At 40.4% G+C, this 288358-nt stretch overlaps 1 long non-coding RNA gene and 1 pseudogene across 3 annotated transcripts; one reads left to right on the top strand and one right to left on the bottom strand.

Moving 5' to 3' along the window:
• Positions 1-117001: 117001 nt before the first annotated feature.
• On the bottom strand, positions 117002-211510 carry LOC144455660 (uncharacterized). Of its 3 annotated transcripts, none has more exons than XR_013484380.1 (3): positions 211440-211510; positions 119266-119557; positions 117002-117229 (listed from the first exon to the last, which is right to left on the bottom strand). It is a non-coding gene; the product is annotated as an uncharacterized LOC144455660 (long non-coding RNA). The 3 variants fall into 3 exon arrangements; XR_013484381.1 differs by lacking the exon at positions 211440-211510 and adding an exon at positions 162556-162689; XR_013484379.1 differs by lacking the exon at positions 211440-211510 and adding an exon at positions 130486-130600.
• A 10474-nt stretch (positions 211511-221984) lies between these two features.
• Positions 221985-237244, top strand: LOC110212359 (V-type proton ATPase 16 kDa proteolipid subunit c pseudogene; annotated as a pseudogene).
• Positions 237245-288358: the final 51114 nt, after the last annotated feature.

The raw sequence follows: 288358 nt of genomic DNA, 5'->3' as shown, positions 1-288358 counted from the left end.
CCCTTCAGGGCCCATTCCCTCAGTCAATTGCCATGTGGCCCAAACTGGAAAATGTAATAAAAAAAAGTCTCCTTAGGTCAATAATGGAAAGTAGAGGGAGTAGTGCAGAATAGATGATTTCAAAACACATCCATTTTCAAAGTCCTCAGCCTCCCCCAAAACCAGTCCTCAGGTAGAGCCTTGACTGCATCTGTGTCTAACTGAACACAATAAAACAAGAGGCCAGGCTCCTTCCTCAGAAATGCCTTTCAAATTCCAAGGAATTTTACTACCAAGACCTAGAAACATGTGGGGAAGAATGGGGGCCTTGGAGATGGAGGAAGTCCAAACAAAAAGCAGAGACCTCAACTTCTAGCCAACAAGCCTAACCATCTGGCTTTGTAATTCCCCATCACCAAGTAAGTTTAGTCTATTAATAACAATAACTAGATGAAGACGAATAAATAGTACTGTTAGGGATACGAATTGTACCTGTCATGTCATTGATGTAGGAACTCTCAGGTGATGAAGCTGCCTCTTCCAGAGCAGAGCAGCACCTTCTCTACAACTTCTAGTCTTAGAGTAGGGGTTCTTAACCTGGGGTCCATAAGCTGTTTATGTATGTATGTATGTATTTATACATATGCGTATGTGTATATATGTCTGTATACATACACATGTATACATATATATGTATATGTCTATATATAAATATGTGTGTAATTGTATGTGTGTTCCAATATAATTGGTTCCTTTTGCGATCTTACATATTTTATTTTATGTATTTAAAAACATTCTGAGAAGGGATCCATAGGTTTCATCACACTGCCAAAGGGGTCTGTGTGATTCTAACACACACACACACACACACACACACACACACACACAAACACACAAGGTTAAGAGCCCCTGCCTTACTTGTAGAGATTAAATGCAGAGTGAAGTTAGCACAACCTGCAGCATAATTGATAAAATAATAGCAATAACATAAGGACAAACAGCTTTGAAAGATTTAGGACCTCTGATCAGCATACAATGACCGGCCACAATTCCATAGAACTCAAAATGAACCCCACTGATGAGGAGATGATGGACTCCAAACAGTTTGAGACTTTTTTTTAACATAGCCAATCCAAGAATTTGCTTTGCTTGACTATACATGTATGTTAGAAGGGTTTTGTTTTTCTTTCTTTCTCAATTGCAGGGATGGAAGTGGAGGGGGGGAAGATAGGGAGGTCAGAAGAAGAACATGCAATGCTGAAAATAAAATAAAATTTATTTTAAGAAAAGAAAGAACCCCAGTCTTAGAGAGTTGCCTAGGGTACTGAAAGGTTGTGACTTGCCCAGAGTCGCACACAATCTGTGTCTAAGGCAAGATCTGAATCCATTTCTCAACCTCCTATGTCATCCTTCCTCTAACTGGTTCTATTAATGAGAATACATTTTAAATTTTATGCTTAAAGATTATGGAGGCACATTGGGCATATTGGGGTTGGCTGTTTGGGAAAGGCCAATAAATCTGATTTAGATGACATAAGTTGTAAGGAGATACAGAGAAATGGGGAGGGGAAAACACTGCAAATGGGGAGGTATTTGTATGAGTCCCCAAATCCCCAGTTACATAGCACTTTATAAGTCATTCAAGCACTTTTAAAATCAATTTGATATGTAACTGGATGCTAAAGAAACCTCCCCACCCCCACCTTGACTATTCAGCATTCAAATCTGGAGATATAAAATCTGAGCTTTGGCATTTTCATGAGCTCTAGCCCATGCTGGGGTTCCCTGTCAGGAAACCCATGAAACAGGATCTTTTGGCAATCTAAACTGGCACAGGTAATAATGGGAGCTATCTACCCCCACCCCACCCCCACCCCCAGAGCTGATGGGAAAATCCAGGCTCCATTTCCTCAATGTAAAAAGTTAAGGCTTCTTACAGAGGGGAGCATTCCTCAAAGCATGGACTGGTAGAGTGAGAAGGAACCTTAGAGTTCAAAGTCTAAACTCCTTATGAGATACGGTGAGGTACCCAGGTCACACAACTAATTAATATAGTCAGTGCTAGACTAGAGCCCGGATCTCCTGATTCCTGGTCTACTCTGAACACCACCTGTGTTCAGAGGAGGGCAAAGGTCTGTCAGCACCCCATCGCCATTAATTTCATGGAGTAATTTTTTTCAAGGAAGATCAAAGAAGAAAGTTAGTAACTGCAGTCAAAATCTGCATTTAATTCTTCTGGGAAAGCACAATGGCTCTGTAGCTCATTAAAGGGAACAGAGATATGTTTGGGAAGCATTTCTAATCTTTGAGGATCTCATGGCAGGAAAGTGCCACATTTCTACAAAACATTCCTCAGAGCATCGATCAGAGACCAAACAATTGGGCTGGCTGGACCATTCATCTGAATTAGGTCGGGCGTACCAATGATATCTCTACAAATCAAACCAAAGAAGTTACTTAGAACGTTCTCCCTTCTCATCTCTGCCTCTTAGAATTCCTTGAAAACTCAGCTACAGTACCACCATCTGCAGGAAGTATTTCCTGGCTCCCCTAGCTACTAATGTGAAAAATGATTGTTCTTAGCAATCATTATCTTGGAAACGCAGAACTTCCCCATCCCCCTTTCTTTCTAAGTTCAGTCCTTCTTCAGAAGGACATTAAGATTTAATCTAAATAGGTCTATTCCTGCTCATTATGTTGCCTCCACAGGTCTGGGAGAATGTTAACTCCTCCCCATTGTCAAGACAGGTGATATGGAAATTAATGTCTCTGACCAGGATGAGTGACCTGGGTCACGTACTGAAAGACCCTCATTTTAATATGGCCCACCTCCCAGAGTTGATTGGCATCCCTTGGGAACACCTACTCTTCATAGGCATATAAGGCTGTCCCCCAAAAATCCCAATTCAAGCCAGTTCTGACCTGGCCCCTTTTAGCGGGCCCAGTTTTGAATTGAATTCCCATGCAATGCATGTCAAGCCAACTTGGGAGAAATTAAACTGTGGACACATGCACCTCAATTTTGTTTGTCTCTTTCTTAGAATAAAATTTGTAACAAATTGAGGTTCACATTAAACATTTTGTATATGTCTTGTGTATACCTATTTGTGTACCAGATTTCTTCCTCTTAGAATGTAATCTCCTTGAGGGCAGGGGCAGCTTTTGCTTTGTGTTTGTATCCCCAGTGTTTAAGCCAGCACCTGGCACAGAATTGGTGCTTAATAAGTTACTGTTGATTGATTGAATTTGTCAACAACATGTATTGAGTACCTTCTGTATGCCTAGGACAGATGACACGAAAGAAATAAAAACATCATCTCTGCTTTCAAGAAGCTTAAATATAGCAGACAAGACAGGACACACATATTTTATCCTCTTCTTCCTCATAATAATAATTTATATTTATATGCCAATTAATAGTTACAAAGCTCCATCTGGTATACAATCTCATTTGAACCTTGCAATAATGTAGTGAGGTATTAGGTGGTACAGGTATTATTATCCTTATTTAACCAAAGAGAAAAATAAGATTCAAGTTCAACAGTTTGTCCAAAGCTATTAAGTGCCTAACAGGGACCCAAAACCAGGTATTCTGACTCTTGAGTCCATTGCTTTTCCCACTCTACCACAAAGCAAGAATAAGAGCAGAAAAGAAAACATAAGTGGAAACTAAAACAGCTGTATTAAGTTACAAAAAACAAGTAACAAGGGAATGTTAAGGTGAATGACGAGCAGCAAGTAGGATCACCATGGAGGCTTCATTGAGGATGTAAAATACTGATTTCATTAACCACTATTTATAGGCAACAAAACTGAAGATTGAGTAATTCTAGGTCAGGCCAATTGGTGGCACTACTACTAGAAGTAACGGTTCACTATATATGGGCTGGTGAGCTTACTGGGATAGAGCTTGGGCCAATAACAACAAGGCCAGGAACAGGTTTTTTTATGATCTCTCCATTGGCATAGCCCTTCTCAAAGTCACAGTCTTTCTAAAAGATTGGTTAAAGACAAAACACTGTTCTTCCCTTCTTCATGCCCAAATATAAGTGACCCATCTAGTTCTACCATTTCATTGAAAAAGCAGTCTGGTATAGTTGAAAGAACATTTATCCTGCCAAAATTCTAGAACATATTTTTAAAGGAATGGGTTGTGGGCATTTAGAAAGGGAAGACATTAGCATTGCAAGCCAACACGACTTTGTGAAAAAGGAGGATATGTCAAATATGTTATAACGATTTATAGTTGCCTCTTGAAAATACCAGTTCCTCAAAGGTCAACTCAAGTTAGGATAGATATGGAGGAGAAACAGCCCTGGCCCTAAAGGAGCTGGCATTCTAAAAAGAAAAGACAAGGCATGTAGGAGAGTGGTGGGCAGAGTAGAGTTTGGCTTGGGAAGTCACAGGATGGGACGCTGTTGGCACCGTCTTTTCAGAAGCCATGGAAGTATTGATTTGATGACTGCTCAGAGCAAGAGGTTGAAAGGGAGAAGAGGGTAGGTCCATGGTATCTCTCTCTAATCTAGGGTTGGATAGTTATAGTAGTCTGGGTGACTTTGCATTCAATCATTCACCGAGCAAGTCAGCTTAGCCTCCAGGATGGGAGTTCCAAAGGTGAAGTCCAGTTTGGATGATGCTATTTTGGGTGGGGAGAAGCAGGGAAAGACAATTTGTTAAAAAGGATTTTTATTTTCTTTCCTTTTTTTTTTCCAATGACACATGGGAGGAAAAGAAAACTGATTTTTGTTCATTAAAAAATAAAATTTAATCTCTAAAAACTTCAGGTATGGTAAGGGAAGGATTTCTGAGTGCAGGAAGACTTTCTGGGGTCCCTTAAATCATACCACATAAACAGTTATGATTAGTAAGACCAGACTTAAACCCAGAGCAACATTCTAAGACAATAATATTCTTAAATAAAAAACTTCCCAAAGACATTTTCTAAGTCTCCAGAGGTGGTGTTTCACTATAATATCAGCCCACTGATGCTCTCCCAACACCATATCTGTCCATCATCTCATATTTTCCATTGTGTGATTGGCAGGCTTAGCTCTCATTCCCACCCATTGGCTGAATCCCTAATATAATGGAGCAGCTTGGAAAATACCCCTCTATAGTTCCATAAATGAAATCAAGTCTCTGTGTGTCTCTAATTAGCTGTCTGGAAAGTACTCTCTGTATTAATTTCTCATATTGATCAGAGAAGTGACCTGTTTCCTAGCAGATCTTATAAAATTAAAATCTCGCTCTGTGCTGAAATTAACCTCACGATGACTTGCTAAAACCAGATTGAGATAACTATGCACTGGAAGGCAAAGCAAGGCTATTGTGCTAAGAAGGAAAAAAGAAAAGCAGCATGTCTCCTTTTGTCCAATTTGAGGCAGAGTTTGAAGATCAGCTTCCGATGGTGTGCAGCGAGCATTTTCCAAGAGGAAGCCATACCAATAAATGACATTTCCAGTCAGCATGTGTGGGGCCTTGTGATTTTCAGAATGGCAAATTGTTCTCCAAGCTTTAGTAGATCAGTTTGGCTTTCTGCAAAAAGCATTTCTCTCTCTTGGCTGAAACGTCCTAGCCTCATCTCATTTGCTATTCATGACCATCGAAGGAAGGTTAATTAATTCATTTGTTACTCACGTAGACAAGCATGTAACATGTCATAGGTGATCTGTAACAAATGTTAACATTAAATGTGGCACTCTCATTCCCATTCTTGATAATCTTCAGGCTAATTTCATAATGATAATAGCTTATATTTGTAGAGCACCTTTATATACAGCTTACAAAGCATTTCAATATATTTTCTCCTTTTAATCTCACAATAACTATAAGAAAGGTCAAGCCAAGGCAAAGCAACAAACAACTACTAAGCCCCTACTATGTGCCAGCCAATGTACTAAGCCCTAGGATACAAAAAAAAGCAAAAATAGTCCCTACACTCAAGGAGCTCACACTCTAACAGGGGAGAAACTTACTAACAACGAAGTACAAAAGATACATACAGGATACAATGAAGAGAATGTGAAAGGGAAGGCACTACCTAGCATTAGCTTCTTCTAACCAGAAGGTGAGATTTTGATTGATACTTGAAGAAAGCCAGGAGGGGAAGATGAGGAGGGAGAGAATTCTCAGCATGGGAAACAGCCAGTGAAAATGCCCAGACTTAGGAGATGAAGTGTCCTGTGTGAGAAACAGGAAGGAGGCCAGAGTTACTGGACCACAGAGTACATGGAAGGGGAAATCAAGTATAACAAGACCAGAAAGACAGGAATGGAGCAGGTTGTGAAAGGTTTTAAAAACCAGCCAGATGATATGACATTTGATCCTGGAGGTAATGGGGAACGTGCTGGAGTTTAGTGGAAGTTGTGGTGGCCTGCAAGGGGTATTTTGGTCTGGAAAGTGATTCCCAGGATAGAGGATCCTCTCCATGAGGGCAGAGACCTTCTTACTTTTTGTACCTCTAGGACAGAGCCCTACATGAAATAGCCACTTAATAAGTATTTATTGAATGAAAGAATGAATGAATGACCTTATATTGATACAGCATAAATACGCCTCAAAGTGCTTTCATAATTTTTATCTATATTATCACATGTTTGTTGATGAGGAAACTAAGATATAAACGAGGAAACTGACCCCTCAAAGCATGAAATGACTTGCCCAAAGTTAACACAACTGGTGGGTGGGAAAGAGAAGATTTGTCCTGAGGTTCTTTGTTACTTTTTCCACCACACTATACTGTATCTCCAGAATAATATTGTCTGTAAATACCCATGTTTGAATTTTGATTTCTTGGTAGCTGAAAGTTGTTGGTATACCCAGTATACTAAAATTAGGCCTCAAAAATACTGCTGATTAAAAATTTATACTAGTTATGACAACCTCTTTCAGGAAGATAACCCCTAATTCATGTTCACTTACTCTGCAGTTTTCTATTTATGATACTTTAAAATTTCTGTGTATTTGTACTATAAATTATTAAATGACATCAAGGTTTTTATTTTGATGAGAGAATTTTTGATGAATTTGACAGTGTAATTACTTCAGATCCTGCTCTGAATTGCTATGAAAAAATTTTAATTTTATTTACTCCAATAAATAATTAAAATGTATAAGTCACGAGTGGGCTCACTCACAGGGCCTTGTGGCTTTTACTGCTGTTTGCTTCTCTCTAATTAAAATATTTATATGTGTGGTGGTTTGAAAGAAATAAATATCAATTTGAAGAAAAAAATTTTTTAGAAACCTGAAAGGAGGAGGCCAGGGCAGAGGAAGTAGGAGCAGCATGGTTATGCTTTCATTTCATGCACTCCTTACATGAGTAAGGAGGAGAGAAAAAAAAGCACTTTCCATGTTTACTCAGTGGGTGACACTGTATGAATTCAAGAAACGGATTCTTCTTCCCCAAGGCTCATGGCATCAAACAGCAAAATGCTGTGAATAGTAGCTGTACCGGATTGTTCTGATAACACAGAATAAGTCTGGAGCAGTATGGAAAATGCTGTTTGTGAATGTATGTTTGAGTCATTTTTCAGTTATGTCTGACTCTTCATGACCCCATTCGGGGTTTTCTTGGCAAAGATACCAGAGTGCTTTGCCATTTCCTTCTCCAGCTCATTTTACAATGAGGAAACTGAGGCAAACAGGGTTAAGTGACTTGCAGGTCACACAGCTAGTAAGTATCTGAGGCCAGATGAACTCAGGAAGATGAGTCTTCCTGACTCCAGTCCCTGAATTCTATCCACTGTGCTACCTACCTGCCCCAAGTTTGTGAATACTTTCCCTTAACAATAAGGGCCCTTCAAGGCCCAGGTCAAAAGCCACATCCTCCAAGAAGCCTTCATTGATGCCCCAGTCAGATGTCATCTCTTCATGCTCTAAACTAACATAGCAGTTTGTACCACCCTGGTTGTACTCTCTTATCCTGCCCTGCTGGACTGCATTTAATTATGTATGTCTTATCTATGCATGAATGAATGAAAAAGCATTATTGTATGCCACGCACCGTGTTAAGTGCTAGGAATATGATGAAATGAAGACAATACTTGCCCTCATGGAGCTTATGTTCTAACAGAGAAAGACAACACATTTAGGAAAATAGTAGCTGGGGAGAGATGTTTGTGTTTGGGAAGTTACTCCCAGAATTGGTTATAATCCCAAGAGAGCTGTGACTTACTTTTTGAACTCTTTACAATCTCTAGCAAGTGTTCTAAATGGAACAGCCACTAAATATTCATTAGATGAATCAATGATTGATCCTGTATGGATAGAGTCCTTTGTACTTTTCAAAACACTTCCATACTTTTAATCTGTATTATTCACATTTTTGTCAGTAAAGAAATGGAGGTTCAGAGGTTGTGACCTAGGAGCATAGAATCATAGGATCACATAAAATAATTTTCGTTTTGGAAGGGTTTAAAGTGATAGATCCTTTAAAATTCCAACCCTGTCATTTTACAGAAGAAACAGAGGTCCGAAGAGGAGAAATGACCTCTCCATGGTCACATGTCAATCAACCAACAAACATTTAGTAAGCATCTACTATGCACCAGGGACAATGTTAGGGACGGGGAGACAGAGAAGGGTAGAAAAAAATTAAATATTCCCTGCCCTCAACTTACATCTAATTTGGGAAGAGAACATGTGGATTTAGTCTAGATTTAGACTAAAGCCTAGATCCAGAACAAAACAAAATGGTAAATCAAGCTTTTACCAGTAGCATTTGCCAATTTCCATGGGGGCTAGGTGGAGCATTAACTAGAGTACCAGACTTGGAGTCAGGAAGACTCATCTTCCTGAGTTCAAATACAGACTCAGAGGGCAGCTAGGTGATGCAGTGGATAGAGCTCCGGCCTTGGAGTCAGGAGGACCTGAGTTCAAATCTAATCTCAGACACTTAGACCCTTACTAGCTGCGTGACCCTGGGCAAGTCACTTAACCCCAATTGCCTCACCAAAAAGCAAAGGAAAAAAAGAAAAACAAACACAGACTCAAATACTTACTACCTATGTGACCCTGAGTAAGTCATTGAACCCTGTTTGCCTCAGTTTCCTCATCTATAAAATGAGCTAGAGAAGGAAAGGCAGAAAATACCAAGAATCAAATATGCTCATAATTTAGGTTCATAGAAAATAAGAAAATTATAATTTATAATTTTAGGGTCATAGGCCCCAGACTTCTTCATCTTGGAAATAATCACAAACTCTCAGAGTTGGGAAAGACCTTGGAGACTAACGTATGCCCGTCATACTTGAAGAATTTCCTCTGCAACATCCCCAAGTGGTCATCTAGTACCTTTGCCAAGAAAACTCCGAATGGGGTCACAAAGAGTCAGACACAAGTGAAAAGACTGAACAACAAAGTACTCGCGCTAAAAATTTAACAATCAGCTCTCACTGGCTCCAGCACACAACTGTGTATAAGTATATATAAAATAAATACCAAATGTAAGAAGAGGTGTTTGAGCTGATCTTTGAAGCAAATTCATGAATCAGAAAAGTGCTGTTCCTGTCCTCTAGAAATCTAGCAACTAAATGAACTGGAGATGGACTTAGATATGCACATAAAGTCAATTTTCTATTATCTACATGAAAATGTGCCCTCGGTGGTTCTTTCCAATGGAAACGTTTCAGACCGAGCTGGCTTCCACATGTTTAGGGAATATTTCTTGCTTGGCATCATTTAGTGTGTGCTCAGAAATATGAGTTCATTTTGATATAGAATATAACTTTAATTAACTCATATAACCAGAATCCCCTCCCTACCATTAACTCAGATTTAGGGTCACTCTTCAATTTCAAAAGATAGAAATAAACCATAACAAAACATACTCATGGAAATTAATGAATCAAAGTACAGTTATCCCTTCTACATCACGATTTTCCCTGTCATAGCTTCAATATATCAAGAGTCGGCATAAGAAATTAAATGGGAATTTTGGGGGAATTTTGAGGAAGCTGGAGACAATACACAAAGGCCAGCAGATGACACAGAAAAAGTTTAGAAACTCAGAAACGTAAAAAATATATGCATAGTATTGTATAATATCAACATGTTTTATCTTTTAATACTATAATAATTCAGACTTCTTCTCTGGTACAAAGGGAAGGTCAAAAAAGGAGGCGCCATGCCCCTAATGCTCGAGATATGGAAGGGATAACTGTACTTATCCAACATGGCAGAAATCACCAAATGATGAGAAATCCCCTGGCCTTCCACCAGTCTCCGGCTCCAGCCATTGGCTGGGCTTTTAATTCAGAAGGTAAATACCCCAGAGTTAGGAGATCAAAAAGTGAAAAGTCAAGCTCTTGGAAGAATCAAACCCCGGGAGCTTCTGGGCACTCCCTTCCTCATTAAGACACACTGATTACAGCCATGCCTGTGCCTTGATCAAGTGCTTAAGGGGCAAGAGGCAAGGATGTGGGGAGCTTCTTCTAGTCAGGAGAGAGGCAGTGTGGTGGAGGGGAAAGAGAGCTAGAGGCATCAGCATCTTCATTTGTAAAACCTAAATAAGAACCCCTTCTTCAGGGTTGTTTCGATGAAAGTGCTTTTGGTGTTAACGGTTAGGCCAAAATTAGCATAAGCAGCAGAGAACTGATCCCTACTTTGTTGCACCTCAGCTTCAGAGGCTGTATTGAGTGCACAATCATCAGCAAACAGAAAGTCATGTACCAACACTCCCTCCACTTTGGTCTTGGCTTGCAACCTTTTCAAGTTGAAGAATTTACCATCAGTGTGGTAGCTGACCTTGATGCCATGTTCATCCTCATTGAAAGCACTTGACAACATGGCTGAAAACATCATGCTAAAAAGCATAGGAGCAGGCATACAGCCTTGTTTCACTCCACTGGTGACTGGGAAAGCACGAGAGCATTGTCCATTATCCAGAACCTGGGCAAGCATGCCATCATGAAATTGTCGCACAATGCTGATGAACTCTGGGCAACAAAATTTTGGCATAATTTTCCACAAGCCTTCAGACTGACAGTATCTTGGTCAGATCTACAAATGTTGTATACACATCTCCATTCTGCTTCTGGCATTTCTCCTGGAGTTGTCGGGCAGCAAATACCATATCAACCATTCCTTGGCCCTTTCTGAAGCCCCACTGGCTCTCAGGTAGATGACCATCTTCCAGGTAAAGGATCAGCCTATTAAGGAGGACTCTGGCAAGAATCTTGCCAGCACTGACTAAGAGAGAGACTCCCCCCCCTGACCGTGATTGGTGCAGGAGAATCTACTTCCTTTACCTTTATAGAGACAGACAATGGAGGCATCCTTGAACTCCTGGGGGATAACCTCCTCTTGCCATATAACCTGGTCAATTTCAGTCAGCTTTTCTATGAGCAATGGACCCCCTACCTTGTAAATCTCAGGTGGAATAGAATCAGCACAGCAACATGAAAGGAGACTAATGGCATTCAAAACCTCCTCTTCAGTTGGAACTTCAGCTAAGGAAGGATTGACTTCAACCTGAGGTAAACAGTCAATGACTTCATCATTGATTGATGGTGGTCTATTGAGAACACTGTGGAAGTGTTCAGCCCTTCTCTCTAGGATCATGTGCTTCCTTATCACCAATCAATCCACACTGAGTAGTTGAGATGCACCATAGGTCTTTGGCCCACAAATATCTTTCAGGAGATCATAAAAGCGCTTTGGATTGTTACTATGAGCATAAAACTGAATTTCATCTGCCATCTTACTGAGCCAAGAATCTTGTATCTCTCTAAGCTGAGCTCATACTTAACTTTTGATGGAATTAAATTCTGCCTTCTTAGAGATGGATGACCTATCCTGCTGTGGAGTTCTCATTTTTCACTTAGCAGCTTCTGAATTTCCCCATCATTTTCATCAAACTAGTCTTGATATTTGCAAGTGTTCTGATCCAGGTGAGCAAATGCAGTGCTATACACCAAATCTCCGAAAGCTGCCTGTTCCTTCTCTGCTCCACTGTCGCCAACTGTGTGTTGGCTCAACTTTCCCTCCAAGTTAGCAATAAGGGGCTGCTAGGTGGTGCAGTAGATAGAGCACCAGACCTGGAGTCAGGAGGACCTGAGTTCAAATCTGCCTCAGACACTTGACAGTCTGTGTGTGACCCTGAGCAAGTTACTTAACCCCATTTCCTAGCCAAAAAAAAAAAGTTAGCAACAAACTGTTCCCACTCAGAGAAGAGCTCTAATCTGTTGACAAAGCATCAGGTGCGGATACACTAGGAGCTGTAGTCACAATCTTGCACACAGGCAGCCCAGCCCATGGGATCATTTCTCACTGGAAGCAGCAGTGGGATTCAGCAGCCCCTATTCAGCAGGGTTAATATTTATAGACAGTCTAGAAATGTATGACACTTACTGTCCTCTGCCACCCCTTTTCCCACCACCACCATTAATGGGGAAGTGAAGGGAATGAGGGGTGGGGGACTAAAATGGGTCAAGGGCCATTGTTTAATTTTTCTGTTTCATGTATGGCCAAAGAATTCATCATCTAGTGGCCAACTACATCAGCTGAAACATTGATCCTCACAGTATAGTTTATAAAACATTTTCATAAGCTTTCCTATTATTAGAACCTCAAAACCAGACTATGAGGTAGAGAAGCAGAATACAGCACCCTTCAGAGATGGGGAGATTGAGACTCAGGAAGGGGAAGTTACTGTCAATGGTACAGACAGAATAGATCACAACTTTCTAATTTCAAACCCTGTGTTATTCCCACTACACCAGATCATCTCCCATTACCCAACTGTCTGTCTTTCTATTACCTAATGTAATTTTTGGCCCACTATAAAAAATTTCCCAATTACAAACCTGGAGCATTTAGTTAGCAGTAGTAATAGTAATATTTCCTTTTCAGTAGGTATAAATGTGATTGGTCATTCGTTATCCAGAAAATACTAAGAATCAAATATGCTCATAATTTTAGGTTCACAGAATATAATAAAAGTATGACTCATAATTTTAGGATCATAGGCCCCAGACTTCCTTCTTCTTGGAAATAATCAGACTCTCAGAGTTGGGAGGGACCTCAGAGATTATGGCATGCCAGTCATACTTGAAGAACTTCCTGTACAACGTCCCCAAGTAGTCATCCGGCTTTGCTTGAAGACCATCCAGGAAGGGGCACCAGATTATTACCTCTCAACATAACCTCTTCCACTTATGGAATGAGAATTGAACTTGTGGTCTGGTTAATATCTTTTCACAGAAATTCTAATGTAGTCATGCTCCTTCCATTTTATAATTATAACAATGATTATTTAAACCCACAAAAGACTTTGCATTTTTGCCTATTAAATCTCAACTTTTTAGTCCAGTGTATTCTATCAAGATCTTTTGAGATCCTGAGTTTGTCATCCACTATGATAGCTATCCTTCCTAGCTTAGTCTCACCTGCACAGGTGATAAGCATTCCCTAATCCATGTCATTGTGGTGGCAAGGACAGATCCCTGAGGAAATCCTACTAGAAACCTTATTCTAAATTGACACTGAACCATTAATGACTACTTATTAGGTTTGACTATTCAACTAGTTCACAATCCACCCAAATATGGTATTTCCAGCCCCTATTTATCCATGTTATCCACATTAATCAGTTAACAAGTATTTTAAGCATTTATTATATGCTAGACACTGTACTATGCCCTGAGGAAACAGAAACAAACATGGCCTCCAGGATCTTACAGTCTCTCAAGGAGGCATGTATATATATAACCATACAGAAAATAAACACAAAGTAATTTGTGGGCAATGACATTGGCAACTTAGGAGAAGACAAGCCTATATGTAAGTGATGCTTGAGCTGAGTTTTGAAAGGCACAAAGGGATTCTCAGAGGTGGTAGTAAGGAGCAGATGTATTCAGGGCATGTGGGACAGCCAATGCAAAGGCACAGAGATGAAGAATGCAGCATCGTGTGTGAGAAAACATGAAAGTCAGCCTGACGGGACCATGAAGGACAGGAATCGGAGTAGTATACAATAGGGCATGAAAGATGATTGGGGAGAGGTCATGAAAGTCTTTAAATGACAAACAAAAGAGCTTATATTTCATCCTCAAGGCAATAGGGAATCATTGGAGTTTACTGAATAGGGGCATGACCTGGTCAGACCTGTTCTTTATGAAAATCACTTGAGCAATTATGTAGAGGATGAATTAGAGAGGGGAAAGACAAGGAAGGGAACCAGTTAGGAAGCTACATGAAAATTTATTAAATGCTCTCCTAAAATCTACATGAAATACCTATAGCATCACCTTAATCAAATAATCTAGCAACACTGTCAAAAAAAGAAAGAAAAAGAAAATAAAGTTATTCTGGTATGATCTGAATTGAATGAATCCATGTTGGCTTTTTGTGAGTCACACATTCCTTTCCTTGGCGTTCACCTCTTTAAAGAACACATTCTAGGATTTTGCCGATGTCTAAGGTCAAACTCAAAGCTCTACAGTTAGCAGTTAGACTCTACTCTCCTCCCTTATTTTTTTAAAAAAAGGACACTTGCCCTTCTCCTGAGGCACCTCTCCCATTCTCTGTAATCTCAACAATCAAATCCATAAGTTCTATTAGTACTCTGGCATATATTTCATCTAGTCCCAGTGACTTAAACTCATCAAGGGCATGCAGGTTCCATCTTACCACCTTCCATCTTACCACCTTCCTTATTTTGGGCTTCAACACCCCATTAGCCTATTTGATTGAATCCCTTCCAGTGCAAATGAAGATCATCTTCTTAATTTAAAAAAAGCAGAAGTAAAATATGAATTGAAAAGTTTCACTTACTCTTCGATGTTCATTATCTATGTCCCATCTATACTGGGCAGCAGTCTTCTCAGTTCTCTGGTCCTCCCTTTCTCCCCAATATAGCTATACAAGTATTTTTGTTTCTATTATTATCCTTAGCTTTCCTTACCAGCCAGGATTCATTTGATCTTTAGAGCTCTTGGCACTATTCTTACCAGAACTGCTTTTGTATTCATCCTTTGTAATCTGATCATTTCCTTCCATCTTGTGTACTTGTCTTTTTCCCCCCATCTAGATTGGGCTATGAGTTGCCTTCGTGTGGCCATATTGATTTCTTAGGACAGTTCCCTATTTTCTTCCTTATTGGAAATTGTTTTCTGTGTCTTTGGGATTTCATTGTTGAGAACTTCACATTCCTCCTGGAATGACTTTCCCTATAGAATTTTAGTCCATCAGATCCTACTTATCCTTTCTCTAAATCCTTTGAAATCCATTCTCCTAAAATCTAATGTGTATGTCATTCTAGATTTAATTAATTTCTCTATCAGAAATGATTTGTCAATTAAATTTTATTTCTTTAAAAAAATCCATATTTTCTCCTCTATCAAAAGGAAAAAGAAAAGGAAAAAAGACAAAATCCTTTTTAACAAATATGCATGCAGAGAAAACAAATTCTCTCTTTGGTTGTATCTTAAACATGCATCTCATTCTGCATTCTGAGTACTTCACCTATCACCAGATAGGTAGCATCATTGGTCCCACGTAATCACTGTGTTCATCAAAGATCTTACAAATTTCAAAGTTGTTTGTTTTTACATTGTTATTATCGTATAAAATGTGCTCCTGGTTCTGTTCACTTCCCTCTGCAGTAGTTCCTACAAGTCTTCCCAGATTTCTCTGAAATCACACCCTTTATTATTTCTTGTGGTACAATAGTATTTCATTACATTCATATTCCTTCATTTGTTCAATCATTCTCTAACTAGTGGATACCCTCTCAGTAACTAGTGCATTACACTACAAAAAAAATCTACTATAAATATTTTTGTACATATGTCTCTTTTTTCTTCTTTCTTTGATCCCTTTGGGGTATAGGACTAGTAGTAGTATAGCTGGCTCAAAGGGTATGCCCAGTTTGGTAACTTTCTGGGCATGGTTTCAAACTGCTTCCCAGAATGGCTGGACCAATTCACAGCTCCACCAGCAATGTACTAGTGTACCCATTTTCTGACAGCAATGCTATCATGTATCAGTTTCCTTTTTTGTAATTTTTGCCAGTCTTATAAGTAGGTCAGACCTCAAAATAAAACAGTAATCTTCCATAACATTTATGCACAGCATTTTGTTTAGCCATTCCCCAATTGAAGGGCTTTATTTGCAGTTCTTTCGAAGTGCAAAAAGTCCTACTATGGATATTTTGATGTAACTGGGACTTTTCTTTCTATTTTTGACCCCCTTCAGGTATAAAACTGGTAGCAGTGTCTCTGGGTCAAATGCCGTATGAACCTTTTAGTTACTTTCTTGGTATAATTCCAAAATGTTTTCCGAAATGGTTGGTTCAGTTCTCAGCTCCATTAACAATATAACATCACTTTTGTGATTTTGTGGGTGTAGGGAAATGTTGATGAGGAATGAGAAAAATCACTCTACCCATGCAGATTAATATATGTTCTGCAATGTGTAGTCTTAGAGTGTTGCTATAATTCATTCATGGCTGGATTCTATCCCATCAAGTCTCAGTGCTCCTTATGAAGTCAAATTTTCCTCCATGAATAAAAATCTCTAGTTCCCCTGGATTGTTTCCCTTGCTGTGTGTATGTGTATTAATATCTGTGGCCATGGATTTTATTGCTGGCTCTCTTCTTACCTTTTATCTCCTATGAATTTCTTGGTGTTTCTACTACGATTTTTTTCCCTGCATACTATATATCCTCTATAGAATCTGCTTTTTCATTTTATGTAGTCAGTTTCTTCCACAGTCCTTTCTTTTTTTTTTTCATTTAAGGTTTTTATAATTGGATTTGCATTTTTTTAAACCAATCCTTGTTAGGTAATGCCTTCCCTGGCCAAAAGGTCATCATTCCTTTATTTTAATCCATGGTACAAAAATCCAAATCCACCTCCAGGCCATAATTTTATTATTAACCCTTGGTTCACCTTCCAAAACTGCCTTTCTCTTCTGAAGCCCTTGCCATCCTTTGGCAACAGCAGCCTGATGAGATTTGAAATCCAATCTTTCTCTTTTATCTAGAGTAGGCTCTTTTGGGTTTTCAGTCATGTCTGACTATTTCAACCCTATTTGGGGTTTTCTTGGCAAAGATACTGAAGTGGTTTGCCATTTCCTTTTCCAGCTCATTTGACAGATGAGGAAACTGAAGTAAACCAGGTTAAGTGACTTGCCCAGGGTCACACAGCTAATAAGTATCTGAGGTCAAATTTGAACTCAGGACTGGCACTCTATCCCCTGCACAAATTTAGAATTAGACTCTTTTGGTTTAGCTTTTCTGAACATCCAAGTCAGCGGAGGCAGAGGGGGAGGGGCCGTTCTGAGGTCAAGCTATCAAATTCTTTAGCAATGCTTTCCTTCTGTTACTTTTCACTCGCACCCACATGGACCACCAGAAGTGGGTAGCCATCATTGTATTTGCCAAATTTCAGAAGGTTCTTCATCTCACACGTCCAAAGCTAAACTCATCATCTTCCCCCCAAGCTTTCCCCCCTCTCCTTCATTCCCTATTACACATATGCCTCCTTCTCTCCTCTGACACTGCCACTGTGCTGCTACGGGTCCTCGTCACCTCACACTTGGACCATTGAAATAGCCTGCTCCCACTGAATAGCCTGCCTCAAGTGTCTCCCCACTGCATCTGTCCTCTGTTTAGCCATCAAAGAGATCCTCCTAAAGCACAGGACCAACCACGTCACTCCCTTCCTCAGCAAACTCCAGTGCTTGCTTGTCACCTGTAGGACCCAATACAACACCCTCTGCTAGCATTCAAAGTCCTTCACATCCTGGCCCTAGCCTACGTCTTCTTACACCTTGACTCTCCCCACAAGTACTCCTTGCCGTTCCATGAACAAGATACTCCATCTCTCAACTCTGGGGTGTGCCCTTTAAGTCTCAGCTAAAATCTCATCTCCTACAGGAAGCTTTCCCCAACCCCTCTTAAATCTAGTGCTGTTTGTCCTCTTGATTATTTTCCATTTATCCTGTACATAGCAGGATATGCTTGCTTATTGCCTCCCCCTTTTAGACTGTGAGCTCCTTGAGGGCAAGGACTATCTTTGGCCCTTTTTTGTATCCCTAGTGCTTACACAGTGCTTAGCACATACTAGAGGCTTAATAAATATTTTTGGACCAACTGGATGAGACTCTCGGCAAATCACTTAATTTCTCAGAGCCCCAAGGCAACTCTCTAAGACGATAAGTTGTAGAGTATATGCCAATCATCATAGGTAGAGTGATTGTCCTCATCAACAATTCCCTATACCCATGAAGTAGGTAGGGATTTGGAGTCAGTATCTAGGTCAGCTACCTAGCCTTTAAACCACACTGTCACTAGGTAGCATTTTATATTAGGGAGAAAAATCTTGTAGCCAACCTGAGGAGGAATGGTTGTGATCATTTTGGTAGAAATCAATGGAGGTAGAAATAAAAGTGATAGTATACTGTTAGTGTAGCTGAAAATTGAACCAGCCATCTTGGAAAGCATGTTGGAATTACACTAAAAAAGTGACGAAAAGGTCCATACGTTATTTGACCCAGAGACACCACTACTAGTTACATACCTCAAGGAGGTCAAAAGTAAAAAGAAAGATCCCCATTACACCAAAATATCCATAGTATGACCTTTTGTACAAGAAGACAGCGTGCCTCTCTGACATTAATGTCAGGTCAATAAATAGCTGCCTCAGGACCTGTTAGCAAAAAGTGACCAACCCCTACTACTCATCTCTTTTTCCCGTGACCTTTACTGGATAATCGATCACCTGGTAGCATCTGTCAATCCACATCATCATTGGAGGAGGACAAGTAGCTGCTTCTCCTTTACAGGGCCCAGCACCTTCCTCTTTGAAAACTTATCTCCAAGTGCTTGGTGTTCCTTTCTCTTCCTTTTCCTCCCTAGGTCCCTTCTTCCTCTCTCCAACCTTCTGGCATAGGTCAGGAATTTCCTCTGTCTCAGATCCTTTGTCTTTACACTGAATTCCCTCTTCTATTTATTTTAATGAACACTTCATTCTCCCAAGTCCTTTTATCTTCCCTTCTAGGTAAGAAACCAGCCTGCTCTTGGAGCACAGATAACAAGAACTCTATTGATTATCTGCTCCTAGAATTCTCCACTCATTCCATGGAAATAAAACATATACAGTAGGATAACCCGCATCAGAAGACCAGTTATTTGAATTTTTCATTATCTGAAATTATTGGGAGCAACTGCAAATGAGTTCACCCTAATATATTTCTCCAACCACCCACACACTTAAGCCCACCAGTTATTATCATGCATTCATTTCCTTCTCTCTACTAATTTTCTTCATGTCTTCCCTTCTTCTTTTCCTCTTTCCATGGTAAGGCAGTCCCTATAGCTGACATTTATGCTGCTCAAAATCTATTGTGTCTTTATTGAGTCCCCACTATGTGCCTAGCACTGTGCTAAACAGAAGGGTAAAATACACAAGTACCGGTCTTGTCTTCAAAAGAAAATTTGTACCCTAGGTAGGCAGACCTAACTACAGGACAGAATGAGATAGCACAGAGCCCCATGCCAAATCATACGTAAATCAGGCTCCAGAATGTAAAGAATTGGCAATCAGGGTTATGAGTTTTCAGGAAAAAAGGGACTACTTGCAGACTACAGTTAGGGTCACAGAATTTTAAAACTAAAACAGAAATTGGATGTCAGGCCCACATTTAACAGATAAGGAAACTGAGATCCAGAGAGTCTGAGAGTTGCCCAACATGTTATTAACTGAACCAGAGCTAAAACACGAGGACTGCTGAGACAGCCAGGTGGTTCAATGTGCAAACCACCAGGCCTAGAATCAGGGAGACCTGAGTTCAAATGTGGCCTCAGACACTTACTACCTGTGTGACCCTAAACAAGGGACTTAACTGCTGTTTGCCTTAGTTTCCTTAACGGTAAAATAATAGTAAATAGTAATAATAAATAATAGTAAATAAATAACAGTCAGTGCCTACTTCCCTAGGTTGTAAAGATCAAATGAAATATGTATAAAACACCTAGGATAGTAGCAGGTGCATCATAAATTCCTGTCTCCTTCCTTCCTGATGTCTGGTTCAAAGGCCTTTCTACTACTTCCCACATTATCAGGGGGGATTTCATGTAGGAGAGGATATTTTAAGATGGACCATAGAGGACAAGTAAGATTTGAACAAATAGAGGTAATGAAAGGATTTCAAAAGATGAAAGATGATCTGGCCTACCCAAGTATTAGTCTGGCTTTTAAGAGAAAGAATGTTATTGTAAGCTTTTTTCTGAGAGAGCTTAGAATTTTACATCACACTTCCCCTTCTGAAGCATGTGGCAGAAAAGCAGGAAAGGGGGATTAAGATATATTTTTAAATGGCTAACATGAAATACATGACGGACATTTGCCCTTCCACATTTTACTTAATTGTTTTTTTTAATATGGTATTTGGTTTAAGCTCACTCAAAAAATGAAAATAATAGGGGCAGCTAGGTGGCGTAGTGGATAGAGCATCGGCCCTGGATTCAGGAGGACCTGAGTTCACATCCAGCCTCAGACACATAACACTTACTAGCTGTGTGACCCTGGGCAAGTCACTTAACCCCACTTCTTAGCAAAAAAAAAAAATGAAAATAATATAATAGAGTATGTTCAGGCCTGTGTCAGAATAGGTCATACTCCCATTGCTGCCTCTTCTCCCATTGGTTTTCCCCTCTGGACCAATCACATTCCACTTCACAAAGTCTGATGAAGAGGAGAAAAGGGGGATAGCCTTGAAGTCAGAAGGACCTGAGTTCAAATCTGACCTCGGACACTTGCTAGCTGTGTGACCCTGGACAAGTGACTTAACCTGGCTTGCCACCAAAAAATGAAAATTAAAAAAAAGAAGAGAAAAGGATACCCCAATCACTAAAGTAAAGACATTCAGACGAGAGAATGATCTATACAAAAAAAGAAGGTCCACTGGTTATATTCCATATTGCTCTGTGGCCCTGTCTACCATTAGGTATCAAATAAAATCAAAAGTAGAAATATTTAATCTAATTAACTCCCTCGAACGTATCCTAGAATGACTGAAGCTTATCTTAGCCCTCTCTGTATTACACAGGCAATTGTGGTATGATGTTAGATTCAGAGAAACCTAGAAATAAAAATGAGGCTTCTGTATTATTTCAAACTTTCATCCCCTAAACTTCATGTGTATTGCCCCCTACTCCTACCCCTCAGTAAAAGAGAATTGAGAATTGGGTACATTTTCTCCTTGTTAAAACTTTTTAAATTATTTTTAATTAACTAGTATTTATTTTCTCTCCCTCCCATTCTGCACCTCAACCAAACAACAACAAAAGAAAACCCTCACAACAAATACCCGCAGCCAAGCAAAGCAAGCTGCATTGTCCACTGCCCAAAAGTAGACATCTGAGTGACATCCTTTATCTTTAGCCTCCTGGAACTGGGGTTTATCATTGCATCCATCAGAGTTCCCAAGTCTCTCAGAGGTGTTTTTTCTTGATAATGCTGCTGTTATTGGATAAATTGTTCTCTCCCATTTCTGCTTTCTTCACTCATTTTCCCCTTTTCTTTGCTCTCTTTGGTGTATGGGCCAAGTACTAGTCTCACTGGGTCAAAGTGTACGCACAGTTTAGTAACTTTGGGGGCATAATTCCAAACTGGTTTCTAGAATATCTGGACTAATTAATCCACAGTTTCACCAGTAGCACGTTAGTGTGCTGCATTTTCTTAAGAAATAAGGGTTTCCAAGAAAAGGGGCTCCTGGCTTATTTCCCTGACACCTGTCTCCCTACCTCCCTCTTCCGATCTATCGCACATCACAGTCTTCTTAAAACTCCTTTCATAAGCCAACAAGCAATAATTAAGCACCTACTATGTACTAGGCATTGTTTTAGGCACTAAGGATACAGAGGCAAAAGCAAAGCAGTACCTACCCTCAAGGGGCTTCCATTCTATCAGGGGAAACAATAAGTACCCATACAAGTATTGAGCAGCTAAGTGGCACAGTAGATAGAGTATTGGGCCTGGAATCAAGAAAACTCATCTTTCTGAGTTCAAATCTGGTCTCAGAAATGTCCTACATGTGTGACTCTGGGCAAGTCACTTAACCCTGTTTACCTCAGTTTCCTTATCTGTGAAATGTGAAGAAAATGACAAACCACTCCAGTATCTTTGTCAAAAAAAAAAAATGCAAATGCGGTCATGAAGAGTCAGACAGGACTAAAAAATAACTGACTTAACATACAAGTATATACCAAAATATATACAAAAGCAATCTGGGGAAAGACACTGCCAACTGGCAGGATCAGGAAAGGCCTCGTACAGAAGGAGGCTCCTGAGCTGAACTTTCTGGGAATTTAGGGAGTTGAAGAGGCAGGGGTGGGAAGTGAGTATGGTGGATAGACTGATCAGTAGCATGGAAATGGGAGGTGAAAGTCATACATGGGGAACTGAAAGAAGGCCAGTTTGTTTGGACCATTTCAATGCATTACCTCACTTATGAGTTCCAGTGGTTCCCCATTTCCTCCATCAAATAAATACATTCAAGCTCTTCCAAAATCTGACCCAAATATATTCCCACCCAAAAGAACAAAGACAGTCATTGAGAATTTATGAAGAGATGAAAATGGAATAGCAGAGTTTGAATTAATATGGATAAATATCATGAAACTTCTATATCACGGATTGTTAAACCTTTTTTTTTTGAGCCATGGATCCCTTTGGCAATCTGGAGAAGCTTATGGACACTTTCTAAGAATGTTTTTAAATGCCTAAAATAAAATACATAGGATTACAAAGAAAATCAATTATATCAAAAATAAGGATGTGGGTTTTTTTCCAATCAAAGTTCACAGACCCCCTGAAATCTATCCACAGAAACACTGCGGATGGGGGAATCTGTAGACTCAGGTTAAGAGCCTTTACTCTATATGTATCCTCTCCTCATTGACCCCACGAACATACTGATTTTTCTCCAATTCCATACCTTGACTTATAATGTTCCCATCATATGGAATGTTCTCCTCTCTACCTCCCCAAATCCTTCTAATCGTTCAAAATAGTTCACATTTCTAAAGAACTACAATCTTATTCCTTACAATGATCCTGTGAATTAAAAAGTATAAGTATCACTGATCCCATCAAAGAGATGGCAAAACCAAGGCTCCAAGAGATAAAGGGACTTGCCCATGATTGAAGAGTTAAATAAGTGTGTCATTGGTGGGATTCGAATACATTTCTTCCTACCCCAAGTCTAGCAATCTTCACACTATACACTTCACTTCCTCCCACCTCTACTCCTACTTCCTGCATGAATTTTTTCCAGAGAACTCCAGCCCTTCTCTAAAATCCTATTAAGCTAATAATCTGCATCACATAATTCAATTCAACAATCGTGTTGTCGAATACCTCCCTACAGGGTGAAGCACACATCCCGAGACTGATGTGCAGCATCCATGCTCAGGGAAGGGACAAGTTGCACAAAAGGAGAGCTGTCCAGAGGCTCACTGTCTCTTGCTGTGGTTGTCATTTTGGTGCAAGAACCAAGCTACCAGGATGGACAGAAAAGGGAACCAGCCTAGACCCCAGACCTCCAACAAGAGGTTCAAAGGGTACTCACACTCTCAGAGGAAGTCCCCCCCAAAAAAAAAACAGAGACTGAGGGCAGGTCACCCCCTTTAAAGATCCATTGAGTTACAGGTTTTCCTTCTCAGCAGCCAATAAGAATATTTCTTCATCATTTCCCAAATGCCCAAATGCTGAAGAAACACACTTGGTCAATCAAAAACAGAGAAGGCAAAAATAAATAAATAAATAAATGAAAAGTTAAAAGATAAAAATAAAAAAACAGAGAGGGCAATTTAACACATGTTTTCTTTTTCTTCCTCCTTTCTCCTACTGTCACACCTCTGTTATACACAAGCCATGCCCTAGAGGGACCTCATTTCTCCCTGTAACTGCACCCAGACTTTTCTAAAGACATAACTAGGAGACAGAAATCAGAAATTTTGCATAAGACAGAGTATTCACAGAGCTTTTCACAACAGCTCTTTTCACTGGTGCGTCAAGATTAGATTGCTCTATACTGACTTCCATCTCCTCCCTCTACATACACCTTTCCATGTATTATTCATCTTTTGATCATAAAAATTTATCACAGTCCCTTGCATATAGTAGGTATTTAATAAACGTTAGTTGCTGGGAAGAGCCATTTATAAAATCTGTTTTGAAGCCCTGACAAACTCTACATATACACTAATCTCATCTTCAAATTGAGGGAGGAAAGGAAGGAGGGAGGAAAGGAAAGAAGGGAAGATGGATGGATGGAAGGAAGGAGGAAGGAAGGAAGGAAGGAAGGAAGGAAGGAAGGAAGGAAGGAAGGAAGGAAGAAGGAAGGAAGGAAGGAGGAAGGAAGAAGGAAGGAAGGAAGGAAGGAAGGAAGGAAGGAAGGGAGGGAAGGAAGGAAGGAAGAAAGGGAGGGAGGGAGGGAGAAGGAAGGAAGGAGGGAAGGAAGGAAGGGAGGGAGGAGGGAGAGAGAAGGAAGGGAGGGAGGGAGAGAGGAGGAAGGAAGGAAGGGAGGAGGAGAGAGGAAGGAAGGGAGGGAGGGAGGAGGAAGGAAGGGAGGGAGGGAGGGAGGAAGGAAGGAGGAAGGAAGGAAGGAAGGAAGGGAAGGAGGAAGGAAGGAAGGAAGGAAGGAAGGAAGGAAGGAAGGAAGGAAGGAAGGAAGGAAGGAAGGAAGGATGGAACTCAATTAGACTCCAGGACAGTTTCCACTGTATCCTGCTACCTATCATAATCTACAGTCCATATGAAGGAGCTGGGTATTTAATAAACAGAAGGATATGGTGATCATTCAAGCCTTAAACATATGAATTGAGACTAAAAGAGCCTAAATCCATTTGATAAAGCCTTATCAAGCTCCTACTACATGTAACATCTTATGGCATGTACCAAAAGGGGATATATATATGTGTGTGTGTGTGTGTGTGTGTGTGTGTGTGTGTGCATATATATACATATATATGTATGTGTGTGTATATATATATATATATATACACACACACACACACACACACACACACACACACACACACATATATATATATATTGGAGAAAGGACAATGGTCATAGAATCAGAAGATTTGGGGTCAAGTCCAATTCAGACATTTATTAGCTGTGTGATACTTTGCTTCCATTTCCTCTTCTGTAAAAACGGTCTGTGAACTAGACAAAATAATAACAAATTCAACTGGGAAAGCTCTAAAAGCACTAGAAAATGATAGGCAAAAAGTAAGAATTAAGAAGAAATTCTACTTCAAAACCTTCAACTACATTATAGATCAGAAATCCTCAGAAATTTTTTGGTACTGGATAAAAAATAGAAAAGTTGATCAAAGTAATAGACTGAATAATCTAGAATTGGAATAAACTCTATTTAATTCTAAATCATTTTCCAGAACTCAGCAAAGTGCCTGGCACATAATAGGTGCTTAAATGTTTATTGATTGATAAAAAATGTTTGATCAACTGAGCACTGAAACTGAGCACATAACCTGCTCAGTGGGAGGACTCTCTACCAAGATCTGCTTAGAAAATTGGAAAGCAGACGAAATTAAGTTTAGACTGACATCTCCTACCGCGTATCATGAAACCTTCCAAATGGATATGTTCTACAATTGTAAACAGCTACATCATAAAAATTAGAGGAGAAGTGAAAGAAATCCCTTTCACAACTATGAGAATTCTTCACTAACAGAGAAAAGAGTCATAAAACAGAAAACAGACAAGTTTGACCAAATGCAACTAAAATGCTTTTGTGTTAATATAATCAATGCACCTAAGGTAAGAAGAAAACTTATTGGCTAGGGAAAAATGTTTGTACCAAATATCTCTGACAAAAGTCTGATAAATCCAAGATATACAGGGAAAAATGCAAATTTATAGGACCAAAAGCCATTCTTCAATAGATAAATGCTCAAAGGATATGAACAGAGTTTTTTAAAAAGAATTACCAACTAACAACAACCATTTGAAAGATTACTTCAAATCACAAATTATGAATCATGCAAATTAAAATAATTCTGAGATTTTGCCTTACCTTTAGCAAATTGGCAAAGATGACAAAAGTAAAAAATATTTAAAATTGGAGGGGCTCTAGGAAGACTGCATATAAATACACTGTTAATCTCCATCTAGGAATAACTTAGTTCAATTACTTCTTTGTGGGGGGAGGGGGAGGGGAAGAGTTGAATAGTAATCATGTGAAAGCCCAGAATATATCAAACACAAGGGAGGATTTTCCATATGATCAGGTATTGTTGGCACACTTGTTGTCTTAAGGAGAATTATTTTTTCCTCTCTGGGCCTCAGTTTCTTTATATGTGAAATGAGGTTAGACTAGGTAATTACTGAGTTTTCTTACAGCTCTGAATTTTTATAATTTTATGACACTAAATTCACTGAAAGCGAAACATAATTTCCTCCACATGTGGGGGAAATGGTGGGTTTTTTCCTTCTATGGTATAGTAGAGGGATTCTGAACCTTTTTGTGTGTCTTAGACCCTTTTGGAAGTCTGGTGATACCTATAGTCTTCCTTTCAAAATAATGGTTTGAAATGCATAGAACAAAATACATAAGATTCCTAAGGAAAGCAGTTATATTGAAATACAGCTACCAAAACACATATTTAAAAAAAAGTTCACAGACACCAGGTGAAGAAGCCCTGATAATGTGAAGAGTATGGTATTTGGAGTCAAAAGATATGGATTCAAATTCTAGTTTATCTAATTGCTACCTGCGTGGCAATAGGGGTGAGTCATTTAGTCTTTTAAGAACTCTTATTTCTCTGTAAAATGAGAGAGTTGAACGAGGGGATCTCTAAGGTCCCCTTCATGTCTAAAGCTTGTGATCCCATAATCTTTATTACAGAATTCTGTCTTTGTGATTTTCCAGGGAGGTGGGAAGAGAAAAATGCTCCAGGAAAGTGAGTTTGCTCTGACAAATGATTAGTGGAGAAATTTGGATGGAGCCCCATGTGAAGTGAAAAAAAAGTTTCAGTCCTGAAAGTGGGAGTTTGTAATGAGTGAAATTCATTATCTTAAACTTTTGGCTATGACGTGTAATTGTTAACCTCTGCTGCTTAGCTTAGGCTTCCCTCAGTAAAATATATTGGTTGCCATCAAAGCTGGTTTGGATCAGGAGCTGAGCATGTGCCCCCGCTTTCAGGTTATATTAATATACCAAAATCAATAACATGCCATAGCTTTCTGAAGTGGTAATAAAACACCCTAAAATATTCCCAGAATACTTCTATAAATTATTTGCTCAATGTACTTATGTTAAAAAGGTTGTCAGTTACAATGCTCTAAAAGACTCTAAAAGTGCAAGGCATTGGATTTGTATATAGTAAAGCCCTTGCTGGGTTTGGGTCACAGAAAGCTATGATACACAAAAAAATAAAAATAAAAATGTTAAAAATCATTATTTTCCCTAATAAATAAATTACTTATCCATATTTCATGTATCACTCTGGCCTGATGGTATTGAGGGCTTAAATAATAAATAGCAAATAGCCCTGTTCATTTATTAATAATAATAATGCATCACTCTTGAGTGTGTGTGTATGTGTGTGTGTATGGGTGTGTGTGGGGGGGGTTCTTTTAGAATATTATGGGTGATGGATTGAATGGTAGTCATCTGGAAGGACAAACAGTCATGCCACTGGGAACGTTTAAATTTTCCCAGTTTTTAAGGAAGCCGTCTGAGCTTGGACAATCCTTTTAGTTTTGTCAGCCCAGCTGATGCTCTGAGGATGTGTGCAAAGACTAAAATCTTTAGGGGAGCGAAGCCATACAATTCTTTTAACCTGTGATTAGCTAATGTCTTTTCATGCTGTCAGCTCTAGTCAAGTGAGCCCTTAGCCTCACTTGGCTCTGGAAAGAACCAGTAAAGAGACTGCAATTGGCAGGTATTTGGAGACTTTCCCTGGAAGCCCCCACGTTTCCTTAGGGAGCAACAGAAAGGGGGTCAGCCACGTGTGCTTCAGGCACTGGGGGCACCATTAGTCCTTGTTAATTAACTGTTCCCATGGCAGAAAAAAAAAATTCCCTCCCTTACCTGGAGGGCCCATCCTTTTCCACCAATCTGGCAGAGTGAAGTTTGCCCAGGGCTCTGCATCCTGGTTTCCCATAATGAAGAAAAAAGGTCAGCCAGTGGGTCACCACATCCCCCTTCTGGGGAGACCAGGGCCAAGGAAACAATAGGACTCTATCCCCGCTCTATTCCCTTTGGCCAACTGTAAGAATTGCTGAGGCCATAAGCGCAGAAATCTCAAGGCAAAAGGCTTCCTATTCACCCCCTCTCCTTCTTCTCCAGCAGTTTGCTCCTACATCCATCCACAGCACGCAGCTTCCAAGCACTCACAAAGTAGCTACAGGATACACATGTGTGCTTAAAGCAACCTAATGCTCAGAGTTGCTCTACCCACTGCGAAGTGCAGTTATGTTTTTTCTACAGTATTTAGCTCCAGGGCAAAGGATCTCAAGCATCTAAAAATACATACGAAAAATCTGGCCTACTACCAATGACCCCAGCTAATTGGGCCTTTGATAGCTGGGTGGATGGGTCACGTTCTACCTACTGTCTGCTCCTTCCATTGGTTCCTTTACACGTAGGCAAACTACGCCTTGTTCTTTGGGCCCTTCCTCACGTTACCCTCAACACTGAGTGTAAACACATGGCAGCCGCACAACAGGCTGGCTCGAAGTGATCTTTGTTTAAAGAACAGGGTCAGCTCCTTGCTGTGAACAGATTTTCCTCTTTGGAAACAGGTTCATGTTTATCTTTCAAGGTCCAGCGACATGCTCTGGATTTGCAACATGTGCCTTGCAGCTGCTGCAGCCTCTGATTTATGAACAAATCTACATATAATTGTGTTTGTTCTCTTTTTTCTGGTTGCTTTTCTTTAAATAAAATGTCTTGGTCTAGGCTATATAAAGCCCCAATTCCAAAGCTATATAATTTTATGGAAAGAGAGAAAAAGTTATTTTGTATAGCACCTGAGCTCATTAAAATCCCAAATTCCATAATTTTAGACTACCATGTGCCACATCTACTTTGTAGGAACCAGTGTAATTGCTTGTGGTCTTTATGGGAGCAGCACATGAGTCAGGAAAGCCAAGGAACAGGTGGGAAAGCCACACTGTGCTCTGCATCTCAGCCCAGCAAAGAATCTATCACTTCTGAAACCCAGATTTCAATCCATCGTAAGGGCCCTTCTCCCATGAAAACAGCTTGGTGTTCCCTAATGATATGGCAAGGTTGTGGTCAGGAAGAGGGAAACGAGGCTGGTGAGGGGACTGGAGACCATAAGATCATGAATGAATTTGGGATATTTACCCTGGAGAATAGAAGACTAGGGAGGAGGGGCATGAGAGCTATCATAAGCATTTTTAAATCTACCATGTTTTCACATTTCTCAGTGAAATGAGTCTAATTTCTGCTTGAGCCTAGAAGGAAAGAAGAGAACATTCATTAAACACCTACTATGTGTGCTACACTGTGCTAAGCACTGTATAAATATTATCTCATTTCATCTTCACGAAATCTCTGGGATATAGGTGCTATCATTATTCCCATTTTACAGTTGAGAAAACTAAGGCAGACAGAGATTACCCAGGATTACATAGTTTAGCATGTACATGAGGCAAGATTTGAACTCAAGTCTTCCTGACTCCAGGTCTAGTACTCTATCCACTGTGCCAACTAGCTGCCTCTGAGGGAGCAGAACTAGAAGCAATGAGTAGAGTTGCCAACACGCAGATTCAAACTTGGTCTCAGGAAAATTTCTTAATAATTAAAGTGGCCCAAACATAAAATGAGCTGCCGCAGGAACTGATACGTTACTATGCTAGCAGTCTTCAAGCCAATAATGGGTGAGGGTTAGGACTGCAACACGACTTGTCAGTGGCGCGATAAAGGGATTCCCACAGTTTGGGGTTGATTAGGTGATCTCTGGGGTCCCCTTCAACTCTGAATTTCCGGGATTTTGTGATCAAGGGTAAGGCAATATACTGTAGAGGTAGAATTGTGGTATAGAAAGAATACCATGCTTGGGGTCAGGAAGATGGGAACTGGATCCATGCTATTTCTCTTCCAAGCTTTGTGATCTTGGGAAATCACTTCATTTCTCTAGGCTTCAGTTTCCCTATTTGTAAAGTGAGGAATATGTACTAGATTGTCTCTGGAGTTGTCTCAATTCTACTATTTATTCTACAAGTCTATAAAGTAAAGATAATCACAATGATTGACATTCATGTAACGCCTTAATATTTGCAAAACACTTTACATACATCATCTCATTTGATGAACTAAAATCAGACAGGCCCAAGGTGATCAAGCAGGTTTGAGACATGAGTGGACAGAGGAAAACAAAGGGAAATTTTTTGCCATGGTCTTCTAATGGTATTTCAATAATCAGTGAATTAATCAGTGAGCATAATAGAATCTACCTCACAGGATAGTTGTGAGAATACAATGAGATAACAAATTAAGTGCCTTGCAAACATGAAAGTACTTTATAAATATTAGGTAGCATTATCATCATCATCTTTATTTATTAAACACTTACTTTGTACCAGACACTGTGATAGGTACTGAGGATACAAAATAAAAAGAAAACATTTCCTCAAAGCCCTCAAAGAGCTTGCATGCTATCTGAAGAAAAAGCATGTACATATATTCAAAATAAATGGGAGGGGGAGAGTGTAGAAGGGTATGCAAAATGATGCTGGGGACAGCTTGTGCAAAGACACAGGATGGGAAGTGGAACATCTTATAAAAAGGCCAGTTTGAATGGACCATAGAGTGCGTGAAGAGAAGGAATGTATAATAAGACTGGAAACATAAGTTTGACAGTAGGGTTGGCAACATAGCTTAAGTCAGGTCAAATATTATGATGGAAACCTGGATTATGATCATTTTTCCATGTGTTCCTTAGAAAATCCTGGTCCTTCAAGTGAGAGGTGGGATAATTCCATAGTAATATGGTGGTCTTTTGCTATTGAAGGGCTAGTCTGTAGATAAGGGTAGTAAACCGTGCCCAGTGAAGTCACCATACACTGTTTCTTACACAAGAAATAGGTATTCTTGAGGGATATAGAATCTTTCATGAATCTAGGAAAGTTAATTCAACAAATACTTAAATATTACCTACTATATACAAAGCATTGTACCAAAAAAAAAATAGCATGATCCCTGACCTCAAGAAGCATATGTTCTGCTGGGAAGAGGAGGGGGATATGCTTTATACACAGAAAAGCATAAGTTAGAGTGTGAGAAGGACAAAGGTGACTCAGAGTGCTCTAGGAAAGCCTAAGGAGACAAAGAATTCTTTCCACTAGGGATTAGTGGAGATTTCACAGATGATGCAGCACCCAAGCTCAGCACTAAAGGAAGAGAAGGACTGGTCCTTAAAAAAAAAATCAGAAATGAGGAAGGGCTACATTCTAAGCCTGGAGGCAGGAGAGATAGTGTGTTGAACAGCTGACAGTTTGGCCTGGCTGGGACCTAGTGTCAAGGGGAATTACGTGAATAAAGGTTGGAAAGGCAGGTTGAAGACAGATTGTAGAGTGCCTTACGTGCTCATCTAAGGAGTCTGTATTTTATCCTTTAGGCAATAGGAAGCCTGGAATGGTTTTTGAATATGAAAAGAATATGGTTAAAAATATGCTTTAGGAAGATTATTTGGCAGCTACATAAAGGATGAATTAGAAAGTGATGAGAAATATACCTATTGGGAAGAGGAAGTATTTTTCACATCCTGGTTGACAGCAAAGATGAGGCCAAACAAACCCCTCAGATCTATCACTTACACTTGTTATGAGATGGCCAGAACTCAATGTTCCCCTTACAAGCCACCAGAAGTTATTAGCAAAAGTTGTAGTAAACTGTGGTCCTACACAGTTTACTATTAACTCATTATCTTTTCTATACTGCCTGCTATTTGGAGGATAAGACGCAGAAAGGCTGGGCTCAAAGACATTGATTATAGACCAGGATGGCATCAGAGCCCAGCAGGTGAATCCTGGCCCTGCTTGATGCAGAGACAGACTTACTGGGATCACCTTACACCCACTTAGACACTAGAATCCCTGAGACCAAATGACAGATCCAGTTAGAGGCTCTGTCCCACAGCCAGAGTTCCAGCAAGCCCTGCCAATAGCTTTGAAAGCTTGCAGAGAGATTTCCCTCTTGCATCACAAAAAGGACAGTTTGTTTCATCCTGATTCTCTACAAGAGACTTGTGAGCCTTCACCAGGAACACAGTGTACCATAGGAAGAATGTAGTGGCACAAGGTTAAGACAGATAGCAATAGCATGCCAGGGCAATTCCACAGGATCACAGAATCCAAATGACAAACAGCTGGTCCTAGGCCCATGTAGAGGAAATAAAGCTGGCCTAGGAATCAGGGCATCTGATAATATAGTCTTAGGTCTGCCACAAACCATCAGTGTGACCTTGAATAAGTCACTTCCTGTCTATATATCTCAGTTTCTTCAACTGACTCTTTTGAGAGCTATACTCCCATAAAAGGGTTATCTATCTGATCCAAGGCATTGGAACTTGAGTAGAGGAATGGCTAAAATGGTCCTTTTTATTTACCCTCCTGTCTCGGTCCAATCTGGAATACATAATAAGCAATAGACTAAATTATGAAGTTCACAGTGTTAGTCTCCAGTTCTCAAGCTTCTCCCTTCCAGATCTAAATCTATGGCCCTACCATCCTGTGATCTTTTCAGTGACTTTCTCCCACCTCCACCAACTGCCAAGGACCCAATGTTTTCATACCATCCTGGTCTCTCTTGTTAAGAAAGAAAGCAAATTGATAAAATCTTTCCCCCAAGTTATTAAACTTTATGTCTGACTCCCCTGCTGGGAAGATTTGCATCTAAAAACATGCCTGATGAGCGCATGCCCAATGCAAGGAAACTAATCACTAAAGTTGGAATTTTAGGCATTTATAAGGGATGAATCTGAGGGTAAATGCCTGTAACCTTCAAATCACATGTAGACAGCCATCTCTTCTGCTGTTACACAAGGCTGGCCCCACCATTAGGTACACTAATTTCAAGCTTTTTGTAGAAAAATGGACAGACCTCCACAGGTAGGGATCCAGCAGCCAATTAACTTGGGAGAAGAATAGAGGGAAAGGAGAGAAGAAAGAAAGAAAGAAAGAAAGAAAGAAAGAAAGAAAGAAAGAAAGAAAGAAAGAAAGAAAGAAAGAAAGAAAGAAAGAAAGAAAGAAAGAAAGAAAGAAAGAAAGAAAGAGAAAGAAAGAAAGAGAAAGAAAGAAAGAAAGAAAGAAAGAAAGAAAGAAAGAAAGAAAGAAAGAAAGAAAGCTAGGAGAATAGAGCAAGGGGATGATAGATGAGAATACTTCTCCCCACTGACTTTTCTGTCACAACCACAGAACAAAATTACAAGAAATTAGGGGCTGGCAAAGATGGAATGAAAATATGGGTCTTATTTTTCCTAACTGATCTGAGCAGCTTTGGGGCTCAATATGGAACTATTATAAAGGAGTCAGAGCCTTTGGGGTCCCTTCAGGTCAGTCAACAGCCTCATTAGCCCTGCTCTATGGGATTGGAAGGAACATGAAGCCTTGAGGGATGAGGGAGTGAACAACTGGCCCAAGGTCACCCAGTAAGTCCACATCAGAGCTTCCTCCCTCTTTTGGCTTTGGGAGATGGAGGGGGTGGAACACTCGAAAGAAATCATTGGCATTTTCTAAAAAAGAAAAGGGGGAAAGGCTGGTGTTTCTCAGAGAACACAGAAATCTTTTGACCCTTCAGAGCAATGTTGCCTTGAACATGGGTCAAGGTAGCCATCATCTCATACAATGAGCAAAACAAAAAACAAAAACCGGATAGATGTGGAGCACACTCCCTCCCTACGCCCAGGCACGATTACCAAGCCTTCCACTGTCTGCTCATTGGTAGCAGGGATCTTAGCATTTCATCGTTTAAGGGACCATGAAACCTCTTAGTGAGGAACAACTCATTTTCTGGCTTTCTTTATTACAATTCCTCCTAATTTAAAATTTATAATGAATGCGAACAATAATCAGTTTGTAAATACTGTTTTTAAGTTCACTAGAGCTTTGCCGAGATATTCCTTCTAGGTAACAAGTCTGTGGCTCATTAGTCTCTCATTAGCAAGATAGAAATAAAGATGCAAAAAAAAAACCCCACCAAAAAGAAAAAAACCTCTCCGAAGATATTGTTGGAGTCTAATTGCCTGCAAGGAATTCTTAATAATGTTTACTAATGCCTTTTCAGCCTTGCCAATTTTATAATGTTCATTCCAGCTTCCAGGTGTGACGTCTAAGGTCCCTGCTGTGATCTTAGCTAGTCAGTTAAAAACACCTAGAATAGTAGCTTTGGAGAGATTTTAGCCCCATCTTATGTCCCTAGAATGCAATAGCATCTACTAGGTCTCTAGAGGAGCCCATCTGAAGCTCCAGCATTTTTATTTAAAATTAAATCTTTAATTGGAAAAGGCCCAAGCCTGAGCCTGCTGTTTATCCTGGACAAACCCAACACTGTCTCAACCTGGCCTGGCTGGAGCCGGGCTCTAGGAGTTGGCCCTTTGGATATCCATTACACATGGTTCAAAAGCATTTTCCTTGTCTTCTTCCAAAAATTCTCTGCTGGGCTGATTGTTCCCTTATTTGAAGAGTGGATTCTTTGTTTGGAATAGCATCTGATGTTTTGGCATCCTAAGCAAAAGTAAAAAATATTTCACAGGGGCGGGGAGCCCAGACACAAGATATTAAACCCCTGGTATCTCACAGCTCCTAAGCCAAAGAATAGAAATGAGAGCCAACAAGCACCTGGATTTTTTTGTAATTTTCTCTTAAACAGCTTTGAACTTTTTAGTTTGAGAAAGGAAATTTATCTTCAGCTCCAAAGAGAGTATCATAGGATATGTTAAGCCGTGATCTCATATGTATGTGTGTGAGAGAGAGAGAGCTGGGAAGGACCTTAGCATTTCATTCAACTTCTTCATTTTACAGATAATAAAACATGGGCCCGTAACTAAAAATTAGGACCTAGGTTTCCAGACTCTCCCAGGCCAATGCTGTTTCCACCAGTGGACTTGAAATGTAAAATGCTTTACAGAATAACCATCCATTATGTTTCCTTTCTCTTCTTCCCACAGAGTTCCTGAGCCACTTAGGTAGACTTGCTGTCTTGCTGTCTCTAATATGCCAGATCTATAAATCTAGCCCTGACCTCTTTCCTCAACTCCAATCCTGCCTCCCAGTTACCTGTTAGACATCCCACCTGGTTGTCCTATAGGCATCTCAACCTGAACAAGTCCAAAACTCATCATATTTCCACCCAGACAGTCAAATCAGGAATCAAGTGGATCTAAACAACCCTGCAGCCATCATAATCAAAGGTGGGTAGGGACACTTGTATTAGTTTCCCAGCCTTATTCATTCATTTCTTCATTTATTTATTATGCTTCCACCATATGCCAGGCATTGAATAAAGGACAAAAAGGAAACAATGTCTGATCTCAATGACTTTTTATTCTATTTGGGATAAAACAGCATGTACTTGTAGGCAGAAATATATATACATACATACATATATATACATACACACACACACACATACATATATATACATACACACACACACACATACATATATATATATACATACACACACACACACACACACACACACACACACACACACATATATATATATATATATATATATATATATATATATATACACACACAAAGTAGAAAGAAGATAACTTGCACAAGGACGCATGAGCATCTGAGTAAATCAAGATAGGTTCCCTGTAGAAGATGGTCCTTGAGGTAAGTTTCAATAGAAGCTAGGGATTCTACTGGGCAGATTAAGAGAGGAGGACATTGAAAGGATGGGGCTCAGCCTATGCAAAAACACAGAGGCTAGAGGTAAAATACTAGAAACGGGGAATAGTTATTAAGCCAGTTTGGCTGGAACATAGTATGGGAAGGAGAATAATGCACAAGAAGCTTGGAAAGGTCTGTTGGAGCCAGATTGTGAAGGGTTTTTTAAAAGGGCAAAGAGAGCATCTGTCCCCACACCTTTTTTGTTGCTAAGGCTATGTGATCGGGAGAGGAGGTTCTAACCCAGTCAAAATTATCCTCCCAGCCAAGTGTTTGAGGGAGAACATTTGGAACTGAGTTTGATTACGCACTGAAGCCAAGCAGGGAACTGCAAACAAACTCCCCTAAAAGAACTTGTAAAATAAGATTGAAAAAGATGGAAGAAACAATCATGTCAAAACCAGAGGCCAGATCCAGATCTGCTGTTCTAGAAAAGAGCCTAAGCAGACCAAAAACCCTCAGCAGGCAGACCCTCTAAAATCTCATTTCATGAGGAAGAGTAAAGCATAGGCAGGCCAGGAATCAGGTGAGACCAACTGGAGATGCCTGATGGGCAGTCCAAGTTAGTAGTCAATTTTTGTACAGTCCTAAAGTTAGAGTGGCAAGAAACCTTAGAGGTCACGGAGTCTAATAGATGAGGAAACCAAAGCCCAGAGAGGTTAAAGGATTTACCCAGGATCTCATAGCTAGTAAGTATCTAAGGCAGCATTAGAATTCAGGCCTTCCTGCCTTTAGCTGCCTCCCTCCCAGAGGAAGGTAGGCTGATGCAGATAGCTCCAAATTTACCAGTCCAGCCCTGATGTCTCTCTCAACCTCCAATCCTGCCTTCCAGTTAACATCCTGCCTAGCCGTCCAGCAGCTATCTCAAACTGAACAAGCCCAAAACGGGACTCATCACATTCCCACCAGGCCAATCAGTTCCTCCCTACATGTCCCTATTTCTGTAAAAGGCACCATCCATTCTTCTAAGTTCCATTTCCACATCACTATCTGCCTATTAGACATTACAAACTGGATATCTTGTATAGATTTCAAATTCAACCTGTATAAAATAGAACTCATTATTATACTCCCCCCTCCTTAAAAAAAAAAAAAAGACTACCTTCTTCTGAACTTCCTTATGGGTATAGAAGGTTCCACCATCTTTCCAGTTACCCAGACTCAGAACCTTGATATCACCCACAATTCCTCTCTCTTGTTCACCCCGTATATCTAATTAGCTGTCAAATCTTGTCATTTATTTCTCTATAATATCTCTTACATACATCCCTTTCCCTCTACTCTAACAGTTGCCACCACCACCACTCCCCCACTACAGATAATGCCCTCATCACCTCTTGACTAGACTCTTGCCATAGCCTTCTACTAGGCGACCTTCCTGAAGGCTCTCTTCATTCCATTCCATCAACTGTCAATGTGATTTTTCTAAACATAGGTCTGATCAGGTCATCCTTCTGGTCAATAAACTCCAATGATTCTCTATTACCTCCAGGATCATGTGTAAAGCCGTTTGCTTGCTTCACAAGCTGGTCTCTTCATACCTTTCGAATCTTTTTATGTTCTATCCCCACCCCACCACCCACCAGGCACTCTACAATCCAGCCATACTGGCCTGTTGATGTTCCATACACACTGTGCCTTTGCATTGGCCGTTCCCCTTGTCTGGAATGCTCTCCCTCCCAACCTATGTCTCAGAGAATCCTTAACCTCTTTAAAGACATAACTTAAGTACTACTTCCTTCAGGATTCCTTTCCTACTCCCTCAAGGTACTACTATCACCCTTTCTAAGATTACCCTCCAACTACTCTGTATTTATGTTGTACAATTTGATTTATATATGTTTCTTCCCCGATTAGAATGTAAGTTTCTTGAGGGCAGGGATCGTTTTTTGCTTTTTCTTCATATCTTCAGTGCCCAACACAATTGCCAGAACATAGAAAGATTGTTAATGATAAATGATTGTTAATTGCTTGTTTTATCGATGGATTGACCTTTCCTCACCCCTCACTTCCAATCACTTGTCTGTTTTTGTTGTTCAGTCATTTTTCAGTCGTGTGAAATTCTTTGTGACCCCCATTTGGGGTTTTCTTAGCAAAGATACTGAAGTGGTTTGCCATTTCCTTCTCCAGCTCATTTGACAGATGAGGAAATAGAGGTAAGCAGGGTTAAGTGACTAGCCCAGGGTCACACAGCTAGTAAGTATCTGAGGCAAAATTTGAAATCAGGAAAATGAGTCTTCCTGATTCCAGACCCAGCGCTCTATCCAATGCACCACCTAGCTGCCTTTCCAATCACAGTTTACCAAGTCTTTATAGATTCTACCTCCATAACATCTCTCACATTCATCTCCTCTCCTCACAAAACCTCTACCTTAGTTCTGTTCCCATCTTCTTTAACCTGGATCCTTGCAAAAACAAAAAGAAAACCTTAAAACACATATCTGACTTACGTCATTAAAACATTTAGTCTTTTCCTTCTGCTTGTAGGCTAAAAGCACAAACCCTTTAGTTCAGCATTCAAAGCCTGCTACAGAGTAGCTCCCACTCACCTTCGCTATGTTACTATCTTTCACAAAATCTCTATTCTAGTCAAACTATGCAGCTGGCTTTTCCTCATATAAGACATTCCATCTCTTAATTCTTCTTGAGGCCCAGAAGTGTAAAAATGATTTGCCCAAGCTCACACAGGTGGTCACAAGTGACATCACTAGGAATTGAGCCCGGGTTCTCTGTCCCCCACTCTAGAACTCTTTCTAATGTATTACCTCTGTCTCCAGTTCAAGGGTTCACAAAGATCAAACAACTATATTGGAGGTCTTGTTATTGAATAAACATTTATTAAACTCCTACTATATGCCAGGCACTCTGCTAAGCACTGAGGATACAATTAATAAAAAGAAAGACAGTCATTGCCCTCAAAGGCATCTAGGTGGCAGACTCATCTTCCTGAGTTCAAATCTGGCCTCAGACACTTACTAGCTGTGTGAACCTGGCCAAGTCACTTAACCCTGTTTGCCTCAGTTTCCTCATCTATCAAGTGAGCTAGAGAAGGAAACAACAAACCACTCTAGTACCGTTGCCAAGAAAACTCCAAATGGGGTCACAAAAAGTCAGACACAACTGAAATAACTGCGCAACATTTCTGTCACACATCCAATGGGGGAAGGAAGGAAAAACACACACACAAAAAAAAAAGGCAAGAAAGGTGGGGGGAGGAGGGAGAGGAGAAACACTAGGGAGTACCCTACTCAGAGGCATCTTGTTCCGTGGAGTTGAAATCAGGCTGAGCAGCAGATGCAGAAGGGAGAGAGTCAAAAAGTCCAGTTTCTGCCCTCTCTAAAAGAAGGCATTGAAAAGGGTTTGGCATTCCCCCCTCCAGCCCTCTGATCTGAGGAGAGGAGGCTGCGGGAGGTGGTGTCAGTCAAGTCTTGAGGTACCAGCATGGTGCTAAGATTAGAGTTGGTAGGCTTAACTTGGCAGAGGCATCTTGTTCCATAGATTTGAAACCAGGCAAAGCCACAGATGCAGAGTGGAGTGAATCCCAAAGTCCAGTTTCTGCCCTCTATGAAGGAAGGCATTGGAGGAGTTTGGTACTCCATCCTTATTATATCTCTTGTGCTCTACATTCACCATATGTGACAGTGTTGGCCACATAGGAGGACCTTAATAGATTAGAAATGAATTGTTGCATTGAATTGTAAGAAATACAGAAGATAAAATAGCTGCCCTCGATTTGCTTTTAAAGTAAGGGGGATGTGCTGTACATAAAATAACTTTTATCTAGGTCAACAATACTAACCTCTAAAACCAGGAATTTCTTATTTGTCACTTATGAAGATTAAAACACATAATGAGCTGAGATTTGAAAAAAGACTATAAAATGGCCTTTTGTTTAGCTACATAAGAGGTTTTTAGCTATGCTTGGAGAAATAAAAAGGAAATGATAGATCTACTATTCAGGGTAGAGGGTATAAACCTGGAAAACAGAGAAAAAGCAAAGCTATCCTACCCTTCTTCTCTATCAAGGAAAGTGATCTTCAACATAGAAAGAGTAGAACAAACAGAGTTAAGAAGAGATAGTAAGAGAAGATCTTTTTGCTTCAAGTAAGTTCAAGTCTCTAGGCTCAACCAAATTATATCCTAGGGTATCAAAAGAATTAGGAGGTGCCATTAACCTTCAGTAACATATGGAAGATCGTGGCAGAGTGGGAGAGGCACCAGAAGGCTAGAGACAAACGTGATTATTTTCTCAAAAATGGGGGAAAAGTAAACTCTATAAACTGAAACCTAACAAGCTTGATGGCGACCACCAGCAAAATTCTAGAAACAAGTATTAAACAGATCATTTGTTACCACTTAATCAATGGATAAAAATGTAGTCCCTATTATATGTCAGGTACCATACTGGTAATGGGGAAACAGACAAAAATAAAGTAATTCCTACCATCAAGGAATGTACATTCCCTAGGGGCAGACAATGTGCGTGTAAAAGTATGAGAATATATTAAATACAAAGTAAATACAAGGTAATGAGGTGAGGGTCATTAGCAGCTGGGGAATTAGGAAAGGTCTTACCTTGGAAGTAATACTTGAACTGAGCTTAGAAGGAAAATAGAACAGTGGATAGCCTTTTCCAAGGAATAGAAACCAGATCATAGAATCATAGATCTAGATCCAGAAAAGACCTCAGAGGCCATCTAATCTATCATTCTCATTTTACAGATGTGGCAACTACAACAACAACGTTTATATGGTACCTACTATGTGCTGGGCACTATGTTAAACACTTTACAAATATTATGTCATTTCATCCTCACAACAATCCTGGGAGGTAAGTGCTATTATTAGCCCTGTTTTAGAGGTGAGGAAACTGAAGCAAACAAAGGCGAAGTGACTTACCTAGTTAAACGACTAGCTATACACAGCTAGTGAGTGTCTGAGGCTGGATTTGAACTCATATCTCCCTGTTTCCAGGCCTATCTATCCATTTTGCCACCTAGCTGGTATCCGAATTCTAATCCTCTGACTTCCAAGGCAGTGGTCATTTCACTGTACTGCATAAGAGATTGAATGTCATATGAGAGAAACAGACAGAAAGCCAGTTTAACTGGCCTGTGAAGAAGATGAAGGGCAATAAAGTATAATAAACCTGGAAAGGTAGGTTGGAGTCAAGTTGCAATAGACCTTTTCTAGTATATTGCAACTGTCAGAGAAGATGGTGTTTGATTCTAGAGAATAGGGAGTAGTCAAAGTTTGTTGAGTGGAGAGAGAGAGAGAGAGAGAGAGAGAGAGAGAGAGAGAGAGTGTGCTTTAACAAAATCATTTTGGCAATTGTGTGTAACATAGATTGAAGAGGGGAGAGACTTGAGGCCAGGAGACCAGTTGGGAGGTTATTTCAGTATTCCAAGTGAGACATGATGAATGAGGACCTAATCTAGAATGGTGTCCATGTGAGTAGAGGGGAAGTGACAGATGTGAGAGACATGGTGGAGGCAGAAATTACAAGATCCAGTAAATGATTGCATACACAAGATGAGGACAAATAAAACATCAGGGATGACTAAATGAACCTGGGAGATTAGAAAGACAGTGCAGCCCTCAACAAAAACAGAAAAGTTTGGAAAGGGGGTGAGATTAGAGGATAAAATAATAATATCTGTTTGGGGTATGTTGAGTTTGTTTGAAGGCTGTTGAGTATGCTTTAGGGATGCTGAGATTGAGATGCCTCTGGGACATCTAGTTTAAAATATCAAAAACGTAGTTGGGCTGGTGGGGCTGGAGCTCCATGGACAAAAATTAGGGCAACAAGTTGTCTACGCAGAGATGATAATCAGCCTTGGGAGCTGATGAGTTCACCAAAAGAGAGCATGGATAGAGTCAACATTGAGAAGGATCCATCAGATAGGTAAGAAGAGAACCAGGAAAAAGCAGTGTTATGCAAAACAATGAAAAAGAAGGTATCTAGGAGGAGAGATTAATCAACAAGATCAAATGCTGAAGAAAGGTCAAGAAAGATGAGGATGGAGAAAAGTACATAAGATTTGGTACTTAATAGATCACTGGTAACTTTAGAGGGAGAAGTTTCAGTTGAGGGATGAAATAAGAAGCCAAAGGGTTAATCAGTGATTATAAGGAGAACTGGGAGTCTAGACGCTTTTTCTAGGAGCAAAGATATCAGAGTATAGCTTGAGTAGGGTCAAGAGAGGATTGTTTCTGTTTTTAATGAATGGGATACTGGTAGTCAGCAAGAAATGAGCTAGTAGATAGAAAGACACTGAAGATTCAAAAGGAAAGGAAGAGATGATTTTTAAGGTCAATATACTAGTAAAGACCAGAGAAGATGAAATCAAGGATACAGCTAGAGAGGTTGTCTTTAAAAAGAAGACTCATCAGAGACTATAGTAAAAGAAGAGAAAATGGGGGATAATGTCAAAGTGTTTCTAAGTGTTGAATAGGGGAGAAAATGGAGCTCATAGCAAATGGCCTCTATTTTCTCAGTAAAGTATAAGGTGAAATCTTCTGACAAGAGGGTAGGGGAAGAGTGTTAGAAAAAGGAAGAGACGATCACTATATGCTATCATGAGTTCACTAAAAAAAAGTCATGCCAAATTGCCCTCATTTCCCTTTATTGAGAGTTATTAAACTGGTACATTAGAGAAATTCCATAGATGCATGAAGGCATTGTACAGTCTCATGTTATTCCTATAAACAAAACAAAAAATACAGGTTGGATAATATCGCACAAGTAGACAGATTCCTAGCTAATAAAATGGCCGTATTAAGAAAGTATTAACTGAAGCAGCTAGGTGGCACAGTGGATAGAGCACTGGCCCTGGATTCAGGAGGACCTGAGTTCAAATCTGGCCTCAGACACATAACACTTACCAGCTGTGTGACCCCGGGCAAGTCACTTAACCCCATTGCCTAGCCAAAAACAAACAAACAAACAAACAAGTATTAACTAATGCCATCTAGGAAAGAGGTTCCTAGTGGACAGAGATCTTTTGCTGCCTTTGTCCCACTCAACAATTGTATCAGGGACTTGGATATAAATACAGAATAATGATAATAGTAGCCCACATTAAAAGCTTAAAAGTGCTTTCCCCTCAACGTCCCTATGTAGTAAATAATGAAAGTATCATTATTCCTGAAAACTGCAGATTAGAAAGGTTGAATGATCTAAAGTGTTGAAGCCAAGACAAGAATCCAGGTTTTCTGACATCAAACCTAGCGACTCTCCATAATAGTATTTTCTGATGACACAAAGCTGGTAGGAATACTTAAGTGTAGTAGATCACCAAATTGGGATACAAAAATATGTCGACTGATGAAAATGATGGGTTAATCTAACAAAATGAAATTTTATAGGGATGAGTGCAAGGAAGGTGAGGCTGGTGGATAGCTTCAGCTTGAGAGTTCTGAGGTGCAGTGGGCTAGACCTATTGGGCTTCCATGCTAAGTTTAGCATCAATATGGTAGTCCATCCCCAGAAGCAGGGGGGACACCCAATTTCCTAAATAGGAATGAACATGCCCAGGTCAGAAACAGAGTAGACAAAGCTCCCATGCCAGCAGTGGGATCAGTCCCATAAGTAGCCCCTGAATGTCCAGTCTGCTCAAGATGAAGAGACCTAGGCTAAAAAACCAAAATAAACCAAAAATATGAAAAAGGAAAAAGATCTGGCTTAATAGCAATTCATAGGAAAAAAGACATAAAGATTTTAGCTGACTATAGTAAGTTCATTATGAGCTGGCAGGGTGATGGGCCTGTCAAAAAAGAAGGGGGAGAAAGCTAACACAGCCTTCCTTTGCTTTAATAGAAGTATAGCACCCAGAACAAAGGAAGTAGTCATCCACTATATTGGTCAGAACACATTAGTGCATAGTAATCAGTGCTGAGCAATATGATTTTAAAAGGGGCATTGATAAACTAGTGCATTTCCAGAGAAATATGATCAGGATAGCCTGGAAATATTATCGTATGAAAAATAGTTTTAAGGAACTGGGAGTCTTCAACCTGGAAAAAAGAAGATTAAGGGGAGACATGAGAAACTTTCTTCATAAAGTCATATGAAAGACGAATTAACTATATTCTCTATTGATTCATAGGGCAAAAGCAGGACTAAAGCATTAAAGTTAAAAAGGAGAATGTTCTCATCATTAGAGAATTGTCTTAGCATCATTAATATAATGCTTTAAGGGCATATGTTATCTCATTTTATCCTTACAAATATTCTGTGAGATAGGTACTATTATTATCCACATTCTACAGATGAGGAAACTGAGGCTTAAACAGGTTAAGTGACTTGCCCAGGGTCACACAGTTAAGAAGTATCTGAGGAAGGATTCAAACTCAGGACTTCCTGACCAAATTGAGAGCTTTACTCACTATGCCGCCTGACTGTCTATCCTCCAGTTGTCAAAGAAGTCTTCAAAAAGAGTAATAGTATAATCAGGGACTCAAGCCCAGTTGTGTAAGAGTCTCCTCATTGGTGGATATTGATGGTTCGATGCTCCATGCCTGCATGAGGAGAGCTTGAGAGAAGTGAGGTGCTGGTATTCTGGTTTCCAGCTTCAAAAGAGAAGATACATGGTTCCAGATTCTGTTCAGAAAGAAGTTCCTGAAGGGAGAGAAAGACTCTGGGAAGAAGCCAACACATAGATAAGCAAGGTCCTCAGTCAAGTTAGTTTACCACACTGGACACTTCCCCATAGATAAGAAGTGAGACTCTCTCTCGTGGTTAAGCTGAAATATCTCACTCCCAGTGGAAAAACTCATTCTCTCTGTACATTGTCTGGTATATTCTCATCTGTATACTATACTTTCTTTGATTTCTGCTTGCTATTGGCTTGGACAAATGGGTTTATTTGCTAATATGCTTTGGATGATTTTTGTGGAACTTGCACGCAGTAGGAAGGAAGCCAAGTTTTGCATATACAGGGTGTCCCAAAGTCTTAAGTTTTAAGCTTAGTTTTAAACTCCAATAGCTTAAGCTTTAATTATGTAAAACTGCACTAAGACTTTAGGCATACCCTCTATAGTTTAGGACTCTTTTTCCCCAATAAGGGATAATAATCAAGAGCTCAGCCTAAAGCTAAAATTATCTCCCTTAGACTGATAATATTTAGGGCGCAGATAGATATAATTCTAGCCCAGCTCCCTTTCTCTGAGAGAAGCACAGTGGCTGCCTTCTCGTACCAATCTCCCTTAGGGAAGGCTGACTGGAAGAAACTCTAAAGATATTTTATTCATGCATCCCATATAGCTACATCTTGACAGACCTATATGAATGAATGCACAAAACCTTCACGAGTAACACAAAACACAACCTCCTCTACATTCATGTTTAGATTTAGAGCTGGAGGGTACTTCAGAAACCAGCCAGTCTAATCCCCTCATTTTACAGATGAGAAATCGAGAACTAGAATTGGGGGAATTTGTTCTCAAAGTCACATAGGTAGCAAATAGAAGCGTCAGGATTTATCTCTAGATCCCCTGACTCCAAGCCCAGCATGTTTGATCCTCTACTATGATTCTGGAAAGGCCTCATTGAGAGACTTGGACTTAAGCCTGAAAGACCATTATTTCAATACTTCAAGGATCTTCATTGCCTCAGCATAGGTATTCTTCACTGATGCAAATATCAGTTGTTCTTGTGACTTAGATCCTCATGAGTGATTAGTGCTGGGGGCAGGGGAGGGGGAGTTCAGCATCCTGTAGCAAACACTCTGGGGATAAAACTTTCCAAACTTAGCCCAGGTAGTCCTCAAATGAAGACATATTTGTAGACCATTTCCAGGATTGTAATAAAAGTTCTTCCAGCATGGTAGGACCTCCCAAGGGTTATGGTCCCCTAGCATAGCCTTCAAAAGCCTAGAGTCACTTCTACCCTACCATGGTGTATAAGAAGAAGACTTTGGTGGAGTTCCAATATTTCAAGAAGCTGTGATTTTGTGTATAATTGTTGCCTAATCCCTAACCTCTAAGTTAGGGCTATGGATAAGAACCAGACTGGTAATTTCATTGGCATAAGGAACTTCCAGATGAAAAAAAATCCCCTCTACCAGTGCAGATCAACACCTTGAAGGAAGGAAGGAAAGAAGGAGAGTGGGAGAGAAGGAAGGAAGAAAGGAAGATATGTAGGTCTTTCACTTGCCTGGAGTACTAAAAGGTTAAGTGACTGAACTAGGGTCACACAGCTAGTAAGTATCAGAGGAGAGACTTGAACTCAGGACTTCCTGGCTTTGAAGCCAGCTCTCTATGCACTATACCATAAGCATAAATAATAAGACTTCTCTGCAGTCGTTACCAAGGAGAAAAAAAACATGCTTGGAGTATTTGACTTGTGAGCAGTGCCGGCTATCATGCAGACTCTGGAAAATAGGGTCCGAAATACATACAAAGAAAAAAGTGGCTGCCTTCCAAGCTCTGACCATCCCATTAGGGAAACAGGTATTTGACCAACAGTATCTCTCCATTTTGGAGATAGGGAAGGTTCTATAATTTGGGGCCCACTAAGTGAGGTCTGGAGATCCTTAATAGATTTCCAGGTCATATTTTAGATAAGGCTCTTACTTCTAACTGCACTGTCCTCAGAAACTGGTATTTGGGGGGAGGTGATAAAGTCTGTGATGTGATTTTAGTGAAATTCTGTTCTTATTGGCGGAAATTTACCCACTCTTGCTGGATAGTACTGACCAACCCTCCATGTCAAAGGTGGGGTCTAGGATCACAACTCTGCTTACTCCTGCCAAATTCAACCTTGATATTCTCTGTTTTTCTTCAATTTAATGCCCCCATTTCCCTAACCATGGAAAAGAAGAATCCACATTGAAAGAGTCTTGGACCTATTTAAGCTCGTGTAGCAAAATAATTATAACAGTGCCATCCCACTGCTTTCCCCTGCAATAATCTGGTTCCCTCATTGGGATAAATGACTTGGCCGTCAGGTTTATAGTTTATCCATTTGGGAACTGGATTATTGCTTCATAAAACTGTGCTACATGGTACTATTATCTTTTAATTATGTTGCATAAAGAAAAAGAAGGATCTTACCATTTGAAGCACAACTCTCCAGCATCACCCTGAGCTTTTCTGGTGTCTTGGCCTTTGCAAGAAATTGACTCCTCTGGTTTGTTTTCCAATCCCCAATTTCCTAGTATGGGGGGATATAATTTTACTTTACACACTCCTTTTTGCTGGTACACCTGTTCTTCTCAAGAAGCTGCCTTGATCTATATTTAGCATGCTATTTTTCATCCCTTGCCTGAAACATTCACCATTTTTAAGATAAAATACTACCTTCATGTGGATAGCTTGTATTTTTCTTTCTATGTGGCAAAGAACTCAGGGACTGGGCTGACCTAAGTCTTAGGCAGTTACTTACATAGGGTGATTCAAAGGGCACTGGAAAGATTCCCACACCAGTCTCCCCTTCCCCAGACACATATGTACACTTGTCACAATGTCTGAAATTCTACCATTAGGGAAACATACCTTTGGGTTAAAGCTTTTCCACTCCAACTGTCCCCCATTAAAATGTTAATTACCTCTGAGAAGGATAACACATTAAGCCTTATCAGCTATTAACACCTTAGGAGAATTGGTTTATCAGATTATAGAGTTTAGGGCCCTATAATGGGGAAAAATAAAGGTAAATTTTGATAAGGAAAGAGAAAGGGAAGATTTAGTTAAAGAGCATGAGGCATTATTTCAGAAGAGGAAACCAGAGCAGGGTGGCATGATGCGGGGCCCTAGGTAGTCAATGAGCTATATGGACATTCTTGAGAGAGGGGGAAGCCAATCACAAGATAGAATGTAAAAGTTACTCAAGAAGAGCCTTCTCCAATGATACTATTTTGCCGGGACCTGCTCAGTGGGAACTATGTCTCAAATTTAACTGCTATCCTTTTTGTAACCAATTTCAAGTCTCCCATTCATCTCTTAGAGCAGTGACTTCACAACTAAATAACTCTTGAGGTGTAGGTAAGTGATGCCCCAATCAGCCAATAAATTTTATAGAGCCACTACTATAAAAATATGCTCATCCTCATGCTGAGCACGATAGGGGATGCAGAAAAAATATTAGATACATTATCTGTCCTCCATGAGCTCACAATCTAGTAAGAGATATAAGACTAACATATATGATACAATACTAGACAATCTCTAAGGGCTAAATTACAAGGTATCCATTAGTGCTATAGATTTTGGAGATAAAAATCAATTGGACTAGATCTCTCAGGAGCTTCCTAAGGAAGGCATGAGATAAACTATATACATTGGAGAATAGGAAGGATTTAAATAAGCAGAGAGAAGAAAGATGCCCTTCCCTGGAGAAGATAACAGTGGACATTACACAAGAGAGTATGAGCTCCCTCAAATGACAGGATAGTAAAGACTAGAACATGCCCTCAAGGTGAGTGCCAACAGAATATAATTTATGGAATAAAATTGAGTGGTGAGTACAGTGCCAGATAATGAAGTACAGAGGGACTAGAGAACATCCAGTAATTCTTAAGACAACGTGTGTCTTTTGCCTTTTTCCAGGAACAAGGAAGGAACAATAGTGATCTGCTACACATGGAAACTCTTCCTTTAAACCAAAAACAACCCCAAAAAACCCCCACTTTTTCTGCCCTTTTCATCATTAACTGTTACTTATGAAAAGGACCTTAAAGAGAGACTATACTTTACATAAGCATCCTAAGAGTTTTCCCAGTCTACTTTGAAGATCATCTTTTTCAATTGAAATTATTCTTGATGATATATTCCCATTACTTTAGTGTGAAGGATAGGCTTGCTTTATAAATGTGTACTAGAAATCTCATATGACCTAGCATCCCCGATCCCTAGACTTTCTCCCACTCCTCAACCTTGAGCACCCCTACCATCAGATCCTTACATTCCTGATCCCCAAGATGACTGAGAATCAATAAATTAAGTTGGAAAAGCAATGTGATTTCACCTAGCCACAATTTATGATGCACAACTTCAGCTGGACCTTCATTCCTACTTGGCAAGCATCCTATTACCTTGCTAGCTCTTTCCCTATAGCCACAGTTCCAAAACTTTTCCTCTTTCTTCAGCCCCCCCCAATAACCCTCCCAGTTCCCTTACTCAAAGCAGGTGATCCAGTCTCCTTCTTCACTACTAGGAATCCCTCTTCCTTTAAACTGAGGCCTCTGAAGAATGTTCCTTTGACTCCCCTCGTGAACTCCTCAGGATTCTCAGAAGCACCATAGCTCTTCCTTTCCTCTCATTTCAGAGAGGCATCCATAGTCTTCACTAAGGCTAATCCCACTACTATCGACCTTGGATTCTGTCCAGCCTCCACAAAGACCTTGTGACCATTTCAAAAAGCATCTCCAAGCAGTCTCAAGAGAGTAGAAAGGGGATGTTTGGCGACATCATTGAGGTTTTTTTTAACCAATAATTAGGACCTTAACGTGTTCCTGCTTAATGAGATCATCCCATCCAAACTCTTCATTTTATAGGTGAGGGAACAGCAGAAGAGAGAAACTGATTTGCTTGAGGTTACATGCTGAGTTTGGTGGAAGAGCCAGGATTAGAACCTGGGCTTCCCTATTCCCCATGCCGGTGCTCTTTCCACTAGGTGATCATTCATGTCCTCTACTCCTAGGCAAGAAAAATATCTCATTCTCAAGCCTCTGGAATTCCAGAGTTCTGAGAGACATGGCCCTGATTACCAGATTTATTAAAAGCCTTCATGATGCAATCATTGTCCTAAGTGCAATGAATTTTCCCAAATTCATTGGAACTAGCAAAAGCCTTGAGTACTAGCTATCTATAGGCCCATTCATTATGTATACCACAGGGAACTATATGCTTGAGGGAAGGCCAGAGGGAGCTTTGCGTTAGGAAAGTTGCTGTCTTAACCCAGTTCATTTGCACACAGTTCCTACCATATTGTTTTTCACAGCCCATTGGCCCCCATTTAGCTGCTCCTGTGTTTGCTTATTCATATTTTCCAGCAATTCAGATCCCTGTAATGTCACAGCGCGCTGACAGGAGCATCCTGCCTGCTTGGAGAATGTTGCTATATTCCTTTGGCCTGGATTGGGTGGGGAGCTGGTCTGAGAGGGGCTAGAAGCAACATTCTCACTGTGTGCAACTGAAACCCTGGCTTGAGAACTTCTGTTCCACTCTGTTCCCCCCAGCTCCCTTATGATGGTTTCTGGGACATGCTCCCTCATCTCCCCTGTGACCTGGACCCCGTTGCCTAGGAGACCACTTGCTGTTAACCCCACGCCCCTTCTCCAATGACCTGATGACATCATTAGGTCAGCTCAGGCCATAAAAATATCACAACTGGCTTCTGAGGAGCAAGTTACATAGAACTACGGTCCCCAACAGAAAGATTTGCAAATCCTATAAAGACCCATAAACCCAGTTCTTGTGGAGAGGGTATATGCATTTTTTTCTTTATTCTTTGCAATGGATTGGAAAGGGAGTCACTGAGAAAGCCTAAAAATAATGCAAAACTCACAATGATAAAAAAAAAACTCTTTCTCTAAAGGAAGAGCTGAATTCATTTCAATAATTCACTGACTGTGGTCTCTGACAACAGCCAGCCAGGAGAGTCAGGGAGCATGGTCAGAGATCTTCAAGTAAGCTTAGAAATTCACAGGCAAGCATTAAAGATGTAATATTCTTTCCCTCATCATTCTCATACAAACTACTACTGACTCACCAAATACAGGAGCTTTAAGAACCTTAGAGATCATAAGATCTAGACAGATCTAGAGCTGTCAGAGACCGTCTAAATCCAACCCTCTTATTTAGGGGAACTGGGGTAAGGGGTGGGAGGGAGAGAAATCAAATGGCTTGCATAAAGTCACACAGAAAATAAGCAGTGAAAAGAGGATCATACCATCCACCTTATTTACTTTATAGTTGTGTCCCAGGGAGGAGAATGGGCTTGCCTGTATTCACAAGGCTAACAGCTGGCAGAGGCTGAATTTGAACTCAGATCTTCCAAATCCCAGGCCTGTGTTATTTCCACTGTATCATATTGCTTCCCACAAGTGATTTGATTCACACACACCCCCCCCCCCAGCTCTACTGTCTGTTGTTAAATTTCAACAATATGGTCCTTGGGTTAGTGCTGGGATTCAAATAAAGGAATGTTATTAGTTCTGGTCTGTTCAAGAGTTGTCATTGGTGGGTCCACTCAGATTAAATGAATAACACTTTCACCTTTAGGTCCTTTTCTTGTGATGCCTTCTTAGAGCAGCTTAAAACCAATAGCTAGACTTCCTTCACCCAAAGGGACACAAGAAGGAGGACTATCACATATTAATATTTGCATGTGCTTTTTCTACTATACAATTATAAAGAATTTTCCCTTTATTCTTTCTGCTCCTCTCAGGGTGGATATCATGAACTGGACCCATGAGAGGGGAAGGAGCTGCCTTTCCTTCCTTACTTCTCTTTTACCCTTACCCTCAGAAATGGGCCCGAGGATGTTTGTTTCTGTTTTATGTTGTTCGCCCTCAGTTTTAGGTGCCAGAGGTAATCCCCAATAACCCAGAGAGAGAGTCATGGGAACCTTAGAGGCAGAACTGCAGAAACCTTAGGTCCAAGGAAGGTTGGGACTTGGAACTAGGACTGTGCTTTATAGGAATCAAGCTAAGCTATGGACCTCATTCTCTTCCCTTCCCCAGGGACTGAAGTGGTACAGGAGGGGAGGAGGATTATATCTCCCATGCATTGAGGAGGTAAGTTTGTATACTTGTGATTATACTTCGGAAGTAAATATTCCTTTGGAGGGAGGGAGAGAAGAAGGAAGAGAAAAAAGGAAGGAAGTGAAAGGAAAAAGGAAGGAAGTGAAAGAAAAAGGAAGGAAGCGAAAGAAAGAAAGAAAGAAAGAAAGAAAGAAAGAAAGAAAGAAAGAAAGAAAGAAAGAAGAAGGAGAGAAAGAAGGAAAGAAGGAAAGAAGGAGAAAGGAAAGAAGGAAAGAAGGAAAGAAGAAAGAAGGAGAAGGAAAGGAAGGAAGAAGGAAAGAAAGGAAAGAAGGAAAGAAAGAAGAAAGAAAGAAGAAGAAAGAAAGAAGAAGAAAAGAAAGAAAGAAAGAAAGAAAGAAAGAAAGAAAGAAAGAAAGAAAGAAAGAAAGAAAGAAAGAAAGAAAGAAAGGAGTACATATGTTGATTAATGTGTCCTTTCTTCTTCTAGGTAACATAACATAACAGTTAACAATAATTCACATTTATACAGCACTTAAAGGTTAACAAAGTGATCTTTTCACCAAAATAAAACCAACAACAGTGTGAGATCAATGGTTTTATTCTCATTTTATAGATTAAGAAATGGAAGTTCAAAAGCTAAGCAACTTGCCCTAAGTCATGCAGCTAAATAGTATCAGAACTGGGATTTGAACTCTCACAACAGGGCTCAAGCTTCTTTCTACTATACTGCATTGCCACTCTAGAGCCAAGGTTATGAAAAAAAAAGAGGTGAAATGGAAAAAGCTGGGAGCCAAAAAGGACCCAGAAAAGACTTGATGAGTAACTAATTCCCAAATCTTCCAAGGGACCATCTCTCTCAGATGGCCTCTAGTAACTCTGAGTAGCTCCAAGGGTCAGAGAAGGGTAAAGGAAAGTGTTGGATATCTGCTGAGATTCCCTAGGAAAATCAATATGACCTCTCCTACCTTTAAAACAAATGGTTAGTGTATATGGTGGAAGACAAAGGGAGCTCTGTTGACTTTTATTTGTTAGTGACTGCCTTGGCCCCCCGAGTTTGTTTGATGAAATGTTTTTGGTAGATAAAATAGCTCTGTTCCCACTCTCCCCAAAGCTGCTACAGGAGAACAGATTAACAAAATATGTGCTCCACACACAGGAAAATGCAGCCCCAGGAAAACAGTCTTTGATAGGGAGGATTTTTTTTTGTCTCTCACTGATAATTTTCCCACGTTTTCTGGCCAGCCCATCCTGGCTCAGGGTCACATTCTCCAGGCTAAAGCTTGAAGAAGGCCAAGGAAAGGGAGACCCTCTGAACAGTTACCAGCTAAAGCCTTAGAAGATCTGAAACTCACCCATAATGCCTGGGGGGGATTTGGAGACCAGAGAGAGAGAGAGAGAGAGAGAGAGAGAGAGAGAGAGAGAGAAACAGAAGTTCAGGAATCACCTTTGGCTCCTGGAGAGAGGTCTTGGGCTGAATACGGTCACCAATTTCTAAATACACCACTGAGCTCAAGTAGTTCCTTTTCAGTCACAAGAGGCCTTTGAATTGTAGGCAGAGCTAAGAGGCCCAGGTACTAGAGATGAATAGTTCCTTGAGGGACTATTAATAGATGTTGCAAGCAGGGCAGAGAATTCTCTCTCAATGGCAGCCACTTCCCCCAACACTACATCACAGGGGTCAATACGCCCTTAAATAAACGTGTCCTTCTGGGTGGATGGGATGCTAGAGAATGACTCAGAGAAGAATTTCAAGTAGCATGGAATGCTAATGCTAATCTAGATCAATTCTCCAGCTCCCAGATTGAGAGGCCAGAGCAGCACAGAAACACAGAATGTCAAAGTGGGACAGTGTGTTTAGTCCAGGATTACAGATTTAAAGCTAGAAAGAACATTAAAGGGCATTTTGTTGAATCCTTTATTTTACAGACGACAAAAATGAAGCCCCAAGAGGTAAAGTGATTGGCCCAAGGTTATACCAGTAGTGAGTAAATGTCCAGGATTCAGTCCTACGTTCTCTAACCCTCAGCGTTCTTTACACCACTTCAGTCTAATCTCTTTATGACATTTGAGACCCGGAGGCAACCTAATGGGCAGGCCTAGAACCCAGGTTTTTAGACTCCTTATCTGGAGTTCTTTCCACTCCAATAGACTGAGTGGTATATTTAAGAACTCTTCCCTAAAATCATATTCCTCTGCCTTGCAACAGAGAGCAGGTTTGTTGGTGTTTTTTTTTTTAAACTAGGGTTAGTAAAATACTGGGCATGCCATCTTCCTTCTCCTCTTTCCAGGGAATGAGTCCAAGCAGCCATAAAAGAGCATTAGACATTAATTTGACAAGTTGTCTCCTAGCCACCATGCCAAGAAGATTGCTCTTCTGTGCAGCCCAGTTCCACATACCTGACATATGTCCTAAATGTCAAAGCTCACATCCTTTCCTTCCATTAACCTAACTCATCCCACCATTGTCTCCTTGATGCTGCCCTGAGGGTCATGTCAGAAGGAATCAGGAACTCATCCACAGGTTCAGCTTTCCATGCTGATGCTCATATGCAAATGGATGCTCTTATTTTTGGATTTGATAATATTTTAAAAGAAAAGGGGCCACAATTGTAAGACTTTCCAGAGGTATGGCATGGAACACCTTGGTCTGCTTTTCTCCAATGAAAACAAAAGAAGCCTTCACCAGTTGAAGGCAATTTCAATCGGGGCAGCAAAATAACTCAGTGGATAGAGTTCTGGGCCTGGAGTCGGGAAGACCCAGGTTCAAACACAGCCTCAGATACCTATCAGCTGTGCAACACGGGACAAGTTATTAAACCTCTGCCTCAATTTCCTCATCTACAAAATCAGAATAACAATAGTACCACCTTGCAGAGTTGTTGTGAGGATCCGATGAGATAATATTTGTGAAGTGCTTATCACCGTCCGTGGCACATGGTAAGTGCTGTATATGTACATGGTAGGCTATTATTATGATTATTATTATTGTTATTATTTAATTGTGTTTCTATATTAATATCTACCACATGTCCAGAGCCATGCTGGGTGCTGTGGAAGGATATATTCCTTATCATCAAGGACCTTGCAAACATTCTTGGAGATGAGACTTTCAGACATAAAAGGAATCAAAAAACAATATAAGACAATATAAAAGCAGGTGCTATATTGCACATAAGCAAGTGCCAAAATATATGGAACAGAGAGAAAGTTTTAGGAATAGTCAGGAAGAGTAGACATTAACATCTGCTACAATTATAGGGGAAGACTTGATGAAAGAAGTGAGGCTTGGGCAAAAAAAATAGGATTTTGATACAAAGTATAACTATAAGTGACGGCAGGTTGTTTTTAAATCCCGACCTGTGAGTTCACCGGGGTAGGAAACTCCCAGTGTGGAAATTTTGTCTACCAGTAGACCTAAAACTAACTCTTCTGTAACTTCTAGCTTAGAAAATTAACGAGAACCAGAAAGGTTGTGATTTATTCACAGTGTTGTGGGCTAGTATGCACCATAGACAAAACTTGGACCTAGGCCTTCTGACTCCAAGTATGGCCTTCTATCCAACACCCAAGCTGCCTCTCAAAATGTGATGACACCATGAAGGCTTTTAAACAAACTTGCTGAAATCTAAGCATAGGGTGGAATGAAATAAGCATTTATGGAGTGCCGACTACACGCCTGGCACCGTGCCAAGTACTTTACAAATATTTTCTCATCTGATCCTCATGACAACCCTGTGAGGATGGTGCTATTAATATCTTCATTTTAGAGTTGAGGAAACTGAGGCAAATAGAGGTCAACTGACTTATTTGCCCGGGGTCCTACTTACGGTAAATGTCTTAGGCTGGATTTGAACTCAGTTCTTCCTGACTCCACCCAGTAATCTATCCACTGTGCTACCTAGCCACCAAATAAATGAATGTCAAAAACAGTTACTTTGGAAGATTAGACCCAAGGACCAACATTTTTGAAACTTCCCTTGTGAAAGAGACACGAAAGTTCATCTAATCCAGCTTCTCCCTCTTTCCACCTATTCTCACTTGTACCAATCTAGTAACTGAAATGCTCACCATTAGAAATTTATTCCTTTGGTTTAAGTCATGATCAGTTTTGGCAAAGATGGCAAAGTAGAATAGGACTTTATCAACCACTAATACATAAAAGATCACCTCAAAAGCAAAGAATAGGACTTGACCTAGGGTAGGTTAGTTTTAATGGGAAAGTGGAATCATAAAACATTCTGAGCTGAGGGTGGGGGGTAGGAGGAGGGTGATACTGAGCAACTGAAGAATTGCCAGTGTACATATTGGTTTCCTGGATGGACAGAAGCCAGGGCATCCATAGTGGAAAGAGAAGCAAACAAGCAATAAACCAACTCTCTTAGCTTCCCTCTTCTTATGGCCAGGGCTCCAGAAAGAAAGATGCAATGTGTTCCAGTAAAGGGACATTTCACTAAGCAGAACAAGGAGAATTGGGTTCTAGCCTCAGCTCTGCCATTGTCAGACTGAATAAAATGCCTTTCCTGGTTTATGAAATGCTTTACCTATACCAGCTCCATTGGTCCTTACCACAGCTCTGTGATGGAGAGAATAAAAATAGCATTATTTTATTGCATTTTACAAAAGAGAAAACTGAGGGCCAGATAGGTGAAGCCACTTAACTGAGGTCACACAGCTTGCAAATGGCAGAGCGGGGATTCCAGCCCAGGTCTCCTATCTCCAAGTCCAGTACTCATTCCAAAACCTCCCTCACTTACCCTCTCTGGACATCAGTTAGTAAAATAAGGGAAGATTTCTCCCTGCTCTGACATTCTATGGATAACCCTTTGTCAGAAAGGGGAATTCTGTCAATTTAGGAGTACTAGTACGTCCTTAGTTCCCAGAAAATAATCCTCCAAAACATTATCTTCAGATAGTCTCTTGAACGTCTAACATAAAAAGGACCTTCAAATAGAACACTAGCGGCCCTTCACAAATATCCCTATGTTGACTTTCCTCAACCTGTTAGAGTTGGCAGCCAACCAGCATATAGCTTGACCAGTTTTAATCAGGACACTCAGACATTGTCTATGGAGCTGTAATCACATTACGGACCCATCTGCCTTTTCTCATATTTCTGCAACTGCTGTGGTATCTATATTTTTGGAACGCTGCAATAAAAAAAAAAACCACCCTTTACTCCCATCTCTACCCCCGCCCCACTCAAAAAATCAGTAAAGCGAAATGAACAAAGCAAAACTAAATGCTAATGGCAAGTAATGTATTTTTTTCTATATTAACTATTTCACTTCTAGACCTTATACCTCCAAATGAATTGTAAATAGCATGCCAAGATTGCCAGATTTAATACAAAGAAGGCACCAAAATGTCACATGAGGCATTTTCTCACAGCATTCTTTCAATGAGTATTATCATCTCTGATCCACTGGGGAAACTGAGGCCCAGGATAGGAGAGCAATTTTTAAGGGTGACACATTGGATTGATAGCTGATCCAAAATGAGTCTAATCAAACAGTCCATATAGTTCCTCTTAGATTTAGAGCACAGACTCTTAGGGCCAGAAGTAACTTTAGACATTATTCAAGTTAATTCCCCTTCAGATGAAGAAACTGAAGCTCAAAGAGATTAATTGGTTTGACCGGAGTCACAGGCAGGGTAGTAGCGGGGTATAAACAAGCCTAGTTCCCTTATCTCTTTATAAAGGGCTCTGAGAAGCAGCAAGGTGTAACCGAAAGAGAACTGGGCCTTTTAGAGCCAGGAAGACCCAAATTCAGCCCTTGCCTCCGACGTACACTACCCGTGTGACCCGGGGAAGTCGGTCAACTTCTCAGTGCTCTATGCTGAGCGCATGTTCACCCGCACTAGTAGAGGTGGGGTTGCTCACCTAGGCATCCCCTCTACCAATAAAATCACAAGTCCAGTCTTGATCCCTACCACTGATGTGGGACGGCACCATTCAGTTTCCACAAGTTACTCTCTTTCCTCCAATGCCTGGGTGAGGAGCTGCAGCAGCCCTCTTATGCAGACACCCAATCATCCCCATATTCCCCCAACACACTCTGAGCCAAGGAGCCCATGGGAACCTAGCACTTTGTTTCACCTCTGTTCAGTTCCGCTTCTGAAGAATATGACTGGGCCCTTCCATTCCAGATCTTTCCTACAAGACTTTTTTTTTTGTTCTCCATACAATTAATTAGCTAATAATTTTTTGCTTCTGATCCATTCCTCATTAAAAAAGCTGAATCCCCGTGTTAGATATGGTCGGAACAAAGGTGGGAGAATTTATGTCTTAATTTTAGTTCCTGATGGCAGGGAGCAGCCTCTCCCATCACTCTCCCTCCCCAGCCCCCCTCTCCTCCGAGGCTCAGCTATCTCTGTGACCCTAAACTCCTCACACTCGGCAGCAGCGATGGAAAACCCATCACTGCCCTTTATCTTCTGCTGCCTCATTAAGAGAAATGAACCTGAGTCTAAGAAAGACGACACAGGGGGAAATAAAAATGTAATCCCTCGGTGCCACCTATAATGAATTGTTATGAAAACCATGAAAATATCTGTCTGCGGATATTGTTCTTTGATTTGAAGTCAGTGTTGTAAGCGGTAATTTTTGTCATTAAAGCTGTTAATCTGCTCAGCGCTCCTCATAAGTTTTTATGAAGAAAAACAGCCCTGCTGCCTCCCTGATCATTGCAGGGAGCTTGGGAGGCCGATGCACATGCAGAGCGCCTTTGAATAATTAGCTTTAATTATGGCTGAAGCTGCTGTCTGTTGGAACTGGAGGGAGCTCACGCTGCCATGGCTGGTGATGGGGCCAGAGCTCAGGCCTCAGGCCCACCCAGCCTTCTCCTGCCCCATCAGCTTGCTCCCCATCCCCTCTACCTTCTCCAGTCCAGAATGGAAGAAGCCCTTTGGCCCTGGCACCTCATCTGTGATGTCCTCACCTGAGCCTGATACATGGATACACCTGCACACGACTCAACCCAAAGTTAACCAAATGGCACCGTTCCTGCCTGGAACGATGCACAAATAAAAATTGAGTATCTGTTATGTAAAAGGCATGGTTCTAGGCCTGTAAGAGATATAAAGACAAGATTTCCTATTCTCAAGGAGTTTATGAGAGAGTTAACCTACAGCAAATCATAGAAACTCAGAGTCAAGAGGGACTGCAAAGACCTCCTGGTCCGCCCAAAGCAGGAAGCTCCTCTCTGGTATCTCCAGCTAGCGGTCATTTATCATCCCCTAAAAGAACTCCAGAGATGGAGAACTCACACATAATAACAACTAACATTTATTTATGTAGCCTTCCAAATTTTGCAAAGCACTTTACCTATATTTTCTCATTTGATCCTTACAACATTTTCATGAGATAGGTGTTATTATTATCTTCATTTTACAAATGAGGAAACTGAGGCTGACAGAGGTTAAGTGACTTACTCAGGGTCATACAGCTAATGAGTATCTGAGGCTGGATTTTAACTCAGATCTTCCTGACTCCAGGCCCAGCACTCCAATACTCAAAACCATCAAAAACTCTGTCCTGACAGGAGGGAGCCTGAGCCCAAGTTCCCCTACCTCGTATTATACTTCACAGAATCACATCTCAGAGTTTTTAGGAATCTCAGGGGCTATTTAGTCCAAATTATTCCCAGCCATTCTATAACATCTCCAACAAACATTCAGTTATTCTTCAATCAAGGACATCTGCTGGAGGGATGGGGCTGGGGGAGAGACACACTATTTTCCAAGTCCATAACACTAGTTGTTAGAAGTTTTTCTTTTACCTTAAGCTGGAATCAAGCTCTGGAACTTCCACCCCATCACTCCCAGTTCCACCCACTGAAGCCAGAATGAGCAAACCTCACCCATGCAACAGCCCTTCAAATACATGATGAGGACAGCGAACACAATCCCTCTTCGTATTCTCTTTCCTAAGCTAAGCATCTATCTGTGTACATGCCATACCTTCTCCATGGAATGCAAGCCTCTTTTTTGGAAGCAACAACTATTTCATTTTTCTTTTTATCCTCAGTATCAGCACGGCAGCTTCTATGTTGTAGGCACTTAATAAGGATTTGGTGAATTTAATTTCCTGAATTGAATGGACTGCCACGTTTTTTTTTTTTAACCACAGTTGAGATGCTTTTGCCCAATCCAGAAGAGTATACAGAACAAGATGAATTTGGATGCTAAAGATGCTTAGCCTGCCTCTCCCTGGACCTGATTTTACTGGATCAAAGAAAAGGAGAAGGTGCCCTTATTCTGAATGTGCAGGAGAAAAGACGTAAGCCCAATAAGAAAGAAGAAATCTAATCACTATTAAAAGATGCTGGCAATCTGAAGGAAGCAGGTGGGATGTAAAGGGCTTGAGGATTCAAACTCCCCTCTGTCATTAATTTCTCTCTCCAAGAACGTTCTGCACAGAAATAATGGCTTTTGACTCTTTTAAACACCATCCCCACATATGACTGCCACCCACACGGGGCTTAGCCTCCAGTCTGAAAGAGGAGTAGCAGCACAGTGTTAACCCTTTGTCTTCCTGATGGAAATCTAGCAGATCATGTGCCTTTGGGAGTACATGGGCCCTGCTTACACCTGTGATGATGTGCCTGTTACAAAAGAACTCAACAGCCAGTTGGTTAAAATCATTTCTGAGCTTACTTTCAGGGAGCACAGACAGTACACAATGAGATGTGAAGGCTGCCTCACACAGCCTTCATGCTACTATAACAGTCAGCTTTTAACTACCTGCCTAGATGAAAGAAAATGTTTGCACAGAGAACCAACCCAGGCTTTCACACTTTGCTGAGTCAATCATCTCATCTCTGTGGGTCCTTCTTTTCGTGGAACAGATCAGCCTCCATTCATGGCTCTTTTCCATTTTTGGGCAGCTAAGTGGCACAACGAATAGAGTGCCAAGCCTAGAGTCTGGAAAACCTGAGTTAACATTCAAACTCAGACCCTTGCTAGCTGTGTGAACCCGGGCGAGTCATTTAATCTCTGTCGGACTTGATTCTCTCAACTATGAAATGGGGATAAATAATAGCACCCACTTTACAAGGTTGTTGTGAGCATCAAATGAGATGATCATTGAAAAGCATTTAGTACAATGTCTGGCACATAGTTAGTGCTTAATGAATGCTTATTTCCTCTTCCCTTCCCCATGTCATTCTGTAAATCCACAGATGGTCTCTGTGCTAAAGACCTTCTTCTAGATCCCTTGACTTTGCATGCATACCTATGGAATCAGTTGGCTACCCATTGGTTACCTCTCACTATCCAGGCATGACCCGCCCACCTCCTTTCCCACTTCCATCTCCTTGGTGGTATTCTTTATGCCACTTCTGCACAATTCTGCATTGGTGACATGTTGCCATTTACTTGTGCCCACTCACACTTGACATTCCCCCCTCCATTGCTCTTTGGATGATATGTATATCACCTTAATTCTTCAGAGACTGAGGTGTTACAGGACTCCGAATCATGCAACACAAAAAGAATAGGAGTGACAAAAAGTGGGTCATTGTGTCAGGAAATAATAACAGTAACAACATCATCAAAAATCCATTTCCATAGCACTTTAAGGTTTGCAAAGCACTTTACAAATATTCTCTCATTTGCTCCTTACAACAACCCTGGGAGGTAGGTGCTATTATTACTCCCATTTTACAGACAAGAAAGCTGAGCCAGACAGGTTAAGTCACTTGCTCAATCACACTACTAATAAGTGTCTGAGGCTGGATTTGGATTCTGATTCCAAGCCTGACTCTATCTACTAGGATCACTAAAAAGCACTGCACAATTTCCCAGTGATAGTACATTAAATTCTCTCCCTCTTGTTCAGATCTGGGCTAAAATTATTGACCACCTATAGCATCTGTCTAAGATATACTAGACCAGCTCTATAGCTTATCTAACCAATAGAACCATCAGAGTTTGGTCAAAAAGCGTTCTTCATTCACTTACTGTTGATTTTTTCTCCCTATGTAGGTAATTAAGCTAAACTCTTTTGAATGATCACACATCTCATTTGGGAAGCTCTGCTATGATCAGGGGCTTCATGCAATCAACACAATGTCATCCATAGACTGGATATCTGAGCATTGCTCATACGTCAATCATTGTTGTTCAGTCATTTCAGTCGTGTCCGATTCTTCCTGACCCTATTTTGGGTTTTCTTGGTAAAGAGACAAGAGTGGCTCACCATTTCCTTCTTCAGCTTATCTTTTTTAGATGAAGAAACTAAGGCAGACAAGGTTAAGTGACTTGCCGAGGGTCACACAGCTAGTAAGTTTCTGAGGCCAGATTTGAACTCAGAAAGACAAGTCTTCCCAACTCCAGGCAGAGCACTCTATCCACTGCACCACCTAGCTGTCCCATGTGTTAATTATTCATACATAAATCAAGAGTTGATTAGGCATTTTGACATCCTTGAAGGAAATGTGTTCTGTAAATTCATCTTTTCTTCCTACCTGGACCTCTAATTTCTTTGGTTTCATAGCGTAAGAGGATTAGCAGATATTATTTTTCCAACTTTGCTCCATCATTCATATGATGAACATTTAATGAGCCTCTTCTTCAAGGGTCTTCGACTCTCACCATATTTATAGTAGTTTCACTGTAGCAAATAGCCGGAAGGGACCTTCAAGAACATTCAATTCAATACTCTCATGTTATAGATAAGGAAATTGAAGCCCTCAGTGGTAAAATAACTTGCTTGAGGACACAGAGCTAGTTGTGATAGAACCAGAATTATAATGAAGCTCTCCAGACTCCTAGACCAATGTTCTTTCTCATACTCCATACTGCTTCAGTGGGGATATCCATGGGGAAAGGAGACTGGTCAGAAACCACCACCAAATGCCACTTCTGCCAAGCCTTAAGTACATCTCCACCAACCTGTATAAATATGTATATGTGTGTGTGTGTGTGTGTGTGTGTGTGTGTGTGTGTATAAATATATATACATACTTGGTGATCTCAAGGCATCACAGAAATAAAAAGTCAATCAACTAGCATGTACTAAGCATCTATGCTAAGCACTGAATAGTTCTTTTGGGTAATTTGGGGGAACCTACTATGTCCCTGACACACAGTCCCATCTTTGGATGACCTTACAGCCTACCGGGGAGTCAAAGCATTTATACACAGAAAAACTCAAAAATAATTAGAAAGCAACATACATGCAAGTCATTTCTCCCTTAGGTCTCAGTTTCCTCCTCTTTAAAATGAGGGTGTTTAGGAGGAGCAGTGGATAGAGCTCTTGCCGTGGAGTCAGAAGGACTTGAGTTCAAATCCAACCTCAGACACTTGACAGTAGCTGTGTCACCCTGGGCAAGTCACTTAACCCTGATTGCCTCACCAAAAAAAAAAAAAGTCGCAGAAAAATAAAATAAAATGAGGGTGTTGAATTGGAGGTCTCTAAGGTCATTCCAGCATTGTGAGCCTAGAAGCTATGGAATGACAACATGATATGTCTTTTTAATCAGTGTTAGTGGGATGTAATTAAGTGTAAGATTGAGTGGGGTGGGGTTAGCTAGGGAAAGTTTCTTGGAGAAAGTAATTCCTGAATTGGAGGACTTTGCCTATCTGTATCAATCAAGTTTTTATTAAGTGCCCACCCTGCACCAGCTACTGTACCAGGTACTGGAGCTACAAGCACAAAGAAGGAAACAATTTCTCATTTAAATGAGCCTACGTATTAAGGGGAGAGACAAGAATACCCTATACACAACACATGCAGCATAATAATGATGCAAAGGAGGACTTTGGACTAGGTTATTCTAAGGTCTCTTCCTAGTCTAAATCCATTGACCAGAGGAACAGAGCATTTGAGTTATTTTCCCAATCATGCAAAGAGTCCAAAGTGAAGATGAATCCAAACTGCTAGTTCAATGACCTCTGAGCTAGCACTCGATATCTTCTTTTCATGGTTGCTGCTCTGCAAGATCCCCGAATATATCCTGTGGAGCTCAAGCTTCTATATTCACCATCGACTTAGCCATACTCAGAGGTCATGTCTTTAACCAGGAAATGTCAGAGACAGAAACATAAGCAAAGGGCAGTCTATGCTGGATTTTCCACACTGTGCATTATCCATGTGTGACATACCATCTCCTGAATGGATCATCCATGGCAAACATTCAATCCTACATTAGGACTATGTCCTTCTTCTAAGCTGTCTCAATCCACTCTCAGTCAGCCTAAGCTTATGATATCCAGAAAAATCTAACATGTTATCCGGAAAAATCTGTTGTGTGGCCTTGAGCCTTTCACTAGAGAGGTGGTAGGTTCCAGAAGCAGAATGAGAAATATGCTGCCAGACATGGACTCTAGAATTAAAGCTCAAAAAGACTACAGAAATAATCTGATGTAACACTCTCGTTTAAAGTTTAGGAAACTAGTCCTAAGAGACTTGCCCAACAAATCTAGGTCCAGTAACTGAGATCAGCACTCTTTCTGCTGCACCATGATGGTCAATGGGTCAGTCTGTTTTGCAAACTGTACTTCTATGTATGAAAAAAGGGATCTACAGAAGAAGTGTGCTATTGGTAAATGACAGCAATGGGAAAAAGTAAAATGCAAAAAAAAAAAAGTATCAATAAAACAATTTTTAATCTATCGTGTAGAGTTCATTCCCCAAGAATGTCAGATAAACAGGCTACTTTGGTGGACCTGTGACTCTTTGATATATCTATACTCCTTCCAATACCTTCTCATCCCGTCCACCCAGACATCTTCCATAGGAGGTCCACTCAATGTGATGGGTCCTACCTGTAGCTCTCTTGACATTGTGAAGAAATCAGTGTAACATAAGGGCACCTGTCTACCCCTTATCCCTTCCCCACTACATGATTGACCTACTATATGGTCTCCTTTTGGAGGAAGTAGGCAGTAAGTGGTAGAGGTAGATAGATAGAGATTAGGGCCTAGAGAAAAGACCTCTGTTCAAATCTGGCCTCAGACACTTACTAGCTGTGTGACCCTGGACAAGTCACTTAATCCTGTCTGCCTCCATTTCCTCATCTGAAAAAAAAAATGAGCTGGAGAAGGAAATGGCAAATCACTTCAATACCATTGTCTAGAAAACCCCTAATTGGGTCACAAAGAATCAGACACTAAACAACAACAGGAAGTAAGTAGATCCAAGCCAGTAAGTATGGATGACTTAGACTACAATAGAATCCCTGTACCCTGAAATCCTTTAACTAAATAGGGGAAAGAGAGGGGGGAAGGAAGGAGAGGAAAAGGGAGAGAAATAGAACTGGAAGGGACCTTAAACATCACATAGCCCAACATTCTCATTTTACATAAAGAGATAGAGAGATATCATAGGTAGGTAGATAGATAGACAAATGGATGGATGGATGGAGTGCTGGATATATAAAATGATAGATGGTGTGATAGAACTAGAAAGAACCTTAGAGATTGTCTTGTAAAGCTCCTTGATTTTATAGACATAGGAAGGTAGATAGGTAGGTAGGTAGGTAGGTAGGTAGGTGGGTAGGTAGATAATCTATTTTACAGGGTTCTCAAAAGATATGCTGGCTACTTTTAAAATAGAAAAGCTGGCAGACCACTTAGTTTTCCCAGTGATGACCCCCAGTGAGCTGCCTAAGTTTACTGAGGCCAGAAATCTCTTTATAGGAAATCCATTGATTAAATCAACAAGCGGTAACCGAATGCCTATTATGTGCCCAAGATTCTGCTAGAAAGATTGTCTTCCTGCATGCTAGTGCTGCAATTAGGACCTTGCTGAAATCCAACAAATATGTATCATTCATCATCATCATTATTAATATTGTTAATAACAGGAGCAGAAGTCCCAGCTTCCACCAGCTCCCAAATCACATCATTAACTTCTTTCTCCCTGAACGAGCTGTGAGTCCCACTCCTGCTTAAAAAGTTTCTCCACAGTGGGACACATTAACATAGTTATTTTTAAAATAATTTGATATGAGAATTTCGGAGATGCACAGTTCAATTTCCCTCCCCACTTCTGAATTTTTTAAGCCCACCATTTTGGGGGATCTAGATTCATATAAATGAAATTGAGTCCAATTCATTCCCTCTTGGAGAGATTGGCAGAGATGAAGGTGAATGAGCTGTCAAAAATCCACAGAGAGAATTCTCCCTCCCTGGCTTTATCCTGGGGACCAGTGCAGCAAAGGAAAGCCAGTTCTACTCACAGGCAAAAGGGCTACTTCCCCTGCATGGTCCAAAGCCTCCCTTCCAGATCTGGCAGTCACGAGCTAGAAATATTCAGGTATAAAGCCAACCACTTTAGAAATCCTGGGAAGAGTTGGAGGGGAAGAAGGTCTGAAGAAGGGTTTGTGTGCACAGACTTAGGAGGAAAAGTGAGCTTACTATTATGGGAGCAACAACAAAAAATAAAAACCTTCCCATAAAGGAAGCATCTACTGGTACCCACAGGTCTGCTGGTGCCAGAAATTTCATCATTAACAATTCAGTTCTTTAAATTGAAATAAATCTCCAGTTAAAATGCAAACATCTAAGCCTTGCCCCACCCCTAGCAGAAGGGGTAGGGAAGGTATGGGAATGGTTTGATTCTGTGATTTCATTGGTTTGGGAACTTCCCAGTGAGAAAACTACCCCTTCCAATGCAGATTGGCAATTGCTCTGTTAACAAAGATCGTAGAGAGATTCCTGGGTCTGGCCTGCCCAGACTCACACAGCCAGTGCATGTGATCTGTGTGATTGGGCCCACTCCTAGCTCTATAGCCATTCTTCCAGGCTGCCCTTATTAGTCATTTACACTTTAGTGTGATCCATTTTTAAATCATGTCCTTTTCAATCCTGCGAGATCAGTTTTTGATAAAGGAAGCTTAAGAGAACACTAGGAAAAGTCATGATCCTAAGAATAATAAGAATTTACATTCCTGCACTATGTGACTATTTACAAAGCACTTTTCTCACAGCAACTAGGTATGGTACCAAGTACAACTATTATTATCCCCATTTTACAGATAAGGAAACTGAGGTTTAGAAGGGTTACACAGCTAGTAGGTGTAAGAGGGGGGACTTGAAATCGGCTCTTTAGGCAGCTTGATGGCGCAGTGGGTAGAGTGCTGGACCTGGAGTCAGTATGGATTTGACTTTAAATTCTGCTTCAGACACTTATCTATCTCACCCTGGGTGAGTCCCTTGATCTCTCTCTAAGCCTCAGTTTCCTCATCTGTGGAATGGGGCAATAACAGAACCTCCCTGGCAAGGCTGTTGTGAGACTCAAATGAGAGAATGTATTTAAAGTGCTTTGTCAACCTTAAAGTTTTATATGAATGCTATTATAATTTGTATGCAGCATCCAGACACAATGGACACCTGAGCACAGTGGAGAAAGGGACCTTGAATGGTAGAAGCCCTCTCCCTCCCTCCTCCCTGGATGCCCTTCAGAGGCTGGCATGAAATCATTAACCCTGCCCCTCCACACCCACATACACATACACATGCACACAATGAGTCTGGCTCGATCAGCAGCACACACCCACACACAAACGTACACGTGCATGTTTGTGAAGAATATTCAACACAAGTATCCAAAGACAACTGACCCACTACTACCAATTTTTGTTAAAAAAAATATACAAGTCAGTCATCCAGTGGGTATTCAAAAGGGCTATGACACAAGAAAGAAGTTTTTACAAGGAGAGACCGAGTTATATGAGATGGTTCAGGTAGGGCAGTGTTAGATTGAGAGCTATGGTACCAGAGCCTGGGACAGCCTGAGGGTACTGGGAAGCAGAGAGTGCTGACAGTGAGGATGAAGGCACAGACAGTGAAGCTGGAAGGTGCTAAGGCAGACTCTGCCAAGGTCATGACTTGATTGAAGGCTTGGCTTTGCCAGTCCTTGAGTCTGGTGCCTACAGAACGTCTTATCAAGTCATCTCTGTAATAATTATTAAGTTCAGAGCGCTCCCTTGTGATTTAAATTGTTTATATTTGAATACCTATGATGTACAGTTGAAAGATGTTGGATTTTGGAGTCCCCATGTGAGAGAGAGAGGGGGAGTGGGGAGGATGAAGGGAGGTAGAGAGAGGGAGAGGGAGAGAGACAGTCAGAGAGAGAAAGAGAGAACTGTAGACAGATAAACAGTTGAATGTCGACATAGATAGATAGACAGACAGAGTGTTTTTTAAATGTTTACAGTGTGCCGGGCAGAATTGGAGTCAAGATTTGGATTCAAATCCTGCCGCTACAACTCACTCCCTGTGTGACCTCAGGCAAGTTACTTAAAGTCTCTGGGGCTTAGTTTCTTCATCTATAAAAGAGAGGGTTGGACCTATCATTCAGCCTCATTTTACATTACTCCCCCCTGCACTCAGTGATGCAGCCAGATCAGCCATCTCTTGGAGTCTCACATGTGACTCTCCATCCCCCTTCTCCATGCTTTTGCACTGGCTATCATCCATGTCTGGAATGAATTCCCTCATTACTTCCTCCTCATTACTTCCCCCTTCAAGATGCAGCTTGAATATGACCTTCTACATGATGCCTTTTCTGATAACCCTCAACTAAGAATACCCTCCCCCCCAAAAAAAAGCTAAAATGAATTTAACTACTTTGAATTTATTTGTATTTACTCTTTATATTTATTCTGTTTATACTTCAAAAACCAACTCCCACCCTTATATTCATGTATGTACATGTCATCTCCCCAGCTAGACTATAAATACCTTTCAAAGAGGGATTTTTTTATTTATTGTATTTGTATCTCCATTGCCTAATACAGTACCTGGCACTATCCAGGGCTTCCTAAACTTTTTCTAGTCACAACCCCTTCAGTGCATCTTAAACTATGGGTCAAGACCCCATATGGGGTGGCTTAGTAAATAATCATTCATTCATTGATTGATTATCTCTAAGGTTCCTTCTGCTTCTAAATCTGTGATCCCATGGTCTTATAAACCAATAATTCTGCCCCCCAGATTTGCTTTTATATTTTTCAGAAAATTCTGTTGCAGTATTTCCCCAATGCAAAATAACACATCAATTCAGTCAAGCATTCTGTTAAGTCAGTGGGGGAAAAAAATCAAACTTATTTAACTGACCAATCAAAATGGTATATCTGGGAGCAAAGCAGAACTAAACAGACAGTGACAAGGACATGGAAAGAGAGTACATTTCAACCCAACTGCATCTTCTTGGACGTTTCTCTTCCTCCAAAATACTCACCAGGCTTGGCAGGACGGTCTTATTGTATAAGTGATCTGTGATTCTGGTGTATGACAAAGAATTTCACTATGACAGAGTTGGTTACAGCTAGCACAGAAAATCTCCGTATGGGGGGAAAAAAGAGTAAAGTTCAGCATGAGTAACTCCAAAGATAAAAATCACCTCCCTGAGCTATTTTTGTAAAATTACTTTCCCATGAAATATTGAGAAAGCAGGTTTTATTTAGGAAAAAAAAGAAACCACACACTTTTTAGCTGACCAGATTTTCCTCATGACAGTACTCTACATAGTTAGCATGTTTTCATCATGCTTTATGTGCTAGCAAAATCAAACCAGAGACTCAAATTTGCTGTTAATATTTAGAACCAAAAGTTCCAACACTAAGACCAGCCCAATTCTCCTCCGATTGTACAGGGCCAGGGTAACAGGTTAGGAAAATAAAGACAGATGGTCTTGGAGACCTGAGTTTGAAACCTAGTTCTATTTTCTATCTTATATGACTTTGGGCAATTCATTCTGAGCCCCAATGTCCTCATCTCTCAAGCAGTTTGAGCTCGATAGTGTCGGAGATCCTTTCCATCTCTACAGTCTTTCATCCTCACCATGGTCATTATAGAACCTATGGCATGAGTAGCAGCAGCTGATGTCACTGGTGGTGGTACTTTAACTACTCTTGAAAAGTTTTCTGTATTTTTTTCTTCTACCTCTCTTCTCCTGTCTTTCTACTCTTTTACTCCTTGGAGTCAGGAGACTGGATTTAAATCCTGCTTGTGACACCATGATTTATGAGGCTGAGCAAGTCATTTAACTTTCTGACTCTCAATTTCTTCATCTATAACATAGGGGATTATATCCTTTTTGGTATTCGTGTTTGTACTTACTTCATGGGGTTGTCTTAAGAAAAAGGTTGAAACTAGCATGAAATGATCAGAGTTTCCATTTCTACCCAACAGGAGTCAGTTTTCCCTAAAAGGCAACAAAGCTTCTCCCAGTTCTTAATTGGCCCCTGTCTCCCTTAATGAAGCTTCCCCATTCCCTAAGGATGTAGAAAGTCCCACCCAAGTCTGCCTCCCTCCAACTTGGTGTATTTTGTAGGACTACAGGAGTCACTATACCCTGTCCAGCTAACCAGATGAGAGCCAAAGGGTGCTAAGTCCAGCTAAGTACCACTGCATATCCTGGTTATGTTAGGGCCAAACAAACCTCCTTTTGTCAGTTGTTTAATGATATTCAATCAAATCAATTAAAGTGTCTGAATTGATAGGTTTGGGATATTTTGTTTGTTTGTTTTTTGCCTTTTGGATAATACTTTTATGGAATATCTCCGATAATCACTGGTCAAAGGGGAGAATTATTTTGATAAATCTCACTGTGTGTAAGGCTGAACTTGTTTAGGTTTTCAAATCGTCAGTAGGGCTGAGCAATATATGAGTGCCACTGGTAGACTGGAGTCATAAGGAAGATGTATAAGGATCAGACCTGTGATTTCATGACACAGGAAATTTCAGGGAGGAAATTCCTCTACCAAAGTAGATGGGCACCTTTTCTGCACTTTATCATCTTAGAGAGTTATTCAAAGTATTAAGAGGTTAGGTGACGTGCCCAGGTCACACCATCAGTATTTGTCAGCAGCAAGGCCTGAACTAAGGTTTTCCTACTTCTGAGGACCGCTCTCCAGTGGCTATACCATGATGAGCAGAGAAGAAATGATAATAAGGCTTATGTTTATGTAGCCTTTTAAGGCTTGCAAAGCACTTTGAAGTGAATCCTGTAATGTGAGAGTTGCAGGCGACATTAGTGGTCATTTAATCCAGCTCTCATTTTATTTAGTCAATCTCCCGTTTCAACAAACCAGAAGAAAACTTGAATGCTCTAATAGTTGGCAAATAACTGGTTGAAGTAGGGTGTCTGAATGTAAGGGGAGAGTATAGCACAATGAAAAATGAGGGAAAAAAGGAATGAAAACTATAGAAAGACTCCCTCATTTCCCCCCTCCCATTACCTATGACCTGGATCAAGTTGCACGTGCTCTGGGCCTTGGCTTTCTCATTGGTAAATGAAGTGATCAACTTAGATGACAGCTAAGGTCCCTTCTGGCTCTCAGTCTACGGCCTTCCAAGAAAGTCGGGTGAGCATATTGTAAGAGTCCTGGATTAGAAGCCAGAAATCACAGCCCTGCTACTAAGCCACTTAGTGATGCTGGACAGGTCATTTCATTTCAATGAGCCTCTGTTTCTACATCTGTGAGACAGGAGGACCGCACTGGATGACCACAAAGGGCTGTTCTGGTTCTAAATCCATGATCCTAAGTAATGCATAGTGAAGAAAGAACCATCAGCTCATCACATAGTTAAAACCTTCATAACTTCTTGAATGGACTATAACAACAGTCTCCTAAGCAATCTTTCTGCCTCAAGTCCCTCCCCATCCCAGTGGATACTCTACACAACTGCTGAAGTGACATTCATAAAGTAAAGGTCTATGCATGTCGCTCCCCAGCTCAATAAACTCTTTTGGCTCTCCATTACCAACTCACCATGTTACATATCCTTTCTCCATACCTTTGTATAGGTTTTTCTTCATGCCTGGAATGCATGTATCATCATGTGAGAGTCTCTGCCACAGTTGCTCATGGGGAGTGGGGAGGAAAGACAGTTATCTTTTCTTCCTCCTTGCTATAAGTCTAAGGGACAATGGGCACTGACTGTGTCCCCCCCCCAAAAAAAAAAACAACAAAAAAGGCTGTCTCAAAAGAGAGAATTTTTTCTCCTCCCTCTCTTATTGCAAGGGAAGATTTATATGAACTGATGCAGAATGAAGTAAGCAGAAGTAGTAAAACAATATACATCATAACTGCAATATAATTGAAAAGAACAAAGAAATAAAAATATAATTTAAATGACCAAACATTCCCAACATGATGGGGATTAATCAGGGACTGGGTCTGTGATTTCATGGAATAGGAAATCTCAGATGAAGAAACTCCCCTACCAATATTTATAAGCACCTTCTCTGAAACCTAGAGATTTAGCACTGAATGCTTAAGTAACTTGCCCAGGATCACATAGTCCATATGTATCAAAGGCAGAACTTGAATCTGGATCCTTCTGGCTTCAGGGCTAGCTCTTTATTCACTATACCATGCTGCTCCAAAGAAGAGATGCCTTTCATTGCAGAGGTGGAGGACTATGGGTATAAAATGTTACATACCCCATCAGCTCAGTTTATGTACCCATTAGTTCTGCTGAAATCTTTTCTCTTCTTTCTTTTTCATTATTATAAGAGATGGGTGGCACAGTGGATAGAGCACAGGCCCTGGAGTCAGGAGGACCTGAGTTCAAATCTGGCCTCACACATATAACACTCACTAGCTGTGTGACCCTGGGCAAGTCACTTAACCCCAATTGCCTCACCAAAAAAAAAAATCATAAAAAATTACTTTTATAGGGGTGGGGAAAGGGGCAGAATACATTCAGAAAATAAGGTATAGGGGAAGGGGAGATAAAGAAAATAAGATGATGTAAAAAAAGATATCAACAAAGATTAATTATAAAAGAATGAAAGGAGAAAAATCAGTTCATGTTGCATCATTATAAACACAGAATTAAGTCATACTTAGTATTTGGCCAAGTTATTAAGATGCCCCATGCCCAGCTGAATCAACCATTTATGTGTGTTGGGAGGGTGGAAGGGAGTTGGGTACCTCCAAACATCTAGCCTTTTAAAATGACTATCCCAAATAATGACCTACATTTTTGCAAAGCTTCCAAAATTCTCTGGTGGAAGCCTTCATTATTCTCCTCTGCCAAAGCTTTCGTTCATTTCAAGGGACATCTGTAGAGAGAGATTTAGACAGAAAGGGCCCCTTGCCTCCTAGGAGTTTGTAATGATCTACAATCATCACATTTAGAAGCTGGTAGGTCCAACAAGATCTTCCATTTCAAGCATTTCATTTTACATGTGAAGAATGAGGCCTAAGAAAGTTTCAGTAAAGACTTTGGTCTATGTATTTGTCCTAAAGATAGAATCGTATCATTTTATAGCTAAAAAGGATCTTGGAGATCAGCTACATATCACAGAAGCAGAAATTAGCAGAAATAGTTCACTCTGTGTATTCAAGGAGTTCCTCAGACAGGATAAAAGGTTCCTCCTCTGCTCCCATATTTTTCAAATTACTACCACTTTGCTCAAATCAACAGTTCTTAGAAACAAAACTGATGCTCATTGATTAGAAAAATGGCTAAACAAATTGTGGAACATGAAGGTGGTAGAATTTGACTGCACTGTGAGAAATGACAAATCTGAAGAATTCAGAGAAGCATGCAAAGACTTATATAAAGTAATGGAAAGTGAAATACCAGAACCATGAAACAACATACACAATGATTACAACAATGTAAATGGGAAGGAAGGAAGGAAGGAAGGAAGGAAAGAAGGAAGGAAGGAAGGAAGGAAGGAAGGAAGAAGGAAGGGAAGAAGGAAGGGAGGGAGGGAGGGAGGGAAGGAGGGAAGGAAGAAAATATAATGACCAAGCTTGGCCCAGGAAAAGAGATGAGAAAGTGCGATTGCTTCCCTTCTTTGTAGGGGGTGGGGGGGAGGCTACGCATGCAGAATATTTCATATAATGTCAAACTTGAATTAGTAATTTTTGCTAAACTGCTTTTTTTCCTTTCTTTTTCATTCTTTGCATCATAGTGGGAAGGCAGAACATATTTAGAAATAAACATGATATAAAAATAAACGCTATCAATATTTTTTTTAATTTCCAAGACTTTCTCCTTAGTTTCTCTGACTCCAAATCCAGTACTTACTCTGTCACAGCAGGCTGCCCTTTGTTGGAAGTTACTTTCCAAAACTGCTTGACCAAATAAAACTTCCCCAAGCAAGGTAAAACTTTCACATTTCAGCTCTTTCATTGGAACGTATCTCCACCGGCGGAAATTGATTAAATCTTCTAGTTTAGGCCCTGACCACCTTTTGCCTGGATTATTTAACAGCCTTCTAATTGGTTCCCCTGCCTCAGGTGTCTCTCCTCTCCAACACATCCCCCACCTACCTGCCAAAGTGATTTTCATAACATGTTAATCTGATCATGTTACTCCCCTGCTCAATCAATTCCAATAGCTCCCTATTGCCTTTAAGATCAAATACAAACTCCTCTGTTTGGTATTTAAAGCTCTTCGAAAGTAACCCCAAGCTACCTTTTCAGCTTTGCTCAATGGGCATGCTAGTAAATGTTTAACTATCATTTCTCCAAAAATGCACTTTCTTAAGTTTAATCTGCATTATTAACATTCTATCACTTTCTTAAGTCTAGACAATCAACAAAACTCAATAAATCAATCTCTGATTTGTAGCATTTGCTGATTTCTAAAGCATAAATGCTCACACTGAAAATTGAGCGATAGGCTTTCATTAACCACCTCGAGCTGGCTATAGTACCCCACCCCTGGCTTTATTATACGTTATTCCCTTTACATGCCACATGGTCCAAACACATTGTCCTTCTCCTTATTCCTTACATAGGACACTCCATGTCTTGTCCCCATGTCTTTGCACTGGATGTGCCTTGTATTTAGAATGCACTCCTCCTGACCTCCACTTTTAAAAATTCTGCTTCTTTCAAAACTCAGTCCAAGCACCTCCTTCTGTGTGTCATCAGGAGACTGGCCAATGGAGACCCCAGGGGTGGGGAACATGGGGCCCTGTAGGTCCCCAAGGGCCACCCTCTGACTGAATCCAAACTTCACTAAACAAATCCCCTTAATAAAAGGATTTGTTAAGGCATGCCTGCTGTGTTCTGCCTGGTATAACCCCATCTGGAAGCTTGGGGGAGCCTGCCTCTAGAAATGCATGATGATGTATAATGAAAGGCCCAATCCTCACCTCAGAAAATGAACGAGTAGTCTTTAATCGTTTGCTGTGGGTGTCCTAGAAGAGAAGTCAGATATGAGAACGTCCTGAAGAAGACACACTTCTGTTGTTCTTGTCCAGTCATTTCAGTAGTATCTGACTCTTCATGATCCCATTTGGGGTTTTCTTGGCAAAGATACTGGAGCGGTTTGCCATTTTCTTCTCCAGCTCATTTGACAGATGAGGAAAGTGTGCCCAGGGTTACACATCTAGTGAGGTAGGATTTGAACTCAGGTCTTCCTGACTCCAGGCCAGCTGCTCTATTCGCTACTGCCCTCCTAGGAAATACTTCTATCTCTGCTACAATAAGTAGCAGCACACGAGCTTTACTTTTAATCTACTACAAGCTATAATAAATACCTGTAACCCAAAGTCACCAATATCTCCCAGGTATAGCCTCCTCAGCTCGACCTGGTAAAAGCCACATTCTTCAAGGCTCCACTCAGGTGTCACCTGCTCCGTAAAACTTTTCCTAATGCCCCCCAGCTGAACATTATCTCCCTCCTCAAGCTTCCCAAGACCACTTTAGGCCTCTTTCCCCCTCTCAGACTATAAGCTCTTGGAGGGTAAGAACTAGGCTGCTTTTCTCCTCTGTAACACCAGGGCCCAGCATGGTACCTTACATATATAGTAGGCATCTAACATATTTTTCTTGACTTGAATTAAGTATGAATAGCTCACCTTCAGTGCTCACAACTCCCAGTCTCTGGATTGTGCCCACCTACAATTACCTCACCTATTGACTGCCACTTGGCTAACAAGATCTCAGCAGAGATCGTGGTGTCAGTCGTGGCCACCTGTATTAGACATGATGCAGTTGAGTTCATACTCTTTCTGACTCTCCAGCTATTTGGTAGCCTTGAGAGACAATGAGGTAACATAGGAAGCACACCGGGGCTTGGGAATCCTCAAACTTGGATTCTGCGTCAGTCTCCCTACCTCTCTGGGCCTCAACTTCCTCATGTGTAAAAACTGAAACTAATAACACCTGCCTAACCCGCCTCACTGGCAGCAATCTCATCTGCAAGGATCAAGGGAGACAATGTAAGGAGAGTGCTTTGCAAACCAGAAAATGCCAGGTAAATATAATTTATTATGAAATATTGTACCTCCTTTTCAAGCTCCCTATTCAGAAATGACTGAAATAATAATAATGACATGAGAATATTTGCCCAACCCATCGACTCAACGAGAAGTGCCTCCTCTATTGAGGTTTCCCACCATGCATTTGTATTTAATTAGAAAAACATCTCAATTCCATCATTCTCCCATTTTCTCGAGCAATAATGAGAAACTGAACCCAGTAGGGAGGAAAGGAGGGGATTCTCTAAGAGAGGCCTCTGCCAAATGAAAAGCTATCCTAAGGAACTGGCCCAAGACATTCCTCACTGCCTGAAGCAAGCACAATGAAGCTTTGCCAAAGGCATTTGGAAGGCCAACCAGAGTTGGGCAGCCTTCCCGAAAAGGCACCAAGATATGCCATCCATACCAAGAGACAGGTAGTAATGAGGAACCCCAGTGGTAGGCTTCATTAAAGGGCTCTGCTACTTTTCTGGATTTGAATCCACGCTCTCCTAGTGACCAGCTATGCAACCTTGGGCAAGTCATTCAATTTCTCTGCGTCTCAGTTTCCTCATCTGTAAAATGAAGGGATTAGGTTACATCATCCTTCTACTTCTAAATTCTGATTTCTCTGAGATGAGAGACAGAGAAAACGAGAGAGACAGAGAGTGAGAGAGAAAGCAAGGAACTGAGGTACAGGGCCAGTCTGATATATAGGTTGAATATGCAAATTCTATAGGGTAGGATTTGAAGAGCACTGACTAAAAGGCCCTCTTGCCCCACTAACATCTCCCCTACTCGTAGTTAAGGCACCTGAAATTTCCACCATTGGAATTACTTCTTTGAATTAAGGCATTTTGTTTTCATAAGATCCCAGATGAAATAATAATAACCATTAAAAGCACTTTAAAGAGATTAGATCATTGGATGCATACAATAACCCTTGAGGTGTCTCCTACTACTATTATTATCCCTATTTTACAGAGAAAAAAAATCGGTCTAAGCCTAAGTGATTTGCCCATGGTTGCACAGCTACCATGCAATAGATGCAGATTGGACCGCCAGCACTCTTTCTCCTGTATTTCACTGCCTTTCTCTGAAAATACTCCTAAAAGGGTCGCTACTTCGCCTTTTATTGATAATTAACACTGTAACACTGATTAGCTTTTTGCTATTGTTTTTCTTTTTCTTTTTCCAAATAAAATACCTGCCAGTACATGCAGCTCTCTCCCTCTCCATCCCTAAAGATATCGACTGAACAAAGAGCAGGCCAGAAACCCTATACCTTCACTTAAATCCAATCCATCCTTCAAGGATTATGTGCAACCTCATCTCCTCTCTGCAGCCTTCTCTAACTCCACCAGCCCACCCTCGAAGCCCAAAGTGGGAGCCGTCTGTACCTCAGCAATGATATGCAGCCTCGTGTTGCTTATTAATATATCATGTATGTTATTTTTCTCTTCTGTGGTATATTAGAAACTTCTACATAATGTTTCCTCTACGCGTCACAGAACTGTGCGCACGTGCTGAGCACGTAGTGAGCATTCAATAAATGTATGTTGAGGATAGAGCACCGGCCCTGGAGTCAGGAGGACCTGAGTTCAAATCCAGCCTGAGACACATGATACTCACTAGCTGTGTGACCCTGGGCAAGTCACTTAACCCCGATTGCCACGCAAAAATAAATAAATAAATAAAATATATGTTGATTGGGAGAGATAGAGGTGTACAGTGCAAAGCATCCCAGACTTGCGATCAGAACACCTGCTTACCTGTCCCATCCCTACCACTTACTGGCTCTGTGGGTATGAACAAGTCACTTTGTACTTCTAAACCTCAGTTTCTTCATCTATAGAACGGAAAAAATAGTAGTGTTTGTTCAATACCTTTCTCAGGAGATTGCCAGAAGGGTTAAATGTGAGGTTATATATCAAGCACTCATTGAATGGGAGTTATTAAGGTGAACCTAGTATGCTTCATATTGAACAAAGTCACCCATGGCTTTATATAAAACCCTTGCATATATAACTTCTGAAAATGATCATGTGGAAAGAACCAAGGTTCTCTATCTATATTCTATAATTCTATCTATCTGCTATACCTATATTTACCTTGGGTAAGTCACTTCCCTTCTGTAAAATAAGGGGGTTGAGCAAGATAACCCCTGAGTTTCCTTCCAGTTCTAATTTAGGAGGCCTAAGTGAAAAGAATACTGGATTTGGAGTCAGAGGACTCGAGAACCACTCCCATATCTGCTTATGCTATTTATAAGAACTTTAGAAAGTCACAGCACCTCAGAGAGCCTCAATTTCTTCATTTGGAAAATGAGAGGTTGGCTTCTAAAGTGCCTCCCAGTTCTAATACTATTCAAGGCATCCTAGACTTCAACATCCAGACTCTTTTTTTTTTCTTTAGCCCTTTTACCCCTTTCTTACAGGCCTCAGTTGTCCTTTCTCTGAGGAGGGCCTCAAGCCAAAAAAAAAAGTGAAGAAAAACCACTGCCGTGAACCCCAAAACAGAATCCAGTGACCTCCCGAAGAATGAACGCTCCCCCAAGTGCAGCTGATGATCCTGAGGAACTGCAGCTTCTTTCCCATTTACTTTCTTTTCAGCCAATTTTTTTTCCTCCACGTTCATTTTCTATCATCTGTCTTGCAGCGGGATACCATCATCTAGTCAAACAATGTTCAACTCCATCGGCCTTACCGGGAGCACTTACAGGAAGCACGCAGAGGGCTTGCACAAACTGGTGTGCGCAGTCAATTTAGTGTTTTAATAGGTTCATTCTTTACTAGGTATTTATTTCAGGAGGCAAAGCCCAAATTAGATTCAGTGGAGAAGCTGAAGAGAAGCACGCACCCAGCGCTCCCAGAATTAGCCCGCTTTAGTCTGCTTGATTTTTGTCATCTCTTGCCTCGGCCGACTAGATACACTCTTTCTAAGCCTGCATCCCGTCGGAGAGGGGCACGTGCAACGAAACCACGGCCCTGGTTTGGGTTGTTTGTTCTTGCTAAGACTTTGCGTCTGTCTCTCTCCTGCGCAAAGTTATTGCCAGGGTGCAATCTCTCTCGCAAAGGCAACATGTGGAGCCAAAGGCGAGCCCAATTTGCTGTGGCAGATGAATATAACGAAGGTGGTGGTCGAGTTGTTTGGCCTCCAGGCACAATCTAATTTTCAACTGTTTCAGAGCTATTATGTCAAAGGCTGTTTGCATAAACACAGCAATCCCGTCATCCCGGGCTTGCGGAGACAGGAGTGGAGAAGCTCGCCCTCTGCTGGCTGATGAGGGAATCGCCGCCTGCTTTCCCTTCAGTCCTCTGTGAGGATGGTGTGATATACGCGAGAGTCCTGGCTGAGCCAATGGTTAACCCCGGGCATCCAAATTACTTTGGGAAACTTTTTTTTTTTGGCCTCAGGCTTGAAAGCCAGATGTGATTATTCAGTTCGTTGGAGGGCGGGGGTGAGGGGGAGGGGTTCAGAAGGCTGAGGATGTGATGAGTTGATTGATGGTGTGGGAACCTATGAGAATACTGTTTCCCTTCTTAGAATATTTTTTTAATTGTCTTTCACCCCACCACCACTACCCACCCACGTACATGTGTATTTATATCAAAATAATGATATTTAATATGTTTTTGAAAATATAATGAGGAAAAACCAGCAGTGACTCAGAGGAAACAAATCAGTACATTACAGAAGAAGCTAAAAATGTCATTCTCTCTTGAAAAAGAGAGGAGGGCAATAGCTCAGCTCTAAATAAGGGACAACTCATTTCTTCATGGGTGGTTTGCTTTTAATTCTATATGTTAAGATCGAGGCTGTCTTACCTCCCCACCAGCTCCAAACTGACTCAGGAAGTCATCAAGATTGTCCTCTCACCTCCCAGTATGAGGATATTTCATTCCTTTGGAACACATATGCTAGACTTCTGATCAATCTTATCTATCTGGGTGCTCCCTCCATCCATGTAAATCACAACCCACCCACACTTTCTCATCCTGTGTAATTATTGTCCATATCCTTCACAGAGGAAGTGTGTGAAGGCCTTCCTTCAGTTCTTTTAATATTTCTCAGCTACCCATGCAGCAGCCAGGCTCTCCATCTGCTTTCCCTCATTCCAAATACATTCCTGGCCTACCTCCTTTTCCTGTCATATTCTGGCCCCATTTTCTATAAAATGGCAATGATGAAATGCAAATGTGTTCCTTGAGAGAAGGAAAACCATTCTAACACTAAGAAACTATTGCTGGGCCCAGGAAAGCTGGGCCACTTTGCCCATTCCGTTCTCCACCCACTAAGAGGCCCTGAACTCAGGATTCATGCATGATTTCCAGACCAGGAATTTGTCCTGGGTATCCTAACCTATAATGAGAAGGGTTAGGCTCCATTTTCTCATACTCATTACATCTCTCACCCCAGAACGCCAGGGAAAGTTACTTAGTTGGCTAACGTCTACTATCTCCTCAAAAAGGGAAGGGGATGTAGAAAAGTACCCGTATACGATACGATTCATGTACGGAATAAATATTTGTTTCCTACACACGAAAGAAATGGTGAAAGACACAATAGACTCAGCTTTCACTAGCACCTTGATCCCATCCTTTTCTAACTTCTTCAGCAAAATGCCCCCACTATCTCAGCTATCTTCAGTCTCTCTCTAACTAGTGGTCCCTTTTCTATTGCCTACAAATGTGCCCATACCTTCTCCATCCTTTCCCCCTCCCCATAAGTTATTGCCTTATATCTCGTCTCCTCTTCCATGACTAAACTCCTGAAGAGTCATCCATATCCTCTCCTCTTCCTTACTTCTAAACCCTCTGAAGTCTGGTTTTCAACTTCATCATTCAACTGCCAAAGTAATTGAGACTCTCTGAATTGACAAGTCAAATGGTCTTTCCTCATGCCTCATCCTTCTTACTGTCTCTGCATTATTTGCTCCTGTTTATAACCTTTTCTTCTGGCGTACTCTCTCTTCTCTCAGTTTACATGACCCAGCTCTCTCCTACCTGTCCAAAGATTCCTTGCTAGTCTACTTTATTGATTCCTCATCCATGCCACACCCACCAGTCATAAGGATCTTTCAATGCTCTGTCCTGGGCTCTTTTCTCTTCTTGTACTATACTGTCTTACTTGGTGATCTCAGCAACAACTACGGGTTCAATTATCATTTTTCCTCATTCCCATATATGTCCAGCCCTAATAACTCTCCTGAGTGACAATCACACATCTCCAGCTGCCTCTTGGATATCTAAAACTGGATATCTTATAAGCATCTCGAACTCATCATGTGCAAAATAGAAATCATTATCTTTCCCATAAAACCCTCCCCTCCCCAACTTTCCTGTCGCTATCAAGGACACCATCATCTTCCCATTCACCCAGGTTCACAACCTGCATATGGTCTTCCACTCTTCATTTTCACTTACCTCAAAAATCCAAGCCATTGACAAATCAATCAATAAATACTTACTAAGTATCGATTTTGTGCCAGGTACTATACCAAGTGCTAGGAATAGAAAATGTGGCAACAGATAATCCCTGCCCTCAGAGAGCTTACAATCTAATTGGGGAGACAACATGCAAATACAAACAATCTATATACAGGATAAATAGGAAATAATTAATGGGGAAGGCACTCGAATTAAAAGGGTTTGGTAAAGCCTTCCTACAAAAGATGAGATTTTAGTTGGGACCTAAAAGAAGTCTGGGAAGTTAGTCTTTAACTGTTGAGGGAGAGTGTTTCTGGCATGGAGGACAGCCAGAGAAAATACCTGGAGCCAAGAGATTGCACGTCTTATGGGCTAGGTTATGAAGAGCTTTGAATGCTAAACAGAGTATTTCGTATTTGATCCTGGAAGCAATGGATAGGGATCTACTGGAGTTTATTGAGAGTGGGATGGGGAGAGAGATGTGGACGGACCTGTACTTTAGGAAAATCACTTTGATGGCTCAATGGAGGATGGATTAGAGTGGGAAGGGACTTGGAGAGATAGCCCATTATCTCATATTATTTCATTTGATTTTCAAAAAAAACCCCTATGAAGTAGGTGTTATTAATATCCTCATTTCACAGATGAGGAAACTGAGGCAAACAGAAGTTACGTGACTTGCCCAGGGTCATAAAGCTAGCAAGTGTCTGAGGCCATATTTGAACTCAGTTCTTCCTGAGTGCTCTATCCACTGTGCCACCCAGCTGCTCACAAATCTTAAAATATGAAATTTCTTCCAGTCGTATACTTTTGTCCTACAACCAGCCCAGAATTACCCCCAATCTGGTTTTATAGATTGGTGTTGACACTTAGCAGACATTTTTTCAAGTGTTTTGTATTTTGAGAATCCAAAGACATGGCTCACGTCACGGAACACAAACCGCTCATTTCAGGTTCCTAGAGGCACAATCATTTTTATTCTTTGAACAGGATTAGATAACCTCCATAAAGGCAACTGGGAAAATCCCCACCATACGAAGCAGGGGTTTCAAATAGGACAAGTACTTCACCCACATCCCCTGTTGATAATAAATAACTTTCCTTCAGAAATGTTTCAGGGAAGTGGAGAACCAGGGTAATTGCCTAAAAAATTCAAAGTGTTAACTGTTACCTTAATTACATAATGTAGATCAAAGGTTCCTTGACGTTTTCTGGTGAAAAAAAAATTCTCTTTTTTTTAGGACAGTGTGGAGAAGTATTTCCATACAAGGTTTGGAGTGAGTAAGATCTGAGTTCAAATTCCAGTTCAGCTACTTACTCGCAGAGTATCTGGAGCACTACATATGGGGAGCCCAGGAAAATGATCCTAGTTTCAAGGCATTTTCTAGGTCAATATCCACTCAAAACCATAGCTCACAAGTAAGTCCTGACCAACAGACCTACTTTTACCAGTCAGATAGGACATATCAGCTCAAAACAGAAGAGTAATCAAGCAATAAAGCAAATAAAACGAAAGAACAAATTCCTTCATGCACCCACAAGCCATACTTTTCCATCAGTTACTACCTCAAAGTCTAGGAGCACACACACACACATCATACATAATCAGGGACCACACATGGAAGGTATGCACATAAGGCATAGCCATGGCCATGGCTGCTAATATCTCCTGATCTCTCTGTTGGGTATCTTGGGTAACTATTTTGCTCTCTGCTCCCCTTTACTGGGTTTTATCTATTCAGGACTGTCAGTAAGATCTCTGCTCCTACTTCCTAAGGTATAGTGGCCAAGAACCCCCTTCCTGACAAGAGCAGACTGAGTTCTTTTAGTTCCAAGACACTGGGACTATAATCTGACAAAATCCAAAACAATGATATTCCACAAACATATTCAGTACCTGCTACATGCCAGTCACCACACCTTGCTGATGCCAGCAACAAAGTCATACAAAATTTCCCTAGGCTACTATTAAATCTATTCTTCTGATTGTTTGTGTTTGTAGTTGATAAAGTCTGTGGTCCCAGACAACTGACTCACGATTAGAATATTTTTATAATTCCAATTAATTCCCAAACTGGGAATCCTATGTCCCCAAATTTGGGGGACTCTGAAAAAGGGGGTATCTGTGTAGGGTATAGAGACCCACTTCACCTCAAACCCTTTTTGATTGGCATATAAAGGAAGCTGAGCCAAAATAAAAGTCATTGGGAGTCACTACTCTCCCCATTCCTGGCTCACATTCCTATCTTTATTATATCTGCCAGCAATAACTGAAAACAAACCATGGACTTGGAGCCATTTTCTGTCCAGCAGGAAACCTCTATGTCTCCCTATACTTACGACCTTGGGCAGGATTTTTTGTTTCTCTAGGTTTTGGCTTCCCCACCCATAAGCAGATGATCTCTAACTAAGGTCCTTCCAACTCAATACACCATCATCCTAATTCCTTAAAACCTTGAGATCAGGGAGCAGGGGGTCATGTGGGAACAGGGAGTACTGACAGGGAAGTTTCCTCTTGGTTTCAGGAGAGTGTGTATGCCAGCTGCCTCCTGCTCTACCCCTCTCCCTGTTGAAAATGCACATGGACCCTGGAGAGGAAGGCAGCAATTGACGTCATCCTATGACTAGAACAGTAAGCATCAGGTTCCATGGTCTGCGTCCCCCAAATCTGGACATTTCAGTCATCTCGGCATTGAAGTATTTGGAAAATTTCCTCAATGCACCTGTGACTGCTTTGCATGAGTAAATCTCCTGAGACTTGGAGGATCTGAGGATCACAGATTTTAAACTAGAAGGACCCTTAGAAGTCATTTAGGAAATCAAGGGGCTCTGCTTATCCTTAGATATTGATTTGATGGCAGTCATTTCTATTTTTAAATTTTATTTATTCTTTTCTGAAGTTAAGAAATAAAACAAGCATTTCCGTAACATAGTAGAATAGAAAGGAAAAAAAGGGTGATTGTACATGAAACTGCAAATCTGTTATGTGCAACTTGCTATTCCTTTTAAATGTATAATAAAGTTATCTCTTTTTCTCTATCAGAAGGTTGCCTCACTCTTCCACAACAATTAACAGGAGGAATGCATCCAGTTGAAGCTAGCCCTCCTTGCTTTTAACAACAAGGTCATCAGATCATCATCCTCCTTGCATAATTTCACTCCTCAACAAGTTAAATCCACAACATTTTCCTGAGTAGCTACTATGTGTAAGACACCACAGGAAACCCACAAAAGCATATGGAATGGTGCTACCCTCAAGGTGCTTATAGTCTCTCTGGGAAATACAACACACAGGCATATGGTAAGTTAAATTAGTCTTCCCAATCCATCTCAAAATCATTCCAAGTCTTGTCCGAGTCTCAGTCTCATGTATGCCATATCGTGCTGACATTGGTTAGGGTTTGGCTTTCCAAGTCCATAACCCTTGGAGTTAAAAAGACTGAAAGTCTGAAACTTTTTGATGTTTGTAGCAGACACACATTTCAACATGTCATTGTGCTTTGGATATTTGACCTCCGCTCTCTGGACCTCACAAGGCACTTTGCTTTGCAAGTCTCCAAGGTACTTATCGTGTAACACACATTCTGGTTACCTGGGTTTGTGCCATATTTTCCTACTAAACTGTGTGTTTCATGAGGGAAAAGGTGGTATATTATCTAAATTTAGCATTTCCCCAGTACCTAGTACAACACTTTGCATTCAGTAAGAGTTTAATAAATGTTTTTGATTGAGTTGATTTCTATTGACCACACTTGGCGTTGTAGTGTTTTGTTTTCTATCCTCCCCCCTCCCCCAATATCAGGGGTGACCTTCACAGTGAACCATCTACATTCTCTCATCTGCTCTCCTTGGCGTCGCTGGCACATACTTGCAAAGTGACTTGCTAAGGTTGAGGGGAGCCGTCTGTGACGAAGCATGAGCCAAGCTAAATGGACAATGTAGACATTAAATAGGGAGTCCTGACCCCCCAGAACGCAATGCAATGCCCTAACCAATTGAGCTAAACAACCTGCCTACTGGACTTAATATCTAACAACAACAAAGCTTCCAAATACATAACATCAAAAAACCCTTCTCCTGATCCATTACCTAAACATCAGCATCTAAGCAGTAAGACACTACATGGAATTTGGGGTCAGGCAAATTCAAGTGAAGTTGTTAATACCTATACAATATAATAACTAATTTGAGAAAAGCAAACCTGATCAGAAGAATGAAGCCCTCTTTAATAAACAAGAAACAAGAGGTTAGAAAGAAGTGAATCAAAAAGCATTCATCAAGAGTTTGCTGGGGGCAGCTAGATGGCTCAGTGGATAAAGAACTGGGCCTGGAATCAGGAAGACCTGAGTTTAAGTCTGGCCTCAGACACTTACTAGCTGTGTGACCCTGGACAAATCACAACCTCACTTTGCTAGAGAAGGAAACGACAAACGACTCCAGGATCTTTGCCAAGAAAACCCTACGAACAGTATGATCCACAGGGTCACAAAGAGTCGGATATAACTGAACAACAGCGACACCGTAGGCTTTGCTAAATCACTAAAGACACCAAAAAACGGCAAGAAAATGGTCCCTGCCCCCAAAGAGCTCACATTCTAAAGAGGAAGAAAACACATGAATAACTATATACATGCAAGACATCTATGGAGTAGATGAAAGACAATCTCAGAGCAAAGGTACTAGTAAGTAGGGAGACTTGGAAGAGATTCCTGCAGAAGGTGGGATTTGAGCTGAGTGTTAAAGAGAGCCAAGTAAGCAAAAAGACAGAGGTGACAGAGCAGAGTATTCCAGGCATGGTTGATAGCCAGTGCTCAGACACCGAGACAGACAGATGTAGTGTCCTGTTTAAGGAGGAGAAAGTAGGCCAGGAAAGCTGACCTGTAAAGTGCATGGAAGGGAGTAAAGTGTAAGAAGCCTGAAAAGGTAGGAAAAGGACATTTTGTGAAGGGCTTTAAATGCCAAAGACAGAGTTTATTGAGTAGTAGGGTAGGATAATCAGACCTATATTTTAGGGAAATCAAGTTGGGCACTGAGTTAAGGACAAATTGGAACAGAAAAAGCTTTGAAGCAGGAAGGGGGGAAAGGGAATAGTACTTATTATGTGCCAGGCCCTGTGTTAAATACAGTGAGAACAGGGAGAAAGGCATAGGGTGATCATAAGAATGATGCTGCCTAAGAGCGCATATAACAGTGCTTCAATTCAACAAACCTCAATCAATAAATGTTTATTAAGTGCCTACTATGTTAGGCACTGTGCTATGAACTTGAATACAAGATGAAAAATAAAGCTGTTCCTGTCTTCAAGGAGCTTATAATCTATTATTGGAACACATCATGTCTACCGAGGAGGAGGAGGAGGAGGAAGAGGAGGAGGAGGAGGAGGAGGAGGAGGAGGAAGAAGAGGAAGAGGAAGAGGAAGAAGAAGAGGAGGAGGAGGAGGAGAAGGAGGAGAAGAAGAAGAAGAAGAAGAAGAAGAAGAAGAAGAAGAAGAAGAAGAAGAAGAAGAAGAATGTAAGCTAAGTACCAAGGCCATTTTTATGGAATTCTTTCCTCCTTGCTGGAGGTCAATGCCCTGTTCCTTCATGAGGGGCAAGGTGGAGTTGTTGGCAAGAGCAGAAGAGAGAAGGGATCCAGTCTCTTGACTTTCTGGATTCGGTCAGTCTCCTCAGCCTCTGTAGTCACTTTGGGTGCTTCTGCCTTCTAGCTCTGAGAGATAAGATGGAGGATGGCAATGACCCTTCAGGTTGCTGAAGGGAAAATAAGACTCTGGGAAGAAGGCAATATGAGAGGAGCTGGCAGTCTCCTTCATTTCCCTATCCTCCCCATTGCTGTACTAGAGACTTTGGGGAATTGCCCCTTTGGATGAGATCTGGACTCTCTCAGTTAAGCCAAGTTACCTCACTCCTTGTAGGAGAGCTCCTTCCCTCTGTATCATCTGGTATATATTATCCTCTGCATACTTCCTCTGATTCCTGTTTCGCTATTGACTGGGCAGCAAAGGGGCACAGTGGATAGAGTGCCAGACCTGGAGTCAGGAAGACCTCTCTTCCTGAGTTCAAATCTGGCTTCAGAAGTTACTAACTGTGTGACACTGGACAAGTCACTTAACCCTGTTTGCTTCAGTTCCTCACCTGTAAAATGAGCTGGAGCAGGCAATGGCAAACCACTTCAGTTTCTTTGCCAAGAAAACCTTACATGGGGGCATGAAGAGTCAGAAATGACTCAACAACCAAAATTGACTTGGATGGGTGGGTTTCTTTGCTACTTATCGGGTATGTTCATTTTGGAAGCGGTACTTGAGGGGAAGGAAGTAAAACCTCAGATATAAAGCTTGAAGCCCTCCTTTCTCCATTGGCGAACAATAATCAGAGGGTTAGCTTGGACATAAAAACCATACTCACCAGACTAACAATACTTAAGGGAGCAGATAGATATAATTCTGGGCTACTACCCCCTCCGAAAAGAACAGTGGCCAGGCTTCCGTCCTCAACCTCCCACTTGCCCTCCTGGCAAGAATTAAAGTTTCCTCTGGAGAAGGGCCGGAGAGAAGCTACAACTGTCTATTCTTCTTCGATTCGAGCCACATAACACCCCCATGCTACATATGGGGGACAGCCTTCTCCACAAACCAGAAGAAGAAGAAGAAGAATGAATCGCATTCGTATAGCACCTGAAGGTTGGTAAAGTGCTTTCCAAATATTACCTCACTCTATCCTCCCAACAACCCTGGGAAGTATGAGCTATTACAGTCCCCATTTTATGTACAGAGCCTTGGGAGATGCTAATGTTCATGGGTCACAGCTTTCATGAAGGTCTACCAAAGGAAATGAAGGAGCGACCACACAGACAGATGGAGGAAACTGAGGCAGGAGGAGGTCAAATGACTTGCCAAGGGTCCCACAACTAGTACTTGTCTGAGGCTAGTCTCAAACTGGGATTGTCCTGATTCCAGGTCCGTTAGTCAATCTACTATTCCACCTAGCAGAGGATATGCAAAGTAAGTTCAAAAATGGAAGAGTACTTTTAAGCTTAGGGTCATAGAATCTGTGGACTGGAAGGGAACTGGAAACCATCTAGACAAACTTATCAGTTTCACAAGGAACTGAGGCCTTAAGGGATAAAATTACTTGTCCAAAGTCAAGGGTGAGTTAGTGGCAGAGCTCCAAATAAAATCCAGGTCTCCTGACCTCTGGTCTAGTGATTTCTCCACCACACTGATGCCTATTGGTCCCTCGCATCTCCGAGAAGAAATCCCTCTCTGTGGCCTCCCTCCAGTTTGTCCACTGGGGAGGGCTCACTTTTCTCTGCTGTTGTTTTTTCCTGTTTACATTATTCCAGTGGTTGCTGTGGCCTTGGCCTGCAGGAGCCTGGTATTTTATTGTGTCCTAAGCATCAGGATGTTAGATTTCTTTCTGCTCCTCTGACCTGAACACTCTGATCCCCGAAGAAACAGCAGCAGAAGCAGCAATGAAGCTGGCTTGCACACCCTCCACATACTCCATGCTACCCCCACCCCAATGACTGTTTCACTTGGGACAATATCACCTCCTACGATCACCCCACCAACCCAGAAAAGGCTGAACACATGGTCAAAGGGATACTTGCATGTATTCTCTAGCACTGAAAAGCAATGGCCTCCTCAGAACAAACAGCAACCATTCCCCCCCCCCAACATCCCCTCACCCCCCATTCCCTTGACTGAGTTTTCAGAGCACGGATACTGAAACCAGCTCAGTCAAGTTCCTAGCCAATGATTTCATTTCTTCAGTATACTTTATGGAAGACTAAAACATGATACCAGCGTCTTGGCCATGTCTGATTCTCTAAGGCCCAATTTAAATTAAAAATATGCCCCTGACTGCCTATAGTGGAAACCCAGAGCTTCCCTTGTGTTCAAGTAAAATGGAAGCCAATAAATGTAAGTCTTCTATGAAAAGAATGGGGTTGACTTTACAGGGCTGCTTGCCAGTAGCTCCAAAGAGCAGGAAGCAGCTGCCCAGAAGGAAAAGATTACCTATCTAAAGTGAACTCAGAACCAGAACTCTGGGCCAGGAAGTTGAGTGGTCAAAACTAGGACTGCCTTTGCACAAATTAGTGAAGAAAGCCAAGGTTGACAGCACATTGCTGCTTCCCCAACCCCTTCAAGCATGTGTTCCTCCTTTCCAGAATTCTCCTCACCCCTCAGGTACTCCGAGCTTTCAAGCTACCTCTTTGATGCCCAGAAAACCCCTAACCTGACTTTCTTTCTCCTGCCTCCCATCAACATCGAAACTTACCTATCCACAGTCTCACTCCTTAGAAACCTTTTTCCTAATTAATTTGATTTGCAAATCTGTGCTAAAAGCTAATGCCTGACAATATTATCTCCTCCCAGATAACATATGGGAAGGTACAGACTTATAATTCTTGCTGCTGAGGAAAGAGAAAGCTAGAAAATCACTGGAGTTCAAGAGTCCTAACTAAAGTAGGGCTACAACCGATTGTGTGTCTCCACTAAATCTGTCCCAGTATGGTGAACCACCACTCCCCCAACCCCATGCCCACTCCACTCTTGCTTCAGCTGGTGGTGATGGCGATTGCCCGTAGCTATTGCATTTCTAGTTTAGCCAAGACAGGAAAACCCAGTCTCCAAAAAGAAAAAAAAATCTGCTTCTGAATATGGATCTTTAATACTCTAAGAAAAAAAAATAACCATATTAAGAAGTTTAGTCACTGTGGCAAGATAGTGGATCTCCTCAAATCATAATCATCCTACATGGGCAAGTGCCCACTCCTCCTTTCCTAAAAGGAAGTCAAGTCAACAAGCATTTATCATTCCATCATTTTGTCAGTCACGTCCAACTCTCTGTAAACCCCATTTGGAGTTTTCTTAGTAAAGATACTGGAGTGGTTTGGCATTTCCTTCTCCAGCTCATTTTTTACAGATGAGGAAACTGAGGCAAACAGGGTTAAGTGACTTGCCCACACAACTAGTAAGTATTTGAGGCCAGGTTTGAACTCAGATTTGAAATGTCCTGGGCTATCCATTGCACCACCTAGCATTTATTGAGCACCTACTATGTGCCAGGAGTACAAAGAAAGGCAAAAAATACCTGCTCTCAAGGAGCTCACAGACTATTAATGAGAAAGACAACATGCAAGCTAAATACAAACAAGATATCTTAGGGATAAACTGGAGATAAGCTTAGAGTAAAGACACTAGTACAGGAAGCTGAAGGAAGGCTGATTCACCAACCCATTGCCCTCAGTTCCAGCATGTCAAACCTTAAGAAGCCACAAAGAAAACACTCGTGACATGTGCATGCCACCCAAGCTATGGACCTCCATTGCCCAGAAATGATAGCTATTTGTTATAGCCTCCCCCAGGCAATATTTTATTTTTGTTTGTACTTGGTCTAAACCAGGGGTGGGGAACCTTGAGGCCACATGCGGCCCTTTTGATACTTAAGCGTGGCCTTTTGACTGAATTCAAATTTTACAGAACAAAAATTGTTTATATTCAATCAAAAATTTGGATTCAGTCGAAAGGCCACACTTAAGGATCTAGAAAGCCACTTGTGGACTTAAGGCCACAGGTTCCCCACTCCTGGTCTAGACATTCATTAGTTTTATCAGGCCAATCTTTTTTTTCATTCCCTCACTCTACCACTCCTCCTCCACCCTCATCAGCTAATACTAATAGCTAACGTTGATATAGGGCTTACTCTGTGCCAGGCAGATAGAGCACCGGGCCTGGAGTCAAATCTGACCTCAGACACTAACTAGCTATGTCTCCCTGAGCAAGTCACTTAACCCCGTTTGCCCCCGGTTTCCTCATCTGTAAAATGAGCTAGAGAAGGAAATGACAAACCACTCTAGCGTCTTTGCCAAGAGAACCCCAAAATAGAGTCACAAACAGTCCTTGGACAGGACTGGAAAATGGGTGAACAATGTGCCAGGTACTGTGGTAAGTGCTTTATAATTATCTCCTATAAATCTCACAATAACCCTGAAAGGTAGGTGCTGTTATTATCCCCATTTTGCAGATGAGGAGACTGATGCAAAAAGAGGTTAAGTGACTTAGCCAGAGTCACACAGCTAGGCTCGAATTGAACTCAGGTCTTTCTAGCTCCTGATCCAACATTCTACCCACTGTACCACTTAGCTACCTCAACCATCAGAGGTTAACTTTCCCCGCTTTGAACTAGGATGAAACATTTAGCTTCCTCTTGACTCTTCAGACCCTGCATTTTCAGTATTGTGTTTTGTGGGGTTTGTTCCAGCTATCTTATCTCCCTTCCCAGACCACAAGCTCCTTGAGAGCAGGAATTGTCTTATTCTTCATGCATCCCCCACCACACCTAGCACGTTCCTTGCGCATCGTGAGCATTTAATAAATATTTAAAGAATTAATGTATGAGAAGAAAAGCATAAGCAGGGATTTTTCAGTGCAGTGAACATCTAGGTCTCCATTGTTGCTGCTGAGATCTCCTAGACTGCAGGCCTATAGCTATAACCACACAAAGTATGCAAAGTGAAGTGGAAAGCTAGAATTTTAGTCAGTTAATTTCACCAGGCAGCACACCACTTCACATTACTGTGACCCTTCTGTCGGGAGGCTGAGGAGAGCAGAGAAGACATGCCAGGGCAGAGCAGAGCTGTTCACTAGGATGGAGTAACTGGAGCTTTGTCTCAAGGCACTGCTGTTAGGGGGCACTCCTTCCCCAAGGAAGTTAACCAAGGAAGGGGAATAGAAGACAAGTCCGTCTGGAGAGAAGGAGCAGGCAGGGACAGCGTGCACTAGAAAGATGTCTATCACCTAAAGAAGGTACAGCCCCAAAAAGAGCAATTGCAAGGCTCTCAGCGAACTCAGGCTTCAGTGATGTGTCAGAGTATACTGCTCCAAACCATGTTATGCTTTCATATAGAAGATACTTCGGAAACAACACAGCACATTTCCCATGGGAAAAGGAGACCCTTCAGAGCTCTAGGCCCTTGAAGGGCAGGACCCAGACTGTTCTGGAGGGAGGGCTAAGCTTTCCCGTGCCATGTTTGTATCAGGAAAAGGATAGCATAGCTGCTGAGCAGACCTTGGACACATGGTAGGAGGGGAATCCATGTCCCTCGATGACCTCACCCCAAGCCTGCAACTGAATTTGGTCCTCCTCCAGTTAGGGTTCTGAGCCTGAGTTCTCTGAAATTTCACTTCCCTATTTTGCTGATACACTGAAGTTTTGATTCATATTCTCCTGGTAAATAAAAGACTCACTCAAAGAGTATGTTCATCCGTGAGGGAAGCAGGGTCTCCTCTTTCAGACTACTGCCATTTTCCTTGATCTCATTTCAAAACCATGAAAATCTTTGTTACTGTATTAGCGAGGAGGAAGAAAGGAAAGAAAAGTACCTTGAAGGCATTAGAAGGGAGAGAAAGAGAAAAGGCTACTTCTCAGCATGCTTAATGGGGGCCAGTTTTTCTTCCTTGCCTCTCTCCCCACCACCCCAAACACACACACACACACACACACACACACACACACACACATTCCTACATAAAACCTTTCCCCAGATCCCTGGCACACCCTCAGCCCTTTCTGGGTGGAAGGTCCAAAGGCGTACAGATGCAATACATTAGTGCTGGCTGTTCAACAGCATCCTGTTTTTTCAAACTCTCTGCTGTAACTCCTCCACGTTTCTCATAGGCTTTATCAGGGAGATGTTCCTCTGAAGCATTTCAGCGATGAAAGCTGACAAAGGCTTCCAGCCCCAGATGAAATTCATTTGCTTCCTTGGGCTGTTTCCTGCTCTCCCAAGTTCATCAGTGATTTGCCCAGCTAGCCTGAAAACCAGTGCATTTGCCAGCCAGTCAGACATTTAAATTCAGAACAAAAGTCTGCCCAACACTTGAAGTGTGGAAGGATGAGACCATGCCACTCCTTTCTGAAAATGCCTGATGCCATTTCATTACCTTTAGAGAAGACTGAAAGCCAGAAAAATTAGCTCAAGGGTCAACCATACATTACACAAAGGAAGCAGCCACCTGGATGGTGAATCCTGGGAAATTTTCTCCCAATACCTCCCCACAGCTTCCAAATGATCTCTCCCCACGGAAAGACTTGGACCTATGAAGGAAAATGCTATCCACCTCCAGAAAAAGATGACAAGTGGAAGTATGCATTAGTATGGTCTTACATATATATATATATGTGTGTGTGTGTGTGTGTACATATGAAATGCTTATAGATATCTATGTATATGTGTATATATATATATATATATATATATATATATGTATGTATGTATGTATTTTTGTGTTTAATTGTAGCCTTCTTTGGCGGGGAGGGAGAAAAAAAGAGTTAAAAGTACACAGCAGAGGACAAAAGAAAACCTAGAAGAAAGCAAAGAAAAGCTGGGTAGCTCTGAAAATAATGTGTAGTACTTATTATACAGGTTTTCTTGAAATGGAAATTTATTGTTTTATATTGAATCCTCTTTTGTGTTCTACTGTGTACGTGAAAATGTTTTCTCTTTTCTCATTTTATATTTAAATTTATATTTAAGTTTAAAATGAATAAAAAAATTTACAAAAAAAAAAGATCTCTCCCATTCATCTGCCACTGATCCCTGAAATTCTATCATTAGCGATTCATTTATTTTGTTTAAATATTGTTCTCCCTCAGTTGGCCTCTTTTAAAATGGAAATATCCCTGGGGGAGCCGGGTAGCACATTAAGTCCCTAGCACCTTACTCTAAATTAGTTTTGTTAGGTAATTTTCCTATCAAAAAGACATATTGAGTCACATGAGCCACTGGATGCCTGACAGACATGAGAATCATAGAATCTTGATATGGGAGCAGCCTCAGAGGTCATCTCCAGACAGGAGTGCCTTATACAAAATCCTCTGCAGTGGTCATCTTATTTCCCCTTGCTTGCTTCTGTGATGAGAAACTCACTACATTGCAAGGTAACCTGTTCCACTTTTGTACAGCTTTAATTGTTAGGAAATTCTTCCTTGTATCAAAATAAAATTTGACCCCCCAATCCAATAATGTCTACTCATTGCTCTTACTTCTACCCTCTGAGATTAAGTAAATATTTCTTTTACCAGGCAGTCCCTCAAATACTTGAAGACAGCTATCATGCCCCACTGGCCGTACTGGAGTCACCTCTAAGGGGCAGCTAGGTGGCAAAGTGGATAGAATATGAGGCAGGGAATTAGGAAGACTCATCATCATGAGTTTGGACCTGACCTCACTTACTTGTTGTGTGATCCTGGACAAGTCACTTAACCCTGTTTGCATCAGTTTCTCCTCTGTAAAATAAGCTGGAGAAGGAAATGGCAAACCACTCTAGTATCTTTGCCAAGAAAACCCCCAGTAGGGTCACAAAGGATCGAACACAACTGAACAACAACAACATTCGTGTATTATGGGAAACTAGGAGATTGGAGGTGAGCCTCAGAACTCAGTGCGCTCAATTACCTAGTCCTCTACCATTCTCTGTGTACTACATTAAGATGTTAATTGCAAGAGAAGAAATGTGGAACTAATCCCACGTATTATGCATGTTAAAACATACAGATGGCTCAAAGATACCGAAGGATCCAAATAGGCATGACTGCCTTGACTTTCAGAACATTAGAGCAGAAAAGCAAAAAACATGGGCTTCCATGAAGACACTCCAACTTAAAGGACAAACAAAGAAGAAAGGTACTTTTCTGTTTTTCAAGCTTCTCCATCAGCTTCTAGTCTCTTCCCAAAGCCCACCAAAAAGTAATGACCCCAAGAGCCATTCCCCAGTGGAAAAGTGGCCAAAGGATATTAACAAATAGATCTCGAAAGAACTGCAAACTATTAACAACCGTATGAAAGACTGCCCCAAATCATTCATAGGAAGAGAAATGTCTACTACAACAACTCTGAGGTTTCACCTCACACTCAGCAAACTGGCAAAGATGGCACAGATGGAAAAAGTCAATGTTGGAAGGACTACAGGCAGACAGGCATAAAAAGATCCTGCTGATAGAACACTGAACTGGTCCGACCATTTTGGAAAGCAATCTGGAATAGAGCTTAAGAAAAAAAAAACTAAAGTGTCCATACGCTTTAACCTAGAGAACTCACTGCTAAACACATACTCAAAATAGGTCAAACACAGAGAGAAAGATCCCATATACACCAAGATATTCATAACTGAACTTTTTTTGAGGTAGCGTTTGCTCATTAACTGGAGGATGACTAAAGAAATTGTGATACATGGATATAACTGAATATTACTGAGTGATAAAAATGAATTTGAAGAATTCAGAGATGCAAGAGATCTACATGATATGATGCCAAGGGAAGTAATCAGAAAAATGCTACAGGCAGGAAACATCTTTTGTGCCTACCCTGTACTAGGCACTGTGCTAAGCACCTTACAAATATTATCTCATTCGATCTTCACAACAACCCTGGGAAGCAGGTGCTATTATTATTCCCATTTTACGGTTGAGGGAACTGAGATAAACAAGTTATGTGACTTGCCCAGAATCACAGTTAGTAATTATCTGAAGCCTGATTTGAACTCAGGCCTTCCTAGTTCCAGGCCTAGCACTCTTTCTACTCAGTTACCTAGCTACACCTTTACACAAAGACCACAAGAATGTAAATGGGGGGGGGGAAATGTTGTTAAACCAAACACTGTAACTGTAATGACTAAGCTGAGATGCAGAAAGGATGAAAAAAATGTGCCTCTTCCGCTTTGTTAGAGAAATGAGGGACCATGAGTATAGAATGTCACATATTCTGTATATACTGATATGTAGGTCGGTCTTCCTGAACTGCTTTTTCTTTTTAATCTTTGTTACAAGGAAAGTTTCATTGAGTAGGGAAGAGGGAGATGCATATTTTGAGAGGAATGTGATATAAAAACAAAAGGCCTTTTTTTAAAAGCAGGAAGCATGTAGGAGAATAGGGATGGATCACTTCCATCCCCTCTCCTGGAAAATGTTGTCCTGACAGGATTAGGAGTATCATTTCTGCGTATGAGATAACCATTACCTAGACTATGGAGGAAAAGCATCAGCAATCCTACCCTTCTGCTCTCTTCCCCTTCCTTCTTATATCCTTAGTGAACCTGAGCCAGTATAACAGATAATATGTTTCTTGGTTCCTACAGAATCAAGGTAAGGGACTAGACCTGTGATTTCATTTCTATAGGGAACTCCCTGGTGAGAAAAGTTCTGCCAATGCCCGTCACCACCTTCTCTGAAATGAATAATCTTAATGAAAGGATAAGTGGCTTGCCAAGGGTCACAAAGCCAGAAGGTCTCAGTGGCAGGATTTGAACCCACATCTCCCTAGCTTCAAGGACAGCTCTCTATCAACTCTATCATGCTGTCTCTCTTGACTCCTGTACCTCTTAGAAAAAGGAGTACTTGGTAACAAAAACTTGAATTAAAAAACAACGAAAAATGCAGCTACCAAAGAAAAGTAATGACACCAATATCTTCAGGGTAGATAGGCTTATTAATTTCAGATTCCCCACACTCACTGCTAAAAGGGTTGAGCTATTTGGCCAAAAGAATGTTCCAGTTTGTTTTTCAGTATCTTGACTAACTGAGCCATCTGGTGGAAACAGGAACCATTTCGTGCTGGGCACGATGATTCTGACTCACCAGCAATATTCAAGGATAAAAAAAAGGCAAGAGGTGTCTTGTCTGTGGGAAGGGGGGAAAGGAGAGAGATGATACCACATATCTCAGAATAGACATTGAACTGGAGCTTTCTTTGTCCTTAGAAAAAAGACAGTCAAATTCCTCCAGCCAGATAGTTTATGAGACTAAACATTTATTCCATTCTTCCTAGCTCTTGTCCACTCCAAAATATTCCTCAGCTGACTTTCATTTAGCAGGAGATACAATAGGTGATATAAGTGGGGCTCTCAAAGGCCCCCTGGAATCTCTCCAACTGGCTTTGTTTTAGCATCTGAAACACAAATCACTCCTCCCTTTGGATAAAAGGTGGATGTTTACCTCCTCCCCACTGAAATGCAAACTTTTTTATCTGGAATATTAAGCCATTATCAGTCATTAACACCTTCACTCAAAATTATCAGATTAACCTTAGCAAAGACCAGGACCCTCAGGAAATAGCACTGGCAATAGAAAAAAAATAGTTTTGATTGGAAGGAAGAGAGAGGAAGGAGACAATGTGGAGTAAGAGAAGCTACTTGGAGGTTAGGCATGAGAGTGGTGTCATAACTGGGGCTGTGGACAGCCAGAAGAGCATAAGGAAACTGGAAATCTAAGCAAAGGGGATGTGGATGGAAAACATGGGAGTGTATTCAAAACCAATTTCCTCTACTTCGCAACTTAACCTAGGGCTGTTCTCTTCCTACTGGAAGAGTGATTTCAGGCAAAAGTCCAAAGTTGTGCGTATAAATATGGGTCACCCTGGGGTCCTTCCTTATGGTTTAATGGGCTAAACACCTGCCATGAAACACAATTCTTTGAGTTCTTCTCCATGGTTTGAGGGTGAAAGGCGATATGTGCTGGAGGCTTGCCCTGAACAAAGTCCTTCCCAGCAATTGACTGGATGTATTAGCCCCAGTGGATGGGTTGTTAGCCCTACCCACTGACAACTGGTCAGTCATCAGTGACAAAGACAATGTTGGATCTCTGCTACAGGTTACTTGTGTGACCTTGAGCAAGTAACTTAATTTCCCTGGGTCACAACTTGATAGGATTCTAAAATCATAGATTTGGAGTTCAAATGACCTTTGGATGCTGACAAGCCCAACTCCATTATCTTAGGAAGGAAAGTGAAATTGAAAAACATTGAGGTTAAGTGACTTGCCCAGGATCCCAGGACTACCAATTTTCTAAGCCAGGATTTGAACCTGTCTTCCTGACTTAAAGTCATATCCCATACCCTATGATTCCTCATGTTTCCTCATATATAAAATAAGAAGACTTGAATGAATAGATTCTAAGGTCCCTTCCAGCTCTAAACCTGTGATTCTATGATCCAACTGGATCCAAATGGTGGCAGTTGGAGAGTGTGTAGGAGAGGCCAGGTGAGGTTGCAGGTGTGTGGTGTTAGAGTACTTTGTTCCTTTCTCTCCCTTTGGAAATGGTGTCAAGAGGAATTGGGATGTTTGTTGCCCTAATGCACTACAAGGGTATGTCTGCCCTATTGTCTTGGGCCCAGATGCTCAGACATCCCTGAAAAGGAAATGTGCCCTAAGCACAGGCTCCAAAGATAGGTACCCTGACAATCTGTAAAATGGGGTAACACTTAAACATAGTGGAAGTTTGTAGGCAAGCTCATAAATAAAACCAGAGGATGCTTTTCAAATGCAAAGAGTCTGCAAATCATGATATTAATAAATTGCTCTAACTGAAGAACTGGTTTGTAAGCCCACAAAGTTAAATTCCTGAGCTGTATGCCGCTGTAGAAAATTGGTTTAATGAACCAATGTGGAGAGTTATGTGGCAATTTCAGGAAAATAAATAAAATAAATAAATAAATAAATAAATAAATAAATAAATAAATAAATAAATAAATAAATGAAGATAAGCTGAGGAGGAGATGAAGCGATGTCTGATTAAAAACAGTCCAAACTTGAATGATAATCAGCAAAATTTTTTAATCAGCCCCCTCTTTCCATCACATTCTGCCTCAAGTATTAACCTCTGGACTTTTCTCTAAAGCCTCCAAATTTACAAAAGGAAGAGAATAAGGATTTATAAAGTTGCTAATATGTGCCAGGCACCATGCTAAGTGGTTTTGTTTGTTGTTTGTTTTTACAAACAATAACTCTATGATATAGATGCTATTTTTATCTCCACTGTAAAGCTGCAGAAACTGAGACAAAGGTTAAATGACTTGTCCAGGGTCACACAGCTAGGAGGTATCTAGGGCTGGATCTGAATTCAGGTCTTCTTGACTGCAAGCCCAACATTCTATCCATGGCAACACCTAGATACTTCTTACAAAAAAGAAAAAGGAAAAATCACTTGGCCTCTCATTGTCAATCACTCAACCAATAAACATTTATTAAGCATTTTGGTACCTTTGCCCTCTTTGTACCAGGCACTGTACTATGCTCTGGTGATACAAAAAGAGGCAAAAAACAGCCCCTGCTAGTCTAGTCTAGTCTGAGGCTAAGTGTCTGAGAAAACTCTGAGAGCAAATATTATTACTCCCATTTAACAAAGGAAGAAACTAGGTTTCAAGAAGGGAGCTGTAATCACTCAGCTAGAAGTTATCATATTCAGGATTTGAACCCAGTTCTCCTGATGGTTAGCCCCAGGGCACTTCCCACTAGTACACACGGCCTCCATCATATGTGCGAAGGACCTGTTGTTACCTGGCTCGGTTTCTGCTTTTGGTCTAGACAATAACCAATCTACTTTTGATTTAGAGAGGAAACATACAGTAGGGGAAAGAGCCCCAGCTTTCTAGGGAGGTCACTAGGGATAATTCCTTTAATCACTGGGACCATCCATTTCAGGACAGATAAAGAAAGCTTCCTAAAACAATAAAATCACAGATCTGTTTTAAAAAATAGACAATGGATACGGGCCTTTGTTCTGATGAAAATTAGTCATTTGACATAGATTAAATCAAGAAAAGTTACGTGTTTTTTCCTTTGTTTTCTTCTGCTTTACCTCTGCTTTCTCTCTTCTTCTAGATAACATACTAGCTCCACCCTTTCTCAAGCCCAATCTCCTTTACTTGACTTTCAAGGTGTTCTAAAATAAGGCCTCACCTTAAGTAACCAACCTCATCTCATGCTACTACACCCTACCTTCTGTCAGTCCAGATTCTCTACCCATACACACCATACTCAATTGTCCCATTATGCCTTTGTTCTTGCCATTCCAACACCCCAGAATGTCTTTTTTTTTCTTTTCACCTATTCAACCATTTTATTCTTTAAGGCCCTCCCTAAGTCCCACTTCCTTTGTCCCTGTAAGTCCCTCCCTGTAAACACACTCATCCTTTTTCTGAACTCCTAAGGTACTTATCGTCAATACCTCCAAATTTAGCAATTAATTTTCTTCTTGTTGTCTCATCTACGCGCCTGGATTTCAATCACCTTGAGAAAGGACCTTGTATTTTATACTTTTCTTGCATCCTTCCAGTACCTAGCACAGTGCTAATCATATAAAAGGGACTGCACAATAAATCTTTATTGAGTCAGAAGACCTGTTACCACCTCCCAGTGCCCCAATTTCCTCATCTGTGAAAGAAAGAAAGAAAGAAAGAAAAAGAAAAAGAAAGAAAGAAAGAAAGAAAGAAAGAAAGAGAGGGAGAGAGAGAGAGAGGGGGGGGAAGAAAGGAAGGAAGGAAGGAAGGAAGGAAGGAAGAAAGAAGAAAGAAAGAAAGAAGAGAAAGAAAGAAAGAAGAAAGAAAGAAAAGAAAGAGAGGAGAGAGAGAGAGAGAGAGAGAGAGAGAGAGAGAGAGGAAGAAAGGAAGGAAGGAAGGAAGGAAAGAAAGAAAGAAAGAAAGAAAGAAAGAAAGAAGAGAGGGAGAGAGAGAGAGAGAGAGGAAGAAAGGAAGGAAGAAGGAAGGAAGGAAGGAAGGAAGGAAGGAAGGAAGGAAGAAAGAAAGAAAGAAAGAAAGAAAGAAAGAAAGAAAGAAAGAAAGAAAGAAAGAAAGAAAGAGAGGGAGGGGGGGGAGGAGAGAGGAGAGAGGAAGAAAGGAAGAAGGAAGGAAGGAAGACAGAAAGAAAGAAAGAAAGAAAGAAAGAAAGAAAGAAAGAAAGAAAGAAAGAAAGAAAGAAAGGAAGGAAGGAAGGAAGGAAGGAAGGAAGGAAGGAAGGAAGGAAGAAGAAAGAAAGAAAGAAAGAAAGAAAGAAAGAGAGGGAGAGAGAGAGAGAGAGAGAGAGAGAGAGAGAGAGAGAGAGGAAGAAAGGAAGGAAGGAAGGAAGGAAGGAAGGAAGAAAGAAAGAAAGAAAGAAAGAAAGAAAGAAAGAAAGAAAGAAAGAAAGAAAGAGAGGGGGGGGGAGAGAGAGAGAGAGAGAGAGAGAGAGAAAGAGAGGAAGAAAGGAAGGAAGGAAGGAAGGAAGGAAAGAAAGAAAGAAAGAAAGAAAAAGAAAGAAAGAAAGAAAGAAAGAAAGAAAGAGAGGGAGAGAGAGAGAGGAAGAAAGGAAGGAAGGAAGGAAGGAAGGAAGGAAGGAAGGAAGGAAGAAGAAAGAAAGAAAGAAAGAAAGAAAAGAAAGAAAGAAAGAAAGAAAGAAGAAAGAAAGAGAGGGAGGGGGGAGAGAGAGAGAGAGAGAGAGAGAGAGGAAGAAAGGAAGAAAGGAAGGAAGGAAGAAAGAAAGAAAGAAAGAAAGAAAGAAAGAAAGAAAGAAAGAAAGAAAGAAAGAAAGAAAGGAAGGAAGGAAGGAAGGAAGGAAGGAAGGAAGGAAGGAAGGAAGGAAGGAAGGAAGGAAGAAAGAAAGAAAAGAAATGAAAAGAAAATATGTGATAGGAACTACATCTACCCCTGGTAAGCTAGATTAGTGTTCTCCTAAAAAGCAATGAAACCATGGTAGAGACTTAACTGAACAGGGCCATAGGACCCCTATCAACTAAGGCATAAAATGCCTTTAAAAGCAAGGACTCCTCACACTTATGGGACTCCTTATTACCATACCAATCAATATACCCTTCTAACTGAGCACACCACTAGCAAGCGTGGAGGCAAGTGTCACCATGCCCACCTGAACCAATGTTCTATGTTTTCTGAATGGCCTTTCCATTTTATTAGATAAACTTTCTGTTAAATGCTGTATGGTCTAGGAATGACTCATTCATTACCTTCTGATACAGAACTGAATCAGCCTGAGTCAGGCCTGACTCAAGACAAGGGAGCTGGCCTAGAACTTTTCTGGGCAAAGATTGAATATGAAAAAAATACAGGGTTTTCTGGACTACAACAGAGATAGATCATTGAGTCCAGACTTCTCACTTTGCAGATGAGAAAACTGAAACCCAGAGAGCTGAGATTGGAATTCAGGTCCTCTGACTCCACATTTACATCGTGATAATGTCTTTGTGCCACGTCTAATATTCCCAGTCTCTTGAAAGATTCAAGGCTAAATTCAGCTGCCCAGGCCAAATGGAGTTCTATAAAGTACAAAATGTCAAGAAAGAAGAATTGATTTAAGATCTCCATGTCCTTAGGGAGGCTAACAGACTGGATATTGTAATAATAAAAATTACTCATATTGATACACTTTAAGGTTAATGAAACTATTTCCTCATAATGATCTTATTAGGTTATACTGTGAATATGACTATGCCCATTTTACAGATAAGTAATTCTTTACAAAATGGAAGGCCTAAGAGCCACAGTATAGCTAGGATATGCAGAAGGAGGAGCACCAGTCTACATAAAACTGAAGGTGGGATTGAGGGCTAAAGTGAGCTATGCCTGCCATCTTCCCTAAATTCTTCACTTTGGATAAACCAGAAAGGACTGTAATCTTTGTGTGCCTGGATATCATAATGAGACATTAGAACAAAGGACTTCAGCACTTCTGAATTCTGAGTAAGTTTCTAGGCCCCTTCTTACTGTCCAATGGCTCAACCCCCTCAAAAGATAAGCATTAAAGAATCCAAGGAAAATGTTGGCCAGGAGATGGGAGTTTTCAATAGGCATCACACTTGCCCTCTTGAATGACATTACACATGTAACCTGCGTAAGCAATGAGTACCATCTGTATCACCTTTAGTTTAAAAAAAAAATAAGAAAAACCTTCCTACATAGCACATTCTATTAAACAATAAGCTCCATGTTGGCAAGAGACATGTCTTAACTAAATTTTATATGCCCCCCCCAGTGCCTAGCACAGTGCTCTGCACATATTAGGCACCTAAAAAATGTTGGATGAATGAATGAAGTATAAAGAGATACCACCAGAATTTTCACTTTCTCCCATGGATCTCTTTAGCAAAGTCCAAAGATCTCCAGGGTTCTGTAGCTAGGACAAACTAATTTTGTCAAGACTTCCATTTTCCAAAAATAAACGTAAACTTTTAGTCCAATGAGCACCTAAATCTCAATGTGAAAAAGCACCTGCCTCCAAAATCTTAATGTAGCTGCAAGACCTGCTTCAATATTTCATAGTCTAGGTAATATGACTGTTACATGATCATAAAAATATTCTTTTGTTTTCAGTACAAGATCAAAATTCTGAGCCAACCAAATTTGACAGCTTCCCTATCTAGTGACAGGTGATAGGTACCAGCAGGATTGAGTTACCTTTCTGAAATCTGAAGGGAGCCCTTTAAAGTAGGGGCCATAGCAGTGTACATTTTCTTTGCATTTCCTGTATCTAGAAACAGAAGGTTGCAGAAGCAGTTGGCAGTTGGAATGGCATTCATTATTTAGCACCCAGAGGCTGGGGATCTCAGTCTCTGACTCTTGGTTGGCTCTTTCATTTTGCAAGAAAATCCAGAAGGGAAGACAATTCTTTCAAGTCAGCCCCATACTATGCTCTGGACTCACAGAATCTTAGAGTTGGGAGGGTCCTTAGATGTCATCTAATCCAATCTCCTTCTCAAGAGCATTGGCTAAGGAGTTAAAGGATCAACTCTGACACTTAACTACTTGCATAATTTAGGGCAAGTCACTTAACAGTCAGTCCCTGGGCCTCAGTTTCCTCATTGGTAAACTGAAGGGTTACACTGGATATCCCAGCTCCAAATTTACGATCCTGTGATCAATTCAAGAATTCCTTCTATGTAGCTTCTGACAGATGCCCAATCTATTTTCTGATTGAATATCTCTGGTTACAGAATTCACCACCTCACAGAGCAGCTGGTTTCATTGCCAGACTTCACTCATTGTTAGAATGTTTTACTTTATGTCAAAATCTGTCTCTCTGTTACTTCTATCCATCAGACCTAGTTTGGCCTCCTGAAGCAACTTGGAAATAATCTACTCTCTCTGCTACATAACAGTTCTTAAATCATTGAAAATAGTTGCCTCTGCCCACATTAAGGCTTTGTTTTCTGGAATAAAATCTTCTAGCTTCTTTAACTGTTGCCTAAGAAATTACCAGCAAGGTAATTTCCAGATTCCCCCGTCATCCTGCTCAAGCTCCTTATGCTTTCATTTTTCTGCTTCAAATTTTATCCAGCACTGCTTTTATTTTTACACAAGGAAATTACGAACTCTGGAAGACAGAAAGAAGGAAGGAAGGAAGGAGGGAGGACGGAAAGAAGGAAGGGAGAGAAGAAGGAAGGAAGGAAGGAAGGAAGGAAGGAAGGAAGGAAGGAAGGAAGGAAGGAAGGAAGGAAGGAAGGAAGGAAGGAAGGAGAAGGGAAATGAGGAAGGAAGAGAGGGATAGAGGAAAGAAGGGAAAGAAGAAGGAAGAAAAGGAGAAAAGGAAAGACAAGGAAAGAAAGGAAAGGAGAGGAGAGCAGAGGAGAGGAGAGGAGAGGAGAGGAAAGGAGAGGAGAGGAGAGGAGAGGAAAAGGGAGAGAAAGAGAGAAGGAAAGAAAGAAAGAAAGAAAGAGAGAGAGAGAGAGAGAGAGAGAGAGAGAGAGAGAGAGAGAGAAAGAAAGAAAGAAAGAAAGAAAGAAAGAAAGAAAGAAAGAAAGAAAGAAAGAAAGAAAGAAAGAGAAAGGAAGGGAGGAAGGAAGGAAGGAAGGAAGGAAGGAAGGAAGGAAGGAAGGAAGGAAGGAAGAAAAGAAAGAAAGGGAGGAGGGGCAGGAGGGCACAGTGACAGCTCCTCAGATTGAGTAGGTAATAGCAAAGCTGGTAACTGATCTATGAGGGAACAAATGCATAGAACGGTTTCTGGCACTACTTTACATCAAGTGGAGATTAATTAATGCTAAATTACAATGGAATTCCTATAGAATTACCCAGTATGCAGTCCCCAGAATAACAAAGGAATTCAACATGATTAATGTTTCGAATACTGAAGGAAGTCAGAATGATTTGCCACTTATTACAAAGTGCTGCCAGATTTCTTAAAACAGCTTTGCCTGACCCAGGATATTACAATCTCCAATGCAATCAGCTCTTTGGAGTTCACCAGTTTGACAGGAGCACTGTTCCCAGCCAGCTCAGTATGGGCTTCATCTCTCCCCCTACATCTCTCCCCCTTCCCCCTTTCTTCCTCCCCTACCCTCCCTCTCCCACTCCCTGTAACCACCCCCACTATTTCCAGGCAGGTATAGTGTTATCTGAGAGGGAGAATTCTGAAATCCCTGACGAAAGTCAGAGCCCAGCTGGCCAACCTGTTCTGCTTGGAAGAGTCAGTCAGAGGCGGTGGGACTGAAGAAGCCACCTTGGGGAAAAAAAAATAAGAATAATCAGGTTCATAAATACCAGCCAGTTGAAGCTCTAGGATGACTTTTTTTTTCTGTTCTGAAAAATCTCTGTCTTGTGAGTCATTTGTGGGCTATAGGTGTTTAAAGCATTTATATGGGGAGAAAGACAGATTGATGTCTTCAGTGCAGCCTGCACACTATGGGTCTAAAGAGAGGTCACAAGGATGACAAGAATACCAAGCTTAAAACGACAGAGATGGCGCCAACATGCATTTAAGTAGAGACTGAGAGTCCAGGATTCCTGGACATCATAAAGAATCTATTATCATTGTGGTCACTTTCAGCAAGACTGATTTCATTACCATCTGTCTTCATCCACTGATGCTCAGCGAATAAATATTAAATATGGAACTTTTCCTGGATTCAAGTCACAGAAGGCAGAGAAGTGAAGGTTTCTGTAACCGTGCGATCCCCAGAGCACCTTAGGCCAGGGGGAAGAGGTGGAGATGGGGGAAGGGAAGTGGGGGGGAGGGGCAGACAGAAGGGGGAGTGGGTAGCCCAGTGGAGGAAGAGAAGATCATTAGCTCCGCTGAGTCGAAAATAAGGGTTCAGTTCTCAGTTGAGTAATAATTCTCTTTTCAAGGTGGGCAATATTTAAGCAATCATCTCTTGAAAATTGGTCATTACCACCAGCTAATAACCGATTTGTTAGTTAATAGCTCAAGGTGAAGCCAAGGGCAGCAAATGCTCTGGCATACCATTCTATGATGGCAGTATTAGCAGATTTCAAGGGCATTATTGCTATTATAAACCATGTTCATTGATTTATAACAACACTAATATGTTTTATAAAAGAGTGAGTGCAATGTCCTAGAAAAATTCATCATTTTTTGGTACTTTGCCATTGATTGTCCACTGCCCCATGTCTAAAAGAGACACCATCAGGTCTCATGCTGGACAGCTGTAAAAATTTGCAGCTGCCCAGGGACTATTAGGGCAAGAAAGATAGGATGGAGGGGTGGAGTGTAGGGTCTGATGTAGGGGAGGAGGATGGAGAGAGACAGAGACAGGGAGACAGAGATAGGAAAAGAGACAGACAGACAGAGCTCCTTGGCAAGATCTGAATTCTCCTAAATTACAGGCCAGCTTAGTGGTACTGAATCCATGAACAAATTTGTTTTTAATGGTGAGTCTCAGAGTTCTTCTGACAGCTACCTGGAAAGTCCCGAATCTCAATTACCACCCCTCCCATTATCACAGTAAAGCCTCTATCCTACCCCTAGTTGGACTTGGAAGCTTTTTCTCCTTCCTTTCAGTCCTCTAGGCTGCCAAATGAAACACAGAATCTGTGACCCATAGCAAAGAAAAAAAAAACTGGGGAAAGAAGGGGTGAGAACACTCTTTTGACAGAAGCTAAGGATACAAAGCTTGACAAATCTTGGCTTTCCTTTGAGTTTCTGTTTTAGTTTGAATGAGTTGAATAAAGCCACTTAAATAATTTAACCCTGGATATCTATTCGGGTCTTTATCATGACAAAATTTTTAAAAACCTACTTACATTAGGAACTTTAAAATTCATGTGTGTCTAAAGTCCTTAAAAATAAAGTCAGGGTGGAACTAAGGTAAATAAGTCATTGGGACCAATGAAAATAGGGTCATTAGGAATGTTAGACACTCACTTTCAACTTTTTATGTTCTATTGGCTTTTGTTTCAATGGGAACCTGTGTTTGGGAAAATTATAGCTATTGGAGCTAGTTGCTTACCTATTAGAGCTCCTGTCATTCTCCAGGAGGTGGTGACATCATAGACAGAACCATTGTTATTCTGGACAGGCCAATGTACAAGTTATTGGCCAAGTACAATTTCTGTTGGCTTTCATAATGAGACGAAATTCAACGAGATAGAGAGGCAGGCATATACATATGTTACTACTGAATTAAAACCACAGCTATTATTATATCACAAATTGGCTAAAATCCAACATTTATATTCACGAAATCAACAATTCTGTGATCATCTGACATTATCCAGCTAATGTTTGGAATGAATCTTTCATCAAGTTGTTTCAGTTTTTAAACAGTCATTTTGGGTAAAGATGAGACTAGCCAGCTCATGTTCAGAGCTTAATTAAAATGTATACAATAACATCTCAGATTCCCTTCATATGCTAGAATCTAAAATTAAGTAGGCTAATAGCATACCAGTTAAAGTACCACATTTCACTGCATAATCGTCACAGATTTTATGCCAATTTTTTTTTGCAAAAAAGTGGGGTGTGACCATTATGTGAAGCTTTTTTTTTCAATTGTGCCAGTATTACTTAAAAATTATGTTATTATTAAACTGTCTTTGGTGCAAGATTAGGATTCATGGAATACTCACGAATATACATTAAAATTGAACATTGACAATGTCTATGCACTGAGAATTCTAGGCTCATGGCTCTCAATACACAAGAGATAAATACATATCCATGTGCCACTGGTGAATACATTGCTGCTCTGTTTACCTGACAAGCAGCATGACAAACAGAATTACACTATGCTATGATTACACAATGAAAGGTTATAAACCAATTTTGAGACTGAAAAAACAGGGTGCGACAATTATGTGGTGAAATGTGCTATACATCAGAAATAAAGAAAATATATCAGTCAACTGATTGTAATTTAAGAAAGTAGGATGTGTATTCTAATATTAGGATGCATATTCTAACCCCCCCCAGAAAATGACTAGAATTGTCATTATCATCATCAACACAGCTAACATTTAAGTACTGCTTACTATGTTCTAGGCACTGTGCTAAGCACTTTGTAATTAATATCTCATTTGTTATATCCCTATTCTGTTATAACAGGTCATAAAATTCTTAATGACAAGTGATTGGGTCCTAACTTTTCTATCCAGGTCCTGTCAGGGAGAAAAGCTTCCCTTTGGCAAACCCCCATTTCCACTTCTGGAACCCTTTGCCCTGTTCTTGGAAGTTCTACAAAGTATTGGTCTCTGGCTGCCCAGTGCCTATAACCCTCACCTTATATGGCTATAAAAGACTTAGATGGAAAAAAAAAAAGATTTAAAAGAACATAGATGTTCCCTCCAGGAAGTTCCTTCCTTCCAAACCTTCCTTATCTTCAGTTTTTCCACCAACACATGTCATGTGTCCCACTTAACCAGTCACATTCTCTGTTTTAGATTTCATAAGACCTTAATAATGCATATTAATAGGCTAATACGTTACCACTCTTGGGTGACATATTTTCATCTTTACGGGAACATTCTAGATATACTGCTTTAGCCCAAATGACTGATTTTAACAGTGGAAATTTGAAGCATCATGGCAGTTTGGGGGTGGAGGTGGGGAGGCAGGGTAGGACATCTGTCAAAATTATCTGATGCAGGCTTCCCCTTTTTCAATTACAGAATCTCAGAGTTGGAACCTGAGGACATCTCATCCCATCTGTTACCAAACAAGAGTCACCTCTATAATATAACTGAGAAGTGAATAACCAGTCTTCACCTGAAGACCTCAAGTGATAGCTAACTCCTTACCTACTTAGGTAGTTCATTCTACTTTTAAATAGTTCTAATTATTAGGAAGTTTTTTTTTATTACATCAAGCCTAAATGCATTTTTTTTGCTCCTATTTCTATCTTCAAGTCTAAGAAAAAGAGATCTGAATCCTGCTTTACCTAAATATAGGGCTGGCCCTATTCATACCTCATCCAAATATTCTGAAGAATTTTAAGTGAGGTGATTCTCTTGCCAAGTCAAACACAACTTGGTAATTTGGTGGCAAAGACTAGTCTTTCTAATTCCACAGTCCTATTAATGCCAAGTTCTGAGGATTCTACCTTGACCTCTTTTCTACACCCCCTTTTTTCCCTCTGACTCCGCCACCTCACTAATGTAGGTCCGTATTATCTCATGCCTGGACTACTGCAGTAACCTTCTGCTGGGTCTCCCTGCCTCATGACTCTCCCCACTCCGGCCCATCCTCCACTCAGCTGTCAAAGTGATCTTCCCAAATCATGGGTCTGACTACGTCATCATTCTATTCAATAAGCTCCAGTGTCTGCTCGTTACCTCCGGGTTCAAACATGAAACCTTCTGTTTAGCTTTTAAAACACTTCATAACCTGGCCTCTTCCTACCTTTCCTGTCTTCTTTCATTTTTCCCCTCTCTGTGTACTCTATGATCCATTGGCAGTGACCCACTTAGTGTCCCTCCCACAAGAAATATCCATCTATTTTCTCTGACTGCTCCACATACACTCTCCCTCCTCATCTCCACCTCCTGGCTTTCCTGACTTTCTCCAAATCTCAGCTAAAATCTCATCTTCTGCACAAAGCCTTTCTGATCCTCCCTCATACTAATGCCTCTGAGATGTTCTCCAATTTATCATATTTATATCCTGTTTGTACACAGTGTTTCTATATTGTCTCCCTCATTAGACTGTGAACTTGTAGCTATAGAGACCATTTTCAACTTTCTTTTGCATCCCCAGTACTTAGCATAGTGCCTTGCACATACTAAGAGCTTAATAAATACTTAATTATTTGTCAATTTAGCACATAGTAGGACTTTAATAAATGTTTGTTGATTGGCTATCCTAGATGCTTTGTAAGAGGTTGTGAAGTTGTGTGTGTGTATGTGTGTGTGTGTGTGTTGTTATCTAGGCTTATAATTTCATTAGTACAGGGAATTTATGGTGAGGAAACTTTCTACCAAGGCAGAGAAGCAATTGTTTTAGAAAATATCTAGGGAACTGAAAGGACAATTAATTTGCTGACAGGTCAACAGGTCAGTATGTGAAAGAGTCAAGATTTGAACCAAAGTCTTGCTAACTCCAAGACCAGGTCACTATCTACTATTCTAGTTGCCTTTATTTGGCAATTAGTCAATACATGTCACTATCAATCAGTTTCAGATCTTAACTAGAATAAAAAAAAAATTTAGTCTCCAATTTCCTTCAGGTACTGGAATCTAGAAAACTACTTTATAGCACTCCAGGAGAAGTATGCATCTCTCCACATTAAAATGTAGAGAATCTCTCAATCAAATAATCCCTAATTGGGCACGAAAAAATAAGGATGCAAATGTCACTTCAGGAAAATGCCATGTTATTTATTCCCCCTCTCTGTCAGAAAAAACCATAGCATCTTTAACAACAAATGACCAGAGAATGGCTTTTATCCAAGGCAAAGGCTGAACCACGCCATCAGGTACACAAAGCCTGCCTTTGGTAACTCGAAATTTCTACTTCCAGACTCTATCATTCTGGCCTTTGGCAATCATTCCAAGATCCAGTTACTAATTGTTTAAAGCAGTTCGTTTTCTTCTAACAAGAGGAGGATGTGTTTAAGGGTGATCTTTACCTAAAGCCCTGAGAGATCAGAATTATGGGCTTATTCTCCATACCAGGCTGTTGCCCACTAAACACCAGGATAGAGGGGCCTGGCCAAATGTGGCTGCTTTCCCAAAACTTTCTGTGGTTCCTACTTGTGAAACTGAAATGATGCTACCCTTTTGGAGACATAGCCTTGGGTTTCACCTAAGCCTTTGAAAGGAAATCCCCAATTTGGGGTCCCAAAAGCATGTCAAGTCAAGTCAACAAGTATTTATTAAGCATTTACTATGTGGCAGGTACAGTGCTATATGCTGGGAACACAATAACAAGCAAACAGGAAAAAATGCACCTGATCTCAAGGAGCTTAAATTATAACAAAGGAAGACAATACATAAACAGGAGCTGAAAATGAGAAGAGGGAGGGGGGAAAAGTATCCACATCAGAGTTTGGTAGAGAAATGCAAAGAGTCAAGAGGAGAGCTAAGAATGAATAAAGGAATGAGCATGGCTGACTTGGGAAATTCCTTAAATGTAGGTTCAGGGAGGAACTGGCCAGTCAGAGGAGACAGCCAGCAGGCCAGAAGAACATTCCAGCATAAGAAGGCTGCTAATGATCGAGACATTGTTGTTGCTGTTCTTGTTGCTGGTGGTGGCGGTCCTTCATTCTCAAAGAGGACCAATGACATCACAAGGGTGATGTCTTCACTTGTGTGTGAATTAGATTTAAGGGAGACAGAGCTGCTCCAAGTCATCAGTCTCACTCTCTCCTCCAGAATCATCAAAGGCCAATGGAGGCGTTCAAAGAGTGAGGAGCAGAGCTGGGAGAGGAAAGGGGGTCTGTGCTATTAATTAAGTAGTTACTTCTATTTACTTTAAATTTCTAAGAATTGATTTTTCTAAGGAATATTCTAACTTCAAAAAATAATGCAAAAAAAGAGCCATAAATATGTGAGATATGTGAGATAATACGGTACTAGCACTTCCCATAAAGAAGAGGAGAAAAAGTCTCAACAACATTAGAATCTGTTTAGAAAACTATTTTCCTCTTTCCATGACAGAGTTGCAGATAGTTTCACTGAATACTCTATCATTCATCTTAAGTTTTAGTTGGTCTTTAGACTACCTTTGTTGGTAGATTGATGGAACGATGACTCAGGATTGAATCCAATCAATTGAAACCAACTGAACCCAAAAGATCCTCAAATTTTTTTAGCTCATAAACCACCTAGGTCTGGTAACGAATATTTTCTTCACTATTTGCCATAGAAATTTCTGAGGAAAACAAAATTAGGTACCAATAAGATAATGTCGAGTTTGTTTAATAAAATAATTATTAAATCATCTTAAAATCATTCATTTATGCTAAAAACCAAAGTATAGTCACTCTCCTATTATAAACATTAATAATGCAAGAGGTGAGAAGCAGTGTGTCAAAGTAAGTTGAGACACAGCCTCAGAACCAGAAAGATCTGGGTTCAAGTCCTTTCTCTGGCACATACTAGCTATGTGACGTTGGACACATCTCTTCTCAGCGGTCTAGAGTAGAGGTCAGCAAACTATGACCTGAAATCCAAATCTGGCCTGCTGCTGGTTTTCATACAGTGCAGGAGCTAAGAATGGTAACTTGCAGGCTATGTGAAAACCAGCTGTAGTCTGCTGATCTCTGCTCTAGAGAATTCTCTAAGACTAATTTTCAGAGAAAGTACCAATTTGTATTGGTAGAGAGAGTATTCTCATCTAGGAGTTCCACATACAAAGGAAATCACAGCTCTACTCCCTATAGTCACTGATGTTATCTGAGGAAGAGCAAGCAAGAGAGGGAAAGACAGAGACAGAGAGACAGAGAGACAGAGACAGACAGAGACAGAGAGAGAGAGAGACAGACAGAGACAGAGAGAGACAGACAGACAGACAGACAGATCAAGCATAGACAAGATCGGTGGCTCTAGGAACTAGATCTACGATTTTCATTTATCTGTGTGTATGGGGGCGGGGATGTGTATGCGAGAAAGAGAGAGAGAGAATATATACACTTCTAAAGAACATCAAGCTACAACTTAAGTTCTAACTTGAAGTTGACTCTGCCATCTTTCATCCTGGCTGCTAAGAATTTCCCGATAGGACTATCTTTTGTGATTTTTATCCAATTTCATTGAAATTCAATGAAATTTTATTTCAGCAAAATTGGATAAAAATTACAAACGATATATAGAGAGAGAGAAATATTTATTTATATATGTGCATGTATATGAGTATATGTGTGTATACATATGGCAGAATAGAATCACCACTCACCTCAGCACTCATTCCTTAATCAGCCCTGACAGTACTAGTTTTGTAAACTACAGACCTCACTTAAGGGTAAGCTAACCAACTTAGTGCAGCAGACAATTATTGCTGACTGAAAATATTATATCAAACTCAGTGTTATAAGTCATAGACCTATTTGATTTTTAAGTTCTACCCACCTACAAAAAATTTCATTGAAATCGGATGAAATTCATAAAAGATATGTTGATCATTCTTATCAACTAGGATAAAAGATGGCAGAGTGAATTTTGAATTGGACTTAAGTTGTAGCTTGAGAGTCTTCAGGAGCACGTCAAATTTGACAAAATCTAGTAACTCCTTTAAAACTTACAGAAGAAATAGCAGATGTGGCAAAGAACTGAAAATTGAGAGGATGCCCATCAATGGGGGAATGGCTGAGCAAGTTGTGGTATATGAATGTAATGGAATACTATTGTGCTATAAGAAATGATGAACAGGCTGACTTCAGAAAAACCTGGAAAGACTTATATGGTCTGATGCTGAGTGAAGTGAGCAGAACCAAGAGGACTTTGTACACAATAACAGCCACGTTATGCAATGACTAAGATTGTTAAACTGAACCCTTCTCAGCATTACGAGGATCTAAGACATCTCCAGAGGCCTCGGGATGGAAAAGGCTGTCCACATCCAAAGAAAGAACTATGGAAGTCAAATCACTATCACTTATTTTATCTTCTGTTGAGTTTTGTTTCATCTTTCTGATGGTTCCTCCTATTGGTTTTAATTTTTACTTACAACTTCACTAGTGTGAAAATATGTTTAATGGGTATGTAAATGGAAAGCCTATATCAGATTGTGCCCCATCTTGGGGAGGGTGGGGGGGAGGAAGGGGGAGAAAAATTTTCAACTCAAAAGCATGTGGAAGTGATTGTTGATACATCAAAATAAAGTAATTTAAAAAAAAAAGAAACAGCAGATGGACAATGGAAACTTCTGGCAGAGTTGGAACAGAGACTTCCCTTTCCTCGGTCAACTAAAGAGAGCACCAGATAAGAACAAATTCCAGCATGTCATGTGCTGAGAATGTACAGCACTGCTTCCATGGACTGTTAGCCACATGTGTTCTTCCTTTCTTTCATTCATTCATTTAAGAAATCATTATTAAGCACCATGTGGAGAAACAGCATTGTGCAAGATACTTGGGGAGATGCCTACAGGCCACCTGCATTAATTAACTAATTAAATGGTATACTTGATAATGACCCAGAAGTGTGGAAAAATAGGTTTAGTTCCATCTTCTCTACAACAGAGATATCAAAGTCCTGGCCCACAGGCACAAGTGGCCTGTGAAACTACCAAGTGTACAGGGGAACCAGATTAAAATATAACTGGGAAATATCTAACAAAATTTAAAAAAAAAACACAACATAGATGATGTTAATTTGTGATCTTCTTAGTCAATATGCAGCCTGCAGGTATCCACTTCTGACACTACAAAGCCTGCCCCGTCTGTTCCATTTCACCAGTTTTCCTTGCTCTAGTTGCCAAGACCATTTATAGTCCATAGAATGCAATGCAAGGCTCTTTCCAACTCTGAATCAATGTTTCATTATGTGATGAAATATCAATCTTTATCATTATTTGTCTCAGGCACAGGTCTCCTCAACTAGACTTGAAGCTCCTTGAAGGCAGGATCATGTCCTTTGCCTCATTCCACATCTCCCAAAACCCAAAAACCTGTGCTGCATAATCATTTCCCTGTGACAGACAAAGTCATAGCCAAGAAGAATGAAAGAGCTTTATAATTTTGACATACAGGACATACAATATAAATTTGACATACACAGAATTTTGACCAATCCTATAAAATGGTTAGGTTGTAAACGTTTTTGCTATATAGAACAAAGTTTAAGGGCATACAATTGGATCCATGTTATACTTAACTATATATAATCATTCAGGTTATAATAGAGTCCTGCTGTATCCCTATAGTAGCCAGTTAGTAATAAAAAATCATATTTGCCTTAAAAGAGGGACATATTATCCCCATTTCATAGATACAGGAACTGAAGCCCAGAGAAATGAAATAATTTGCCCAAGGTCATGCTGCTAGCAAGTATTAAAACTGGATCTTTTACCCAGGTCTCCTGACTCCAATACCAGTACTCTTGGAGTTGCCTTTATCCATTTAAAATTTGGTACCAACATCCCAAGTCCCAGAAATGAAATGAAAAACGGAGTTGGATAGATATTAGTATATGTTAGCTAGCATTAATGCTGCATTTAAGGTTTACAAAGCACCTTGCATGTTCTCATTTGATCCTCACAACAACTTTGTGAAGTACAAACTAGTATTACCCTCATTTTACAAATAAGTCAACTGAGGTTAGTGAGGTTATATGACTTGCCCTGCATCACATAGGTATACAAGGTATACCTATACCTACACTTCTTTTGAAGTATACGAGGTAGGATTCAAACTTAGGTCTTTCTGACTCCAAGTCAGAACCGTATCTACTTTCTTGCCACTAGCGGCCTCAACATGGCTATATAGAAATCAATCATAATAAAGATACAATGTGGACGTTTCCACTCAGCATTTTTAATGGAAATTAACCTCTCAGTCTATATAATCCTACCAAGAAAAATGGAGCTATTTTCCCATTTTAGTTACCTAATGGACTAGATAAACATTTTCCTTTGTCTTGGAGGACGAACAAGAAACAAAAAGGATAATCCTGGCTTATTAATGATGTTATCCTCTGTTGGCTGGTTCCTTGTATCATATACCTCCAATACTCTTAGTGATTCAGTTCTTGAGAATGCTTAAAGCAAGTGAAAGAAGCACACAAGGATAATATACTGCACATATTTTCAGACTCTATATATTAATCAGTTATGTTGATTTCTTTCCTCTTCTTTTTACGTTGGTTTTTTTTTTGTTTTTAAAAATTATTTGTCACATGGGTTCTCTAGGAACAGGAGGGATACTGGAGGAAATCATGGTGATACAAAATGGGAAATGACATCAATAAAAACTCATTTTTAAAAATAAAGCAGGTCAGAGCATATTAAACTTATGTTACCAAGAAAGATATAACAGGAAACCACAGACTTTGACTCTACCCATCACCCCAACCACAGCACCTTGAGGAAACACATTACAATATGCCATCCAAGGTGAAGTTCCCTTTCCAGAGTCAAGTATCGGCTTACATTTAGCCTGTCTGATGTGGTCATACTCAAAGGCATAAGAAGGGCCCTGGAAAGGGCTATTAACCTTCATTCTTGCTCCTAAAGGAAACCTCTCCAACTCAAGAGTTATCCTTGAGAAGTTGACTTTCATGGCAACGACCTGGATACCTATGAGCCAAGTGAGTCTTTTGGCAGAACCAGAAAAAAGGGGAAACAACTAGTCAGGATCACATGTTAGCTTCCACCATAAAATTGCCACACAGAGAACCAGACGTTCATGGGTCATGCCGTGTACCATTGCTAAATTCTGTTATCTGAGCAATCTTCAGAAACAGAGGATTTGGAGCTAAAAGAGGCCTTATAAATTTTCTAGTGTAGTTCCTTTATTTTGCAGTAGAAAAAAATTGAGGCCCAGAGACGGTCAATAATTTGCCCAAGATCACACAGGTAGTATGTAGCACATCTCTGATTCAAAACCAGGGACTCCAACCCCACATCCAGGTCAATATGCTAACAGACAAGGAAAGCTGGTTGAGTAGAACTAGAAAGTTATTTGAGAGGCTCGAAGTCTGAATGTGGTTTCAGCATAGCCCTGAGCTGGCTTCAATACTCTGCAAAATGAATGAGCAGTGGTGACTTATGCAGAAATGCAAAACTTGAAGCAGACATAAGGGCAACACTTATCCATATTCTAAGCAAGGTTCTTAATCTAGGGTCCAAGGAGTCCTTGGATAGATTTCATGGGGTCCATGAACTGGAATGGGAAAAAATGACATCTTTATTTCAATAAAATTGTTTTCCTTTACAATCTGATGCGCTTTATATTGTGCATTTTAAAACAATTAAGTCCAAGGAGTCCATCCACTGACTGACATCAGCTCATACAAGCTCATAAGGGCCAATTATTAAATTTCCAGTGTGTTCATTTACATCTCAGAAGTCTGCAAATGCTACAAACTGGGGCTTCATTTATTGTTTTGTTGATTATCTAGACATAAGAAAATGATGGAAGAAATTTTAATAATGCAGATTAATAAAAGTGTGTTGCATACATTCTCCCCCACCCCAACCCCCCCAGAAAGCTGGTTGTTAAACATTTACCAGCACATCACTGAGTCCATGCCATAAAAAAAAGGGTTAAGAACCTCTGGCTAATGGAAAGGATAATGGGTAGTAATTCACCTTTGATGGAACATTGAATTTACCCAACCACTCTGCAAAGCAATTTGGAATTCTGCCCTAAAAAGTCATTGAATTGAACATATTCTTTGACTTAGCAACATCAATACTAAGCCTCCCCAAAGAGATCAAATAAAGAGCTAAATCACTCAGATGAACAAAAATATTTATAGCAGCTCTTTTTGTTGTATCAGAGAACTGGGAACTATAAGAGTGCCCACCAACGGGGGAATGGCTAAATATTTTATGGCTATATGAATGTAATGGAATAAACTCAGGGTAAAGAAGTTATGTGACTTGTCCAAGGTAGTGCAGACAGTCAATGACAAGGCTGGGATTTGAACCCACCAGGTTCTCTAACTCCATATTCAGTGCTTTACCTATGACACTCAGTCAAATGGTGACGATGCTATATTGTAACCTGGATGCCACTCAACTCTGGATTCATATGGATTATATTTATATGGATCAGTATAGATATTCACATATATCACATATTCACATGGATTATCATATATAGTCACATGGATTATCAATATGGGAGTATTTGGGCTAATAATTCTAATTTATCTCCTCTGCCTTGACTAGCTATCAAGTTTCTTAAGAATTTCTAAATGTCATCTGCGCAAACTAATAGAATAGGAACCATCTTCTGAAATAGGGACTATTTAATTGGGACATAAGTGTAAAGCAATAAGGAAACAAATCCCAACACTCATTTTTAAAGGAACGTACATCATCTGCAATCACCCCCAAAAAAAGTAGCCTGGGAAATCAGGTACTCCATGACTCATGACTCTGAAATGGGGGCTACAGGGGAGAGAGAGCATGTCCCAATTCCTATAGCAATCTGACTACAAGTCACTCAACTTAAATCACACTGCATCTAAATCTCTACATGGCACCACCTCCTATCTTACTGCCTCCCTGTCTTCACTCCTCGTTCCACTCTTGCATTCTTGGGTGCCCATAAATGCAATCTCACAATCAGATTCATTGAATAAGTCATTCATTCACAAGGGGCAAATTCACTGACTACCATTCAGATTCTACATGCTAGCTTTCTCTCTCCTATCTAGAGTTCCCATCACCCTCACCCTGGGCCCAGGTACTCAGTTATATGGGAATTAAAACCCTTAACTTCAATCAGGAATCCCATTGAAGATGATAGCCTCATAGGAAATATATGCCTCTGTTACACTATACCAGTAGTCTGGCTCATAATGAAAAATTGTAGATTTTGACCAACAGTTCCACAATTCTAAAGCATTCTTGAGTGCCTTCAAAATCCTGAGGCTGAGGCTTTATTTGCCTTTAATTTATTGTATGTCCTTTGTCAATCAAGTCTAGAACAGTTTGATGCACGTATCTGTACTTTTTAATTATTACAATTTATTTACTCCAAAAGACAATTTGGGAAAAGCAGTATCCTTAATGTCTTCCCCAGTAAAAAAAAATTACTGAATTTTGCTGCTAACTCCTGGTCATTCTTAAGTGCATCCTTTGCAGTAAGATTAACTAGTGCTTCAGCTGCTTCTCTAACTGGCTTTCTGCTATTGGTGTGTCTGAAGACGGTTCAATTACTGGGGGTTTTTTTTAATTCCTTGCAGAATCTTTTGCAACCTGTGTAATTTCTCCAGTGATTCATTCTTTTAGCTGTTTCTTCCGGATTAGGCTATTAAAGAGTGCTCCATCCCACAAAACCCTTTTTTAAAATCCCCCCAATACAGCAACTGGGGTGCATAGGGTATTCAGGGAGGACTAGCGCCTCTAGTGTGAGGGCTCGCCAATCCCTTTTCAGGGCTGCTCATTCATCTATGCTGTCCACTTTCACCCAACTCTCACCTGTGACTCCAAGAAGCTGTAGCATGTACAGCCTCCACATCCCAGTAAACTGTCTTGGCAGACAGGCTAAACCAGGTTGAGGGTAACCAACAGTCTATGAGGAGAAGGGCAATATGCCCAAACAGAATGGGCAGATGAGAACAATTTGTTTCAAGGGCCATGAAGACAGCTGAAGCAGGCTCTGAGGAGTGTGTAGAGCTTGGTCAGATCTCAAAGATGCCAGGGTCGTCCACTGCATCCCAGGCCACCACCAGTCATCTCGCCTTTGTCTCGCCACTGGACTTTACTTACTCTGGAAGAGAAAACGAAGCTGATAACTTTGTACAACTCTGCCTCACTCAAATCCAACTCACACACAAGTCAAGACCTCACTCCATGACGTCATTGCTCCTCTTCTAAAATGAAGGATGAACAGCAGCAATATAGCAACTACTAGAGGAAAACGGAGAATGGAAACGCGTTGGGTGAATCACCCCTGAAAACACTTCTTGCTTTTTTGTCTTTCCCACCGAAAAGAAAATCCTCAAAACAGAAAAAACAAATAATCCAAGAGCAAAATAAAACAAACAAAAAACCCAGAAGGAATTACTTCTAAGTTTGTGGTTTTACTGGTTTTCTTAGAATTTACTGCAGTGCCAGAAATTAATTTATGGATTATAGCAAGCATGGGATCACAACAAACTCCATGTGAAGAAAAAGAAAACACCTCAAGAATGTTCTAATTGGTAAAGCAACTTCATCTGTGGTTGGGACAGCCAAAAAAGAGGGTGAGTTTTACATACCGGCTTTGGAAAGCATTATTGTTTTGCAAATTGTGAGACAATATGATATTGCCTTTCCAAATGTTCTTTCCATTTATTCCCTTCCCTTGTGCTCACTGTCCTCCAGGAATCTAACTAATGTATGGGGGGACTCAGTTCTCCAGTGTTACAGGGAGATGCACTTTCTTCTACTCTGCTTTGTTCATTCTCCTCTTTTGAAAGGAGACTGCTGTGTGTTTTTCATTTTGCAGCCTCTCTGACAAGCATGCTTACCGACGTTTATCATAAAAATATGCTACATATTATTGTCATATGGTTTTAAGCTTGGTTGGAATAACAGCGTGGAGTCCAGAAATGACACCCAGCTTTTACAAAATGAAGTACTCACTTTGAGTTGTCAGCCTTAGTCGCTGTGAGCTCCACACAGCTTGGGTTTGGACAGGGTGGGGTTTCTAACAGTACTATTGTCAGCCCCTCGCCTCCCTACTTCAAGTTAGCTACATACTACAGAGGTGCTGTGGTCTAAAGCAGCCATTACTTCAAGTATGCAGCACCAAAGGAGCACTCGCTCGATTTGAGTCAGGGGGAACAGAGTTCAAATCCCACCTCCAATATCGAAAAGCTTTGTGACCATGAGTAAGTAAGTTACTTTACCTCTCTAAGCATCTATTTCCCTCATCTGTTTAACAGGGATAATTATAGCACCTGCCTCATAGGGGTATGATGAGAAAAGTGCTCTGTAGACCTTAAAGTGTTATATCAATGTCATTTATTGTTACTGTTATCATTATTATTGTTATTATCTAACAAGATATTCTCAATATACTCATCTCCAGATGCGAGGCAGCCCAAGATGAGAAGAAGCTTGCTTATCAATGGTGCCAATAATGTCTTTCCAGGAAAAAATGTGTCCATCACTCATCCTGGTACAGCACTAATCCAATCTCATGATTGGGTCCTCATGAGAAAGAGGACCCTCTACTTCAATCTCTACAAGTGGCTCTATTTCAATCACTTGGTCATATGAACCCAAGCATGGGTTCATAGAGTTAAGCAGGGACAACAGCCCAGACAAAACCTAAAAGATCAGCTGAGTATTTATCTAAGATGGGAGCAGGTGATGGCTTAGGTGTTTAAGAAGTCAGAAAAGGTTTGAACAGATATCAAAAGTAAAGAAAGAGAAGAAGTCCCTGCCTAAGGGGTAAAGCAGATATTGGCCACATCACTAATGAGGAGAAACACCAAATCAGTCTGATGCATGGTCAACGGCGCTTTCTAATCTGGTCTCTCACGCTTCTTACTGAGGCTGAAGGTGAGTTCAGTGGACACCACAGCCAGGAAAGTCATAGTTCTACAGGGACACCCTGGTCCTGGCTGGAACAGGGTTCGACTGAGGGCCTTATCACCTTCCTCCTTAGAGAGCTTTGTGTCTTTGCCTCATTTCCTCCACGTCAGATTTTGGGGAAGAAAAAAGTACCATTCCCCTTCTTTGAAGAAGAAAAATAATTCTGTTTTAGTCTCCCTGTAGTTATCAAGCATTGGTGGTCTTAGTAAAGTTTCTAATGAGAGAGAACTGGAGAATCTACCTGCCCTCTCCTCTCTCCTGGTACGGTCTCTAGCCAATGGTGGAGTCCCTGGCTCTGAGCCTTCCATCTAGGCTTTCTTTGGGTTTCCTGAACACTGTTTCCTTGGCTTTTGCTCCTCTCCATTGCACTCTTGTTGTCAATTAGCTAACTTTGCAAACCACCCAGATGCTGGAACATTGGAAGCCTTGGGCAGACTCCCCATTGCTCGAGCAGAATGTGTGACATGTCTTTATTTTCTATTCTAGGAGACTGGAAAATCAAAACTGCTGGCTTATATTATCAGCTCCACTGCTGATTTGATGTGTCATCAGTTAACAACTAAGCCTCATTTTAACTGTCTCCAAAACAGGGTTTCCAGGAGACCCAATATTGAATAACTACAAAGGACTCAGTCTTCCTCTGACAATTCATTTTGGATGACCAAATTCAACGGCCTTGAGATCAACCTGCAAGAGAAGTAAATGGCCCTTGACTTCACATGTAAGCTTGCCCCAAGTAGTAGCAAAAGCGGCAGAAGCCTTTGGATTGACTGTAGATAGATCAATAAATCAATCAACAAACATTTCTTAAGCTCCTGCTATACACCAGACACTAAGTTAGGTTCTAGGAATGCAGACACCAAAAAACAAAACAAAGCATACTCTCAAAAAGCTTACATTTTATCAGGAAAGACAACATGGACATATATTAGTATATATAGAAACAAACATAACAAAATGAATAACAAAGTAGTTAGGCAGGACAAGTACTAATAGTTGTGGGTACCCCAAGAACATCTCCATGTAGTATTTGAATTGCATCTTGAAGGAAGAAAGGTTTATACAAAGCAGAGGAGAGACTTGGGTGCATTTTCAGTTCTATCTAACTCTTCGTGACCCTGTCTGGGGTTTTCTTGGCACAGAGACTGGAGGGTCTTGCCATTTCCTTCTCCAGTTCGTTGTACAGATGAGGAAACTAAGGCCAACAGAGTTAAGTGTCTTGCCCAGGGTCATACAATTAGTAATGGGATGGAAAGTGCAAAGGTTTCAAGGCAGGAGATGGAGTACCATGGAGTACTAGGAGCAAAGAGAAGGCCAGTGCGGCTGGATTGTAGACTGAGGGATCAGGAATAATGTATAATGGTGCTGGAGATATAGGTTGTGGCCAGGTGGCAAAAGGTTTTAAAAAAAAGAAACAGAAGTGTTAACATATTATTCAATAAGGAATAGGGAGACATTGGGATTTATTAAGTAGGGAAGTGGTGTATTCAGGAGGACACTTAAGGAAAATCTCTTTGGCAGCTCTCTGAAGTATGGGAATCCAATTAGAAAGCCATTGTAACAATCTAGGCAAGAGGTACTAAGGGCCTACACTAAGATGGTGGCTATAAATGAAGAAAAAAAGGGCCAAATGGTATGCTGCAAAGATAAAAAATGGCAAGATTTGTTAATCGATTGGATTGGGGTGAACACTGAGGCAGAGGGAGAAGTTAAAGATAATACCGAGGTTACAGATCTGGCAGATGAAAAAATGGTGGCACCTTTGACAGCAATTGGGGAAGAGGACACTAGGGAGAATAATAATGGGTTCTGTTTTGACATATGGAGCATGAGATAGCCCCAGGATATCCAGTTTGAAATGTCTAATAGTCGGGTTGAGGGCAGCCAACAGGCCTCAAACCTGTTGGTGAATTAGAGGGATGTCTACCCCAAACATGTGAAGACTTCCTGGGGCAGAATGGGTGGATGAGAACAATTTGTTCCAACAGCTATGAAGATGGCTGAAGCAGGTGCAACGGGGTGCTTTGAGCTTAGTCAGGTATTAAAGACACCAAGGTCATCTATTGCAACCAGGCCATTGCCAGTTATCTTGACTTTTGTCCTTTTTTCAAAATTCTGAACTTAAGAAGTAAAACAAGCATTTCCATTACATAGTCAAATAGAAAAAAAAAAGATTGTACATGAAACAGAAAATCTGTTATGTACAACTTCCTTTTACATATATAATAAAGGTATCATACAACTTTGTTTTCTTTTCCTTTTTTTCTTCTTCCCTGACCTCAAGATGGTTACCAGTAAACACAAAAATGTATATACACCTATATAGCATATATGTAAAACCATTGTATACATACTTCTATGTATCAATTCCTTCTCTGGCTGCAGATAGCATCTTCCTTCATAGGTCCTTTGTAGTAAATTTGAGCATTTATAATAGTTAAAATGACTTAGTCATTCAAGTTGTTCTTAAAACGATATTGCTATTACTGTATACAAGGTTCTCTTGGTTAAGCTCATTTTGCTCTTCATTATTTCATACAAATCTATTCATGTTTTTCTAAGATCATTGAGCTCATTTCTTATAGCACAATAGCATTCCATCACGATCATATACCACAATTCGTTCAGCCACTCCCCAATTAATGGACATCCCTGCAATTCCAGTTCTTTGCCACCACAAAGAGAGCTGCTATTTTAAAACACATAGGTTCCTTTCTTTTTTTCCCTAATTGTCTTGAGAAACAGACCTAGTAGTGTTATTGCTGGGTCAAAGGGTATGTCTTTGGGCATAATTCCAGGTTGTACTCTAAAATGATTGGATCAGTTCACAGTTCCACCAACAGTAAATTAGTGTCCCAATTTTTCTATATCCTAATAAGTATAAAACAAGACTTTTGTCTTGCCACTGGACTTTGATGACTCAGGAAGAAAGAATGAGGCTAATAACTTTGTGCATCTCTGCCTCACTTAAATCCAATTCACATGCAAGTCAAGTTATCGTCCATGATGTCATTGATCATCTTCAAAAGTGAAGAGGATGAACAACCAATGTGGCAATGGAGCTCAGGTGAAAGTCTTTGATTAGGAATCATTTGAATAGTGATGATAATTAAACCCATGGAGGTTGATGAGGTTACCAAGAGAGAATAGGGAGAGAAGACCTAAGACACAGCCTTGAGGAACAGTCACAATTTGGGGTCATCAAATGGATAATGAGCCAACCAAGAAGTCTAAAAATGAGCAGTAGGACAGGCAGGAAAAGAGCTAGGAGAAAGTCATGCCATGAAACCCCAAAGATAAGAGAATATTCAGTAGGAAAAAGTGACCATTAATGTCAAATGAAGCAAGGAGGCCAAGAAGAATGAGGACTTTAAAAAATCAGTTTTAGTGATTCATTGGTAACTTTGGAGAAAGTAGTTTCAGGTGAATAATGAGGTCAGAAGCCAGACTGCAAAGATTTGAGGAATGGAGGCATTGAGTGTATATAGTGTTTTTTCCCTAGAAGTTTAGCTGAGAAAAGGAAGACAGATATAGGATGATAGTGTGAGGAGATGGTGAGATCTAGCTAAGGTTTTGTTTTTTGGTTTGTTTATTTGATTGATTGATTATTTTTAAGGATAGAGGAGACTTGGGTATGTTTGAAGGCAATCAGGAAGAAACAGATAAGAAAAGGTTGAAGATGAGAGAGGGAAGATCAATTAGTCAATCAAAAACAATTAAGCATTCACTATGCTGGAGAAAATATGCTGGAGCAGCTGGAATCCAGGGCACACACAGAGGGGTTGGCCTTGACAAGGAGAAATGTCCCCTTGTTATCAGAGCCTAAAGGAAAGAAGAGGAGATCAGGGGATGTCAACAGGTTTTGAGATGAATAAAATGGGAGAAAAGAGAGCTCATAGTGAATCAACATCATCTTGAAGAGAGGGACCCTGTTGCACATATCTCTTTGTATTTCCTGATGGCTGACGTGGTGTTTACATAGAATAGATGGTCAATGCTTGTGGATATTGCTGCTGCTGCTGATGATGATGACGACATCAAGTCTAACACTCATCACTGTGATGTTTGAAAGAAGTAGAATGGGAGATGAATGAAGGCAAGTTTTTCTAACTTCACCCTACAGAAATTTGGCAAAATATGAAGTAGGCAAAGTTTATCTCATCACATTCCCACCTCTCCTTTTGGACCCACTTATCCCTCCAAATGGAAATCACCACACCTGGGTTACTGTTCTTCTGCCTGTTCCATGTGGCCTATTGGAAAGAGCTTTGGACTTGGAGCAGAAGTCTAAGTTCTTTTTTTCTTTTTTTAATTTTTTGGCTAATCAATGGGATTAAGTGACTTGTTTGGGTCACACAGCTAGTAAGTATCATGTGTCTGAGTCTGGATTTGAACTCAGGTCCTCCTGAATCCAGGGTCGGTGTTTTATCCACTGCACCACATAGCTGCCCCTAAAAGTCTAAGTTCTAATCCCAGCTCCAACACTTATTACCTGATGACCTTAGCCAAATCACTAAACTCCTCTGAGCCTCAGTTTCCTCATATGTAAAGTTGGAATAATAATATTTGTTCTACCTATCTCAAAGGGGAGCTGCAAATAAAACATTTTCTATACTTTAAAGTACCATAAAAACTGTGTTGTTTTTATTACTCACAAAGTTCATCTGAGCTCTCAATCTCACCTTAGATGGATAAGAAGGAAGTGAAGAGAGATGTGATATCTGAGTGCATTTGCTAAAGCCTGCCTGATTTCATCAAAGCTGGCAGTTGTCTACAGTTAGTCATGGAAGGAGGTATGAGCTGGCCTCCGCTGTACAGCTGTTGCTATTGAACTACAGAATGTTCACCAAAAGGCTTTTTAATTAGGCCACCCAGGCTCCAACAAGCAAAAAGAGTTTCATTGGAGATGTATTCTCCACGTGACAAAGTTAGTTTAAGAAGTGAGACAAGAAAGGGCACTGAGTCTCTTAGTTCTAGCATCATGAGTTTGTCCAATTTAATGATCAGTTGGGTTTGAAATGCATAAGATAACCCTAGAATCTCTCTCCTTACTTCAGTCAGTAACAGTCCACCTATAGTGTAACAGCCTGTCACAAAGATGTCCACTACTTGGAAATCTTCTCCAGTGGTGGGAGATTGAGGTCAGATTGAGGTCAGATGTGAAGGACCAGATAGACTGATCCAAGCTGAGTCATCGACTGATCAGATGCCCATTTGGATACTTTCTCAGTCCTGGCTTCCAAGCAGCACAGGATGTAACCATGAACCACAAGAGCACCCTCCCTCCCTCCTGCCCCCGCCCAAAAAAAACTAACCACAAATATGCCACCCAAATTCTTGACTAAATGTTCTTACTGAAGGTACAGCAGCCAGGCCCACAAACGATATCACAGAAGAAAGAAGGGGAAATCCTGGTCTGCCATACCTGACCTACTATAACTTTGTCAGAGCTTTGCTTGTTTTCCACTTTGCCACCTAGCACTAAAACTTACACAAGAATTGGGCACACCAGCACTGGAAAAAAATGCCAAGTTGGTTCAGATACCTACTCCTCAACTACCAGATATAGGTGGAGCTCCTGAGACTCATCTCCCAATAAGAGATTCCTCATTGATTAGGCTCCTCCATCCTGACCTTGTTTCTAACATACAAACTTATAACCTTTTCTGGACCACATCAATACCTACTGGCTCACATTCATTCACATGTAGAAGATAGCATGAAATAATTTTTCCTTTATCCTACGAAAAGGATCATGGGATCAGAAATTGGAAGGTGGAAGGGATTTCAGTTATCAACAAATCCAACCCTTTCATTGTATGGATTAGAGTGGAAGAAGGGTAGCTACTTGGCACAGTGGATAGAATGTTGGGCCTGGAGTCAGGAAAACTCATCTTCCTGAGTTCAAACCTGACCTCAGACACTTACTAGTTCTATGACCCTGGGCAAGTCACTTAACTCTGTTGGCCTTAGTTTCCCCATCTGTACAATGAACTGGAGAAGGAAATGGCAAGACACTCCAATATCTTTGCCAAGAAAATTCCAAATAGGGTCACAAAGAATTAGACACAACTGAGAAATGCCAAGAAGAACAAAAAAGGACTTCCCTCAAGTCACACAAGTGGTGTGCAGCAGGGTTCAGATTTGAGCCAGGTCCTCTGAATCCAAATCCAGTGCTCTTTCCAATAGGATTTAACCAGTGGTGTGCTGGTAAAATTTAATAATCAACTCTCCAAGCTTATTCTACATCATTAACTTTTTTCCCATCCCTTTCTTAAGTCTAGACAATCAACAAAACAATAGTCCTGATAATATAAATATAAATATAAAATACAGTCCTGATTTGTAGCATTTGCTGAGTTCCGAGGTACAAAGGCTCACGTTGAAAATGTAAAGATTGCCTCTCAAAGGCAATTCACACTAGCTCCAATATACCCCTGGACTCCACCTTGTTTGGCAATGTCACTATTCCCTGCTCCTACCGGGACTCTGGACTGGGTCTGTCTAGGCATGTAGTTCCTGCCTGATGTTTCAAGGCTTACCGTGACTTCCTTCAGCTTGTCTGTGACTTGTCTAAAACTGAAGTATCTGCTGTAACTATATACTTCTACCAGTCTTCATCCTTTTGGACCAGGCCTGTGCCTTTGTTGCCCATGCCCCAGAATGACAGATTTTTTCCTCAGGGCAGAAAAAAGGAAAGATTTTAAACCATCGTAAATATGGCCTCGAAACTACAGACATGGCATCCACCACTTCTGGACAGTGGCTCTGACTTCTCCACATTCTACGGAACACCCCCCCACTGTTATGCGTGTAGTGGATGCTCAACAAATATTTGTTGATGGTGGTGATTATAATGAATGTTGCGAAATTACATACACAAACGTCAGGAGCTGCACAAATTAAGCCCCTTTTAGCCACAAGAACGCTAGCATTTTGCATATGTTTAAGATTTAAAATGTGCAGCCTAATTAGCACACAACCAGAAAAACCTTAACGTTGGCATTGCTTCAGTTTTGTGTTTACATCTACAAATTATAACACTGGATTTTTTAGATTTATTTGACATTTAATTTCCTTGTTTAAGGCCAAGATAAAGAAACAGGAAAAAAAGAAATTGGGGGGAGGGGAGGAGAAAGTGGCGAATTAAATGACTATATGGGGGGGGGAGAAATTGATATAAATAAATAAATGAACTCTGTAAGGCTGGGGTCTCTACAAAGTTCATATGGCTTGTAATAAATATGCATTTGTACACCTAAAGCCATATGAGCCATTTTAAAATTCAGGCAGATATACAAATACATGCATGAACTAGAAAGTCTAGTAATCCTTCACTTCATACTCTGAGGTTTGTAAAATGCTGTGTTTTTCTTGTTCACAGCAGGTTAATGATTTTGATAAATCATACCCCTTAGGGAAAGTCAGGACGGAGCAGAGAGCTGTCATGCAAAGTATAAAGGTACAAAGTTCAGGCAATTCTCAGATTTGTAAATTTTTTTTCTAATGGAAAGAGTTTCTTTCTCACCAGTTTCTTAAAACTGAACAATAAGGGATGAGAATTTCCTCTACTATTCCCTGCAAGCTGCCCTTTGGGCAGAGACGGGCATGTTTCAGTCACAGAAGCAAGCTTGTAGAAAGGAAGAAGAGAGAATTTTCCCAGGGGAACCGCAACCAAGTCTGTGAAATAGGATGATAAATATGCATAAAAATCATGTATGGAATCTGCATGTTCTTTGCGTACAATCCACCTAAGCCTCCACCCTTCCCCCGGAGTCCATTCTTAGGTAATTATCAAATTCGCCTTTTATTACTTGCTCCCTTTAAGTCTGTCATTTTTAAAGGTTTCTATTCTTGCGTCCATTCTCACCTGAAACAACTGCCCTGGTCTCCTGCCTCCAGAGAGTATATAGCAGAAACGGAGACCTGCAGAAAGTATGGGAAGGTCGTAGAAATCTCCTGAGGCCAAACAGAGCCACAGTTTTGAAAACATTCAAGTCAATTCAACAAATATTTATTACACATCTACTATATGTAAGGCACTGGGTACACAAAGATAAAAATAGAACAGTTTCTGCCCTCAAGGGGCTTACAGTTCTCTGGGAGATACAATATGGACACTTAAGTGCCTCTTCTATAAAATAAAGGGTTAGACTCAATGACCTCTAATGTCTCTTCTAGCCCTAAATCTGGGATTCTATGATCCTAAATCAGGGTTTCTTAATCTAGGTAAGGTCTATGAGCTTTAAAAATAATAATAATAATAATAATAAGCAACAAAACAGCAAATAATTAGATATGAGCTGGAGGAAGAGGAGAAAAGAATGAGTCATGAGTGGCTTCTTAGTTACAAACCAAGGTGACTGGGAAGATGATGGCACCTTCAACAAAAACAAGGAAGCATGGAGGTGCCTTCAGTCTGGGACATGCTGGAGGTGCCAGTGGGATATCCACATGTCCTAAAAGGACAAAATACTTGGCCTAAGAAGATATGGAAATTCAGAATAATAGAAATTCGGAGTTCAAAGGAAACTCAGAGGCATTCTAGTCCAACCCATAACTGAACAGGAATCTCCTCTACAACAAGCCCATAATTTTTTTCTTTTTAATTTTTGGATCCAGACTCTGCTTACATACCTGAAGTGATAAGAGACTCACTACCTATCGAGGCAATTTATCCCACTTTTGGACGTCTCTATTTGATTGCCAGTAACTTTGACCCTTGCAGTGATAGCTTTGACAGTATCCAACCCTGATAATGATGCTAGCACTGAAAGCATGCTAATAGCAGGTGTTTTTCTCTTGATGGGGCATAGAGATAGAGCTATATACATATATATGCCTACATATGCATATGTGTGCATATATGCATATATATCCAATATAGTTGGTTTCCCTTTAATACTATATATTGTATTTCATGCATTTAAAATATTATTCTGAGAAGGGATCCATAGGCTTCACCTGACTGCCAAAGGGGTCCCAGATACAGAAAAAGCTTGAAAATCCCTGCCCTAGAGACTCTAAGAATTAAGGTCTCCACTCTAGCCTTAGTTCCTATCTCATCTCCCCCAACCAAGCCACCTTTCAACACTGAAGAAAAGCGCACCTCACCTTTTCTGGGCCACCCCAAAGCCACCCATTTCTTTTTTTGACCGCACTCCATGTCCATCATGAGCCAGGGATGCAGGGCAGTTAACCGCTTTTCACTTTCAGTTCCTTGGGGAAATTGGAGAGGAAGGAAAGGAATAAAAGAGAGAGAGGAACAAAATGTAGCAGCCAGAAAGGGGGAGGGGGTCGTTGAAGTTAAGCACTGGCTGCTTTTAATTTAAGATATTTCAATATGGTTATTTGTCAGAGTCATCGAGAGGTAATGGAGCAATCCAGTTTTGCCCAGATGAATTTCCCATGACAAATGATATTGGCTTATCATTTGTGGTAACGATTGAGTTCCAACATTTTTCTTCCTCCAAAGTTTGGGTAGGACAGCAAAGAGTCCTTGTTTGCTTTTAGACATTTGTTTCCAATTTTGCAGACACTGTGAATGTGGTTATTTTTGTAGTGCTGTTAGGAAAGTGCATGGCATTTGATTCTTCATGTAGGAGTTCATTATAAATCATTAGGATTGCAGTGCCCACAACAATGTTCCTGGACCTTGAAACTGAATCGCTGGTGATCACTATACCCCCTCTTCCCTGATCTGATTCCACACCCCCACACACACCCCCCCCAACTCTCTCCATTTTTCCTTGGCCAAGGGAAGGGGTAGGGGGGGAGGAGGGGGCGTTATTTTAAGATGTTTTTATTGGCTTCAGAATGTGAAGTATTGGTTCCAAGGTCTTTTTTTTCCCAGGGCAAGATAAACTCCTTCAGGCCATATATCATGGGACTTCTCCATTGCCTGACAGGACCCAGGTCCAGAAACCTTTTCTGCCCCCATCTGATGGCTTGGGAGACAACTGGTGGTTGCTGAGGGTTACACACATATCGTGAAAAGACCCTTTCAGTAGCACTGGGCCCACCCTCAGATCTGCTTCTTTAGTACTTTGAATAATATTTCTACTCCTTGAAGGAAAAAAATAGAAAATAATCAATCTGTGACTTGGTCAAACTCCATGTCAGGGAAGGCCTTTAGCAAATTGGGAAGTTGTTTCTTCTGATGAAGATTCCTTAAGGGTAAGGATGATGCCCTGGATTTCAGCAATAACGATCAAAGCTACCCCAGTAGCTCAATGCAATCAATCAATAAACATGTATTAAGTGCCTATGTGCCAGGCACTGTGTTAAGTAAGCACTGAGGATACAAGAGGCAAAAAACAGTCCCTGCCCTCAAGGAGCTTACAGTGTAATGGGGGAAAAATAAGCAAGCAAATACATACAAAGCAAGCCAAATACAGGATAAACAGGAAATAACAGAGGGAAGACATTGGAATGAAGAAGGGTTGGGAAAGAAGGCCTTTGGGAAGTGGGATTTTAGTTGAGAGTTAAAGGAAGCCAGGACTACTTTAAAATCATGTAGGATGGGTATGATGGCATGTATTTGTAGTCTGTACAGCCAGGAAGGCTAAGGTTGATAATATGCTTGAGTTCAGGAGTCCTGAGCTACAGTAGGGCTAAAGCTAATAGGACTAAGTCTAACACCTATATGTTAAGCCCCTGGACACTGGGACCACCAGGATACCTCAGGAGGAGCAAACTGGTCCAGGTAGAAACAGAGAAGGTCAAACCTTCCAAACTTGTAGAGATGGGCTTGTAAGTGGCCCCTGCACTTCTGGCCTTGGTGATATAGGGAGACTCAATCTCAAAAAAACAAACAAACAAAAAACCCACAAAATACAAAAACAAACAAAAATTCATATGGAAAATGGAAAAATCAAGTTGGTTTGATGAAACACAGACCTGGAACTGGACATTCCTGTGCCTAAGGCAAGTTCAAATGGGGAGAAGAGATTAGAAGTTAAAGGGGAATTTGTAGCTTCTAAAAAAGAGTACCATGATGATAGGAGCTGGGGCAGTGGCACTGTGGGAGACTACAACATACAGAGATAGTAGTAACCATCAATGCTGGTGGGGGGAACCTCAAAAGAACTAGATCCATCTCTTCCATGGTTCCACTTACCACCCTGGAACAAAACTAGTGATGGCTCTGGTGGAAAGAGAACTGGAATAGAAGTTAGGAAACCTGGGTTCAAGTCTCAACTCCATCACTAAATAGCTGTAAGTCAGTCAGTCAATAAATATTTATTAAGCACCTACTATGTGCCACTGTGCTAAACCCTGGTGATACAAAAAAAGGCAAAAGATAACTCCTGCCCTCAGGGAGCTTACAATCTAATCAGGGAGACAACAAACAAAAAAATATGTACAAAGAAGCTTTATGCAGGAAAAACAGGAAATAATTTAAAGAAGGAAGGGACTAGAATTAATAAGGGTTGGAAAAGGCTTCCTGTAGATGGAATTTTAGTTACAACTTACAAGGAAGCCATTAGGCTTTGCAAGTGATTTCTCCTCTCTATTTCCTTATCTATAAAATGAATGGGTTAGATTAAATAATCTCTAAATTCCTTTCCAGCTACGATTACCTTTAAAACTGCCCCCTCTTCCCTTCTATTCCTTCTCCCAAAGGTCCCTAGAGTCCCATGCTGCCCTAGGCTCTCCCCTATAGTTCTCCCAACCAGGCCTAGACTCTAAGCCTTCCATATCTTCATATCTTCATCCCATTCCTAGGAGTCCTTCTCTTTACTAGAAGATAGCTAGCTAATCTGACTAATTACATATCGATACGCTAATAAGTGTCGATGATTTAACATATTAGCCTCCCAGAATATCTACTTTTTAGCATGAATTTTCTGAAGGCAATGCTTTAACTGGGAGACAGAGCTGAAGTAAGCAGAAGTTTGAAAATTGTGCCCTCTGAGAAATGTCAGCCTTCTCTATAGCGCATATAACACAACTTCTTCAACCACCATTTGTCATTGCGATCCACTAACCTCATCATATTCCTAAAGCAGACCAAGTATTGAAAAATCCCCCTGGGGTTTATGCACTCCTGAGAGAAATCCAGTGAAGCTTCAAGCTCTCTCTTGCTCTTAGAGAACTTCCTTTCCTCCAGCTCTAGCTCCCTGTGGATTACCACACTCATATTGTTGGTCAAAGGGATATGGTCAATGTGGATATACCCAAAGAGATTAGATCTGGGGTCTCATCCCACCAAGAATCCCTGTTTGTTCTCTTATCTGCTATATTTCATGAGCCCTAGTTACATGAATATTCCATAAGGATATCCACCATCCAAGTAAATAGATATGCTTAACTGTATACAGTATTTTTATTCATAGGAATAGAATCAACAAAAGCAAGGGGGTGTGGACCCAAGCAGAGACTTTTTGCCCCTTTCTCCAAGAAGAATTTGGCTTCCATTTGTCTACAGGCCCCAGAAAACCCTTAAATTTTGCTTTATCTCACTCTTATCCACTCTCCTTATCTCCTTTTGAAAGCCCTAGCCCCACCTTTTGATCCTATTTGGATGCCTTTCAAACTTTTTCCTTCCATTTCCCTTCATTATCTATTCCCATTGTCTATTCAATCTCTCAGACTTTCCAATTGGAATTCTACCTAAATCACCAGACCCTTTCCCCAGCCCCAACTCTGGTCACTTGAGTGTATATAAGATCCACCCTAGCCCCCATTTAAAGGCTGACTCTCACTCCTGCTCGTCCCCACGGGCATCACTAATATTCAGATTCCTTAAGAGTCTGGCCTAGATGGTTTATCTCTAATAAACTTTTTCTCTAGCACTGTTCCACTCATGACTTCCCAGGAATGTCAGTGGTGGAATCTGGGAGAAGGACACAAGCTCTGGCTTCCAATGTGCCATGTGTTGGGTCACATGCTGCAGTCTGCAATACTCTGACTGCTTTCTGGTCAAGCTGAATAGAACTGGATCCACCTCTTATTCTATTCATCCTGGTGAAGTGGTACAATCAGATCAAAAGCAGGTCAGTTGGGGAACAAGATATTCTCTACCCTCATCAATAATTTGCCTTCTCTGTTCCCCTGTGTTCCTAAACTCCCTTGTCTTTCCTTGTGTCTTAGGTTCTTGACAGCCTAAAACTATGTCGTTTTCCTCTGTCTCTTCCTATCAGCAGTTAACCCTGGCCACAATCACATCCTCCTCCTCCTCCTCCTCCATATTCCTCTTTTCCCATAGGGAAAAAAAGAGAAGGGATCATGCGATATGCCCACATGGAGGTCCAGGGCTTTTTTAGCATTCAAGATATCCTTTAATACTTCCAGGAGCCATGATTTAATTGGTAAATAGCATGATTACTCCGTCTACCGATGCAGACTGAAGCCCTGTACCTTCACGAAAAGTCTTTCTCGCTTGAGAACAAAAACTTCAGCATCCCGTGGACAGCTGTGAATGACAGTTAACACAGGCTCGTAGACCTTTGAGGGCAAACATTGTTTCATGCTTGTCTTTGTAGTCCTGACATCTAGCACAGTGTTTGACACATAAAAAGCAATAAATGCTTGTTGACTGATGCATTGCCAAGCCTCTACCTGAACTCCTTCAGCTTGGTCTAAATTGCAAGATTAATATAATAGTAATAATATCTAGAATTTGTATAGCACTTTTTGGTTTGCAAGGTGCTTTAATATGTTCTCTCATTTGAAGCTTACAACATCCCCCAAAGTAGCTATCTACAGGTAATATTATCACCACTCTACAATGGAGGGAACTGATAGCAATGCCAATGTCCACCCTCACACAGCTAGTAAGTCTTAATGGTCAGTATTCGAGTGCTGGTCTTTCTACATTCCTTTGAAAATAGGTTGTACAGTGGATAGCAAATTCAAATCCAATCTCAGATATTTACTATCGGGGTGAGCTTGGGCAAGAACTTTAACTGTATTTGTGTCAGTTTCCTTATCAATTAAATGGGTGTAAGAATAACACCTACCTTGCAGGATTGTTACGAAGATAAAATGAGATGTTTGTAAAGTACTCTGAAAACCTTAAAGTGCTATATAAATACTTGCTATTAATACTACCATCATTACCTCCAGGTCCCACATTCTATTCACTATGCCATGTGGCTTTTCTCTAGGTATGATCTGTAAGGGCCTGCATTCTCTCAGAATAGCTTTTAAGAGCCTAAGGTCACCAAATGCCATGAAGAGACATTAAGGTTGGACTTTTGGTGAAAGTGGAAGAAAATTAGAAATATACATTTAGAAATCAATACTAGCATGTCCCTCATTGCATTCTGCTCTTGTGTTGCAATCCAGGCAGCTGCCTGCCTTAATTACTCTTTGCCCCTTCTTAACATGCCAGGCCCTAAGTCAGTGAAAAACGAATTTTGATTTCCCCAAGGATTATGATCCTTACAAGATGGACAAGGGAATATCGGCAAAGTATGATTTCTGACCTAGATCGCCAAGCAAAGTTCCCCTCTCAATTAGAGGAACTTACCAATTTAGTTCAATTCAACAAAATATTTATTAATCACCTACTATGTGCAAGGCATGATACTAGGCACTAGAGATAGAAAGATAAAAATAAAATAATTGTTATTCTTCAAGAGCTTACATTCTGATTAGTAAATACAAAGAAGACCCAAAGTTTTCTTCTACGTGCCAATCCTTCAAATCCTTAATAATAAATTATTATGTAGTCCCTGCCTTCTCTTTTCTTAGCTAAACATTCCTTTCATTTTCATATGGTATTATCTCAAGACCCTTCGTGATCCTAGTTGCCCTTCTCTAGACTTCCTCTAACTTATCAATATGCATCCAAAAGTATCAATCCCAGAACTGAACACAACACTCCAGTTGTACCATACTCTACACCAGAGGACATCAGGATCAGCACTTCTAGTCCTGATCTGTATGCCTCACCTATTGCACCTGAAGCTAAAGGCATGACAAAAACCATAGGCAGGCTTGGAGAACAATCAGGGCTAAAACTTCAAAATCCTTGGATTGGTTGAAATCAGCCTGTTAGAGAGGCTTGCCTTAATCCAAAAGGGTGAATCTAATCTGAGGCATTTCCAGCTCCATTCATCATTTTTATATTTTAGGTTTATGGACCTATGCTGAATGGGTCTTTCTTGTTTTGCATGCAGGGGTTTGGATACATCCATTTTATCTGGGTTTTTCCTCCTTGAATGAGCAGTTTAGTTCTTTTGTGGATTGTAGGTGGTTCTAAGCCAGACCTGCTCTTTAAAGCAGATTAGGATTGTAAAAATTCAGGTGAGAGGATCCCCATCAAGTTCCATTAAAGAAAATTGGCTAACGGCACCCTCCCTCTAACCTGCTTAGTGTCAGGTCTCATTTTAAAAGCACAGAGCTTACAAGTGTAAAGAATTTAATCACTTTTCCCTCTTTCTTGAAAAGATGAAGATCCAGCTTCCCTGTAGAATAAGCTGTATGATTTTATCACTGCCTAGGTCAAGCAGAACAAGCCTAGCCTATGAAACTAGCTTCCTCTGTGGCTGCTGTTTGTTGAGAACTTCTAAGGTGTCCAGCAGGGACACAGCTGGGTTTGGGGATGATGGAGTCAGAGGGTCTGGGGATGATAGAGTCAGAAGTACAAAACCAGCTGCTTAGAAGTGGACCCAAAAATATTAGGAAAAAGATAACAGCAATTTATCATGAGAATAATACACTATGACCAGGTAGGTTTATACCAGGAATGCAGGACTGGTTCAATATTAGGAAAACTATCAGCATAACTGATTATTTCAACCACAAAACTAACAGAAACAACATGATCATCTCAATAGATGCAGAAAAAGCTTTTGACAAAATACAACACTCATTCCTATTAAAAACACCAGAGAGCATAGGAATAAATGGAGCCTTCCTTAAAATGATAAGTAGCATCTACCTAAAACCATTATATAAAAACATTATATGTGATGGGGACAAGCTAGAAGAATTTCCAGCAACATTGGGGGTGAAACAAGGATGTCCATTATCACCACTGTTATTCAATATTGTACTGGAAACATTAGCTTTAGCAATAAGAGAAGAAAAAGAAATTGAAGGAATTAAAATACGCAAAGATGAAAATAAGCTACCACTCTTTGTAGATGATATGATGATATACTTAGAGAATCAAGTAAAAACTACTTGAAATAATAAACAACTTCAGCAAAGTTGCAGGATATAAATAAACCCACATAAATCATCAGCATTTCTATATATTACTAACAAAGCCCAACAGCAAGAGATAGAAAGAGAAATTCTATTTAAAGTTATTGTAGACATTATAAAATATTTGGGAGCCTACCTGCCAAAACAAACCCAGGAACTCTATGAACACAATTACAAAACACTTTTCACACAAATAAAGTCAGATCTAAATAGGAAAAACATCAGTTGCTCATAGGTAGGCCAAGCTAATACAATAAAAATGACAGTACTACCTGAATTAATTTACTTATTCAGTGCCATACCAATCAAAGAATCAAAAAATATATTATAGAGCTGAAAAAATAATTTAAAAAGTCATCTGGAACAACAAAAGGTCCAGAATATTAAGGGAATTAATGAAAAGAAATGCTAGGGAAGGTGACCTAGCCACCAGATCTTAAATTGTATAATAAAGAAGCAATCATCAAAACTTCTTGGTACTGCTGAGAAATAGAGTGGTAGACCAGTGAAATAGGTTAGGTATGCAAGACACAGTAGTCAATGACTATAGTAATCTACTCTTTGATAAACCCAAAGACCCCAGCTTCTGGGATAAGAACTCATTATCTGACAAAAACTGCTGGGAAAACTGGAAAATAGTATGGCAGAAACTGGGCATAGACCAACATCTTACACCATATACCAAAATAAAGTCAAAATGGGTACACAATTTAGATATAAAGACTTATGCTATAAGCAAACTGGGAGGGCAAGGAATAGTTTACCTGTCAGATTTATGGAGAATGGAAGAATTTGCCACCAAACAAGAGATATAGAGCATTATGAAATGTAAAATGGATCATTTTGATTACATTAAATTGAAAATTTTTTACACAAAGCCAATGCAACTAAGATTAGGAGGAAGCAGAAAATTGGGGAAGAATTTTTACCAGTGGCTCTGCTAAAGGCCTCATTTCTAAACTATAAAGAGAACTGAATCAAATTTATAAGAATACAAGTCATTCTCCAACTGATAAATGGTCAAAGGATATGAATAGGCAGTTTTCAGAAAAAGAAATTAAAGCTATCTATAATCATATAAAAAATGCTCTAAATCACTATTGATTAGAGAAATGCAAATCAAGACAACTCTTAGGTACCACACCACACCTATCAGATTGGCTAGTATGACAAAAAAGGAAAATTATAAATACCGGAGATGATGTGGGAAAACAGGGACACAAACGCACTGCTGTTGGAGTTGTGAACTGATCCAACCACTCTGGAGAGCTATTTGGAAGTATGCCAAAAGGACTATAAAAATGTACATACCTCTTTGACCCAGCAATACCACTTCTAGGGCTATATCTCAAAGAGATCATAAAAATGGGAAAAGGACCCACATGTACAAAAATATTTGTAGCAGCTTGTTTTGTGGTGGCCAAGAACTGGAAATTGAGGGGATGCCCATCAATTAGGGAATGGCTGAACAAGTTGTGGTATATGAATGTAATGGAATACCATTGTGCTGTAAGAAATGATGAACAGGAGGGGGCGGACCCAAGATGGCAGAGTGAAAGCAGTGACTTGCTTGAGGTCTCCCCCAAACCCCTCCAAATACTCATAAAAATGGCTCTAAAAAATTCTGAAGCAGCAGAACCCACAAAAAGACAAAGTGAAACAAATTTCCAGCCCAAGACAACCTGGATGATTGATCAGAAAAGTGTATCGCGCCCGGCTGGGAGCGCAGCGCAGTGCAGTGGGTGTGCAGGCCTCAGCGAACCTGAAGCAGGCCTCAGAGGAGTGAATCATGGGCAGCTGTGGAGGTTTCCAGACTCCTCAATCCACGAATGCCAAAGACAACTTAGAAGGTCAGTGGGAAAAGTCTGTTTCTGTGGTGCCTGAGAAAGGAAGGTGGGTTTCAGCTTCATTCCCCAAGAGTGTGGGCGGGGGTTGGGGGTGGCAGCTGCTTCCTGAGCTTCCAGCCCACAGACTGAGGGGGAATCCAGTGGCTGATCAGAGAGGGATTGCAGAGATCTCTTTGCCAGTGCTGAGGCAGGAATCTCTTGCTTTGCCCGTGTTTGGATCTGGGTCACAGTTCTGGGTGGTGGGTGCGGGGTGAGGAGGAATGCTGTGTGGTGGAGCTTGTAGTGGCTGTGGAGAGAAACCCCTCCTCACAGTTACAGGACAGAAAGGAATACTTGTGGTCACAGGCCAGGAAAGGAGTAAACACCTCGCCCCTTATCATACCACCTTGGTAGGCCCTGCAAGTATCTCTGAAAACAGCTGTACAAACCCCTGAAGCTTGGGACAGTACATTCTCCACATTGGAAACAGATTCTTACCTTAACAAAGAGATTAATACTCAAGTAATTGGCCGGGATCATGAGCAAGCAGCACAAAAAGAGTCAGACTATATTATCTTACTTTGGTGACAAAGAAGATCAAAATATACAACCAGAAGAAGACAAAAAGTCAAAGCTCCTACATCCAAAGCCTCCAAGAAAAATATGAATCAGTCCAGGCCTTGGAAGAGCTCAAAAGGGATTTTGAGAAGCAAGTAAGGGAAGTAGAGGAAAAACTGGGAAGAGAAATGAGAGTGATGCAAGAAAATCATGAAAAACAAGTCAACAGCTTGCTAAAGGAGACCCAAAAAAATACTGAAGAAATTAACACCTTAAAAAATAGCCTAACCCAAATGGCAAAAGAGGTCCAAAAAGCCAATGAGGAGAAAAATGCCCTAAAAAGAAAAATTGGCCAAATGGAAAAGGAAGTCCAAAAGACTACTGAAGAAAATACTTCCTTAAAAATTAGAATAGAGCAATTGGAAGCTAGTGACTTTATGAGAAATCAAGACACTGTAAAACAAATCCAAAAGAATGAAAAATTAGAAAACAATGTGAAATATCTCATTGGAAAAACAACTGACCTGGAAAATAGATCCAGGAGAGAGAATTTAAAAATTATTGGACTATCTGAAAGCCATGATCAAAAAAAGAGCCTAGACATCATCTTTCAAGAAATTATCAAGGAAAACTGCCCTGATATTAGAACCAGAGGGCAAAATAGAAATTGAAAGAATCCACAGATCTCCTCCTGAAAGAGATCCCCAAAGGAAAACTCCTAGGAATATATAGCCAAATTCCAGAGTTCCCAGGTCAAGGAGAAAATATTACAAGCTGCCAGAAGGAAACAATTCAAGTACTGTGGAAACACAATCAGGATAACACAAGATTTAGCAGCTTCTACATTAAAGGACCACAGGGCATGGAATATAATATTCCGGAGGGCAAAGGAGATAGGATTACAACCAAGAATCACCTACCTAGCAAAACTGAGTATAATCCTTCAGGGGAAAAAATGGTCATTCAGTGAAATAGAGGACTTTCAAGCATTCTGATGAAAAGACCAGAGCTGAATAGAAAATTTGACTTTCAAATACAGGACTCAAGTGGAACATGAAGAGGTAAACAGGAAAGAGAAATCATAAGAGACTTATTAAGATTGAACTGTTTACATTCCTGCATGGAAAGATGATATTTATAACTCATGAGACCTTTGTCAGTATTAGGGTAGTTGGAGGAAAAAAAATTATATGTATGTAGATAGAGAAAGAGAGAGAAAGAGAGAGAGAGAGAGAGAGAGAGAGAGTGATAGATGAGGCACAGGGTGAGTTGAAGATTAAGGGGTCATATCTGGAGAATAAAATTAAGGGATGAGGAGGATTATACTCAGAGAAGAAGAAAGGGAGAGTAGAATGGGGTAAATTATCTCACAAAAAAAAACAGAAAAGAAAAGTCTCTTACAGTGGAGGGAAGCAGGGGAAGGTGAGAGGGAATGAGTAAATCTTATTCTCATAGGATTTGGCTTAAGGAGGAATAACATACACATTCAATTGGGTATGGAAAGTTTCTCTTACCCTACAAGAAAATAGGGGGAGAAGGGGACAAGAGAGCAGGGGGATGATAGAGAGGAGGGCAGATTGGAAAAGGGTGTAATCAGAAGTAAATACTTCTGAGGAGGAACAGGGTCAAAAGAAAGAATAGAATAAATGGGAGGGCAGAATAGGATTAAGGGAAATAGAGTTAATTTTTCACAACATGAATGCTATGGAAGTGTTTTGCATAACTGCACATGTACAACCTATATTGAGTTGCTTGCCTTTTCAGTGAGCGTGGGTGGGGAGGGAGAAAGAGAGAAAATTTGAAACCTAAAGTTTTAAAAACATATGTTTAAAAAAAAGTTTTCACATGCTATCGGGAAATAAGAAATACAGGAAATGGGGTACAGAAGTCTATCCTGACCTACAGGAAAATAGAAGGGGAAGGGGATAAGAGAAGGGGGGAGAGAAAGAAAAGAGGACAGCCTAGGGGAAGGGATATTCAGAATGCATGCCATCTTGGGGTGGGGGAGAGTGAGATGGGTTGAAAATTTGGAACTCAAAAACTTGTGGAAATGAATGTTGAAAACTAAAAATAAATAAATTTATGTTTTTAAAAAACCAAATAAATAAATAAATAGACAAAAAAAAAAGAAATGATGAACAGGCTGACTTCAGAAAAACCTGGAAAGACTTATATGGTCTGATGCTAGTGAAGTGAGCAGAACCAGGAGAACATTGTACACAGTAACAGCCATACTGTGCGATGACTAACATTGATAGACTTAGCTCTTCTCAGCAATTCAAGGATCTAAGATAACTCCAAAAGACTTTCTATGGATCCATAGAAAGAACTATGTAGTCTGAATGCAGATCAAAGCATACTATTTGCTCTCTCTCTTTTTTCTTTTTTGTTTATTTTGTTTCTTTTTTCTCATGGTTCCTCCCATTCATTCTAGTTCTTCTTTACAACATGACTACTGTGAAAACGGGTTTAATGAGAATGTATATGTAAAGCCTATATCAGATTGCATGCCTTCTTGGGAGGGGGGAGGTAAAAGAAGCAGAGAAAATTCAAGACTCAAAATGGAAATGAGTGTTGAAAACTAAAAATAAATTAATTTTAAAATTTAAAAAAGTGTACCCAGTGAAGACATTCCAACTTTGGACTCACTCCTTCTTTCCATTATCTGCCATTTCAGCTACCAAGTGACAAGTGCCACCTATACAGTGCTTTAAGATTCACAAAGCACTTTCTTCATAATGATATGAGGGAGAGAGTATATTTATTATTATCCTCATTTTACAGATGAGGAAATTGCGAAGGAAGTAAGTCTAGCCCACAGTCCAGAACTATTATGTCAGATCTAGAAGTGACACCTAGGCATTTTGATTCTAATAATACTTCAAAGATCTGTGATGTCATCAGTGGGAAGCCTCTAAAAATAATAACAACAGCAACAATGATAATATTAAAAGTAATAATTAACATTTAAACAGCATTCTTTGATGTTAAGTTTATAAGAGAATTGACTGATACTCTTAGATTTATAGTTCAATGGAACAAGTATTCCTTCTCATCCCTGAGAAGAGGTTTGGACTATCTCAGTCTTTGAGCTGCAACGATTTCAGCCACACCCGAGAGTTTTGAAAAACACAAACACATATCCACATTCTGTGAGAGAGCAGAGTGAGGAAGGTGCTAGTGAAGAGGTCTAGGACTTTTGGGGTGCTGTTGGAACCCCAAGATCATGGTACCAGGCCCTGCCTGAAAGAATTCAACTCAAATCTTCTTCAGCCAGAGGAAAAGTTTATTAGTGATAAAACATATAGGCCAGGTGATGCCTGTAAGGACGGGCGGGCATGAGAGGTTCTCAGCCTTTTGAGTGTGAGATTCTCAGCCCCGAATGAGGGCCAGGGTAGATCTTATATACTTTGCATGACCAAGGAAGGGTCTGGGAAAAGGGTCTGGGTGAGAACTCCCAGAGATTGGAATGTCTAAGAGATTGAACAGACAATGGGATAATGAAGGAACTGAAAGGTATCCGAATGAGATTAAAAGGTAGGCTAAGGCTTTCAAAGGGAGATGAGGGGCTGGGGCCTGTAGACAAAAGGGGAGCCAGATTCCCTTTGGGGCAAGGGGCAAAGACCACGGCTTGGGCCACACCCCATCACTAGGACTTCGGAACTCACTAGCAGTGGCCCTGGAGTAGGTGGGACTTAATGAGCTGAGTTAGAGAAAGAAATGGCAGCCAAAGATCAGAAACAGAGAGGAGATGAGCTATAGAAGACAGAGGAGAGATTACATTGGACCAGGGGGTGCTGGTGCCAGCTCATATGACTATTAAATTTTCAGTGTGAGCATTTATACCTCGGAAATCAGCAAACACTACAAATCAGGGCTTAGTTTATTGTTTTGGTGATTGTCCAGACTTAACAAAGTGTTGGAGAAATGTTAATAATATAAATTGAATTAAAAGTGCTTCATACATATTTTTTAAAGAGGTGATTGTTAAACATTTACCAACACCCTGTCTGCTTTGGATCGTCAGGTCCCTTCCGTCATCCTGGAACAAAGAACTCAGACTGAAGGTAAGCTGTAATCACATCGACAAAGGCTAAGTAAATTTTGAAAGGCATACTCTTTCTTCAACTTCCCCTCCTTCTTCCTGTTCAGTAACAAATACTATAATGTACTTTTTTTACTTGTTTCAGTTTGTTTAATCTGATTCCTTTATCAAAATTGCTTCATTTAAAAACCCATGGTCAGAAAAAAAAGACCATGGTCAGTCATGAAGGCTTGTATTTCATGTCTATATACTTAGTACATGCCTAGAAAGGGGGAATGGTGGAAGCTAGGGGTTAGCTGGAAACATAGAAAGCTTAAATTAGGGCTTAGAGTTAGACCTTTCTGAATGTTAGGTATTTTCCTAACTGGGGACTGTAAGCTACGATGATTTTATTAACAACTTTTGACATGATACAAATATCATAAAATAGCGGAGAAAGTGATCTGAAAGCTATTATATTGCCCCTAGGTTAAAAGTGAGCTAATTGTTATCACAAGATGTGGCTGATTAAATCCCTACCCTGCAAGAGAAAGAATAATGAACAAACTAAAAATCACAACTTGAACTGGTCCTATAGGAAGGAATGAGTGAGTCCTAGGAGGATTTAGATTACCCAACCTTTTCCTGAAGGAAGATGGGTAAAAAGAAGCAAGTGCTGGCCAGCCTCCACACCCTTCACAATGACACCTGCTGGTTACAAAGGCATTAAGCCTTTGGGATTTTGTTGCATTTCCTGATGATGTGTATAGATGTGACCATTGGGAAGACTGAGGGATATCTACTAGGACATGTGTCTTGGCACTGAATTGAGGATGGCAATCGATGATTGGGGATGATTTGGTTGTCTGAGACTATTATTAATCACAGTCACAGCCTTATGCCTAGAAAAGGAAATCTTCCTGGAAAATCAGCCCTTTCTCTTATTCTTTGGCGAGAGATATAGAAAGACCAGAAATCTAAAAAGAGATTTTGGTCCCTAGGGGGCTGATGTAACCTATATTTAGATTTCCCCAGATGTGGGTTAAAGGTTAACCAACCACGCAAGAGCACTCAGGGTATAACACTGCATATGTTCTTCATCCTTTTTTTTTTTTGGCTCGGCAATGGGGTTAAGTGACTTGCTTAAGGTCACATAGTAAATGTCAAGTGTCTGAGGCCAGATTTGAACTCAGGTCCTCCTGATTCCAGGGCCAATGCCCTATCCATTGAACCACCTAGCTGCCCCTTCATCCTTCATTTCAAAGAGTACCAATGACATCATGAGGTAATGTCTTGATTTGCATATTAATCGAATTTAAGTGAGGCAGAGTTGTATAAAGTCATCAGCCTCACTTTCACTACCAGTGTTATCAAAGTCCAGTGGCAAGACACCAAGATGATGGGATGCAGTGGGTGACCCTGGCATCTTTGATGTGTCTGACCCAAAGCTCCAAATACTCCAAAGTACCTGCTTTAGCCACCTTCATGGCCATTGGAACAAATTGTGCTCATTCACCCATTTCACCAAGGGAAGTCTTCACATGCTTGGGGTAGACACCCCCTTTCAGGACTACTCATCCACCTTTGGAGTCCACTTGCCACCCAACTCTCAACGCATATGTAGCAGAACATTGGAGATGGGTTTCTGCTGGCAAACATAAATCTCTAAGTATCTGTCTATTTAAGTTCCTGTGGACTATGTGACTATGAAAGATGAAATGAACCTCTCCCATGGGATGGGGAGGACAGGAGTTACTCAAAAAGTGAGTAATAGGCTGAGGAAAAGACATCAGGAGGTTGGGTAATACCAGTGGGAAAAGTCCAGTACTACTGAATGATAAAATAGGGTGGGAAGAGGGAGGCTGACATCCCCTCTTGCCAGAGCCCCTGCCTCAACACTATAAGGAATGAGGGGAGGACACTGTGACCCAATACAGGGACTCTGCGGCCATAGCTGAGTGAAAGCCAGATTGATGCCATGTGCTACGGGAGACGGAAACTGCTGATGCTTCTTGTCCATCTTCTGCCTCTTCCCCTCCACCACCACCTTCTTATTCTCTCCCTAGGGAGAGAAGAATCTGCTTTACCAATCCTTGTTCTTCTAAGAGTCTGCTTTCTGCTCTGCTACTGGTTTGAAAGGAACCAATTTCTTGGGGGCAGCTAGCTGGCACAGTAGATAGAGCACTGGCCCTGAAGTCAGGAAGATCTGAGTTCAAATTCAACCTCAGACCGAGCACTTGACACTTACTAGTCACTTAACCCCAATTGCCTAAAAAAAAAAGAAAACAATTTCTTTAAGACTGAGTAGGCAAATCCATTGTACTGATTTATATGGGCCCTTGGGGTCAAATGAAGCTGAGGTACTGAGGGAAAGGGACTGAGACTTTATTAAACTGGGAGGTATTCCATGCAAAAATTTGGGGTCTTGGAGCGTTCAGAGTGTTATTATTATTTTATATTTGATAACTTCCCCAAACTAAAGAATGAAGGAAAAGATTAAGTCTATCTGAACCAAAGCCTAAGCCCATTGAGTCCATAGCAATCTTTGTCAAAAGAAGAGCTGGAGTTAGCTCTTCTGAGGCCTGGGGCTTTGGGCACCTCCCTATACATGCTTAAAAGAAAGATGACTGACAAGGCAAGAAAGATTCCCTTTTATTGACTGTGCAAAGGGATGACTCCCACAGGTAGTCATTGAGACTCTTCCTCATTGATAAGCCAAAAGGCGTGTCCCAGTTGAAGTCCCCCAACCCTCTCAACAGTCAAGTAACAATGGGCTTGCCCATAACAATCAAACCCCCAAAACGAAGGCTTGTCAACCTGTAAGTTCATCAAGTTGCTCTGAAAACTCCCGAGCTCACACACACTCACACACACACACACACACACACACACACACACACACACACACACATCATCATATCATCATCATCCTCATTTACCAACTATCACAAATGCTGTCTAGCTGACTACCACTGTTGCCAAAATGGGTTGAGTGTTTTGATTTGTTTTGTTGTGTTTAAGTCTGGGAATATGGATGAGGTGATAGAATTTCACTTGAATCAGCCTTAAAAGTAAGCAGGGGAAGGGAAACAAAAGCTAGCCTCTAGGACTTGAAGCACAAATTATAACCTCCACCTTTCCTAAAAGTATCTTCCCCCTTCCCTATCAAAACTGCCAGAAATTCTAACATTCCTTTGTATGTAGAGGGCTTTTCTTTCCTTTAGAGTTCCCTATTTAAATGCAAATACACCTGGGAAGGGTATTTCTTTAAAACCATTATCAACTGATACCTTAGTGGGGGATTAGTTGACTGTTATCTGAACTATAAGGAGACATGAAAAAATGTAAGGACTGGAGAGATGCCTAGAAAGAGAGGGAAGGGCAACTTGAGATACTAGAGTGGGAAGAGGATTACTTTAAGGGCCTGGAGACAAAGGACAGACTTCTCCTACTTCACCACTTTAGCAGGGACTAGCTCTAGCTTATGTACTTGGGCAAAGAATAAGGGGCACTCCATTGCCTGCTTAAGTTTCTGAAGCTGAGGATATCACGCACTTGTATTTGACAGAAGTAAAGAAGTGTTACTGAAACTTATACCTGTTCAAAAAAGAGAGAGTGGTGTCTTGAACCTCTTCCATGAAGAGCAGCATCCCTCTCCAAAAATGTCATGATATTGCCCCTTCTCTCACACAGGCTTTAATTTGCTCCTGTGGGTATAATAATCTCCAAAGGCCTTCTGTGGTTAAGTAAGCCACTTCCCCTTCGTTTCTTCATCAATCAAATGGCATGGACAATGGAGGCCCATTTTTTCAAAAGGCCCTTTCAAGCTGTAAAATTCTGTGATTCTATTCAGTACCTACTATGTTCTGGACCCTACATGGGGCAGAACCATAACAACAATTTGGGCAATCAGGGTGACTGTTATTTAGGGCAAGTGGCACCAACTGAAGCAAGCTGGAAGAAATTCATCCTCAACAGTGTAATAACACTGAAATAGGTCAGTGTGAGCACCCTAATATTCCCTGACATGATAAAGATCATAACACATTTGTGCCTGCTCATCCTGTGTTACTATTGCCCATGTCCTCCCATATGTCGATGACCAACAAAGATTCCACTCAACCTGCTGGGGGCCTTGCTCAATTTCTCCTGACATTGTGAGAATGGTAGTAGAGTATTCAGATTATCCAGCAGTAAACCCTCACACTCACTAGGGGCCGAGACTGTTGTGGTTTCACGGCGTGTTGTGGGGGTCATCTCAAAGAATTCAGGACCAGACCACCTTTAATTCAAGTACAAGCATTTATTGAGGATTGATGCCCCTCAGACTCGGGCTACTTAGTAAGACAACACAGGAAAATTTATAGCAGAATGATGCTAATTACACAACAGAAAATATGACTATTAAAAAGGCAGGAAGGGTTTGTTAAGGGATTAGGTAATGGGGAGGGATCCCTTCTATGGTCTGGTGAAAGCGGTCATGCTGCTTTCTAATTGGCTAGCTCTGGTGGTCCTGTCTGGTCAAGACGGATAGTTAGGTATAGCGGTCCTGTCTTGGACTAAATGGATGATATGATTATGGTTGAGAACAAGGACACACTTGTTCAAATATGTGAATTGGATCTGGGGGCAGTGGCTGGACTGAGGGTGGGGGCCTGTGATGTGGTTAAAGTCAAATTATGTGGTGGAATCAGGACGTGCCTGTTGTTCAGTGGGGCCCATAAGGAAGTTAGACTACTGGGGCCAAGGGCAGCTTTATTAGGATTCCATCAAGACCACCTTTGTTTCTGATTACACATACATTTCTTTGATGACATTTTTTTTTTAGTAGGAAACTGGGTCTTTATATCTCATCCAGCCTGTAAGTGTAGCAGCCACACATGGGCCAAATTCCATTGCTGATCAGCAGGGGAGCTTTGATCTGCTCCTTTCCTACCTGGGCTACTTTGCCCCATTGTAGGCAGCCCAGTGGTGCCCTACTCTTCTGACTCACCATATTGGTGCCCAATTTACTATAGACATCCGATTGGCTTAGCCCTACTGCCAGAACTGCTAAGCTCAAGCAGTCTGCCAGACTTTGACAACATTTTTTATTTCCTTCCTTGTAGTTCTGTATTTGTTATGTTTTATGGCCTATTTATACCCACCATTTGCCTCTCTATTGCCCTCAGAATTTTACTTATTTATATTCTTTAGAGACTGTAATGTTTCATGACTGGGAGTCATACGACAATAATGTTAGAATAACAGAATTTCATTCATGTACTTTTCCTTTGTTTCTTGAAAAATATTGAGTTATTCAAAGCGTTCTACACCCATGATACTGACAAACATGACAAAAAAAAAAAAAGAAAAATGATCATTGTTGGCAGGTCTATGGAAAGACAAAAACATTGTTCTTAACTTTTTATGGACCAATGTTTTCTCTGGGCAGCTGTGAGCAACAGTTCGGTCTGTGATAACAGTCCATTTCCAACACATTATTGATTGAGTTCTCCAGGTATTTTAATGTCTATGTTGGTTCCATAGGTTTATCATCATCACCATCATCAGTAGTGTTATTATCATCAGTCTTATGACATTCTCATCTCTTTTGATGGAGTGCTGACGGAAACATTTCAAAGACAATTCATTCTCCTGCTACTGTTTTTAAATTTAATGTTTTTTAATTTTTTTATTCTAAATTTAAACACCAAAATGTTTCCATTTCCATACACATAGAATGCAAAAAGAGGATACTATATATAACAGTGAATTTCCATTTCAGCTGCTTTTTCTAAAGTATACAATAATTTCTAGACATCACTTTCAAATTTCCCTGTTTCCTTATCTCCTTTCTGTTCTCTTTCATGTGCTTAAAAACACATAAAATATGGTTTGTTTGTTTTTTAATGTTTCAGTGGCCCTGGGTTTGTTTTGTTTTGAACATCACTACTGACAAAGCACCTTCCTGTTGACCCACCTCTTTTAATCAAAAGAAAAGGGGGGAGAGGGGGAGGGAATCTTGTAACAAATAAGCATAGCTGAGCAAAATGTATCCAAGCAGAAATCATTATCAAAAATGTATGTCCCTCCACTTTATGTCCAAAGTGGGCTTCATCAGAGGTCCTCTGAAGAGATGATTGGTCATTGCATTGAGCAGAGTTCTAAAGTCTTTCAAAGGTGTTTTTCTTTACAATGTTATTGTCCTTGTATAAATGGTTCTCCTTGTTCTACTTGCTCACTTCACTCTGTGTCAGTTCAGACTACTCAGAGTTCTCTGGAATCATCTCTGTTATTATTTCATACAGTGCAATAATATTCCATTACATTCATATACCACAATTTGTTCCACAATTGTCTAAAAGACTACTTAGAGTCTAATTGTTTTCTCTTCTTCCTTTCCTCTCCTCTTTTAATATTCCCTTCAGGATCTGGAAGTTTGTTTTGCTCCAACAATTTCTTCCTTAATATTACTCTATCACTTCATCCATATTCCTAGACTTTAAAAAAAACATTTTGGAAACAGTGGAAGTCATTTAGACAGTATTTGTGATACCTGATAAATGATGATGATGATGATGATGATGATGTGTGTGTGGTTTTCACACTTAAAAAGAATGCTAACACTATGTTATCAAACAACTCCTTTCAATTACACAAATAAATTTACTTTTCTAGGTTTCTCTGGATTTATGTTTATAATTCAAAGTTCCAACTCAACTCCCATCTTTTCATCAGAAATGTCTGAAAGTGTTCTGTTTCATTAAAGATCCACTTTTTTTTCCTTATAGGAATATACTCAGCAGGATAAGATGTTCTTGGTTAGTAACATATCTCTTCTCTCTTTCAGAATATTGTATTCCAAGATCTCCTTTCAGTTTTCACAGAAGCTGCCATATCTTGTATGGTCCTGACTGTAGTTACTTGGTACTTCACTTTCAGGATACTTGTAGTTCTTTTTACTTTGATGTGGGAGCTTTGGATTTTGGTTCCCACATTCCTGGGACTTTTACTTCTGGTATTCCTTTAAGGAGGTGATCAGTGGATTCTATCTATCTTTACTTTGCCCTCTGGTTCCAATTAATCTGAGCAATTTTATTTATGATTTAAAATACAATTTCCAGGTTTCTCAAAAAAAAAAATTCAGTTTTGGGGAGTTCAATGTTTCTTAAATAATCTCTCCTTGACCTGTTTTCCAGATCAAATGTTTTTACCATTATATATCTTATATTTTTTCTATTTTTCCAACTTTTTTATTTTATTCTAGTATTTCTGGCTATTATGTAATCATTGATTTGTCTGGTCTATTCTAGTTCAAGGGAAGTCTTTTTCTTGTGTAAGGTTTACCACTTTATCTTCTAAGCTACTTATTCATGTTCCAATTCTTTCCTCAATAGCTTTTCTTTCTTTTTTTTTTTAATCTCTTGCTTGATTTCTTCTAGGTATTCATGTAGTGTTTATGGAAAATACATTTTTCTTCCTTTGGGATTCTACTTGCAGCACTGGCTAGTGTTTTCTTTGATTTATTAATCTCTCCAACTTAAATTCCCTAACTGGGCTTTGTGCCAGGGCTAAATTCCACCTCACACTGCTCTTTTGGGTGAAGTGGTCAGTTCCACTTTGTCTCACCCTGAGTTACTTGGGTTCTGGAGCTGACATTCTCCTCCTGGAGTTAGGACTTTATGGACTTTTGAGGTTCAGAGCACTGGCTCCTGGGCCCTCTATGGAATTCAAGGACAGAGTGTTAGGGATCTCAGAGCCCCTTGGCCTCAGTTGCCCCAATCTGAACACTGGTGCACCATGCTGGTCTCTCTGGTTGATTGCTACTTCCCACTGCTACTCCCCAGGGTTTCCAAGGTTCTCACTCAAGAGCTTTCTTAGGGAAGCCCCTTACTTTTGCTGTCTTTGGGCACAGAGTCTATACGTATCCTGTTGTGTTTTGTTTTGTTCTGTTTTACCATACCAGTATCACTTTCCTGGAGGTGCCTCCTTTCCTACTGCCCAGGGGTTCCTGGCTAACTTTTTGGGGCAATTCTGGAGTGGAAAAAGTCATTTACAACAGTTTCTTTTTTTGTTTCTTGATCATTAGTAAATCTCACATAAAACTTCAGGCTTTTCATGGAATAGATATGGGAAGCTAGGCAGCCTGCCTCCCTGTTCAGGAAGCCATCTTGGGAGGAAGTGTTAAATTTAATGTTCTAATGTGGACAAAATAACTGCTTATGCAATTGAATGAAAAGATATTAGGATGTAAACTCATCTTCTTAGACTGAAAGCATTTTTGGGATAACTCCAGTAGCACAAGGATTATAGGAATAACATGCACCACATTCTGTTCCCGCATGATTTTCGTTTTTCCCCTAGGTGTCTATATTTTGAAATATCTTCATTTGATTTAGTTTGGACATTATGACTATTGGGTATGTCATTATTTATTTAAAATATGGTTCTTAAATTTTTATGGACTGATGTTATTTCTGGGCAATCATGAACAATAGGTCTACCTGTAATGATGCTATAGTTCCATCACATTTTCATTTACTGAATTTCCAAGGATATTTGGGGGTTTGTATTTGTGGCACAGGGACTTGTTATCTATTATTTCACTGAGGATAATGAGCTTCTAGTTTATAATTCTGACATCTGATCATGTCTTTCAATGCATCTGGTAGATGCTAAATGTTTGCCATTTGCAGTGCTATGTTGTACAGTTTCTACCACTTTGTTACACAATATACATTGATTAATAAGATAAGGATAATTGAGGACAACTTTTCTGTAATTTCTGAGGGCAATGCATCTGGACTTTTATTTCCATCAACAAGCTGTGTGCTGTATGACATCCATTTATTTAAGACTTCTCTGTTGTAATAGTGTTGGTTGAGCTCATGTGGACGTCATTCATGGAAAACCTTTTAATTCTACGCTTAGAACTTAGGCATTTCACAGACTACATACAGAGATAAGCCACTTTCAGTTACAGTCAACAAATCGAGCAGCATATACCTGCTGTTAGCCCCTACAATTGCTTTGTAAAGTAAGATCTGCTTATTCTAAAAGTATTTCTATACAGTTTTGACTCATTTATCGTGTGCTCAGAGAATATCAACATTATTTATGCCATGTGGTGAGGAAATATCAATCTATAGGTAAATGACACAGTGGATAGAGCATGGGCCTGAAACCAGAAAGAACAGAGTTGAAATCAAGACTCAGACACTCATTAACTGTGTGACTCTGGGCAAATCACTTAACTCTGCTTCAATTTCATCATCTGTAAAATGGGGATAATAATAGCACCTACTTTCCAGGGTTGTTGTAAAGATCAAATGAGATAATAATTGTAAAGTGCTTAACACAGTGCCTGACACATAGTAATATATGTGTGTATGTATATATCTATGCTATCATTATTATTATTATTATTATTATTATTATTATTATCTGCCTTGGTATGATGAGCCCATGTTTTGTTAACACCACGTAATTTTTTTTGTTTGAACACCTTCTAGATCCATTGTCGTCCATTTTGCTTACAAACAATGACCTCCACATCCAGAGAAAGAAATTTGGAGTCTGAATGCAGATGGAAGCATACTATTTGCTCTCCTTCTCCTTTGCTGTTTTGTTTTATTATTTCATTCTTGTGCTTCCTCTCATTAGTTCTAATTGTTCTTTACATCATGACTAATGGGAAAATATGCTTAACATGAATATATGTGTAGAGCCTATATCAGATCTTATGCCGTCTTGGGGGAGGGGAAGAAGTGGGACAGCCTTTGACCCAGCAATAGCACTTCTAGGGCTGTATCCCAAAGAGATCATACAAATGGGAAAAGGACCCACATGTACAAAAATATTCATAGTAGCTCTTTTTGTGGTGGCAAAGAATTGGAAGTTGAGAGGATGCCCATCAATTGGGGAATGGCTGAGCAAGTTGTGGTATATGAATGTAATGGAATACTGTTGGGTTATAAGAAATGATGAACAGGCTGACTTCACAAAAACCTGGAAGACTTGTATGGTCTGATGCTGAGTGAAGTGAGCAGAACCAAGAGAATGTTGTACACAATAACATCCATGTTGTGCGATGGCTAATATTGATAAATTTAACCCTTCCCAGCAATACAAGGATCAAAGACATCTCCAAAGGCCTCGTGATGGAAAATGTTATCCCCATCCAAAGAAAGAACTATGGAAGTTGAATTGCTATCTTTTTTTTTCTCTTCTGTTGAGTTTTGTTTCCTCTTTCTGATGGTTTTAATTCTTACTTACAACATCACTAATGTGAAAATATGTTTAATAAGAATGTAAATGTATAGCCTATATCAGATTGTGTGCCATCTTGGGGAGGGTGGTAGGGAGGAAGAGGAAGAAAAATTTTAAAATCAAAAGCATATGGAAGTGATTGTTGATAAATCAAAAGAAATTAATAAAAAAGAAAAAGAAAAAAGAAGTGGGAGGGGGAGAAAATTTAAAAATCAAAATCTTGTGGAAATGAATGTTGAAAATTAAAAATTAATTAATCAATTATAAAAAAAACATAAGACTGGTATGGGGGAGGAGGGTAGGGAAAGACTATGTACATGTTGATAGCTCTAAATGTGTTCTTCCCATTAAACTTTGACTTTAGGATGACAGTCATACTCCCAACATAAACAGCCTTTCTCCTTGATAGCCTTATGCTCATTCGATGTATCTGCCTGAAGACCGACTTATTTGTAAAGATCGATTTTATCCATTGCTTCCATTTAGCCTCAGGATTCCAGTCCAAAGCCTTCCGGCTATCTTCTTCCATGGTACACATGAAAAGTTTTACACTTACTACCTCAAATGACTCTTTGGTGTAGTCAGAGAACGTTTCTACAAACTCAAGTAATTGTTTAATGTGCTTTTCAATAGAACTGCACAACTTGATCTCATCCTTGTGCAAAAATGGGATTAATATCATGTTTTGCTGTAAGTTCCTCTTTGACTGAAAGCCACACTCAATTCTACATGGGATTACTGCCTAGAAGATGGAATGCCAATTGTCCTTGACATTACTGTGTTGGTGGCATTTCTTAAATAAAGAACATATTTCCATACGGATGTTAAATCCTCCAGCACACTCACTATGCTTCCAAACATGGCATCTAGCTAGGAGGAGAAAGGATAAAACATTTTGATGTAGGGAAGGGAGAGGGAAAGGTCCAGAATTTGAGGACTTAAGGAGAACATCACAGCAGGACCTAGATGAAGGTGCTAGGTTTCTTGAGGAATGGAGGCAAAAGGGAAGGAAAAGGGTTCAGAAGAAGAAATAATTTAACTGAGCAAGATTATTAGGGAATGGACTACAGAATTTCTTAGTGTCCCTTTTAGCCCTATGATTTCAAGATTGTATGGCTATGTGCAAACCAAAGCATAAAGATTAACATTAACCTAGGATGAAGAATAATCATAATTCCCCAACATGAAAATAATAACAACGAGTATGCACGCAGCATTGCTACCTGGAACTCTCATGGTCTTCAATAGTTAAGGTCCTGGCAAAGAATTGGAAATTGAGAGGACGCCCATCAATTGGGGAATGGCTGAGCAAGTTGTGGTATATGAATGTAATGGAATGCTATTGTGCTATAAGAAATGATGAACAGGCTGAGTTCAGGAAAACTTGGAAAGACTTATATGGTCTGATGCTGAGTGAAGTGAGTAGAACCAAGAGGACTTTGTACACAATAACAGCCACGTTATGCGATGACTAATATTGTTAAACTGAACCCTTCTCAGCATTGCAAGGATCTGGGACATCTCCAGAGGGCTTGGGATGGACAATGCTGTCCACATCCAAAGAAAGAACTATGGAAGTCAAATCGCTATCACTTATTTTTGCCTTCTGTTGAGTTTTGTTTCATCTTTCTGATGGTTCCTCCTATTGGTTTTGTTTACTTACAACTTCACTAATGTGAGAATATGTTTAATAGGAAGGTAAATGTAAAGCCTATATCAGATTGTGCGCCATCTTGGGGAGGGTGGGGGGGAGGAAGGGGGAGAAAAATTTTCAACTCAAAAGCATATGGAAGTGATTGTTGATAAATCAAAATAAATTAGTAAAATTTAAATTAAAAATATAGTTAATGTCCTAGCACCTGTTTGAAAAAGTACAAAGCAGACTCAACAGGATCAAAGATCTAGAACTGGAAATGTATCTTTTTTTTTTTGCAATTGGGTTTAAGTGACTTGCCCAGGGTCACACGGCTAGTAAGTGTCAAATGTTTGCTCTGAGCTCAAATTTGAACTCTGGTCTTCCTGACTTCAGGGCCAGTGCTCTATCCACTGTGCCACCTAGCTGCCCCCAAATGTATCTTTCTATCTTCAAATGACAGAAACAGAGGCACAGAGAGGTCAGGAAACTTCCCCAAAGTCACACAGCAAGACAATGTCAGGGACCAAATGCACAGCCCCCAATATACAGATAAACTATAGCCTTGCCCTATCAAATAAATCCAGTTGTTGAGTTTTACAAAGTTGATTTCCTAATAAAAATTCCAAAATCTCATTTGCTTTCCAATAAGAAGGCTGCTCACAAGCCATTGGGTGGCACTGTTGTTTACTTTTTAACAGCAGGAGACTGATGGGTTTTGAAGCCTGTTCAGACTACCTGAGACATCTTATCACCATGATCTCCAAGCCTTTCTGGGCCTCCATTACCCCAGGGAGATAGAGTTGATTCTTAGAACTCCATAAAACCTTTTCGTCTCCCACTAGTATTTAGACAATTAAAGGGTGACCATAAAATGCACAATGAACCCAGGTAAAAATTGCACACAGAGCATTATTTCCAGGCACACAGAGCATAACCTCCATAACTTTTTCTGTGCAATTTGACTTCTTAACTAGCTCTGTTTACCCCCTATCCCACATACATAGCCAGCAACTGCTACTCCACTCTGCTTAGAGACGACGAAGAAGGAAAATGCCACTGCAGCCTTTTCTTTTCACCAACGTGTGTGAGACCGTTAGTCAATTATCCCCAGGACTCAGGGTGTGCTGGAGCCAGAGCAAATAGACCAGCAGAGCCAATTTTTAAATTGTCAACGTAAGCGTTTACATCTCAGAAATTGGCAAGTGTTTCAAATCAAGGCTTGATTTATTATTTTGTGGGTTGTGTAGAGTAATGGAAAAATGTTAATAATGCAGATTAAACATTAAAGGATGTTGGGGATGCATTTTTTTTTTCTCAGAAAGCATGTCCCTATCTGGACTCCTCTATCCCATTTAATGCAATTCTCATTAAGAACAGTTCCACCTGTTGCGCTAATAAGAGATTCGCTGATCAACCAGAGGTCTCTTGCTATTATAGTTAATTGCCATCACTACTTGGGTGTCCCCGTACAAAACTCAGGCTTTCAGGCAAATGGGACTTTATGAAGAATAATGCCTCTCTCTTCCTTTTCATTAGCAGATATCCATTGCTATGGGGAGGGGAGTAAACAGGGAGGAAGCAATTGCCACAAGACCAACAGCTGTTCTGTCCAAAGCATTTCTAGGGATCCACATCTGTGACACATAATAGAAATGCACAAGAAAGCAGTTCCATATTATATGTATACTTTGCCATGAATATCATCTCCCAGGCTTAAACAGTCCCAGGCCTGCAATCCTCAAGAATCAAATCCAGACTGACGTAACTAATCTTATTCTAAGAAAAGATTCCATCCCCGCAATTCACCTTTCGTCTTGGAACAACTCAGATCAGGATTGTCCCAGCTCCTGACAGCTTAGAGGAGCTGCAGAGGGTCCAAGAACACAGCATGAGCCCAAAAAAAAAAAAAAAGCAATAGAGAACTGCATGAAACTTTACACGGATATGCCCTAATCTGTGAAGTCTCTAATAACTATATGCTTGGGTATTCCAAGGAACCACCCCCTCACACGCAGGAAAGAAAAAGCCAAGTACAATTCTAAAGAGAATCTCCCACTCAGTGGTTCATAAATAACAAGAGAATTCTACAAACAGAGAGCTAGTTCTCAGCAGAAACCCAGTTGGAATGGTGTTCGCATAGAAGGCCAGGAAGATACATGGAAGCCTGGATTTTTTAACAGAGAGAATGTTATGAGCAATGAGAAACAAATGTGGTCTAGAGTAGATCAATAGGGTTGTTTCTTGTTGTGCAATCAGGGTTAAGTGACTTGCCCAGGGTTACACAGCTAGTAAGTGTGTGAGGTTAGATTTGAACTCGAGTCCTCCTGACTCCAGGGCCAGTGTTCTACCCACTGTGCCACCTAGCTGCCCCTTAGACCAATAGCTTTTAAACTGGCATCCACAGGCCACCAATGGGTCATGGATAGATTTCAAGGGGGAGAGGGGAACGAAAGAGAGGGAAAATATAAATGCCTTTATTTTTACTCACCTCCAACAAATTTTAAATACCGTTCATTTCTCAAATTCTATAAGCTGACTCTTTAGATGGGAAGCACCTAGGAGACTGGGGCCAAATTTAATTCATATTGTATATATGGCACCAAAGCTGTTTTTTTTGTTGTTGGTTTTGTTTTTTGTGACCTTTGATTTCCACAGCAATCCTATGAGGGAGGAAGAGCTAGTAATGTTATTTCCATCGTACAGATAAGGAAACCAAGGCTCAGAATGCTAAAAAATGACCTGCCCAAGGATAAATAGTATGTGTTGGAGCTATAATTCAAACCTACGCCTTTAGATTTCCAGTTCAGTGTTCTACCCATTGCCTCTCATGTGCTCCTCAGTGCCTCCTTCCCCTGTCCAGGGTATGGCTGTTATTTAGTCCTGTTCCACTCTTTGTGACCCCGTTTGGAGTTTTCTTGGTAAAGATACTGGAGTAGTTTGCCCTTTCCTTCTCCAGCTCATTTTACAGATGAGGAAACTGAGGGAGACGGAGGATAAGCGACTTGCCCAGGACCACACAGCTAATAAGTGTCTAAGGCTGGACTTGAACTCAGGTTTTCCTGACTCCACACCTAGCACTCCATCCACGTCCACCACCTAGCTGCCAATCTAGGGTGTAGGCAAAGGCAATGGCTGAGATTAGTTTGCATTTCAACCCCACCACGCACACACACCCAGCTCTTCGCACTGTGTCTTGTACTTCAGGGGTGATAGATAGATATGCCTCTAATCTTACAAGTCAAGGAAATCCCTGAAGTCTCAAAAACTTCTCTGTTTTAAATAAAAGGCTGACCCAAATCCTAAAGTCCAAAAGAATCTAGTCCTGATTGGTTTGTTTCTGATTCCAGTTACAAAATCACTCTACTCTTTACTAAAAGGCTATTGTTGCATTTTCCTATCCAAGGGCAGAAAGCAATCTGGCATTTTTAAAACATAATCTCATTATTAATATGAGTTAACTTTTTAAGGGACAAGTTTTCAAACCTGCTTTTGAAAGGGTCCCTAAAGAAATTATGTGGGCAGCAAATGACGTGAAGAAAACCCAGCAGTTACAATGTAAAATTAGCATGCACATTTTCACAGGAGGGCATTTTCATAGGCCACTTGGGAAAGTTTGCTCTTCTTGCATTGAGGACGTTCAGGGAATAATAGGGAATGTGTCTTTCTCCACATTTTTCCCAGAGTTTGGTCCAATGTGGGAGCTACTCAATGGTAATGAAAATAATAGGTTAATTTACAATGAATTGGACAGATGTGGGCTGCCTCATTTTAAATACAGTACTTATTAAGTGTGTGCAATTATTGTTGTTTTATAATTAGAGAAAAATATGTGCTTGTGGGAATACTAGCAGAACCTCCAAAGTATTTACCACTCACCAAGTTTGTGCAAAAGACCGCATGAGGTCAGTTACATTCATTGTGTGGGACAGAAATGTTGCAGGCTGGAGCACCATGATTTGTGAATTGAGGATGAGGGGATCTGCTATTGCGAACTTGATTCCTACTGACAGAAAAAAACCTAGTTAAGGGTATGAAAGTGGCTGAGACCCTTCAGAGAAAATGACCTTGTTCATAATAATAAAGGAGAAGGAGACCGGACACTGGATAGTCATAAATCACCAATTTAGTGCTGGAAAAGGCCTTGGAGGTCTAGTTCAACTCCTTCATTTCAGAGGTAAAGAAACTGAGGCATAGAGACATTAAATTATTTGCCAAAGGTCACACACCATTAAGTAACAAAGCAAGGATTTGAACCAGATATATATATCCCTTAGGATGTTTTTATTGGTAGGGAACTCAATGAGTGAAAAAAACTACTCCCATCAATGCTGGTCAGCATCTTCTTTGCTGCTTGTAGTATATAGAGAGCTTCCAAGAGCACTGAAAAGTTAAGTGAATTGCTCAGGGTCACACAGCCAATGTGTGTCGGTGGTGGGACTTAAACCCAGGTCTTCCTGGCTCTAAGGATGCACTGCCTCTCATGTAAAACTTGGATGTTAGGGAAATACATTTCAAAAAGCTTAAGACAAAGGGATATATGACCACTTGGCCATAGTGTCTAAAAGGAAATGTGACTCAAGAAGGATGTCTAAAAATAATTTTTTTTTAAAAATACCATCAAAATTCTGACTACAGGCAGTTCCCAATTTACAAAGGGACCGTTTTCCAAAATTCACTTGCAAGATGTTTTGTTGGAACTCAGAACTGCCTTCTCCCATAACAAGTAAGCTTTCACTGGAATCCCAGGATTGCCCACAAAAAGTCCATTTAACAGAAAACCTGACCAAATCCAAATAAATTCTATAAACATTTTGTAAGTACCTACTATGCGCAAACAAGCATTATACCGGGCAACGAGGACACAGAGATTTAAAAACGGTCCTTGCCTTCAGGAAGCTTACATTCTACAGGGAGGAATAAATGAGTAAATATGAAAATATTACTTTCTTTCTTAATTAAGGAATGGATAAGCTGACCATATCAATCCAACCACAATGAACTGAAGAGGTGGAGGTATATACTTCAGTTTGAACGCCAGCTGAGATCCAGAAGTCATCCAATTTTTGCAATGTCAATCATTTCAACGTGCACTAGAGGGAGCTATTCATTTAAAGGACTTCTGAGGGGAATTCTGCAAAATTTTTTGTTACGCAAACAATCACACCCAAATCTCTCAGTTTTACCCATTTGGACTTTGGAGGTTTCTTAAAGTTGGGTAAAAGTCATAAATCAATCCAATAAGAAGGATCCAGTGACCAGAAAGCTCGGATTCCATGACTTACCACAAGACCTTTGCATCTCACTTCCTTTTACATTGAGGGTTTTTAGGAGCTTTTGCGCTCCTATAGGAAGGGACTTAGATGTGATTTAGTCCAATGCCCTCATTGTACAGAGGAGGAACTGAAGCCCAAAGAGATTAAGGGATGTACCCAACGTTACACAAGTCATACACACCAGAACCAGAATTTTTTTTTAACTTAGGTTCTTTTTTTTGTTCTGAACTTAAACACACCCATAATGAACATTTCCGTACAAAGAGCAGAACAAAAAAGAACAATTGCCTACGTTACTGTGAATCTCCATTTCATAATGCTTACTTTTAAATATATATAATAAATATCATTTATAATATAACACATATATATGAATATACTCTCCTTTTCCCCTTCCCCCAATTAAAAACTGAGAGAGGAAAAAAACCCCATAATCTCTTAACAAATAAGCATAGTCAAGCAAAATAAAGCCAGATAAATGGCCATGTAAAAAAAAAGCATGTCTCTGCACTTTGAGTATCACTTCTCTGTCATGAAGTAACATGCTTCATCAGAGGAAACACAGCAGTCCTCGCACTGACCAGAACTCCTAATCCTTCAAAGTTCTTTTTTTTGTACAGTGTTGTCTTTCCATATGATGTTCTTGTTATGCTAATCATATAACAATCTTAGGCTGATCATATGAGAAAATACTCGTAAAGCACTCTGACACACAGTAGTCGTGTATATACATATTTATTCTCTCCCCTCTATAACTTCACTCTGTGTCAGTTCATACGAAATTGTGTCTTTCATCATTTCTATTGGTACAAAAATATTTCATCACATTCAGACACTACAGTTTATTTAGCATTTTCAAATTGATAGGCACTCCTCTTGGCCCCACTTTTTAAATTTAGGTCTTTGATTTTCTATTTTTTTTTCCTTTTAATCTCCTCCCCTTCAGGATGAAGAAGTTTGTTTTGCTTGTGACTATTGTGCCCCCAATACAACCTCAATTTTAACCTCCTCCCATTCCTATCTCCACTTGTTTGCTTATGGAGTCGGGTCTGTTTCTAGACCAAATTGTGCATGTCCGTGTGTGGTGTGTGTATTGGGTACGTGTTCAATCCTCCTTTGGTTAAGATAAAAGTGAAGTCCGTCTGATACGTGCCCCCCCTACCCTTTCTTCCATGTCTGTACTACTCTTCTCATATTTTCCAATTATGAGCCATAAGTTCCACACCCCTTCTCCCTCCTTCCTATACTAGTGTATTCCTTTTCTCCTCCCTTCTCTTTCTATTAAAATCCTCAGGAACAGAACCAATCCAACTCCAGTTCTTCTGTTCTTTTTTAACTCCCTTAATAAGATCTGAAGACATTAAGGTTCTTAAAGAACACTTCTTCCCTCTCCCCCATTAGAATGCCAACACCATATTATCCTATAGCTCTATCTAATTATTCAAATAAATTTACCTTTCTTGGTTTCTCTGGACTCTTGTGTTTGTACTTCACAGTTCCTGCTCAGCTCTGTTCTTTGTATCAGAAATGTTTGTAAGTTTTCTATTCCATTAAAGATCCCCCTCCCCCTGCATAGGATTCTACTCAACTTTGCAGGGTAAGTTATTTTTGGTTCTAAGTCTATATCTTTTTTTTTTTTAAGGGAGGAGTTTTGAGAAATAGAGTCCGGGAAGCAGACAACTCTAAACTGGTCCACAACAAAGAACTCTAATACCGAAAGGGCTAGGGGCTCTCTTTCTTATTTATTTGTTTATTCATTCATTTATTGTTTTAGGTAAGCATTTATCTCTCCTTCCCACTCTTCCCTAATTGAACAATTTTAAACAAGAAAGAAAACCCTTATAACCAATTATGTCTATCGTCCAGCAAAACAAATACCCTCATTTAAGCATATATCTTTCACCTTTGGGGATATTGTATTTTAAGACTTCTTCTCCGTTACAATAGACAGGCCTTGTGTGAGCCCGAATGCAGTTCCTTGGTTCTTGAACTCCATTTCTGTGTATGCTATTTTCTCTTCGATGAGTGGAAGCTCTGGATTTTGGCTATGAATTCTGAAACCTTTTCTTCAGTGGTTTCTTTCAGAAAGTAATCAGTTACTCCACTCTATCTTCACTTTGCCCTCTGATTCTAACAGAGCTGAAAATGTTTCACTTATGATTTCTTGAACTATAGTATCTAGGCTTTTTTTTTTAAATCATAGCTTTTACAGAGTCCAATGTTTTTTTAAGTTACCTCTCCTTGGCCTATCTTCCAGGTCAATTATTTTTGTTATCAGATATCTTACTTTTTTTTCTATTTTCCAATTTTGTTCTAATATTGAATCATTGGCTTCTGTTTGGTCTATTCTAGTTTTCATGGAGTCCATTACTTGGATAACATTTACTGCTTTCTGTTTTAAATGATTTATTCTCCCTCTTCTTTAGAAGTCTTGTTTCATTTTTCTTTCTTTTGTTTTATTTCTCCTAGGACCTGGGTATTCATGTGGTACTGTGGAAAATCCATGCTTTCTTTTAAATCTATGCTTGCAAATGTTACAGAGTTATTCTCTCCTTTTGGGCTAGATATTTGGAAATATCTATGTGGACAATAATTTTTTTTCTACTTAGCAATACGGTCTTAGCTTCACTCTCCCCTCTCCAGCTTTAGTTCCTAAAACGGAACTTTGGGCCAGGCCACGCTGTGTCCCTTGCTGTGCTCTTGGGTAAGGTCATTGACCCTGCTTGGTCTTGCCCTGAGTCACCCGGGTTCCTGGGAGATAAACTCCTCCTTCTTGGGTTAGCCTCCCCCCAACCCCCTCGACCTTTGAGGTTCAAAAGGTTGGATCTTCATGCAGTCTGCGGCATCTCAGAACAGAGCACTAAGGACTTTGGAGGCCTGGGTACCTGGGCTGTCTTAGTCTGAGCACTGTTATGCCCTCAGTGGTCAATGCTGCTCCCGGTGGATTCCAACATCCATCTCTGAGTTTCTGATCAGCCTGGGGCTTTCTCAAAAGAGCACTCTAGTTACTTCCAAACCCCCAAAACCAGGATTTGACACAGGTCTTGTGCCTCTAAGTTCGGTGGTTTTTTTCATTGCCCTATGTTGACTCATCTTGAAGAAGACACGTGTGTTTATCCCAACTTAGTAAGGACTAATTGTCTGAAAACAAGAAAGAACAATTAACACATTCATTACTGAGGATTCTGTTCATAATTCTATCTTGCTCTTCAAAATGTTTGCTTAATACCCTCTTCCTTGATTACAATTGTCATTATGTGAATAGAAGAGCAGGCCTGGATCCCTGCTAGGAAGGCAAGGCATTAAATTCACTCATACTTTTGAGTTCAAGCACATGATCTCCTGCTGAGAAGCACTAATGAGCCTAACGAAGGCCAGAGAGGTTAGTTTTAACAAATAAACAGAGTAAATAGCAAACTTAGAAACAGGATCTAAATTAAAGATTTTATAAATTGATTTTTCTTAAAAAGAAAAGAGTCAGTTGGGTATTTAGCTATGACATACATGTCAAAAGTGATATGACATATGTTCTATTACAGTGTTCTCTATTGCTATTAGACTTTTGCCAGATGTTGAGGAGCCTAGGGAAAAGAAGAAACAGCTGTGAGCCTGAGGCTATGGGGGCACCAGCAGCTGCTAATTATTGCCCAGAACTATGTAAGCAAATCAGGAGATAGCCTCAAGGCCAGTGGTAGTCATGGAGGGGTTGGAAATTGGACTGAGTAGGCTGAAAGATGGAGCATGGATGCATTGCTAGCCCCCGGAAATTCATAAATGGAAGCAAACCAAGAGAATTGAGTCAGTGGGAAGTGGGAGCTTCCAATGAGGGAACGAAAGATTTAAGTGAGAACAAGAGAGACAGTGAGTCTTAGGGCAAGTGTAGAGTTGACATACTCTAATTCAATCAATATGTACTTCTTAAGCCTCTACTATGTGTCAGACTCTGTGTTAGGTGCTGAGTATATAATGCAAAGAATAAAACATTTCCTACTCTCAGGGAGCTCGTACTCTATTGGGAGAGGCAACATGCACGTGAATAAGTATTTAAAGAAAAAATGCAAAGTAAATATTCCATAGTTAAATACTATTTGCCCACTGGGCCCTAATCCAAGAGGGGCTATGTCCTCTTTCTGTATTCTCCTACCAGTACAGAGAGGGAATTATTAATCCAATTTATCTCAAAACCCTTATCTTAATCAGATTTTTCCAAGCTCTTAGGTTCATAGATTTAAAGCTGGAGGAAGACCTTCAAGGTCATTGAGTTGAACCCCCTCACATTACAGAGGAAGAAAATGAGACTCAGTGAGTGAAGTCATTTGCCCAGGATCACAAAAGTAGCCTGAGATGTGCTAGAGGAGTAACCAATGAAGAGCCAGTTCTCAGAGTATGTGCAATATCTACATGGAGGCTTGGCGAAACCCTCCTGGAAATTCATGGTAGAGGTGTCCCTTCTCTCTCCCCTTCAGAGCAAGTGCTGGTATGTAGGCATCCCCTCTCACTGCTTAGTGACTAAAAGCCTTCCAACCAGCCGCTGAACCCTAAGTGTGCATACGAAAGACTCAAAGAAATGAATTCACACATACAATTCTCTCTTAAGCCAGGAAATAAATGCTGTGAACTGCCAGGTGGGGACCGGGCAGCCCTAGTCCATGAACAACACAATGGAGTGTGTTTCTTCTATCTCCATTGTCTTTCTTCTTTCACAGTCTAAGACAGCAGTACCAAAGATGGAATGGACCAGGTTATGACCTTGTGATCTTCAAAAGATTGAAAGAACTACCATAGTTCCAGCAACTGGAGCTGGTGACAGCCTTCTGGTAGTTGTGTCTGAGCCTGGTGAGGGGTCTAGACAAGAATTCTGCAAAGAATTCATTTGAGATTCCATTTTGGAAACCATGGACAAGTAACAATCAATGAAACAGTGAAGAAAGAAAAGATGGGCTTCCATGCCTCCTGACAGGAGGTGGGAGGAGACTCTTCTCACTCTGTAACACCTTCCCACCTGCAAGGAGGGGCCCAATGACCTCATGAGGTCCCCTTTCTACCCAGACTTCTTTGGAGTCCCCCCAGTGACTTCCAAAGATACTCCAGCCCTAACCCATTTCCTCAAAGTAAATGGATCCCTCCCAGAGCCAATCCCTTTAGTTCCTTACTGACTAATAAGGTATTAATGACTAATGATGCACCTCCAAAATAAAACATGAAATCCCTTGTTTTCTATTTAAAGCCCTTCATAAGCCGGGTCCAACTTACTTCTCCAGGAAAATTGCACATGACTCAGTTATGTACCAGCCATACTGCCCTCCTTGCTGCTCCTTGTGCACAGCACTCAAGCTCCCATCACCATCGCTTTGCACAACTTGTCCCCCATGCCTGGAATGCACTCCCTCCTCACCTTTGCCTTGTGGATTCTCTAGTTCTTTTCAAAATTTTCAAAATTCAGCTCAGGTGCTACTTCCTCCATGGGTCCTTTACTCAACTACCAGTGCCCCTCTCCCCAAAAATGTGCTTCCTATATTGCTTTATATTTATTTACACTTCTATGTTTTTCTCCTGATAAAAGGTAGGCTTCCTAAGAATCAGGCCTATTTCATTTGGTTTTGTATGTCCAGTACTTAGAACAGTGGTCAGCACAGAGCAGGCTCTTAATAAATCTTGCTAATAGATACTCATCCCAAAGGTATTTGCATATGAGCAAGAGCTCTCCAGAGGCCTGATACCTTTTTTTAATTGATTTATTTATTTTTAATTTTCAACATTGACTTCCACGAGATTTTGAGTTCCAAATTTTCTTCCCATTTCTCCCCTCCCCCCACCCCAAGACAGCATGCATTCTGAATACCCTTTTCCCCAATCTGCCCTCCCTTCTATCACCCCCACACATTTCTCTCATCCCCTTCCCCTTCTATATTCCGGTAGGACAGGATAGATTTCTATACCCCATTGCCTGTGTATCTTATTTCCCAGTTGCATGTGAAAACAATTTTTAACATTTGTTTTTAAAACTTTGAGTTCCAAATTCTCTCCCTTCTTCTCTCCTCACCCACCGTTATTGAGAAGGCAAGCAACTTGATACAGATTATACGTATGCAGTCATGCAAAACACTTCCAAAGTAGTCATGTTGTGAAAAACTAACTGTATTTCCCTCCATCCTATCCCACTCCCTGTTCATTCTATTCTCTCCTTTGACCCTGTCCCTCCTCAAAGGTGTTTGTTTGCTTCTGATTAACCCCTCCCCAATCTACCCTCCTTTCTATCTTCCCCCCCTTTTGTCCCCTTTCCCCCTATTTTCCTGCAAGATAAGATAGATTTCCATACCCAATTGAATGTATATGTTATTCCCTCCTTGAGCCAAATCCAATGAGTAAGATTCACTCATTTCCTCTCACCTTCCCTCTCTTCCCCTCCACTGTAAAAAGTTTTTCTTGTCTGTTTTATGTGAGATAATTTACCCCATTCTACCACTCCCTTTCTCCTTCTCCCAATATAATCCTCTCTCACCCCTTAATTTTATTTCTTAGATATCATCCCTTCATATTCAACTCACATTGTACCCTCTGTCATGTACATGTATATGTGTGTGTGTGTGTGTGTGTGTGTGTGTGTGTGTGTATATACATATATATGTATACATTTCCATGTAGGAATATAAACAGTTCTATTTTAATAAGTGCCTTATGATTTTTCTTTCCTGTTTACCTTTTCATGCTTCTCTTGAATCTTGCATTTGAAAGCCAAATTTTCTTTTTCTTTTTTTTTTGTGAGGCAGTTAGGGTTAAGTGACTTGCTCAGAGTCACACAGCTGTTGAGTGTTATGTGTCTGAGGCCAGATTTGAACTCAGACCTTCCTGACTCCAGAGCTGGTGCTCTATTCGCTGTGCCACCTAGCTGCCCCATGAAAGGCAAATTTTATTTTTAACTCTGCTCTTTTCATCAAGAATGCTTGCAAGTCCTCTATTTCACTGAATATCCATTTTTTTCCCCTGAAGGATTATACTCAGTTTTGCTGGGTAGGTGATTCTTGATTTTAAGGCCAGCTCCTTTGACCTCTGGAATATCATATTCCAAGGCCTCTGGTCCCTTAATGTAGAATCTGCTAAATCCTGTGTTATTCTGATTGTATTTCCACAATACTTGAATTGTTTCTTTCTGGCTGCTTGCAATATTTTCTCCTTGACTTGGGAACTCTGGAATTTGGCTATAATATTCCTGGGAGTTTTCATCTTGGGATCTCTTTCAAGAAGTGATTGGTGGATTCTTTCAATTTCTAATTTATCCTCTGGTTCTAGAATATCAGGGCAGTTTTCCTTGATAATTTCTTGAAAGATGACATCTAGGCTCTTTTTTTTTTATCATGGCTTTCAGGTACTCCAATAATTTTTAAATTATCTCTGTTTTTCAATGAGATATTTCACATTGTCTTCTATTTTTTCATTCTTCTGGTTTTGTTTTACAGTGTCTTTATCTCTCATAGAGTCACTATCTTCCAATTGTTCTATTCTAATTTTTATGGAAGTATTTTCTTCAGTGAGCTTTTGGACTTCCTTTTCCATTTGGCCAATTCTGCTTTTTAAGGCATTCTTCTCCTCATTGGCTTTTTGGACCTCTTTTGCTATTTGGGTTAGTCCATTTTTTAAGGTGTTATTTTCTTCAGCATCTTTTCAGTCTCCTTTAGCAAGCTGTTGACTTGTTTTTCATGATTTTCTTGCATCATTCTCATTTTTCTTCCCAGTTTTTCCTCTGCTTCTCTTACTTGCTTCTCAAAATCCTTTTTGAGCCCTTCCATGGTCTGGGACCAATTCATATTTTTCTCGGAGGCTTTGAGATGCAGGAGCTTTGACTTTGTTGCTTCTTCTGGTTGTATGTTTTGATCTTCTTTGTCACCAAAGTAAGATTCTATAGTCTGAGTTTTGTTGGATTTTTTTGTTTTGGGGGGTTTTGCACCATTTGCTCATGTTCCCAGCCAATTACTTGACTTTTAAAATCTTTGTTAAGGTAGGGCTCTGCTTCTAGTGTGGAAGGTATACTATCCCAAGCTTCAGGGATTTTGTGCAGCTGTTTTCAGAGACACTTCTAGGCACCTGTAAATTTTCAGTTCTTCCAAGGCGCTATGATCAAGGGCGAAGTGTTTACTCCTTTCCTGGACTGTGCTCTGGTCTATGAGTGACCTCAAGCACTCTTTTCTGCCTTGAAACTGTGAGGAAGATTTCCTCTCACAGCCACTACAAGCTCCACCACACCAGCACTCCTCCTCGCCCCAGGACTGCCACCCAGAACTGTGACCCAGATCCAAGCACAGGCAAAGCAAGAGAATCCTGCCTTAGCACCAGCAAAGAGATCCCTAATCCCACTCTGATCAGCCACTGGATTCCCCTTCTGTCTGTGGGCCAAGAGCTCCACCGGCAGCCACCACTCTAGGGCTGCGCCAGGTCTACGGCCAGACCACGCTCCTCTCTCACTGTGGTCCAGCAGACCTTTCCCACTGACCTTCTAAGTTGTCTTTGGTGTTTGTGAGTTGAGAAGTCTGGAAACTGCCATAGCTCCCCTTGGTTCAGTCCCCTAAGGCCTGTTCCAGGTTCGCTGAGGCCTGGTTTTTGCCCGCACAGACCATGCTGAACTGCACTCCTCTCCCAGGCTTGCACAACAGACCTTTCCAATCAACCATCCAGGTTGTCTTGGGCTGGAAATTTGTTTCACTCTGTCTTTTTGTGGGTTCTGCTGCTCTAGAATTTGTTTAGAGCCATTTTTACAGGTATTTCGAGGGGTTTGGGAGAGAGCTCAGCAAGTCAATGCTTTTACTCCACCATCTTGGCTCTGCCCCCTCCCTCCCACCTGATATTGTAATCTGAAGAACTTTTTTTTTCTTTGTTTTTTGATTGGGCAATGGGAGTTAAGTGACTTGCCCAGGATCACACAGCTAGTAAGTGTTATGTGTCAGAGGCCGGACTTGAACTCAGGTCTTTCTGACTCCAGGGCTGGTGCCCTATACACTTCACCACCTGAAAAACTTTTAATGAAATTTCAGGCATTGTGACAGGGCCAGGGAAAAGATCTTTAGGGGATGTAGAAGCCTTTTGGATTCCCTCAAACCACTATGTCAATGCATAAAGCCTACCTTCGTAGTGATCCACACAGATGCTCTTTTTCTAAGGAGGGAAAAATTACCTCAGTTCCCCAGATGCACTTTAAAGGGCAAATGAAAGAGGAGACTAATGTTGCTTATGTCTGGGATGTGGTACGTCCACTGCTATACCACCACTCCACCACCAGAGGACAGGCTAGAGCAAAGCTGCCAGACGTGAAATTCACTTCTACAGTACAGTGAGGTTAGAAGCAGCCTGGTCTAAACAGCTGGTGGAACAGCCTCTGGCAGCACAAGCATAATGCAAGCAGAGGGCTAGAATTCTTAGGATCATGCAGTCCTCAGCTCAGAGCCGGACCCAAGCTTGAAGGTCATCTAGATCAGAGCTCTCATTTTACAGACAGAAAAACTGAGATCTATAAAGGGATTAGCCCAAGGTCACGTAGGGAAAGCAAGAGCGGCAAGATTATAGCCTAAATCCTTCCAATCCTCCATATGCCAGAGGCCAGAGGTGAAGCCCCAGGTTGTGGACTACAGAGAACTGCATTCCTCAGGGAGTGGGCAGAAGGAAAATAGATGCTGTTAAAGCACTCCGGGGTCCACCCACAGGTTCTACCGGAGGACCATAGCTCCTAGGGTCAGCCTCCTAAAAGTCAAAATAGGTAACCACCTCTGTAGGCTGTGTACTTAGCTGTGAATAGCAGCTTTGTCATCCACCACACAGTCCTCCTACACAAGGACTTGGCCGGGTCCCTTTCTTACTTGCCTTCTTAAAATTATTTCCTATTGTTTTGTACGGGCATCTAAGTGGCACAGTGGTTACAGCACTGGGCCTGAAGTCAGGAAGACTCATCTTCATGAGTTTAAATCTGGCCTCAGACACTTACTAGCTGCATGACCCTGGGCAAGTCACTTAACCCTGTTGGCCTCAGTTTCCTCATCTGCAAAATGAGCTAGAGAAGGAAATGGCAAACCACTCCAGACTCTTTGCCTAGAAAACCCCAAATGGGGTCACATGACTGAAACAACTGAACAGCAGCATTATTGTATTCTAATACTTATAATTAATTCCACTCTCCCGAAAAGCATTCCTTTGGTTTAAGGCACTGCTCCTTGGTGAAACAGAAATATGCCTAGAAAGCCTATTTAGTCATTTGGCAGTCATTGGATAGAGACCGATTGAGTCAAGAAGACCCAGGTTCCAGTCTCATCTCTAACACACACTTGTTAAAACCAACAAGTGGTCAGAGAAAGTTGCTAGAAACGTGTTCAAATCTGTATCAGCTTCTAGTACATGCAGAAGAAGACTTTAAGCCTATCCAAAGAGGCAGCTTAGATGTCACAACACACAAAAAATGCCTTCCAGGCCCAGGCCCAAGAAGAAAGCATCAGGGACCTTTGGCCAGTGTTAGGCAAGAGGCAGACTGTTCCCTGAATCTCTGAAGAAGACAATCAGGAATCTGAAATCCAAAAGCACCAGAACCAGGGCCGACCCACAGGGAGGGAGGGATGCCTCGGCCTTTTTTGTCACAATGGCTGGCAGAGGTGAAAGACATGGCAGAGCGCTGAGGGCACCGGCTCTGGTAAACAAGGAAATGATTTCAAATCCCACTTCCGATATTTATGACCTATATGAAAACACCTTCCTAGGCCTCAGTTTCCTCATCTGTAAAATACAGGTTTGGACCACATGACCCCTGAAGTTCCTTCTTGCTCTGGTTCCATGATTCTATAGCCAACAAGGAAGAGGAAATGACTCAGAAGGTCTGAGGCCCAGCCCCAATTTAAAGAGCTAAGATGTGAGCAGATATTGAAGAGATGGGACTGATGCGGAGGCCATCTCCCTATGATTTTCCTTATCTGAATGAATGCCCCTTGTCAGTGGGCACCTTTGGCTGAGCACACACCACTGCCATGGAACTAACCTTCAGAGACAGAAATGTGCAGAGCTAGGTTCAGGCTTCATCAGTATTGTTTTTAAACTCCCACAACCACCTCAGAGTAATGTAAGCTCCTAAGGGCGGGAACTATTTGTTTGGGATTTTTGTCTTTGTTTTGCCAGAACCTAGCCCCGTGCCATGCACAGAGTTAAAGCTTAATATTTGTTGAATTTAATCGAATGGAAACTCTCATAACAATCTCAAAGTAATACAAATTCCTTAAGGGCAGGGCCATTCCATTCCTTTCATCACCAGCATGCATACAGTGTCTGACATATAGTAGGTGCTTAAAAAATGCTTGGTGAAGATCAGTTTTGTGACCCTGTACCAAGCAGCGATCTGGTAGTTACAGGATATTTGTCCATCTGCATTAATGGAGGACATTGTCTTGCTGAAAATTACTTACATCAATGTAATCAAAGGGCAAGATCTCCCAGTTCCCTGCCAAAAAAAAAAAAAACCTACTTCAGTGTGAATTATTTTATCAGTTAATTTCTAAGAAGGCAAGCTCTGAGGCATCGCCCAATGAAGGTGAACTAGAGACAAAATAAAGGCTCTAATGGATACTTGGAGACAGGCAGATCACCAAAGAGTAGAGAAAAGCTAAACAAAGGGAGGAGAGTATACTGAAAAAAAAATTGTGCAATCTTTCTTAAAGCTGATCCTACCTGCTTTCCTGCACAATAAATACTATATAAATACTACAGCTGGCAGGACTTGGGAGTTTCATTCCCATCCCATTGTGCAATTTCCCATTCTTCCAAGCCCAAAGACAGAGTCACCCAGTGACCTTGCCTGCCCACTCAGACCCACAGCCACCTGGATAATACACATTTATCAAAGGGTTTTTTTTATCCAGAGTCCACAAATATGCCCAAACCTGTGACAATGAAACCTTACCATTAGTGAAAACATTCCCGTGTCAAAAACAAAACACATCAACTTCTGTCCCCACCTTAAAACCAGCTCTCCCACTTTCAAATTCTCTAATTTCTACCAGTGGTACTACCATTTTTCTTTTCTTTTCTATTCTTTTAAAATAGATATTACCATTTTTCTAGTCTCCCAGACTACCCTTGGTCTTCTGGGGAAAACAGTGGAACCAAACTGACTTTACTCACTACAAATTTGTTGTATAACTTCAGGTGAGCTCTTCTTAGAGCTTAGCAGTTCATCTACCTTCATCCAAGTCCCTGATTCATTCCAAATCTCTTCTTCTTTCCTCTCCACCAACAAAATCCTATCTCCACACTCGGGGTAAGTTACATACCCTCCTAGTTCATGGCAAAGGTTGAGGCCATCCAGTCTAGACTCCTTCAACTCTTTTTCTAAATTTCTCAAACCTTGTCTGCACTACCACACACTTTCTCCTCCTTTCCTCTGGTCACAGACCTGACTCTATCCCTGTTCTTCATTAAGGATAATCACTACCTGTAGCCTTGATCTCCATTTCCAGTCACATCCTCCAGAGCCTAATCTAGTAGTCATCTCCTTTCCCTCCCCTATGCATCTATGATTTCTCACTTTTCACTGGTTTTTACTCCATTTTTTGTTCACGGACAAAAAAAAAGTTTTACCTTTGCAAAAATCTAAGTATATTGTGAATGCGATATTCTCCTGGTCTAGTTACCCTGCCAAAAAAGAAGAAGAAGAAGAAGAAGTTTGTCTGGTTTGACCTGTTTTTAATGAAGCTATGCTGGCTTTTAGTAATCATTGCTTCCCTTGCAAAATTTCCACAAACACATTAATAATATGTCTAGAATTTTACTAAGAAGAGAAGTGAGGCTTACTGGGCTGTAAGATATAGACTCCACTCCCTTCCCTTTTCTAGAAAATTGAAGTATTTTTCCTATATTAGTCCTATAACACCTCTCCTCTTCTCCCAGATCATCCAGTGATCACCCACAGTGTCTCAGCAATTATTATTAGGTACAGGTAGATAGAACTCTGGACTCAGAGTCAAGATGATGTAAGTTCAAATCCAGCCTCAGACATTTACTGGTTGTGTGACCCTGGACAAGCCATTTAACCTCTGCCTATCTCAGTTACTTCAGCTGTAAAATGGGGGTAATAATAGCACTACCTCCTGGGGTTGTTGTGAGTATAACACAAGATAATGTTTGTAAAGGGCTTTTGTAACCTTAAAGCACGATATAAATGATAACTATTATTATTCTCTGCTGATTTTTTCAGTAGCCAAGGATGCAGTCAATCCTGGCCTGCTGACTTAAATTCATTAAAGAAAGCTGTTGTGCAACCTTTTCCTCTCTTATCTTCGATTTCTATTTCCTACTAACCATTTTTGTTCTATTCTCCCAATTGGAAAGATCTCATTGGGGAAAAAAAATAGAATTAATATAAGATTTCAGTAGTTGGCCTTCTTATTGCCATAAGTTACCATTATTTCATCCACCCTGAACAGTGATTCTACCTCTCCTTTGAGCCTATTCTTGGTCCAAAATAGTCTTTTTTCTTTTTCTTTCTTTTTTTTCTTTTTACTCTCTTTAGCCCTTATTACTACCTACCATGTGTTTCAAGACTCCTGACAATTCTGAGAGGAGCTGTGCTTTCAATCCAGTAAGCCTCTGAATTCTCAAGAGTTGTTGTCTAAAATGAACACTTTTAATGTACTATAGTGATCTTTGCATATCTGCCCCCCACACTTTATTTTCTATAGTATTTTATTTTTCCCCCAGTTACATGTCAAAAAAAATTTTGACATTCATTTTTATAAGATTTTGAGCTCCAAGTTTTTCTCCCTCTCTCTCTCCCCTCCCTTCTTCCTAAAATGGTAGGCAGTTTGATATAGTTTATACACATGCTATCACGTAAAAAATATTTCCATATTAGTCACAGTTCTGAAAGAAGAAATGTTTTAAAAAACCATGAGAAAGAATAAAGTAAGAGAGAAAAAATATGTTTCAATAGTCCATCAGTTCTTTATCTGGATATGGACAGCATTTGCCTTTCTGAGTCCTTTGTACTTGTCTTGAATCACTGTGTTGCTGAGAAGAGCTGAGTCATTCATTCACAGCTGAGCATCACACAATGTTGCTAATACTGTGTACAATGTTTTCCTCGTTCTGCTCATTTCACTTTGCATGAGTTTGTACACGTCTTTCCAGGATTTTCTGAAATCTGCCTGTTCATCATTATTTTATTGCACAATAATATTCCATTACATTCCTATATCACAGCTTGTTCAGCCATTCCCCATTGATGGGCATCCCCTCAATTTCCAATATTTTGCCACCACATGATAAATTGGCCTTGTTTCTTATCAAGGCTAACTATTCTACTTGTTCTAATAACTCCATCCCATCCTGCCTCTTGCAGCAGATACTGCCTCTGTCATCCCTACTCTTCCACTCATTTTCAATCTCTTGCTGTCTACTGGCCCAGTCTCCACTACCTATAAACATGCCCATGTCTTACTCCTCCTGAAAAAACTCTGATTTGATCCTTCAGTCTCCACTATGATCCTATATCTCTTCTGCCCCTTAAAGCTAAACTCCTTGTAAAGACTGTTGACAACAGGTGCCTCTACTTTTTTTCCTTTCATTCTCTTCTATCCCCTTACAATCTAGTTCCTAACTTTATCAATCCACTTTCTCCAAAGTTGCCGGATCTTCTTCCAGATCATACCCTCTTAAGAGTAGGTATCCTTGAGGGTTCTGTCCTGGGCCTTCTTCTCTTCTTCTCTCTCTATACTATTTCACTTAGTGATCTCATCACGGTTTAATTACCATTTCTATGTAATTATTCTTAGATCCATCTTCCATCCTGCTCCAGACTCTCTGCTGACTTCCAACTTCACATCTCCAAATGCCTTGGATCGGAAGTTCAGTAGACATCCTAAATTCAGTATGTCCAAAATGGAGCTCATTATCTGTCCCCCTTCCCCTCCCACCTTCCATATTACTATAGAGAGCAATACCATCTCCCCAGTTCCTCAGATTCTAGAAGTGATCCTCAACTCCTCACTATCTCTCACCTCCCATATCCCATTTGTTGCTAAGACATGCCAATTTCATCTTTGCAACTACTCTCCAATACATTCTTCTGACACTGCAACCACTCTGGTGTAGGCCGTCATCACCTGTGCCTGGATTATTACAATAGCCTGCTGGTGCCTATCTCATGTATCCTCTCATTCCAACCCATCCTCCATTCAACTACTAAAATGATTTTCCTAAAGTACAGGTCCAATCATGTCATTCCCCTACTCAAACTATGATGGCACCCTATTGCCTCCAGAATCAAATACAAAATGCTTCATTTGTCATTCAAAGTATAACCTAGTCCCCTTCTACATTTCCAGTATTCATATACCTTATTCCCCAGGACCTACTCTTTAATCCAGTAACATGGGCCTCCTGACTGTTCCATCTCTGGGCTCCTAGTATTTTCTCTGGCTGCCCCAACCCATGCCTAGAACACTCTCCCTCCTCTGATCCACCTACTTACTTCCCTGGCTTCCTTTTCCCAACTAAATCCTATCTTTTATGGAAGCCTTCTCCAACCCCTCTCAATTCTAGTGCATTCCTTCTGTTAATTATTTCCTATTTGTCCTGAATATAGCTTTCTTCGTATATATGTGCTTGTATGTTGTCTCCTCCATTAAATTGTAAGTATCCCAAGGGTAGGGACTGTATTTTGCCTCTTTTTGTATCCCCAGGACTTCGTACAGTGTCTGGCACATTTTTTGTATTTGTCCTTCCTTCTTGAAGAGGACCACGACATCAGGGAGATGATGACATGACTTGCAATTGACTTTGATTTGAGTGAGGGAGGGCTGTGCAAAGTCACCAGCCTCACTTTCTCCTCCAGAGACATCTGAGTCCAGTGGCCAGATAACAATCAGGATGACTGGAGGTGGCCCAGGATGCAATGAGAGACACTGGCTCTTTGAAGCTAAGGTCTTTGTCTGGCACATAGCAGACACTTAATAAATGTTTACTAATTGTCAATCAATTGGATAGACTTGAGTGAGAAGAGATTTGAGGCAGGAAGACCAACCAGCAGGCTATTACAATAGTCCAGTTTTGAGGTGATGTGGACCTGGGCCAAAGTGGTAGGAGACAATAAGAGGGAAGGACATCATTCTCTCTTCTCTCTCTCTCTCTCTCTCTCTCTCTCTCTCTCTCTCTCTCTCTCTGTCTTTGTCTCTCTCTCTCATACACACACACACACACACACACACACTCACACACACTCTCTCTCCCCCACCAAATTGAATGAAGAAAAACAGTTAAGCCATTTAGAAACTGTTTTTGGCTTACCTCTGTATCCCCAATACTTAAACAGCACCTGGCACACAGTAAGTGCTTAATAAATGCTAGTTGACTGACTTGACTGACGGAAAAATCCCTAACAATACTTTCCCTCTAAGGTGAGGAGGATGACATGTTTCGTTACCAATTCTCAGGGGCCATTATTTATTTTTAAATACTCAGAGCTTAAGCTTTTTAATGCATTTTTTGGTTGCATTTACATGGTTATATTCATTCTGGATATTGTTCTTTTAGTTTCACTCTTGAGGACCCTTCCAACTCCTATAGGGTTAGTCCATTTGTCACAGATTTTGTTATTGCAAGAATCTGTGGAATGTAACCCATTTCAAATGGAAACGTCCCCTAAATAAACAAATTGATACACACAGGCACAGAGACATAATTAGATAGGCTTTATGTATAAATACTGAATACTCCATTTCCCAAAGTTAATCATCTAGGTAGGAAAGCAGAAACAATTTATCTTCAGACTAGACTGGGTGGCCTGCGGAATAGGGTTCTATTTAGATGCCATTGCTTTGGGATAGAGCCAGACCAAGAACATTGCCAGGGAGCAGCAGGGGAATTCTCCTTTTTTGGCACAATCCTCTGTTTGGTTTCAGCCTTGGCCACCTGACAAGTGTTTTGCATTTGAAAGGTCGAACCCCGAACAATTCTTCCTGGACTCTACAAAAAAGTGCCTTATCCTTCCATGCCTGCACGTCTAGGGTTGGCCTCACTCCTAGGTCTTTGCCATTCCAGGGGCAACCAAGAGCGAGGGAGGGAACGTGAGTACCCAGCACTAGCTCGTCAGCACAGTGACATCAGCCTTTCTGCTGAAGGTCAGGGTCTAATTATCTCTCATGGGGACCTCCTCCCCATGAGGGGATCCATCTTAATAATCTCTTGCTGTTGTGGACTACTTGTCAAAACATTTTCTCACATCTTAGAATCACGGTTAGAAGAGACCTCAGAGTTACTTTAGCTCAACCCCTACTCCAATCACTAATCTTCTCTATGGCATGACAGACAAATGGTCACCCAACCTCTATTAGGAGACCACCAGGAATGAATAACTTATTATTACCTCCACTATCGCCCACAAGTCCATTCCATTTTTTAACAGCTCTTATAGTTAGAAAGGTGTTTTTTTTTCATTATGTGGACTTGAAAAATGTCCCCTTGCAATTTCCCTCTACTATCTAAAGTTGTACCTTCTGGAGCCAAACAGAACAAAATGAATCCTTTTCCATGACAGCCCTTCAGATATTTAAAGATAACAATCAATTAATTAATAAGCATTTATTAAGTACTTACCTTGTCTCAGGAAGGATTCTCAGTTTTAGAGATGTAAAGACAAAAATTAAACAGTCTCTGACTTCAAGGAGCTTACACTCTATCAAGTGAAACATGTACATTATATGTGTATGTATATATTACGCATGTATGTATATGTGTAAAAAAAATCAGACTTCTTGTTCCATGGTTCAGTTCTCTTTCCATCATGTATACTCCCTTCTTCCTTACCATGGAGAAAATTTCCAGGCTGATCTTCAAATTAATGTGTTTCACAGTCACCTGGTGTTTGTGTTTTCTTCTCCTACGACTAATCTCTGTAAAGGTAGGACCATATGTTCTCTAAACTTTGTATTGTTCCCCAGAACCTAGCATAGTGCTATGCATACAGTGGCTACTTAAAAATATTTGTTAAATAAATGAATGTTGGTTAGCTTGATGATGCCCTATTAAGCATCACTAATTCTTCAGAAGCAGGATTATCAGAAGAGTAGGTAGTCTTGTAAAGGAGAAGCATATGATAGAAAGAGTACTAAATTTGGAATCAGAGGAAATAGGTTCAAATCCCCTCTCTTCTACTTGCTACGTTAATGACCTTAGGAGAGTCACTTCATCTTTCTGGGCCTCAGTTTCCTCATCTACAAAATTATAGCATTAAACTAAATTACCTGTAGGGGTCCTTCTACTTCTAGACTCTATAAGCCAGAGGGTCCACTAGTTAGTTATATAAAAGGCCACCTTCATCTTTTTCCAGCTTACTAATATTCCAACAAAAGATCTCTGTAGTCATTCAATTCTCTCCTCCCCACAAAGAGAGACTTCATCCAAAGTTTTGTGTGTCCTCATAACACCTTCTGTCTTTTCTCCACTCTAGGTAGAACATGGTATCCTCAGTGATAAGGAACATGGAAATGATGAATAAACCAAATTCATGGATAATCCAAAAACATCCTTGTAATCAGTGGTTTCAACTCCCTCCCCATCCAACCTCTCATCAAAAAGGTCCAGATGTGACCACATTGGACTGATTTGAGTTCTTTCTCCCATGACCGCTCCTTCCACACACACATATCCATCCCTTAGTCACAGTTTGTAGAAGTAAGCATAGAAACGTAAAACACGGAGGGGCAAAGAAGATGAAAACCTAGGCGCCTAAATAAGCCAATAGTGGGACCAGCAACCCCTGAATAATCAAGAGTTGAAAATGTCTGCTAGAGGGGCAGCTAGGTGGTGCAGTAGATAGAGCTCCGGTCTTGGAGTCAGGAGGACCTGAGTTCAAATCTGACCTCATACACATGACACTTACTAGCTGTGTGACCCTGGGCAAGTCACTTAACCCTGATTGCCTCATCAAAAAAAAAAAGCACAAAAAAAAAATGTCTGCTAGACAGACATGGCCATATTTAACTCTACCCCCTACTATAAGAAGAGAGTTGACTTTCAAGTGCAGTTCTAAGTATCTAAACAGAAAAATAATAAAAAGAAAATTAACTTTGGAAGAAGAAAAGAAAGATAAAGGAAACCTTGAGTCTCAGGCGAATATTACAAACCTTGTATTTTGAAAGACAGACTAAGTGCATATACGTTCCTAATCTGCAACCCAACCAGAGAACAACGGCTGAGGTTTTTGTACCAAAATGAATCCTCTTCCAGCACTCAATTTTATACAAATTGCTTCCCCCCCCCCAAATTAACATCTGTTTAAGTCAAATGAGGGAAGAAAAATTTCTCTTTTTTTAATGCCTTTCACATGCCAAGAAAAATAACAACTAGCACAGAAGATTATTGATAGTTTTCAATAGCTCATGGCCAGTTATTGGCCCATACTCGTGGAAGGGATATAGTCATTGAAATTCCAAAACCATTTATAAGAATAAGTTCTATTACTATGCATAGCAAAGACATCCATAATGAGGAGGCATTTCAGACAGAGTGCCACCAAATTATGCATTTAGATTATCTTCATTTCTCTTTTTAAAATTTCTCCATATTTTTTCCCCAGAACCATAATTGGCCTTCAGTGATAGAGTGCAATGGCTTGGTAGCAAGGCTTCTGACAATATTAGAAGTGAGTGTGGGAATTATCCCTCTCCAAGGTGAAAGATAGCTCTCCCTCTGTGAATTTCTCATAACACGGTACCAGGAACTGTCCTTTGCACCTTCTACATTCTCCTTTATATTAGAATCATTTGTGTGCATGTCTTATCCTCTCTATTAGCCAGTAAATTCTTTGAGAAAAGAACGTGTGTTGTGTCTATTTTTGTGTCCCCAAGTGCCTAGCACAAGAGTAGACATTTAATAAATCTTTGCTGAAGTGAATTTGTTGAACTGGACTATGACTGACTAGTAGGAACTGAGGAAATCCAGCAATGATAATGTTTTACATGTTACCTTTTACATATACATGGCTACTTTATATACTTTATTTTGTATCATGTAAATAAATTATTTCAATTCAACAGATTTTTATTGAGCACCACCTGCATACAAAGTAGAATGTGGTAAGCATAGGCACTGTAATATGCAGACAAGAATGCTGGATTTGAAGTAATAACAAAGGTTTAGTGATCAGTGCTTGTGCTCTGGAGAACTGAAATTTAGAGAATAATGACAGTATTCCTTCAGCAAGGAAAATCAACTGAGCTTAGCACCTAGTAAACGAGAAGAGAAAAATGCAAAAATGACTTGTTTCTTCTCCCACCAGCCAAAATCCCAGGTAAGCTCCTCTTCCAGATCTATCCCTACTCACTTCTCCCTCACTATTCTTCATGGCAATATGCCTAGTGATGTACCAAGGTCACGCTTCCCCACTTTGGCCTTCTTACTTCATTCTCTCCCCAACACACCCCACTAAATTTATCTTATTTCTTGCCTCAGGTGTTTTTGTGTTGCTTATTGAGAGAAACAGAGACAGAAACAAAGCGAGACAGAGAGAGACAGAGACAAAGAGAGACAGAGGGGAGAGAGAGAATGAAAACCATTGTAATACAATTGATTTCTTTTGTAACTCTATAAATCTTATGCATTTAAAAAAATTATTCTGACAAGTCCATGGGCTTCACCAGGTGGCTAAAAGGGATCCAGAACACCAAAAAGTTAAGCACTCCTGCTCTAGATGATCTCAAAGTCCCTTCCAACTCTAGATCTCATGATCCTGTAATAAATACTAAGTGTTCTAATAGATCAGAGGAAAGAGAACTCACTGTAGACATCTTCAACTCAACATGTTTGAAAGAGATCTTGTCATTTCTACCTCCATAACATTTCCAACGTTTATCCTTTTTCTGTATTCACAGTGCCACTGTCCCATTTTAGGTCTTTATCACTCTTTGCCTAGACAACTGCAATAGCCTGCTGGTTGGTCTCTCTGCCTCAAGTGTCTCTCCATTCCAATCCATCCTCTGCTCAAACACCAGTGTGACTTTCCTAAAGCTCAAGTCTGACCATGTTCTCACCTTACTCAATAAACTCCAGGGGCCCCCTATTATCTCCCGGTTTAAATATAAATTCCCTTGGCATTTAAACTTCTTCATTTCCCGGCCCCATCCTACCTTTTCAATCTTATTATTCCCCATACATACTGTAGTCAATCAAATTAGTCTTATTACCCTTCCTCACCCATGGAACACTCCACTTCCTGTCTTTGAGCCTTTGTAATCACGGTCTCCGGTGCCTGGAAGGGGCTCTCTTCTCACTTCCCCTCTTAGAATCCTTCCCTTCCTTCTAGGGTCAGCTAAAGCACAGTCTTCTGCATAAAGTCTTTCTGGTAACGTTTTCCTCAAAAATTACTTTAGCAAATGAGGGTGGTTCTCACTTGTGCAATGAGGCTCCATGTGTTGGAAGGAGGGGACACTGAGGGCCTCACATGTGTAGTGAGGCCCATCTGTCCTAGTATGTGGGGTGAAGGGAGGCAGAATAGTTATCTCTAGCCTTTTCTCCCCCAACCTTTTTCCAAAGGAAGCTTTCATTCCTGCAAGGAGGGAAAGCAGGAAGTTGGGGCCAGAGGCCACCACTCTTCTCTCCTCAGAGAGAGGAGATGATGGACTAGAAATATATCTTTCTGCTCCCTCAAATATTGTTTGTCTAGGGGATGTGATTTAGCTCCATCTAACTTTTTATTGCTTGACCACTTCTTGGGGAGAGGGGAACTCCAAGCTCAATACCCAAGGCTTGACTCCTTCCCCACAAAATGCCAGTTCCACAATAGACACATAACAAATAGCAAAGATCCCCATTTATCCAAATCATAGTAAAACAGAAATCAGAGACGGTATACATAAGAGAATATGTACCAGACAATACTGAATGAAGGAGCTCTCCCCCTGGGAGCAAGATAACTCATCTCAACCAAGAGAGAATATGCTGGATCTCGCCCAAGGGAAAACTCCCCTAATTCTCTAGAGTAGCAAGGTGGGAAGAGGGACATGATGAAGACTACCAGCTCCTCTCATATCTTCCCAGAGTCTTTTCCTTCAGCATCCTGAAGTGGGGTTGGCCTCTTCCATCTCCTTTCTCAAATCTGGAAGCCGACCTGATGCTAAACTAGAAAAAGATCCTCCCTTGGAAAGTCCCCACTGGCTGAGAACTGAAGCTCTTGCTCTCAGCAGCTCCAGCCCACTCTTCCTGCAGGGCAGGGCCTTCATCTCCACCAATAAGAAAACTGTATATTCCTTATATCCACCAATAAGAAAAGAGTACACGCCAACAGGCTTTGGGTCAGGGTGACATGACCTTACATCCACCTCTATTTATTTAGTATATATTTTGTATATTCCTATAGATTCACATGTCTCCTTTTGCTAGCTCATAAGATTCTTTAGGACAGCAAGTGTGTTCCTTTTGTCTTCGTGTAACATTGACTATACTCTGGCCTCCACTGCATGAAGGCCATTTTGCCTTTCCCCCAGGGTTCTCCCACACCTTTAAGGAGGTCAAGAATCTCTCTGCCATTGACTCAAGCCCCTATCAATTATGTCCTCCCAGTTCTAAGGGGTACCCTGATCTCCAGTTCCATTTAACCACTTCCTTAGATTAGTTTTTACAAAGGAATATTCACTTCAAAGGCAGCAAGAGCAAATATATAAATGTTCTCCCCCAGTACCTGTGGAGCATAATCCTCCACCCCTTACATGGCCTCAGTCTCTGGGGAGGGGAGAGGGATTAAGTTCACAATTTAATTCAGATCTGACAGACCATTGTCCCACCAAGTTCCAAGGCCAAAGTCCTGTTTGGCTCAAGCCCCAGCACCTTGGATTTTCAGGGCTTCTGTGGCAGTCTAGCAGCATTATTTAATCTAGATTTCTGGCTCTGAGGTTTCCATGGCTCAAGCTCACAGGTCTGGGAACTTCACTACCTATCCTTAGAGCTGAGAAGGACAAGCAAACAGACCCAAACCCCACTCACATTTCTTGGGAATCATTGGGCCTAAAAGGGGAATTTGGGGAAAGCAGCTCCTCTCCCCACCCACCTCAGTTCATTCTGTGGCTGAAAATAACCTTCACTTCCCCCCCCACTCATATGTGACCAGAATGAGATATCAACACTGTCTCACTCTGGTGGTTTGAAAGACACAGCCTGTCCCAGCTACTCAGCCATTAGGAAGAGGCTGCTACTACCCATGGGGTAAGGCAATGACAGGTACCTGCCATCGTGTACATGGGTGCCTCCATCTCAGGTGATCTGGCAATATGCAAGAGCCCCCTTTATACTCATAACCTCAGTGGCCAGCTCAGTATCTTGCATAGAAGGGGCTGAACAAATGTTTGTTTGCCATTTTGGTTCATTGAATCAGGAAGAAAGAAAGGCAAGAGAATCAGGAAAAAAAAAACCATCATGGCATTTGATTCAAACATGGAAAAATGGTTAAGAATTCAGGAAGTAGCAATGTAGATTAGGAGATTAATTTGTTGATGATGACTATGTCACTTTCTACAGGAAACTATTTCTGGGTTTTATCACATTTCCTAGATAGCTTTTGCGAGTGTGGCTACTGCATTGAGGTTGAATAAGTCCCTCACTCTTTGCCTTTTACACCCCTTAAAGAGAGAGGGAAGAAATGATGAGTCATACCTAGGGGGCAACCACAGATACCTCTAACCATCAGCAAAACATCAGTTTCAAAATCTTAGCCCTTTTAAAGAACAATTCTAAGAGACCTTTACATTTCTTTAGTGATTAGTTACCAGTCAGCCACTTTAGAGGGCATCTGGGAGATTCACCATCTGGTACATAATAGAAAAAAATCATCAAAAAATCCCCCACTCCACCAGAGAAGGGGGAATCCTCTTTCTGCTTCTCCAACCCTGAAACTGATTAAAATAAAACACTTTGGCAATTTTCTCAGGTTTATGTTGTAAGTGTGAAAGTCAATGTCTGAAATGAAACAAACCCACTAGCATGTCTATACATATATATATATGGCCAAAAAGAAAATCACCAAGATTGAAGAAAGTCCTAAAAATTCCTTAGGTTATCAAATCATTCCCTTTAAGTGATTTTCCATTATCTCATTTGCACTATGCAGTTATTTTTGTTATAAAAGGCATTTTATTACTGTACTGTTTATAATTATCATTTTACCACCATAAAATTCCCCAAAATTCCTAAATAATTAATCATAAAAGAAACACAGTTTTTCATTGTTTTCCCTTCTCTTTTTTCCCCTTCTTCTTTTCCATAGTGAGCCAATTTCTTTGGGCCAGTTTCTCTCTTTTTACACACTTATGTGCTTTACCATTTAGACTATTCCTGAGAATCATTGTACTCAATGTCATGCATCTTTGTTATCCCTATTTCTTCTTTGCTTTTTTATAAAAAAAAAATTATTATAAACTTAACAAACATAAAAATTTCAATATATGAAGAAAAAAGAAAAGATTGTATAAGAAAACTATGAACTTCTGTTATGTGTGGTTTGGAATTTTTTTTAATGTATATTAAATTTTACACAGTAATAACAAAACTGCCTTGCTTGTCTCTGTTCCCTTTTGAAGTTCTTTCTGCTTTCTTGAATGTATTTAAAATGTTTCATTGATGCTCTTTTCTTTTTTTCACTCTTTTTTTTGAGTGACTATCATTATCAAACAACTATCCCCCAAATTAAAAGCTTAATAAGCATAAGTGAGCAAAACAAATCAGCCACGGCCATATCTAAGCATGTTTGTCTCATTCTGCACCTGTAATCCACCACCTCTCCAGCAAGACCCAGGAAGCAACTTCTTTGCTTTTAATAAGATCCCCAAAATTCTTTTTTTGCCTGTTTTTTTCCCCATAATCTTAGCCAACTAGCTACTCAGAATATTTTTTAAGTTAGCTTAAAAAGAACAAGTGGAATTACATGAATACAAGAAGGAGGCAGCATGGTATGATGGATAGAGTACTGGACTGCAGTCAGGATGACCTGAGTTCAATTCATGCCCTAGATATTTACTAGGTATGCCACACTGGGCAAGTCACTTAATTTCTCTCGGAGACTCAGTTTTCCCATGTGTAAAATGACAATGATAATAGTATCTACCTTAGTGTTGTCATAAAGATAAAGTGAGATAGTATTTGTAAAGCACAGTTTAAACTTTAAAATGTAATATATAAATGAACTAGTATTATTTTGGCAGCATGGGGAACTTGTGGTATGGGAACTCCCTCCACCATTGCCTTTTACAACCAATCTACTACATAGTATATAGTTCCTCAAGAGTCATTGAGGTTGTGACTTATCTAGAGTAATAGATAGTAACTGCTAAAGGTGGTATTTGAACATAGATCTTCCTAATCCTATACCTGGCACTCTATCTATTATGCTGTGCCATGTCATGACTGAAAGTATTAAGCATTTTTTCATTATGAAGAAGCAGACTCTGAGAGGTAAAGTTACTTGTCCAAATTCATGTAACAAATCTGTCATATAGTCAATCAAGCAAGCAAACATTTGTTAAGTGTTTACTCTGTGCCATGCACAATGCTAGATTCAGGGGCTACAAAGACAAGAGAGAAACAGCCCCTGCCTTCAAGGAACATACATTCTAATGAAGGAAAAAGTATGTACCAATATAGGTATATGAACGTGTTCTTGGAGGAGAAAGCATTGGCAACGACAAGGACCAGCAAAGGATTCTTGCAAAAGTTAGCATTTGAGCTGAGCTGGGTCTTGGAGGAAGCCGGAGAATCCAAAAGGTAGAGATGAGGAAGGAGTCATGGGAGAGAGCCAGTGCAAAGGCATGGTGGGAGATGGAGCCTTGTGTATGAAGAACAGGAGGGAGTTATGAGTCACATGACCAACAAGATAGAGGACTAATGACCTCTCACATCTCTCCAAAATAAGAATTAAGTACAAGAGATTAAACAATTGCCACTGTCACCATGATCTAAGATGCCAAGAAACCAAATGATGTAATAGAGTAATTAACTGCAGAGAAGACTAATCTGTAATCCTTATTGCACGTACTCAGCACCCCCTCCTCCACCAGCCCCCACACTCTGGAAGGATAGCACAACCAGACCCAAGAGCTTGCAACAGAACTCAACTATCTACTACCCCACCCCCCAAGACACACATGCACTGTGCTATGGAAACAGAGATCAAGGAAAGTGGGAAGCTAGCTCTGCCTGAAATAGCAGCATGGGAACACACCATACTGTAATAATGATCAGACAAAGAATTAAGGAACAGAGGGAAGTGGGGAAGAATACTAAGGTGTACAAGGGGCTCCAGAAAGCCTGAAGGAAAGGAGACAGACATCTAGCTGAGATCTATTGTGTACCCTAAGAAGTCAGCTGAGGCAGAGACCAAGGCTGGTAAAAGTCAATTGCCCTGGGGCAGCTAGATGGCACAGAGGATAGAGCACTGGCCCTGAAGTCAGGAGGACCTGAGTTCAAGTCTGGCCTCAGACACTTGACACATACTAGGTATATGACCATAGGCAAGTCACTTAACCCCATTGCCTAGTCAAAAAACTAAAAAAAAAACTAAAAAAAAAAGTGAATTGCCCAGTGTGAGAGGAAGCTGAGAGGACTTTGAAGTCCAACTCCTGGGAAACCACTATCAAAGGGGAAAGAGTTGGAAAGTGAGCAGTAAAGGAATATAAGCAAAAAAGAAGAAGAGAAGACTGTAATTACCCAAGATCTCAGGAGAAAGAAAATCCATTCAAAATCCTTGAGAATAAACAGATAAACTAACAGTAAAGACATTATTAACAGAAGGATAATGTGGCCTCTAGAGCATCTAAACAAGTCCAAATATCTCTGAATAAATACTGCAAGACAAAAAAAAAAAATTAATCAGCACCTTAAGGGGCAGAGGCACCCAAAAAAGCATGGTTAACCACAGCAGGATATTCCTGAATGATTCAATAGAGAAATAAGAATCATGAAAGGAGAAAATATTTTTAATTTTTTAATTTTAGAAAAAGAAAAAGAAATGATGAGCAGGCAGATTTCAGAAATACCTGGAAAGACTTACATGAACTAAGGCTGAATGAAGTGAGCAGAACCAGGAAAACATTATACATAATAACAGCCATAATGTGCGATGACCAACTTTGATAGACTTAGCTCTTCTCAGCAATGCAATGATCTAAGACAATTCCCAAAGACTCATGATGGAAAATGGCATCCACATCCAGAGAAAGAACTATGGAGTCTGAATGCAGATGGAAGCACACCATCTTCTCTCTTTTTTTGTTTAGTTTGTTTTTCTTTCTCATAGTTTTCCCCTTTAGTTCTGATTCTTCTTTTATAACATGGCTAATGTGGAAATATGTTTAATAAAATTATGTATGTATACCTATATCAGATTGCATGCCATCTTGGGGAGAGGGGAGGGGAAGGAGGGAGAAAATTTTAGAATTCAAAATCTTATAAAGGTGAATGTTGACACTTACCAGCTGTGTGACCATGGGCAAGTCACTTAACCCCGATTGCCTCACCAAAAAAAAAAAAAAGAAAGAAAGAAAAAGAAAAAAAGTGAATGTTGAAAACTGAAAATTAATTAATTAATTTTAAAAAAAAAAAGAAAGAAAGGAGAATGTATGGCCTGCACAGCAGAAATGATTGCTTGTTTTGGTAAATTTCACCAAAGGAACATAAGAAAATACAATTGTTTGGGAATACAAATAAATAGAAGTAAAGGAAATCTGGAAGAAGAGAAGCAAAAAGCAATAGCATAAAAAGAAATCATGATCTTCATATAAGCAAAACATATCAATCTAAAAAAACAAAATGCAAAGAAACAACTTAAGGATTATAAATCTTCCAGAAGAACATAACTCAAAAAACCTGAACACCATAATGCAAGTAATAATTCAATAAACCTGTCTTGAACTTTTGGACAAAGTGCCAGTTGAAAGAATCCATAGAATGCCTCAGGAAAAAAAAAAGAAAAACTAAGACCTTGTGCTACAAACTCCAAGACACATCCTATTTAAATTAACAATGACAATGACAATCAACAAAGTCTGCAAATGACCAGAAAAAAGGTCTTCAAATATCAAGGGGAATGGGGGGTGGGGAACAGGTAGGTGGCACAGTAGATAGAGCTCCAGCCTTGGAATCAGGAGGACCTAAGTTCAAATCTGGCCACAGACACTTGACACTTACTAGCTGTGTGACCCTGGGCAAGTCACTTAACCCTAATTACCTCACCAAAAAGCAAAAACAAACAAACAAATATCAAGAAAGGAAAATATTGTCAAATAGTGCAAGACTACTTTATACCTACCAAAAATAGCAAGAGAGAATGGAATCATGTATTCCAAAGATCAAAGGAGCTCAAGATGCATCCTCAAGTGACATCTTGCAAACTTGAGCTTAATTATCAAAGAAAAAATTGGGCATTCAGCATAAATGAGGCATTTGAAGCATTCCTACAAAGAAAGCCAGACATGAGCAGAATATTTGCTTTGCAAATAGAAATACAAGAAAGGTAAATAAATGAAGAATAGGAAGTAGATCAGAATGGCTGGACCTTTTGTGTAAGAAGGCCAGAAAGGCAGAATGGGACCAGATTGTGAAAAGCTTTAAATGTAAGATAGAGGAATTTATATTTGATATCAGAGCTAATATGGAGTCATTGGAAATTAGAAGCCAAAGACCCTGATTCCAACTCCCTGAATCCAGGGATCCTCTTGTATTTCCAAATTATATGGCAAGCCTACAGAGCATTTAATAAACCCTGCTTCTCCTTTCTTGGGCTTATGGTTTGGGTTTTCATCAGAGACAACAATGGAAAAGAGGCATGGGTATGGTAGTAAATGTTTAACAACTCGCTGGGGTGGGAAGCAATATTGTACACTGGACACACTTTTAAGTATAATCTGTATTATTAGCATTTTCCCCATCACTTGCTTAAGTCTAAACAATCAACAAAACAATAAATTGATCTCTTTTTCATAGTATTCACTGATTTATGAGGTGCAAATGCTCACAATGGAATCAATAATTGCCTGGTCCTAACCGGCTCCAGCACGACCCTGAGAAGAAGGAATTTAGGTACTAAATTCTGAAGCCCAAGCAAAGATAAATTAGGAAGTGATATGCTAAGCTCCATTAAATGGACGAATGAATGAAAAAGCATTTATTAGTCACCTACTCTTTGTCACACATTGTGGTAGGTACTGAGGATAGGAATGCAAAAATTACATAATCCCTGTTCTCAGAATCCTTACATTCTAATAAAGGAAGACAATACATGTAGGGGAGCGGTAACCAGGAAAGGGCATTTTGGTTTGGAGAGGCACAGGGACAGTAAGTAGAGCAATAAGGAAATAAATTGCCATGTTCTTTCTCGAAGCAATGATATTTATTTGATTATTATCCCCAGAGCTAGAGGTAAAGGGGGGAGGAGAAGGAGTGCAGTAACATCTCAGTAGAGCACATGGCAGGATGCCTAGAGTTTTCTGGGGGATGACTGGATGAGATGTGAAGCATGGGCTGGAGTTGGCTGGTTACAGTGGGTTAAGTCGTGCTTACTCACCAGTCACAGCCACTCAGACTAAGGAATAGCTCCAAAGCTAAGTGGATTAACTAAGTGGATTAACAGAACCAAAAAACAATTTATATAATAACAACATCATGAAGACAAAACTTGAGAGACTTCAGAACATTCAGTGACATGATTACAGAGGACCAATGATGAGGAATGCTGTCCACACCCTCACAGAGGAGTGACACAATCAGGGGGCAGAATAAAACATATGCTTTTGGTCATAGCCAATATGGGGATTTTTTTTTTGTATTTGTTACAAGGACTTTGGTTGCTTGTTAGTTTTTAAAAAGTAAAATAAAAATAAGTTACTTTTTTAAAAGGAAAAGAACACCACCACTTCTCCCAAACTCACAGTGAAGTAAGTGAATTAGCCAAGTAGAATAGTCTTCACCTAGAAGCCTAAGCAAGTTCTTGTGATATCAGCCACTAACGTCTTCCAGAAGGAAAGAGGCACCTGGCTCCCACTTCTTATCCCACTAACCCTTTAAAAAACCCAATATATGCAGTATAGATCAGGGGACTGAGAAAATGTCCTATTGCCTTTTTAGGATTTTTAGGATAACATAAGGAAGAAACAAACAGAGTCCTATTTTGTTGCTATTAAAGTCAGAATCAGGTAAGTTTAGAAGTAACCCATCAGGAGTCCCCCATCACAGTCAATGAACAAATGGATGGATGAAGATGAATGAAAACACATTTTATTAAGCAGATAAGATAGATGAAAATGTTTTTTCTGGAACAATGGCAGAATTGATTTGACCATAGCTCCAGAATCGGTTGGGGGTGGGAGAGATGGTTAGAGAAAGTACATTTGGCAGTTGGCAAGGCTGTCAGGGAGATACAGGGAGTAGGGAGTAAAATGAAACATGGCTGGGCTCTTCTTCAAGTAACATGCTAGGACAATGCAAAAATTTGTTTTGCTTGACTACGCATTTCTATTACAAAGGTATTTTTTTTTATTTTCTAATGGGTAGAGGTGGAAGGAAGAGAAAACGAGTTTTTGTTAAGTGAAAAAATAACATTGAATTTTTAAAAAATAACAGGCCAAGAAAGACAGTTACCAGTCAGGACAGTTGGGCCCCAGGCAGCAGTCCAGAGATGAAAGGATTAAAATCTGCAGGGGTTGGGGGGAGGTCTCTGGTGTAGGAGGGGATATCATTAGCAAAGCTTTTGAGAAAGTCACTAGGGAATAGAGAGTAAAATTGCAGACATTGCCCCATTCTAGGGTTGTGGTCTATAAAATATGTTGTGTATACCCCATAGAGCAAAAAGATGAACCACGGCAGTGCAAGAAGAAAATAGTAAAATTTCTATTTATGTTTCTTTTTATATAAAAATAAAATGTAAAATAAATGTTTCTAAGATTTAATATATGGATTGACACTGGGACCCTCACTCAGTCTGTATATCAAATGGTCATGTATAGTACATGAGGCATCCTCAGGGAATCACGGTAGTTCCATAATGCAAAGGGATTGACAATGATGCCCCTGCTTTTTTGTTCAGTTTCAGAATTTTGCAACCTACTGCAGTTTACATGTGTCTGTTTAAGAGGATTTACAGATTGTAGAGTGTAGTTTTAATTAAATTAACCCTCACAAAATAGACTAATGGCTTATAAAGATTACTGCAGAAAAAAATTTGAGATCAAAGATGATGCTAATAATGTGAATAGAAGAGAACCATAAGAAAATGACCAACCGGACACTTCTCTTAGTCTTCATATAAGCTATTTTTCAGCCACATTACAAGTTAAAAAACAATAACAATCTAACCAAAGGTTAAACAAAAAAAAAATCTAAATTTGCAAGATTATTTAAACTATGGATGTAGATCTACTTTGTTAATAATGAACTTCATCCTAAGTGTATATCATGCCTTGAGATAATTGTTAATGATAGAATGAAGCCATCCCAATATAATATTTTAAAACTGAGCTTTTGTTTCTAAGGGCATACATGTATTACTTCTATAACTCTCATATCTGCACCCTTTAAACCTTGAAAACAGAACATTCTAAACTTTTTCTAAGCTAGCTTTCCAAAATTTCAGTTTTGAATACATTTGCTAAAAAAATATAAAAATGTAACAATTTTCAATAACTTTTACAAGAACTGATAAACTTTAAAGATGGAAACTAATTAGTTGAATTTCACCAAATTATTTGCATAATTGGAGCATGGGACTGAAAAATTAGTGTTATTGAAATGCTAATTAATTTGTGGAATTAAAAAATGTAGGCAGGCAGATCTAGTTTTTTGGTTACTCAATGGAAAAGGCCACCAAGGCAATGAGGGTTAATGCTTCAATCACACTTTATTGAGGCACAGAGTGTGCAGGGGCAAATGGCACCAAAAGTACAGAGACACAGCATAAAGAATGGGGGCAGAGATGGGGGGATTGGGAAGGTAGGTAACAGAGGCAGATGGCCCGGGGACAGGTGCAGGGCAGTGGAATGCTGGCAGCAGGGAGAAGAGAATGGGGAGGGGGAGAGTCACAGAGACTCACTCATATAACCATGGATTAGAGTTGAGGGCACTCAGCAGCCCGGACCCAGACAGAAATGGGATAGTGTCCAGAGGACAGGAGTTTGAGGCCTCCTTTTTCTAGGGTTGTGTTGAGGGATCGACTAACTGATCTGTGCCACCTTGAGGTTAGTGCATTAACATAGCCACATCATCTCAAAGGTTTTGCTAACTTTAGGGGTTCTGCTTGTCTCACTGCAGATGTCTGGAGCTTCTCTGAGGTTTACAGATCATAGGACCAAAAGGCCTTGACAGCAAGGCCTGAACTCAGAACGTGATTTTTAGTTAGTCTGTGCTACAGTTTGTGAGTAATACTCCTTTGACCTGTGGCACAGTCTTTAAATGGCTTCTAGGTTCCCCTTGCAATCTTACTTTCTGCCATTGCTACTTTATTCTACTTATGAACTTACCTACTATAAACTTACTTATAAACTTACCTATTATACTAACTAGATGCGGGGGACAGGGGGGAGTGGATTAGTGGTCAGGGGGACCACAACAACATAAAAATATGCAATTTTGACACAGTTTTATCTAATAAGTTTTGTAATTTCAGCCAATAAAGCATTTCTTCCATTTGGATCTCCACGTCTTGGCAAGGAGGAGGGAAGGGAAGGAGGAAAGAAGCACTTAACTAGAACCTACTATGGGCCAGGCATTGTGCTACGTTCACTTTTTACAAATATGATCTCATTTGGTCTTCATAGCAACCCTGCCCAGGTTGGTGCTCTGATAGGTATTTTGCAGGTTATGAAACTGAGACAAGCAAAAGTTAAGTTACTTGTCCAGGGTCAGACAGCTAGTAAAGGTCTGAGTCCATTTTTGAATTTATTTCGACTCCAGGCCTAGCATTCTATCCACTGTACCACCAGTTGCCTCTAAGTCAAGGTACATTATCATTTTCAGCTACGACAACCATGAAAACTCAGAATTAAAATAAATTGAACTTAGAACCAGACCTTTGAATTGCTGCATCACATAGTGTTAACCAAGATTTTCCAAAATGATGAAGCATATTTGATTCTATTACTTTCATTAAAATGTTATTACACTCAAATGTTCAAATGGAACTGTGACCTCATCAGTAAAATTATTATTTAGTTACTTGTATTGATATTGGACATTAAACTTAAAATTAATCATTTAATTTTCTTCAAAAAGGAAAAGTCTCCCTATTCTCACTGTCTAAATTATTCACCTCTCCCCAAGGAACGGCAAGAATCAGCAGTGGAAGTTTTATGGTTTTCTCTCTCTTTCTCTCTCTCGCTCTCTTTCTTTCTTTCTTTCTTTCTTTCTTTCTTTCTTTCTTTCTTTCTTTCTTTCATTCCTTCTCTCTCTCTCTCTCTTCTCTTCTCTTAGAGTTCCTATCTCAAGCTAAATGTGCGTTCAGGTCAAGACCCCAAATGCTTGTGACCACAGGCCCCCGAAAAATTCAAGAAAAATAATCACGGGACAGCTAGGTGGCGCAGTGGATAGAGCACCGGCCCTGGAGTCAGGAGAACCTGAGTTCAAATGCGACCTCAGACACATAACACTCACTAGCTGTGTGACTCTGAGCAAGTCACTTAACCCTAATTGCCTCACCAAAATGATAATAATAATAATAATAATAATCTCAGTGTAATCTTCCAAATGAGTTCTAAAATTCAAAAAGAGAACAAAGTCACGCCAAATTCCCAAAATGACAGCACATAGTGTTCCAGTGATGATGGGATGGAGGGATCATCCAATTACCACTTGCCATGGCTCCTCTGAGTTATGTTGTCAATTTAACATACCTGGGTCCAATAGTAGATTATGTGCTTTTTCAAGGTCATTTTCTATTCTTTTTTCAAAAAATTATCCCCATGAGAATTGGGGAGGGGGGAGGGTTTAAATACAAGGTTCCAGAGCTGAAGAAAAACAAATGTGAGTGTTCTCACCCCAAGGCTCTACAAATTGCTGGATTAGAAATGTCTTAAATGGCTGCCTTCGATCATGTCATAGGCAAAGTGTGCTTTCTCAGTCCAGATTGAAGGCAGTAGAGATTCACAGAACATTAAAGCTAGAAAAGATCATGGTGCTAGCGGCCTACTCCTGACACCCACTAGTTATGTGGTCATTACCAATTCATTGATCTCTCTGAGCCCATTTGTTGTCAGTGGTCAGTTGCTTTCAGCCCCTTTTGGGGTTTTCCAGGCAGACATACTAGAGTAGTTTGCTATTTCCTTCTCCAGCTCATTTTACAGATGAGGAAACTGAGGCAAACAGGATTAAGTGACTTGCCCAGGGTCACACAGCTAGTAAGTGTCTGAGGCTGAATTTGAACTCAGGAAGAAGAGTCTTTAGACTCCAAACCTGACACTCTATCCACTGTGCCACCTAGCTGCTCGAGCCTCAGTTTCCTCCTCTGTAAAATGAGAATAATAGCACTCATAACACTCTACCTCACAGGACTACAGCAACAATTAAATAAGTTAGTGTATTAAAGCACAGCACATACTCTTTAAAATACTGTTCAAATGTCATTTGTCATGGTTATTATAGTACAGCTGTCTCACTGCACAGAGGAGGAAACTGAGGCCCAGAGAACCTAAGTGACCTGCTCACCATCACCTAGCTACTACATATCAAAGTTGAAATTAAATCCCAGTCCTCTGATTACTAGGCAGCAATCTTTTCTCCTTCACCATACTGCCTCATGCAAATCACCAAGATACTAATTATCTTCTGTCTTTTCTGTGCCCACCCTGCAATTATTTATAGCAAGGCAGGCTGAAGGATTGTCATTTCTCTGGAAAACAATGGTGTAACAGTGACCCCTGTTTGGTTACAAATGGAAATTATTCACAAAATCTCTATCAGAAGCTAAAGGCTTTTTTCATCAAGCTGGTGATAATGAAGTTGGCTAACCATTCTAGCACATGAAGTAGAATTATGAAAACTGATTCAGTCTAATTATCAAAGGTTTTTTTTCCCCCTCTATTTTTTTAATGTGGCTACTAGAGCGGTTTGAAAGCTTGGTGCCCAGAATTTTAATGGACTGGTGCCAGCCTTGCTGACAGTTCTAGGAAAAGATTAAAGAGCCCATGAAATCCTCTGATTACAAATGCTTCTCCCTCTGTCTGATAGTTCACTGGCTTCCCAACCACTGGCACATAGAGGCTACTTTGGCTTGTGATAGAGATCATCAGTCTAAGACAAACTTGAATGATGACTTGGTATACCTTACCATTTATTTGTGATACCCATTAACAGTACTATTGAAGGAACTCAGAGCCCATACCATAGGAAGGAAAGGGAGACCCTATGCTAGGTCCTTCACCTCTTTTTTTTTCTATTTTATTAATTTAGTTTGATTTATCAACAATCACTTCCATATGCTTTAAATTAAAAAAAAAGTTTAAAATTTTTCTCCCCCTTCCTCCCCACCACCCTCCCCAAGACGGCACACGATCTCGAGTACAGGCTATACATTTACATTCTCATTAAACATGTTTTAACATTAGTAAAGTTGTAAGTAAAAATTAAAACCAATGGGAGGAACCATCAGAAAGATGAAACAAAACTCAACAGAAGAGAAAAAAAATGACAGCGATTCAACTTCCACAGTTCTTTCTTTGGATGGGGATAACATTTTCCATCCCAAGGCCTCTGGAGATGTCTTCGATCCTTGTATTGCTGAGAAGGGTTAAGTCTATCAATATCAGTCATCGCACGACATGGCTGTTATTGTATACAACATACTCTTGGTTCTGCTCACTTCACTCAGCATCAGACCACACAAGTCTTTCCAGGTTTTTCTGAAGTCAGCCTGTTCATCATTTCTTATAGCACAATAGTATTCCACTACATTCATATACCACAACTTGCTCAGCCATTCCCCAATTGATGGGCATCTCAACTTCCAATTCTTTGCCACCACAAAAAGAGCTGCTATGAATATTTTTGTACATGTGGGTCCTTTTCCCATTTGTTTGATCTCTTTGGGATATAGCCCTAGAAGTGCTATTGCTGGATCAAAGGGTATGCACATTTTTATACCTCTTTGGACAGAGTTCCAAATTGTTCTCCAAAATGGTAGAATCATTTCACAACTCCATCAACAACGCATTAGTGTTCCAATTTTCCCACATCTTCTCCAACATTTATCATTTTCCTGTTTTGTCATGTTGGCCAATCTGATAGGTGTGATGTGGTACCTCAGAGTTGTTTTGATTTGCATTTCTCTAATCAATAATGATTTAGAGCATTTTTTCATATGACTATAGATGGCTTTAATTTCTTCATCTGAGAACTGTCTGTTCATATCCTTTGACCATTTATCAATTGGGGAATGGCTTGTGTTCTTATAAATTTGTCTTAATTCTCTATATATTTTAGAAATGAGGCCCTTATCAGAGACACTAGTTGTAAAAATTATTTCCCAATTTTCTACCTTCCTTCTAATCTTAGTTGCATTGGCTTTGTTTGTGCAAAAACTTTTCAATTTAATGTAATCAAAATTATCCATTTTGCTTTTTAATGTTCTCTATCTCCTGTTTGGTCATGAATTCTTCTGTTCTCCATAGATCTGATAGGTAAACTATTCCTTGTTCTCCCAGTTTACTTAGTATCAGCCTTTATATCTAATCATGAACCCATTTTGACTTTATTTTGGTATATGGTGTGAGATTTGGGTCTATGCCTAGTTTCTGCCATACTCTTTTCCAGTTTTCCCAGCAGTTTTTTTCAAAGAGTGGGTTCTTATCCCAGAAGCTGGGGTCTTTGGGTTTATCAAATAATAGATTACTAGTCATTGACTACTGTGTCTTGCATTTAACCTATTCCACTGATCCACCTCTATTTCTTAGCCAGTACCAAGCAGTTTTGATGATTGCTGCTTTATAATACAATTTAAGATCTGGAATTGCTAGGCCACCTTCCCTGCATTTCTTTTCATTAGTTCCTTTGATATTCTGGACCTTTTGTTTTCCAAATGAATCTTATTATTTTTTCTAACTCTAAAAATAATTTTTTGGTAGTTTGATTGGTATGGCACTGAATAAGTAAATTAGCTTAGGTAGGATTGTCATTTTTATTATATTAGCTCCTACCCATGAGCAACTGATGTTTTTCCAATTATTTAGATCTGATTTTATTTGTGTGAAAAGTGTTTTGTAATTGTGTTCATAGAGTTCCTGGTTTGTTTTGGAGGGACTCCTAAATATTTTATAATGTCTACAGTAAGTTTAAATGGGATTTCTCTTTCTATCTCTTGCTGTTGGCTTTGTTGGTAATATATAGAAATGCGATGATTTTATGTGGGTTTTTTTATAGCCTGCAACTTTGCTAAAGTTGTTTATTATTTCAAGTAGTTTTTTACTTGATTCTCTAGGATTCTCTAAGTATATCATCATGTCATCTGCAAAGAGGGATAGCTTTGTTTCTTCTTTGCCTATTCTAATGCCTTCAATTTCTTTTTCTTCTCTTATTGCTAAAGCTAATGTTCCAGTACAATATTGAATAACAGTGGTGATAATGGACATCCTTGTTTCACCCCGATCTTATTGGAAATGCTTCTAGCTGTCCCCATTACATATAATGCTTGCTGAAGGTTTTAGATAGATGCTATTTATTATTTTAAGGAAGACTCCATTTATACCTATGCTTTCTAGTGTTTTTAATAGGAATGGGTGTTGTATTTTGTCAAAAGCTTTTTCTGCATCTATTGAGATGATCATGTGGTTTCTGTTGGTTTTGTGTTGATATGCTCAATTATGCTGATAGTTTTCCTAATATTGAACCAACCCCATTCCTGGTATAAATCCTACCTGGTCATAGTGTATTATTCTTGTGATAAGTTGCTAATCATTTGCTAGTATTTTGTTTAAAATTTTTGCATCTATATTCATTAGAAATTGGTCTATAATTTTCTTTCTCTGTTTTGACTCTTCCTGGTTTAGGTAGCACACCATATTTGTATCATAAAAAGAATTTGGTAACATTCCTTCTTCACCTATTTTCCCAAATAGTCTATATAGTATTGGAATTAATTGTTCTTTAAATGTTGATAGAATTTGCATGTAAATCCATCTGGCCCTGGAGATTTTTTCCTAGGGAGTTCATCAATGGCTTGTTCAATTTCTTTTTCTGAGATGGGGTTATTTAAGTATTTTACTTCCTCTTCAGTTAATCTGGGCAATTTATATTTTTGTAAATATGTATCCATTTCACTAAGATTGTCAAATTTGTTGGCATATAGTTGGGCAAAATAATTCCTAATTATTGTTTTAATTTCCTCTTCCTTGGTGGTAGCTTCACCCTTTTCATTCTTGATACTAGTAATTTGGTTTTTCTTTCTTTTTTTTAATTAAATTAACCAAAGGTTTATCTATTTTATTGGTTTTTTTCATAAAACCAGCTCTTAGTTTTATTTATTAGTTCAATAGTTTTCTTAATTTCAATTTTCTTAATTTTTCCTTTGGTTTTCAATATTTCTAATTTGGTGTTTATTGAGGATTTTTAATTTGTTCTTTTTCTAGTTTTTTTAGTTGTATGCCCAATTCATTAATCTCCTCTTTTTCTATTTTATTTATGTAAGCATTTAGAGATATAAAACTTCCCCTAAGAACTGCTTTCTGCATCCCATAAGTTTTGGTATGTTGTCTCATTATTGTCATTCTCTTGAATGAAATTATTGATTGTTTCTATGATTTGTTGTTTGACCCAATCATTTTTTAGGATTAGATTATTTAGTTTCCAATTATTTTTTAGTCTATCTTTCCATGGCCCTTTATTACATATAATTTTTATTGCATCATGATATGAAAAGGATGCATTTAATATTTCTGACTTTCTGCATTGGATTGTGAGGTTTTTATGCCCTAGCACATGGTCAGTTTTTGAGTATGTGCTACATACTGCTGAGAAAAAAATATATTCCTTTCTATCCCCATTCAGTTTTCTCCAGAGGTCTATCATACCTAACTTTTCTAATGTTCTATTCACCTCCTTAACTTCTTTCTTGTTTATTTTGTGGTTAGATTTATCCAGTACAGAGAGGGAGAGGTTGAGGTCCCCTTCACCTCTTTCTTAGACTGTTGCAAAAGCCTAATTGATCTTCCTGCTTCTAATCCATCCTTCATATGGCTGATAAATTCATATCCTAAAGACATAGACATGTTCTACATGCCGCAAAATCTTTAATACCTTCCTATTACCTCTAGGATGAAATACAAAATCCTCAACCTGACATTTAAAGCCATCCACAATATGGCTCCCATCTACCTTTCCAGTCTCTCAAAAGCACAGGCCTGTTTGTCTTTGCATAGGTGGTTATCATGTTTGGAATCCACTCTGACTCACCTTTATCTTTTTGCTATTGTTCAGTTATTTAGTAGTGTCCAACTCTTTGTGACCCCATTTTGGGGTTTTCTTGCTAAGTGGTTGGCCGTTTCCTTCTCCAGCTCATTTTACAGATGAGAAACTGAGGCAAACAGGGTTAAGTGACTTGCCCAAGGTCACACAGCTAGTAAGTATCTGAAGATGGATTTGAACTCATGAAGATGAGCCTTTCTCATTCCAAGCCCAGGGCTATATCCACTGCGCCACCTTGATGCCCATATCTTTACCTTGGCTTCTTTCAAAGCAAGTATAGGCACCACCTCTTTTACAAGGCCTTTTCCAATCACTCCAGTCATGAGTGTTCCCTCTCTCTCTTTCTTGAAATTATTTATATATAACTTTGAAAATTCTTTTGTATCTGCTTTTCTGTATATATCTTCTATGGCCCCAGCAGAATGCATGATTTTTGAAGAGTATGCTTTACTTTTGTTATTTTATGCCCTTGCCGAAGCACCTTCCATTCAGTCACTCAAAAAGCATTTCTTAGGCCTTAATATAGGCCAGGCACCATGCTAGATGCTAGAAATACAAAACCAAAAATCTCACCAACCTCAAGGAACTTAGATTCTATTTGCAGAAACAACATGTACACATATAAAGAAATACAAAATATATACTAAGTACATGCTAAGTAGAGCAAAAATAAAGTGGGTTCCATATGTGCAGTGAAGCCCTACATAGCAAGGGCTATTGTTGTTTGGCTCAAAGGAAGGCAGAATGGACATTTCCAGCCTCTTCTCCCCCTACCCTTCTCCAAGGGGGACTTTCATTCCTGCTAGGAAGGGAAGCAGGAGATTGGGGCCAGCGGCTACCACTCTGCTCTCCTCAGACAGAGGAGGAGTACTAGACTAGAAGTCTATCTATCTGCTCCCTTAAATATTGTTTGTCTAGTGCAGGGGTGGGGAACCTGCAGCCTCAGGGGGCCACATGTGACCCTCTAGGTCCTCAAGTGCAGCCTTTTGATTGAATCCAAACTTCACAGACAAGGGCCGCACTTGAGGAGCTAGAGGGCCACATATGGCTTGGAGGCCTCAGGTTCTCCACCCCTAGTCTAGAGGATATAACTCGGTCCTATCTAATTTTTTATTGCCTTGTCATTTAGGGGAGCAAGAGGGACTCCAAGTTCTATATCCAAGGCTTGACCTCTTTCCCACCAAATACCAGTTCCACAATGAACATACATAGCAAATAATAAAGAAAATCCATTTATCCAAATGAGAGGTACCAGACAATACAGAATGAAAGAGTTCTACCATCAGGAGCGAGATAACTCAGCTCAACCGAGACAGAGTGTCCAGGATCTCACCTCAGGAGAAACTCCCCAGAGCCTAGTGCAGTGAGCTGGAGATGGGGACACAATGGAGTCTGCCTCCTCCTCTCATGTCTTCCCAATGGCTTTTCCTTCAGCAACCTAAAGTGGGATTGGTCTCTTCCATCTTCCCTCTCTCTCAAAGCTAGAGACATTTGATGCTTGAAGAGTCCTGAAGTTTGAAGGAGTCTCAAAGGGAACTGCCTTTGGAGGGTCCCAAAGGGGTCTGGTGAAAGCTAGAACTCTCCTCTCTCCAACTCTGCCTGACCCCTTAAGCAGGGCAGGACATTTATCTCCACCAATACAGAGAGAGTCCCATAGCAATGGGCCTTGGGACAAGGCTTACAAAAGTAATGAGGATGGTAAGGAAAGGAGGGGAGGAAAGTACTAGCAATTGGAGATATTGAAAAGTGGTGGGTAGCGCATTGTATGTGAAATAGCCCTTGAGTTGAGCTTTCAAGGAAACTAGGGATTCTAACAGATGAAAGTAAGGAGGAACAAAGTAGATCAGTATGGCTTAAATGGAGAGTGTGTAAAGGGAACAAATGCATAATAAGCCTGAAGCCAGATTGTAAAGGGCTTTAAATGATAGGAAAGATTGTATTTTGTGCAAGAGGCGAGGGAACCACTGGAGCTCTTTGAGAACTAGAGGGACCGTGTCAGACTTGTGCTTTATGCATATAGATCTGGTCACTGTAGGGATGATTGATCAGAGAGGTGAAATACTTGAGCCAAGGAGACTCATTTGGATGCTATAGCAAGAATCTAAGCAAGAAACGCGGAAGACCTGGATTAGACTAGTTGACCTCCCATGCTAGTAAAAGAAAGGGATAGATGCAATAGGTGTTTTGGAAATAGGAGCCACCAAATTTGGCAATTGATTGGATATGGGATGTTAGAAAAAGGGAAGAGTCAGAATGACACAAATCTGGGTGTCTGGAAGGTTAGCGGCACTCTAAACATACATGGAGAAGTTGGGAAGAGATGGGTTTAAATGGATACCAGTGTGATGGTCAGTTTGAAATTCCCAATAAGCATCTGGTGATCTGGGACTGGAGCACAATAAAGAGAGTAGGGATGGAAGGCATGCGAATGTTTGTTGAATTATTGGGCAGCTGGGTGATGTCATGGATAGAGAGCTGAGACTGGAGTCAAGAAAACTTGAGTTCAAATCTAGCCTTAACCCCTGTTTGCCTTGGTTTCCTCATCTATAAAACGGGGATAATAATAGCACCTACATCTCAGGATTGTGGTGAGGGTCAAATGAGATACTAATTATAAAATGTTTTAGCACGATACCTGGCATATAGTAAGTACTATATAAATGTTAGCTATTATTACCATTGTTGTTGCTTTTACTATTATTATCATTAAATTGACTTAGGAGGTCAAGCTAGGGGGAAAAAAACCTAACAAATGCTGAAAGGTAAGAACTCCTAAGTGAGAGGACTCTGGGGGAAATTCCAGAGTAACATGGAGACCGCATCCTTCCCCCTTCCCTTCCCTTCCCTTCTCTTCCCCGGGTGAATGGAGGTCACTTGTCTCGTTTCATTCCCTTACCTATCTGGCAGAGGTCAGAAAAGGAGTTATTAATGGTAAGTCAGTTTGGATCCACGTGTGTTGTTCTTTTATACGACCTAGACAATCTCAACAGAGAACCTCAGAGAAAGGATGTTGGGGGTCACTATCCCAGGCAGGAGGGAACAGAAAGTCAAATTCAGATAAAGCGCTGCCAGTGAATGGTTGCCTGCATTTTATTTATTTACCTGGCTTTTAAAAGGGTTGATACACTGAGTGGAAAAGCCATGGTTTCAATTTTGCTCTCAGATAAAGACGTTACATGAATGAAGCACCTTTCCAGCAATGCAAACAGCTAGACTGGGGTAAAATCAGATTCTTAAGTGCTAAACAAATTACAAACTCTAACTGATGAAACAGTGGCAAACATCACACTGCCACTTTCCAGAACTGCCCTGGGCTTTTTCAGAAGGATATGAGCCAAACCTAGGCTTCCTTTTTAATTATCATTACATTTAATTTTTCAATTAACAATAATTCACTTTCTCTCCTCTCCCCACCCCAACTGAAAAGAAAAAAAAAATTAAACCCTATAATAAATATACATAATCAAGCAAAACAAATTTCTGAATTTGCCCTGTCCAAAAATGTTTGTATCATTCTATATTCTGAGGCTATCCACTCTTTTGGGTCAGTGGCACGCTTAATCATCGGTCCTCTGGAATCATGGCTGCTGCTTGCCAAACCCAGGATTTCTCACAAGTCAAAGAGACACCTTAATGCTAAGGAAAAAGCCTATGGGATACACACATAGTTCTTGGTATGTGGAAGAGACCCACAGTTCCCTGCATAGAAAAACCTGAACTGGTGGGAACTTCTAAACTTATTCCTAAGTATTGAGAAAAGGCCCATAACAATCTTCAGCCAGCTTTAGTCATCCACAGCATAGATATATACGGATACCAACTTTTTCCTATGATACTTTTTTCTCTGGAGAAGGTTCAGAAGAATCCACCTAACTTGCAATGAAACTGGAGGCAAGAGGAGGGAAGAAAAGGAAGTCTAATTTTTTTTAAAATCTTGCATAGCCTTTGTCCCAAAGTAACAGAATCTGACCTAATTAAAAAATCCTTCTTGTAAAATTCTTTTGGAAGAAAACGCAGAATTTCTCAGCTATTACAATGTCCCAAACCTTTCCACAACAGTTTTTCCCCCTCAACTATTCAAACCTGTGGCGTGTCATATTTGTTAACTCCAAATGTTTCTCATTAATTTTTTTAACTCTTCCAAGTAAACAGACGTCTATTTAGGGGCTTGGCTGATTGGTTGTTTTTTCCAAATGTCTATCTGTGTCTGAGTCACATTCTTAAGTACATAAGGGTACATGGATACACACACACACACACACATACACACGCACTGAATCTCCTACATTAAATTAGTGTCTATACATTATGGGAGAGGGGGAGATAAAAAAACAAACAAACAAGCCAACTTCGTTGAAAATAATCAATCTCACGTGTTGTTTGGCCCTGTGCAGACCCAACAAATAGCCAATGCACTAACTAGATTGTCCTAGCCCCTGGAGACCTCTCTCTATGAGAGGCAGGTGAGGGAACCTGGGATGTTTAGCCTGGAGAAGAGAGGATCTGAGGAATAGAGGGCCTGATCATAGCTTTCTGCAAGTGTATGTTGTTATGGGGAAGAGAATTAGCTGGGCTCTGCTTGGCCCCAGGAGGTGGAACCAGGTGAGTAACGGGTGAAACTTGTAGAAAGACGGTTTTCAGCTGGATGTCAGAAACAGTTTCCTAATTATTAGAGCTTTCCAAAAGTGGAAGGGACTAGCTCCAGGGACTGTGACCTCCCCTTCCACGGAGTCTTCAAGCCAAGGCTAAGTGAACACTTGGGCATATTACAGAGCGGTCCTGGCCTTAAATATCAATTGGACTACAGGACATCTAAGGTCTCTTCCAACTGTGAGACTGAGTTCTGTAATATTTAATTAGTTGTTCGGGAGACATGTAAATGTAACCTCAAATGAACCACTAGCAAAGTTGACTGAATGACACGGAGATCCTGTCTCCCCACCACTTATTACTCGTATGATCTAGAGCAGCTCATTTGACCCAACTAGGCCTTTGATTCCTTATCTGTAAAATGAAGGGATAAACTGGAAGGCCTCTAAGGTCCCTTTCTGCTCTAGGGGTATGATCCAGAGATATATTTGTGGAGAAAAATTACAAAATAATACAGTTGAAAGTGATCCTTAAAGTCCCCATCTGTGTTGTACAAATAGGAGACTGAGATTCAGAGAGAGGGTACCCTCATGGGAGGATAGAGAAACAGCTACAAAACCAAGGCAAGAATCCACAAAATCACCGAATATTCTGTTATGAAACTCCAAAGGCCAACTTGTCCAAATTGTAGGGTGGAAAGAATCCACCTTACAACATCCTGGATGAGTGGCTCTCCAGCCCCTGATGGATGACCTCTGGTGACAGAGAATGCATAACTCAAAGTCATTGGTTTCACTTTAGAATAGTTCTAATTGTTAATGAAAGGCAGTTAGGTGGCACAATAGATAGAGTGCCCAGTCTGGAGTCAGGAAGACTCATCTTCCTGAGTTCTAATCTGGCTTTAGACACTAGCTGCATGATCCTGGGCAAGTCACTTAAGCCTGTTTGCCTCAGTTTCCTCATCTGTAAAATGAACTGGAGAAGGAAATGGCAAATCACTCAGTATCTCTGCCAAGAAAATCCCAAATGGGGTCACGAAGAGTCAGACAAGACTGAAAACAACTGAACAAAAACAATTGTTAATAAACTTCTCTCTTGTATCAAGCCATTGTCTGCTTCTGTTTTTCTACCCAGTATACCCATGCTTGTCCTCTGATGCTGACCAATTCTCTCTCCACAACATCTTCCACGTTGATTCCCCTCTTTCCACTCACACAACCACCCTAGTCCAGAGTCTTATCTCTCTCCTGGACTTTTACAATCCTAATTGATTTCCCAGTCCCTCAGGTTCTCCGCTTTTCAATCTATGCTCCACACAGCTGCCAAACCAATATTTCTGAAACACAGATCTGACTAAGTCACTCCTCTGCTCAAAAGTCTTAGGTGGATCCCAAATTGTAAAATAAAATGCAAAATCATCAGCCTGGCTGATTTAAAGTCCTCCACAACCTGGCTCCCAATCTTATTCCATACTCTCCCTTCCTCCAACATGGGTCAGGTTCAATTTTCCCTAAAAAGTGATAAGGCTGGGTTACAGCATGGCTCAAACTGAGTCTCCCTTGATACAGCTTCCTGGTTGCCTCTGGCTATACTGTCTCGGCTTCCTGGTCACTTAGGGACATAAAATGTCCCACCCACCTAGGGGATGAGGGAGGTGTCTGTGTCACTTGGTGGATGTTCAAAGACCGAATGAGTCACCACACCCTGATCTGCAGAACAATCTTTCCCCTTGGAGATGAAGCTGGCCTCATCTAGCAAAGTTAAGACTGAATCTGAAATAACAAGATCTCAGTGTCAGGCCTGCCCCTAACCCTTTTAACTATGAAGGCTAGTCCAAAGTAGCTTTTTCAGTTGTTACCTCATTCTGTTGATTTATAAGGAGTTTGCAATCTATTAAATACCTTGAATCCCTTTCACAAGAACAACATTGCTGATCTGTGCTTCTGATGTAGCCAGGTAGCACAGTGGATAATGTGCCAGGCCCGGAGTCAGGAAGATTTAAGTTCAAATCTGGCCTTAACTCTTACTAGCTTTGTGATCCTGTGCAAGTCACTTAATCTCTGTTTACTTCAGTTTCCTCATTTGTAAAATGGGGATGATCACAGCACCTGTCTCCCAGGGTCGTTGTGAGATAATAACTGGAAAGTGCTTAGCACAGGGCCTGGAATGTAGTAGGTACTATCTAAATGTTAGCTATTATTATTAAGTGGCTAAAGCCTTTGACATGGAGTCAGGAAGGCCTGAGTTCAAATCTGGCCTTAGACATTTCCTAACTGTGTCCCAGGCAAGTCACTTCACCCCTTTCTGCTTCAGTTTCCTCCATCGTAAGACAGAAATAATAATAGCATCTATAGACTCCCAGGGTTGCTATGAGGATCAAATGAGATCATATTTGTAAAAGTGCTTAGCAAAGTGGCTGGTACATAGTAGGCATTTAATAAATGCTGATTCCCTTCCCTTCCTCCCATTCCCCGTTTATGTGGTTGTTTTTGGTTTTTCTTTTTGTTTTTTAACAATGTACTACTTAACATCCCTATTCAATTTTACCTTACTAAGTTTAGGTCATTTCTCCATCCTGCTTTAGGCTTCTTAAAAACAATTTTGGACAATAGTTCTCTCATCTAAATAGTGGTCTGTCTCTCCCTCCCAGTTTCTGTCATCCAAAATTTGATAAGCATACCCTCTGTGCCTTCATCAAGTCACTAAAAAAAAAGCTATACCAAGCAAGGCCAAGGACAGAGCCCTAAGCCACTCCACTAATGACGGCTCCTCTTTGATTCTTCTCTCCCCAACAAGAATGAATCCATCTGGTGGCACTCTCGTCCACTCCTTCACTCCTCTCACCATCTCTCCATCTTGCCCACAAGGATATTGTGAGAAACTTTCTTAAAGGTGTTTTATATCATATCTGTGGCGTTCCCCTCATTTATCCATTTGTCTTGAGGGAACCTTAAAGTTATAAAGAAATTTTTTTAAAGCAAAATGTAAGAGATGTTATTTCAATGAAAGCCTTTCCTTCCCCTAGTAGTGACATCAATGGTATCAGTCAGTGATAACCGTTTTTATGTTACAAAACCATTGTTTTGTGCTCTTACAACATTCTCTGTCGTAATAGACAGAGGGCCAGCTGTAATAGCTAATGACCCTACTCGACATGGAAAAGAGGTTGTAATAGTATCTGCAAGAGGTTCTTAGTAATCACTGCGTAATGTTCCCCAGTAGAAAAGGAGCTCCTTGAACAGAGGTACTGGTTTTTGTTTGCTTGTCTGTTTTGCCACTGTGTCCTCAGCCCCTAACATGGTGCCTCCTGCGTGATAAATCCTCACTGGATTGCTTTGGATTAGTTAGTGTGGTCTGACCTGCTCTTAATTAACTCACGCTGGCTCATAAAGATCTCTGTCGCCCCAAGTGCTCGCACATTTTCCTTTTAATAATGCCTTCTAGGATTTTGCCAGGAATTGAGGTCAAGCCACTGTCCTGTAGTTTGACAAAGCTGCCAGATCTCCCGACTTGAAGTCCAATAATCTTTCCAGGACATCACCCAGCCTTCTGGGTTCTTATAGTTCCCTGTCTCCTACAGAAAAGAGTGTTCCGAGAACACAATAGTGACTTTGTCACATAAAAAGGGTAAAAGGAACAATGATTCCATTGCTAAGGGAAGGAAAAGCTTTCCTTGAAACAATACTCTCATGCATTTTGCTCTCAAAGAATCTCTTTTTAACTGCAAGAACTCCTCAAGATAAATTTGTGTTGGAAGGCACGGTGATGCATCAATATTTCTGTGTTTTGTTTCCCTAGTACGTATTAGGTCCAAATTATTTCCCTGCGTCTAAAACTGATCCTCCCTACCTCTCCCTACTCCCATCCCTAGAGACTGAGGAAAGGGGAAGAAGCTTGTCTTCATAGACAGTGGGCTAGACTTGGAGTCAGAAAGATCTGAGTTCACATTCTGTTTCTGACCCTTACTTGCTGCGTGACCATGGGCATATCACTTAACCTCTCCAATTCAATAAACATTCATTGAGAATCTACTATGTGCCAGGCACTGCGCAAAACTGGGAATACAAAAAGAAGCAGAAGATAGTTCTTGCCCTCAAGGAGCTGACAGTCTAATAGGGGAGACAACATGCAAACAAATATACACAAAGCAAACTCAGTATAGGATAAAGAGGAAATAATTAAAAGGGAGAAAGCACTGGAAATAAAAGGGGCTAACGAAAGCTTCCTGTAGAAGGTGGGTTTTAGTTGAGACTTAAAGGAAACCAGGGAGGCCAGCAATTAAAACTGAGGAGGGAAAGTGTTCCCAGAATAGGGGACAGACAGAGAAAATACCTGGAGCTGAGAGAGGGAACATTTTGTTCCAGGAACATCAGGGAGGCAGCTGTCACTGGATCGAAGGCATATGTTGGGAAGTAAGGCGGAAGGAGACGGGCAAGGTAGAAGGGGGCTCGGTTATGAAGGGCTTTGAATGTCAGAGTATTTTGTATTTTCTCCTAGAAGCAATAAAAAGACACTGGGGCTTCCATTTCTTCTCCTCCGGGGTGGAGACAATAATACCTAGACTACCTACTTCATGGTGTTCTTGTGAAACTAAAATAAATTCAACTGTGGTTTCCCTAAATCCATCACTTTTCTGACTTCACCTAACACCCTTAGACAGTAGGCTGGAGGTGACATGAGGAATTTGCCCCCAAGAAACATTATTTCCTGGGGAAAAAAAGCTGAGATCTTCCTATGCAAACATGCCTCCCCCTAGATGTTTTCGTGTCTTTGCTTCCTGTCTCAAGATTTCCAAGACAGGAAGTGCCAACCCATGATCGTGCCTTTTAAGAAAGAAAGGGAACCACAAGGCTCTTCAAAATCCTGAAAAGGCTTGATTGAGATTCAGGTCAAGAAACAGCCGAAGATTCCAGCTGGTCCCGGCTTTCTCTCAGTGAGGGCAGCCAGCCATGAGGTCAGCTTGAAATCCTCCTCCCTGCCAGAAGCCCTGCTGGCATGAATAGAGGGTGTCCCCTTCCAAATCGGTTGTCGAGCTTTGGGCTGTCCCTCAAGTCAGGAAGGAAAGTAAAATCATGTCAGATCAGTGTCCTCCTTCCCCAACCTACCTAATATTTATTTGGTGCGCATATCCTGAATGATAGTCCAATGGACCTGGCTGGTTCAAGTTGCATATAAACTATGTGGCCTTGGACGAGACATTTAACCTCAAGAATGAGTCAACAATCACTTACTGTGCTTACTGTGTGCCAGGCACTGTGCTAATCCCACTGAAAACTTGACCTTAACCTCTGTCGGGCAAAGAGGTAGCACAATGGATAGCGCACTGGGCCTATGAGTCAGGAAGGCCTGAGTTCAAATTCAGCCTTGGACACTATTGTGAACCCCAACTAATTCACTCATTCTGCCTCAGTGTCTCCAACTGCAAAATGGGGTACCTGCCTCACACGGTTGCTGTAAGGATTAAATAAGATATTTGTGAAGTGCTTAGCACAGTGCCTGGCATATCGTAGGTGCTATATAAGTGCTTATTCCCTTCCCCTCTTCTCCCACTGGAACGTAAGCTCATAGAGAGCAGAGACTGGTTCACTTTTGTCTCTGTCTCTTCGGTGCTTAGCACAGTACTCTCTACATAGAAAGTGCTTAATAAATGTTTGTTGACTGATTAATTTGAAAATAAGTAGAACCTATATTAATATAATAGTATATTATTGTAGTGTAAGAAACCATAAATATGAGGAATTCAGAGAAACTTGGAGAGACGCAAATAAACTGAGGCAAAGTAAAATATGCAGAACTAAGAGAATAATTTATGTAATTGCCATGACAACATAAAAGAAAACAACGTTGAGGGACATCAAAACTCTTGTCAATTCAATTTTGACCTCTTGGCCTCAGTTTCCTCAATTATAAAATGGGGATAATAGCACCAGAGCTATTACAGGATTAAATGACATAATATTTATAAAGAACTTAGCCAAATTACTGGTACATATAGGCGCTATACAAATGCTTATTCTCTTCCTCCACTAGAATGCAAGCTCATTGAGAGCAGGGACTACCCTGTCTGATGATAAAGTCACCTGCCTCCTTCACTCTCACAGCACAGGGGTGGGTAGACCCTAGGTATAAAGTGAAGCATATATTGTCAGTCATGGCCAATATGTTCATTAGTTTCATCTTAACTAAATTTACTTGTTACAAAGGAGAATTCTATATAGGAAGGTAGTGGAAAAAAGAGGGGGAGATAGAGAGGTAGGATAGATGATTGGGAAGTAATTGTTTAAAAAAAATTAATAAAACTTATGAATCCTTACCCTTATTAGGCAGGGGGCTCTTCACTGCAGTCCAGGATAGAGAGATGACTTTTCTTCTGAGTGCTATTAATAAAAAAAATAAATAAATAAATATAATTAATAATTATAAACTCTATTGACTCCCTATTACCTCTAGGAAAAATTATAAATTTCTCCGCTTGGCATTTGTAATTCACAACTGGGCCCTTCCTAACATGGTCAAGCTTATGCTTTAGAAAAATCACTTTGCCATCTATGTCTTGCAGTGGGGACAGACTTGAGGCAAGTGGCACGATTAGGAAGCTATTGCAACAGTCCAAGTGAGAGGTGACAGGGCCTGGACTAGGGAGGTGGCAGTGTGGGCAATATAGCATTGTACAGGCTGTCAGGGGTCTTATGGGGACAGCCGCACAAAAAGTCTAGTAAACATACAACAAAGAATTTTGGGGTTGAACCAAGTAGAAAAGGTGCCCCCTGATTAGTTATCAACATTCCAATTAGTCCACTGATTTAGACTTGGCAGAAGTTGTGGAATTAAAGAAAGGAGTTGAGGAGGCAAAACTCCTACTATCAAGGTTTCCCTGTTGCTGTTGTTCAGTCTTGTCTGACTCTTCATGACCCCATTTGGGGTTTTGTCTGACTCTTCATGACCCCATTTGGGGTTTTCTTGGCAAAGATACTGGAGTGGTTTGTCATTTCCTTCTCCAGCTCATTTTACAGATGAGGAAACTGAGGGAGACAGAGGATAAGCGACTTGCCCAGGATCACACAGCTCCTAAGTGTCTGGGGTCACATTTGAACTCAGCTCTTCTCAACTCCAAGCCCAGTACTCCATCCACTATGCCACCTAGTTGCCCCAACGGGTCTTTAGAGACACCCCAAATCTGGAAGAGCTGCTTTTCTTCTCTGAATTAAAGGGGGAGGTATGTGGAGAGACCAGAACACATTGTGGCCTTGATTAAATTCTATTATATATGATCATGGCCAGCCCGTGTCAAATTTTAGAATTTGCTTTTGGAACACTTTTCCTAAGACCCCCTCATTCATTTTAATCACTTCCTTCCTCAATCCCAGACACAAGTGTTAGCCCCTGGCTTTCCAAGCAATTTTCTCACAAAAACCCTGTGAGATAGGAAGTACATTCATTATCATTGCCACTTTGCAGATGAGGAAACCAAACAGAGCCAGTCCTAGGTAAAATTTTTCAACTGTTGTTGTTCAAAATTCATTTTTTATGCTCCTACTATCCCTGTATATCCGTGTCCTTGTTTTGTTAGCTGGCTTCCAGGCTTTCCCATTGGAACGCCCAACATGACTTTCTCTCCCAGTCACTCATCAATTATGATAGCTCACATTTATATAGCAATTTGCTTAAGCTTACAAAGATATTTCCTCACAATAACCCTCTGAGGTAAGTTTTATAAATATTCTTACTACCATTTTCCAGATGATGAAATTGAGTTTCTGAAAGTTTAAGTGACTTATTCACAGTGACACAGTGGGACTTGAACCCATACTTTTAGACTCCATGAGGAGTGGTCTTTCCACAATATCATGATGCTTCCTCAACAAAGCCATGCACTGAAGCTACTTCCACCTCCCCCCTTCAACTAATCAAAAACTATTTGCCCATCATTCCATTTATTGTTTTTGAAGATAATAGTTATCCAATAATAGAATCCATACTAAGATGCTATTGATAATCTAAGATGAGTTTGTTATCTTTCACAGGTAACATTTTTAAATGCTTGCAGGGAACAGCGATCTCAACAGTCACTTAATATTCATTAACAGTCAGTTAATATTCATTCACTGAGCACTTACTTTATTCCAGGCACTATGCTGAGCTCCAGGGATACAAAGGAAGGCAAAAACACCGTGTCCTTGGCTTTAGAGAGCTCCCATTTTAATAAGAAAGACAACATGAAAACAACTACGTGCAGGCCTATGTAGGCTATGTGTCCATATAACAAAGATAACATGAAAAATCCAGCCTCAGACCAAACACTAGACACGTACTAGCTGTGTGACCCTGGGCAAGTCACTTAACCCCAATTGCCTAAAAATAAAAAAATAAAATAAAATAAAGATAACATGAAAACAACTACATGTAGGCCTATGTAGGCTACGTGTGTCCATATAAGAAAGATAACATGAAAACAACTATGTGTAGGCCTATGTGGGTTATGTGTGTTCATATGGGTTTATATAAATGTGGCTTACGAGGAGGTGGGTGCCCACCCTTCTCCAAGGGAAAGGAGCTATGGGGAGAGCAGGAGATTGGGGCAATAAGGCTAGCCACTCTTCTCTCCTCAGAGAGGGGGTACCAGGCTAAAATTATGTCTACCTGCGCCCTTAAATATTGTCAATCTGTTTGTTGTTGTTTAATTGTTTCAGTGTGTCCAACTCTTCGTGACCCTATTTGAGGTTTTCTTGGCAAAGATGTTGGGGCAATTTGCCATTTCCTTCTCCAGTTCATTTTACAGATGAGGAAACTGAGGCAAAGAGAAGTAAGTGACTTACCTAGGGTCCCACAGCTAGTAAAGTGTCTGAGGCTGGGATCTGATTTCAGGGAGATGAGTCTTCCTGACTCCAGGCTCAGCAGTCTATCCACTGTGCCATCTAACTTCCCTATTATTAGTCTAGGGAAAATAAATTTCAGCTCAAGTCATTCTCTCAAGTCATTCTCCTGGTTGCTCCCTTAATGAGGAAGGAGTATCCCTAAGCTATGTATCCAAAGGCTTGACTTTATTCCCACTAAATGCCAGTTCCTCAAAGGCAAATAGCAAATAAACTCATGTATTAAAACCCATAGCAAAGAGAAATCAGAGAAATTATACAGATTACAATATACCAGACAACACACAAAATAAATGAAATGTCCCATTGAGAGTGAGATATCTCAGCCTAGCCATAAGAGAGAGTCACAAATCTCACCCAAGGGAAAATTCTCCAAAGTCTCTAATGCGGCAAGCCGGGAATCAGGCCATGATCAAGATGGTGGATCCTTTAAATGTTAGCTTCTTCCCAGAGTCTTACTCTCCCTCCAGGGATCTCTCCCAGAAGGGACATGCAACTGCATGTCTCCACTCTCAAAGCTGGAAGCAGAAAGAAGTAAGATCTCTCCCCTCTCCTAAGCTCTTACCAGCTCTACTCCACACAAAGGCATGGAGCATAAAGTCATCATTCTCCATCCATGAGGAAAGTAAAACATAAATGGGCTTGAGCTCCAGATTACGTGTGTGCATACAAGATATATGAAGAGAGGTAGCCTCATAAGGGAAGAAGCATTGATTAAGCACCTATTATGTGTTAGGCCCTCTGCTAAGCACTTTATCAATACTATCTCATTTCATCCTCTCAACCCTGGGAGGGAAACGCTACTATTATCCCCATTTTGTACTTGAGGCAGACTGATTTTAAGTGATTTGCCCAGGATCACACAGCTAGGAAGTGTCCATGGACAGATCTGACCTCCAGTTTTCCCAACCCGGCCACGTCATACCATCCACTGCACTAACTAAGGTACTCTAAGAACCTAGCATACAGAAGATGAGGAAATGCTTGTTTCAGAAAGTGGGATATTAGACAAGACTTGAAGGAAACAAGAGAAGCCAGGAAGTGAGGATGGAGTACATCCCAGGCATGAGGGAAAGACAATGAAAATGGACGAAGTTGGGGCAGCTATGTGCACAGTGGATATAGCACTGGCCCTGGAGTCAGGGGGACCTGAGTTCAAATTTGGCCTCATATACTAGCTATATGACCCTGGGCAAGTTGCTTAACTTTATCTTAGAAAAAAAATGCAAGGAGTCAAGAGATGGATTGTCAAGAAGGCCAGTGTCATTAGATCATAGAGGATAGGGAGGGGAATAAACTGAAACAAGATTGTAAAAGTAGGAAAGGGCCAGGTTATAAAAGGCTCTCAACACTGTTGGACAGGTAAACATACCAACTACACCATCCCCTAGGGAGGAGACACAGGAGGGCTTCTAGCATGTCTCTCACTAGCAGGTTCACTTTTGATCTGGTCAGACAGGAAGACAGGAATGGAGTCATAACAAGGGGTTAAATAAACTTACTTTATTCTAGTGTAGTCTTCTCAAAGGGAGTTTGCCGATAATGGGAGCGCCAACTTCTACAGCACTCCCTAACAACCCATCTTGCAGGGGCCGGTCCACCTCAATGGGGTCAATCAAGACCAGCACAAGTTGTGCGCTCCCCTAAATCCCCTCAAGACACCATGCGGGCCAGTTGAAGTAAACACACAGATTCCCACTCCCAAGCCTTGATGGGGGCCAAACAAGGCACCCACAGCTTGGGCATTCACCTCAAAGGGGACCCCACTCACTGACCATTGCCCACCTGCTTTATAGGGCAACAGACAAAGAAGGCATGTTGCCAGCAATAGCCTCATAATTCTATATTACTTCATCCCTATATCTACTGTGACTGTGCAGTAGAAAGTGTTTTGAACCATGATCATGAGAACTCATATCTAACACATGGGAAGTAGAGATTGTTATGACTATGGATCCTGGGAAGAAAACTCTAAGAAAGAATAACAAAAATCTACTTTACCTACACTAAAATTCATCTAACTTGCAAACACCAAAAACAAGAAGACCTCTAGGGTGCTGGGTAGATCCTCTAGGAAATACATATGAAAGGACATGAACAAGAACTTCTCCTTATCCTCCGGCTACTTTCCTGATCTTTCAAGGTGTCCTCAAATTATCTAATATTTGCTTATCACTGTGATATATATGGTACATATTTCAGTAAATTGTAAGCTCTTTGAGGGCAAGAACTGTTTCATTTTTGTTTCGGTGCCCTCGGTTCCTAACACAGTGCCTGACACATAGTAGGTGTTTAATACATGATGAACTGTATTGAGTCGGGAACAAGATGGTTTTCCATAGGAGTACACGTACTAATCACTGTCAACAGCACCACCAGCATTCAGGCTCATTCACCCTCGCCTTTTTACTCTCTCATCCCCTAAATCCAATCTGTCACCAAGTCCCCAGAATTCCATTCTCCTAACATCTTTCACAGGAGTCCTCTTCTCTCCTCTGACACTGCCTCCACCCTGGTACAGGCCTCATCACTTCAAGCCTGAGCTATTGCAATAGCTTTCCAAACTGGACTCCCTGCCTCATCTTGAACACAGGGACTGTTTCATTTCTCATATAATTCCTTTCTCACCCCACTATCCCCTCTCTCACTCTGCTATCTGTAGGTGGAACTACTAGGATGGAGGGTGGACTTGCAAAGGGAGGAAGGAAGAATAACAGTGGCGGGGAGGATTTGTGTTGGAAGCTGAAGGTCAGAGACAAAGAAATACTGGAACAGTAGCAACTTAGGTCAGCAAACAACCAGTTAAATCTTCCCCATAGCCTGTTTGTGTGCAGCGCCTGAACGAAGAATGTTTTTTACATTTTTAAACGAAGTTTTATTGTGCTTAAAAATATCGAGACCACTCTTGTTGGTAGGCTAGACAATAGCAGGTAACGCTAGTCTGGCTCTCGCACTGCTGGCTGTAACAGGGTTGAATGCTGAATCCAATCATTGCGCTCCATAATGGGCAGGCTCCAGACAGACCCAGACTCCAGACATTCTGCCCCTTTCACCTTGTGGAAATTGTGTGGCTTCTGCTCTTTTGCGTGCTCATACAAGGAGAAATTACGGAGAACTAAAGAAACTTGGACGATGCACTCTGCAGTTACAACTCGAATTTCCCACCCTCACCTGGTGGGGGCTTCTTCTCTGCTCACTTTTCTCTGCTGATGGGGAAAAACGTCTCCTAGTCTCTAACAAATACCAGAAAGGAACTGGGTCTGTGATTTCATCGTTGGAGGGAATGCCAGAGTTGTTCTATCCTGCAAGTCTGTTACTTCTCTGTGATTCATAGTGTCGGTGACCTGCCTAGAGCACCAAAAGGTTGGTCATTCAGCTCATATGGGCCAGATGTAGGACTTGAACCCAGGTCTCTGTAGCTCTGAGGCTGCAGATCTTTCTATCCAGTCTCACCATGCTGTCTCTCACATCATAGGCACTTAATAATAAGTGTGCATTAAATTGGCATAGGGAAATCCCGGCAAGGGGACTCCCAAAGTAGATCAGCAACTGCACAATTCATACTCTTAGAGAACTGCCTAGGGCATTGAGAGGTTAAATGACTGCTCTCTTCCCACGCCTTAAAGTGGGTTAAATGTCAGTTGTTATTACGCTATCAAAGCACAGGTGGAGACTAAGTGGGGCATCTGGACCACACTGGTCGGAGATGCTGCCTAAGCAGTACTGCATGCAAAAAATGTGCACCTTCCACCTTCGAGGAAGATGGCATATCCAGGACATGCTGATCTAGTCACTCCTTTCCTGACCTTCCCAGGAGTCAGTGTTCCCTCCCTCCTCAAATTATCTTGTTCTTACTCATCAACGTACAAAATACATGTTACGTCCTTCAGCAGATTCTTCAGCAGATCCCTCAGTATCCCCAACTCTAATCAGCTGGAGCCAATGGTTAAATTTCAGTTGGAACATTTACACCGCGGAAATTGGCCAAAAAACAAACAAAAACTATACATCAAGGTTTGATTTATTGTTCTGTTGGTTTCTAGACTTAAGGAGATGTTGATGAAAATGCCAATAATGTAGACTGGACTTAAAAGTGTATTGTGGGTAGATTTGGGGGAGATAGCCAGTCATTAAACACTTGCCAGTACATCCCTGCATATAACCAACCATCAACACATAGCACAGTTACTCGTACACAGGAGGCACTTAAAAATGCTTGCTGTGAGGGGCGGGGCGGTGGGGCAGTGGATAGAGACACTGGCCCTAGAGTCAGGAGGACCTGAGTTTAAATCTGGCCTCAGACACTTACTAGCTGTGTGACCCCGGGCGAGTCAACCTTGATTGCCTTAAAAAAATAAAATAAAAGCCGTTAGAATGCGTATTGATTAGTAAAAGCTGGTATTTTGAGTAGCTATTAGTTGCCCTTGTACAATCACACTCTCTGGCCATGTTTTCTTTTTGAGAGAAGGCTGGCTAGCCTGATTTAGGGGTGGGTATAGAAGGGGGGGGCATTTGGTCACAGAATTGCTCAGTAAGAAGCTGAATGGCCCACGTGAGTATTAAACCTTGACCTTGGCCTCATTAATACCTGGTCTTATCGACAAAATACTTGATGCCAGGCAGAACAGTGATTGTCATTTTTCAAAAGGGGCTGACTCCTATCATGGACTTTCTCAGATAGCTGGTACATCCACCCACTCTCCTGCTTTCTGTAATCATGTATTTCCCTTGAAGGCCCCAATGCTATTGCCTCTGGCAAGGACGGTCTTTCCTTCACAGGCACATAGCTGAGCTGAAAACCGGCTTTTTACCCTCCTGAGCCTCATTTCTGTCGGCTAACTCACTCTAACAACTTTTCTGATAGCACTGCTGTTTATAAAGCAGGGGTTGGGATGAACTGGGATGCACAGGAATAAGGAAACCACGTTTTCAATGATTAGATGGCAAAAAAATCTAATAAAGGATAGAAGTCCCCATCATAACCAAGTTTAATCTGATTAAGGGATCTAGTAGGAATATAATTCTGACCATTCTTCCTTAATTTCTTATTGGTTAATAGAAGAAAGGTAGCATTTTTTTAAAAAAATCTAACCAACAATTCAAAAAGTATTTATTTCTATTTTTAAAAATACATTTCTTTGATTTGCAGCTATACTGTGAGACGTCCACCACCACCAAAATTAATTCATTTTACAAAAACAAATGAGGCAAAACCAACGGAGTGGTGCTATTCCTCTACCAGAATGCAATACTCTGAACTCATTATCCCCTTCTCTCGACAGAAATGAGGGATGTACTTCCTCGCCTCTTCTTGGGGCCAAGAATTGTCATTGTAATTACTCCACATTCAGCTTATTTTTAGTTCAACAAGTCTTTATAAAGATTTATTTTGGACTTTGCCCTGTGCAAGGCACTGTGAAAGAGAAAAAGCAATATAAACCATCTCCCCTAACTCTGAGGACCTTATATTCAGCCCTACAACCAAACGATGACAATAGTGGACAATATAAAGCAGTATATTTCTAAGCGCTAGATTCTGTGATGCAGTTTTTCCTACTGTTCAGAGTTCAGAGGCAAGGTCAATATGGGTTAGAGTAGTCAGGAAAGGCTTTGTGGAGAAGATGGGTCTCCATCTTCTGAAGGATTTGGGTTAACAGAAGGTGGGGGAGGGAGGACCGTTACCAGGGAAAGTGTGAAAGTGGAAACGAACTTGCTGTTTGTGGAATGGTGAGGCAACCATCAGAGTGATTTAGCCTAAAAGTGACAGGAAAGAAGGCCCTGAAGGTTGTTGAACAGGGAGATAATAATAACCAATGTATTGCTCCCTGTATATTATTTGTAAAGCTCTTAGCACAGCGTATGGAGAATAGTAGACACTTGATAGAAGCTTGCTCCCTTCCTTTTCTCCCATCCCTTCAAGAAACTGCTGCAGCCAGCCTGGCCTCTCTGGTCCCTTTACTGGAATAATGAGTGCTCATTGTTGTGTTCTGTATGCAATTGTCAGGTGCTGCTGGGGGTGCTTCGCTTTTCAAAGAGGACCAATGACATCACGGGACGATGTCTTGACTTGCAAGTGAACTGGATTTAAGAGGCAGAGTTGCACAAAGTCATCAGCTTCACTCCCTCTTCCAAAGTCACTGAAGTCCGGCGGCAGGACAAAAGTCAGAACACTGGCCGTGGTCCAGGATGCAGGGGATAACCTCGGCGCCTTCAACACCTGACCGAGCTCTAAGCAGTCCACGGGCGCCTGCTACAGCCGCCTTCGTGACTACTGGAACAGATCATTCCATTCCACCAGGGGAAGTCTTCACACGCCAGACATCCCCTTAACTCACCAGGATTTGAGGCTGGTCGGTTACCTTCCACCAGGGTTAGCACATCTGAGAAGGTTTCCTGGGATGGCTGCTGCACACGCTACAGCTTCTTGGAGCTGTGGGTGAGAGCTGAGCACCAAGCAGACGCCAAAGGTGGAGAAGCAGCCCTGAAAAAGGCTGGGCAAGCCCCCACACCAGAGGGGCTGGTCCTCCCTGAGCACCCCATGCCCCACAATGTCAGTACCTTGTCAGGCACTAAATGTTTGCTGAACAATTGAACGAATGAATGAGTCTTACAGTTTTCAGCGAAGACCAATTCAAGGCTCACCCTCTCCATCCAGCCCCCCTAACCCATAGTGATCTACTCCCTCTGAGTGTTTCCCTTATCATTTGTATTCTTTTTTTTTTTCCCTCCATCTTGGTGAGGCAACTGGGGTTAAGTAACTTGCCCAAAGTTACATAGCTAGTGAGCGTCATGTGTCTGAGGCCAGATTTGAACTCAAGTCCTCCAGACTCCAGGGCCGGTGTTTTATCCACTGAGCCACTTAGCTGCTGCCTCCCGCGTCCTGATTCTCACCTAACTTCCGGCTTGTCTCTTCAGGGATGGCTGATTTGCCGATTTGTCACGTACTGCCTTGGGCTTTTTATCTTTCACACAAATATCTCGTCTCCCTAAATAGATTGTAAGTCCCTTGAGGGAAAGGACGACATCTTAGAAGTTTTTGCGTCTCGGCACAGTACTAGGCACATATTAGTTGCTCAAAAAATATCTGGTTATTAAGCATGTAGGCTCAACTCAAATCAATATTTATGGAGTGTGTAGGACCATGAGGAAACAAAGCTTGAGTTTAAAAAGTAGATGGGTAGCCTGCAGACATAAGCATGTTACACCTTCCGTGAATAGCAACCTGATAGGTCCTGGGGTTTCTGTGGAAGAATTAGTCACGGAGAAAAGGACTTTTGAAAAGCCTATACTTGACATTTTGCTGGCCGATTCCAGTCTTAATTAAATAAACTTTAAGTGCCTACTTTATGTAAGACACTGTACTAGTCTGATCTCCTAGAAACACAAGTAAACAAATTTGTGATATTGTCATATTATTACAGAGGTTAAGAGCAATTTGTACCTATTTGTTCTCTGATCAAGTTACTGTCAATTTGCTATTTTACCCTCTAGCACAAATACTAGCACTAAGAAGGGAGATGGGTGAGAAAAAGAAAGGTAAGGAAAGAAAGAAAATAATCCTAATTATTTCTGTTGACAGACATGCTTAGTATTTATCAGAGAATATTCCATATTTATCCTGATGAAATGTAAGCTCCTCGGGGGCCCAAGCTATTTCAAACAGTCAATAAACAGTTATTAAGCACCTACTATGTTCCAGGCACTATGCTAAACTGGAGATACAACAAGAGGCAAAAGACAGTCCTTGCCTTCAAGGAGTTTATGTTCTAATGGGGGAGACAACATTCAAACAAATACATACAAAGCAAACTACATAGGCAACAATTAACAGAGGGAAGATACTGGAATTAAGAGGGGTTAGGAGAGGCTTCCAGTGGAAAAAAAGGGATTTTAGTTGGGACTCAAAAGAAGCTGGGGAGGTCAGTAGGTGGGGTGGAGGAGGTAGGGAATTCCAGGACAGACAGAGAAAATGCAGGGAGCCCAGAGATGGAGTGCCTGGTTCATATCCAGGCCCAGAGGCCAATACCCCTGGATCCAAGAGAACACGTCTGCGAGGAAGGTATGAGAAGACTGGAAAGTCTTCTGTCTTTGTTGTCTCCAGAACTTAGCACAGGGCCTGGCACAAAGTAGACCTTAATTATTGCTTAGGGACTAATTATGGGGCAACTGGGTGGTACAGTGGATAGATTGCTGGGCCTGAAGACTCCTCTTCCTGGATTCAGATCTAGCCTCAGACACTTAGTCACTGTGTGACCCTAGGCAAGTCACTTAACCCTGTTTGCCTCAGTTTCCCCATCTGTAAAATGAGCTAGAGAAGGAAATGACAAACCACTCCAGTATCTTTGCCAAAAAAAAATTAAAAAACAAAAAAAAACAATCAAATGGGATCATGAAGAATTGGAGAGGATTGAACAACAACAAAAAGGACTAATTGATCGATTACAGGCTAATTTTCACTATTCCAGAGTAAAGGTAGTGGGAAAAGCAAAGATATGGAGAACACGGCTCTGCTTGGTGAATTAGAACAGAGGGGTCAGACTCACTGCCCATAGCTGCAAATGACCCTCAAAACCTGAATGAGCCCAAAAAAGATGAAATGTAATTGGGAAGCACTTAACAAGATAAATAAAAATACAATATGACATAATGTTAATTTGTGATTGTCTAGGTCAATACACAGAGGTAGGGATCATTTCCTTTTAAGTCTGACACCTCTGAATTATAGGAAGTAGCCTTTAACGCTGTCTCTGCTACCAACTAGTTTGGTGACCAGTTTTGAGGAAGGACCAAAACCAACTCTTGCCCTCTTTAGATGATGTTTCCTCATTTGCTTAAAAAAAAAAAAGTCAAACTTTTTTGGTCTCTTCCAACTATATCTGAAATCCTTTGGCCCTGCTCAGGGCATCTAAAACAGAGCTATCAAAATGTAAAGTGCCCTTCCGTGTGTTTATTTGGTGAGGGTAAACCAAGTTTCTAATTCAAAAAAACAAAACAAATCAAAGACAAAATGTTTTTATGCAACACTCCATAAGCTGTTCCTTGCAGCTTAGGGTAATGTGGCTAATTCTCTTTCACAGTTCGAGAGGTGAGGGAAGTTAAGTGATTTATCCAGGATACCAATTGCCTGCTGAAAGGGGATTAGAACTCACACCTACTCTAAAAGCTTTGCTAGATCAAATAGGGCAAGCTGCCTCTGCCTCTATTAGTTTGATCATGCTTTTGACAATCTGCCTGTCATTGAGAATTATACGTTCCACCAGGTTATTGGAATGGGCTTTATTTTTTAAATAATTATAGCTCACAGAGCGATGACAATTCACAAAATGCACAAGCAAAAGTACTCTAAGACACAGCATGGAATAACAGAAATAGTATAAAATCTAGACATCAGAAAACTTGGATTCCATAGCCATCTCTAAAACTTTTTATAGCAAGGACAGGCACTGTAAATTACACCTGGATCAAGTCTCACATACACACACACACACACACACACACACACACACACACACACGCACCCTGAGTTGGTAGGGGAGACACTACCCTATGGAGTGAGACAGACCTCAGGACACCCTGAGGCCTACTTGTTTCTACCAGTATGGTACAGAGGGAAAGACCCTGGACTTTGAGCCAAATGATCTGAATTCCTATCCTGATTCTGCCAGTAACTAGACTTGGAATCAGGATGACATATTCAAATCCTGCCCCAAACACTTAGTTGTGAAGCCCTGAACAAGTCCTTCAGCCTCTCTGAGTCTCAGTTTCCTCATCCACAGGATGAAGGGACTGGGCCAACGGACTGACCTCCAAAAGCCCCTTCAAGTTCTGAATCCCTGGTATGATCAAACAGATCTCCTTCCAGAAGGATTGGACCATGTGGTTGCTTCCTCCGTGAACTAAGAATTCTTGATAACTAGCCAGGGTTAGTTGTTTCTTCACATTTGGCATCTAAGAAGCTTATTTCACTGAGATAGAAGAAGGGAAAGGTGGAATAAAAATCCTCCCAGCAAACAGAGAGATGCTTTTTTGGAAGAGGGGGCTGAAAGAATCATAGGATCGTAGACATAGATCTGAAAGAGATCTCAGAAGTTACACTGTCCAACTTCCTCATTTTACAGTTAAAAGAAACTAAGGCTCAGGGAGATTAAGTGATGTGACTTCCCTAAAAATCACACAGGTAGTAAACACCAGAGATAAGCTCAGGGATGTGCTGGAGCTAGCTCCGTTAGGATCATTTATTAAATTTTCAGGAAGAGCACTTACTCTTTGGAAATCAGAAAACTACAAATTGGGGCTTCGTTTACTGTTTTGCTGATTGTCTAGACTTTAATAAAGTGGTAGAGAAAATATTAATAACACCAATGAAACTTAACAGTGCGTCATGCATGTTTGTAGAACTGGTTGCCAGACGTTTGCCAGCTCATTCCTGAAAGATCTGAACTCAAATCCTGTGACTCCAGAGCCAGTACAGCAAGCAACCCCCCTCAAAAGAATTAGATCTGGAAGGAGCCTTAAAAATCAACTAGCCCAGCTCCTCTCTGTGCAGAGGATGAAACTGAAACCCTCAGAGAAAAAAAGGCTTGCTCAAGGTCACAAAGGAAAAGCTTACTCAACTCTTACTGAAATTAAAGCTGAGAGGCGGGGAGGGGTGGAATCAAAGGAAGCCTAAATCTCACAGACTGCACCCTGCTTTTTTCTGGTCAGAGGACATGGTTTCCAATCCTGCCTCAGTGACCTTGGGCAAGTCATTATCCATCTCTGAGCCTCAGCTGCCCATCTGTAAAGTGAGGGGTGGATGACCCTGAAGGTCCCTTCTATTTCTAAATCTATAAACCTATGACCGACAGAGCTAGAAAGTACTGTTTGTTTTGTTCGGTCATTTCAGCCTATTTGTGGTTTTCTTGGTAAAGATACTAGAGTGATTTGCCATTTCCTTCTCCAGCTCATTTTACAAATGAGGAAACTGAGGCAAACAGGGTTAAATGACTTGCACGGGGTCGCGCAGCTAGTAAATGTCTGAGGTCAGATTTGAACTCATCTTCCTGACTTCAGGCCTGGCACTCTATCCACTGTACCACTTGGTGGGCCCAAAAAGGGGGCTATAGAGACCACTTAGTCTAAGGTCTTCATTTTAAAGAGGCAGCAGAGACCTCTGCAGCTGGTGGAAGATAGAAGATTAAAACATGTTTTCTGAAGCCTAGGCCAGCCCTCCTTCAGGCAGGTTGGGAGCCTCCAGGGCACTGACCTTCAGGAAGCCTCTGCTCTCATGCCCCAGAATAGACAGCTAAACAGGGTAGGAGGAACTAAGAGGGAGAATACCACCCTTCTTCCAGGACTAAACAAGCTTTGAGAAAACTACTGGGGAGAACTCCTAGCATTACCCCTCCCTTGGGCATCTGGTTCCCTCTTCTCTGGGCCCTGAGGCTCCTCAGCACCCTTACTTGTTCCAAAGAGTAAGCCTTCTCCAAATTTTCATCTGGCTCCTCCTGCCCCAACCACTCACCTTCCAACTTTCTCTGGGACTTGGCAAAGTTTGAGAGGCCAAGGAGGGCAAAACTTCCAGGAAAAGAACAGATCTTTGGAGTTAGGCAATTATCTTCAAGAAGATACGTCCCTCTAGTAAGGGGATAAGGCACCTTCTCCTTTCCCAGGTCTTAATGTCCTCCCCAATGGGCTCCTCACCTCTGCAAGGTAATTGTGAGTGGAAGCCCCACTTTCCAGATTGCAGGTTAATCAGTAACTATACTTCCCCCTTCCTCCCACTCATAAGACATGCTATGAGGTGAGCCCTGAAAGGACATCAGTGTTAACACCAAGGGAATCAATTCCCTGGCCAAGAGACCCCAACCAGTCCAGAGTTCAGGTCTCATCAACCAGTGTCTGCCTTCTCTCACTCCTCATCCAAGGAAACCTACAACTGATCTCTTCTCATTGCCATTCTCCCCATCTTTTCCAACATTCTCATCTCCACCTAGCCACAGCTCTGACCCCATCCCACCACTGGGGTCTATCCCTGACTCACCACTCATCTTTCTTCTTTAGAAGAGGAGAAACATTATCAGAAGCCCCTTAATTTTCTTGCATGGAGGCAAATTTCTAACCCCTAGGAAATTCCTGCTTTGGAACAAAGCCCCAGTTAACTCTACTCTCTGCTAGATTTAAATACTAGTTTTACTATTTAGTACCTTGTGAATTGGACCAGTCACTTCCCTTTTGGGGGCCTCTTCCCCTCACTTTTAAAAGTTTGGAGTTAGATTAGATTAACTCTAAGGTATGGAGTACACAGAAGTATTCTAAATCTAAGGACTCTGCAGATTAGCATCAGGAAAGTAATGCAACTTTCCCAATTTACATGTAAATGTCTAAAGATTGCCAAGGGGTAAAGATAGAGACCAGTTATCAGAAATCTCTAACTTATCCAGAGCAATCATTTTCACTCACTAAGACATAAAAGCCTCCTGTTCATTCTCAGCAAATAGTGAAGCTTAATAATACTGGAGGCATCAAAAGTGGTAACTAATTAGCCCTCACCCACCCACAAGAGGTAATTATCATCTCTATTTCACTAAAGTTTAATAACATTTTTCTCTACCTCCAACATGACGTATCTCCTTCCTTTTCTCTCCCCAAATATTACAAATCCTAGCACAGAAGGTCAAGAAATTTTGTGGCAAATTATTCATACCAATAATGCTGGAAAGTTCTGAAGGTAGATCTGATCTTTTGGCAGGAAATACCTGAAACTCTTGTTTCCAAGATAAGCCCAGGCTTTAGGAAGATTTGAAATGGCTCAGCACTTTTGTGTCTGTTTGGTTAAGGAGTCGGATAAAGAAATACCTGTCAATTACAGCCAGGACTCTGGAGTAAGGAGCTAAATTGTTCTTGAAAGACTGGCTTGCTGAAACACTTCCCTTTCATTGGCCATTTGCTTTATCCATGGCTGACTTCATTGGATGTGCAGGGACAATGGAGTTCTGGCCCGGAGGCCAAGCCCCATAGGTGACTTAAGCGAGGCTTCTTGTCGCAGTGGATTTTCACACAAATGTACAGCTCTCAACTTTGCATGTCTTTTGTCAGCATTGTGATTCTCTGAGGGGCCTCTTGTCAGCTTCCTACATGGTTTCATTTGATTGTTGCCCAATCCTTCTGTTACAGTTCCTCTGTTCCCTGTTTTGATGGACAAAGCTTTTTGACAACTCTTGTCTCTGCAGAACTCTTACCTTACTGCTCTTTTCCTTTTCTTCCCTGACCTGATAATTGTGTCTTTTATTCAGAGTGGCAGGGTCTTGGCTGTTTCAAGCATACAAGCTAATGGTGGCAAACGAACGATGCAAAGAGAATTCTGGCAAACTATCTAACCCTGCCCTTATACTTGTTCATAGATCATAGATTCATATCAGGAAGAGACCTTGGAAGCATTTAGATCAACACCTTCATTTTGAAGATAAGTAAACTGAGGCTCAAAGAGGTTAAATGACTTGTGTAAAATCACAAAGTACCAGAGCTTAGATGGAACCCATGTCTTCAGACTCAAATCCTGTGCTCTTTCCACGATGCCTATGAATTGGCTCCTGACTCTAGGCGGCTGTGTCATACTGGGCAAATCACTAAACCTCTTTATGCCTTAACCAAATGAAGAAGATTAAACTAGAGAAAGTCCCAGCTCCAAAATCAGTCTACTATGTATATGCACTTTTGTAGCATGAGGATTCAGGGAAACACAAGAGTCAGTGTGATACAGTAGGAAAAGCATAGAACTTGGTGCCAAGGAGATCTGAGTTCAATTTGCTACTCACCCCCAAACCGATAAATGGGCATAAGACATGAATAGACAGTTCTCCAGGGAAGAGATGCAAGTTATCAATAACCAGCTGAAAAAATGTTCCAAATCACTAATAGAAAGAGAAAAGTCAGTTAAGGTGCTATCTCATACCCATAAGACTGGCAAAGATGCCAGAAATAAAAAGGAAAATTACAATCATTGAAGTGGATATGAGAAAAGTCCCAGCCATTCTGATAAACCATTTGCAATTATATCTAAAAACCCACTCAACGGTGCATACCCTTTGACCCAGTGATACTACTACTAGGCAAAGAGATCAAAGAAAGAAAGAAAGGATCCATATATACAAAATATTTAAATGAACACTTTTTGCTGTAGCAAAAAACAACAACTTGGGAAACAAAGAGGTGCCCATCATTTAGTGAATGAGTGAACAAATATGTAGAAGAATATAATGAAATATTATTGAGTCTTAAATGCACAAATAGGAAAGATTCAAAGAAACATGGGAAGGCTTGTATGAACTGATGCAAAAGGAAAATCAACACCACTTGCAGAGCAATTTATATAGTAAGTACAGCACTGCAAAAGAAAAACTACTTTAAAACTCTGATCAGTGCAATGACCAACCAAGACTCCCAGGGGCCTATGATCAAGCGTGCTACCCACGTCTTGACAGAGAGGTGGCAGACACCAGATACAATTTCAAACATGGCCAACGTGTGGATTTACTTAGCTTGACTACGCTTATGTGTCACAAAGGAAGTGCGCTGTTCTGTTTTGGGTTTGTTTTAGAAGGAAGGATTTAAGAGGAAGAAGAGGACAAATTATATTAAAAATATAAAGAAAGGAAAGAAAGAAGGAAGGAGGGAAAGCAGAAAGAATTTAGAAAAACATACACCAAAGAGGGAGATGCGAAAAGATGGTGGAGTAGAAGGAAGCAGTTCAGCCCATCTTTCCTCCTCCCCCACCCCCGTAAGTACTACAAGGATCAACTGACCTCCTTGGCTTCATTTAAGTCTCAACTAAAATCCCATTTTCTACAAGGAGCTTTCCTTCTTTTAATTATTTCCTATTTATTCTGTCTGCAGCTTGCTTTACACATATTTGTTTGCATGCTGTCTCCCCCATCAGATTATAAGCTCCTCGAGAGCAGGAAATATTTTTGCCTTTTTTTTTTTTTGTATCTCCAGCCCTTGGCACAGTGCCTGGCACATACTAGGCACTTAGTAAGTCTTTATGGACTGGTTGAGATCACCACATCAAATAATGATCAGGGAATCCAAAGAGAAAACACAGTGAGTCTTTCTTCCAGTCTAGGGAGCAGGTACAGAACATACACTCAGGAAGGAACCTTTGACTAGCAGCAGTGCTGACCTATGTGGGTGCTCCTGGGGTAGCTGTGGATCCATCAGGGACAGCTCCTTACTGTGTAGCTTGCTGCAACGGGACCCTGCCTGCAGCTGTGTCATTCTGACCCTGCACCAGGTTGCTGACTCAAGTTGAACTTGGAAGAGGATCAGTAGAACAATCCTAGGTGAACTCATCTCAGAACTGGCCTGTGGCTATCTTCTGGGCAAGAATCAGGGACAGCACTGACCCCAAAGAGAAGTCACAGATTTACTCCCTCATCTAATCTGAGTTCTGCAGCTGAGTGTTGAGACCAGGGGACTCAGAACAAAGAGGGGCCTTAGTTCCATCACTCTGAACCTAGGGAGCCTGTCAGGTACCTGGCAGGGCCTGGAACCAGCAGCAATTTACTGGTGTTTCAAACAAGGGCAGGCTTACAGCTGTTTCCCCCAGACCCAACCTGGGGTCGGGATCTTGCAAAGCTCAGACTAGGATGGCTACTGCCTGGCTGCTACCAGACTCCATCTTAGACCAGACCAGTTAGGGCACAGTAAAAGTCTGTAAGTCTCTGGTCTGAAAACATTGAAGAGTACAGCATTCAAAACATAGCAAAAGCTGCTAAAAAGGACCCCAGAGAATAGAATACTAAACAGGGCTAGTCCTTCCCTCCAAAAATGTATAGAGGTTGTAATATAAAATTCTAATTCTGAACCTCAGTTTCCTTATTTGCAAAACAAGACAATAATAATTGCATTTTCTGCATTACAAGATTGCTGTGAGAAAGTGTTTTGTAACTCTTAAAGTGGTATATGAATGTCAGTGATTACAAACAAGATCTAAGTCAGGATCCTAAGTTTATAATCTATTTTAAAATAACATGACAAGGGGCAGCTAGGTGGCACAGCAGACTGAGCACTGACTCTGGCGTCGGGAGGCCAGAGTTCAAATCTGCCCTCAGACCCTGATCACTTGATACTTACTAACTACGACTCTACACAAGTCACTTAACCCAAACTGCCTCTCCAAAAACAAACAAGCAAAAAACAACCACAAAAACCAAACCACAACACAAACGTCAATCCATCCAAGACAGTCAGAAGGCAGGAAGACCTGTCACCACCAACAGCACTCTTCTCCTCTCACAGCTTTTACCAGCCCCAGGCCATCTGAGCTGCTTGACTGCTCCCGCTGCTTATTCGAGATGAAAGTCACCCATCTGCATTCCTTACAGTGAGGTGGAGGACTACCTGGCCTTAGCATCTGCCTCTGCCATCACTTCCTAAGGTCCCTCATGTCTTACCATTTGCCCTGCTTCTATTACCTCCAGATATCTCTTCCTCCCATATGTTCACTCTGTATTCTGTTCTGCTGATATCACAAGAACCCTTAGGCTTTACAATCTACTTTGCTGTTCAACCTTAGCATTCCTGGGCCTTTCCATCTACCCTGCTGCTAACCCCACTTTTTGTGTGTGTTGTTTTCCCAATTAGTGTGAACTCGAAAGCAGAGATTGTCTCACTTTTTCTATTTGTGTCCCCCAGCGCTTAGCACAGTGTGTGGAAAAACACTAAGTACTTAATAAATTGACTCATTAATTAATTCTTAAACACTGTGAACTTAAAAAAAAAGGTGGAGGAAGAGAAGTATCTTTGTAAGTAGGGTTTTTTTTAAGGTTCATCATGAAAGAAAAGGAAAGGAATAGTTGGACAAACCAAGTGGTTTTTTTTTTATGCAACAGGTAGGAATAAGCACATCCGATACGTGTTTTATTCATCTCTACGCACTTTTTTTTTAATGGCTACAAGTCATAGAACACTATGCTCTGAAGAAATAAACATGAACATCACTCAGAAGTCAATGAAGAGGTGCATGGTTGCTGAGAACATAGTGCAACACATTACAAACAAGGAATTATGAAGCGAAGCAGAAGTGAAATGGTGTCATCAAAGAAATGTTTGAGTGAGAAAGAAGATAGGGTGGTCGTGTGCAGAGGGCAAGGGATAACCAATGGACCCATCTGCTCCACAGGTATCCTTGCAGAAAAAAATCAACGAAGGCCCCCAGAACACCGGGTGAACCTATGGGACGACATGGATAAAAATCACATAGAATAAGAAAGCATGAATTGGTGGCAATCTATGTTTTTGGATGGAATGCCCACATTGAGGAAAACATAGATGTATCTGATTATCTGAGTATCCATTCAGCAGCACAAGTGCACAGAAGACAACATATGCATGGTTCTTGTATCCATGCATTGCCAAGTGCTCCAGAGGAAGGGCCCCTACATATTAAGGGAGAATATGGACAAGAGCCATACAGGTGGCACAGACACATAAGGAGAAGTTGTGGTTTGTACTACAAAAGGAAGCACCTACGCTAACAAGGTCACTGATCCATCCGAGTATAACTAGGCTTTGGCACATGCCCTGATCACCTATGGGGGCACCTATGTGGGAGATGACGATGAGTACTCGCTTCTAGAAGAAGTCATTCTGCATTCCCCTACCACATGAGTAGGAGCAGCTTTTTCTCCATTGGCCACATAACCGGAATGGGCTGTATTTTTAAAACTACCATATGAAGACAGTCTCAGTGTCGCTTCTTTCTGGTCTAGGGATGAAGGTCTTGTTTACCCATAGCACGGGCACCGTGCACTATGTTGGGAAGGAGAGGAAGGGCTTCCTCAGGTCCTATGGTCCCAAAACACAAAGTTGGGGTTTTGATCTGTTTCAGTAATCCTTTTAATTTCTAGGCAAAGGAGATGGAATTCCCAGTTTGGGGAGTTCAAGGCATGATGACCTTAGAACCCAGGATTCCAGGCCAGAGGATGCTGCCAGCCCAGCAGCGCAGCCCTGAGAAGCCAGGGTACTAAGACACAAGCCAAGAGAGCTTTGGACTTGGAATTTGGTGGGACCACACTACATAGGAACGGTTAGATTGTAAATCTTATTTCTTCACTGGCTCAGGGACAGGGCATAAGGGGGATTAATCCCCCAGGAATTAAGGGCAAGGATGTTGGTCTGTTTGTTACTGTATATTTGAAGTAATATCCTTTGTGAATGCTAAGCTGTGTGGTTAAATGGAACTAGTACTAGGGACCCCTAAATTTAAGGGAACACAATGGTGGGGACTTGAACCAATGACAGAAACCAGACATCCTGTAATCTCCTTAATGGTACTGAAGAACCCTGAGAGATGGACAGAAATTATATTCCCTGGTGCTCCAGCAATAGGGGCCAGAGTAATCACTGTTACACAAAGACAGAAGTATATGTGCCCATCATAAAGCTGGGAATTGTTCCACCCAGAAGCATTTCCCTTAACTGTCTTTTTTGTAGGAATTGTATTGCCACACTAACAGCTAATGATTTTTCTCTAAGAAAAAAAAAATTTCTGTGAGCACTTTTTCTCTTCCTTATCTTGATATTTAATATCTAATAAGATGGTAACCAGGCAGGAAATAACATGATGGACTAAAGGAGAGTAGCAGAGCTCTTTAAAACACTTTCCGATTGACTGTTAGAAGACATTCCCTTTTGTACGGAACTGGAGCAGACACGTGACTGGGTTTTGAATATGGAGTGGAATCCAAAAGTAAAACTCACTAGAAAACTGGAAGGAAAATTAGAGAAGGTTTTATAGGCAAAGTCACTTTTCAAATTACTGGTCTCTCTCAGAAAACCATGGTTTGCTAGCATAACCTGTGTTTGCAATGCTGTGGATACTAACCAGTTTAGTCTCCACTGGGGCCTCACAATAGGAGTGTCTAGCTAAGCTGCTCCAGCAGGAAAAACCTGTCTCGCCAGTAAAAGATAGTAGGGCAGGCCACAGCGTATTCCCTTCTCCCACTCAATGAGAGCTCTTTAAAGCTTAAAATTATGGGCCAATGACCTTTCATCAAGTGTGAATGGGGCAACAGCAGTGCTGCAGGGAGCTGCAGCCAGCCGTGAGAAAAGACTGTGAGCCAGCCAAGCCATGTGACTTGTGAAGCGCTTGAAGAGCAGCGAAGGGCACAGATGCCGTATTCTGGGGAAGGACAGAAGGAGGAAAGGAGAGAAAACTTTAGAAAGTGATGTTGCAAGGTTCCACTCCTTTCTTTTGGTAACCTGGTATGCAGATGGAAGGGGTATGAAGGGGCTATCTCTCACTAATGGGGTTCAGTTTTCACAAAGGCAGCATGGGGAAGTCCTGACCTTTATGTGGGAATACCTACATCAGTGAAATCAAAGATATCACACACTTAGCATGAAGCCTCACTTGAAGCTTGTACTTAATAAATAGTTGTTGAATTTGAATTCATTTATTCATATAAAAATATGTATACATGCCTCCTGAAGTCTACTATCTTTATTTTATTGATCATGGCTTTTCCTCTTCAGAATGTAGGGTAAATCCCCTTTGGTGAATTTACAGAAGGGTATGGACAAGAGGCACAAGAGTAGACTAGCATAGATAGGTTGGAATCTGCATCACTGGAGATAATTTGCAAATCAATGAAATCAGAACTATTTGAGTAATGACTGACTGCTCTTGAAAATCTTTGACAAATGTGCAATAAATTACCAGCCTCTCCAACCTACCAATAAATTATGTCATTTTCAAGTTTATTGCCACCTGATGGCCCTATATATATATAGATATATATATAGATATATGCTACCAAGATTTTGATTGGGTAGTAAATATGAATAGCAGGAACCTCAGAGCAATGGAAGTAGAGGGAGACACTGGAAGTAGCAGTGGGGAGTGAGGAATATTCCCACTACCTCTCCTCTACCAGTGAGCACAGGAGGATGAGTAAAGGTGGGGCCAGTTCTAGAAAGTATGGCCAGGGAGGCTGTGTCATCAAGTGACAGCCAGATTTCAGTATCACTCAGATACCCAAACCGTGAGAGAGATGGGATTAGATCCTGAGTCCTCTGACTCCAAATAGATTCTATGACTCAAGTCTAGCAGACATGATATTATGTAAGTGACAAAGTCCAGTCTTGGTGTTCCCACCTCCCTTACTAGCCAGGTCTCCCTCCTCCTTCAGTGTTATCTATCCACAACAACCTCTCAGCGGGAAAGAATGCTGATTAAGTAATCATCAGCAAAGGCTTAACTCCCTAGCCCTTCCAGCCTTAGTGTTTACATTTTAACAAAGGATTCCGGGAGACTCTGAGGCAAGGGTGGGGAACCTGCGGCCTCCACAAGTGCTGCCCTTTCACTGAATCCAAACTTCAGACAACAAATCCCCTTCATAAAAGGATCTGTTCTATAAAACTTGGACTCAGTCAAAAGGCAGCATCCAAGGACCTAGAGGGCCACATGTGACCTCGAGGCCGAAGGTTCCCCACCCCTGCTCTAAGGCCTAAACATTTATAAAGCAGGGCCAAGCCCAGACGTGACTGCAGAATCAATGATAAGATAACAGTGCCTTCCCCTCTCTCAATTTATAGGGCGAGGCCCTCCCTTCTTATCCACAGAAATCAAATGCAGGAAAATCCTCAATTCCCATTGTGTAATAATAACTAGTCACTTAGGGAGAATGAAAAATAACAGCTGGATACTCCTCAGATATTTGAAAAGAGAAAGAAACAAAATAAAGGCCTTCAGATAGTTGGGTGCCTCTCTGGAGGTTTAATGGAAATATTCAATGGAAAGATATGAATGAAAATCACAGTGTGTTCAGTTCCAAGGTTACATTAGCAAAAGTAACCATGCCAAGGAAATCAGAGAGCCACCAAAATCCCAAAATACACGACTCCTCTAAGAGGCCCTAAAGGTATCAATATTTCAAGGGAGCTTTAGTTGAAAGAAGAGGAAAATGAAGAGGCAGATTAAAAGCTTAAAGCTCTAAAGGGGGAATTCTAAGGATCAGCAAATGTGTTGGAAAATTCTTTCTGGGGGGCAGGTAGGTGTCGCAGTGGATAGAGCACCAGCCCTGACGTCAGGAGGACCTGAGTTCAAATCCGGCCTCAGACCAAACACTTGACACTTACTTGCTGTGTGACCCTGGGCAAGTCACTTAACCCCAATTGCCTAAAAGCAAAAAAAAAAAAATTCTTTCTGGCAATGGCAACTTCCCACGGTCCCTAAAATTACACCAAACAAGCCTTCCCTACCCATCATAAACTGGGTGGAAAGAATAAAGCTCTAACTTTGGCAGACTGGCTGTATTTCTTTTTTCATTTTTATAGGTATTATATGCATACAAATACATACACATATATGAATATGTAGAGATACATATGCATGTGCCTATAAATGTACATATTAACACACACGTGCATAAGTGTGTATCTCTAGACCTATGATTTTTGTTGGTGTAGGCCAATGGTTTCTAGACTTCTTTTTGTACACCCTTATGAGTAAAAAAAAAATTGAGCATACATTTCTAATAGGTGCATATTTATTTATAAACTGCATGTCTAATGGAGGGACTGGCCCTTAGAACACACATGGGTTTGCCTTTCCTGGCTGATTATACAGAATATATACAGAACTTTAGTGAACCTGCTTCCTAGTATGAGTAATGGGGGGGATCTTCCCTCCACTTTAGAAAGGGAGCGTGCATCCTCTGTAGTTTTCCTGTCAGTGTAGTCCATATTGACAGTAACATCTCTTAACTGGCTGCTAAGCCAGAACTGAGTGTGCCTACACAAGGTTTGAGCAAGCAATCTCTCATTGTCTTCCCTGGCAGCAAGAAAGACAAAAACCGATTTGGGCTAGCAGCCAGGGAAACACCTCGTCCACCCAGTTACAGTGTGACTGTGATTACATGCCATTTTATTTCTCCTGTCTCAGTCACGTCTCTTCTTTCTTGATCTTGGGTGGATGAGCATCTAAAGATGAATGAGACTAGGTCATCCGAGAGAGCCAACATCCAAAGTCCTTACTGACAGTGGAAGTCCTAGAACTGGTGGCTAGAACGGCTGAATCTGGTGAGGATTTTGTCCTTTGTTGCTCAGTCACGTCTGACTCTTTCTGACCCTATTTGGGGTTTTGCCGGCAAAAATATTGGAGCGGTGTGCCATTTCCCTGTCCAGAGAAGATCTACCTATTTCTACTCAGTATCCTAACTAACCCACATTTGTAGTTACTATAATATTCTATCAATAGTTGTTCAGTTGTGTTCAGTCCAACACTTCATGCATCCTTCCTGGGGTTTTCTTGGCCAAGTGGAGTGGTTTGCCATTTCCCTCTCCAGCTCATTTTACAGATGAGGAAACTGAGGCAAACAGGGTGACTTACCCAGGATCACACACCTAGTAATTATCTAAGGGGAATTTGAATTCAGCTCTTCCTGACTCCAGGCCTAGTGGGGTGAGGACACCGGAAAGCAACCCTGAGGAGTAATCCCCTTGACCCCAGGAGCCAGCTCAGCCGAGCAAGGAAGTTACTCATCCTTCCTCCCCCAGAGGTGGACTTGGTGGCGACTACCTGAAGAGAAAAGGATCTCCGAGGGCCGGAAAAGACCCCCTGCTTAGGCGGAGGGAAGGGATTTTTATATCTCTAGGGCGCAGGTACCCCGCCGGCGTAGCCTTGCATGTCCGGGCCTCGCTAGGCCTCCCCATGCCTCCGTCTCTCCCAGAAGCCGGCGGCGGGGCCGGAAGCATGGCACCCTCGGGCCCGCGCCCGGGCCTCTCCCCTCGCCCGTCCACCTTCCGGCTGGCCAGCCCGCGCCGCCACGACCGACGGCCCCGAGTACGCGTCCTTCTTCGCCGTCATGGGCAGCGCCCTGGGTGCGGCCTACGGCACGGCGAAGAGCGGCACCAGCAGCGCGGCCGTGGCCGTGGTGCGCCCCAGGCAGATCACGAAGGCCGTCATCCCCGTGGTCATGGCGGGCATCATCGCGATCTACGGGCTGGCGGTGGCCGTGCTCCTCATCAGCTCGCAGTCGCACAGGATCAGCCTGTTCAAGAGCTTCCTGCAGCTCGGGGCCGGCCTGAGCGTGGGCCTGGGCGGCCTGGCCGCGGGCTTCGCCGTCGGCGTCGTGGGCGAGGCAGGGGTCTGGGACACGGCGCAGCAGCCGCGGTTCTTCCTGGGCATGATCCTCGTCCTCATCTTCGCCGAGGTGCTGGGCCTCTACGGCCTCATCGTGGCCCTCATTCTCTGCACCCAGTAGCCCCCGGCCCCGCCCCCTTTCCCGCGCCCCTCCCGGGCCAGCCCCCTCGCCCCGCAGCCACAGATGCCCGGTCCCTCCCAGCTCGGTCCGGAGCGAACGGCCGGACGCTGGGGGCGATCGTCCGGTCGGCGGCAGGCCTCGTAAATGCCCAGCGACTTCGTGACTCTTCGGTCCGTGTCCCGCCGCACCGGATTGCGTGCTCTGCGTATAAAGATGAATTCGAATTGTTATTTTTCTCTTCACTGGATGTTCATTTATAAAAATGTGACGTGTTCATGACTTTTACGGAGCAAGAATTTTCAATTTCCCGTGCTATATAGAAATCTCAAATATTGGTAGATTATTGCACTGTGGGGTTAAATGGCAAGTGCTGGGCATCCCTTGAATGTGATCGTTTGAAATTCAAGACTGCTGTAGCATCCTGTTATTGGCAATAAGAAGTGTATGATTTGGGAACATGTTGAACGTGTGTTTCCAGTGGGGCTGTGTATTGAGGTTCACTGGTTAAATATAGAGGAACACACAGATGTGGTCTTGTGAGTGGCGGTGTTAGAACCCACAACCCCTCAGGGTAGTAGTAGCTGGCCTCTGAGAACCCTATCTGTGAGTAGGAGGTAAGGTTGTTTAAGCGAGCCCACAGTCTGCACTATATGGACGTTTCCTGCTATGCTAATAATATCATGCACAAAAAATAAAAACTAAGAAGACATAAAAATCAAATAAACATTTTTAAACATACTTTAACAGCACAAAAACCTTTTTTGCTCTCAATGAAAAAGTATTATTGATAATTTTAGGAAGAGCAATGTATGAATATGCTTCATTTTTTAAAAAAAATCTTGGTTTACCGCTTTGTGCTGCAGTGATTCAGAAGTCTGGTTCTGATTTCGGTTTAGCTGATATTTTATTTTAATGGCCTCGCAGCTGAAAAACACTTTACAAAGATGCATAGGTACAAATAAAAGCTCATCATTGGCTGTACTTACCAAATCATGATTCTCATTTTTCAAATCCATTTTCCAGTAATGCAAAGGTTTTCTGGTGAAACTTGCCTAGTAAATTTTTATCTTCTCTGATGTCAATCAGTTTTTCTTTCAAACTAATCAGAATGTGTTGCATTTTTATGTCTTTAACAAATGCCACTGGAACACTTCCATTTGAAAGACTTTTTAAAAGGTTAGAAAATTTTATTTCTAAGTTATTTAGGTGTCCCAACGTGAGAGTTTTTATAGATGACACACTTACGTAGTATTTAATAGCTAAAGCTTAGTTTTTAAATGTCTTGCTAATCATGGTGGCTTTATAAAGTCTCAATTGTTAATATCTTAAGATATAATATACACTTAGGTTAAAGATATCATTAATGACAGTGAATGTAAATCTATATTTCAAATAACCTTCTAGTTCATTTCAATGGGGGGGCAGCATATAACTTTCCAATCTGATTAGATCTTTGTTTTTATTTTCTAATGATTTTTTACAAAGAGTTGAGTGGAAGCATCAACATTTTTTAATTCACTTGTGCTCATATTATTTGCATTATCTTCAATCTGCAGTCTATTTGCAAGAATTTTTTAATGCCACGTAAGTCTGTTTTGTGAAGGTTAGTCTAGTTAAAACTGGATCATATAATCCATAAAGCCATTTGACCAGAAAAACATGTTATATTATGTCACACTACTCTAAAAAGCACCACTGTCAACTCCTCCATATTAAGAGGCTCCTAGTCTTCCCTTAAGCTGCCTCTCATATACTGTAATGATTGGACATCTGCACCAACTACAGGTATCAATGGACCATATATTAAATATTAATGAAGCTTAATCCATTAAAAAAAATTTTTTAACTTATAAAATTCCCATATTCCAAAGGATCATTTTGTACCCTCCTTGAGGCATGTATATCCTACTTTGGAGAAGTCTGGTGTAAGGAACTTCTTCCAATGCATCACCAACTATTCTGCAATTTAATCTTAAAGAGTTGTCTAAGGGACTGAGAAGGAAAGTGACCCACCCAGGATTACATAGCTAATACATGTAAGAAAGCTCATCTTGAACCTAGGACTTTCTGACTCTGAGGCCAGCCAATACACCTTTATCCATTATACCTTTCTGCCTCTCGTCTATAGCTAAAGCAATCTCTATTTATGTCTGTTTGTCTTATCTTCCATTAACAAGGAGAAACTTATGTATATATTATATATAAAATATATACATATATAATATACACACATACAGATATATACATAGATATATAAGAACTTTCTTTTTCTTAGGTTTTTTTCCTTTTTTAAAATTTTTATTTATTTTATTTTGAACTTAAGAAATTAAACAAGCATTTCTGTAACAGTAGAATAAAGAAAAAAATGTATATGAAATTGTAAATCTATTATGTACAACTTGGTATTCCTTTTAAATATATAATAAAGGTATCATGTAACATTTTTTTACTTTTTTTCTTCCCTCCACTCTCCCCTCTCACCCTAGAGATGGCTACCATTAGATACAAGTATGTATATAGAGATATAGATATGTTAAAACATTCTGTATATACCTCTGTTGATCAGCTCTTTCTCTAGATGCAGATAGTGTCTTCCTTCATACGTCCTTTGTAGCTAATTTAGGTATTTGTAACAGTCAAAATAACTTAGTCACTCAAAGTTGTTTTTAAAACAATATTGCTATTACTGTATACAACATTCTCTTGGTGTAGGGAGCACAAGGTAAGGAAACTCCTACCAATACAGATCTCCAATTGCTCTGCAACTTTTTATAATGAACAGTTGTCTGGGGGCAGTGAGGCATTATATGAACTGCCCAGAATTACAAAGTCAGTATGTTATCAGAGACAACACTTGAACCCAGATCTTCCTTACTCCAAGGCCAGCTTTCTAACTATTACGTCAATGCTTCAAACAAAAACATAAGAAAAGAAAATAAGTAAAAACAAATTAGCAAAATGAAACATAAATTAAGAGATTTAAAATGAATGTGCATGTATCTGTAAGCTTCTATCATTTATTGATCAACCCCAATCCAAAAGATGTATTTATTGACTTGAACATAGTAATAAACATACCACCCTCGTTTTCATTATTCTTTCTAGAGCTGGGTTTCTTAAGCTTCTTTGTGCCATGGACTTCTTGGGCAGTTTGGTGAAGCGTATACACCTCTTCTCAGAATAATGTTTTTAAATGCACAAAAAAACTATTGTTCTAAGCCTGGCATAAGCCATTCCTCTGATAGTTCAGATTCAATATTGAAACAAAGTGAGACATTCATAGGACATTCAATAGTGAACAAAAAAGAGATTTGCTCAGCCATAGCAGAAGGAGGAAAGTCAACAAGGATAGGCATTGAAGATATCACCATCTGATCTGTTGGAGTAAGCTGGCTAGCCTGAGTTGACCATCTTGATTCACTGCTATCAGAGTACACCTGGAGCTCCTTGTGTTGGCTTTCAGTCACCAGAAAGTAATGTCAATAGTCTGAGCCTTTAATCCCGCTGGGGCAGCGAGGTGATACAGTGAACAGAGTATAGGGACTGGAGTCAGAAAGACCTGAGTTCAAATGTGGCCTCAGGCACTTAATACCTGTGTGACCCTAGGCAAGTTATTTCACTCTGTTAGCCTCAGTTTTCTCATCCATAAAATGAGTTAGAGCAGGAAATGGTAAACCACTCCAGTATCTTTGCCAAGAAAACCCCAAAAGGGGTCATGAAGAGTGGGATACAACTGAAAACAACTAAACGGTGATAACAAGTTTAGTGCCTTAAGTCATCCATGATTCAAGGAATGTCTCTATAGCTTTTAAAGAAAAATTAGCCTAACTGACATGGGAGACTCAAGGAAACAGGGAACAATGATTAAAATATTGCTTTACCATCATTACAAAGGAAATTAATTATTTTGAAATACTGTTATCAACATTTTTTTAAAAGTTCATGGACCCCAGTTTAAAAACCACTGTTTCAGACCTTTTCTTTTAGAAGTAAAACATGAATTTGTTGTTGTTATTATTGTCTTTAATCACATGGTTGCAATTAAGATGTTCTTTGTTATTTAGCTTCCATTTTTATCATTCTGCATCATTTCATATTAATCTTTCCATATTTCTGGAGGGTTTTTTGTATTCATTATTATTTTGGTACAGTAGTCTTCCATTACATTCACATATCATAATGTATAATGTATTCAATTATTTTCCAATCATTGGACGCCTGGTTTGTTTCCAGTTGTTTTTTACTATTGCAAATTGTATTGCCAGAAATATTTGTGTTATTTGCAGTGCCTTGCCTATTGAATGTTTGTTGAATTGAATTGTACTAAACTGACTGAATTGAACTGAGGAAGTATTTTGGAGCAAGGCAGGCATTTTTTTTTCCTGTCCCTAAAATCCCACTAGTATAGTCAACTGTAAAGCATTGTAGAAAAGTGAGCTGTTATTATTGTTACTGCCTTAGCACCTTGCCAGGTTTGTTATTATGGCTAACAAGGAGTGATTCTGGGGCAATGATTGGAACCAAAGTGTCTAGGGCTGAACAGGAAGGAGGAAGAAGGCCTGCTGCAGGCTAACAAGTAAAATAATAATTCCCGCTATTACTATGATCATTAATGATGATGTCCTGCCTTTTAGATGTGCTGTATTCATTTGGCCTTGCTTTATTTGTATATCTTGATCACATCGCTGAATTCAGCACACATCAGCCTATCATTAGGGAGCTAACCTGGAAAAGAGCGGCGCTCAGGAAAGCATCTGGGGACGCTATTCTGGCTATTTGGACTCTTTAAAAACATTCTATTAGCATTCGAAGTGAGCCAGGAGGGAGTTGACTTTCATGCCGGGTCCAAGGAGACTACCCAAAGTGCAGCGGTGGCTGGAATGTTGGCAGCATTACAGAGGGAGCAGAGGCCCAGTTTGCCTCTAGACCTGCTGGATGGGAATGGATGGGCAGACCTGACGCATCTCCATAGCTAATCATTGATTCGGCCAAATCCATTTGGCATCTGTGGCAGTGGGGCTCATAGGCAGAATTCTGGGGTTGCAATGCCAGGTGAGAGATACAGTGACAAACTCAGCCGGTCAGCTGTGAAATAAGTTCCAAAGCAGATACTCCCTAACTTGTTTAGAGAATTTTCCCAATTCTTCCTATCAGAGTGGGAGTTGATTGACTCCCGTCCCAACTTATCCTTGCTACTTTCGTCAGGTGAGAACATATATCTGATAAATCCATTAAATTGAGGTAGGAACCAGCTACTAATTCCTACTAGCAACCAAGGAGTCAAATAGCTCTAAATATCTCTATCAAATCAATCATAGGCTGTTTAAGCTAAGTATACAAAGTTGTCGATCCATTTAGAAGTCCTTGAAAGTCATTGGATAAAGTGAAATAACACTACACAAAAAGTCTTCTCAGGTTACTTGAGAGTCTTCCTAATGTCTGTGGCTTCTATCAAACCAGAAATCGGGGCAGCTAGGTGGTGCAGTAGGTACAGCTCCAGCATTGGAGTCTGGAGGACCTGAGTTCAAATCCAGCCTCAGACACTTGAAACTTACTAGCTGTGTGACCCTGGGCAAGTCACTTAACCCCAAGTGCCTCACAAAAAAAAAAAAGAAAAAAGAAAAAAAACAGAAAGCTAGTGTGGAATCAAGGATTCCAGAATCTGCAAGCGTAGAGGAAACCCTCGAGAAGGAATTAATGGGTGGGGAAGAAAAGAGCTATGTCCCTGGCCTCAGCAGCAGCCTCAGTCTTGGTTCTTCACTCCATTGGTGGAGGACCATGTAAGCTTTGAAGAATCCTAAAGGATTGTGGAATTCTTATCTTCCCGTACTATCAGGTGAAAGACAGTGAGCAAGTCAACCTGTGAAGTATATGTGAAATAACGTCTTCTCAGACCTTTCTAAGGAAGCATCCAAAGAACCACTGAAACCACATTCTGCATTAGGAGCCCAGAACTGACTAGACAAGATGAGGGAAAGCAGATTCAAGGAGCCCAGCAGAAAAACGGCTCTATGCCCAAGGGCAATCTTTTGAAGGCACCAATAAAAAAGGATTTCTAGTTTCTGTGCTACCTCTCTTTGTCACACGTCCTCTAAGCCTGATCCCACTTTTCTTTGGACTCTCTCTATATAGTTAGAGAGTGTGTCATAGACTATTTTTTGGGAGGGGGTGGGGGGGAATGTTTTATGCCACCTATAATACTATAATAAATACCCATTTCTAAAACAATTAAGTCTGGCCAGTTAACTGGTATCAATTGATAATCACGGGGGAAATACAGCAGTGGGAACTCATGAGCAATCACATTAGGGAGAGAGATCCCAGGACCCCTCACACTTGTCCTGGTCGGGGAAGGAGGAGACATAATATCTGCCTTTTGGAGACCAAAATTGCTACCATATGAATGGGAGTTAGGATAGTCCCCCAGAACTTATGCTTCATTTCAATAAGCAAATATGCATGCATGTATTCATTCATTCAATAAGTATTAATTACCTCTTGTGACCTTGAAGTCAACTTTTTCTCTTGTTCCTCCCTGAGTCCATATCAGATCAATTGCTAAGGCTTGTTAATTTTACTTTTACACTATATCTTTCACATCTATGACCCCTAATCCCCATATACTACCTCAATCAATCAGTAAACATTTTTTTTAGTATTTTGGGTTTTTTTGATGAGGCAATTGGGGTTAAGTGACTTGCCCAGGGTCACACAGCTGGTAAGTGTCAAGTGTCTGAGGCAGATTTGAACTCAGGTCCTCCTGACTCCAGGACCAGAGCTCTATCCACTGTGCCACCTAGCTGCCACACAGTAAACATTTATTAAGTTCCCGCTATGTGCCAGGCAATACACTAAACTGGTGAAAAAAGAGGCAAAAGACAGTTTCTACCCTCAAAGAGCTTACGATCTAAAGGGGAAACAATAAGCAAACAAATGTATACAAAGCAAATTACATAGAGGATAAGTAGGAAATAATTAAAGGAGGGAAAGCACTGGAATTAAGAAGGATTGAGGAAGACTTCCTCAGAAAGTGAGATTGTAGTTGACTCTTAAAGGAAGACAGAAAGGTCTGCGGACTGGAGCAGGAGAGCATTGCAGGCAAAGGAGACAGAGAAAGCTGAGAGGTGGAGAGTCTTGTATTAGAACTGTCAAAAGGCTAGTGTCACTGGATGAAGAAATAAGCATTAGAAGGTATAAGAAGACTGGGAAGGTAGGAGAGTTTGAGGTTATGCCAAACAGAGCATTCTGTATTTGATTATTTGATCCTAGAAGCCACTGGAGTTTACTGGGAAGTGGGGGTGGAGAACACAACACGGTCAGACTGTTGTGGTCTAGGGGTGCTAAGAACCCCAAAATGACAGGGCAAAGGGCAAGAGTCTGCTTTGAATGAATTCGACCACTGAAGCCTTCTTTCAGTCAGAGACAAGATTTATTGTGTCACCAATAGAAGCTGGCGGGATTTTAAGAATCTACACATTTGGTAGGGACAAGACTTTTTTATGGGGAAAAAGATTGTGGGAAAATTTGGATGGGATCAAGGAGTAGCCAATAGCTTGGGGTGACCTGGAGGTAACAGGAAAGGGGTCTAGATGGGATTAAGGGTAGGAAATAGCTGAGGGTGGTCTAGGATGTAACAGACAATGAAAGGCTGGGTTGGGTCAGAGGTAGCAGAGAATTGAAAGTTGGGCTGGGATGGAGTTGGGGGGGGAAGACAATGAAAAAATTACTGAGCATCAAAGTGGGGACGTGTGGGAAGGTTCAGGAGCTGGGTTGCATTTTTGGGGTCCAGGTCCCATATCCCATTATTCCCCCCTCAAATGAATGGGACCCAAATTCTTTTAGGGTAAGGGGCAAAGGTCTGCGTTTCTGAAACTGCTTCCTGCTGGCAAGGACCACAGAGCTGTCCCTGGCTTGCTGAGTCCTGTTCAAAGGATCAGACTTCAGAACCTGGCTGGTGCCAGGTCCAGTGGGCCAGAGACCTTAGACTCAGGTAGAGGTTGGTATACAGCCTGGGCAGTAACTGGAAGTTGATATCTAGGACCCTGGAGGAGACAAACCTGGCAAGGAGGTTAAACAAACAGGAACTAAACAGGCACAAGAGGAATGTAATCAAGAGAAGAGTAAGAATGGGGGTGAGTATAGGAAGGAGCCAGGATCTCCATGAAGAAGATGATTTTGATTCCAACTAGCCTTTCTCAAAATATGTTCAGTATGGATCTCTACCAGCCCAGAGTTGTCGACATACATACAACAAGAGGGGTTTGCTAGAGCACATACACTTTTGGGGTCCAGGCTCCATTCCCTGCCAAGACCCAGATTTTAGGAAAATCCCTTTGGAGGCTGAATGGAGGATGGGTTGGAGTGAGAACAGACTTGGGACAGGCAGACTAATAGGCAGACTGTTGCAGTAGTCCAGGCATGACATAATGAGGGCCTGCACCAGTGGTGGCAGTGGCAGAGGAAAGAGAGATGTTGAAGAGATGAAATCAGCACGCCTTGGCAACAGCTTCGATATGGGGAGGGGGGGGGAGCCAGTGAGGAGTCCAGGATGAATGGGATGTCCCAGTGAAGACTCCTCAGTGTAATTAAGGTTTGGGATAAGGCTGAGTGGGATGAGGGGTCCTGTGAAAACTTAGAAGAATAAATGGAAATTGTATTATGACACAAGGTAGGTGTAGCAGTCTGACAGGCCTAAGTTTTAGTTGACTAGAAATCACCTGCATTACGGGACTCTAGCCCTAAGCACCCCCCCCCTTTTCTATGCCACTGTTATTTCAGCAGTTAAAGTTTGCCAAGCCTGAAACTCCTGAAGAAGCCCCCCAGTATTTTGTTGATGCACCTGTTGCTATATTTCGGTCATGGTGACCTGGCTATACAGTACAGTGCCTAGCTTGACTGTACATCTTTAATTGCTTTTTTTGGTAATACTTTAACAAACTAAGGACTAAAGATGGATATCTGTAGCTTGTAACTAAGATATGCATACTGTTTGCTGTTGTTTGTTGCTATGGTGGAGTTTCGTGTTGAGATTGGGAGCCAAACATTGGCCAGTTGGTGGGAGGGGGGAATTTGTCCATTAGGGTATAGAATCAGGTCCTTTTGCTTCTGTCTGTGTCTCCTTTCATCAGAGTATTCTGGTGGAGGGACACCCAAATCTCGAGGTTTGAAATAATAGTAATCATAATAAATTAACTTTCTGTTTCTCCCTGGATACCTCTGTGTTTTTTTAATTTGAGTGGCATCCCACACAAGGATGACTCCTAGACTGTGAGCCTGAAAGATTGGGAAGATGCTGTTCCCAAAGAAGGGGAGATGTGTTTGAGGGAAAGATAATGAGTTTTATTTTGTTTTGTTTTGGGTAGGCAATGGGGTTAAATGACTTGCCTAGGGTCACATAGCTAGTAAGTGTTAGGTGTCCTCCTGAATCCAGAGCCAGCGCTCTATCCACTTCATACCTGCCCCTTGAGTTCCATTTTAAACATGTTTAGTGTGAGATGTCTACTGGACATACAGTCAGAGATGTCTGAAATGTGTTGGAGACTTGAGATTGGAGATCAGCGAAGAGAATGGAGCAGGAAAGGTAGACCTGAAAATCATTAGCTTAGAGATGATAATTAAATCCATGGGAGCTGATAGGAAGTAATATAGAGGTCGAAGAGAAGAGGGCCCATGATAGACTCCTGAGGGACCAAAGGGAGTGTTCTGGATGGATTGATTGATTGATACCACCCTGCTATTCTAGAAGCTTCAGCAATTTTCCAGTGCCCCAGGATAAATAATAAATGCCTGTACTTGTCATTTAAATCACATCACAATCTGGTTCCAACCTGTCTTTTCAGACTGATTTCACTATACTCCTTTCCTTTATGTGTTCTCCTCCGTGTTCCATCTCCCTGCTCTGAGTTTTTGTAGACTGTCATTCATGCCTGGGACGCTCTCCCTTCTCACTTCTGCTTCTGCTTCTTGGAATCCTGAGCTTCCTTTGAGCCATAATTCAAATGTGACTCATTATTGGAAGCTTTTCTTGATTTCCGCAGTTGTTAGGTTACCACCACCACCCTCCCGATTTCCTCCCCTCGAACATACACACATAGTTGAAATTACTTTCTATATATTTTATATTAACTTACTTGGCCATATATTATATACTCTCCACCTCCAGTAGAATGTAAGCTTTTTGAGGCTGTCAAAGAAAAAAAGCACTAATACTGTACTGTATTAATACTGTGTTTTAAGCACAAGTCTGTCAGAAACAGTTTTTATTAATTTAATGTTATTCTAATATTTAAGTATTTTCTAGCTTGAAGAAACCTCCAAACTGGAAGAGTCCCTGCCGTGCCTTCAGATATCTCTCTCCCTCAAGATGATTTAAAATCACATTTATAGGAATCTTGAACCAAAACAAAAATCATGATATGTTAAAATGCAATTTGGCACTAACTTTCCAGAACAGTGATCACTACTCATTATTTCCTTGACCACCCCTCAAGGGTTGAAAGGTTATCCTCCCTTCTTAGTAACAGAAGAGGGCACTCCCCTTGAGAAGGTCACAAGTCTTTGCTTTAGGGGATGGGAAGGAAAGGAAAGGGTCTAAACCAAAGATTAAGTTCTTCCCCCTTAACCCACTTAAAAGTCAGCTTTACCTTTTGGTATGCTACTCACTTAAAAATTAGTAAAGGCGGGAAAGGGTTTTTTAGACCAGAGAAGTTTTTCTTGATATGTCTAGAGAAACTGAAGAGGAAGATTTTAATATGCTTCTGCAACAGCTGAGACTTTTTTTTTCAAACCCCAGCACCTAGCACTACACCTAGCTTAATTGATGTTTATTGAATTAAATTAAATGAATTGAAAGAGGGACCGAACCCAAGAGTCCATAAGTAATGAATTAACCAAGGGGCTAAGAATTTTAACTTGCTTTTCTGATTACCAGTTCTTTGTTCTTTTTTCCTTTGAGGGTAGATAAGGTTAAGAAATATGGTTATGAGTCTTTTCCTCTCATTTTCCCTGCCCTCATCACAATGACCACTGTCTCCCAACCTATTTGAAAGTATTATTGTTAGGGTGCTGAGCCCTAATAGGTGAGAGAAGAGAAAAAGAAGAAAGGTAACAGTGACATTTGAATAAGCTTGGGAAGTTACCTGATTAGCACTAAATATAAAGGAAAGGCCTCCAAAGGAGAGTAAAATTATTGGTTCCTATTTTTTCCTTCACGTGATCAAGGCCCGACTGGCTATTTGGCCTTAGATTTTAAAGCACTACTGAACCCTCACTCACTTTTCATATTAGGCTAGCAGGGTGAATGATAGCTGATGCAAAATGATTTTTATGTCATTCAATGAATCAGTCAACAAAGACTTATTAAGTACTTACTATTTGTCAGGCTCTGAGCTAGGTGCTAAGAATGCAAGCACAAAGTATGAAATAATTCTTAGTCTACTGGATGGAGACCATAAATATGTATTTGAGTGTATTCGGCAAAAACATAAAGTGAATACAAATATACGCATATCTATCTATGCACACACATCTACACATACAAGGTAGCTCGGGAGGGAGAGACTATTTGACCTAATTGATAAGGGGCTGGATAACAGGCTCTTTGTACAGATTATAATTCCCATTTATAGAGCACTTCACAAAACACTCTCTTCATCACCCCAGTGAGGTAAGTAGTGCAAATATTATCACCTTATCTGTGGTTCTTCTCTCACACCACCCTGCCCCTCACAAACACCACCTAGACCCGTAGTTGTAGTATAAACTGCAGGGCTGGGGAACCTTCAGCCTCAAGGCCACATGTGGCCTTCTAGGTCCTTGGGTGCAGCCTTTTGACCAAGTCCAGGTTTTACTGAACAAATCCTTTTATTAAGGGGATTTGCTCTGTAAAGTTTGGATTCAGTCAAAGGGCTGAACTTGAGGACCTAGAGGGCCGCCTGTGGCCTCGAGGCTAAAGGTTCCCCGCTTCTGCATAAGAGAAAGATCCCTGACAGGGAGTCAGAGGACCTGGGGACTGAGATTTTATATATAGATAGATATAGATATATCTATATAGATGTATATCTATATAGATATATCTATATCTATATATCTATAGATATATATACACAGATGTGATGAGGTCTAGAGGTTCAGTGGTGCTGGGACCCTGAGATCACAACACACGGGGCCCGACTAAAGAATTCAACCCAAATCTTCTTTCAGCCGGAGAAAAAGGTTATTAGAGATAAACTATACAGGCCAGACCCTTCAGGAATCTGAACATTAGTGACACCTGTAAGGACAAGCGGGCATGAGAAAGTCTCAGCATCTAGGGTGGATGTTATATATACTCAAGTAATTTTGGGTGACCAGAGGAGGAGCTGGGAAGAGGAGCTGGGTGACTAGGGGAGGAGTTTAGGGAAAATGGGAGTTTCTGGATAGGATCACCTGGGAACAGACAATGAAGGACTCAGCTTTTATCAGGGTAACAAAAACTGAAAGGAAGAGGTTGATAAGATCAAAGGTGGGATCAAAGACTAGGTTTCTTCCTTAGGATTTCCAGGACCTGCTTCCTAGAGATAGGGAAAGATCAGAATAAGAATAAGAGATAAGGAAAGGCCAGTTGAATGAAGTATAAGGGCTTTCTGGGGCCCATAGACAAATGGGAGCCAAATTCTTTTTGGAGCAAGGAGCACAGGTCTCAGCTTGGGCCCATACCCCATCAGATGCACATATATACACACAGTGTATACATGCTTACACATACACACTTACACACATATCTGATTTGTACAGGTTGTTTGCCTGTTGTCTCCTCCATTAGAATGTGACCTCTCTGAAGGCAGGAACAGAGTTTTTGCCTATTTTGGTAACCTTATCACTCAGCTTAGGGCCTATCACATTATGAATGCTTAATAAGTGCTTGTAGACTTGCCGACTTCTCTCTGGGCCTCAGTTTTCTCATCTGTAAGATCAGAGAGCTGAGTTTGAGGACCTCTTTCTGGCTAGATCCATTGCTCCTGTGTGTTTCCTGGTTGGAAATTACTTGCAAAAAATGAGTGACACCACAATCCAATTTCATCATTCATGACCAGCTCTCTGAATCATTCAGTTCCCAGCTTTCCTCATTAGCAGCAGTCTGTCTTCTTTTGAAGAGGGTTTTGCTGAAGATCTGCCAGTAACTTACACTCTATTCTAGCCCATAGCCAGGAAACAGATGGAGGGGATGCTCCATGGGAGCAGGGAAATTATTTCCATAATATTTCTCCCTCACTCTATTCCCTCTACCCCTTGTCAGCGCCTTCACATTCACATAGGAGAGTTTTGATTTGATTCTGACTTTTACAGTGCTTAGCCTGCCTCTTGAATTTGTCCACCTGAGCCCTAGTGACTACTCTGAAAGGGGATTCAATTTCATCTTGGAAGGGGCCAGACCTTGGAGTAGAACAGAGATGGCCTTGGGCATACCTGAGTGATCTACTTACCAGCTACACAGTGTTAGCAACTCAAAAGCACAACTTTCCCAACTCTGAATACCTTTCCTTATTCATTTTTTCACACTTTTCAATTATTCTTACACAAGTATTGTGTTCCCCCCCCTCCACCTCCCCAGTCCAGCTGCCTCCAAGGACTTCAGTCCTAATAATAATTCCTATGTTTATAGTTCCTTCAGGTTTACAAAGCCCTTTCCTTGCAACCACACTATAAAGTGAAAGTGTTATAATTCCCCTCATTACAGCCAACAGCTGAGGAAACTGAGGTTCAGAGAAGTAAAACAAACAATGCCCAGGGTCGCCCAGCTAGTAAGCATTGGAGGGTGGGACTTGAGCCCAGGCCACCTGATTCCAAAAATAGTGCTCTACTCACCAATGGATCTATCAGAGAGAAACAACATCCTTCACAGGTATGCCTGCCTTTGCCCAAATCTAGTGTGTAGCATGTATTGTTAGCTTCCACGAGGCAATGACTCTTTCTTTCTTTCTTATTTTTGAATCACCAGCTCCTAATACACAGCAGGTACTTTAAAATACTTGTTGAATTGATTTCAATGTAATTCAGAATTCTACTGAAAAGAAGGCACAAGTATGTGTTTAAAATTAAATGGCGGAAACACCTGGAACTCGACACATTATGAAAGTAGATAGTGTTCATTTTTTATAGCTGTTTTCTGCACACAAGTAACACAGATGTGTATAGTTTTTCTTCCAAAATATGCATAGGTTTCAGTCTTGCTAAATATATCATCTTATTTGGTAAATATATGTATTAGGGTTGTTTCTTTTTTCAGGGGGCGGGGAGTGGCAGTTGGTTTCCCATTTGTTTTTCTACCAGGGACATATTTAAATTGCAAAGCTGTTACTATGGAAACCTCTAGATTCTTGCAAAGAAGAGTAATTTCTGCAGATAAATCCAACAACACTTTGTTGACTAGGACATTAAACACATGACGCTCCCTTGAGAAGGCTTACTTTACAAACTATCCTTTTTCATCTTGGTCCATCTATTTTGGGCTTTCTTGAATGAATGGCACTCACATCATTTTCTGCACTGGGACAACCTAAACAAACCAGGGCAAACATGAAAATCTTACAAATTACAATTTTGGAATATGTGTATCCTTTTCCAACAAACTGGCTAATTGTATGTTTCAAGCTGGGTCATTTTGTACTCAGGTTATCTCATATAGTGCTATGAATGTGCAAACTTGTTTTTGGTGGAGGAGAAAGGGGAACTGGAAAGGCAGACCCAGCCAGCAAGTATAATCTGAGCCCCATTATATGAAAGTAAACTCTTATTTATGAAAGTATCTACAGTGTCTTAGCTGCTCTGACCACATTCCACCCTTTGACTCTTTGTATGGCAGTCCTTTTGACATGAAGCATAAACATCTCCTTCTTTCGAAAACCCTAGCCCCACCTATCTGGGTCCATCTTTGCCAACCCCGCCCCTTCCCCACTCATACCTACACCACCTCTTTGTTTCTGCCAAGTACTCCTATCTTGATACAGTTTTGAGATACTCCATTCATATATTCTACTTGTAATTCTAAATATTCTCTTTTGTCATCCCAATCACATCTGCCAAGCAGCTTCCACCAAGGCCCAATGTGCTCCCTGAAATCTTGTACACCACCTCTCCTTACTGGGTGGGTGCAATAATCCCCAGGTAGCATGTTTTTAGAAAGGCTGGAAGTCAGGAGACTTGGCTTTTAGTCAGAGTGATGGGGTATGGGCCCAAGCTGAGACCTTTGCCCATTACTCCAAAAGAATTTGGGTCCCATTTGTTTGAGGAGGGAATGATGGGGTTGGGATCTGGACCCCAAAAAGGAAAAGCCCTTGACTTTCCCATGTGGCCCAGGTCCCTGGAATTTCCTTGGGGGAATCTGCCCTTCCCAGTTAAATTGACTGTCCTAGCATTGTGGCCTGCCCAAATCTTCAATTCTGTTATCTCTGACCCAGCTCAACCTTCATTGTCTATTACCTCCCAATGGCCCCCTCTACTTCTAGATTCTCCCTAGACCCCTTCTCCCAGACCCCTCGTCCAGTCACCCCAAACTACTTGACCACTCCTAGATCCCTCCCACAGTTTTTCTATATATAAGATCCATCTGGTCTCCATTCAGATGCTCAGATTCTTAAAATCTAGCCAATGGCTCAGATTCAATCTATCCCACTTGTCAAAATGAGCTTCACAGATGTTCAGATACCTTAAGAGTTTGGCCAATATGGTGGATCTTTAATAAACCTTGTCTTTGGCTGAAAGAAGGCTTGGGTCAAATTCATTCAGGCAGGACCCAACCTTAAGCCCCTAAACCTCAACAACAAGTCTGCCATTAACTCACTCTGTGACTTTGATAAAATTACCAGCTCTCCAAGCTAAGTCTTTCTTTATAAAACCTGGAGGAGTTGGACTAGACGATCCCTAATCTCATTCATTGGGCAAGCATTTATTAAGCGCCTCCGGTGGGGAAAGCCAGTGATGAGAGTTACAGGGACAAAATGAAAGACAGTCACTTCCCTCAAGGAATTTACATCCCATTGGGGAATACCATATTTACACAAACAGGTAAGTATGAGATAATTTGAGGAGGCAGAAACCACTAACCAGGGGACTTTGGAAAGACTTCCTACAAAAAGCAGAACTTGAGTTGAAGCTTGAAAGAATCTAAGTATTCTAGGAGGCATAGAAGACAGTTCATGTAAAGGCATAGACTGTTGTTGTTTTTCAGTCACGTCAGTCGTGTCCAACTTCTCATGACCCCATTTTGGGGTTTCCTTAGCTACGATACTAGAGCAGTTTGCTATTTCCCTCTCCAGCTCATTTTACAGGTGGGAAACAGAGGCAAACAGGGTTAAGTGACTTGCCCAGGGTCACACAGCCACTACGTGTCTGAGGCCAGATTTGAACTCAGGAAAATGAGTCTTCTTCACTTCAGGCTTGGCGGTCTAAGCACTGTACTATCTAGCTGCCACAAAGGTGTGGATATAGGGGAATCAAATACCAAGTTCATGTAAAAACAAATAGGTTAGAGTAGTGAAAAGGAGAGTGATATGTAATAAGTCTGAAAAGATAGGATGGAGCCTGATTGTGAAGGGCTTTAAATGCCAAGCTAAAGAGTTTGTATTTGTTCTTAAAGGACATCGGGAGATATTGAAGTTTCTTGAGCTAGGACATGACATGGTTAGATCTATACTTCAGGAAGACTGCTGTGGAGGATGGATTGGAGAGGAGACAGTCTGTAAGCAGAGAGGTCCCTTCAAGCTTTAGAAGTCTAAAAATCTATGATCACCGTCTCAGGACAAAAATTAGTTAGATGTGAAAAAAATGTAAAGGAGCCATAGCCACTATAACAAGGCTCTTAAATAAGTGTGTCTGCATATAAACTCAAAACACTTAAAGAGCATGGAAGAAGGGGAAGAAAAGCATGGAGATACACTGAATTTGGACTCAATGGATCCGGGTTCAAATCCTGCTTCCATAGGTAGCATACAGCATGTGGCTCTAGGCTTATTCTTCCAATCCCACTTGCACGGCCATGTGGGGCCCCCAGATTATGGCTACTAAATCTCCATCAGCATCCTAGGTGTATTCCTAAGAGGTACAATATAAGATATTACAAACATTTACAAAATATCTACTACCATGCCAGTCACAAATAAGAAAAAGAAAGGCAGCCCTTGCCCTAAAGGAGCTAACAATCTAATGGAGAAACATAATACACAACAGGCAGTTAAGAGGGGTGGGGTGGGGGGGGCACCAGTGGGTACCTGGGTCAAAACCAAGCAAAATAGCTTGCTGGCGAACGAAGAGATGGCTGAGATTTTGAGCCCAGGGAGGTTATGGGAAGAGTTTTTGCTCTGTTCTCCAATCAGAGGGACAGAAACAATTGAGGGTACTGATGAGATGTGAATACCAAAGCTGACCTAAGTGTCTGACCAAATATCATTTTGGCCAGATGGTATTTGGAAGCAAACAAAAAAAAATTACTCTTTTTTGTTCTTTGTTTTTATTTTTATTTTCCTAAATTTATTTCTTTATTTACTTTTTAATATTTATTTTATTTATCATGTTTATTCATTTTTATTTACAATTTTATTATTTTTGATATTTTCTGGTGCTTACTTCACTATAGTATCCCATGTATCCCTTTACCTCCTAGAGAGTCATTCCAAATGACAAATAGTGTATTTTGGAGAGACAGGGAAAAATCAGCATAATTGATTAATATGTTGAAAAAAAGTCTGAAAACGTGTATAGTGTAAGGCCTGTGGACCTCTTACGCCTACAAAGAGGTAGGTTGGGGGTGTCTTCTCCTATTTCTTCATTCCAGTCCCACTTGACCTTTATAATTTTGTTATATTTATATTTACTTTTTATTTTTTGGTGTGTCATTCTTTCTATTTACATTATTGTAATTACTGTGTATATTGTTATCTTGGCTTGCTTACTTTACTCTGCATCATCAGTTAGTAGAGCTCTTTCCATATTTCTCTCTCTTTTTTTTTTTTAGTTTTAAGCAATTGGGGTTAAGTGACTTGCCCAGGGTCACACAGCTAGTGTCAAGTGTTTGGTCCGAGGCTGGATTTGAACTGAGTCCTCCTGACTTCAGGGCCAGTGCTCTATCCACTGCGCCACCTAGCTGCCCCCTCCATATTTCTCAATATTCATTATGCACATTTTTTTTTAGAGCAGTAATATTCTATTACATTAATGTACCACAGTTTGTTTCTTCATTCCCCAGTTGATAGACATCTACTTTGTTTCCAAACATGGAGTACATGGGAACTTTCTTCTTCTTCTTTTTTTTTTTTTTGGCTAGGCAATGGGGTTAAGTGACTTGCCCAGGGTCACACAGCTAGTAAGTGTTATGTGTCTGAGGCCGGATTTGAATTCAGGTCCTCCTGAATCCAGGGACCGGTGCTCTATCCACTGTGCCAACTAGCTGCCCTGGAACTTTCTTCTTATCAATGGCTTCTTTGGGATACAAGCCCAGTAATAAAGTCTCTGGTTCAAAGGATATGGACTTTTTAGACACTGTATTTGCATAATCCAAATTGCTTTCCAAAGTGGTTGTTCCATTTCACAGGTCCACCAATAATGGCATTACCGTCCTTTCACAGCTCCTCCATTGATTGTTGCCATTTTTTGTCATTTTTGCCAATTTGAAGGATGTGAAGTGAAATCTCAAGGTTGTTTTGATTTGCATTTCTCTTATTAATGATTTGGAATATTTGTGGTTGTGAGTATTTTACAATTCTTTTTTTGGAGAAATATTTGTTCATATCTTTTGACCATTTATCTATGTGGGAACATACAAATCTATCTATCTATCTATATCTATCTGTCTATCTATCTATCATGTATCTGTTGTTTATATGTCTTGGATAACAATTACCTTTTACAAAGCCAATTATAGCTTGTGAGCTCCTCAAGGGCAGGGACTATCTTTTGCCTTTCTTTGTATCCCCAGTGTTTAGCACACTACTATGTGCCAGTCTTTACATATTTCTTCAGACTCTAGGAGCAAAGCATTCACCTCATCGAGTTTACTTCTAAGTATGGCACAGACTAGGTACCAGTCACTTTCTTGTTTGCAATATACTGTGTCTTGGCTTCCTAGTCAACCCACTTCTGGAGTGAGTTGAGCAAATCACGTAAGGCTGGCTCCTCAATGGGCTTGGCTGCCATGGTTACCTGCACTCTAGACTTCTGTTTATTCTTCAATTCTTTCAAAACTTAAGAGGTTATAACCTGTTCCATTCTGTCTCTAATACTTAATCACTAAAGATTGGGGAAGAATAAACATGAAGGAAACAGCTATCAAGTCTAATTTATTCAAGGCCACCTGGGAACCCATAGAGAGAGCTTAGTGGTTAGAAGCTACAGGTTGCTGCCGCTGCTTAAAGCATTTCTTCTTCATTCTCACTTGAAAAAAGCCAGAGAAGAAAAGAAAGATCTTTCTATCTATTTCTTTTTTACACACATTCAGTTCTGGTTTAGCAGCCACTTAAAAGGTTTTTAATCACCGTGCTGTAAGATGACATGAAAGAGTCAGAGGATACCTTACCATATCCTGAATGGGGAATCACACACTTCCAGAATCAGGCTCAACAACCCTTAATAATGTAGATCTGAGGGACAGCATGTTGTGCAGTCACATTGGCCACATCCCCTATTACACAGGACTTGGCCCACATTGGTTAATTTCTACTCATGTCCACTTCCTGGTTGCCTTGGTTTCCTACAGTTCTCTGCTAAAATTTCACTTTCTACCCAAAGCCTTTCCAAATCCCTAGTGCTTTCCCTCTCTTCATTATTTCCAATTTACTGTGTGTATAGCTTGTTTGTATATACTTATTTGCATGTTGTCTTTCTCATTAGATTGTGAGCTCCTTGAGATCAGAAACTGTCTTTTAGCTTAGCACATGGTAGGCTTTCATTATTTCTCACTTGGCTTATTGAAATAGTCTTCACACTGGTCTCCTTCCCTCAAATCTCTTCCCACTTTAATCCATCCTCTTAATTGCCAAAATGATTTTCCTAAAACATGAGTCTGAATATTGAACACTCTCAAACTCAAACTCCACTAGCTCCCTATTACCTCCACGATCATGTATAAAGTGCTCTATTTTGCATTTGAAGCTTTTCACAACCTGGCTCATCCCTAACTTTTTGGACTTCTTGCACTTTACTCCTCTCTATACACTCTACCGTCCAGTCACACCTGCCCACTTACTGTTCCTTGCACCCAGCACTCCATCTTATTTCTCATACTTTGGCAAGCCAGACAGCAGAAACAGGAAAGCACCATGAGGAAACCATGGGAAGCAGCATGTACCAGTGCCACCTCCTCAACCACCTCCTCTTATACCCAAGTAGATATAGCCCAGGACTCTGAATCCACTAACCTTGGGAATAGCGATGCCCTCCATACTACCCAGAGGAGAAACCTCTGTGAAGAAGGGGCTCGTTTCCCTGCCACCAATTACAGATCAAACACCAGCAGTGGGCATTGAAGCCCACAAGCCACCCCTACCCCACCAGACCACGAGTCCTAGTTCCAACATTGCCCCCAGCAGCCATCATTCCAAGAAGCAACTCCTGTGGAGACGTAATCTAGCAAATGCTTTTTTAAGGGCTGTGACCACCCTTCCTCAGCAGACACAGATACTAAGGAACCACTATCAAATATCTCAACATCAGCAACTAGTATATTTTTATCAGTGGAAATGACATTAAAACATTCTGCTGTCACTGAACGCTAAAGATCAGGTCACCTTTCCACCTGACATGCCACTGAAATCTCTTATTGTTTTGTCTCCCTGTTTTGAATGTGAGCTCTTTGTCTTGCTTTTCTATTTGTATCTTTAGTGTTTTACACATAGTAAGTGTAAATGCCTTTTCATTCATTTACACTGGCTATTCCCTATGCCAGGCATTTTCTTTCTCCTCATCTGTAACTCATAATTTCCCGGGGTTCTTTTAAGAAGGTTCAAAACTTATCTTGTATAGGACTTCTTTCCCGGTCTCTCAGCAGCTATTTCTCCCTCATTGAAACTGCCTTCAATCATATGATAGATAGATAGATAGATAGATAGATAGATAGATAGATAGATAGACAGACAGACAGATATCTTGTATGGTAGCTACTTATTAGGTGTGTGATCTTGGCTAAGTCATATAATATCTCTCGGCCTCAGTTTCACCATCTGTAAAGTGGTGATCATAATAGCATCTACTTCCTAGGATTGTTGTGAGGATAAAATGAGATAATGTATGCAACTTTGCAAACCTTAAAATGGTATACAAATGCTAGCTATTATTATTATTAGATTCAGTCAAGCCTCAACATGCTTCACTGGTCTTGTTCACCCTACCATTGTAGAGTCCCCTATATTTATTATATATTTTCATTGTTTGCCTTTAAGACTCAAATTTTCTGTTGCAGCTATGGCCCTGCTAATCTGAGCAAGCTGGTGTGTCCAATACCATCTACCAACCACGAAGGGCAGGGTGTCTGAAGTAACGTCGAGACTTTGCCAATCTTAGCGTCTTCTAAAGTCCCGGCAACTTCTCCATTGGTTTTCAGAGGGCTACCGAGATGGAAAGGTGTACAGCTGTATGATACAGTACAATGACCTCACACCGCCATCTGACACAGTGGAAGGTAAGATTCAGGTTACAAAAATGTTTAGTTTTCGTGATTTTATTTGCTGTACAGCTTTCATGGTACTGCAGATTTCAGGTGTTGTGAAAAGTACATATTGTCCGAAATCAATGTTATTGAGATGTTAGCACAAAAGGTCACAGAATTTTAAGGGATTATTGGTGAGAAAAATGTTTTGCATGTTACCAATTTTATTTTGTGTGCTGCATTTTATGGGATATTTCATGGTGATTGTGTCAGCAAAAGTACATTTTTGCAAAATTAATGTTTTGATATAAAGAATTATATGCAGAAAAATATATTTTTAGCAAATCTCTGACAAAAGGTTACAGTTTTTGGTGGGCCTGGAAACCTGACCCCCTATAATTTCAATGTATCAGTATTCATATTTTTTACTTTCACACAGTTTTCAAGGAATGTTACCCCTGTGAAAATTGAGTATTGACTGTATTTACATATTGTCTTTCCCATTAGAATGTGAGCTTCTTCAGAGAGGGGTTGTTTTTACCTTTCTTTGGATCTCCAGCACTTACCACAGTACTTAGAACTTAGAAGAGTACCTGATAGAAGCTTGCTGACTGATTGTCTTACTGATGTCATGTACTAAAGACCATGTATGTAAATGCAGAAAGGCTGAAATATTAAATGGGACCTTTATAGACCACAATGTAATAAAAATTGAAATCAATAAAGAAAATATAAGGTACACAATTAAATCGGGATTACATAATGTTGTTCTAAATAATTAGTGGGTCAAAAATAAAATCCTAGAAACAATAAATAATTGTATTAAAGAATGTCAAAATAATCAGCCAACATGACAAAATTTATGGGAATCAGCTAAAACAGTGCTTAGATAAATGCATATATGCTGAATACTTATATTAACAAAAGAGAAGGCAAAAAGACTAAGGAAGAGAACATGTAAAAGTGATGAGGAAATCAACAATTTAATAAATTCAAAATAAGCACAGAATTAGAAATGTTGAACATCAAAGAATAATTAAAATTGAAAATAGCATGGCTATTAAACTATAAAGAAAACAAAAAAAGCTACGTTTGGAGTTTTTTAAGACCAATAAAATAAAATTTAGCTAATAAGATCTACCCCCTCAAAGAAAAAGGAAAACTAAGTTATTGATTAAAAGTAAGAAGAGAAACTTTGCAATGAGTGAAAAAGAAATAAAGAAAATGTCAGAAACTTCCATACTCAATCTTCTGCTAACAAAACTGGAAACTTAAATGAAATTTTAAGTATTTATAGAAAACAAGAGGTACCCAGAAAATAACACAGGAAGTAAAAAGCCTATACAACCACATTTTGGAAGATAAATCATTCAAGCCTAAATTAAATCCTTGATCCAGATAGAGTCACAAGTGAACTATAGCAAACATTTAAAATACAAATAACTCCTATAATACATAAAAACGTTCACAAAAATAGAAAAAGGTGCCATGTCAAATTTCTTCTTAGAGGCTATTATCATTCCAGTACCCAAGTCAAGGAGAGATAAAGCTAAAAAAGAAAAAGATGGATTAATGTCACTAAAGAATATTGAAGCAAGAATATTAAATAAAATATTAGCAAAGGGACTTAAGCAATACATTTAAAAAATCTTCACTATGATAAGTTCGGTCATAGTGAACTAAAATTTAAATGACCAGAAATGCAAGAATGGTTCAATATTAGAAAAATGACAAACATAATAAATCATGTTAATAAACAACAATAATAAAAGTTCACAATTACATTTATAGATGCTGAAAAAGTATTTGAAGAAATGCTGTACTGATTTATGTTAAATACACTAAAAATGAGACAAATAAAAGAAACTTTCTTTAAATTGATCAAAGGATTTCTCTAAAATTTAGCATCATCATCAGTGGAGAAACTTGAAGCTTTCTCAATAAGATTAGGACAGGGGTCATTAACCCAGGGTCTATGAACTTGTTTTTTTAAATATATATTTTGATAACTGTGTTTCAAAATAGTTGTTTTCCTTTATATTTCTACATATTTTATTTTTATCCATTTGAAAACATCATTTTGAGATGGTGTCCTTAGGTTTCACTGGAGTGCCAAAAGGGTTCATAACAGAAAAAAAGGTTAAGAATTCTTGCATTAAGGGAATGTAAAGATGCTAACTATCTTTCCTATTATTTGACAAAGCAATTCTTCAGTACTTGATGAATATGTAGTTCCATCTCTGAAGTCAGTCCGTCTAATAATGCAGCTCACAATCACACCAGGCTCTATGACTATAATCTGTCTTACCGTAATTCCATCACAGAGGTTTCATTCAATGTTTAGAAATCTTTCTTCAGATTTCTTGACCTTGTGTGGTTGCCAATGGAATACACAGGCTGCCCATTAGTTTTCTCTCAATCTCACTACATAATCAACTGATTTATTATTTTCAAGTTATACCTCTCCCTAATTATATCCTTTATACCTCTTCTAGTGCACAGTTTCAACTTTGTAAAGAGCTATAGCCAGCTCACCTCCATTAAGTGCCTTTCCACCTCCCTTTGGGTGATCAACTTTCAATTCTTTAAAGACTGTGGTATTCCATGATTCACAGTCAGTCATACAAAATCACCAGAAAAATATTCATTTTAAAAAGATGGACCTTTGTTTCAAGCAGAAGTTTGTGGTTTTTAAAAGAATTGTGCAATTTCCCAAAGGCAATGTAGCCCACTCTCCTTCTGTTCACTTCTGAACAGCAACATTGTCTATTCTGATTGTCTGACCAAGATATATTTATTGACAAATGAATTATGGGTTGCTCATCTAGCTGCATGTTATAGTCATTCTACCTCCATTTAGGTTTTTCTTCTGTGGATAAGGTAAGCTAAACTCTTTTAAGTGATGATGCTTTTCAGTGTTCAAGATTTGATGCAATCAACACAATGTCATTCACAATAAGGAGCATCTATAGGGAATCTCTCTTCAATTGGACTCTGTCTATATGTTTTCCATGATAGTAGTAAACCCATTTAGTAAGCTGTTTGATGACTTCTTTGATGTTAGTAATCAGAGGGTTGTCAAATCAAGTTATGTCCTTTTTTGAATCATATATGATTTTGATGTAAGTTGAAGACATTTTGTTGGTAGAGATATCTCAGGATTAAGTAGAGTATGAAGAGCATTTTGCTCTACTGAATTAAATGACTTTTAAAATAAACACACAATAATAGTACTATTACTCAAAAATGTTGGCCAAAATAAAATCAATAACCACTGACCAATAAGCCTATTTTCCTACCTTTACAAAATTTTTATAAAATAATCTGCATATAACTCGAAGGCATCCTTAATGAAAGTGTGAGAAGGAAAAGTGAGGTGGGGTTTTTTTGTAAATTTTTTTTTGTTTTAAATTTAAATATAAAATGAGAAAAGGAAAAAAATGTTTCCATGTACCCAGCAGACTATGAGAGAGGATTTGATATAAAACAATAACTTTCCATTTCAAGAAAACCTATATAATAAATACGACACATTGTTTTCAAAGCTGCCCAGCTTTGCTTCCTTGTTGATTTTCTTTTCTGCTATACACTTTTTATTTTATTTTTTCCCCTCCCTCTCCCCACCACTCTACTAAAGGAGGCTATAATTAAGCATGGATACATATACAGATATACAGCTGCAGGGGCAGACTGGCCCAGGATGCGTCTGGTCAGCATTGCTGTACTTGGTGTCCCTTGACGGTGGAAGGTCCTTCAACCGTCTGACCCCCTCACTGTCTGTGAGATGAAAGTTTCTAAGGCCATCGCTGCCTCTCAACCCAGCTGCCCCCAAGGCTTGTTGTTTGTTAATTCTTCAGAGATGAGCAAACCTCTACCCCTGGAAGTAGGGTCTTTCCTGAGGTGTTCTCAAATTGCCTTAGGAGGACAATTGTTTTATTCCCCCCACCCCCCATTTATTTCTGCTGCTCTGCTCTGAGGCGATGTTCTGTCTTTTTTTGTGCGTGTGTGGAGGAAATGTGGAGAGCTGAAAGTTTTCTGACCTGCTCCACCATCTTCCCAGACTTCTCTCCTTCAAAACATGAGTTTTTTAAAATATACTATAGCAAACTGAATTTTTACAGCCATGAAATTGATGAAAAAGTATAATGGATAAAAGATCTCACTGTGTTTATAATTTGTTGAATATTAAAAGAAACAAGACATGAAAAAGAAATCGAAGGAATAAACATAAGCAATGAGGAGGCAACTGACAAAATAACTTTTCTAAATCAGATCTGATTATGTCATTCTCTTGGCTTCAGAAGTCTCTGAGTCTCCCTATTGGTTCAACTGAGATGGATCTGTGATGTGGATATCCCTTCAAATAATATGGATTGTAACTCATCCATATGTGTCCAGCGTATGTGATTCTTATCCGTGTCCTTCCATAAATTCACCACAAGGCCTTCCACACTTTCTACTGACATTTCACAAAGCTACCAATGGAATTTACAGGATGTCTGTTGTTTACATCTTGCTCTTGTCAAGTGATCACACCACCTTCTTCATTGGTACTCACTCCTAGTCAATATCTTCTGCTCCTCTGTAGGATGAAGCCATGAATTCCTCATCCTGTATTTGGAGATAAGACACCTGACTTCATTCATTCTGGACTTCTTTGACTCCTCCACCATTCCTTGTGCCAAATACCTTCAACACCACCATCACCACCACCATCTCCACTTTAGCTTTCTTCTGTGTGCTGATTTCCCTAAATAGGTTGTAAGCTCCTTGAGGGAAGGGACTATGGGACTATCTTTTTTGCATTTGTTTCCCTACTACTTAGTACAATTCCTGGCACATAGTAGGTGTTTAATGAATGTTTGTTGACATTTTCTTCCTCAACTCATACATTTTGACGACATCCTTTACATTAATTATTCTTTAAAATTTTTGTTGTATGTTGCACGCTGTTCATGTCCACCATGCTCCTCAATCTCCATTGCCCTTTTGTGAGCTTCTGTTTTAGCTCTTCAGACTGGTTTTCTGTGACTTGCAGGCATGAGTTGGGCCCAGAACTGAATAAGAGAGCGGACTGGATTGTCTTTGGGAAGCTGAAAAGTTCTTTTAATGACCCCAAGCATCCCCCTTAAATTAAACCCAGTCTTTTAACCACTATTTTCTTCTAGCCTTGTTGAATAGCTATGAATCCTCTAAGATACAAAATCCTCGACTTAGAACTTAGCCCTTCACAGCCAGGTGAACAGCCTGCGTTTCCAAGCTTATTTTCTATTACTCCTCTTTCCCACTCTATGTTCTGGCCGAGCTTGTCTTGTTGTTGTACCAGTTCTGCCTTCATGCATTACTCAGCTTACCGCTGGATCTTAGAAGGTACTCCTTCTTACTTATTCCTCTTAGAATCCCTAGATTCTTTCCAGACTCAGACTCAGGTGCCACGTCCTAAACCTCTCATCTCCATAGCAGTCAATGCTCTCTCCCTCTCAAACTATCTTATACAAGCTTTGCTAGGTGCATGTTATATACCCCTTACTGAATATAAGCTCCTTGGAGGTTAAATATGTTTTTCACTTTGTCTTTGTATCTCATGAGTCAAACCCATTTCTTTGCTTATTGTAGGCACTTTTGTAAAAATACTTATAAAGTCAAATTAGATAAATAGCTTCAGTAACATAGCAGGACACAAAATAAATATAGTAAAATCGTCAGCTTTTTCATGTGTTTGTAGGCGAGGCCGTTCCACGGAGCATGCTCACAAGTTGCCCTTCCTAGTTCTGGTTCTCATGTAGGAGTTTTAGGTCCTTCTGGCCATGTAGTGGCCCAGCTCTGGGAAAACTTAGTGTTTGGGTATGGTGTGATATGATATGACAAGCCCTGAATGGTCTCTTGGTCTTTTCCCCACCATGTGACAGTGGCAAGGGGGTAGGAGGCTATGTCAGTTAAAAGAAGATATAGCTTATAGCTTGGCTTCTTGTTTAACTCCCCTGGTGGCATAATATAACTCAGAGACTTCTAGTGAGGACTGGGGAAAGAATGGCTCTTCTCCATAATAGCATCATGGCAACTATGCCTATGTGGCAGCTAGCACATATACTAGCAGGTTTGCATCTAGGTCCCTAGATGCCTATTCTGCTTTTGTGTTTGTCCTTTCCTGATCTTAGTCAACTAGGCATCTGTCCCAAGATGAACATGCTCAGAGGCAACCTTGTGAGTTTGAGAAGTTTGGATTTTCTGCGTCGCATCATATTGGAGCTGACTGGTAGAGAGAAAGAATCCCCAATAACCACTCTAGCCCTTTTAGAGAAAATGAACACCAAAACAAAAATTAGCCCAAACCTGGCCTGTTTTACTAGTAGACATGTACAAGGAATTATTTGGAGAGTGAAAATGTAAAATGTTTACAAGCTACTTTATGTTTTAATGACCTTTCAGTCTCCTGGCACCTTGTAACCTTGTATTTCTAAGTTAAATTATTATATTTTATTTTTGTCATTTTTTATTAATTTATTTATTTTCAATTTTCAACATTCACTTCCACAAGATTTTGAGTTCCAAATTTTCTCCCCATCTCTCCCCTTCCCCTACCCCAAGATGATGTGAGTTCTGATTACTCATTCTCCCAATCTACCTTCTTTTCTATCACCACCCCCACCCTTCTCTTATCCCCTCCCCTTCTATTTTCCTGTAAGGCAGGATAGATTTCTATACTCCATTGCCTATGTATCTTATTTCCCAGTTGCAAGTAAAAACAATCTTTAACACTTGTTTTTAAAACTTTGAGTTCCAAATTCTTTCCCTCTCTCCCTCCCCACCCACCCTCATTGAGAAGGCAAGCAATTCAATATAGGTTATACATGTGTAATCATGCAACACACTTCCATAATACTCATGCTATGAAAGACTAACTAAATATCCTTCCATCCTATCCTGCCCCTTGTTTATCCCATTCTGTCCATTGACCCTATCTCTCCTCAAAAGCGTTTGCTTCTGATTACCCCCTCCCTGAATCTGCCCTCCCTTCTACCACCCCCTTCCTTATCCCCTTCCCCTTTACTTTCCTGTAGGGTAAAGTAGATTTGCATACCCAACTGAGTGTGTAGGTTATTCCCTCCTTAAACCAAATCCAATGAGAGTAAAGTTCACTCATTCTCTGTCACTTCCCCCCTCTTCCCTCCACTGTAAAAGCTTTTTCTTTCTTCCTTTATGTGAGAGAATTTACCCCATTCTATCTCTCCTTTTCGCCTTCTCCCAGTACATTTCTCTCTCTCACCTTTTAATTTTATTTTTTTAGACATTATCCCTTCATATTCAACTCATCCCGTGCCCTCTGTCTATATATATATTCCCTCAACTACTCTAATATTGAGAAAGATCTCATGAGTTACAAATATCATCTTTCCATGTAGGAATGTAAACAGTCAACTTTAATAAGTACCTTATGATTTCTCTTTCCTGTTTACCATTTCATGCTTCTCCTGAGTCATGTCTGAAAGTCAATTTTTCTATTTAGCTCTGTTTTTTTCTCAAAAGTGCATTAAATTCCTGTATGTCACTGAATGTCAATTATTCTCCCTCATTAATTACACTCAGTTTTACTGGGTAGGTGATTCTTGGTTTTAATCCTAGCTCCTTTGACCTCCAGAATATCATACTCCAAACCCTCTGATCCTTAACATAGAAGCTGCTAAATCTTGTGTTATCCTGATTATGTTTCAAAAATACTTGAATTGTTTCTTTCTGGCTGCTATTTCTTCATGACCTGGGAACTCTGGAATTTGACTATAATATTCCTAGGAGTTTTCCTTTGGGGATCTCTTTCAGGAGGTGATTGGTGGATTCTTTCAATTTTTATTTTACCCTCTGGTTCTAGAATATCGGGGCAGTTTTCCTTGATAATTTCTTGAAAGATGATGTCTAGGCTCTTTTTTCAATCGTGGCTTTCAGGTAGTCCAACAATTTTTAAGTTATCTCTCTGGATCTATTTTCCAGGTCAGTTGCTTTTCCAATGAGATATTTCACATTGTCTTCTATTTTTTTTTATTCTTTTTGTTTTTGTTTTATAATTTCTTGATTTCTCATAGAGTCATTAGCTTCCATTTGCTCCATTCTAATTTTTAAGGAATTATTTTCTTCAGTGAGCTTTTGGGCCTCCTTTTCCATTTGGCTAATTCTGCTTTTTAAGGCATTCTTCTCCTCATTGGCTTTTTGGACCTCTTTTGCCATTTGGGTTAGTCTATTTTTTTCAGGTGTTATTTTCTTCATATTTTGGGGGGGGAGGGTTCCTTTAGCAAGCTGCTGACTTGTTTTTCATGATTTTCTTGCATCACTCTTATTTCTCTTCCCAATTTTTCCTCTACTTCTCTTACTTGATTTTCAAAATTCTTTTTGAGCTCTTCCATGGCCTGAGATTTATTCATATTTTTCTTGGAGGCTTTGGATGTAGGAGTTTTGACTTTGTTGTCTTCTTCTGAGTATATGTTTTGATCTTCCTTGTCACCAAAGTAAATTCCCATAGCTGGCATTTTTTTTTGCATTGTTTGCTCATGTTCCCAGACAATTACTTGACTTTTTTACTGTTTATTAAGGGAGAGCTCTGCTTCCAGTATGGAGGGAGTACTTCACAGGTTTTGTGTAGCTGCTTTCAGAGGAACCTGTAAGTTTTCAGTTTTTCCAAAGTGGCATGATCTAAGGAGAGGTGTTTACTTCTGGCCTGTGCTCTGGTCTGTGAGTGCCACAACAACTCTTTTCTGCCCTGGAACTATGAGGAGGATTCTCTCTTCACTGCTGCCACAAGCTCTGCTATACCAGTGCTCTTCCTCACCAGGACTGCCACCCAGACCCAAGTATGGCAAAGCAACAGAATCCTGCCTCAGTGCCAGCAAAGAGATTCCTGTGATCTCCTTTTTATGAGTTGTTCAATCCCCTTACCATCTGGGGGCTGAGAGCTCTTGCTGCCACTGCTACTGCCACTACCTGGGGCTGTGCTGGGGCTGGGGCTGGCCTACATTCCTCTCTCACTAAGGCCCAACAGACCCTCCCTACTGACTTTCTAAGTTGCCTCCGGCATTTGCGGGTCAAGAAGTCTGGAAACTGCCACAGCTGCCAGCGATTCAGTCCCCCCTGTGCCTGCTCTGGGCTTGTTGGGGCCCAGTCTGTGCCTGCACAGCCTGTGTCGGACTGCACTACTCTCCCAACCTGGCACAACAGACCATTCCTGTTGACCTTCCAGGTTGTCTTGGGTTGGAAATTTGTTTCAATCTTGCCTTTTTGTGGGTTCTGCTGCTCTAGAATTTGTTTAGAGTCATTTTTTACAGGTGTTTGGAGGGTTTTGGGGGATAGCTCATGGAGTCCCTGCCTTTATTCCACCACCTTGGCTCCACCCCTCTTAAGTCATTGTTAATACATGCTGTTGTGTCCTTTCTGTTCATCATTTCTTTATGTGTAGGAATAAACACGTTCCATACCTTATTTATATTATGTTTTGAGTATCTTCTATTCCTCATTTTAGGAAAACCCTAGATGTGAGCTCTAATCTAAGCTAATAATGAGAGTTTAATGAGATGAAAAGTGTGAGAAAGGGGAGCCTAACCTCATTAGAGGTTAGGCTCTCCCAGAACTAAACCTGATGTAGACTGCATAGCTCAGTACTAAACCAGGAGTAGGCACAACATCCTAGATCACTATGGACTCAATTGGAGTTCGCCAAGGTTAAATATTACGAATACTAACAAAACTCAGACGGAAGAGCTAGGAAGAAAAATTATATTTAAGATAACAATGAATGTATTAAAAATATCTATAAACAAACCCACCAAAATATAAGCAGGACTTATGTAAATAAAGCTACAAAACATTTTTTACAGAAATATGAGAAGACCTAAATAATTAGAGAAGTGTTCAGTATTCATTACTAGTCTGAGCTAATTTAGTAAAAAATGTCAACTCAATCCAAATTATTCTGCGGATTTAGTGCTATGCCATTCAAATGACCAAACAGAGACTTTACAGAGCTAAACAAAATAATAACAAGATTTATCTGGATGAACAAAAGGTAAAAAATATCAGAGGATGTAACAAAACAGTAGGAAGGAGAGGGGATAGGTGCTGCCTGATTTCAAACTATAGTAGAATGCAATAACAGAGCCAAACAAAATAATAACAAACTTTATTTGGATGAACAAAAGGTAAAAAATATCATAGGATGTAACAAAACAGTAGGAAGGAGAGGGGATAGGTGCTGCCTGATTTCAAACTATAGTAGAATGCAATAACTACCAAAACATTTTGGTACTAGACAAAAAATAGATCAGTGGGATGGCAACAAATGAAAATAATATTTTAACATAAACTACTGGGGAACAGAAGTATAATAGCAGAATGGCATAGCAGTCTGGTGAAAAATATGTTTCTATCTTATACTATACCTTATATCAGAATAAATTCCAAATGGACAAATTATCTAAACCTAAAAAATCAAAACGTGAAAGTTAGATGGAGATAAAAAGTTACATAGCTTTCATAATTATGGCTAGGATAAAAATTCAGGTATCAGGCAGAAGAAATAAGAAAAGATTAATGAGACAATCTTCGTTAACTAAAATTTAAAAATTTTGCATACTATAATTACCACAATTAGAACTGGAAGAAAAAATACAGATTGTAAGAAAATAGTAGTTAATATCTCTGGTAAAATTCTGATATCCAAAATCTGTAGAGGAAATATAAATTATCAATAATCACTTCAAATATTTAACAATCACTAGTAGAAACAGAAATGCAAATTAAAACAACCTGGAACTATCGCTGTATGCTCATCAAGCCAGAAAAGAGACTGAAAGATGGTCAAGCTCTTTGTTGGAGGGGTTGTAGAAAGACAGGTATGGTAATTAATCATGACAGGTAGAGCTGTGAATTGGATCAGCTGTTCGGGAAAACAATTTGAAAATATGTGAGAAAAGTTACTAAATTGGTCGTATTCTCTTACTCAGAGGTACAGCTACCGCAGTAATATCCTGATTCAATTCTACTCAATTTAATTCAATAAGCATTTCTTAAATTCAAGCTATAGGCTTAACTCATTATATTGTGCATCATTTTACTGTGCTTCATAGATATCATGGGAGGTGTTTTTTTGGTATAGTCATGTTGGGGCAGTTGGGTTTTTTGGCTTTTTGTTGGGTTTTTGTTTTTTACAAATTGAAGGTTTGTGACAATCTTGCATCAAGCAAGTCTACTGGTGCCTTTTTTTTCCAAAAGCATGTGCTCACATGGTGTCTCCGTGTCACATTTTAGTAATTCTCTCAATATTTCAAACATTTTCATCATTATCACATCTTTTATGGTGACCTGTGATCAGTGATCTTTGATACTTTTTATATAATTTGATATGATTGTTTTGGGGTGCCACGAACTGCACCCACATAAGACGACAAATTTAATTGATAAAAGTTGTGTGTATTCTGACTGCTCCATTGACCCACCATCCCCCATCTCTCTCCCTCCCCGTAGGCCTCCCATTCCCTGAGTCATAACAACATTGAAATTAGGCGAGTTAGTACGCTTATAATGGCCTCTAAGTGTTCAAGTGAAAGGAAGAGTCAATCTATGTGGCAAACTTTTCTGTTGCTTTATTTAATTTTTGGCAATTGGGGGTAAGTGACTTGCCCAGGATCACACAGTTAGTGTTTGGTCTGAGGCTAGATTTGAACTCAGCTCCTCCTGACTTCACGGCCAGTGCTCTACTCACTGTGCCACCTAGCTGCCCCCTGTCGCCTTAATTTTAAAAATTGCTATAGCCATCCCAACCTTCGCGACCAGCACCCTGATCAATCAGTAGCCATCAGCATCAAAGCAAGACCCTCCACCAGCAAAAAGGATTACTATTCACTGAAGACTAAGATGATGGTTGGCATTTTTTTGGGCACTTTTTTAGTAATAAAGTATTTTTTAAGTTAAATATGTACATTGGGTTTTTTAGACATGATACTATTGCACACTAAACAGACTACAGTATAATGTAAATATAACTTTTATATACACTGGGAAACCAAAAACTTTGCATGGTTCATTTTATTATAATATTCACTTTATTGTGGTGGTCTAGAACTAAACCCACAATATCTTCAGGGCATGTCTGTATATAAACAGTACTGTGCTAGACAAAAAAAAAAAACAAAGTGCCTGCTCTCAAAGAGCTTATATTCTACTATAGGGATATAACATATAAACAAGTAAGTAGATACAAAGTGTATACAAAATAATGCAAAATGATTACAAAAGAAGGTGGGGACTGGTAAGAACAGGGGGCATCAGAAAGTCTTCCTGTAGGAAGGAAATAGAACCTGAGCTGTACTTTGAAGGGGGCAAGAAATTCCTTGGAATCAAGAGATCAAGGAAGTCAGAGGTGAGGAGAAGACATTTCATGTACAGGAGACAACTTGTACAAAGTCATAAAGGAGGAAGATGAAATGACTGGTATATGACATGACTTGTCCTACAAGCAGGACAGTTTGATTAGAGAGGGGAGTGTGTGAAGAGGAATAACGTGAAATAAGACTAGAAAGGTAGATAGGAGACAGATAGTGGAGGGCTTTATTTTATAGGTTAAACAATTTTTATCTTACCCTAAAGGCAATAGGGACCCAATGAATATTTTTTAATAGGAAGATGACATTGTCATTTTTCAGTTTCAGGAATACCAATTTAGCAACTATGTGGAGGATGGAATTGAGAAGAGACCAGTGGCAAAGAGACGAATTCCAAGAAGATGACTGACAGCAAGATCACACACAGTGAAAGTTTGTAGAAGTATTTTTGTGTGTGAGAGACAATACAATGGTGGGAAAGAATATATTTCGTGACTGGGGAATGGACAAACAAATAATGGTGCGTGAATGCAATAACATATGACTATGTCAAAAGGAAAGAGGAGTGTGAAGAATTCAGAGAAACGTAGGAAAATGTACATATGCTGATGCGGAGGATTGAAAGGCAATATACACAAAAACTTCAACAATATAAATGAAGCCAGCTTAGAAAGACAACAAAGCTCTAGGCAAATGCTGTTGTAATACCATATTACTAGAGTTAAAGGATGTTCTTTCTGTAAAAGAAGGAAAAGTTAAAGAAGTTAAAGGTCTGCTTTTTGTTAAAAATCAACAAACTGATGTTTTGTGAGGAAGGTATTTTTATTTTTAGTTTATTTTATTTTTTTATTAATTTATTTTGATTTATCAACAATCACTTCCATATACTTTTGAGTTGAAAATTTTTCTCCCCCTTCCTCCCCCACACCCTCCCCAAGACGGCGCATAATCTGATACAGGCTTTACATTTACATACCCATTACACATATTTTCACATTAGTGAAGTTGTAATTAAAAATTAAAACCAATAGAAGGAACCATCATAAAGGTGAAACAAAACTCAACAGAAGGTAAAAATAAGTGAGAGCGATTCGACTTCCATAGTTCTTTCTTTGGATGTGGACAGCATTGTCCATCCCGAGGCCTCTGGAGATGTCTTAGATCTTGTAATGCTGAGAAGGGTTCAGTTTAACAATACTAGTCATCGCATAACATGGCTGTTATTGTGTACAGAGTCCTCTTGGTTCTGCTCACTTCACTCAGCATCAGACCATACACGTCTTTCCAGGTTTTTCTGAAGTCAGCCTGTCCATCATTTCTTATAGCACAATAGTATTCCACTACATTCATATACCACAACTTGCTCAGCCATTCCCCAATGGATGGGCATCCTCTCAATTTCCAATTCTTTGCCACCACAAAAAGAGCTGCTATGAATATTTTTGTACATGTGGGTCCTTTTCCCATTTGTTTGATCTCTTTGGGATATAGCCCTAGAAGTGCTATTGCTGGATCAAAGGGTATGCACATTTTTGTAGCCCTTTGGGCATAGTTCCAAATTGTTCTCCAAAATAGTTGGATCATTTCACAACTCCACCAACAATGTATTAGTGTTCCAATTTTCCCACATCTTCTTCAACATTTATCATTTTCCTGTTTTGCTATGTTGGCCAATCTGATAGGTGTGATGTGATACCTCAGAGTTGTTTTGATTTGCATTTCTCTAATCAATAACGATTTAAAGCATTTTTTCATATGACTATAGATGGCTTTAATTTCTTCATCTGAGAACTGTCTGTTCACATCTTTTGACCATTTATCAATTGGGGAATGGCTTGTGTTCTTATAAATTTGTCTTAATTCTCTATATATTTTAGAAATGAGGCCTTTATCAGAGAGATTAGTTGTAAAAATTCTTTCCCAATTTTCTACCTGAGGAAGGTATTTTTAGAGAAGGTTGGTTCATGTATTTGGAGCAGAACAGAGGTCTGCACACAACATTTGTAGATCTGACCAAGGCCTTTGGTACTGTCAGTCATGAGGGCTTATGGAAAATTATGGCAAAATTTGGTCGTCCAGAGAAGTTCATCAGCATTGTATGTCAGTTTCATGATGGCATGCTTGCCCAAGTTCTGGATAATGGACAATGCTTTCATGCTTTCCCCGTCACCAGTAAAGTGAAACAAGGCTATATGTTTGCAGCCATGCATGCTTTTCAGCATGATGTTTTCAGTTATGTTGTCAAATTCTTTCAATGAGAAAGAATATGGCATTCAGGTCAACCACCGCACTGATGGTAAATTCTTCAACTTGAAAAGGCTACAAGCCAAGACCAAAGCGAGGGAGTGTTGGTGCATGATTTTCTTTTTGCAGATAATTGTGCGCTCAATGCAGTCTCTGAAGCTGAGATGCAACAAAATATGGATCAGTTCTCTGCTGCTTGCGCTAATTTTGGCCTAACAATTAACACCAAGAAAACACAGGTGCTCCATCAGCCACCACCATACCATCCATATGTGGAACCATAGGTTACAGCAAATGGAGAAGTTTTGAATGCTGTGGATAAGTTCAGTTATCTTGGTAGTGTACTTTCCAAGGATGTACACACTGCTAATGAGGTTGACGCACACATTGCCAGAGCTAGCTCGGTGTTTGGGAGGTTCCGAAGGAAAGTGGGAGATAGAAGAGGTATTAGACTGACTATCAGACCGAAGGTCTACAGAGCTGTTGTGCTGACCTCATTGTTGTATGCCTGTGAAACCTGGACAGTATACCAGAGCCGTGCCAGGAAACTAAATTTCCATTTGAATTGTCTTAGGAAGATTCTGAAGATCATCTGGCAGGATAAGATACAAGACACTAAGGTCCTTTCTCGAACTAAACTGCCAAGCATTCAAACTCTGCTTCAGAGAACACAACTCTGATGGGCTGACCACATTGTTCAAATGCAAAAGGTACACTTGCCAAAAAGACTATTTTATGGAGAAGTCACACAGGGCAAGTGTTCACATGGTGGTCAGAAGAAACAATACAAAGACACTCAAGGTCTCTCTTAAGAAGTTTGGAATTGATTGTGTGACATGAGAGACACTGGCACAGCACTGCTCAGCATGATGTGCCCACATCAGAGAAAGTGCTATCCTCTATGAGCAAAGCAGAATTGAAATAGGAAATGCAGGATGCACAAATTTAGAGAAACCACCCTAAATGTTCACACAGACTACTTGTGCACGACCTGTGGTATACCATTGTGACCTCATATTGGTCTGATCAGCCACAGCCTTGGAGTAGGACTTGACAGTACATTGTTGATTGAGAAGAATTCTAATATCATTAGAGAGGGTTATCTCCAGAAGTCTGGCCACCAGGTGGTCAAGTTTTTGACCATAACAACTGGAAAGGACCATCTGTTATGTAAAAAAAACAAGTTCAATCCATAACAGTAAAGGGGATACACATACCCATAAAATCACAGATTCTTGAAGTGAGTGGGACCAGCAGAGATAGGGGCTTTTCTGCTCCAATAGAGAAAGTGCTTTCTGCATTCCTCTCTGTGGGTATAAGGTCTTTTCTAAATTTATCTTACCAGGTGACTTCCTAGTCTTTCTCCTTCATAGTGTGGTGGTTAGAGTGCTGGACTTAAAATCAGGAACATGTGTTTAAATTCCACTTCAGGTACTTTGTGACCTTGAGCAACGCATTTAACCTCTTTAAAACTCTTGTTCTTCATCTGAAAAGAGATTGGACTAGATGGCTTCTAAGATCCCTTTCAGCTCTAAATCCGTGGAGCCTTCTCCAACTAACTCAGCTCTAATCAAGTCCACATGCTCATCAATCCCCAGTTCTATATCATGGCACTCTACAGCAATTTATGTAGTTGTTATTTCTTTGTGTGACTGATGAGATGGCCTCATAACTCATTTCTCTGCAATGAGCATTTATCTCAATTCAACAAACATTTATTAAGTACCTACCATTTAGAGAGAATTGTATTCCATTAAATTGTAAGCAAAGGTAGTGATTCAATTTGTCTCTGACTGACCCTATTGCTTTGGTAGTTCAAAGGGATTCATGATGCCAGTGATGGCAGTACTTCCTGTACCCCAAAAGACTGAAAGCCCTCCATACCTCTCATACTGTGCAATTCTTATCTAGGTCTTTTTAGACATCCAGAATCACAGAATGCCAAAGCTGGAAGAGAGTTCAGAGATTATTTATTCCAACCTACAACTGAAATAAGTCATTTATTCCAAACTCTAACTAACTGAATAGGGATCTCAGAACAACATCCCTGACAAGCAATCATCCAACTTCTACTTGAAAACTTCAAGAGACAGGGAATTCACAGCTCAACTCGTTACATTTTTGGACAGCTCAAACCATTAAGTTTTTTTTTCCCTTTGTTAAACCAAAAATCTACCTCTTTGTAAATTTTAGTTATTGATTGCTTTTAGTTTATCTTTCTGGAGTCAGACAGAGCAAGTGTAATTCTTCTCTCATACGACAGTCCTTCAAATACTTGAAGACAGTTCTACCCTTCTCCTCCAACTCTTCTCTAGGCTAACATCCCTCATTTCTTCATATATCATGGTCTCCAGTCTGCCACACCATTCTGGTCATTTCTGGACACGCTCCATTTCCCCCAAATCCTTCCTAAAATGTGGTCCCCCATATTGAACACAATAATATAGCAGATAGTATCTAATCACAGCATAGTCCAGTGAAACTCTATTGCAGGCATTATGCTTCTCTTAGTGTAACTTAAGGTCATAATGCCTTTTTTGTTTACCATGTTACACTGTTGAATCATACTGAGCACATAATCCACTAGAAACCCCAGATCTGTTTCATATGAACTATTCTTTAGCAATACTTCCTTCATCTTGTAGTTATATAAGTTGTCTCTTTGACCCACATAGCCCTTTCTATTTATCTATTAAATTTCATCTTATTCAATTTAACCCATAATCCCAGACTATCTGGATCTTTTGGACCCTGATTCTGCCCCCCAACATGTTGGCTATCCCTTCCAAGTTTATATTTTCTGTATCTTTGGCATTCCTTTTATCTATCAGTCTGGTAACCCTGACCTAAAACTTAATGTAATGAGACTGTTATAATATGTTCTTGACAAAGTCACGCTGGCTCTTAGTGATCACCATGTTCTAAGTGCTCTCAAACCATGACATTAACAAAAACTACTCTAAATCTTGTAGGAATCCAAGTCAAGTTCAATAGCTTATAGGACACTGTCTATCTTTTTATGAAAATCAGGACATTTTCCCACCTCTAGGGCTATGACATTTCTCATATTGACCACAGTGTTTCAAAGATCACTGACAGTGTGGCATTAATCAAATGTGACAATAATTTCAGTATTCTGCCATGTTATACATTTAGGCTTGGTGACTTGAGCTCATTGAGGACAGTGAAGTGTTTTCTTATTTCATTTATTCTAGGTTTCAATCCCTTGTTAACTATTTTTGGTATATTCTACTCAGCCCAAAGATCATTCTCCTTTTTATAGAAAACAGAAGTCAAATAGGAGTTGAGTAATTCATCTTGATTTTTGTCATCTTTTATCATTATCCCTTATTCCCCGAGCAGTGATGCTATCTTTTCTTTGATATCTCTCTCTTACTCCTAACATTTATTGTCCTTAGCATTCATTGGCAACCTCAGCTCATTCTTAATTTTAATACTCCTGACACTCTTCTTAAAAGACAGCTTCTCTTTTGTAGTCATCCTCAATTATCCATCCTCATTTCCATCTTCTATATATATATGTCTTCCTAAAATCTAAGTTGGAAGATGAGTTCTTTGTGTGTTGATGTCAGTCTTATAAGGCAACTCTCCCTTTTGTTCCTCATCAGAATAATTTATCTTTGTGTCATTAGAATTTATTTTCTTCAGATCTTCCTATCACTTTTGGGCTAACCTTGAAGACTTTTAAGTCATGGAACCTATCTATCCTTTCTCTGAAATCTCTAAAATCTTTCCTAAAACCTAAGGCACATCAGATCTATATTTGGCATTTTTCTCCTGTATCACAAATTAGAAGATGGAGTAGTTACTTTCTTGCTATGGTTCCCATCATTTCTACTTCAGCAAATAGTTCCTCCTTCTCTAAAGAGCTCTTCAGTGAACTGAAGACCTTCCTTAGGTCTCTCAATATTATGTGTATATCATTGTAGCATTTGGGCTATCTATCCATTATCTCCAACTTTCATTATGTGACAAGGTCTCACTCCTTTTCTAGACATGCATGTCCTTAATGACATCTTTTTACACCACATTTCCAGTATTATTCATAATTAATAATATCCAGCAGCCTACTTAGACCAAAAATTCATTCATTCTTTTCTGGATCACTTGCAAATGTGATTCTTCTGGAATTGTGGTATTTCATGATTTATAGCCATAATGGAAGCACTGGTGTCATGGAAGGTGCCCCAAACAAGAGTTCAATTAGATTTAGAGTTACCTATGGATGATGACATCCACTGGATGCTTATATTTGTGGATGATATTATACTGATGCATTCAGCCATAAAACATGTCAAAACCTCCCTCAAGAGATTCAAAGTCATCCAAAAGAGATTGGCCTAGGCATCCATTCTGGAAAAATTAAGTGTGTGACAGTCCTGAGTAGATCACATTATAACATGCAGGTAGATGGGTGGCACATTGAGCTAATTAATCAGTAATAAATCTTCTACAGATAATGCAAATAAACAATGGGATGTACACAGAATTGAGCTGGAAGTGATTAAAATTAGAAAGCATACAAGAAATTACACAACACTTCCGCTTAGACCAAGTTTCGGTCTTCTACAAAAGTTCATCTTATTTAACATTCAGTGGCTGATTCAATATAAAAGACAACACAACCTTATATTTTATAACACTTTAAAGTTTGATAAACCCCAGTTTATCAAAGTTGGATAAGGTAGTCAGGGGTAGCTTATGGAAAAGGCAAGTCTAGAGTTGGGACTTAGAGGACTGGTATAATTTGAATAGTAAAGAAGAGAGGGAAGGGAATCCCTGTTTAGGAAAACAACTTGAGCAAAAGCATGGAAAGCTTAGTGAGTAATGATTATGACATACATGAGGGACAACTAGGAGATTAGATAGTTGGATTTCAAGGGAAATGATCTCTGATACAGGAAGATGATAAATATAGGGACTATTACAAGATCTCAGAATTTAGAGCTGAGGGGGGCCTTAGGAATAAGGTCCATTTTACAGGTAAGGAAACTAACTCTCAGAAAAGTTATTTTTCTAGGTCCTCTTATTCCAAACCTTGTATTCTTTTTTACCATACTTTGATTCCTTTGCCTACCTCCTTGACTTTGCTCCCTGAAATGCCTTCTCCTTTCTTTCTTCCCTATCAAATTCCTTTCTATCATTCATCAAAGCCTATATTACTCAGGAAGCCTTTCAGGACCATTCCACTCTGTAACAATCTCTCTTCCCTCTAACTACACCATGGCACTTTTTGTCCAAAGCATTCATCTGTCCCTCATCATACCTGCCTTGTTTAGTTGCTACTCTTTTCATACACCAGTCTCCCATTTCTCCAATTAGATAAATTCCTGACAGCAACAGCCAAGTCTTGTTTCTCCTTTCTTCCCACGGTGTCTATAGGACTTATACATCTGCTATTGATTGGTAGTTGTTTGGGGCTTGCTTAAGTAAATAACAGCAACAATACCAAAATAATAATAATAATAATAATAATAATAATGATAATGATAGCTAGCATTTATATAGTGCTTTAAGGTTTAGAAAGCATTTTGTGAACCTTATCTCATTTTATCCTTATAAGAGCCCTGAGAGGTAGATGCTATTATCCCTGTTTTGCAAATAAGGAAACTAAAGCAGACAGAGGTTAAGCAACTTGACACAAAAAGCTAGTATCTTAGGTTTAATTTAAATGCTGTTCTTCCTGCAATCTACTCATGGTATAGCCAAGCTAGTAGATAGTAAGGATTATTTATTAGGGATTATTTCATTTTTTGGACTTTTTATCCCCAGTGCCTGGCATGATGCTGAGCACATAGTAGGTGCTTAATAAATGTTTACTGAGTAGAATGATTGACTAATGATAGAATTTATTCCTGGAAGCTACCTCTAAATAGCTGAGATGCAAAATAATTCTGCTGGGGACTGTATGAATCCAATTTACACCTATTGGCTATAAAAGATTCATTCAACCATTCAATAACTGCTAATTAAGCACCCATTACATGTAGCATAGTGGTTCCAATTTAGCAGTGTGTGAACCTCAACCATGGTCCAAGAGGTTCCTGCAAAAAATTCTGCAATGGTGCTTTAAGCCACAAATAATTATCCAATCATATTACAAATATATTTTTCTTCTGTGACAGCAAGAATATGCAGGTTTGACACTTACAGGTTTGTTTCTACAATGATTTGAAACTGTCACGATCATGTGCTTAATGATTTTGGTGTTTGGTACAGTGATTATATCAAAGTCTGACAATTTCTGGTTAAGCATAAGATGTCCTTGCAGTTTCTCAACTCGCCATCAAATTGTTTCCAAACCACCACAAAGGTTCAACATTAGAACTCATTTATATTCCCAACAGATGGTTAGATGTGTGTGCATACCTTCCTTTGCATTCTGTACACTGCACCAAAGTCATTCCCTTTTTCTATGTTATTCTATAATCGTTCCTCAACAGCTGTGTGATCATATGATCAGGGTACAACGAAGGTTTGTATTCTTGTAGCACAAATGTCAAGATGTTTGAAAACTGTGATCACTGAGCACATGACCCTTATAAGATATCTTGAAACCATCATGGACCATCACAAAGGTTTTTCAGAAAGAAATTTTATAACATGTCTCTTTTTAGTATTAAGGCTGTCTTCTAATTTAAATTTGTCCTTCACTTATGTTACTGTTCCACCATGTGATGTATTTTCAAATGAACTTGTTGTCAGCACTGGTCAGTCATAGAGTTTCTGTGAAAGTAAAGCCAGTACGTAAGTGGCAGGAGAGAAGAAAATCATATCTGAAGAGATTCTTTCTTTACAGAGGTTAGCTCACATACATGGACATTACTAAAAATGAAGCATCATACACAATTGAACTTTAAGTGCATTTATCATTTAATACAATGCCTGTCATTAGCCAGTACAAAAGTGAATATTTCAGATTGTAACTAGGTTTTATTTTTGTTGATTGGTTACATTGAAAATTTTTTAAAATAATTTTCCATCTTTTAACCAGAGTTCTAAATTCTATTTTTCCACTGTATGTTTGTATAAATAAACCTTTTCCCTTTATTCTTGTTTTAAATCAAAATACGGAAAAACAATGCAGAACCAGATTTAAGACTGTCTAGTGTTGAGCCAAATATTGAAAACCTTTGTTCAAATAAAAACTTCCGACATTAAAATTAAGTTTATATATGGTTATTATATTATGTTAAACATCTTCCAAGTTGTAACTTATTTCATTAAAATATTTTTTACATTCAACAAAATTTGCAAACAAGGAAATTTAATATGAATTCTTTTAGATAAGAGTTAGCATATAAAGTCTTGCTGGATTATTTCTCTTAATTCTCACAGAACGTCCCACATAAAATATCTGTATTTTATAATTAGAGTTTTATAATTTTATATTTATAGTTTTCATAATTAGAGGTAGAATAACATTTCATATTTTATTGCATAATATACATTTTAATTTAAAGCTTTTGGAAGGAGAAGTTATTATTGGAGCTATTATAAGCAGTTGGCTCTCAGAACAAAACATTTTGGGAACCACTGGTATAGTGGAAAGAGCATGAGATATGGATTCAGAGGATCTGCGTTTAAGTCTTAGCTATATATGTCACTTCTTAGCTATGTAATCTTGGAACAAGTCAGATAAGTTCAGGGAACCTCGTTTTCCTGATTTATAAAATATAAAAGTGTTGGGCTAGATGACTTCTAGTTTCCTTCCACTTATAAAAATCATTTAGTACCCTCTCCCAATATGCCAACTTCAGCTAAAAAGAAGATGCTCATCTTGATAGACATCCTTATTACTGGTGAAAGAAGCACCTTGTTTCCACACCAGTCAGTTAGACTGATGAAATGGATGATCCATTAGGAGATGTTTCCATCACTTGGCATAGTAATGATACGTACAATGTATATATTATACAATGTACAAGGTACCTCTGGTTTACCCTTTAATTAATCGATCTTTGTTAAGCATTTACGATGCCCTAGCAACAGCTAAATGCTGGGGATATAAAGAAAGACAAAAACATAGTCCCCGTTCTCACAGGCACACAAAATTTACATACAAGACGTATCTCGAATAAATGGAAAATAATCTCAAAGGGTAGGCACTAGCACTCGAGGTTACTAGAAAGACTTCTTGTAGAAGGTGGGGTTGGAGCTGAGTCTTAAAACAAGCCAGGGAAAACAGGAGATAAGGAGGGAGACTGTCCCAGGCAGTCGAAAGGGCTTGAAGTCAGGAGATAGAATGTTGTGTTTGAGAAAAAAAATAAAAATAAAAGCCAGTGTTGCTGGACCACAGAATACGTGCAGGAGAGTAAAGTGTAAAAAGACAGGAAATATAAAAAGGTGCCAGGTCGTGAAGGACTTTAAAATTCAAACAGAAGATCTTATATTTTGTACTTGATCTTGGAGACATAAAAGGGAGCTATTGTAGTTTGCTCAAAAAGAAAGGAAAGGGTGACATGGTCATACTAGCACATTGGGAAGATTACTTGGGCAGCATATGGAGGATAGAATGGAAGAGGGAAGAAGTTGAGGCAGGGAGACCAACCAGCAAGCTCTTGGATAGTCTAAGCATGAGGTGATGAGGGCCTGTACAGGGGAGTAGCAAGAGAAAAGGGGGACTTACATGAGAGATGCTGTAAAGATGAAAATAAGACTTGGCAACAGATTGAATAGGTGGAGTGAATACAAGTGAGAAGTTGAGGATAACATCGAGATTGTAAGCTGGATGCCTGGGATAATGGTGGAGTCTTTAAGAACACATCATTATAGAAATTGAGAAAAGAATAGGACTTGGGGAGAAAGATAAATGAGTTCTTATTTGGATATCCCAAGTTTAAGACATGGCTATGGCTCCAGGGATATCTCAGGGACCCAATATTGACCATACTATCTCTTCAAGTTACCACCTTACACCATTTTTCTAGGGTACCTACTTTATGACATGATTGGATTTTATGAAGGATTACTTGAGAAGCCTGGATATCAACACAACATATTTTGCCTCATGAAGTAAGCAATTCAGAAAGGTTGAGAGATTTTGATTACACCAAATTGGAAGACTTTAGATTTCCTTCCCAATGCTTTGAGCCTTAATGAAGGGTCTCTAGGCAACAGACAACGCTAGTAGATATTGTTGATCAAATGCAGAAGGCCATGAGCAGGAGTGAAATGAAGAGTCTGACAAAATGATCCCAGTGCAAAGGGCTTGACACATATAACACTGTTGATAACCCTCTTTAAGAACTGATGTTCAAAGGACAAGTTTCACGATTGTTATGATTCAGATTGATATCATGAGGCCCATGACAGGGTATGAACTGGTCTGGAAGGAAGGATTAATAAAATGACAAGGGATAGCAAAGACTATGCTAGAGGTCTTGAATCTAGGATAATGTAGGATAAACAGAAGAACATTTGGTAGTGGGAACAACTGGGATAAAGATTAGAGGAAAAGGTGCTATGAAAATCAACATGATAAATAGGATGATCAGTTGAACTCAAGATATGAGTTTGGGGTTAAGGGGGAAGTGAAGATCTATTGGATGATTTTAGATGTAAAGGTAGTCCAGTCCAGATCAAAGGGGAGTCATTGGTCAAGGGATGTTCTTTTTTTAAAAAAATTAATTTATTTTGGTTTATCAATAATCACTTCCATTAGCTTTTGAGTTTTAAATTTTTTTCCCCTTCCCTCCCCACCTCCTCTTCAAGATGGCACACAATCTGATATAGGCTATACATATACATGCAAGGGATGGTCTTAGGAGAATTCTCTTCCCCCTCCCACTTACACTGGCTGAATCTTAAGCCCTTATAGGTCTATTTTACCTAAGGAAAAAGATTCATTGCCTAGCACCTCACAATCAAATCAAGTGGCCATCTTTAGGATGTAAAAACAAAACAAAATCTCAAATTTCTGAAAGAGAGTGAGAAGTGATTGCAGCAGTAATAGCCAGCACTAGAAAGGTGGTAGCCTAGAACAGACACCCAGGTTAGCAGAGGAAGGAACCTCAGGAATGGTTAGGGAAGAAAGCTAATCTTCATATACCAGGAACACACTTCCATCTGGCAGAAACACACAGAGGAGAGTGAGAAGTCCCTAGAAAACATGGCTCTCAACAAAGAAGAGACTTCTTAGTCTAACTTCCAAGGATCACAAAATAAATAGGTCAGCGTTCCCCTACAGGCTGATACCTATGCCCCAACCAAAGGTGAACTCTTAGGTGAAGTGCAGCTCTAATTTTCCCAGCTGTTCCCAGGGGCTGGATTCTGGAGTATGAGTCTCCAATAATAGATGGAGGAAGAGAAGCCCAAACTCTGCAGACCAAAGAAAGACCAGTTGGCATTTCAAGGAAAGATTAGAATAAGACGGATGGGGTTAGTCTCTAGAATGGCCAAATTAGGAACTTCAGTCATAGTCCAATAAATGAAGAAAACAAAGGCCACTGGTAGAAGTCTGACAGGAAACGTGGCAAAAAAGTTTTTTTAAAAAAGTTAAAAAATCAAGGCTCAAGCATTGCATCTGGGACTAAGAAACCTGAGGAGAATCCAGCTTCTAAAATAAAATGTTACTGTCTTGGTTGGTGGAAAATATGGAAACGATGTAGAAAATGTCACCAGATAAACTTCTACATCTTGTAGTTTCTCCCTATCCCTTGACAATCTGCTGTTGAGGGCCAATCTTAAGAGTCTGATAAGGGTTTAAGGTCCAAGGCAGAGTTTGACCTCTGCCCAGGCTTTTACCCAAAAGGGCTCAATGATTAAGAGGTACGGCTCTCCAATCCCTTCCTGATTAGGAGGTCCCTGAGACATTCCTTCTCACTCTTTGAACCTTAGATTTACACATTCACTCCTCTATGCAGGTGGCACCAAGGTGCCTGGGAAAACCTTGGAATTTACAACCCAATCTAAGAACCCTGATAACGAGGAAATTCATGTTGTCATATCCTCAGCAGATGTTCTGGGGAGTATCTCACGGGGAGGACTCTTTGAAGTTAGGCTAGATTTTCTATATATATATATATATATATCCTGTACCCTCAGATGAATAAACTGAGTCAGTAACGCTGCTCTGCCTGGCCCATGTCTCAAGTTATTTCACGCCTCTCCGCTCGGTGTACAATCTGGTTGCAGGCAACAATCTGCAATATTCAAGAGCAACTCAAAACCTCTAATCAGATAAAATGAAAGAAAACTCCCCAGGGAAAAAGAGAAGAACAAAACAAAACCAGTCTATGATGTTATGATTCCCTCAGTTGGGAGCTCCCTTCTGTGCAGTCAAGGTGGGCTGGGTTTTCCCAGTTCTCTCAGAACAATGCAGGTGGGAGGGGGAGGGGAATTTTCCTTAGGACATCCCCTCACCAACGACTCCCCTTCTCCAGGTGACTATTTTTGAGGCCTAGGAGTGCTGCCCAGAGATTCTCCAGGTGACCAGACTTAGGACTGCTACTCCCATTTAGTCAGACCTAGGCCCTACTTTATCTTTGAGAAACATCTCTCTGCCTTGGGCTTCTCAATGACTGGCCCATTGTCTAGGAGATGAAAATAAAATTAATACTGATCTAACAACCCCTTGCACAGGCTGGCTGGCCTGAAGCCTCCTAGGATTTGCATTCTTCCCAATAAGAGATGGCAAGGTCAGCCCTGGGTATGGTGGGGTGGGGGAAGGAAGATTGGAATTGTTTGGTTTTTTTTAAGCATGGGATCTATAGGATTTTGGGGTCTCTAGAGAAGAAGGAGAGAAGGGAGAGGTGATAGTTGTTCCATGGCAGCAACTTATTAGGGCAGCAGCCAGTGCCAGCCTCATTTGCAGTTCCCATCTGTATTAGACCATGAGAAATAATTTTCATCTAAATGGACTATCAGGAAGGTATATGTACACCTGTGTAACTGTGGGTGTTCATTCTCAGGCAATTTGTCTGAAAGGAACAAGCCAGCTGCATAGGCCCTATCCTGCCCTGGCTTCACTTCCAATTGTGTTTTCCTTAAATTCATTCTGTTAAAGAATGTATTTGCTGGATTTAATTTTATTTCTCATAAACACCTGTGGTCAATGCTGTCCTTACAGTACTAGGTGTCCCTTCATTTGTAGCTTGAGGACCCAAGGGTAGCCACGTAGGAGAGAGGAACCTTCTCTAGAGTAGGGCTAAGATCTCAAACTCCAGCCTACTGTTAAAGAGATATACTCTCTAACTAGGAGTGTAAGCACTGGACCGGTTCATAACTACCTTTCTAAGTGCTGAATTACTATGAATTTAGGCCCTTTAAAAAAAAATAAATCTACCTCACAGATTCAAGTCAGGGCTAAACTGATATAACTGGTTGGGATTTTGTTTCTGGGATATGAAGTACAGTTTTACCGATACCCTCAAGGAAAGCTTCTTAGATAGAACCACTAAAGTAGGTATTCCACTAAGCGATTTTTAAGGAATTGGCCAAAGTCAATAGCTTTCTAATTGGTTTTCATTCTTCCAGTTTCCCCTCTCCAATCCAGCCTCCACACAACTGCCCAAATGATCTTCCTAAAAAACAAATCTGACCATGTCATTCCCTTGCTCATGATCAGTAGTTACCATTTGTCTCTAGGCTTAAATTCAGTTTGACACATAAAGTCCTTTACAGTCTGGCTCCACCTGCTTTCACAGGCTTATTGCATATAACTTCCCTTTACAAACTCTCAGGACCAGACCATATGGTTCCTTTCTGTTCCCTGAACTCAGCATTCCATATTCTGCTTTTGTGCCTCGGCACTGCCTCGAATGCATCCCTGCTTCTCTTCTTGCTTTTAGAATCCTTAGCTTCCTTCTAGGTTTATCTCAACTTCCTCCTCCTACTAGAAGCCTTTCAGGATCACCCTAATTGTTACTGCATTTTCCCTACTCAAATTATGTTCTATATACCAATATATTAAAATGCTTGTTTCCTCTTCTTCCCCACAGGTTACAAAGTAAGATCATTGAGGGCAGGGACTATTTTTCCTTTTTGTCTTTTGTCACAAGTGTCCTTACATACAACAGGTGATTAATAAATGTTCATTAAATTACAGAATCATAGGATCTCAGACTTTGACAGTTGGAAGGGATCTCAGTGTTGGGGATGGGATCTGAACCCCTAAAAGAAAAGAGCATATCTTTGGGATCTGGACCCCAAAAAGGAAAAGCCTTGGACTTTCCCACTGGTCAAGTCTCTGGCGTTTGCCTGAGGCATGGACCCATCCCAGTAATCCTCTCAACTGGCCTTTCATTGTGGCCTATGCCCAATCTCCCAATTCTGTTACCTCTAACCTAGCCTAGCCCTTCATTGCCTGTTAGCTCTGGATCGCTGTCCCCCCCCCCAACTTCCCACCCTTGATTCCATCTAGACCCCTTCCAAGTTCACTTGGGGCATCATGCCCTTTCGGGTCCTTCTCTGTTACCTTCCAGTCACCCCAGCCTACTGGGCACTCCTAGATCCTTCCCACAGCCTTTCTGTATATAAGGTCTATCTTGTCCCCCATTAAATTGCTTAGATTCTTAAAATCTGGCCAATAGTGCAGACTCATTAGGAATCTGCTCACCCCAATTGGTGTTTTAATAAACCTTGTCTTTGGCTGAAAGAAGACTTCAGTTGAATTCTTTCAAGGCAGCACCTGTGTTGCTATTTTGGGGTCCCAGCACCCCTAAACCTCACCATCAGCAGTCATCTATTCCAACTTGTATTTAAAAGGAATTTCCACCCCAATATAGTCAGTCAGTTAGTCAATAAATATTTATAAAGCACCTACTATGTGCCAGGAACTGTGCTAAGTGCTAAAGATACAAAAAGAGGCAAGAGTCCCTGTCCTCAAGGAACTTACAGTTTAATGGGGGAGACAACCAGCAAACAATACGTACGAACAAGCTATGTACTGGGTAAATAGGAAATAATTAAGAGAAGGAAAGGGGTTAAGAAAAACTTCCCGTAGAAGGTGTAATTTTAGTTGAGACAAAGGAAACCAGGGAAGTCCTATTGGCTGGTAGAGGAAGCAGAGCATTCTAGGCATGCAGTGTCTTATTCATGGAACAACTAGGAGGTCAGTGTCACTGCATCGAAGAACACAAATGTAGGAGGAAATAAGGTATAAGAAGACCCGAAAGGTAAGAGGGGGTTAGGTTATAAAGGGCTTTAAATGCTAATGAAAAGATTTTTTATTTGATCCTGGAGGCGATAGGGAGTCACTGGAGTTTACTGAGTAGGGAGGTGACACGATTGGATCTGTACTTTAAAAAAATCATCTTAGAGGCTGAATGGAAGACAGATTGGAATGGGGAGATACTTGAGGCAGTCAGACTCATCCAAATGCCATTGCAATAGTCCAGCTGTGATGTAATGAAGGTCTGCAGTAGAGTGGTGGTACTGTCAGAGAAGAGAGTTGATGAAACTGACAGGCCTTGGCAACAGATTGGATATGGAGGGTGGAGGGGAGAGATAGTACAGAATTGAGGATGACACTTAAGTTTTGGGGCCTAAGGGACTAGGAGGATGGTCTTATCCTCTATATTAATAGGGAAGGTAGGAGGTAGGGAGGCTGTAGGGTGAAAGATTATGAGTTCAATTTTGAACATGTTGAGTTTAAAATGTCTACTGGACATCTAGTTTGATATATCTGAAAGGCACTCAGAGATACAAAATTGGAGGCCAGCAGAGAGATTGGGACAGGATAGTAATATTTGAGAACTGTCAGCATAGAGATAAAAAGTAAATACATGGGAGTTGATGAGATCACAAGTGGTTATTCCGCTTTTTTTCAAGATCTTCAAATATACCACCTCTCAAAACACATACTCCCCACCCGCCATTCTACTTTGGTCAGATCTGGCTGTTAGGAAGTTCTTCCCAATGTCAAGACCAAAT

The sequence above is a fragment of the Phascolarctos cinereus genome, unplaced genomic scaffold (assembly GCF_003287225.1).
Source record: "Phascolarctos cinereus isolate Bilbo 61053 unplaced genomic scaffold, phaCin_HiC Scaffold_2;HRSCAF=192, whole genome shotgun sequence".
Classification (NCBI taxonomy): domain Eukaryota; kingdom Metazoa; phylum Chordata; class Mammalia; order Diprotodontia; family Phascolarctidae; genus Phascolarctos; species Phascolarctos cinereus.
The sequence above is the reverse complement of the archived record's forward strand: the minus strand, read 5'-3'. Positions and strand labels throughout refer to the sequence as shown.